This window comes from Cinclus cinclus, chromosome 1, assembly GCF_963662255.1.
Source record: "Cinclus cinclus chromosome 1, bCinCin1.1, whole genome shotgun sequence".
Lineage (NCBI taxonomy): Eukaryota > Metazoa > Chordata > Aves > Passeriformes > Cinclidae > Cinclus > Cinclus cinclus.
The window spans coordinates 16200558-16444931 of record NC_085046.1 but is presented as its reverse complement, the minus strand read 5'-3'; the positions used below and the strand labels follow the sequence as shown (position 1 = coordinate 16444931).

General features: G+C 39.7%; 2 protein-coding genes across 3 annotated transcripts; both read left to right on the top strand.

The window, feature by feature from the left end:
• Positions 1-56883: 56883 nt before the first annotated feature.
• Positions 56884-160855, top strand: MYO3A (myosin IIIA). Of its 2 annotated transcripts, XM_062494231.1 has the most exons (35): positions 56884-57051; positions 61454-61588; positions 79399-79503; positions 80256-80355; positions 94263-94339; positions 95581-95726; positions 97425-97490; positions 97886-98041; positions 107100-107199; positions 109492-109608; positions 110367-110471; positions 110553-110636; positions 111454-111656; positions 113398-113496; positions 113597-113711; positions 117065-117191; positions 117929-118139; positions 119990-120137; positions 127254-127407; positions 128622-128710; positions 130488-130617; positions 132980-133059; positions 133195-133236; positions 133676-133753; positions 136685-136890; positions 139044-139155; positions 139778-139940; positions 140581-140667; positions 143822-143945; positions 144698-145619; positions 146278-146416; positions 153939-154048; positions 156581-156621; positions 158370-158510; positions 160367-160855. In XM_062494231.1, exons 1-35 carry the CDS (start codon positions 56884-56886, stop codon positions 160479-160481), a joined length of 4995 nt encoding a protein of 1664 aa, XP_062350215.1. In that variant the 3' UTR covers positions 160482-160855. The 2 variants fall into 2 exon arrangements, with proteins under 2 accessions (XP_062350215.1, XP_062350223.1); XM_062494239.1 differs by lacking the exon at positions 133195-133236.
• Positions 160856-163462: 2607 nt separating this feature from the next.
• GAD2 (glutamate decarboxylase 2) lies at positions 163463-202340 on the top strand. Its single transcript, XM_062494217.1, has 16 exons — positions 163463-163538; positions 163803-163862; positions 163984-164136; positions 165130-165363; positions 170163-170253; positions 171083-171195; positions 174839-174954; positions 186251-186330; positions 189396-189450; positions 191094-191210; positions 192314-192378; positions 196175-196253; positions 197931-198080; positions 199779-199886; positions 201472-201561; positions 202167-202340. The coding sequence occupies exons 1-16, from the start codon at positions 163463-163465 to the stop codon at positions 202338-202340; spliced, it is 1761 nt and encodes a 586-aa protein (XP_062350201.1).
• The last annotated feature ends 42034 nt before the right edge of the window (positions 202341-244374 follow it).

Genomic DNA, 244374 nt, shown 5'->3' with positions numbered 1-244374 from the left:
GGAAGGCCACCTGAAAACTTGGGTTCAGAGTTGTGCAAACATGGATTAAAATCTCCTTAAGGACCAAAACATCTGTCTGCAGATGTACTGCACATTTAGAAAAGAGCTATTTTGCTTACCTAGCCTGCTAGTTACTTAGATACAGTCATGAACGATAGAATAAATCATCTTGGAGAATGAAATTATTTCCTTATAAATTAGCCCTTGCCACTTTTATAGTTGATAAATTTAGCAAAAAATTTTCAATATCTATTCTTAACCCTCTGTTGTATTTTATTTTAGCTCATGCAATATAGCTTGATGCAAGATATTTGAAGGTTTGGAGTCAGCAGAAATGATTGGCAGCCTGAAGCAAAAATAACTCATTATAATGGGAAATAAATAGAATAGATTAAATTATTTTTGCATTCAAATTATTTTGGGGAGGAAATTTTTTGTGCTAGGTTAAACTCCTACTCCCTTTCCTCCTGCCTCCTCTCAATTCTCCCACACATACTTAGGTGGTTCCTGCTGATATTTTTACTGCTTCTTTATTGCAATTTATATTTTCAAATATTTGAGTGTTTTAATTTGTCCCAAGAGCAAAGAACTGAACAGTGAAAATAATCTTACCTATCTCAGTGCGATCTGAACTGATTTCCATCTTAAAATAGGTATTCTTCTGAGGCGTATTAGCTTTATTTAAAAACATTTCATTAAGCTACTTGATTTGCAAATTAGTCATTTAACATTCAAATCTTGTCTATGGGAATATGTTCCATATAAGATCAGATTAAAACTCCTGACTTGGGAAAGAGATGTATAGAGAAGGTGAAAAGGTAGTGACTGTTTCTCACCAGCAGCAACTAAAGGATGTTAAATGACATTTCCAGCAAGTCTCAAAAGATGAAGTAATTTGCTACAGAACCCATAATGAAACTGCGGAATCAGTTGCTGCCACAAAATACTAAATGTGGATACTCATGCAATGCTGGGCACTGGAGATATGGTAATGAGCTCACTTGAGTTTTTGTCCATCTCAGCCTGTTGGGTCTTACACTCTCAGGTTTCTGTTGTTTCTCACCCTATATCTAGAAAATTAGTCTAGTTTCAGAATAATGGATAACAAGTAAGTTCATGTTAATCCATGGATGTAGTGGGAATTCTTCCTGTAGATGCTGAAAGCAAAACTCCCTCACTCCATTGGGGCAGGACACACAAGGCTCAAGACAACCTCCTAGTCCTATCCTCATGGCCTATTCAGAATGTGAAACAGATTCAACCTTTTCTTTCTTAGCCCTCTAGGGGGTCTGATTACACTCAGATAGTAGATGGCTTTTTGAAAATAAGAAAACAGAAGTACCAACACTTTGGCAGGGAAAAACGTTTCCTTTCTGTGCCAGTCCTTCATTGTCTTATGAGGTAAATACACTGCCTGCCAAGGAGATCTACTCTTTGCACGTAGACAGAAATATGTAAATCTTCACCACTGGGTTCCAGAGCAGGCAATATGAATGAAGCAACTCAGACTTGAAAAACCTAATCATGGTCAGACTTCAGATTCATGTCCTTCCCGTCCATTAAAAAAAAAGAATACATCTGCATTTCTTGGGAAGTTGTGCCTGAAAGCTGCTGGCATTAAGTGTTTTGCATCATCCACTGTCACAAGCAAGCCCAAACCCTGGTGAAGGGAGCATTTCACAGCCTCAGGATGTGGCTCAGCAGAGAAGCCCAGCTCAGGGCTTCTCCTCCCTGAGCTCTCTGCTCCAGTGCTCTGGGGGTAGGAGCATTCATGATGCTACCAGATGGAACTCTTTGGAAAAATTTGGATGCATTAAAGTAACCACTGCCCATTCTTGGGGGTCAGCTATGAAAGGCACCTCAGGAAGCTCTGTGCCCTCTTTTTCTTTTGCAAACTGTACATCTGTGGATTAGCTAATCTGAGGACTTGACCTGAACTCCATGGCCACGAACTCCAGTGATCTGACCTGAGCTCATGGTCAAGCTGACCTCCATGGTCCAGACCTGAACTCCATGGTCAAGCTAGGTTTCAAAGATGAATGGAATTTTCTTTACTTCAAGGGAAATCATGTGGCTTGGTAGCCTGTTGTAAGACAAAGAAAAGTCTGATGTCTCTGAATCCTTGTGCCCTAATGATTTAAGACTTTCCAAGTGGAACACACTTCCTTAGGAGTCAGAGTGTGCTGTGATTCTCTCCTCCCTCCTAATTACAGCAGAGCTTAAAAATAGTATTGATAGCTTTTTATATGTATAGTTTATTTGTGCAATTTTTTTTTTTTGCAAGGACAGCTCGCAGGAGGAATGACAGGAGGAAGTACCTCTGTCATTCTGTGGCTGCTCATGTTGCCAGTGACCATTTATTCACCAAACAGACAGGAATTGCCTCTTGTAGAAAAGAAAGTCAGACTGTGCAGTGCAGAAAGAAGCTCCACAGCATTTCCCCAACACTTTGGCCTTTAGGACTCCCTGAAGGATCAGTACACATCCATTTGTTGTAACACTGGGGGAGACACAATCCTCCTTTATGGTCACCCTGATGCTGTTCCTCCAGGCTGACACACTATTTCAAAGTCAGGCAGCTTCACATGGCTGCACTTTGTCTCCTTCTGATTGAGATTTTGGCTCCTCCATCTTGGCAGCTCAAAAAATCAGCTCCATTTAATTTGAAATAAAGACAATGGATGTCAACACAGAAAATTTCCAGTCTTTGAGAGGAGAGGAAGGAGTCAAGCAGCTGCCACGTGAACAAGCCTTTTGTGAGGGTTTTTCTCAGACTCAGCAGGGAAAATGAGATTCGGGCAGACTGTGTAATCAGTGATTCTTTCCAGCTCCTAAAAAAGGGCAAATAGATTTAAACATCCAAATTAAAAAATGCAGCTGAACAGGCTGTGAAATACAGTAGCTAGAAAACTAGCCTGGTTTGAATTGTGCTCTTTGCACACAATGAGGCTCCTGTGCATGAAAAGCTGTGAGGAGAAAATAAAGAAAATAGAAGACAGCTGTGCAAAATAAATATTACTTTTCTTCTCCTTTAAGAATAAGGTATCTGTAGGCTCATCTAGATCTCATCTCTAGAGTTTGTAATAGAGGGGTATTATTTTTTATAAATGAAAATGTCAGAAGTCGAATGTACAGGTTTGTGAATTTAATAGAAATGGTTTCTGTTGTGATGATAAGCTTTATATTCTAGTCACGATGCATCAGCAGTTTATTCTGGAGTTCATTCTGAGGAGGTAATGACTAGGAAAATGACAAAGAAAACTGTTACTGACCATTAGTGAGCAATCACTCTGTCATATTACCAAGATAATTTAGATAAATATGGGGTTTAGCTGTCTCCAAGGGAGACGGGATGCTGAAATCTTAGATAGTGCTGCTTTTTAAAGCTTTTCCATTTGATGAATATATATTTTTGCCTCAAAGACACAGACTAGCTCCCCATATCTTCCTGATGGAAATAGTAATAGCTCATTTCAGTGCTGTCATCTTTGCTCAGTTGTGTAAAGCATGAAGCTACAGAGTTTTGCAGCAAATATGGAAAGCTCTGTTTGGAAACATAAGGTATTTGATAAATGAATGTAGAGTATACCATGTTTTTCTTCAATTGGCTTCCATTATTTTAGCAGCTGCTAATTATGCAGTGTTGATATTTAGAGAAAGAGTAACAGATTTATCTGTTCCATCTGGATAATCAGGCTTTTAGAGCATGTACTTCTACCAACATTGGACTTAACCCTTCCTGGTTTTTTTTTTTGGTTTTTTTTTTTTTTTTTTGGTCCTGAGGCCATATCAAGTTAAATTAAAAGGTGAAAATTTCAATTGAAACAACTAGATAATTTTGTTCTAGTTTTTAAAAGTAGTTTCAGTGAAGTCATCACTGGCATAAGTTGGCTTAGGAGGAGCTGCATTGGATCAGCTGGATATTAAGATTTGGATTCATAACACACAGTCCAAAGACTTCCAAGATCCATCTGCCAACACTAGGTTTAGGTACCCCATATAATATGTGCTTTTCCATGTTGTACATCAAATATCACACTTCTCCCCTAAAGCATACAGCTTTGCAGGAAGGCTTTGCAGCAGCCAGATGATTGCTCAGGTCTAAAATCAGATATTCAGGCAGAGGACACAGAAAAGCAGCATTTGAACTTCGTACACGCAGTTGCTCTGTACGTGTGCGAGACAATCCTGCCCAGCATGTGGAAATGCTGTAAAGCCACTGCTGTAAAGAATTCAGTCACCATTGTACCCACAATCTCCCTATGTCCATGAACAGCCCCAAAATGGATGTGCTACACATCATGCTTGGCACAACTCCCGTTCCATAATTTGAACTTTCATCTTTAAGTTGACTCCACATTCTTGAGCATTGTCAAACAGATGAGATCTACCTGTAGTGGAAAATATCCAGAGCCAGGGCCAGAAGGAAATGCAAATCATCCTGATTCACCACTAAGGACATTAACTCTCCAGGCACAAATGACAATTTGTGTCTTCAACTTCAGTAATCTTTTAACTAGGGATCAAACTAAAGAAAATAAGAGCTCGAGTCTCAATAATTGATGTTGTAATAGACCTGGGATCAGACCCTGCTACTCCTGAACTTGCGGTCAATTTTTTTCCTTTCAGAGTGATCCTTTTGCATCAATTTAAATGGCACAGTTGTTGAATATTAGAAGGTCAAAATTAAGTCAGTGGATAGGATGTGGTGGAGCTGAAAGGACAGAACTGACACAGGGGGGCTGTCAGATGGGTGAGCTGGAGATGCATACCATGTCTTGGAGTTGGATGGGACAGAAATGATATCTGTACAGTGCACCTGGTTTAATTTGGGATGTAGAATAAACTGCTATGGGCTTTCTTATGGGACCCTGCCAATCCATGAGAAGAATCAGTAGCCCTGATTGCAGTCCCCATTCGCACAGTCCCCCAGAGCAGGGAGTCATTCCTCTCCAAAAACTACATTATATTTGCAGACTTAAGTGATGATTTCTCAACCCTTAGTCAGCACTGCTGAGTGAGAGTAGATACAACCACTCCAACTAAACATACACTTTGTAAAATAGTGAACTCATTTTGGGCACTTGGGGCAAGTAATTCCTCTCTGTTGCACTCACCCTGCCTGGTGGGAGGCAGTTCCTCTGCCTGCAGCAAAAATGAGCCAATGAAAGCATAATTAATAAAGGCTAAATTTTCACCATTAATGTATCATTGATGTAATCCACTCAATTTGCTTACTCTGTTGTTTTATTTTATTCAGGCCAGACTTCCCTGTTTTTTCAACCTATTTTTAGCACAGCAGAAGTCATATTGGATGCCTTGGCTATTTCCATAGCAACAGGCTGTTCTAAATGTTGATTAGGATTTCTTGGTAGTGCTGTTTTCTCAATGTCTGTTTTTTGAAGAAGGAAGCTTTAGACAAGGGCAAACCTTTAAAGAAGACATACACCAAGAAAACAACTGTAAGTGGATATAATTATTTTCTGGAAAAGAACACCAGAATTTAGTAGGATATATTTTTATAGGATTTTTTGAACACAGAACTGTGAGATAACATATATACTAAATATTCTACACAGTATCTGGTTCCAGAAGATGAGTAAAAACATCAGCCTCATACTTGTTTCTTCATATTTAATCCATGCACTTTTCCCCCAACTGGTGTGTCACAATGCTTTGTGTCTTTCTGTACCAATGGACTTTTCCTGTGTTCAGGTTCGTCTTTTGAGTCAGATGTGTTTTCACCAAGGCTGTCTGGCCTTTAACTAGGGACCAAAAGGAGATTTTATACTTCTGAAGTCACTGAGCAGGCCTCATTTGGTTTGTTTTCTTTTCCCCACCCCTCTCTTTTTTGACTCTTTCAGCCTCTATGTGTTTAATTCCCTGGAAGTACAGCTCTCAAAGGGGTTAGGGGAAGGATATGTACTTGTTATGCATTCAGAAAACTTGTGACTAAAGTTGCTGATGAAATGGCATGATCTCTGTAATAATGTGTAAAGGTTTCAGGAGCTTTCAGATTAATCTGATTTAATCCTAAGAAAGAAGAATAACAAAGCCCCAGTGAACTTCCTGCAAACAGTAGCATAAAGGCCAGAAATTATTTAATTTGGTTATCTTATATAAGCAAAAATTTTTCATTTATCCTAGCTGGTAAATTAATATGAGCATGATGGTCCTCCAGGTTCAAATCTGTTCTGTGCAGGCAGGGCAGAGCTGCAGAGCTGGGTCAGTTATAAAATACCAATTTTGACCTCTTTGTCAGGCTGAACACTGCAGGTTAACTTCACAGAAAGTCCCTGTTTGGTCAGTCTGAGCATTGGTCAGAATGTTCAAGCCTACCACAGGTGGACAAAACATACAGGTATATATCTCCCAGACAGACCCTAGTGGGACAGCAACTACCACAGGATCCACTTTTGCATGGTAAGACACTTCTCACTTTACTACTTTTCAATTATTTTCTTACATTTGTATTTAAATAATTACTGTAAAATGTGGGAAAGTGTATTTATTGTTCAACACTTTTCTGACAAGAGTGGTAGCAGTGGCCAGATCACAACCACAGGCAGCCCAGAGCCTTGCCCTGAGCAGTACCCAGCAGCTAGAGAGCAGTAAAAACACAGGGCAAGCTTGGAATAAGGCCTTCCAGCTCTACCATTCCAGCCTCTGAAAAAATTACAGCTCTGAAATTTTTGAGAGAGAAATAAATATATATTTCATTTTTGTCAGTGGATTTTTCTTTGTGGAATTTGTCTCATTAGTTCTGTGGAAATGACACATAGAAGTCATAAATCTGCAGCAAGGAAGAGTAGTTTAACTCTACATCATGGGGGAGAAAAAGCCCTTATTTTATTTGCTTTGGCCCTATGAATTTTTGATCTGAAGTCCATCTACTCTTTCCTCACTGTTATGATGTTCACCTTGTCCCGGACACTTGTTCTCTTAGAGAGTAACTCTTTCCTTTACTGTTAAGCAAATGCATTCTAGTGTAATTAATGGAAGTTGCATTACATCCATAACCATCCTATTTCCCTTCCTCTAAACTTCTTCCAGTTCCATTATGTTCCCTGTGGGCAGAAATCTGTGGACCAGAACTAGCTAAACAAGTGAAATTCAAATACATCATGCATTGCTACCGAGGAACAACCACGTTTGCTGGTTTGTTCTCTGTTCCTTTCTTGTAATTCCTCATCTTTGGCACATTTCTTTGACTGCTGAACTTTGAGCTTGCTATTTTAATGTGATATTTATTGCCAAAGTTTTTTCCTTGTTAGGTCAAACAAGTTTTCATTGTGCTTTATATTTATAGGAATTCAACTTAATTTCCTATTTTTTTCCTGCCCAGGTTCTTCTGCTGCTCTTAACAACCAGCACTAGATTTTTTTTCTATCTGAATCACTATGAATAACTCTGTGTCATCAGCAGACCACATCACCTCCCTGCTCATTCCATTTCTAGGCTGTCTATAATTATGCTGCACCACTCAGACCCCAGTTGTAATCACCTCTACTGTTAAAAGTGGTCACTTATTCTCTTTTTTGCACCTTGAAACCAATGAAGATGTTCAGGCCAGAGCCAGCTTTCTTCCTCCCTTGCAGCTGAACTACTCTGACAAGCCCATTGTCCAGTAGTCATCCAGGAGCATTTGGGTGTGTGTTGTGTGTTCAACCATGTGTGTTGATGTCTAGATCTATTGATGCTGGTTGGAAATTATCTGATCTTATCAAGTTGTTTCAGTTGGCTTTGTCCATATTTGCTCCCTAGCTTTGCACACTGGCCCTTCATTATGTTTTTGCACATGTATTTGTATCTAAGTGTCACTAGTACAGTCTGATGTCTCACAACTTGGACCTGGAGCGCAGGTGGGTTGGGGTACATGCTGTGCAAGGTCACTGAAATGAGCACCTCATTTCACACCTTTCTAATTTTTTGAAGTGCTTCTAACACTTGTGCTTTCATGAACAATATGGATACAACTCCTAACACACACTTGTTCATTGTTGACAACTAGATAAGTTATTTAATTAGTACAGTAACTACCATGTTGAAAAAAGGAAAAAGGTGTCATGTTTATAGACACCCCCACAGCCACCATCACAGCCACCCCTGCAGATACCCTTACAGACAGCCCTGAAGCCTTGTGTGCCCCAGCCTCCCCACAGCCACGCACAGCTGAACAGACAGTGTGTTTTAATCTGGGAGGAGGGAAAACACAGACTGAAACAGAACAGCCACTGCCCGTCAAATCATCCTTCAAGCTGTTATGCTTCCCTGAGATGGTGATGCTCTTACACAGCCTAGGGAGATTTTTAAATTGGTGTTTCTCACAAAACCTTTATTCAGGTTGTGGATGCCTGATAGCAGAGAGGGACAGACTGTGCTGATGGCAAAATGTGGACTGTCCACCAGTAGCTGTGGAGAGACATGACACTGAGTTGCAAGTTAAAAAGCACAGCCTTTATTTTCTTCTCTTTTTAATGGTGAAAACAATTTGATGTCATATGTAGTAAATGACATTACAACATTACTTTCATTTTCTGTCAACACACATTTTCCCCACAAAGTCTGTATTTTACAAAAATAGGAGGAAAAAAATCAGCCTTCTGTCACAGTTTTCTAACATTTTGCATTTTGTAGTCAGTCACTTGAGGACACAATTACATGCCAGCCCTTTTGTGAGCAGGGATTTTGGTATATCACAGCCAGTGTTTATATTCTTCTGTTAGTCTATTTGGGGACAGAAAATCTATGCAGGATATATGAAGGGAAAAGGATCTGTGGGAAGTAAATGAGTTCCAATTCTTGTTGAGTCATGCACAAGATAAGGTCACAACAAGACAAAATAGGGTCACTTTCAGACAAAATATATGTAATAATATCAGCAGAGATTTTCTGTGATTAAAGATGTCTTCTAGAGGAATTAAGTGATGTTATGAAAGTGATTTCCAAATATAGTTGCAAGATAACCTTTACTGCACTGCTTTTATAGCTATCAATTAAAATACATATCCCCATGAAATTTAATACGTCAGTTGTAATAGCTTTGTAAATCTTAATGTTCTTCCATCTGTAGTTCAAGAGGTAAATTCATGGCCAAAAAGAGGACATACTCTTTCCTGCAAGGGAGTATCTGGTACTCCACAGGCATGCCAGGTGTAAATAAACATAAGCTTTTATACATACTATGAATATATGCATGCAAATACATGAAAATAAGTTAATCAAAACCTTGCTTTTCTTTTAAATGTGCTGCTTCCATGGTGCTCTTGTTGAATTAGGAGAGTAATTCTGTTGTTTGGGGGAATATGGTTTCAACACTGTTCACATCTTCCTTCAGTCATAAGTTCAGCATAAACTATAGACATGGACTCTTGATAGCTAGTGCACTTTAAACAGGAGAGAGAAATGAATAAAGAAATGTGTCATTATCTGCTTAGGTTTATATTCAAAAGACAGAGTTCTGAGCAAACCAAGCTTTTGTTTTTGGCAGCTCAGTGCCCAGTGTGGTTTTGATGGTTTTGCCTACCCTGGCATTTCAGCCCCTAGGAGTTAAGTGTGGCCTCCTAGCCCCACATATTTCTGATGGGGCTGGCCTGCATCTGCCGTGCCAGAGCTGCTTTTGTCACTGTGTTCACTGATAGGAGAGTCAGGTGACATGGTGGTGTGCTTCTGTGCTGCCTTAGTAAGTCCCCCTGTCTCAAGCTACCCAAGGAAATCTCCATCAATTTTCCCAAGCTGTCAAAAGGTAATCCTAAAAAGGATCTCTGCGACCAAAATTTAGGAAAATTCAGCATACACCAGAAAATAAACTTTGTGAGGCAGACACAAGGTAGTGAGTCTTGTTATATTGCTTAACTCTCCAGTAAACTTTTATTACTGTGTTATAGTAACCTGGTGTGCTGGTTTGGGATAGGGTGGAGTTCATTTTCTTCACAGCAGCTGGTACTCTTCACTCAGCAGGGTGTGTTTTAGATTTGTGCTGAACACAGGGTTGATAATAGATATTTATTTCTTCTTGCTGAGCAGGGTTTACACAGGCTTACACACTCCTGCTTTTCCTATGGGCACACTGGCAAAGAAGTTGGGGGTGAATGGGAAGATGGAAGAGCACACAGCTGGGACAGGTGACCCAAACTGACCAAAGGGATATTCCATACCCTATGACATCATGCTCAGTATATCAAGCTGTCAGGAAGGAGGAGGAAGAGGAGTACGTTTGAGATCATGGCATTTTTCTTCCCAGGTAACCATTGCGCATGATGGAGCCCTGCTCTCCTGGAGATGACTGAACACCTGCCTGCCCATGGGAATAAGTGAATTAATTCCTTGTTTTCTCTGTGTGCACATCTTTTGCTTTTCCTATTAAACTGTCTTTATGCCAATCCCTGAGTTTTGTTGGTTTTACTCGCCCAGTTCTCTCCCTGACCCCTGGTGGGGGAGTGAGTGAGTGGCTGTGTGTGTGTGGTTGCTGACTGGGGTTAAACCACAACACGTGGATGGGACAATACAGCCTCTTTATGATCAGCGATCCCACGCATTTAACTAATTTTGCTTTCAGAATGTTGGTGGGGACATTTGTTCTCCAAGATTTGTCATGGATATGCCATAGCCTCATTGAAAGCAATATACAATATTCAACCGTTATCAAACTTGTTTTAAGTTTGGTGAGTTGCTGAACATCACCACCATAAATTTTATGGGAACATTTCTCCAGAATAATGCAGATATCTCAGGTAAATGCTGCCACAGTTATGACAGAATCTTTTATGCTCCTTGAACCTTAGCAGATTTATTATTAAGCTTTCTTCCCTCAAATCTTCACAGTTTACTGAATGCAACAAATATAAACCCAGAAGACTGACCCTTCATAAGTGCCAAGCAAATAGAAAAACACTGCAACGCCCTTTGTGAAAGCATCAGTCACTCATCTCCCAAGGCTGCAAGATTTTGATTTAAGTTATTCCTACTTCTTGTTCTCTTTCTCTTTTGCCAGGTTTAGGATTGTGTCAAGCCCCAAGTGAGTGTACTCTGCTTGCCCTACTCCTCCAAAAAAATCAACTGATTCACTTCAATGGGAAAAGACTATTTGGCTTTCATGCAGTTATCCTGCTTCCTCCAGAAGATGTCCTGGCACATCATAATATACCTTCACTAAGCAATACTCAACTAAGAGGATGTGACTTCTTTAATTTTGCATGCTATCTTTAGACCCCAGGTACCTTTTTTGGATGTATGGTTTTCAGAGTTTATCTTCAATTGTAAGAAATTACTTTCTACTAAACCAAAATCTCAGCAAATTATGTCCAGCCTTTGGTTTTATAGTATACCCCAATTCAACAAAAAGTTCACACCAAATTTAGTCCTAAAGTTGGTCCCCTTCAATCTGATGGAAATGTAAAGAGCTGATGGCACATGTTTTATAATAAAACATGAGACAAATCAATCTGTTCAGTGTCATGTTTGACTTCTGGATTCTGATCTCCCAGATGGCATTGATTACTCTGCATCCAGCAATTTAGTATCAATCTTTCTGACATTCTGGGGTCTCCATAGATAGAGATATCAATGCTCTAATTTATCAGACTGACATTTTCTTCTGCTATGAAACAAAAAGAAAAGGAAGAATTGAATGCCAGTGTTCATCAGAATAGTTATTTCTGATTCAGTCATTGACTATCCAGACCATAAATATAGTTGCTTCATGTAGGAGCAAGATGTATTGCTTTTAGCTTTGAATTTAGGGAACAGATAATTCAATTCGCATTGCATTTAATTTTACCATAGGGAAAAACTTTATATGACTTATGAATAAAATCATTATAATCATGATTATTGAGCAAGATGGGAATAAAGTTTGCCAGGAACTGAGCAATTTCTATTCCTTGGCTTCATATTCTATTTACTGAATAATAATGTCATTTGGAAAACAAATGAAGACTAAAAATAGTCTTGCTAAAGGAAGACAAGAACTGCTATTTAACAACATTTTCTTTCAAGTTGTTAGAAATAATATTCCATATGTTTCAGCATTTTTAGTGTTGTAAATATTTTTCTTTTACATAACTGACTTAAACCATATGTCCTAGAGATTAGCCAGATCCTGCTATCATCTCAAAACTGATTAAGTCAAAGTCCATATCAAAGTGTCACACTATTGGCCACAGGAAACACAAGATGCAATTTTTCCTGCTTCTTGAGGACCCAGTGCTGACTACTATCAGACTCAAGGCTTCTCCTGGACTTGGGCATTCTGTACCATGCTAGTGGTTGCATGTCCATATCACCACCGTGGTTTGACCATGAGACTGCAGTTTAAGCAAACCATCACCACCTACCATGCAGGATAATCTGAGAGGCTGCAAAGGTGTCTCCCTTTTGGGTGAAACAGAGAAGAAGCTGGGCACTGTAGAAACGTCAGGTACTTTGATCAGCCCTGCATATTTGGAGACTGCCCAAAGTGGCCACCAACGGTGGGCAGCATGGAAATCGGCACACACTGCTTCTGTTGTGCCACTTTTCCTGCCAACATAAAAGAGAAGTTATCTACTCATTCCTCATGTCAGGAAAATTATGTTAGATTAGAAACTGAAGGTATTTTGAGATGAAACTGGTAGGAGTCACAGGACTAACAGACCAGTCTATGGTAAGGGCAGAAAGAGACTGCTGTGTTCACTATTCTTTAGTGCAAAGGACAAGGATCCCTCCTATCATTAACACCTGAACTACCCAGTCATAATACCTGCAAAAGTGGGAGGAAACAGAGTAAATATTCCAAAAAGAAACCCAAGATTTTATATTTTCAAGTGGTGGCAGCAAGGACACTTTATATGTAAAGATTTGCTGTATAACTTATTACCCTCCCTACTTAAAAACAGATTTGATTTAAAAACTGCTCAGTTTGCTGAGCTTCAGCTGCTCACCTTTGCATCTGTGTAGCAGTCAGCTCATCCTGGATTTCTGCAGGGCTGTCTTGTTGAGGCTGCCCCATCTGTGCCCAACCAATGCCTCATCCAACTCCTCTCCATGGTCTCCAGCCACATATTACCTGGGTTGTTGCTGCATTCCTGGTCTTTGCTGTCATGCAACACATGAAGTTTTTGAGGAGAAAGGAAGTAGTCTGAGGATTAAGGTCCTTTCCCTGAGCATCACAGCAAGAGCAAAGATAATGTGTGATCTCTGCAGGTGACTAGACAAGATCACAGCTGGTTCAACACTGGGTATATGTGAGGCATCGTTGGTCTAGATATCCAGAGCAAAGCAATGAATGTAGTAAAGAAATTTGTTTTCCAGGTGCTACCACCAAGTTCTGAGACATGGGTATAGACTCAGACCCATCTCAGCTTTGGAACTGAGGACTGCCTCTGTGAGGAGCTGCTGCCTAAAGTGAATAATCCCTCTGGACCTTAGCATCAGTATCCACAGGTATTTGCAATGTAAAGTAAAGGCCAGCTCTGTGTCAAAGAGATCCAAAAAACCCCGAAAATAAGTCAGACAATTGTGTGTTATACTGGTTTAAAAAAATTGTGTCTTACTTGACATTTTCTCTCTTAAAGTGGTATTTGAATGAGGAAGGGTGTTGCTCTTATGCCCTGTCTTTCAAAACTTGTATCCAAATAAGGTTAAATTTCATAATCCCACCCAAGACAATTGCTTGGATTCTAATAAAATATGTAAACATGTTAAAGATTAAGATCCTCTTGACAATAAAGAATTTGAATCTTTAAAAGTTCACATTAAACCAGGGGGAATATCTCCTGACAAAGGCATTTCAGGTTGGCAAGATGCTATTACTGTGGCTTTGCAGTGGAAATCTGGTGAAGAAACAAACTGTTGTCCTGCTGTTCCACCTGCATCCTCCTGTACACATAATAATGTCAATTAGCTGAAGGGCTTGCAAGGCTTTCACTGCTACTGTGCGCTCATTTCAGTCCTGCAGGCACATCTGGCAGGGTCACACTTCACTAACATCAAGCACTAGCATATAAATAGGTGAGAAACAAATGGAGGAATATTATTAGCTAATATGAAAGTGCATCAGTCATGTTAAGACAGTTTTAAATTAAGAGCTATTATAATTTTAATTAGAAAAATGCAACCATTATAAGTATCTAGCAAAAAATGTAAATGGTTCATCACCAGGAATATGCTGTGCCTGTTGATTTTGTATAATATCACTTATAATATAAGTCATAACTCTGACCTGCTTTAACAAGAAGTAGCCCCATTTTTGTAAAATATTTGTATCTCAAGAGGTGTTTTTAATCCTTTTTGTGTGTTTGGGAGAATGTGGGATATTTTACTTTTTTCTGTTCATTTGTATGTTACAAATTACCAATATATTTGTCTTTTTAAAAACAGGATTATGCCAGTGCTGGAAACCACTTGGTATATGGCAACTATTTTAGCTCTGTTGTGAAAACTTTAAAAAAAACAGAGCTCATGGGTCTCTACATCCAGTAGATGCTGCTGAATTTCCACAGACTACAGACTGTAACTGAGCAATGAGCTCTTTCATGCAAATAAATTGCTTCCTAAATTCAGTATAACATTAGTGCCACGTAGCTGCTAGCAAGGCTGAAACTCCTCAGTGTCACTGGGATCAGTGAACTGACTCTTTGTGAATGGTTGTATTTTAGTAAATGATAAAGAAACAATTTAAGGATAAGTTTGTCAGGAAAATTAATCAGAATTTTATTGTGATGATGCCTGGCTTTGGGGGAGTCCCATAGTTAAATCAGCAGATGAATAAACAAATCTCAGCTGACTGTAAATGCAAAGCAGCAGAGTGCAATTGCTAGCAATTAGTCCAGTGGTGCTCCCTTTACTTTCTCAGCTGTAACTGAAGTGCCAGTATCTCTACTGAAATGAATAACATAAGGGTGTATTTATTGCTACTAATAACATGTAATTGACACTTTTGATCTTTAAAGTGTTTGCAAAGATTAACTAAGTAATCTTCAACACTTTCCATCATGCATACCTGAAGTAATTTAAAGTGATTTCTAGACCGTTAAGACAGAATTTGCATGTATTTGTAAAAATTTAAGGGTCTGCAAGCAGCTCAGATTGATTTTTAGAGAAAACTGTACTAAGTAGGGTGTTATCTCCACACACACAAGTTCCAGTTTCATTTTGTGAACCTTCTGTGTCCTTAGGGGCAGCTTTCAGGACCCACAAAGACAAGGTAAGGAATTGTCTGCATTGGTGTGAGGCTGTCACCCAGCCATGGCCCTGCTGCCTGCTCTGACTGCACCAAGCTCTACAGCCCAGCATGGCACCTGCTGGCATTGAGGAAGGAAATGTGAAGACTGCAGAGAAGTAGCTACTTCCCAAAGATTGGTGATATATTTTCCTAGAAGCACTTGCTGCCCTCTTTCACATAGCAGCAGCAGCAGAGCAGTTGTGGTAAGGACCTTTCGCTGCTCATCTATCCTCATTCTCAAACCTAGCCTTACCTTTATCCTCATTCTGTTGCTTCTCCAATATCTTCATAGCCCCTCTCCCTTAAAGGAGGATTAAATAATTAAATTTGCCTGCACTGAGATTGTCAGCTATGTTGTACTTCATTCTAGATGCACCCTGTGCTTATGTTAGCGAGACAGAGAAATTGCATTCCACAAATAGATCTTGTTTGGGAAGGAAAAGGACACAGGCAGGGCAGCAGAAGGAACAGAGTTCAGAAAAAGTTCAGAGTAGAAATTGAATTTTGGTGTAGGTTCAGAGTCCCCATGTCATACACCAGAGTAAAGAGGGCAGTGAGACACGGATCACAAAATTGTGTCTTACCTCTTTGGTAGAACTAATGAAATTTTCTAAGAAAATACAAAGTGGAGAAAGGGATTTTTGCAAACGGTGAGGCCATTCATTTCCCAAAGTGATCCCGAATTACTCAGCTGTATCCCATAGCTGAGTTCGGAGATACAAGGAGGGCTGCCCATAAGAAATTCCCATCTATGTAAAGTACATGTGCTGGAGCATTCCATTACCCAGGCAATGAGAAAGGGCAACCAGGAGGGATGCTAAGAGAGATAGAAACATGAGATAATTCTGGTACATTTCCCCAGAATCTGGTGGTATTTCAAAGCAAACAGCCAGCTGCCTTGTGTACTGGCTGTGATACCTTGATTGCAAGCATCTGTCACTCCTGCATAGCACAGCCGTGACACCAAGGGAAGGACTTCTTCACTCGAGTGTGTATCTATTTAACATCAAAACTGAGGTAGTCAGATTTCTGCAGTGTGAAGCCAAACTCACAGAGAAGGGGAAGAAGCCCTGCACCAGCCCTGTTGAATTCAACATCAGACAGCCAGTGCCCTGGACCAGTACTCTTGCAGTAAGGCATTGGTAATTACTGTTGTAATTAGAGAGTCCTGAAAGCCCCATGCCTGCTTTGCTGCAGGATGTTCCCTTTGGTTCAGAGTGAAACCATCTTGTTTGGTACATAGAAGAAAAAAGGAGTCTCATGAGGGAGCAGGAGCACAGAGCAGCTGAGGGAAGAGGTGTGACACTTGCTGGGTCATTAGGAGAGTGGACATGTAGTGGAAGTGAGCAAGGTTTAGTGCCATTCTCTGCATGGATCCAAGACCATAACTTTCAGGAGGATACTCTCTAAAGTATTTATCACTAGCAGAGTGATAGCAGGAAACCTATTTCTTGCTTTTTTTTTTTCTTAAAAAGCATTTACATTTCCTCCACCCACACAAAAGTGGAGTGAGAATGATGCTCTCATTTACTGAGCCATATGCCATTTTCAGTCATTTGGGGTTTTTGTCTAAGTGAATCTTCAAGTATTTTAAAGAGCAAGGAAGACAAAAGCACCTTTCACAAGGATAATTTCCTAATGCACCTGCATCAGAAGAGGGCCTTGTATTTGATTACTTTAAAGAAGAGAAAGAATCCAGTGGCAAACAATGGAATTATAAATCTGTTATTTGGGAACACCCTATGGCAATAAATCAATGGCTGTATCCCTCATTCCATTTTCAGCCTCTGTAAACGTCTCAGTACCCCTTAATTGGTTGGATTCTCTTATTGATTTTTACAGCTTGCAGGGGTCACTAAGGTTATAGAGAAGCTGTCTCTCTCCTATGCCACTCTGTGTTGCCACCCACTGTGTAATAGGCCTCCTGCTACCTTTTAGAATCCTAACTCGCTCTCTTTCAATGTTCAAAATAAATTGTCAAAAAAATAGCATTAAGTATATGAGGAGCTAATTGTCTGTAAAATGCTTGATTTTAAAATAATTTTGAATGCAGCAAAATACTGCAGAATCTTTCTACTGGAATTTTAGGATGACTGAGTTTATTTACACATTTCAATATTTATGTCTGGAAAAGAAACAAATAAAAGATTAAAAAACCCAGACAAATGAGAAAAAATGAGTAATTATTCAGAACTCAGCAGCTGAATTACTGCTCACAGTAGATGTAGGATGATGTACCTCCCCTCCATCATTGTCATCACCTGCAAGGGTTGCTAATAGACATTATGAGGGTCTTTCATCTATAGAAGTGCTAATAGATGCCATTCTAATGCTGTCCATCATTAGAAATTATAATAATTTGCAACATGTCCATCAAGAGATGGAAAGAATTAAAAAATTAGTAGTTGAAATAGTGCAGTGGCAATTAAAACACTTGTGGTTAGCAGCTGCTTCCAAATTACTAGAAAGGGGTATTTAAATAAACAAGGGCTTTCCTTTACCAGAAGGGGCTTGTGTGTCAAGTAGGGTTTGTGGTTCCCTTCTCTATTTTCTGGGTATCCAGCAGCAAATGGAAGAGTTCAGCTGCATGATAATATTTATGCCTTCCCCCTGCAAAGAGCTGCTTTGGGGCATTTGTATGACTGGATGTCCCCTAGTAACAAAGCAATTAAATTACAGTGAATAATAAACTGTGTTCTTAACCTGTAATCCAAATACAGATATTTTCCTTCTAATACATTGTTTGAAAGGTCTTCCTTTTGTATTCTGAGATTCATTCTGAGTCTGTCTTCTAAATAAATCTGTTTAGTATTTAGACCTTCAAGGTGAATCCTGTTTGAGGGATAAAATTTTTCTGAACTCCCCCTCACGGAATTGCCTTCAATCCCTGAGGATATGCAGAGGAATAGCCTTGCCAGCAAAGCACATATCACTGGCAGGTTTTCCTTTCTGATTGGTCTAGGTATTTTTCAAATATAAATAAGACAGAATTAATAGGAATAAGATATTACTTCAGTCCACTTAGTTATGTAGGTAGTATTATTCTTCGACTAAATTTCTCTTTGGTTCCAGAGCCTGTAATTTCAAGAGGAATTTCAGTGGCAAGGGACTGAGGTATGAAGGGGATGAGGCCAGAGTTAGCTGAGGTGCAGGGCAGAGGGAGATGAGGGAGAGAGAGGGAAGGGGAAAGGTGATGCTGGCTGTGAAGGAAGGTGTGTTTCAGCATTTAGGTACCAGTGGGAGGGTGTGATGGCAAGGCAGGTGTGTTTGAGAGGCACATCACTTGTGCCCTGTACAAGACAGGGCAGGCAGAGAAGGTGAGTACAGAGGTACAGTACAGTATAGTACAGTACAGTATAGTACAGTATAGTATAACATAGTATATTTCTGTGGTTAATGTTTCTAAAGGGTCAGAGAAGATAATCAGTGAGCAAAGATGTTTGCTGACTTGTTTGCTTGTGACTCTAGTAGACGCAACAAACTGGGGAGAAGATGTTTCCAGAAAAAATGAAAAGAGTAGTATTAGAGATCGAGAAACTTAGTTTACTTCACTTTAGACATCCCTCTCTTCACCCTCTCTGCATAGAAAATGTACTCATAACATGCATCCTAGGTAGGAAGGTTTTGCTGGTGCACTGTTACGGATGGAGAGAGAAATGTCACCCAGAAACATGCTGACAAAACACAATTTTCATCATATATTGACAAAATGATGCATTAATAAACTAGTTTTGGTCTGTTCTTTTCTGTTTTTTTTTCCTATAAGGAAAGTCTGGATAGGAGGACAAGAGAGAACATATGTAAAAGAAAAAGTAAGAGAGAAAAGTTATTTTATCTCCAGGAACTGAACACTGTCAACTGAGTTATCAGATACAATAATATGGAATATTAATATTTTAGAAATACTTTTCTTAACTTTTATATACCACTGAATATGATTTGCCTCCTGTCAGAAAGCATCTGGAAGGGATGAGCACAGGTTCATTTTTTTCAGGACATAAAAGTATTTAGTCAAAATGTCATATTACACACACACAGAGTACAACCTATTAGTGAGAAATTAGAACTGGACAATGCAAACTTGATAAGAATCATAGAACGGTTTGTGTTGGAAAAGATCTCATAGATAGTCTAACTCAACTCCCCAGCAATGATCAGAGACGCTTCCCACTAGCCCAGGTTGTCAAAGCCTCATCCAACCTGGCCTTGAACACTTCCAGAGATGGAGCATCCACAGCTCCTAGCATTCACCACCATTACAGTACAGAATTTCTTCCTCATATCTAATCTAAACCTACTGTCCTTCAGTTTAAAGCCATTCCTGTTATCCTGCCACTACATGCCCTTGTAAGAAGTCCCTCTCCAGCCTCCTTATAGGCCCCCCTAGGTTCTTGCAGGCTGCTAGATGAAATCCTGGGACCCTTCACTTCTTCAGGCTCAACATCCCCAACTCTCTCAGCCTGTCCTCATAGAAGAGTTGCTCCCAGCCTCTGATCACCTTTGTGGCCCTTCTCTAGACTTGTTCCAGTAGATCCATGTCTTTCTTATGTTGTATGTGTCCTTCATGGTACAGTTAATAATTCAAGTTAACAGAAAAGAAAGGTAGTGGTTTCTCAATTATTTGAAATCTTAAGACTACTAGCTTTTCTAAAAGAGTTATGTTGATTGAAAGTCTGCAGCTACATCATTCCACCAAAGGAAGATAGTGGTCTCTTTCTACCTTTAAAACATATAATTTCATTTGCAATCTGCTATCTGGGCAGAAATACCAATCTACTGGAAGCTTCTTCACAGGTGTAGGAGAATTCTAACACACGCATGTTGTTCATTTTATTTCTCTTGCACTTTTCAAAGCCTTGACTAATATTTTTTCTTGAAATACCAATTTTTTGAGCCGTACATAATTTCAGTTTCATCTCTAGGCTGGCAACAATTACCCTATAGAAACTACAGAACAACACTTACTCTTATGGCTGTCTGTATCTCTGTCTTTCTTGGCTATTACATCACTGATGAAATCTGCACATGCTGAGAGCTTTCCACTGTTGCCCCCCTAGTCACCAGTACAAGGCCCATTTTCTGTTGCAGGAATAGTTATTTTATTCCTCACAGTATATGACAGGAGTCAACTGTGCTAATATGAACCTTTAATTGTTTTTTTTTCTTTTTTCCCTTTTTTTTTGTTTATTATTAAATAATATACCAGTCTTATTTGATAAAGTGTCAAAGTCATTATTCTGTGCTTTTTCATTTGTCTTGTATCCTTCCATTCCTTATCATTGATTAATGAATCTCATAGACTTTTGCCTTTGACTTATTTTTTCACCATTTTTCATATTTTATGATTCTATTCAGATGTGTGTGATAAAGACTTATCAATGTCAGCATCCTTCTACATCTGCTTCTTTCAAAAAAATTACTCTATTTGTCTGGATCTCTGCTTACCCTTTTCAGAAAAGGGGTATTCAAGCTGTGTCTCAATGATGACCTGCTTTATGTTGGCTGCAATTACCATAGCTAAAAAATAAATTGAAGATCTAATACCTGGAGTTAGGGATTTTAGAGGATCATTTGCTTTGTTGGTAGGATATGTCTCAATCTGAAGGTGAAGTGATGTCCCATTGCAGCTGACACAGCATTAAGGTTTTGAAAATTTCAAAGGAAAAATGTTCTTAATAACCATTTTTGTTTTTTACCGAGTGCACAAATCCTGCTGATCTACTGGTCCTTGTGGGTTCCTCAACAGTGCCAGAGAGGCTGACTGGACATCTCAAAGCTCACAGTGACTGGTACCTGTACATCAGTCACTGGTAACTGATGGCAGCTGCTTTTAACTCACTTTACGTGCCGCATCTTCCAGCTCCACAGTTTTCTTTTCCCATTTCCCTCCTTCTCTGGATGGCAGCTAAAGTTTTCCTCTCCTCAGTGACAGTCTCCTCTGCTGTGTCACTATCCCTCTTTCATATCTTCACAACAGTAACAGCTTTTACTGTGCCTGCTGTGCTGGGGTTACCTGGCACTTGGAAGATGTGCATCACCACATCACACAAACTTCTTAGAGGAACCAGCCAAGAACCAGGGCACAGGCTTCCACATGTCAGTTCCAGCATCTGGACAGTTTGTATTGCCTTGGCGTGTTCCCCAAAAATATTAAAGAAACGACTGGAGTGGAGGCCCTCTTAAAGATTGAAAGCTGAATAAGGAACAAGAAGCAAGTGCTAGTGTTTCCTTTTTAAGATGAGAAGTGTGGACCAGTTCTGGGACTAGTTTTGTTCAGTATCTTCATCAATCACAGTGAAATTTCCAGGTTTGCAAGTGGACAAGGATTCCACCTAATTCCACTGAATTCTCCACTGTACACCCCCAAGTCTCAAGTTGTTAATTAATAATTCATATTAGGAATTAGCAGTTTAAAAAAATAAATTATGAGGCTGATGTTCCATGATGTTTCAATGCCTGTGAGCCTAAGATGTCTTTTATGCCACCATTGATATGTGGCTAATTCTGTTGAAAAGAAAAATAAAAAACAGTGAAGGATTTTGTATAGTTTTATCACTTTAAAAGACGAGGAACATTCAAGACTAGGAAAGTAAATCCCAAGGTCAAAAGCACTGTTGTCATCATACAGTCAATGCTATTTTCATCCACAGTATTTCTGTTAAGAATGTACTTCATGTGATGCTGCAGTAGTGATGTAGGTGTTCTCCATACCCTTGAAAATTCTCCTCTGCGCTGCTTGGAAGAGGATCAGGTACCTTACTGAATGGATGGAATCAGGAACCACATCAGAGTCAGGATGTATTTCAGGAAAGAGACAAATTTTATCCAGCAGCAATGTGCCAAAGTCCTGCAGAGGCTACAATGGATGACTGATAAAAGATTTCTTCCTCTTTTTTAATAGTGTGGGGAAAATGTTATGGTCCAGATATCTAAAGGGAAAAAAAAATTAACTTCCTTAACAAAACCCGTGGCTTTACTGTTTGAAAACTGGTGGCTTCAGTAAGGAAGATCTCAATTCTGATTTAACCCACAAATGTTCCAGATTTTCTCTTAAATCTCCAAACATACACTTAAAAACCTGCCACCAAAAACTTATGTTCTAACATGGAGTGAGAACCTGAAGGACAGCCCAAATGTGAGATGGACACATCTGACCTGTGTCTGCCACCTCTGTGCAGAAGGAAGCAGAGCACAACATCTAATCAGCACAGATACCTTGAATCTTGTATGCAATGTCCCAGGGATCAGCTGTGATCCTTGGAAATATCTGTTCATCATGCCACAACAGATTGCTGTGATATATAGCTGTCATTGTTGTTTTTCCCAAATGCCAATCAAAGAAATCATGTGATTCATAGGAATCTGGGGAATAGCTGCATCTGTCTGTGAGACAGACTGGACTGACTGTAACTTGTTTTCTTCCCTGTATTTGTCATTGCAATTGCATATCAGTAGGGAGATCCGAAATTCAGGATAGAGCAGTGCCCTAAAAATAAAAAAAAACAAAAACAAAACAAACAAACAAAAACAACAACAAAAAACCAAAACAAACAAAAAAAAACAAAAAACAACCAAACAAAAAACAAAACAAAACAACAACAAAAAAGAACCACCCAAAAACAGACAAGCAAAAGAAAAGAAAAACCATACACACAAAAATGCAAAAGCATTGCCTGAGCTTCTGCTTAAAGCCAGGCAGGCTGCCAGTTCCTACAGAAAAGGAGATTAAGAGATAAGAGAATTACCAAGTTCAAAGGTAGAATGCAATTGCAAAACACTGAGCCAGATTCACTGCCTGTGGGTAAGCCCTGTGTGAAAACCAGGGAGTCAACCAGCTTCTAGTAGAGACTTTAAGTATTTGACTGTATAAAACTAACAGAGGTTTCTGCCTAAGTATTTCCATGCTTGTTCCAGTGTACTACAGGCTGTTCTCAAGCTTAGTGGCAGTATGAAATACACAGTGTTTCCTTCCAATGAAAACAGTGGTTCATAACAAGACTGACATCATCACCTAATTCAAAACATTAGAACCTCTTACTCTGTACAAAGTTGCTTCCCAGATTATTTTTTAAATTAATACTTCTAACTTTTATCTGGATCAGCCAGCACATTTCTATACTCCATGGGAAAGTCAGTGTTTTCTTCACTTATGCCATTTCACTTACCTTTTTTGCCCTTCCTTTCTCCCCACAGCGGTCCAAACTCACCATTCCGATGTTGTTCACATTGTCCCTTCTGAGCAGTCATCCTCATCAGGTTTGGACCTTTTCTTCTTGACTCTGGGTATCCTCCTGGTACAGTACAGACACCTGAGCTGTGTCATGAGGCTGTTGTCCATCTGGTAACTGCCCTGAGGGCAGAGGAGGTGCTCACAATCCCCACTGAATGTGTCCCCAGCTGAACAGGGGTGGAGGATCTGATTTGCTGGGATTCTGAGGAGACATGCACCTACCAGAGCAGGTCATAGCTGGAAATTAAAGTTTAATGATCACCCTCTCAGTACCAGTAAGAACTCCAATAAACATTACATGAAGAAGTGCAAAGCCTTAAAATGGACCACAGGGTGACGAGAAAGGAGGATGGAAATGCTGGGACCGACATGTTCTGCCCTAGACATAAGGGACTGAATTTTCCTGAGCTGAATCCCTTGGAGGAACTTCTGTTAATGTTTCTTTGTTTAAAGGCAATTTGACACATCAGAGGAAGAGGGCAAAATAGAGGGTAATGACCAAAGTTTGTGGAAGGAAAGGACACTCAAGAGTGCAAAGAGAAAAGCTCCCGTAATTAATTTAATTAATTTAAATTGCAAATGCCACGAGCAGAGATATTCTTAGTAGCGGATTACTACCACAGCCCATACATTAACTTTGTTCTTTGATCTGCCACATCTTACACACTTTGCCAACACTGTGGGTTATTGCTGCGGGGCCTGTCTGCTCAGGACATACTGAGTGGCAAATAGAGAAATCAAAGGCAGGCATAAGAGCAGATTCAATCTTTCTTTTTCTTCTAAAGCATATTTTGTACGATAACACAAAGCACTTCAGGGCCAGCCCCTCAGTCTCAGATGCCCATGTGCATTAAAGCTGCTGACCTCCACCAGCACAGCCTCACACACAGCATGTCTCCACAGCTCAGCACATCCAGCACACCTCTGTATTGCACAAGACATACAGGACTTGATGGCAAGGAGTTTCTTCTGGCCTGGCATGATAAGAACAACTGTCACATGCTCCACTGTGTTTAAGATGAAGGAGCTGGGAGCACATCAGATAAAAACCTTCTTGTCATCACACTTTCAATAATCTGCCTCTTACTGGTCTGTTCTGGCCTGTTCTTTCCATCCCTTTCCTTCAAATGAGAAAATGACAGTATTTGCCTTCCCTGTTCTTTCAGTAGAGAATTATAGAAACTACCAAAATGTAAGTATGTATTTCCATGCCTATATATGTGGCCAAAATATTTTCTTGCTGAGTTCAAAGTCCTCAGCAAAAGTCACTGCACTCAGCAAAATGGCATACACAGGGCCTAAGTAAAATGGTTTGAAAGGGCACGCTTGTATTATATTAATATTACAAAATGTTGCAGTCATTTCACTATATTATTGACAGCATTAGATTCTTTGTGTTTCCTAATGACACACTGTGACATGGAGCAAAAATATTTGTTCAATTGCTTGAAAAAATATTTTGAAGAAGGTTTCAAATAAAACAGTGCAGGAGTTTATAAAACCAAGCTTCCTTTTATGATCAATGCATTAGTGATATTATTGATTTCTGTAGAAATTATTTCTAGAAGAAATTTTATGTTCATCTTTCTTGTTCTACTAATTAATTCAATAGTCAGCTGATATCAAATTGGTTCTCTAGAGATTTTTTTCCTTCTCTGAAAGGTTTATGAGATGAGGCTGATGATTTGATATGATTTTCTAACTCACATTAGGCTGACTATGAAATGAAGGAGTATTGGTGAATGAGTCAGACAAGTTTTAAACAATTCTTAAATCTCATTAACATTTGAATTGATGAACAATCATTTGCATTGATGAACATAGACAAGACATAGTGCATCAGGTTGCTTAAGGAAGTGGTATGGAATACATACATTATAGATATATTTTTTCTAAATGTATAATTTATATGTTTATGTCTATATATATATGCATACATAATATAAATATATATTTTTAGGAGGGCTGGGGTAAATAATTACTTGAAGACTTGCATTTTAGTAGATTTTCTCCAAAGATGGGGTGAAGAGATGAGTTCAGCAATTGTATTCCTTTGTTGAGGGCTTTTGTGGACCTTATCTTGTGACTAAAAGTCAGAGATAAAATATCAGATGTACCTCAAAGGCCATTGAATATTCCCTCCTGAACCCATTGGAGTATGGGATAAATGACAGCCTGTATGAAAATCACAAGACAGCCCAGGCAATTTCTTCTTCCTCACATGGAATGAGAGGTATCCCTAGAAGAGACCCCTCTCCAAATGCTACAGATCTCCACTTCATGGTGCTTCCTGGAATTCTCTCTTCCCTGTCCAGCCTGCTTTCCTGCATCAGCTTTTAAGGAGCTGTGCTGCTGTTAATCACCTTTGGTTGGCCAAGAGACTGCAGACCTTACAGCATTCATCCACGACTCTGTCTCTGCCAGGTTTGTCTACTGTAGTGCAACTGTTTTGGTTCGTTCACTGAGCAGTGCTGCTGATGGAGGGAACGTCACAAACCTTGCAGCATTACCTCAAATAGGTATGTGTTTTTTTCTGTGATCTCTCATGTGCATTTATACTGCTAAGAACAATTATGTTCCCTTCTACATAGAAAATGGTATAGTGACTCTTGGTATTGCATGATTTCTGTGGTATCTCTGGCTTTCAGTGCTAATCAACTGCCTAGAATAACAAATAAGTATGTAGATGAGCAAGGGTTTGCAGACATTGCATCAAATTATAGGCAAAAAAGCTTATGACTACCTAATACGCTTTACAGTAAAAATATTTGCTGATGTCAGTGCATAGGAAAGTAACTCAGTTACTTGGAGGCTTAGAAGTGAGTCACTTCATTTATTAGCAGAAATAAGCACCCAGAAACTGTCTGACTACTAAGCTGCTCCGATTTTCTTTTACTTGCAAATATTCTTCCAGGCAGGCTTAGAAAAATTTTCATGTTGTACAAGTGAGGTGTACAAAAAAAAAAAAAAAAAAAAAAAAGAGAGGCATAAACAGGTGTAACACTGTTCTTCCTGGATCTTTCCATATACCTATGTCTGCAGAATTTTTCTTTCCAGCAGAGCTTGATTCCATCAAATCTTTGAAAGGGGCAAAGTTGCTGAGGTCACAAGCTGACTCCAAATTGGCAGAAATGGGGCCATTCCATCACATTCCATGCTCCCAGCTACTACCTCACACTCACTCACAGGCTGAGTGGCAGGAGTCATGGGAGGCACAAAGCAGCTGGGTAGCTGTGGCTCTATTACTTTTTCAATGTTTCTCTTTTGCAGGGAAATTGAATCCCAGCAACATCACTGATTCCTATTTGTTGGGATTGCCCTCTGCTGGGCCAGGGCAAACTGGGCTCCCTGCACAGTGCTGCAGGCACCAAGGAGCCAGAAACATCATTGCTCCCTGCTCACCACTGCCCATCAACTCCTTTGCCATCTTGATGGTCCTTTTCTGAAAATGATTCCTGATGGCACCAGGGATTTCTAAAGCAGGACTGCCTTGCATTGTAGGAAAGGCTCTTTAGGTCTTGACTCTGTTCTTCCTCTCACTGGAAAAAAAGCAGAGAGGGTTTGATAGAGAAAGCCCAGGCACTTTGCAGCCTGTCATGTCCCCAGAGAATCAAAAAAACATAAAGGTTGGAAAAGATCTCCAGGATCATCAAATCAAATCCAATCTTTGACCAAACATAACCATGTCAACTAAACCAAAGCACTGAGAGCCACATCCAGTTTTTTCTTGGACACTTCCAGTGATGGTGATTCTGTCACCTCCCAGAAGATCCCATTCCAATGCTTTTCTTTATTAATTCTGGTTGCATCCAACCACTCTTTCAGTGAAAAAATTCTTCCTGATGTCCAGCATGAACCTCCCCTGGCACAGCTTGAGGCCATGTCCTCTTGTCCTGTCATTGACTGTCTAGGAGATGAGACTGTCCCCACATGGCTACACCCTCCTTTCAGGCAGTTGTAGAGAGCAACAAGGTTCCTTGAGCCTCCCTTTCACCAGACTAAACACTCCCAGCTCCCTCAGGTTCTCTTCATATAGCTTACTCTCTAGACCCTCTTCCAGCTTCACTGCCCATCTCTGGACACACTCCAGCACTTCAATGTTTTCTTGTGAAGAGGGGCCCAGAACTGGACCCAGGACTTGAGCTGCAGCCCCAGAAGTACTGAGTGAAGAGGGACAAACATTTCCTTAATCCTGCTGGCCACACTATTTTTTATATTGTGTTAGATGCCACTGGTCTTGGCCCTTTGGGCAGACCTCTGGCTGAACATGAGCAGAAGCTTTGCTTGTTTCATTTTAAAGTCTGCAGGGCCAAAACTTCACCCATGTCTCATGGGTCTGGAAATACTACTGATTCAGTAGATAATGTCTTCTGGTAGCCAGCTGTCACCACAGCCCTTTCAGCACACTTCACTCTGCCCAGGGCAGACTCCATCTAGGAAACTCTGGTTTAAAGGAGTGAATGGGTGGCACAGCTGTTTAAAATGCTTTCTTGCATATTGTGTGTTAACATGTTTATGTGAAAAGGCCCAAGAGAAAGGGCAGCAGGGTGGAAGGCTGCTCTTCATCCTGATGGCTCCCCTCCTGGTCTGAGGAAACCTGTAGAGGAAGAGGAGACCGTGCCATTCCTTGGGGCCATGCAGCCAGCTAGGGGATAGGCGTGTTTCTCAAACACCTGCAGGCAGGCCATGGGGGCATAAAGGCTGAGGAGAATGCAAAAGTCCTGCAAGGAAGGCAAATATTGAGAAAAGTAGGATTCTGCACTACAAGAAACCACTGAAAAGTTGTTAAGAGTATTTCCTCCAGAAAGGAGAATTAAGTCAAATGCTGTCTGTCACTTTTATTTTAGGCACTCAAATGTTCAGGCTATAACTCCTGTCCTGGATGGATAAAGGTCTTCCTTCCTTTCACTGTGGGTGGACACAAAGGGAAATAACACGCAGGAAACAAGAAGTGAAAAGTGACCTGAGACCAGCGTATAAAAAATAAGTTTGAAATTATAGAAATGATAGTCTGATCAGTAAGTACCTCATGGTTCTGGAGAATAATACAGCTATAAAAGGAAACAGGAAACACATAAATAAAATTATATGTCCCTGATGATGACAACACCTATGTAGTCACTAAATGGTCATAGCCAATTTTTAGCTTCAGGTGACTTCAGAGACTTTATATAATAATAGTTTTAAATTTGTGATCTGTGACCTTATCTCCAGCTGCCCTGGCTGATTCTCTAGACTTGCCTGCATTGCTTGTGACTGTATCAGTTCTAATATAAATATGGCCAGCCTGGATTAGTGACTGAGTGAAGGATACCTGGATCTTTCAAAAAAGCAGCAGGTAGCATTCTTTCTTCTCTGTCTGTCTTATGTGGCACCCTAGAAGGGTTTAGGAACATCATGTTACTGTCCCTTTAGTTATACAAAACAAGGAGAGATACCTCAGGCACTGAAGAAATTTGGGGTTGTCTGTCTGTGATTTCTTACCACATATACCTTTGGCATATGAACAGATCATTAGGCTCAACTTTCCATTTTGTATTTGCATGATTGTGTCCTATTGTAGTAAATGCCCCCTGTAATTTCACCTGGACACGGTAATCCACTGTGTTTCTGAGTATGAACTGTAATTGGCCTCCAGGAGTTACACTAGCAAACTCTATTTTAGAAGTGGCTAAAGTGATTTTTCTTGCACATGTGTACATTGCAGCTTGCTATTAGCCTTGCCTCATCTGGAACATTTTGACTGTTAAAATATTTCACACAGACCTATTGAACTATGGACCCATTTAGTACTTCACTTAAAACAATATTGCGGGTGAACAGAAGTAATTTCTTGAAATGTAAGACACATGCTACTGTATGATCATAACATTTTCCAGCCTGTTTCACACCATTTGCCAGGTGTTAGCTGTAACCTGCCCCTAATGCAGAGCATTTTACTGGACCTGTTTACTGCACAGAGCAACACAATTGAGCCTCTTAACATACCCTTTGCAAATATTGGTGCTGATAGAGTGGATGAGAGCATTTGCAGTTCTGCTTTACTGTATTATCGACTGAAATTTCAAGGTGAACCTTAATAGGGAAAAATTAATCACTCACTGAACAAGTGTTTACTCTGTCCCAGGCATGAACCACAAGGCTCCAGGTAGTCAAACAATGTCCAAACCAATCCAATCACTGATCTGAAGGACAATCTGCCTATATAGCTGTAGTGCTTTGACCCTGACTGGAGGCCAGGGCTTCACTAAAGCCATTCTATCACTCCCTTCCACAACTGAACAGAGAAGAGAAAATAAACCCAAAGGGCTCATAAGTTGAGATAAGAACAAGAAGAGATCACTCACCAGTTGCCATCAGGGTAGAACAGACTTGGAAAAGTCAGTTGAATTCATTGCTAATCAAAATCAGAGTGTGGTAATCAGAAGTAAAACTTCTCCCCCCACCTCTCTTCTTCCTGAGCTTAAGTTTTATCCCTGATACTCTCCGTCTCTCCTCCAGCAGTGCAGGGAGATAAGGAATGGAGTTTACAGTCAGCTCATCACATTGATTTCATCTCTTCTTCCTTCTCTGGGAGAGCAGTTCTTCCCCTCTTCCAGTCTGGGGAAGGGGGTGCTTACCACAGGACAGTGTTCTATGAAATTTTCCAGCATGTGTTCTACCCACATGCACCAGTTCCTCTTGATCTGTTTCATTTTGGGTCCATTCCATGGGCTGCAGTCCTCTAGGAACAGGCTGCTCCAGCATGGGTCATCCATGGGGCCACAAGTCCTGCCAGCAACCCTTCTCCAGCATGGGCTTCCCACAGGGTCACAGCCCTTTGGGCATCCACCTGGTCCAGTGTGGAGCTCCTCCATGGGATATAGGGGCACAGCTGCTTCACCATGTCCTTCAGCACATGTCATAATGTAAGCTCAGCTCTGATGCCTAGGACACTTTCTTCTTCTCCTTCTCCACAGACCTTGGCATCTGCAAAATGAATTGTGTCCCATATTCTCACTCCTCTCTTCTCTGGCTACAATTGCTTCTGTGCCAAGACTTGTTTTCCTTCTTAAACACATTATGGAAGAGGCTCTGCCACCATGGCTGACAGGCTCAGCCTTGGCCAGCGTTGTGTCTGTCCTGGAGCCAGCTGGAATTGGCTCTGTCAGACATGCAGAAAGCTTTTAGAAGACTCCAAAGAAGCCACCCTTGCAGTCTGTCTCCCTCTTCCCCCACCACTATCAAAACCTGGCCACACAAATCCAATACAGTATCAGAAAACATCTATATATACATATACAGATATAATTTGGAAAACTAAATCCCTTGCTCTTAGGAAAATTACTATTTTCTTTACAAGCAGTAGTTAAAGTTTTGATGACCTTACAACAGTTGCTTAGAGTCATAAAAGTTTTGATTCCAGAAAGGAGCAGACTAAAGACAAAGTTTAGCTGAACATGTAGAGAAAAGGCAGAGCTAACAGACCACATGGACTTCTTCATATCCTAACACTTCAGCAAGTAATTACAAGACAAGTATGAGAGGCATCAAGAGACATATTGGTCCCCTGTATATGATCTTTCATTCTTATACAAAATTATATCTTTTCATATAGCCTCTCTTCATTAATTATTTCTGTAAGACTTGCAGGACAAGGTCCATTGGAATTTATTCCCAGAGTGGAGGAATTACGATCCAGTGACAGAGGTGCTGTGTGTGCTGAATGCAGACTTCTTGCTGATGTACTTAGCTTGATTTTTCAAGCCTGAAAACCTGAATAAGTGCTTGAAGAGTGTGTTAACAACTCTCATTTATCTTGGTTCATAAAAATGCAGCCAGAACTAATACAGAAAACCCCTTTCTTTTAAGGAAGAGAGACATTTACAGAAGGTTTAGATTAGTTCAGTAGATATTTAATGTAGGCAGAAAAGATGAATCAGTGCTCATGAAGTGAGATAAAAGCTGCTGAGGTTTCTCTTCTGTACAAAGACACGTTACCAGTGGTCAGACCTTTGACAACATACTAATTCATTGATGAAAAGCTGATGCTTGGCTTTTCTGTCCTTTGGTGTTCTAGAGAGGTTTGCTCAAAGCACTCTGTGGTACTGTATTGCTTTTGAATATTTCTTCCTATGGTTCATTATGTATGATTTTTCCTGGACAGAAGGTACTGCTTTGGTTAATGCCATCCTGAGTTACAAAACACCTCCTATCCACCTGCAGTACATGTGCACATCTCTACATTTAAATACAAAGTTTGGTTTAAAAACCCTCTTTTATGCTTGAGATGCTGAAATAAATAATACTTGACTCCTTCCTGCAGAGACAGCACAATGTACACAGTAGTGCTGATAAACCCCTGTTTTGTTTGCCAGCTGAGGGAATGTGGGCATGGACACTATAGGTAATGGTTTTATCCTTTGTAGAGGGACTGCCCTATATTTTCATTAAACGTTCATTAGTAGACTGGCAACTCATTGACTTGTGACTCTTTAACACAGCAATTAAAATATGGGGTTTTTTTAATTTGGTAAAAGTAATTTGCTTGAAATAAATTATTTAATTGTCTGAGAATCCAACAACATGGAGTAAAGGGGGAATACTGTGCAGAGCTACTGTAAAAGGGGGGACACTGAGCATATTAGGTACTAACACTGGGTGTCATGATCAATTTTAAATGCTTGTTCTTATTCACAAAACAGAAAGACTAAAGAGCTCATTCTTTCTCACAGAGCCTGTTACTCTGGTGGCTATTTCACAGTCCTAGCCCAGCTGGGTGAGCCTGCACTGATCCTGTAAAGGTGGAAGAATTGCCAGATAGAAGTCCAAAAGGTGCTTTCTGTTTTTCCTGCATGCTCAGCACTCACTCCTATTTGTAGCATTGGTGAAGTTTTCTATCTTGTCTCCACAGCCCAATTTTCCTTCTTGGTGGCAGCAGGATGTCTGTTAGGCAGTCTCATTGCAGTTTCTGCTATCTTAGTTTCCTAACAAATCATGGCTCTTTTAACTACTCCAGGGTCTATTGTTTCTCACCCAACTAGCATGTGAAAGTGTGGCCCATTGCCTCTGATGATTTGCATCAAAAGTTGCCATGCATATTTCTCACATTGCTCAATACATGGATCTCATATCTGTTTGGCTGCCTTGGCTGTCAAATACAGTTTGGTCTGGACTTCCTGCCATCCTGTGTGACTGCACACAGGCAGGTGTAGATATATGTTGTCGGCTGATGCAGCAAGAGAAATTGTAGTAATGACTGGAGCCATAGCCCTGGCTGTCCTATGTTTTTCAGTGATCTGGAAAGTCATGCTGAGTGAGCACACTGCAGCTCAAGCTCCATCACAGCACTGCTGGTCTGTGGTGTCTGACTGTCTAAGCCCACATGATTAGTTAGTCTCCACTCAAGAGAAGTTTCTGGTAAGACAAACAGAAATGTAGGTATGCTTGGACAATCCTTATACAACTCTGTATTTCCTCTGATTTCATTCATGGATATCTCAGTCTCTGGGAGCTGATGACATTTCTTACTTGATGACAAACACACACCATGAATGTTCCAGACTCGTTCCCTAGACAAGGTCTCAGGCTGTAAAATGGTGCTGTCTTTGGATTCCTAAGCACGTTTTTCGCCTAGAATATCACCATTTCCATTAATTTTGTTTTGGTATTCTTAGGGGGATAAGTTACTATTTCTTTTTAATCCAGTGTTGAGTAGAGAACCTCACAGGTCTTTGTCAAAGATGGTTATGGCCATGGGCCCTGTCAAGACATAGGCTGAGCTTCAGCTAAGTGTAGCCTCCAATGCTTTGCTGTTACTTGACTTACCTGGCTCACTTCATACTCAAGACAGACTGCCAAAACTGGGGCAGCAGGAAAAATTGTGAGGTTGGCCTCAAATGCAAATATAAGCCCATAGCTAATGTGACAACATAGATCTGAGATGACTACAAAGTCATCTTCCCACTCCTGCAGTTTGAAAGAAATTATCTTAGCAGCTCATAGTGACAGAGTGCAGCTCCAAGACAGAAGCAAGAAAGTGAAGATTCTAGACCTTCTATAGGACATAGATTAAAAGGGAAGAAAATAAATTACTGAACTACCAGCCAGAGTGCCAGATGAAGCACTTTGCAGCAGCCTCCTCCCTCCTTCCTGGAGTCCCTGATCGTGCCAGAAGTCTGCAATGCTGGTGGGGAGATCAATGCCACCAAGAAAGCATGCCACAGCAGCCTCCAGCTAGTTGGAAATGACTGTCTCTTCTGTACACATGAGATTAGCTGAGACAAAGGTCTCAGGGGAGTTAGTTAGGCTAACAAGAACGATACAGCTAACTCGCAGATTCAGTATTGAATCCACATGCATGACCACTTATTTTCTTATAGTAAAAAAACTGTCTGTGGAGCATCAGATCGCATCCAGAAAGACAGGTGGGAGCTTACAGGTAAATTTATGTAGCCAAAATCTAGAAATTCCATTTTGTTGTTTTAAACCAAGAAGCTAGTCTGTGAATTTAGCCTTAGAAGCTGCCCTGCTCTTGGTTCTAGAATGGACAAGAACATAGGGTTATGGTAAGCCACAAAACTCCCAGAGTCTTGAGATTTTACCTTGCCAGAAAGATTCATGTCCAGCCTAAGAACTGCATGATGGATGCTGCTCAAATTGCAGGCCAGAAGACAAATTAGGGGAGCCAGACAAAAAGTTCAGTATCAATCACAAGAAAATATATTTTACAGGTTTGAAAACTATAGTAAATGAACTTGATGTAGGTGAAAGATGAACTGTCATTTTGAAACTATTTTTTGGGAAGAGTTCACAAGTTTTCATACTTCCTCTAGTGGGGCCAGAGTAGATTTTTGATAAATTAAGCTACTTCTGTGCCCTGCCTCTCTCGCCCCAACCCCTCCCTACCAAGAACCATGGTAGGTGTAACACCAACACAGGTATGTATGTTAAAATATATAAACAGAAGTAAATTTCATGCAGCTGTAGCAGTGACAAGTAATGTATGATGGCCACTTTATTTTAGTTCCTGAAGAGCTTCTTCAAGTGTGGTTGGCCAGGTCCTCCCTTATGAGTTACCTCTCCTTTCATTTCCTCAAGAAATGCCTTGTTTTAGTTGTCTGGGATCCTCAGCTTCTTGGAAGACCTCCAAGTCATCCATAGGGCACATAAGGTAGGTCTTCAAACATCCAGGAGACACTCTGAACTTCATCCCCACTGACAATATTCTCAGTTCAGACAGCAGGACAGAGTTCTTCAGATGTGCCTCTTGAGACAACACCAGCCAGCAGCAAAGCAGCCCACCACTGCTTTGCACAGGGGTAACTTTTATTCCAGTGCACCAGAGGAGATTTGTCTTTGTAGTGTCCTACAAAGTGTCCTTGTAGTGTCCTCTTGATTGGCTTTGAATTAGGCTACAGCAGTAAGTTATATTTTATACATTTAGCAAATGTTTTTGCAATCAGCACAGTGTGGCATTCAAATGTATGCAGAAAAACTGGCTGAGCTGGTTGGCTCCCCATTCCCAGTAAGAACTGCTGCCAGTGAGACACTCAGGCAAGGCTGCATGTCCTGTGGAAGGAAAGAGGGCCCTTGAAGGGCCTTCCCAAGTCTTCCTGTTCAGTCTGTAGGATGCCTCTGGGATGTTTAAAAAGTGCTTCCACCACACTGGTAGGGAGAAGCCTGAGGAGCAGCTGGTCCTTGCAGTGCCCCCAGCCAGTCTGACTCCCCTGAGAGCCTGTTCAACTCCATGTCTTACCCATAAACAGCAAGGCGTTTCTAGGGACACTCCTGGCAAAACATCCTAGCCCCCTTCGCTGGGCAGATACATCCAGGAGAGGATGACATTCTCAAGCCACCCAATGAGCCTCTGAGAGGTTTGTGCTGGCTCACAAGTTGCACAAGACATGTTCTCATATTATGGCAGTTTACTCCTGAATATGCGAGTGGCAGAATAGGACAAAAAACATTTGTCTCTTACAGGCACATATAAAACATTTAAACATCCCAGAATTTCATCTATCCTTGCAGCATCTTCAGATGTCTCCCAACATTTGATTTTACTCTCTTTTTTTCTGGATCTCCACTAACCAGTTAATAGGTTTGAATATTCCCCACAGTTGTCCCTATAATGTTCCCTTTTAGAGTTACCATTTTTAAACAGTGGAGCTAGAAATTTAAAAGATATACTGGAAACACTGGTTCCGAGATAAAAGTAAAGATGCAGGATTTCAGAAGAATCTTTGCTTTATTTGGATTATGGTTGAACCCCCATAGAAAAATAATATTTATTGGGAAGAAGGTATAAAATCACACTATAAAAACAGAAAATAGATGAAGAGTAACTTGCTTATTACTACAGATAAGCACAAATGAATATAGGATGGAAATACCCATTTAAACACGTGAATGCAAGATTCATTTGTTTTACCAAAACAAAGGTAATCAAGACCTATTTTGTTTTACCTCGGGGATTTTTGGGTTTTTTTCATTGTCTCCTCTTCAGTTCTGCCCCTACAATGGGCTAAATATTTGTATTATGCATTCTCAAGTTTTCCTAGAAGATGGAATAATTCTGTTGCAATTTCACAGTATGACAGAACAACAACAACAACAAATCCCAGCAGAGATAGAAGAGTGGAGGAACACACTGCATTATCTTTGTACCTGTACTGATTTGTACTGTACTGCATGGTACTAACTAGCCAAAAGTATTGTTCTGTTGATTGCTGTTAAATGGTTCAGGTTTCTACAGTTCCTCAAACACTAACAGTATTTTTATTCTGAAACTGAATGGATTTGTTCTCTCCTCTACACATGAGAGATTAATGTGTCACATTCCTAATAGCATTAATAGGAGGTGCTTGCAAAAATCTTTTGATGATGCTGTGCCAGGTCATTCAGTAGCAATGCAGACCTAATTCTGCTCTGGAGAAAGCTGGATGCTGTCTACAGAACTGTGTGAAATGAATAAAAAAAGTGCTGCAGACTCAGTGTGCTGTGTTGGACTCTTTGCAACTCACCCTGTTGAAGAATTTAGAGTGAAGCTGTATCGGCACTGAGGAGCATTCTCTTAAATAAAAAGCCTTGAATTTTGTCCTCCCCACTTTTGTCTTTGTCTCTTTAAAAAACAACAAAACAAGCAACACCTCAACCCAGAGATCCAGAGGTATGGAGAAATAGCAAATACAGAGAATGGTATATAGTAAACATGGAAAAAAACAGTAAACATGAAGAAAATAGTAAATAAAAACATTCCATTATCACTTTTCTATTTGAGAAAGATTTCATGGAACATAACAAGATAGAAACATTTTAAAAATCTCAGTGTTACCTATAACTGGACAAAGATTTCTACTGTGTATCTAATGTAACTTTCTTGTTTCTCTACTTGAACAGGAATCTGCTCAAGTTAAGTGGTAGAGGCAAAGTTATAAACAATAATGAAAGTGACTGATCATCCTGCTTTACCTAGTTAGATTTAGAAACTGCAGAATATATAATACATGAGAAGAAAAATGATTTAAAGCTATCTAGAGAGCAAAAGCAGAGACCCTTATCCTCCCAGCAGTCCTTGAGATGCTGGCAAGTAAATCCAAGACCAACCTGGATGACAACAAACCTGACCCAGGGTGACCAACATAATGAAGACTCAAAGAAGCCTAAAAGAAGCTGAAATTAGTTTTTTGAGCAGCTCCAGTCAGAATTGTAAGAAAGGCGCTGGTAGTGAGGTTTGCCTGGAAGCCAATGAATCACCTTGGCTTCTCAGAAGCTCTCTGAAAGCTGGAGGTTGGACATTAACCTCCGTGTCTTTCTCTTCAAACTTTTCTGTGCTGGGGGACTTCACCACCAGGTGCTTCAGTGCAGATGTTTTTTACAGACTGCGACCTCAGCTACTTTGCAAACTCCACAGGTTTTGTTTAATTCTCAGTTTTCTGTATGATGAATCTCATGTGTGACACATCTCACATCTCAGCAGATACAGTCTCCTGTCTGTGGAAGAAAGCACAACTATTTTAACTAAAAAACTGATGTGTCTGCAGTTTGGTTTGAAGCTTTCAGTCATGATTCTCATGATAAAACTGAGCCTGAACCTCACTACATCGTGAAACAAAATTTACAGACTGAGGATATGTCCTCAAAACAACTGAAGACGGAGATATCTATTTTGAAAAGAGAGAAAAAGATATAATGTATTTACTAAGAAGAGGTAAGGCAGTGGTTCATTGGTCTATCTGATCATAACTCCACTGGTACCTTGATAAAACTTACCATAACTGTGCAAGAAGACCACAAATCAGGAGATGCATAAACATCCGAGATTTGGTACAGGTCCTCCAGAAGAAGCTTAGTAAATGTGGTGCAAACTAGAACTAGTTAAAAAAAAAACCAAAAAACACCCAAACAAACAAACAAAAAACACAAAAAACCCCCAATTCTTTGAAGAATATTAACTCAACATTCATTTTTAATGGCCTTTTGCAGAAAAATGTTACACTTTTAGAGCAGCTGGTGACCTCAATAAGCCCTCTGTCCCCAAGTGATAAACAAAAAGGCCCTATGTTTTAGTTAAACTGAACTGGGCATCAGAGCAAGCATTGTAAGATGGTACTGCCATCTTCATGAATAAGGAACATTTGATTTATTTATTAGTTTGAAAGTGAGAAGATTCTGGGAATTTGTTGTCAAGCCAAAAGACTTTCTATTGTATTACTTGTTCTTCCAATTTGTATAATGAAGCTGCAGAAAATCAGAAACTAGCAACTGAATTAGTCTTTTATGAGTTATTTTCAATTATTTCCTAAGTAAATACAGAGTCCTCTGTATTCATATTCCCTCAGTCATAGCTTAGTACCTAAGACACTTGAGCTTGTCACCTAGGTCCTAGGATGCAATCCCATGTAACAAATGCCTAGGAAATTAAAGTCTCCTGTCAACTACGTGCCAGAAAAAAAAGTGGAAGATGGAAAGGCTATTTTCTACGTTGTTTTCTCATGGCTGGTCAAGAAAGAGTGGTAAGAAAATGAGGAAATGCTCACCCACGTACCTTGTTGTTTATCATTTTGCCCATCAGGGAGTACAGTTTGAAGGTAAGGTAGAACATTTATTGAAATAGTCCACCAGAAATGCTCTTTATGCAAAGTCTGCATCTGTTAATGATACTTTGCCATTCTGAGAGCTGGTATTTTTCTATTATATTAGAAACCATAGACCTCCTGCAGGTGGATGAAATACTTTTTATTAGTCCCAAGGGCTTAGCTGTTCAATAAATTAAGAGCAGGAAATCCGAGACATGTTATCTCTTCTACCTGAATTAATTGGCAAATTGTTCTTTGTTGCATAACAGGTGCAAAACACATCATATCCTGCACCTTACTCCTTCTGAGACAGCCATCTGAGATGCTCTGATGCTTTCAGTGCAGTGGGTCTTCTGTATCAGATTTCAAAGTGAAATCTTGCCTGCTCTCTGTGAGCATGGAGATCTCTACTGCCTACAGCAACACCTTTGGCAATGGGCTGATGATGTGCATGTGGACTGCAGCATATTCATAAATCCTAGGAATAAACAGTGCCAGAAAGTGTAAAGTATTGCTCCTTATTGTTGTCTTATATCTAAAAAGGCAATAAGGGAAATAACTAATTTTTTTTTTAAAAGTATTACTTGTCAAGAGTAAGTCCCCAGCCCATTCCAAACCAAGACAAGTTTTACTGTTACCTTGAATGACACTGGAGTTAGGAATGCAAATTGTAATAGGTGCACCTGATAATCAGAAACCCACGTGCTCCCCCGATCAGAAAACAGTGCCATAGTGAACTCCCTCATATAACCGTAGTAATTCGCTATTCGATACTTGCATGCAGTTGCATTCTGAACACTAAACTAGAGGACATAACTTTCACATAACAAATTTGGGAGTCTCTTCTCAAGTCAGACAGGCCCAGTGAGCATAGAGTCAGGCTCACTGTCCTTTCAGCACTCCCAAACAGAGCAGTCGGGGAGGTTTGCATTGCCTGGGAAACGTGTACAAAGCTCTCCTAGGTGAGATTTGGAATTTCTCCTAAGATGAAGTCCATTTTTAACAAAAAAATTGTATTTGAAGAAAGTTTTTATTCAATTTTCTGCTACACATGCCTCCTTTCTTTGGATTCAAGCAGACCTGAAGGTAAAAATTCAAGCTGAATTGTCAGCTGGCAGCAGGGGAGCAGTGGGTGGCCCTGCTCTCCACTGTGCTCCAGCACAGAGCACCAACATCCCCCCATTGCTCTGATTTGCTTTCCCTCGATGTCCTGCCGTGCCTGCTAAGTAAGGCAGCTGCCACAATTAAAGTCAGAACCTCAGGACACAAAACCATCTCTGAGAACAAACTTTCTGTACTAGAAAGGCTGATTGAGGATGGCAGAGTACACAGGATATCAGCAGCAGCCCTAACCTCTACATGGCTTATCAAAAGTCAAAAATCACATTGTTGTCTCAATTGTGTGCGAAAACAATGACTAACTAGTATGTTTTAGCTAAAAGGGATAAAACAGACAGTCTTGGCTTGTGCTGAGGATGCTCTCCACAGGAGACTGTCAGGCAACAACAGGGTAGGAAAACACCCTAATCCTGAGGCCAAGAGGCTGCGTCTGGAACACCAAATTTTCATAGCTGTGAACCAAACCTGCGGGATACCCAGCCTAGGGTCGGGCTTCCAACAGTGAGCAATTTCAGCTCCATCAAAGAAAGGTGGATGAAGCACTGCAACAGGCAGAGAGGGGATGGGATAAAACAATCCCATATGAAATGCCTCATCCTAATTTTTCATTTGGGACTGATTTGACATCTGGAATAACAGTTTATGGTCTGGTCTTTCCAAATAGTGTGCTGTGGATTCACAGCTGACAGGTCAAGAAGGTGAAAAGAGCACCAATTATTATAAATTATTATATATCTTATATCTATCTTATATCTTATCTTACTATGGTCACGGAGTCAAGAAGAGGCTGTGCTTCAGACTGCCTGCGAGTGAGGCCAGATCATATTTAAAACCAGCTGCTCTTCTCAGTGCTACCTTTGTAATGGGGGTGAAACAGCCCTACCTCTACTTCCAGCAATGCACTTTCAGTCCCACCCTCTCACCCCTTGAGATACTGTACTCTGGTGTGAAAATCAGTTTGAAGCCCAGTTCATACAGGACTCTGTAAGGGAAAACCCATCACCTACGTGATAATCATAGTTTAGAGTGGATTGAAATTAAATTTAACTTTGCATGATCCATTCCCCTGAGACTTCCCAGCATTAGCAGCTGCAAAGGCAGCTGAGTTTGAGGAACAGAGTTTATGCTACTCAGCCTGTACCTTACAGCACTTTCATAAAGACCATTTTCACCTTCAGTGAAAACTTCCATAGGGTTAGATCCATTCCAACTCCTTTTCAGGTTTCCTTAACAATCCCTTTTAAAAAGACATTTTAAAAGGCAAACTGAAGATCTAACTCTGGCACTGGAAGGCAGCTAGACACAGAAACTGATGGACCATTATACTAATTGCAACTTAAATGTTTTAAAGAACAGCCAGATAAGTTTACCTCAGCTTTGCATAGGTGTATTACTTAACAAACACACAGAGAACAGTCTTCTTTCCTATCTAGAAAATGTGAAGGAGAAAACTTTTTACTTGACTTTTACTGACTGTTGGCTTTGAGGTTATGAATGTTGGCTTTTTCATTTAGTTTAGATCTTTTTTATTGAAACCTTCAGAGATAATTGGACTATTTATGCTGCCATATTGTTGTGACTAACATTTCATATTAAATTATGTCAGTTACCATTTGAGGTATAAGTGTACAGCAGGAAAATTAATACTACCTAATGTAAAAATTATACATAAACTTAGAAAATGCATGACTTTTTAAAAAATTTCAATGCAAATAATAACACAGTATAGATAAGGTACATTTGAAAACTAGGCCTCTAGTCAGAAAAACATGAGAGGTTATTAAGTTTATCTTGGTTATCTTATGAGTGTTTTTGACAGAATATATTATCAGGTATTTTCTTAAATGTGAACCCTTGCTACCTATAACGACTTACATGAAATATCAAAGCCAGTCACTTTAAATATCTTACATTGTTCCTAAGAATCTGTAAAGTCAGTCTATCACCATTTGACAGACTTGAATCTGGCTACATGTAGGCTTCAAAATCTAAAGAGATTAAAAACCATTCAAAACCATGTCTGTTTTTAATGAAAGTCTGAATCAATCTGTCTTTCTTCTAAAGAATTTTCTTCCTGACAATACCCAGGAAGCAAAATTGTTTTCTGATACAAATTGCAGCTAATGGCAGAAATCGAGGGAGTTACAAATAATGGAGAGAGATGATCATGGATAGAGCAATTGGGACCATTTAGCACACCAGCTGCCATGATCAATATGCAGTTATTAATGCCAGGAACACAGAATTATTGATGCTTTAACAGATTTTCATTGTTTTAAATTCTTTGCCTTGATTTGAAGGTAATCTGAAATGGACAATATTCTTGTACCTTCTGTATTACATTTCAGTGTTTCAAGTTACCCTCAGTGTTTAAAAACCCATGTTTGTATTTCAAAAAGTGCTTGTTACCTACAAAATCCTAATGACAATTTGCTTCTAAGAATCCATCACCACAGAAATGTTGGAAGTACTCTGTGGGAGCAAAGGACATTTGGTTCTGCTCTGCTACCAGATGAGATTACAAGGCTGTCGCATCATTCAGGAGAACAGAGTGCTGGAAATGCACATCCAGCTAACATTAGAGCACTGGGACACAAGCATGGTAACAAAGACAGATAAGTTTAAAATCAGGATGGCACACAGCTTCTCTCCTCCTCCTTTATTTCTTCTTTTTTTTTTTTAAATCTGATTTTTTTTCCAAATAAATGTTTTTTTCAAATGTGTTTGCAATCAACAATAAAAGAAAAGGAGGAGCAGCTGGGAAGACAGCAAACTGCAGAGCAGGAAAGCAGAGCTCAGCATGTCTGTCTGTGTGCCACTCACATAACCAGGCACAGAACCCTTCCAAACGTAATCCTGTTTGTGTCACTGTTTGCTATACTCCCTAACTGGATTAAAAAGAAAAAGAAGACAAATCCAAATCCTCCAAGGGCTATCTTTGGAATTAATGACAGGCTCACAAATAGGAAACTGTTTATAAAACTCATTTGTGGCATGCCTCTGGCTTAGTAGGCTGAGGAATTCAAAACAGTATGGGTAGAAAAATGGAGAAAAACTCCACAACAAGATTTCCAGGTTATTCTCAGATTATGTTGTCATTCTCTTTTTGCATCTGTCTCTTCTTTTGCTTGAAAGAAAAAGAATTTTTGAGGTTTGTTGGTTTTTTTTTGGTTTGTTGGGTTTTTTTTTTTTTTTTTTTTTTTTTTTTTTTGTTTGTTTTATTTTTTTTTTTTTGCAACTGTTTGGGTTTTATGAAGTGTGTCTTTGTGAAATGTGAAGTCTGGCAATGTGATTGTTACCTCTGGCTCCAAGGGAAGGAACAGACTGACAGCAAGCTCCTGGTATGTCTGAAACAGGGGGAAAAAATGTATAAAACAAAGAATGTTGGACACATTCTGTTTATCCAGTGGAAGTATTCTGGACATTATGTGATATTCCAAACTTCAAATTGTTTAAGAATAGTATTTTGAGCCTCAAATTTGCAAACCACACAAGTAATTTCCATTCAAAATCAAGGTAGTTGTTTTTGAAAAAAGTCATTTAAAAAAGGTATAGCCAAATAAAATTTAGGAAATTGCTTTAGGTTACCATTCTTTTCTATCTTCTTGATGAATACTTAAATTACATTTTACAGTTTGTTACATATTATGAGGATTAGTAGTATAATTTTTCCAAATGGTAACCTCAACATCCAGTTAATCCACAGATTAACGATCTGATGCCTTGCGACTCTTGCCAGAACTACTGGAACTGATACAATCTTAAGTTGTTCTTAGATGAACCACAATGTCTTTAGTGCCTGTACAGAAATGTGTGTGCTCTGACTACTGAACAAGCAAAACTGTCTCTCCATCTCATTTGTACAAAATAACATCTATCACTGCTAACTGACACTTCCACTTGTGCACTGTTACCCCTTCAGAGGCAGAAGAAAAATACACTTGTTCAACACTGAGTCTTCTTTTATCACCTGATATGAAAAGACCTCTATTTGTCCCATTAAAAAACATGGTTAAATAGCCAGACCTGGAATACAATGAAGAAGAGACTGAATACTAGATGCTAATTAGATGTACATATCAAAAATCAATTTAACTGCTTCAATAATCAGGACTCCAATGCTGCTTATACTTCACTAGTTCACAGCCCTATTTATATACCAAAATACACCTGCTTTCATTAATGTCAATTGTGGTTCTTGTTTAATAGGTATTTTACTTAATGTCAGACTGCTGACCACCTAAACCTTCAAGGGCTGGGAAGAATGACAACTTTAAAGAAATGCACATACACCTCATAAGACAGCCACTGCTACTCCAGGATAAAAGTGAGACCCTCTGTACAACTGATTCAAAAAGATGTTGCAAAAAACTCTTAAGTACCCATCCTGAAATCTTTAAGCTGTTAGTCTGGGAACTGCTGTATTAACAAGATGACCCATGTGACCAATATTATGATGTGACTGGTGTTGTTTATTGCTTTTTTAGATTTTAAATCCCACAACTTTTAAGACAGTTTCATGACTGAGGGATATGTTGTGCACACTTGGAAATGGCAGTACCATAACCCTAGATCTTTCCCTGCACATTTCCAAGATTGGCAATTTCCATTAACCCCAGATATGCAGAAAGTAGCAACCCTCAGATGTCCCAACACCTTCTTACTGGTTGACATCACAGCACGTAAGCAAAATCCTTTAATGTTATTTTAGTGATCAGTGTATTCCAAGAAAAGGATAAGGGTACTCTAAGTAAGTGCTGACACCAGGCCAGGACACATTTTGCAACATAGTTCTCTGCAGTTATCACTTGGTCCCTGAGCTTCTCTACTGCACTTTTTTAAAATTGTAGAAAGTTTTATATCCCAAATTTTCCAACACAACTTTTCCCAATATTTTGTTTGAAAAAATTTAGTGCACCTTTTTAAAAACTGAATTTGAGACATGAGTTCAAACTGTGTCTAACTTGGGACTTTCTTAGATGGAAAACAACACCTGCAAACCTCTAAAACTTTGCTACCACAAACCCAGTGAAATAGAAACAGATGTGAAATTTCAATAGAATGCATTGCACATTTTACTTGTAATATTTTTTCCCTACTGGATATGTATCAATAAACATGAGTTAGGTGATCACCATTCAAAGGTAATACTTCTGTGCTAGATGTACAGCTCCTGGGTGTAATGAGAAGGACCTACAGAGGCACATTTTAGTGAAGAACTGTCAGCTTCCTAAACTGCTCTTACTTTCTGGCAATTTCTGTGCTTACAGGCTTGTTGAGATTCTGGAGACAGTTTTGGAATGGGAAATTTCAAAATTATTTTGATTGCAGATTTAATTGAATTCATTAGTTACCACTGAGCCTTTAAAATATTTTCCTGTTTGTCAAGTGTTCTGTATTACATGTGCAGTTTAAAAAGAATTCTATAAATTTAAAGGAATACAAACATTTCTCCTTTAAGAACTAAGTTGGGTCATGGGATATAAAAAAGTTGTTAATAGTCGCAGCTTTTCATCTGCAATGATCTTGGTTGGATGTTAAAGGTTTTGTATCCTATTAACAATCTCCTGAGCTAACCAGCCCCTTAAATGTGATTACAAGGATCACGAATCTGAGACCTTCAAAAGGGGTTACAGAGTTTTTTTGATCAACTAAAGAAAGTATCTGGCAAAGCTCAGGGTTGCTTTAGAGAAAACTATGCATTCAATAAATAACTTATGCTTTTGGACATCCTTGATAATTCATTATGGTAGATGGTACTTATAATCAAAAGAATGCTGAACTAGACATAGACAAACTCTGTGGCGGTTTTCCTAGAGGATACTTAGGTGTTGCAGGAAGTACTGCTTCTCTGTAATAAACACCAAAGGGGAGGAGTTCCATATATTTGCTACAGGCTGCGCTCAGTCAAGCAGCCAGAAAGGTCAAAAAACACTTCCCCGAAGAGGTAAGTTCTTTGACTCTTATAGTGGTGGTCTTCTCCTGGTTAAGCATGCTTGTTTATTTTCTTAAGTTATCATTTATATATCTCCTGATCTTCTTGTGTGTCACTTGTTATTTGCATATGCATCTTTTTAACCATCAAAACAAGAGTAGAATTGTATTATACTATTAAAAGACCAATTATAAAGAGCAAAATAGATGAAAAGCAGGAACATATGCCTTAGGTCCCACAAACTCTCTATGGCTGAGCTCTCACCAGGATTTGGAGCCTGGCAGCCAAGGACCTGCTTTTATAGGGAGGGTCCACCGTATCCTGCTTATCTTGGATACAGCATGATCTTTCACAGTATAGCAAATATTATTTTTAGTAAATTATAGCCTTAATTTGGTGCCTTAATCACAAGGGCATCTTCCCCAAACTCCCACCCTCGCCCCCCCCCTTTTTGTTATTAGAAGCTTCTAAGAATGTAGATGTCTGAATGTATAAATTATTGAGTAAAAGAGCTCTGTTCTACTTATGTATGTTTTGGGTCCATTACATTTTAATAATGAAGAGTAAGACATTCTAAAAGCAACTCCCTAATTTGACCTAATGTTGAAGATGTTTTGAAAAGTTAGCTGTTCATATTTGTCACATAGTAATTTAAAAACAGTTTTCAGACTTGCACCCACAATGCTTCTTTAGAAGGTAAAAACTGTGTTGAAAGCCAAGGAGAAAGTCTGAAACTAATCTAATCACAATCTGTTAAAAAGATAGAGTTGTATAGATGCTATCATGTGGCATTAAGCACAACCGTCTCATACCAGATGTAGATGGAGATGATCACACCCTATTTATTTTTTAAGATATATATCTGTATATTGTCAATACATAATATTTGTCCTTAATTTTTTCAAATTTATTTTGGGGCAGAGAAAGCATACACCCATATTTACTATAGAACTTTCAAATCTCATCTGCAAAGCTTTCTAGATTAAAGCAAAGCAGTAATTTTTTGGGAAAATGAGGGGCAACAGCCAAGGCAGGTTGAGATGGAAAAAGAACATGAAGGAGTGAAAATAAAGAAAGGCAAAGAAGGCATGTGACTAGGCAGCATGACACTGAATGTCATGCAATCATTTCATGTCTAAATTTTCCAGCAAAGTCAGTGTCCATTTGACACATAGATTGTCATTCCCTAAGGGCATAAATTCCCTGTTTGTTTGAACAATACCTAGCTCTATAGGCCTTAGACATTGGTTATTACTTTAATTGGTTTAAACTAAGACCCTTTCTGCAGCAACAGGCTGCCATTACTTATCATCAGGATAATATGTCCTTCAGGATTTCCTAAATGAAACAGATATGAGTTTTTTTGGAGTTCCACAGAGCATGTTAAATGAAAAATTAATTAATGCAGAAGAAGTAAGGGTGTTCAATACTCCAAGTGGTTTATCTGAGCCATATCATGGGGTTTTGCCTTTGAGGCTCCTTCGACAGAGGGAGCGCTCATAAAGAATTTTAGAATTTCAGAGCTAAGAGATGGCAACGTTGGTACACAATGAGAGTTAGAGGAGGTAGGCAGCAGTGGTTTTAAGACAGCACTGCTAGAAGTGGAAAGGGACATACCAACCAATCACTGATGTTACTGTCTTTTCCCATGATTGTGTCTAAACACTTCTCAGCTCCTTGCTCCAGGTCTCGGATGCATCCAAGCTCTCCCTGGGAGAAGAGCTATGAGTACCTACCACTCATTTTACACCTGAATTTCCTCTGAGAGGCTTCTAGCCTTTTTCTGATGGTGCACCCTGGTCAAGCTTCTGCATGATCAGAGGATTAGACTGTCATGATTCTGCATGTGACTTGCCATGCACTAGACACTCAGCCGAAGGGCAGTGGGGTGCCAGGCATTCCCAAGCACAACTGAAAGCAATGAGAGCTTTGCTCAGGGAGGGGGAAGCGTTCACTGAGTGTTGCTCCCATAGTGATTTGAGACTAAAAGATACTGATATTTTTACAACTGAGGCCCTATTATGCTAGTGCTTCCAACTCTATTTAGTAAAATGGGATCAATAAAACTAGGAAGCTCATTTTGTATTTTTATAAGGGTCTCACCTGGGGAAAGAGGGACCGTTACGAAGGGACAGAGCAGCCAGCAACAAAAGGAGTTAATAAAGTCTATATGGGATATTAAACTATCCCTCATAAATTTCTACATGCACAATGCAGTGCACAGTTTAAAACTGTCAACAACCTTTACACAATAGAGTAGTAGTACTTGGATGAAGGAAATCAAAGAGGCCTCTTGTCCTTATACATATTTGTCTCATGGCTATTTAGCTTTGGGATTTCAGAGGTTTCTGTTGATGATTTTCCCACAGGGAGGAATTTAATAAGATTTGTTGCCTGTGTGATTACTTTGATGGCTGGGATGGCATAAGCAGCCATACCTGCTATAGATATATTCACATGGAGAGGCCATCCATGAACTACCTGGTGTCTACTCTGCTTGTGAGAAAGATGTAGAACATAGATAGCTCTGAAACCGTTCCCCTCCCGTCAGACCCATCTGAAAACCAAACCCAGGTTCAAATATTATCACAAATATGAAAGGAGACAAACTCAACACAACAAAGTCTCTGATGGAGGCACATGGTCTCCAGTGATGATAAAGAGTTTGCTTCTTTGCAGTGAATTTGTCAGGGATCTAGCAAAGAAAACCTAACCAGCATAATTAAAGCCTGCTTCATGTACCTCATAGCAGCTGCACTTATAATCAATTTCCAACTTTTGAGTACTTTATCTTGCAACTTCACTCTGCTATTACATTATTACACTTATGCTGCTGCGGTGTAGTCACCTCTCTGGAAGAGGTGAGCTCGGGGCGTGCACGAGATGTGAATTATCTTTAGAGGACCAGTAGGTCCATCAGGTTCCCTCAGGGCAGCGCAGCCACGGGCAGCCCCAGGACCACGGGCCGCATCTCTCCCGTGCCAGGCCAGCAGCCTCGGCGGGCGCCCGGCGCCGTGTAATCCCCGCGGGGAGGATCAGGGTGCGGGGGCTGTAACCCGGCTCTGGGGGCGCCCGGCCCGGGATCCCCAGCGGCCGCGGCCGGCCCGGCTTTGCCCCCGGCGCGCCCTGCCCGGGGCGGGCCGAGCCCTCCCGGCTTTGCCGGCGCCGGGGGAGATTAGCGGGGCAAAGCTCTCATCCGCCGCTGACCCCGAGGCGGGCCCGTGGCCGGGCCGGGGCCGTCCGCAGGAGGAGGAGGAGGACGCCGAAGCCGAGGCACGGCGGCCGGAGGCGGCGCGGCCCCTGCCCCCTCGGCGGGGCTGGCTCTGCCGGGACCGGAGGTTTCGCTGCGGGTAATCCCCGGCCGGGAGCTGCGGGCAGGGAACCAGGGCGAGTCCCCGGCACAGCTGGCTGAGCGGGGGCTCGCCAGGGAGCTGCGCTGCCCGGCGGCCACGCCTTGCCGAGGGGCTTCGGGGCGTCCCCCGCGGGACGGCGGCCCGGCCCCCGGGGGTGGCGCGGGCCGGGCCTGGCCGGTGCTTCCCGCCGCAGCCCCGGGCGGGCCGGGTCGGGCCGGGCGCGCTCGGTGGCAGCTGGCGGCAGGGGCTGGTCGAGCCGGGAGCTCCGGACAGCGCGGCACGTGCGGGTTGGCTCTTGCGGTCTCTCGTTGAGATGAATCCTGCTTGTTTCCTTCTTTTTTTTTTTTTTTTTTTTTTTTTTTTTTTTTTTTTTTTTTTTTTTTTTTTTGTGAGTGAGTTTCTGGATAAGAAAGGCGTGCGGAGTAGCGGAGTAGTCGGGAGAGGTGCCGTGCCCGCGGTGGGGCAGCCGGGCGCTCCCGGAGCAGGGCAAGGCGCTGCCCGCCCGAGCTACACGCGGGGCTGCGGCGTGACCCTCGGCAGGACGCGTGTGCAGCCTGACCGTGCCCCCTGCACACTCACACCCGCAACTTCTTGACGGCTAATGCTAAGTGCTAGCAAGTTTGCTTCTTGTCTGCAGTGCCTTCCTTAACTATCTAACTTCCTAACTATCGAGTTACTGTATCGCCTTAATTTCAAGCCCCGACAAAGCTCGTTGATACAGCAGCTAAATTAATTTTGAGTTGCCCCTTTTCTGTTGTTAGAAATTCTGAGAAATATAGAGTGAGCAAGGTCACACCATATTGGTTTTTATGGCTTTATGAAGTTTTACTGTGTTAAAATAGGAAAGTTAAGTGATGCTTTAGCTTTGAAAACCAAGTTATTTGCTAATATATTGATCTAGTGTTTAGTCATTGAAAAATTACTCTCATCACTCACAGTGCCTCTCTTCTGTGAGCCACAAAATTAGCTGGGTATAATTCAGTTAATGGATTGCTAATGTCAGTTCATTATTTCTGGTGGCATGAAGTCCAAATACAATTTGATAATGAATCATTCCCCCTTCCATTATTAATCTTGTTTCATGATTGTAATACCCCTGCAAAAATATTGTCTGTTGGACAGCAATTGCCACAAAAATCTTTACCTATCACTTGTTTTCAAAACTTCAGACTTTTAAAATTTATGACAGTAATTAAATGTAGCATTTGTTTCTTGTTCTTTTCATACACTTTTTAAACTAAAGATTTGCCTTAAAAAAGGTTTGGGTTCTGTACTGGTATGTTTAAACTCTGAAGGATTGCAGTCTAAGTGGGTAGCCCCTATGCATGAGAATAGATTGAATGCTTACAGCCCTCAAGGGGATTAAAAATCCCCTCCAATAAAGTTACCTCAGAACTGTAAACCTCAGCATGCTGGATGATTTCGGCTGTTGTGGGGCATGGCAGGAAATGGATGGAAACCAAGGTGGAACTTAGCACTGAAGAAGATCCCTTGCATTTGTACCCTCTGAGAGCATTCAGAGAGTGAAGAGCTGGAGCCTGCCATGAGCAGTGTTGGCCAGTTCAGTCTGCAGCAAGTCGAAGTGTCAAGATCAGCTGAATAATAATTCTCAGATGAAATGTCAGTGTGAACACCCAATATCCATTTATCAATAGAAGGAGATCAGATACTGATACCACACAGTACTGCTTCTCTACTGCGTGTAGGAGTTTTACAAAGGTCGAGGAGTCCAGAGGCATCAAATGTCTCTGAAAGCTGTCTTGCTTTGTTGGGAAAGTTGTCACTGGATAACAGTCACCAAAGAAAAAAAAGTGATTTTAGGAAGAGAAGAAGCAGTTACTAGCCTTTCAGAGAGTAAACATTAAAAAGTGACCTCAAAACCAGATCAGTTTCTTCTGTCAACAGTCCTATGATTCGTGTATGTATTTTGAATTGTGCCCAGGAGATATGTTGTCTGATACTTGCCTAAATTGATCACCACTCCTCGCCTCCAAATGCTTTGCATAACCATTTATTCCTGCATTTACATCAATTTAGGGTCTGTTCTCTGGGTTCAAAGTTTGCTTGGCAATGTCATTGCATGGTGCTTGCCTTGTTTGTGCATCATCAGACAACGTCCAAGTTGCCTGGCAGCTTTCAGGTGATGAGATGTGGCTAGCTTGCAGTTTTCCTGGCTGTAGGATGGAAGCTGATACTCATTATGTCAGTTGTCAAGCTAAAACTCTTGATTCCACCTTTTAAATAGATAGAATTAATTTACCTTAGCATGTCTGCATCTGAAGCAGTGTAACTGGGCTCCTGTTGTAGGCAATGGAAACTTAGGCAGTAGAATCAACAGTGTCTGGAGACACTGTCTCCAGCATAAACTTGTCAGCTTATGTCATATGACAGCATAAGATGTTTTATGCTAAGATAGATGCTAACCAGGTGAGGAATCATTTTTTTAATTGCTTCAACTGAAATGGAATTACAGCATCTAACTTAGGTTCCAATAGGTGTATTCTACACATCATCTTAGGTGAAACCTATCTAAATTGATGTTTTGTGTCTTTCTTACTCATGTAAGCACACAACAGTGAAAGACATGGACTGACTATTAGAGAAGGTTGTTCATTTTTATTCTTCATCTGCCATAGCTGGGACTAAAGAGATCTTTGTTCCCTCTGGAAGGCTTCTTGCAGACAGGAAGGACAATTGAAAACAATGGGGATTATATAGAGTAGGAAGTAGTAAGCAAACTGATGTGCAGTTGAAGAGGGTAATTCATCTAGATGTATGGAGAGAACAAAAATTATGTAATTATGCAAATTTGTTGTTGCTTTAGAGAGAAATTATAATGCTAAGTGCATTCAGCTTTTACAAATGAAGTAAAAAAAAAAAAAACAAAACAAAAAAACCATCCTACAAACCTTCAAACACTTGTCTCTAACTAATGGCCAAACTAGATAATCTGTTCACACCGAGCTTAGATTTGAGTATAGTTCCCATTCAGATATAGGTTGCATCAGCATTGAAATCAGAGGCCAAATATTCCCCCAGAATTGAATGGGGGTGATATTTGAATTTCCAGAGCAAAACTTACTGTTTGAATGATGGCTAAGATAATATACTGCATAAATGAGTCATTATAGGTCTAGCTGAGAATCTGAGCTGCAGTCCATGCTTTTAGTTGAATAATCAAATTATTTGGACATTTATCCAGAATTTGCTAGGTGCTAGTATGATGAAGGGCATATTGTAGCCTCCTGCTTTTTGGCTTGTTTTGGGAGTTCCATGTGGCAGCCTTTAACTTTCTTGTTAAGTACTTGTCAGTGTGGCATAACTTGTGAAATAAGAAGAAATGTGGTTTGGGATTTGATTGTGCCATTGCATTAAGTATTTGAAGGCCCCACTGTGCCTTGTGATCAGTGTCAGACCAAAGAACTTCCAGATTAGATATTGAATAAAGCAATAAAGGTGGTGAAAAAGTGATGAGACGTGAGATGGAGTTTATTTGATATAACAAGCTGTCTAGTTTTGTTTGTTCTGTTTTTGTTTGGGTGATTACTTTTTTCTGGCACCCTTTAGGCAAGAGGTTTAAGTTTCACAATCTGAAGGAATGTGTTGTGTCACCTTCAGAGAGGTAACAGACCTGATATGCCATGTGTGCCAGTGCTCTTGGCACCTGACGTCTGCCTATTGTGTCATATGGGAAGATGTCTTGCACATTTCAGGGTAGGATGTGTGCAGGAGCTGTCTGGTGAAACATTAGTAATGTTTGCAATGTGAAGGAGAGAGTGATATGCACAAACTAAACAGAAAACAACCTCATTAGGGGTGTTTTGAACTGAACTGATGAGGTCTTGAGTCCAGTTTTCAAGATCAGAAAGTTGTGGTAGCCAGGAGACAAGATGCTGATGGGAACCTAAAGGCTGCATTTATTGTAGTTAAATGTGAATAGATGTCTGCTTTGCTGATCCTGTATGCTCCCTGTGTGGAGGAAGATGAGTGACATGAGGCAAAGGGCTCTCATTTGTTATCTCTTTATGGAGGAAATGGGTGTGTTTTCATCCAAGTAAGATGAAGGTCCATTCAGAAACTGTTGGGGGGGGGATTTATAAGAAAGTTGCTCAATTAAGTGGCATGAAATGGTGAAAATATTTGATTAATATATAATATTCTATGTGAAATTCAGGCTCCATTGTGCTTTCAACCCAGCTGTCAGAAGCAAAACCAATTGCTTATTCCCACATGACTGTGTTGTCTCTAATGCTCTGTAGCCTTGAATAAAAAGCCCTCCACAGGGCAGTTGGTTTGTGTCTGAAGCTTTGGGTGTGATAAATGTACTTCAGTGACTTGCCTTGGCAGCAGTAAGATAGTCCAGAGGAGATATACTGTGTTCTTCAGCAGGCTTCCTCTTCCCTTTCCAAACTGACTAGATACTTAAAATGATGGAGAATGCAGTAGTCTGCTGGCACAGCTGCTGAACAGGGCATCTCTGGGTGTCTCTAATATTTCGCCTGAGGTCTGCTGTATAAGCTGCATATGTTTGATGGGAAGCAAAATGTCCCATAGGAATAGCTCATTAAGATTCTCACCCAGTTTGTTCTTATAACCAGCACCAAATCCTTCTCTCAAGTAAAAAAAAACCAACCAACCAACCAAAAGAACCCCAAATCTTGTTTTCTCAGAACTCCAAATCTACTTTTTCTTTGCCTTTAATATCCTGAATTTAATTGCTGTGTCAGTCTGTTTGGCTCTCTCAAACTTAAAGGACTATGTACTCTGTGATTTAAAATTTGTTTCATGAGGTCATTAAGAACTCTAACAAACATGAGAGAGAGGAGCTCAATCCCCTTTCGCCTAGGTCAGTCTATCACGTGAATTCATTTATTCACCATTCAAGCCATAAGGTTTCATAATTTATAACCTATTACTCTTAATTTGTAGACCCCCAAGCAAAACCAAAAAAATAATAAAACCTAGCAGGCGGTAAGAGACAGCTTATCCCTTCTCTGTCATGGTACAAGTGTTCCTTTTATCTCACCAAGCACCAGGAAGGCTTCAGCAGTCCAGCTCCTGTTGGATTTGCTTCTAAAGGCTTTTGGGAAATTTGGGAAATTTTATACCTTCCAGCTTGGAGGTTTGGCCTATATAACTTTTTATAAGTGAGCAGATTGTGGGGAAACTGCAGCAGGAAAGATGACAGGAGACAGAGATTTGCTGGTGGTAATGGTGAGCAATGGTCATAATGGCTCCTGAGCTCTTCCAGGCCACCTGCTTGGTGCCCTTGCTTTGACTTACTGGCACTGTGCCCAGCAAACATCAGGACTCACCAGCAGGTTAGACAAAATCTGAGCAGAAGCTGAGTACTGAACACACCAGAAGTATTTTAAAAAGTTCTTTTTTTTTCCTAGTGTTTCAAGGGTTCCAGCTTAGAGGTTTGGATCAAGTTAGAAGTTGTGGCTTTTAAGTAAATGTTTAATGGTGAAGGGTATGATAAGTTATCCAGTTGGTTGGGCATCCAGACATATTCCAGGAGCAATCCAATTTATTGCTGAAATATGAGGTTAAATCATTATCAGATTTCACAACTTCACTGAGATGTAATAAAACATTATCCATCATTCTGAATAGAACACTTGAAATAATTCTGTTTAATATATTTTTAATAATAGAAGTGGAAACTAAACAATTTATCTGCAGGGACTTGTTCTTAAACTTGGTAAAAGTGAGGGAACATGATATTCAGTATAATTTATTCAAGTTATGATTTTGAAGCTGTAAATAAAAAAAGAACTAGAGTGAAAATTTTTTTTCTGTAATAACACTTTAAAATTATTGAACTAAGAATGACAGATACTGAATGCACATTTTTTAACTATGTGGTGAATTTTCTTAAGACTAGATGATGTACAACTGGTGTGATTTTCAAAGGAAAACAAAAGCACATGGCAATTTCTCTAGTACTTTTTCTCTGGTAGCCAAATAGCACCTGCAGGATCATGTTTCCTTAGTTCTTTAACAGTTCTCATTGTACCAGTGTCTGCAGATAAATAAGCAATTGATACTGGGAGTCAGTGAATTTCAGCTTCATTCTGTCCATGTATAGGGAGTTAATGAAGCCTGGGAGGCTGTCTGAAGCATCAGGATGGAATGTTACTTCTCTGAGTGTTCTGCTTCATTTAAAACATCCCTGCAGCAGGGTGGACCTTTGCTTATTCAGAGATTCGAGGTGTCAGTTCCCCACTTGTCTCTGGCACAGTCTAAACATGTGAAGCTGTTCTTTGAATTCCTGTGTCAGAAGTGCTCATATTTGAAAGGGAGGGAGTAAATCTTCCTTTCTTCAGTGCTGCATATTTCCTACTGCCTGGGTCAGAAGCTCCTGTGTTTTTTTGAGACATAGTAGACTCTAGATTTTGATGGAAAATTACATATTCTGTAGAAATGGCGTGTATGTAGACAGGCTTCAATATGGTTTGGATGCCTCAGTTCTTATGAAGGTAACCATTGGTATATTTTTTTTTCCTCTTATTAAGAAAAAAATTCACTAGTTACAGGTTTAGCATCCAGTAAGACCTTAAACAAATAGTTAAGCTCAATTAAAAAAAAAAAACTAAAGCTTAAGATAGAGAAATTTTGAAATTCTATCATTATTGCAACCCTCCAAGCAAGGGTTTGAGACTATGAATCCTCATCCCTTTATCATCCCAAATTTAATTATTGTTTCATGTAGTCCCCTAACTACAACAGAGTGCAGAAGCAAATTAGAAAGCATTTATATATGAAATGTTTAAAAAACCCCAACAGAATGATTATATTTGAGCACTGCTTTAAAGGCAAAGAAAAAGAAAGTTGTGACTCATTTTTGTTCTTTTTTGGGGGAAGAAATGGCTTTGCCTGAATGTGGTGAAGTTCCCAAGGCATGGAAGAAGACTAGGCATAAGGTGATGCTTTAGGAAGAGACTACAGTCAGTGTCCTGACTGAGCTGAGTCTTTGTGAATCCTGTGGGACAGAAGAAAGAAGCAAATTTTGAATCTGGAGTGGAAAACTGGGGATATACTTATTACTTATTTATTACTAGCTGTATGTTTCTGGATCTTGATCTTTACTTTGAACTTAACCTGCAATAGTGTTAAGGGAGATTTCATGGCATCAGGTAAAATTGGTCATTTCGTTCCCACAGTATTTGGAATCAAGGAGCTGGGCTGGTACTGGCTGCAGTACCAAGTACACAACAGACTGCTGCAGCTTTCCTGAATTTTATCTGTCATGGACCAGGGTGTTGGTGTAGCCTGGTCAGTGATGGATACAATTCAATCATTGTAAAAGGTGTTTCTTTTACAGTGTGTAAACCAGTTGTTAAAGATGTACACTGGTAAGCACATTTTCCATGACTGAGTGCTTGACTGTCAGAAGACCATAGCATTGTGAAAAGATCTGTCACTTTGATCTGCTTGGCCCTTTTGAGAACTGTCATAATTCAAATCCTAAGAGTAGGCCTGTAAAAACAGTTGTTCACTGTAAGAGTTTGAATGATCGTAAGACTACTATTTAAGATGTTTTGTGTGGGTTTCTTTCCACTTCTTGCCTGATTCTTAGTAATGGACATAAATTCTTTGGGATGAACTTGACTCCCATTCCCTTGTCCCTCGAAAGATCCCAGAGAGAAAATATATATTCATTGAAGTGCGTAGGAAAGCTTCCACTGGCTTCACTCAAAGATGAATTTGGTTCAAACTATAATTTGAATTTCCCTTCATTTGATACTGAGTTGACTGCCCATACCTTCATTTGAAATTGTGCAGTCAACGCGATACCACATGAAGGGAAATTCAAGTGCAGCAGTTGTTGCTCATTATGCTATCTGTGCATGCACACTATATGCAAAAACATTTCTAGTGTTTGAGGCTGGGATGTGTATTTCTCTTTGCATTTCTAGGAAGCAAATTGCTATTAACCATTTGTTGAGTGACCATCTCTTTTTTCCTAGGAACCATCATTTGAGATGCTTCCGTTGACTGGGAAAACAATAATATTTGATAGCTTTCCTGATCCTTCAGATACCTGGGAAATAATTGAGACTATTGGCAAAGGAACTTATGGAAAAGTTTTCAAGGTGTTAAATAAGAAAAATGGCAGCAAAGCAGCAGTCAAAATTTTGGATCCTGTTCATGTAAGTTACTTAAATTACTTGGTTAATTGTGAGTTTATGTTGTCTTTTTCTTTTCTCTTAATCTTTTTAGATCATTTGTATTAGAAGTGACAGTGAAATAAACTATTTCAGACTGCTACATATCAGGCTAGCTATCAATGCATTTTTCTTATCATAAGTGATCTTGGAAGTGGGTGTTTATAGTAAAAGTCAGAAATATACCTAAACTTTGTTACCTATACTTTCTTGCCCCTTTTCTCTTGTTTTCAGAAGCAGAGCTGATTATTTTCCTTTTCATTACTAGGAGACCTCACTTATTCTATTTTTACTGTTGTCCCCTTTCTTTTTTAAAGTTTTTGACATATTGGCCAGTGAGGGAGTTATGTACTTCTAAATACTTAAGCTGTAGTTTCAAGTATCTAAGTACACTCCTGTAGCTGAGTTACATGCTATGAATGATACTTCAAAAATAAAATAGCATATTTTATTGTTATTGTTTTTGTTCATTCTGTGTTTTCAGAATGTGCCAAAATATGTAGGTCTCAGAGGGGAATCCATCTTTTCAAATGGAAAATGCAAAGGCATTAGCTCTACACACAAAGCACCAGGCACCTGGGAGGTGGAAATATGAAGTTGTAGATCATGGTTTTGTTCTCAATAGCTGCCGTTTGTTGGGTGGCAGATTAATGCTCAAAGAGTAACGAAGTACACTAGTCTGGTTTGTAAAGGCACACCCCACTGACTTCAGTGGTGCTGCTTTGGATTGGAGCTTTTCTAGAGAGCAAAACACGGGGAAGCAGCTGTTCCTGCCCTTTTGAATTCATCTTCTGCACTCCCAGTATAGGTTTGTGAGCTGTGTGCTTCTGTGGCATCACCTGTGGGCAGGAGTGGGTGGTCATACCATGCTGTGTGGACCCTACAGGTCTGGAGCTGCACAGCCACACAGGGCTCTTCTACCACTGCACATCACACTGTCAGATTATGATCCCATAGACACAAAAGTCTTTGAAATATGTCGGTGAAAATGTAGTTTCTTCCATCATCTTTGCTGTTTCTTGCTGATCTGCTTTTTATTTAAGCATGCTTTCAAATGAACAAAAGGGTGCTCATCTCAATTCAATACCACAACTTCTTCCAAAGTAAACATAACTTGCCAAGTGATAAGCATCTTGATGAGTTCAAATGTGTTGGAAACTATTTCTGACTCTATTGCTTTCTGTAAATAAGGTTCTTGTGCTTACAATAAATAGTCATGACTTCCTTGCTATTGATGTTCATCTAAATGCCTGTTTGGCAGGAAATGCTTTTGCTTTCCTATGCTTCAGAAATTTTCAGGAGTGATTCTTAAGTGGCAGCTGGCAATGGAAGGAATTCCTGAAGGAATCATTGAAACTTTCAATGTTCTGTACTCTTTGGAGATTGCAGAAAAAGATTAAAGAATGATGATAGCAAGAAAATAGAAATAGTAAAGATGATGATAGAGGAACAAGAAATAGAAAAAGTAGGGAAAAGGAATAGTATATAAAGGAGATGTAAGAAATAGAATGGATAAAGATGCAATATAAGAAACTGAATATGGGGAAATGTATAACTGATGAAAACAGATTCCTTATTTTAATGAAAAAACAGCAGTAGTGCAGTCAACATCACTCTTCCAAGACTTGTCTCTTAACTAAAATTTTACCCTTTTTATTCTAAGAACACTATTCTTCTTTGCCCTCTTCTGTTTACAGGGTGTCTAGGGTAGCTGCTGTACCTCCATGTTATTGCTTAAATAACAATCCTGTACTGGAAATAAAGTGAAAGCAATAAATTAGTTATTTTTATTTAAACTGAAAGTATTATTAATGGCTGCAGAGGGAGCCATTGCAATGAAGAAAAAGATACTTTATGTATTTTCTTCTTTACATTTTGCAATTCTTTTTCTTTGGAGATCATTTCAGAATTGTGCCTCTTGAGAGGTAGACTGGAAACAAAGCAGAAGAAATGTGGTTTGGTTTAACTGATATTTCAAAATTAATCTGGGAACCTACATTATCATGGGTGATATTAGACTGAAATAAGCATTTAATGTTTAATCCTTTAGAGCACAGACTCTTTTTTTGCAGGATAAAAGCTCAGCTTTTTGAAACTGAAACAGGAAAGCAAAGTTGTTGAAATGAGAAGGCTTAGTATTGTCCTCAGGTCTATTAGTAAATGCCATTGTATTTTAGAACTTTAAGCAAAATTATCCTATAGATATGATGAAAATTTTCAGTCTGCCATTTCTAATACAGTTATTTTATGAAGGTAAATATGCTAAATTCAACCAAATATTTAAAGGGTTTTTTTCCTTCATAAAATACCAAGGATTTTTTTTTCTTTTTAGTAGGCACAGAATGAATATCCTATTCATTTAATTTCTCCTTATAATTGTAAAAATCTCTTGAAATCTGAATACCCCTCAGGAGACAGAAACCTCTATTAAGTCACAGTAGGACAGTGGGCTAATTCTCTTCCAGTTTCCCCAAGGCAATCAAAACTATTGTATGCTTTGTTTTTAATTTCTTGGCTTTTGTATTTTTTTTCCTTTCTTTTATTTTTACCAAATGCATTTTCTGTCTTCATCTCTGCTTTCACTCTTTCTCTTGCAATTTTCTGCCACCTTCAGTATTTTGGTTCTTTCTTCTTTCCTTTTTTTTTCTGTATTTTCTGTTGTGCTTATGGGAAAATTACCTTAAAGTGAGTTCCTCCTTTTTTAGAAAAAGGAAAATTCCTGCTTTTTTTTCAGTTGTTCCAATAACGAGATCTCCAAAATCCTTCCTGGAGAGAAGACTTATCCTGGTATTCTTAATATGAAGGTTTAATGGCCTGATTAATGAAGATTGGGGTGACAGAGGAAATTCTTGGAGACCAGTCAAGCTGGTCTCAAGACAAAAGGCTCGTGTGAGGAGCTTGAATAGGATATTGGAGAGACCTATACAAGAAACAAGTGAGCAAAGTGCTCTTGAGGCAGGTGTGATGAACAGAATGAGGAGCATCATTCACTGGCTGTACAAAGCATCCCCTTTCTCTGCTGCGGTCACTCCTCTTTGGCTTTGCTGAGATAGGTTTTTGGCACAGAGTAGATGCTTTTCACTGATATGAAATCCATTCATATGGAAGGTGCAGTTCATAAGGGACCCTTCTTCTAGAATGGATTTTTCTCTTTGTGTAGTTGCAAATAACAAATCATATTAAAAATGTTTTAAATCTGAAATATGTTGACTTTTTTTTGAGATCTAAACAATGAGGGGTAAACGCAGATATTTGCAGATATTTTGCCCTTATCTGTTCTCAGGAGGGATTGAATATTTTGTCAGCATGACTCAAATGCATGCATCATCCTTCAATGAGCAATTCCAGTGCACAGGTGGGAAAGGTTTGCCTGAGTCATCCAATGCATGCTAAAGCCTACCAATGCCTGCATCCATTTTTGGTCTGAAGGGATTTGCACAGCTCCCAGTGCATCTGTTGGCAAAACTGGTCCTCATATCTCACCTCCAAAAGGGTTTCCCTCACTGTCTTAAGAAACCCAAGGTCTGTAATTAGAGTGTGACAAAAAGCCATGATTATTATAGTTTGGTAGCAGAACCCAGAGATACCATGGATGTCACCATCTTCTGTGACAGTAGAAAATGAGAAGAATTCCCAGATAATTCTAGAAAGTGGGATGGCAAATGAATATGATGTGGCTGTAGTCATATTTGGTTATGCACAGAGAGATAGAGAGGTAGTTCCAACTGCACCATTTCTAGCTGGGGTTACCATTAAGACTAAAGAAGTAACACAATTTCCCAAGGCTTCTGCATGCATACCTACCTACCTGCTTGTGGACTACACTGCCTTTGCCTTGACATCACTGAATAGTTAAGGTTAGAAGGGACCAGTGGTAGGGTTGTATGATCTAACCTTCCTGCTCAAGCAGGGTCTTTCTAGAGCACATGGCACAGGATTATATCTGGAGAGTTCTTGGATCTCTCCAGAGAGGGATACTCCACAACTTCTCTGGGCAACCTGTTCCAGTGTTCTGGAACAGACCATGCAGTCACCCATGCAGTAAAGAATTTCTTCCTCATGTTCAGATGGAACTTCCTGTGCATCAGTCTCTGCCTGTTGCCTGTCGCCTGTTTCTTTGTCATACCCCATGTGTTCATTAGTCAAAATTGATAAAGACAAAATAAAATTTAAAAAAATAACTGTTTTGTATTCACTAAACAGAACCAGGGTTTGTAGTTCTCTAAATGGCTTATTCATGCTCTATTTGTTGTTTGTTTTTTTTTTTTTTTAATTTGTATCACTTCAAACTACATTTGAATTTACAGAAAATACTTTGTGGGTTTTTTTTTAATGGCTATCATTATTTATTTGTTAACTGCTATGTATTTCTTATTTGTGACACTAGGATATTGATGAAGAAATTGAAGCTGAGTACAACATTTTGAAAGCTCTCTCTGATCATCCCAATGTAGTCAAATTCTACGGCATGTACTATAAGAAAGATGTGAAAAATGGAGACCAGCTTTGGCTAGTTCTTGAGGTAAACAAAACAGAAAAATAGGAGGTTTATTCCAAGTTCATATATTCCCTTGTTGAGTATAAACTCAATGAATGAGATGCAAGTCATTTGTGTAATTCTTTTTTAAGAGTGGTTGCATGTAAAGTGATAAATGCTGTTGTTTAGTCTTTTTACTGGTCTGATTAAATTGTTTAGTATTCTTATCTTGATATTACATAGATAGTTCTGTGCCTTCAGAATTAGGATATAAATTCTAATAAACCCATAGGATTTGCTACCTAAAATCTTTCTTTGATGAAAGGCTTGTCATGGGAATCTTCTTGTAGTAGCATTTCTTTAAATATCACTAACATATGACATAGCAGTTAAAGAACACAGTATGGAGATTTTTTTCCAAATGAAAGTATAGAAATTATTCAACTGAATTCCCTTTTTTCTGTGGGATGTAAATGCACAAAGAGATAAATAAGCCAATAAAAGCAGCTACTGCCCAAATGCTGTTGACAGCAGCAGGATTTCCTCAAATTAAGTTCAGAGCAAGGTGTGTTCATCTTTAGTTTTGAGTAATCTGTGAACTAAGAGCTTGATCATTGCAGTTTCTATAGATTCAGCCTGGTCTGTAAAATCTTCCTCTTCTATCCAGAGGAAAATTAAGAGTATCTCTGACAGGAATACTGTGCTTTTCCTAAGGATCAGGACTTTTGCTGTCATTTGATCAGGGTTTGATAAGGTTGAGATTGAAAAATTGGTTGTATTTTATGATTTGTGAGCTAAGGAAATACAAATCTCCTCCCAAATATCTCAGTTGTACAGTAGTATCAAATTCTAGAAACAAGCTATCAGTAATGCCTAAGTTCGAAAAAAATCTATTCCAAATTCTTACTGTTCCACTGGGAGATGTTTTTACAAATGGTTTGCATGGCAAATCATAACAAATTATTAGGTTACACTGACATCAAAAGGTATCAGGTCTTTGTGCAGTGAGCATCTTGGAAAATCCAGCATCTTCTGTTGCATCTGCTGGGCATTGGAAGCTTCCCATCTGTCAGACTTCTGGCCTGTAAAGGATAGATGCCAAGCAACTAGGCTGAAACAGGCTGAGAGGAAACAGTCAAGTGTTAATATTTTAACTTTTATATTTCACATGGAATGATGTTCTTTATGTGAAAAACATGAGCCTATATGTGGAGTATGTTTTATATGTACTCTTTTTTATGCCAAGCTGTACATGTGCAAGTATGAAGTGTGTGGAGCAATCTTAGATGTTTTTTGTCGCTGCACATGTAAATCTATGAATGCAATGGATTTCAGCTGGTGTGTGCAGATATGCATAAATAGGAAAATAAGTTTCAGTATTGATTTTGGTGAAGCTCTCCTATTAATAAGAGTGTATGTGGGAGAAAAAACTGTCATAAAACAGATTTCTCAGTTCAAGTGGCACCTTTTCATCAGCTTGTGTGCAGCTTTACAGGGCTGTTTCAGTTTGCTTTTCACAGCTATTAAGGTGTCCTGCAGCTTAAAAGAATTAATATCTTTTCATCATCTCCATTTTGTGGTCCTTGTTGGGATCCATGGGCAGGATGATTTGGAGAGAAAGTTTCTCAAATTCCACTAGGAATGGGTTGTGATACATGGTAAAACTCAGCATTTAGTAATGCCTTTAGAATCACCACTGCAGGTTACCAACACATTTATTCATGGGAGTATTTGAATCCATATATTTAGCTGTTTGTGTTTGGGGATTTTTTTCCTAGAAGAAAAAATCTTCAGCTTTTTAAGATGAGTCCCATGCAATGTATTTTTAAAACTACCTATGGAAATGAAATTGAAATGAGAAAAGATCTGTACAGAATGACAGTACTCTTAACTCTCTGTTCAGAAATTCCTTTCTCTCTGTAGGCTGCACTCAGATAAGCTGAACATCTGCTCCTCCTTGGATGTTCTAACCATGTTTATAATACAGAATATTGCAGGAGGGAGGATTCCTGCCAGCTGCATTAAGCTTTGCTCTATGTGTCCAGAGATGCAGGCAGGAGGAACTGTCCTACTGAGTCTGTGTTGGAAAGAGATCCCATATTTGGGATGAATCAGCAGTTTGATGTCAGCAGACAGCAGCATGATGACACAGCTGAGGCAGAGTCTGCTGTAGCCCATTTTGTTCTGCTCTGGATATAAGTTCAGAAGGGAAAACATCTGAGATAATTGGAAATCATCTGATGGAAGATAGAGCAGAGAGGAATCATATCAGGCCCCTACAGGTGAGCATGTACATCCAGGACAGGTGGGGAGAACAAATGGCACAGGCCTTGCCTGGTGCAAAGAACAACCTAGGCAAGAAAGGGTTCAGGCTAAAAAGCCATAGGAAGGTGGATGGTGGGTATTACACAGCTTTTACTTGCTGCTGTAAACCAGAATCATAATGCAACATATTTCTGTAGTTCACTTCCTACAGAGTTCTACAGGTAGAACTTTAAGAAGCATCTCAGCCCATTTTCAAAAGATGCAAAGTTATGCATACCCTATTTGAGATGAAATTGGGTTTGTGAGTCAGTAAGTATGCTAGTGTATTTTATAGTCATCAATATATTTTTTTTTTAGGAAATAGAGAGAACACGCATTATTTTTACAGTAAAAAAACTTTTTTAATGGGTTGGAACTTATCTTGTTAGGGGACAAATTTTGGAAGGAATGACTTTATGACTTTCCACCCAGAAATACACTTTTGTAATATCAAAGCATATTGTAGAAACTTGTCATTTCTGGAGAGGTAGAGGGAATTGCCAAGACGTGGTACAGAAATACATCCCTTTCACTCTGCTGAATGTCAGGAAGACTGACAAATATTCTTTATAGGTATCTGATTTTTCCCCCAAAGTGTGTACATGAACATTTCAAGAACATTTGCAGTGTCCTGCTGAGTTAGGCCAATGGTCCATGTAGCTCAACTTTCTGTGTACAGTGGTGGCACCAGAAGATGCTGTTTAGGAAGAATCTGTTGTCCAGGTTTTGCAGTCCATTTCCTTCATATTTTCCAGAACCATGATTGCTGTATTACAGTTGTCCCCTTTTAGTGTCCATTTATGGACACACTGAACCTGATGATGATGCAGGTATGCTCTACAGTCTGCCCTTGTGAGCATGCAAGTTGAATTTTTGCATCATTATTATATGCTGATTCCTATTTGTATAATATTCCACATAGTAGAATGTAGTGTTTTCAACACTGTGAAAATGTTTCTAAATCTAATTATATTTCAGTGTGAAGAAATTTAGACTCCAGCTCATTTGAGGAGAAATATGTTACAGTTTCCAGTGAATTTCAGGCTCTATTTTCTGACCAGCTCTGTTAAAAAGTACCTGCAGGGTAATTGATGCAATTTGTACAAATACTGGTTATGCACAGTCCAGACTGGGTGAACCTGATTCATCTTTGTTCTCATGTAGAACCTTTTCTTGATCTAGTGTAACTTTCACCAGAGAAATCATGTGGGAGTATAGAGTAGCTTGTTCTTGGAATCTGCTTCTCTGAAGAGGTGTCCTTTTAGCCTTTTCCTTTCCCTCAGCCTTTTAACATGAGAAAAATAATTAAATAAATTGCTAATTTGTGTCATTCTGGATTTTTGTAGGCAGAGTGGTAGACTTTGAGTTTCATCTTCTAAATGTTTTTCGTGATGTTAATTGAACCTGCTAACCAGGGTGATGGTTTTGAGTGGTAACTCAGAAGAATTACAGAAATATTGTCTTGATGGATTATTGTGATTAATTTGGCAGCTATGTTTGCTGATTTAAAATTTTCCTGAAGTGATTACCTTTGATCATTTAAAGTTAACATTAAGAGGAAAAAAAGTGGAATGTACAAATGTCTAAATTATCTTTTTAAGTCCTTGGGATGCTTTTATTTATGATGGGGGTTTTTTCAGAAAGAAGAAAAAAATCTTAAACCCAGTAAGTAGAAGCTGTCAGGAGTTTGAGTTAAACTAGGATACAGAAAACTAGTGCACCAGTTCACTTGCCACTCTTTCTGCAAACATAGACAAGGTGAAAACCCATGGTTAATCAGAGTACAGATATTATAACAATTGTAAAGGTAGCACCATATGGAAAAAAGGAATAAAATGCCAGTATATCAAACTGCCAGCCTGCTATAACAGGGTTATTGTCAGTCCATTACTACTAGTTTACTACCAGTGGCTTTCCAAAATGCTTCTAGCAGCATAAGAGCTGAGAGAGAGCCAGTCAACAGACTGTTGCTGTATTAGGGGTGCAGAGTAGCCCACCAGTGCAGCTCCTGCCCAGTTACCAATCACAAGGGCAGTTGCCTTTGGTGAGAATTTAAATTAAATGAGAATTATAACAAACTGAGGTCCCTGATAGAACTCCTTTCTGGTTTTATGGAGATCATTTAGAAGAACTACTATTCTCAAGTTTTCCTAGAGATGGAGAACCAGCACAATGTGTAGAGTATCAATTATTCACTCCTTTCCTGCCAGAAAAGTGACTCTTCATAGCAGAGAGCTTTCTTCGAAGGTTTAAGCCAATAGAACAAGTGGCTTTGGAAAAGGAGAACTGATGGATAGCAGGAGTCAGTTGGGATCCAAATCAGCAGTAACCATTTGTCAGCACTGTAGTAGTAGAGGAGAGTTATTAAGGAGGATTTGAAGGAGGATGGTGCAATGGTTTTCTGGTTTGTTTTAGCTTCTCCTTCAAAACAGAATGGAAAACATGTTATGCCTACAGATACCCAGTAATGGATGCGAGCACGGTGAGCTGATCAAGGATAGAAGTAGATCTCTTGTTGCATGAGAAATGGTATTAGAACTGCTGTGGGCTTTGACAGTAAAAGCATCCAGCTCATGTTTGATATGATTGAGAAAGGACAGCCAGTGTGAGGGTTCAAAGGAATAATGGCATGGTTGGAGATGACTGGTTAGGGATAAGTACTCACTAAAGCTAAGAGAAGAAGGTGTTGCAAGAGCTCCTATGTAAAATTAATAATGCTGAATAATACATGTACACTGCTGCATCTGGCCTGGAGTGAGTCTGCTATGCTGTTGCACTGTTGTATCTGCTCTTTAGAGAGAGAAATTTAGCAAATCAGATGCTTCCAGATGTTTTAAAATCTAACTGGTCACAAAGAGAGCCTTAAAATTTATGGAATATTTATAAACTTTCTTCACAGATTCTTAAATGAACAGTGACAGCACAATTTACATGTGTGTCAGAGAAAAATTAATATAATTAATATACAAATTTTGTGTGGTTAATAGTCTTGGATCCTTCACTGACCTATTATATATGAAAGAGTTTCTGTTCATGTTGCCTTTTAAACATTGCATGTAATTCTAATAGATGGGGAAACTCACAGAAGTGCATCCTTCTTATTTAAATAACAACAACAGCAACAAAAATCCTCTGCTTTGTTATATAATGTCCTATCTACGGAGTATGTTCATGTGAAGAAATAACAGTCTCAGCAAGTCCAGTTGCTGAGAGAATGGGAGAAAATAAAAAAACTAATACCACCCTGCTCCCCGCCCTCTCCAAAAAAACCCAATGTACCACAACAAACCCAAACTAGCCTTGATAGATTTTTTGACTTTTACAATCATCTCAATTTTTGCAGTAGATGACAATATACTTACTCATTTAATTTTGGCACATTAATTTTGATTTTCTAAGCTGTATAGGGAGACTGATAATTTCTGTAAGCTAGGTAAATAGATAAATATTTTTTTAAAATCTGTTTTCTAGATAATCTTCCTTGACTGAGCTTGCGATGCTTTCACTCCATTCCCATATCCCAGTCTAAAAGGGCAAAGAGTCCTGTAACACGTGTGGAATAGTGGCTTGTGAAGGGTCTTATTGTGTGGCCCATGTGGGGGTGACAGCACACTCTCCCTGCCAGAACCATATCCATCCCCTGCTCCTTTTCCAGGCACAGACTACCTCTTCATGGGGCTGTTTATGCCCAAGCAGGCTGGGCACAAAAAAGCAGAACTCAGAGCAGGATGAGTAGTTCTGCCCTTCTGTCTTGCAGAGATTTTCAGTGCTGTGTAAGAGTCCTGATGGCAGGCAGTAAAGCATTTTCTCTCCATTAGCTTGATCTTTTTCCGTTCTCAGCTAATGGTGTTGTCACTCTTCATGGCACATCTCTGTGCATGGAAGAGGGAGTGCCTGTCAGTGTTGTAAAGCAACTAATTCTTGTTCTAGATGGGCAAAGATATTTGGCTGAAAATATCTGCAGCCTCAGGTTCTGCAGCCTGCAAGGAAAGAGCCTGGGAAGTCGCTGATCATGCAGAAGTTCAGCAAACAAATTCATGTTGTTGAAGCTGTTGGGACATCAATTGTTGAATTCCATTTGAATGAAGAGTTTGTATTTAAAAAAATCCTACCATTCTAATGAATCAAGAAGCATTTGAGCAACACTCTTAGACACATGGTGTGAGTCTTGGGGTTGTCCTGTGCAGGGCCAGGAGCTGGTCTCAATGATCCTTGTGGGTCTCTTCCTACTCAGAATATTCTGTGATTCTATAAGGAATGGGTAGAAGTATGGAATCTGGAATTGTTTTTATTGCTGTGACTGTTCTGGCGAGAGTGGGAAAATCCAAATTCAGTCAGATGATTCTTTTTGTGAGGCCTCTCTGAGTAATGAGCACTGGCTGGAGTGAGCCCCACAAGAATTTGTGGGAGTGCCTTGAACAGTCTCACTTTGACTTTTAAAAAGATGAGCCTACCTGAGATAAACTACAGACATCACTGTATCAGTTACTTCTCTTTTGCATGAAATAGAGAACCCTGTAGTATGGACAGTTTAATAATTTATTTAGGATTTTCCTTTGGCATGTTTACAGTATGCTTTTGTTAGATACAGGAGTTACTATATGCAGATGTGTTTTCATCTACAGGAATAAAGGCAACTTTATGGAGTTCAAAAAAAGCTTTGAATGGAAGTTGTGCTGTTTAATGGAATATATAATAAGAGTTATAGTAAGAAAACAGATATACAGCTTTTTCTGGTGTGTGATATTTGCTGTAAAATAGTAATGTTTCAGGAAATTAATATAGTGGAAAATAACAAGTCCATTTAGGTTTCATAAAAGGCTGAGTGAGGGGCAGGAAGCTGGGGCTTAGTCATTTGCCTAAATATTAGCTATTTTCAAATGGCATATATAGCAGAAAAATTAAACAATTAAAAATTACTTTTTCATATTTCTTAACACAGGTAATTTTTCAGAAATGTCTTTGGTTATAATTGCTCCATTCAGATCAACACTGAATGTTTTGATCCATTACATGCCTGAATTAGGCTTGATTTCTCCATTTCTAATGTGTCCCTCTTTGCTTCCCAATTATAGCATTTTTCATTCTTGAATCATATCCTGTTTTCTCAAGACCAAAGATGTGTGGCTACAACTATCATTTTATGCATCAAACTTTTACTAAATACTCATAATTTCTCTGCATGATGAATATTTCATATTACATTGTGGTTTGCACAGTTTGCATCTTTTAAACAACTGTTTGTGGCCCACCTTGCAAAAACCTCAGTAACCTCTAACAGTTCTCAGTAACCTCTAACAATTTTTCCACCATGCAGTGAAGCAGAAGCCCAGGAAATAGTTTTACCATACTACGATTTAATTAAGTATTATGAATAATATGCCTCTCACATTCTAATATTTAACATCACTTTGCTTTCTGTGCATTTTATTTTTGATCACAATTTTACTAAAGATGTTAAGTAGTTTAAAAACAAAATTAAGCAAATGGCCAAAACCCACATTTGTGTAGTTTTTTATTCGATCTAAGAAAACCAGACCTCCTTTAGCTGTAATGGGAAATCACATCATTCATTGAAAGAATGCATGGACTAAGACTTGTTTGCTCTTTGCTGAAGGGTTTGCTCTCTGACACCTGAGGGTTAAGCGCTTAAATTCAAGATAGACAGTACAATTTTGCTGCTTTTGTACTCAGTTTACATGCTGGGTCTCTATAAAGGGAGTGACTGAAGGCACTCCAGTGGTAGGGAAAGAGGTCTCCTCCTCATTCTTTGTTGTGCAGAAGTGGCTGAAAGCTGCTGACTAAAGGAGAAAAGTACTGTTGCAAGGAGCAAGGAGCCAGGAGGTACAGAAACAGGACAGGTGTCAGTGGTGATGAAAGGTTTCCTGGGCTCCAGAAATAATGCCAGCATTTGTTGCAATTCAGAAAGCTGTTGACTTTGCTGAAATCAAACCCTGGAATCAGGGAACTGTCTTATACACACACAGTGAGCAGAGAGAGATTGGTTTACAAAACACTTTAGTTTCACTTCTGTCCTATCTAGTCTCTCCAAGTTAATAATTCCAGTAGTTCATTAAAATAAGGGGAAAAAAGGAGAAGAAAATTACGGCTTTTAAGTTTAGCATCATTTTGTTCTTGTAAAATTTTCTTTAAGAAAGTCCTTCTGAATGTTCTTGCTTAGTAGGGTCCTGTGACAGTTGCAGAGTCCTGTAGCTCCTTTCATGTCCCACACAGTCCTGTGAGGAGACAAATTGCCTTAGGGATGAGTGGGTTTCTGCTCCATTCCTTTTGTAAAAGTGGCCTTTAGACAAGCCCCATTGTTTGGATCTGTGCTTCCCCAGACATGATTTCAAACTCAATATGGAAGATTTCTATTGCAGTAATTTAAATTACAATGAATTAGACTAAATTACTGTCCTTGTGTAGAAACACACACATAAAATGGATTATGGGTAGTGTGGACATGGCAGTACTTGGAACTACTGTCTGAACCCTGAATATATAATATAGAAATGATGCTACAGAAAAGGAAGGTGCTTTGAAATGTTTCTTAACTGGTGAAGAGTGAGCAAAAGTAATGCAGCTCTGAGCAGGAAATAAAAGCTGTGAAGTGCCTGATGTTACCACAGGCTGCCCTATTTGCTTGGGGGTTTCTCTGTGTTTTCTAGAGCCTCAGCTAAGTTTTGCAGTAGTCAGTAGAAATACTTCTGTCATTGTGGATCCCAAAGTTAGTCCCTGATTTTTCTCCCTAGGCAAGGGAATGGTTCTGTCCTCTAAGTGTTACTTTTACCACTGCTCCTTGTGTATGATAAAATTATGAATTGCACTAAGTTTGCTCTATCAAAATCTTTTCTTGGTAAGCTGTCTCTGTATTTGCTGAGAAAGTCCTGGCTTATTACTGACCAATGCCTCTGAGTTTTGTAGTTAGGTCAGTTCTTATATTGCAAAATGAGCCCTCCCTTTATTTGATTATTAAAAAATTACTGCTGTGCTATAATGTTGCCAGGCCATGAAGCTATAGTTGAAGCTCCTTTAGAATTTCTGTTTTAAATATATTTCACTCCCAGTAGCTTTACAGAGAATTATTTGAAATAATAACTTTCTATACCACTTCAGGTGTATAATCTTTTGAGAAGATGAGGACAGGTGATACATTGATTTCTTCATTAGAAACTTGATGGGGATGTAAATACATTATAACATAAAGATTGTGAAATATAGGATGGTGCAATGTAAAGTTTGTGTTGGGATGAGCTAGAAGGGGAATTGAGCAGAACTTTGTCCATTAAACCTTTTTAACAGCACTGTCACCTTCCTGCTTTTTCTTCACAATATTACCAATGTTTCACAATAGAAATATCCTCCTTTTGGGGGTTAGAGTTTGTTGTTTTCTTCTTGTTTAGTAAAGCCTGCTTGGCTTTGTTCAATTATGCCAAGTTTGAAAGAAGAATAGACAATAATTGCATACTTGTGGCTTTTCCATTTTGTCTATGATGTGAACTATGATCTGACTGAGAAATATAAGAGTTTCTGAAGGCCAGCATTGCATAAGATGAAACAGGCAAACTTTTCCTCTGGCTGGCTGTCTTGTCAGTGCATGTGCATGGCAAAGAAAATGAGAAGTTAAAAAGCAAACTGAAAGGAAAGAAATCAGCAGCAACAAACAAACACCCGTGAGGCTGTGACTAACACAGTCCCGGAGGTGCTAGATGATATAAAATAGCAAAATCATAAATATCCCATGGTTTTTGACCACTAAAGCAAAATAATTCAGGGAAGATGCCTGTTTCAGTGATACATTTTGTTCACGCTGAATTGAAAGCAATCAACTTCATCTAAAAGCATAGAGAAACCATTTCTGTAGTTTCTTTTGGTTATAGGTTGTCTTGTTCAGTTGTTAGGAAAAATAGGAGCTACAGTGCACATCTTCCTTCCATTTGAGATGAAATTAAAACTGTGCTGTACCGACAGGAGCTGTGTACTGAACCACTTGGCCCATTGAAGAAACTGATTTAGTTCCCTCTAAGTTTTCCCAAGAACCTTCAAGTATGGGTGGTAGGTGTTAAGTGCTGTCAGTGGAATGTGCTCTTTGGCAGTAATAACTATGAAAACATGTCACACTGTAGGCAGAGAATTATAATTATTTGGTCACAGCTGAACTGTGAGATGGACGGCCCATGGAGTTCTTCTTTGGAGAGGTAAGGCATAGAAAGTGACTCTGGAAATGGCTGTATCGGGTAGATTCTGTTCTATTCTAACAGAGAAGATCTCTTTCAAAAAGAGATGGAAGTAAATTTGAGTAAAAAAGGCCCCCAAATAGTTGCTGGCACTCATATAAGTAAAGAAAGGATGGTAAAGATGGCAGCAGGGTAAAAATAATGGGTTTAGGGAGAGTATGCTTTAGCTGGCTTGAGGATCTGGTGGGTACTGTACTTAGGAAAAATAATGTAAAAATACAGGAAAGTACCAGGGTAGCTGGCAGTTTTTAAAACACATTAAAAACAAAATAACAAATTAGCCGGTGGAGAGAAAAACTGCTGAAGCACAGTAAGAGGCTAGTAAGAATGCAATTTCAGAATGCCATTTCAGAATGCCTTCAAATAGGAGAAACAAAAATGCTCAGCTAAAGCATTTAAAGACAAGTTCAGAGGGTCTGATGTGGAGAGTGATAAAGAAAAGGTTACTAGAGAAATGAGATACAGGAATACTTAGTATTTGTCTTTACAAAGTGAGAAAAAATAATGTCCTAGGGAAATACAGACCGATCTTCTTAACTTGGATACCCACAATCGTTCCAGAACAAATTAACAGAAACCACTGTAGAACATGCAGAACCCGGTAACATTAAAGTTGTCAGCTTGGACTGGACCAGAATAACTCATATTAATACAATATCATCCTTTAACAGGATAACTGGTTTAGCAGGATGTGTCTTTTGTAGGGATTTTATATGGTCCCATGTGACATGGCTTGTGATGAAAATATGGAAATACAGAAATTTCTCAGAAACAATAAAGCAAATTACCTCATTTTCACAAAACTGGATTTAGTTCACTTTTAGGCTGGGAGAATCTCAAGTGGGCATCTGCTTTTGGTCTGTTTCTGTTCAGTAAAAACTTGAGTGATGAACAAAAGTCTACATAAAAAGTTGAAGGTAGATACCTAGCTTAATTACAGGGACATTGAGGAATAGCATCAGATTCACAGTTGTGAATAGCTGAGAATTTTTCTTTGAATCACAGAAGAGAGATGAATGCAAAATACTGCTATCCATAGGATGGAGAAATGGGACATACCTGACCAGGCTGTGGTTCTGTGATTCTCTTTAAAGTGGAGATGATTATGTTCTGTTCAGCTTTTCTCAGCGAAGATTTACAATAGAATTCTGTATGCAGTTTGGGACAAATGTGAGACAAACATCAGTGACAAACTGAAGGCAGTCCAAGTTAAGAAAATATGGAGAATTTCAAAAGGTTACAACAATTAACATTGCACAGCCTAAAAAACAAAAAAAGGGAAAAAAGGCATGTCGTGACAGTAGTCTGACAGAGATGGAAATAGAAAATAATGATAATTTATTATCAGATACTGCTGAAGAAGAAAGGGCTAAAGTAATCCAGTCTTGTTGGAAACAAAAAGGATTCAGGTCGGATGGCAAGAAAAATGCTCTATCAGGCTAGAGAAACACAGAAATAAGCTACTTTGAAAGACTGGAATCTTCCTCAATGGGAGATTTTTAGGAGAGGGCTAGACATATATCTGTCATATCTGAAAGTACCAGGTCTCTACACAGTGCATATGCAGTGGGCTAAGTGATTTCTTGAGATCCCTTTTACTCCTCCATTTCTGTAATTTTATGATTACAAAACAGCAACAGCTAAAAATCTTCTGTTTTTAGAGCAGTCAGTCTTGAAAGGAAGGTGCAGTCAGCTCAGAGACTGGCAGTCCTGCTTAGGAGAGCAGGTCAGATTACTGATCTATTTTAAGAACAGGGGAAAAAAAATAGAGATTAGTGACTGTGATGTTTTTAGCATTCCTATGTGTGGTAACATTAAAGTAAGGTTGGACTGTTTCATAACTATAATTCATGCGTGCCATAAATTGTGAGTATGTGATGTGCTGCTCAGTCGTTTATGTCTGAGCATCCTGTAAAGACAGGGAAGGAAGTAATTGTAGTTGTCCCATTGTTTGTGTCCAAGCTACTGAAGTAAGATTAAAGCACCTTGAGAACTGAAGGATGCAAGCAAACAGTACCTGACAGCTTAGTAGAGATGCATAAGTCAGGAGCAATTGGTTGATTAAAGTCTCTAATTGCCCTAGCAAAAGTGCAACTGATAGTTTTCTTAAAAGGGGAGCTGATACTGAGTCTTCAATGGGCATCAGAATTGAGAAGAGTTGAAGAGGAGAAATATCTAACTGGGTCAGGTGGAGAGTGACTAAGACCTAAAAAGAACATCTGCATGACTCTGATGTGATGGCAATTTTAAGTGACATTTCATGTGTTAGGATCATACTTACCTATATTTTCTTGCTGAAGATAGCTTAGCATACTAATAGCTCAATTACAGTAGCACATGGTTGTGGCAGATGGGTGGGTGGAGAACTGCATGTCATCCCAGTATGAGTCTTTGCCTTTTTGAGTGCCAGAAAATCATAAGGGAGGAGTCCTTTTCTACCATTGTAGAAGATTCCTAAGCACCTCTTTTGATACAACTATGCATGGCCATCAGAGCTACAGCTCTTTAAGGCAGATTTTTATATGAATCAAGCTTTCTATTAAATTTTTCTTTCCATTGGTTTAGGTATGCGAGATTTCCTTTGTTCTTTCCCTCTCTTTCTGCTGTCTGAAAATCCAGACTACAACTGAATATTGTAACATTTATATATTCTGAATCATATAAAAGTACAGCATGGAGGGGACCTTTGGAAGTAATTTGGTCTAGCCTCTTGCTCAAAGACTATTAACTGAAATGTTACAGATTTATCTTTTCAATTCAAGTTTGAATATCTCCAAGACTCACAGACTCGCTGTGTAATCTCTCAGTGATTAACTGAGTGGGAAAATTTTTCATTTACATCCAGTAGGAATCTCCTGTCTTGCAGTGGGGAGGTTTTGCCTGTCATCCTTTACTGTGTGACAGTAGGAAGATTGTCTCTGTCTTCTCCACCTCATTTTAGGTGAGGCCTCAAGGCTTCAGTTTTTGTAGATAAAATTTGCATTCTATCAATGCAGGCGCTGAAAAAACTGCCAGTAAGGAAAATACCTCTAAATCACAAGGGGACAATAGAAGAACTGACTAATATTAATTTGATGAAAAACACCCATGTGTAAAGTTCTGACATTTCTTAATTACTTCCCTGTGGGACGATCATGAATATCTTCCCTTCCTGTGTTTCACAGGCTGGACATTCCAAGAGCCTATCCCTTTAAGCTGAGTATATTCATAGCTAAACATCTGATACCACCCACAAGAAATGCTTCTGTGTATGCGAGAGACTGTGTGTGAATGTGTGGGGGTCTAGTGTGGGATAGAAAAATCCTCTCCTCCCAGAAGAGGTCATGTCTCATGACAGGTGAAAGGTCATTTGATTTGGTGAGTTGCTTTGACCTTCAGGGTAGGGAACGGAGCTGGGGCAGAGCTCAGAAAGACACATAGCTCCTGCTGTATGGCTGTCCCAAGTTCTCTGTGCATTTCTTGTTCTCTGCTTATAGAGACCTTATATAGGTCATCAAGGTGCTCTGAGGAGATTTTAACAAATGCTGTAGAGCAAATGACACTGACTGATCAGCTATTTGTTCACCTGAGTTCACAGTGTTTGCAGCAAAGTAATAGCTACCAGCACCTCCCTCCTCTAGATGCTTCACTGAAAACAAGAAAGAGCTTTTTAAAAAATTATCTCTGTTGCCTTCATGATTTCTTGTCATCCAAGCATTACAGTTGGCTGAAGTTGAACTGAGCAGCTTTGCTAAGAGGCTACACCGTGTTTTTACTGTGGACAGCATGCTACTAAGTAGCAGCAGATATCATAATTATAAGCTGCAATATTTAACAACACCCGGGAAATTTTCTAGCAGTACTGCTAAATAACGCTTATCCCATAATCTCTCATCATAGGGTTGTATAAATCAAAGTTATGTGTTTTTCAAAAAATTATTTAGGGTTTTTTACTCCTGTAAGTTTCTATGGAATAGCTCTGTTCAACATCCCCAAGGATAATTTATGTCTATTCAAATTCCCAAGCAAGCATGGTTCAGCACTGTATTGGGCTGGAGTATTCTAACTTTCTATAGCTTCTTGTTTTGAGATGGAAGAGAAGAGCCTGACTTGTTAGGAGAGGGATTTCTTGAGGTGTGTATGATACCTGTGGGTTGGTACATGCAGCTTGATAACCTGAGTCAGGAGAAAGAATCACCATTTCAGCTTTAGTTATGTGCAGGTTTCAGAACTGTAGCAGCTTCACCTCCAAAAAACACACAGTAGAGATAGGAATTTAGAGCAGCTACAACATTTTACACATGATGGTAAAAATAGAACAAGGTTTATACTAACCTGTCATCTTTGTCGTCATCATTCCCCCTCCCACCCACACAGTGTAGGGCACACACATCCAGTGTCTGCCATAATCTCCTTTTCTAATTGTGGTTGTATTCCAATAATCCCTTTTCCTCCTTATAGCTGCTTGCATTCTAATACCCAGCCATTTCCCCCCTCTTCTTCCTATGCTGGTGGTCTCAGAAAAATATTTATGGTCTATTGTACTTTTACACAGCTCTTTGACACAGAAGTAGCAAAAGAAAAGTTGTCCTGTGTGTGTGCAAGAACCTATGTCTGTGACATCCTCAGCAGAACTCTAAGCAGCCCCCCTGCCTTGGGAGTTGGTGGAGGGTTTCTGTGGTGGTAGGGCAGACTTCTGGGTTCTTTATTTCAAGACCTGTTTAGCTGACCTTTTACATGTCCAAGTTCAGTTTTTGTTTGGTCTAAAATAATCACGGTTTAAGTATCTTACATTACCTGCTATTTTAAGTAAGTTTTATCTTGCAATGCAGAAATATTATTTATTTAATAATAAGGATTTATATCTTATGAGACTACTAGAAAAATTAGTTAGAGCAACATGCTAAAGAAAGTGAAAATTAACATTGCTGACCCAGGCAAATAAGTTCAGTATTGGCTTTACTGCCTAAACATTAAAGAGGATGATTTCTGAGGTGTAGTTTCTCCCTTCTTCCACCTACAAAAAGAATATATTCCTTTCTGCATTGGTTTTCTTTACATTGAATGGGTATAGAGCTCTGTAAAGAAAGAAGATCCATCTGTAAGAAGCAAAATAGAATATGAGATAATGAAGAAAAATAGTTTGAAGAATATAAAATGTGTAATGTATTTCACAATTGGTTTGTTACTTGTCAGACAGTTTCAGTGCTCTGAATTCAAGAGCATTAAATTAACCAGAATTGTCATAATCCATTTGGTTTGATTGAATATGTCAATGATGTGCCAAAGTTAAAGTTATAGAAACCCTGAAAAGAAAATGTCATTGTAAAAAAGTAACTAGCTCAAAAAAGTCAGTGTAGAAGGCAGACCAACATGGCTAATAACAGTGAATGAAATCCTGCTTGGGAATCTGATCCTTATCCAGCAAAGCATTTAATCCCATCTTTTAAGCATATGAGTTCTTCCTTCTCTAAGCATGCACATTGTCCCACTTAGGTAAGGGTGAGGTTAAGTGAGTTCCAAGACTGTTGCCATAGAGCTCAGCTCCTGTCAGACCAGAGCCCTTGCTGACCTGACGAGGGACACATCTTGCAACAAGGGTTATGTATTGAATGACATTTCTGTAGGCATTCATATGGTGCCAGTTCAGTGCAGCCTAGGGGTTTCAGAGGTAGTCAGAGAACTATTGTTATGTTTGGGTACAAAGGGATAGAAAATGCTTTTTACTGTAAGATGCAAGTCTTTTTGTAATTGTGGCATGGAAAAAAAACTGTAGGGATATAGAAGAACAGATGAAAAATGTGCATGTACAAAATAATCTGATGTCTAGAATTCTGCAGTTGAAAGGTTTTACTGGTAAATGATATCCTTGATTTGAATATACTTCAAATGTAATGCAAAGGAATTACTGTTTAGTGCTGCATTGTTAATACCTTACATGGATATTTAGTTTCATGTGTAAAGTATCATCTGGATGATGATACTGTATAAGAATTCTAAGTTTCTTTCACTGTCTTATTGGAAGCAGCTACTCCTTTACAGAGGCAAATGGCTCTTCAATTAATGAGTATTGTCAGGTGCATTTCCTTTCTATTCAAATTCCCAGGCAAGCTTGGTCCAGCACTGTTTTGGGCCGGAGTATTCTAACTTTCTATAGCTGCTTGTTTTGAGATGGAAAAGAAGAGCCTAACTCGTTAGGAGAGGGATTTTTGAGGTGTGTATGATACCTCTGGGTTGAGTACACATGCAGCTTGATAGCCTTAGTCAGGAGAAAGAATCACCATTTCAGCTTTAGTTATGTGATAAACTATTATGGATACTTTAAGGGTTTAAGTGCCAGTTTCATCCTTGCAGATGTATAACTCCGACAGTAGTAGGTACTCACTAAAGTTACATTGTTGCTTCTTCCAGCAGAAAAATTGTAAATTATAAAAATGAACATATGAAGTACTGCAGTCTAAACTAATCTGCTAGTACTGTGTGCTCACTGTCCTTATAGAGAGCAAGGCCAGGTCTCTTCTTCCCACATATATGGGAGAGGACAGGGTTTGCAGGAGTCTGGCTGGCCTCTCTCCTCTGGAGAGTGGGAGGGGATTGTCCAGAGCAGCCTGTGGCTCTGCATCTGGAACAAGGAGCTGACAGGGTTGATGCAGCAAGGGCTGTGATTATATATAGCCTATATATAGTCTATAATTAATCTTACACCCACAGCACACCTTGTTTCATTGGGAGACCTTTGTTTCCACAGTGCTTTCATCATATTCCACGATGCCCATGCCTTGTGTATCACATATCCATATGCTAGGAATTCAGTGCTGCTTGGCAAAAAGGGCAGCTTTACATTGGTAGATTTCATGTTGGAGGAATTTCTCTATTGTCTGTCTTCTGATGTCTTAAATCCATTTTTTTTACTGTGCAGAGCTCTTGTACCTGAAAATTGATGTTGTAATAATCTGCATTGGTGGTGAGTTCCACATGATGTATATAAGAAGCAATTAGTATGCTCCACAAAACATGCCTTCACAGCTAATTCATTGCACTGTAATCTACTACTGTTTCAGTGAATAGCAATCATGGATGTAGGAACACAAAAAGATACACTACTATAGTTGTGTTTGGACAAGAAGAATTAAATGCTGGAAGTAGTGAAAAATAATTGGCAAAGATTGCTGTGTATGTTGTTTGTATAAATGGTAGATTTAAGGACAAATTTTTGGTTTGTCAGTTTAGTAGAATCTCCTTTGGCTGCAGATACAAAAAAATGCTGAAAATGAAAACCAGGTGGCTATTCCAACACTCCTTAATTCCTTTTTATATTCCTGTTGTGTTTTGTAGCTGTGCAATGGTGGATCTGTGACTGATCTTGTGAAAGGATTTCTGAAGAGAGGTGAAAGGATGAATGAACTTATAATTGCTTACATTTTACGTGAAGCTCTGATGGTAAGATAAGCTTTCAAGGACAATCAATATTCAGTTCATACTTTTTTCTTTAAATAAATGATCATGTATCATGCAACGTAGCTCACTATCTCATAGCAGTGTTTAATGAAATCAAGGCAATGTGTAATTAGGATGGTTCTTTTTAAGCAATCAAAGTAAATAGCAGTTAATCTGTTTGTTTCACTACTAAGAGAATGAAAATTGATTTCTGACCATTGATCAATTTTCTTAGTAAATACAGTTTAGCATCAAAATTGCTTTTCGTTTGAGAAATAGCAGAAATGTCATCAAAATACTGTTCAGCTTCCTATGTCTGGATCCAAACTTCTTTTATAGCAAAATAATCTACATATCTAGCAGATTCAAACCCTGCTACAAGAATTTGGTTTTGCTCATTAAGATCAAGTGTCTTTATTTATCATTTTCTTATAACTGAAATTTTACTTTCTCCAGTGGAATTTAGGTCTTAGTAGTTTTCTTTGAGTTTATGTTCTAAATGTATTATATGTAGGTTTATAGAGATATTTTTCTGCTTTTCATCTTAAAATTTCTATTTGTCATAAAGTAGGGCAGTTAAAGAATTTTTTTCCCCCTGTCATGTGGCAAGTGATTTTGCTGTAAGAATGGCATCCCTGTGGTTTTGGATTTTAAAAAATTATTTTTTGTATTTTCCACTACCTTGTTATTTCTACAAATGTAATACAGAGTACAGAGCAGTTGTTAAAAGTTTATGTTTACGTCTCACCTTCCAGGGACTTCAGCACTTGCATGAAAACAAAACTATCCACCGTGATATTAAGGGAAATAATATCCTTTTGACCACTGAAGGAGGAGTCAAGCTTGTGGATTTTGGTATGTCATGTTTACTTACATATACAACGTTTTACACCTGAAGTATGGAATATAGACTAGAGTAAATAAACCAGAAAGTATTAACTGTGTAAATTTTTTATTAAGTTTTTGTGTTCTTCATTAAAAATCACTTGAATAGCCAAAGCTATTTCTTTTAACTTGATAGAAATTTTAGTAATTTTTGTAATGTTGTTTAAATAGCATGGCTGAAAAGCAGGATTTATAATATGGTGGTGGTAAGTGCCAAATACTTTGAGACACAGAGTAAATGAAATGGCAAAGTGAGTAAATAGGGTTCAAAATAAGGTTGGTGTTCAGTCCCTCCAGCAGGTGTGCACTGGTCCACTGAAATTAGGAGCTGATAGGAAAAAGTTTCATGTTTTATACGAGAGCATTTAAAACTTGCTTGATATTACAAAAAATGGGAGAACTCCACCTCAGACACATATACTTCCTTTATTTGATTTAAAACAAGAGATACTTGAAGGCAGTAGAGAGGGAAATATTATATAGGTGATCCCCACTTTCTAAAGTCTAGGAAGACAGATTCTAAGAATTGACATTAAAAGGATCAGTTGAAGCCTGTTAGGTCTAAAAGCATTCTTGAATACTCGTATCTTTGGTGTCACCAAAAAAGGAGAGAGACATGGGTAAGTGGATGCAACCTGTTATTTATCAGCCATACCACATTCATTGCCTAAAAGGTTATTGACTCTTGTTTCATATGAGGGGTATAAAAATTTGAAGTGCTTGTTGTTATGAGCTATTATTTTCAGGTAGAACACTGCCTTCTTATCTTAAAAGTAAATTTACTGGTCACTATTTCACAGCACGGCGGACAACTGTAAATATACTTAATTCAGCAGATGGAAAAATCTTCATTTTTCCTTTGCCCTTCTGTATTGTTAATGATATTGATTCAATTGACATATAACAATTGTTTAAACTAATAAAGGGATTTTAACTTTCTTTAGTATAGTATCTTCTGGCCAGTAGATTGTATTTTTGGAACTCTCATGACTCCACAGACAAATTCCCCGCAGCTGTTATGGTTAGTAATTCTTCTGAAATGTCATGTATTTCTTTTATATTCCTAAGATAAAATCTTCAACTGCAAATCTTCATATTTCCTAAATCATCTGCTATATTCTTACTAGTATTTTCTGATAGTCTGGAAGTTCATTGTGAGGTGAAAAACGGTATTTTTGCCCACAGTCTTTTAATTTGTTGTGGAAAAAAAATTTAAGGTGCTGAAGGCAATTAGAGGATCAATGCTTCTGAAAATTAAATCACTTATGCAGATATCAAAACTTAAAAGCTGTAGGGATGAGGACCTGAATTCTTTATTCCCCAGTTACTGCAATCTATTGATAGGGCTGTAATTGAAAAATAATCTTAAATTCTTGTGGGAAAACACAGGTTAGAACATGCACAAGAAACAAATATACATGCACACACATTTATAGGGACCTGTAATAGCTGCAGTCCATCCTCTCAAAGGAAATACAAATGGCACTTTAATTTAGGATTAGATTGATATTTTCCCTGGCTTCCCCCCACCTCCCCAGGAAGAAAAAATAATCTGAAGCCAATGATTAGTAGTTTCAAATGGAATAAATGTATAAACTTCATAAAATCATCATGGAAGATGTACCATTCACCATTCAGGCTGCTGCTTAAGGTATTCAGCTGGGATTTGTGGGATTTGTGTCTTCTACTTAAGGGGATTTAATCCCACATTAATCAGATTCTAAGATCATTTTTTAGCCAGGAATGTGAGTTGATGAAAATCTCTCATGTTGGCATTGCTACAGACTGTTGTACATAAACATTTATTGGATCAGGGACTGAAGCTCAGCCATCTTTTATTATACAAGCTTCTAAAATTGACAGGCTACAGAGTAGGATAGATGTGGAGATAGTGCCCTTTTCACCAATAAATACTCAGAGGAAGCAAAATTTTTGGTTTAGGCTGAACCAGTTATTACATGGGGCCAAACAAACACAAAAAATCCCAACACAAAAAATCCCATCACCCTCTCTAGCATGCACACAGCTTTTCTGTGTGGAGAGGAGAGCAGAGACAGGGAACCAAGGACTCCTTCAACCACTGACCTCATGACCAAGGAAGTGAGCCCTTCCCAAAATAACTTTATCTGCACCATCCTCCTGTATGCTGGATGCTGATGAGATGTTCCTGAAGAAGTGTTTTCTGTCCTCTCCTGATACTATTTATGGTGGTTTTCTTCTAAGCATAAACCTTGTGTCTGAAAGATGGGATTGTGAAGTGCCTTATGGAACATGAAACTAGAAAAAGACCTATTCTCAGACTGTGTGTGTTGTGCAGTCAGTTAACTTGTGGGGTATTTTTCCTTTTTTTAAAGTACATTTAGGAACATTTTAAGAGTCACAAGTGAAAAAAACCAGTTAACTTCTAGTGAATTAAATCACATTTGAAAATGGCTTTTTTATTCCTTCTTTGCTTTTGTACTCTTTGAACAGGGTGTATAGTGTTCTGCCTTGGTGAGTCCTTCCTTGCACAGTGGTACAAACTTTTCAAAAGCTTCATTTTGTGACACAATTTATACACATTTCTTTGTGGTCATTGTATCATAGGTATTTATATATGCTGGGACCATAGCTTCTGAACACTGCATGGTCTTGTAATGGATAACCTTACAACACCCTTATGGAGAAGTAAATTACTTTAATTCCAGGTCAACAGCTGGGTATCTGAAACTTTAAGAGACTGAGTTGCTTTAGGTGACACAGAAAATGTAGGGAAAGCACTTTGAAAATCCAGGCTAATTCTCTGAACTGTTTGCCTTTCTATAGGTACTGACTGTTAAAGAGATAGACTTTGAAAGAATACCACAGCTCCACAGCCATGCTTCACTCAGATTGCTTTGACGAGTGAAGTTTTTGCTTCCCCTTAAAATTCTGCTGTAATATTGCTTAATCACCCCAGTAATGTTCTTGTATCTAAGAAACACCCAATCCCAATATAGATTAATGATTAAATCAATTCAAATACCTAAAGGAGGCCTAGAAGAAAGTTGGAGAGGAACTATTTGCTAGGGCATGTAGGGACAAGACAAGGGGCAATGGCTTCAAACTGAAAAAGGGTAAGTTTAGATTAGATATTAGAAAAAAAAAATCTTTGCAGTGAGGGTGGTGAGGCACTAGAGCAGTTTGCTTAGAGAAGTTGTAGATGCCGCATCGCTGGAAGTGTTCAGGGCCAGGTTGGAGGGGCCTCTGAGAAACCTGTGAACAATGTCCCTGCCCGTGGCAGATGAGTTTGAACTGGATGGTCTTTAAGGTTCCTGAAACCCAGGCCATTCTGTGATTCTGTAACATCCCACAACAATGCTTCTGGAGCTCAGTTGCTTATCAAGGAGCTGTCAGATAAAGTTTTAGTTTAAACTGTTCAAGCCACAAAAATTTTGCAATACTATCACCAGGGGTACATCCTCTGGCCTTGCATCCATCCTGTATGATAATTTAGATCAGTAGAGATAAATAAAAAATCTTTTATTTTCTACAGATAATGAGTAGCAGCCAAGGGGATCTACTGTGAGAATGTCCACTGATCACAGATTCAGTCTATAAAGTCATTAAATTTCTAAATACATTAATAGTCCATATATTCTTTGTAAGAGAAGGAGGCTGACTGAAGGCAGTTATATTCAAGTGTAGCTGCTATGTTTTCAGTATAAGATAGAGATTTGATAGAGAAATAAACATTTACATTAAATTCCCTGCAGCGCTTGAAAGAATGACTGCTATGTAATCTGTAATAAAAAGAACTGGAGGCAGGTAAGGTGTGAATTAAATTCCTTTTTGATAAATGTTCCTAATTATATTCACAGTTTCTTATTACTGTTCTGTGGAGAAAGTCTTGTGCATCTGTTTCAGAACTCTGGTTGTATGCAGCAGATTGATGTTAAAAAGACATCTCAGATGAAATTTTAGCCTCTAAAGGTGCAGGAAATTAATGTAATGAAATTTAAAGAAAATAATTTAATACCAGATACCTTTTGAAAGTCATGTGACAAATTTATCTGCAATCTTTGCTGCCTAAACATCTGTCAGTGTCTGATCTTTCTTCATCAGTTAAAAAACTGGCCTGAAATCACTTGAACTCATCTGTAGTAGGAATGCATATATTCATCTGCATCTTATAATGTGCAACCAATTTCTTGGGATACTGAGGGTGTAACATCTGCTTCTGCTGACAAATACTTGCTTCTTTTAATAGTCTCCCTCAATTCAGTTTATTTTCTTGAAATCAGGATGCTTCACAGGGACTTTCATGTGTTAATGTCAATCTAAGGTATAGTTCAGTAATGTGCTGTTTCAAAATGAGAGAAAATAAATTTAGTTATATTATTATTATTGCTGTTGTTATTACTTTAATTTTGCTCTGAAAAAGTCTGAGTGACATTTCATTTTGAAAAATTTGAAATTACTTCTGAAGTCCTCTACCATTTCAGTCCTTCTGGGAGCCCGAAAGCCAGAGCTTTTCATCCCTTTTTTTTTTTTTTTATCAAAGGGGATCCTAGAGGACACAACTCCCTATCAGCAAACTAGACAAGTTGCTGTTGTCTCAGAAGCCATGGAGGAAAGAACCATTTTTGCACTAAAAGCTTTGAAACACCTATGGTCACATGGCAAAGTGATTATTTTAGTTAAAAAGAGGAGACTGTAATGGTGATGGAAAATTTCTCTTTAGTTATATTTTTTGAGGGTTGACCTTTAGGCTGAAAGAGCACAGGTAGCTCATACTTCTTCAGGACTACTGAAACTTGCTCTCCCAGACTAGAAATATCTCAGGATGAGCAAAGGTTGCCTTGGAAATGTCCAGAAAAAAATCCAAATTATACTCCTCCCCTTAAGAAATGCATATTTTTCCAGCAGCACTGTTTCTTTCTGAAGGCCGTGCCTGTCTATGCATCAAACATACTTTCATACCACATGTAATTAGACTTTAGCTGCTATTATCTGGAAAGGTCATTGGGAAAAAAAGTCAGACATCTAGATGGATATTAGAAATATTCAATACCCATAAGGAAAATAAAATTAGGGAGTACTCATTAAATCTTTAGAATTCAAACCTTCTTCTAGCTACAAGAGATCTCATGATTCCTCATAGTTTGCCCAGTAATGTAATTGTAGGGAAAGGAATATTGAAAAGGGTTGGCACTGTCAGTTTTCAATTTCTCCTAATGCTTTTTGCTCATAGTACCTAAAATTCTACATCAGTAGAGGCTCTGGATAAGCAATATATAGGAAAGATCTATGTTTTTAATATGTAAAGCAGGTTCCAGTGGAAAACATGGAAAAAAGGTAATGCAATCTCACTGCTGCTGGCAGATGGTGGAAAAATACAAGATGTGTTGCTACAGTTAACAGAATAATGTCTTCAAGTGTTCCTTTAGCACTGTGGATAAATAGGTTTCATAATTAAATCATGAGTTGTAATATTAATGGATATATAGTGAAGGTAGGGTGAATTTTTGTAGTTTAAACACACTTAGTTTGCATTTTTCTGCTTTTGTGTCAGTGTTGGGTACAAAAGTTGCGTGCGAATATTGTCTTGGCATTTCAGATGCAGTTTCAGATATCCCACTTTACATGTAGTGTGCACAGTTTTATCATAGACAGTAGCCAGGGTCAGCTAGAGATTTAACCTGAATACAACTCCTTGGGGGAAAAAATGGATTGGGTAAGGGAATGTATATTGCTCTGCTTAGACATACTGATATTGATTTGTTTAATACTTGAATGATTGCTTCTATGTAGTTTGGAAACTGCAGATAGACAGAGGTCAACTTTTGTGTTTGGAATGTAATTGGGTTATTATTTTGCTATAGAGAGCATGATCATTCTTCCTTTAAAGCTATTTGAAATCTTTCAAAGTTAAGAAGGAAAGAAATCTTAATATTGTCATTCCTAGATGGCCTTATTATTATTATTCAAAATTTAAATTTGGTGAAACTAGTCAATGGTAAGACTCTGTTTTGGTAGAGTACTTTAAAATTCATTCTATGTTTACTTTAAAATGTATACATAATTTCATTTTGGCAATACTAAATGCAAGTATTAATTTCATAATTCAATTGAGTTATTAAAATAAATTTATTGGGTTTTTTTCCCTAGAAAGAGTAATTCTGCCAACATACTTTATTGCATCTCAGTAGTGGTATACCACTCTTCCTTACAAATTATAGATTGTTAGTAGTACTTTACCACTATTACTGATCAATAACAATGGATCACCACAAGTTAAAATGCACAGATGTTTCTGTTAAGTATTGTTCCCTGATATTTATGCCTATTTTGATATAGAAATACAGGCCAAAATGTTTAAAATTCTGTGAATGTGCTAAACAGGTTGAGTTTTTGAGTGTATCTGAGCCAGCATCTGCTGTAATGACAAAGCAAGAGAAGTAAAATCAGTTACACTGTACAGCATGCCCAAAACAATGGGGACAGTCTCCTTGGAATAAAGAGTCCGTGGTACAACTGCATCTTGTTAATTCCATCTCTTTAACTGTTCACCTCTCTTGATTTTCTGATGCATGAGGGAGCTTTCTGCTCGTCTTGTGGGGGGAAAGCCATCTGAAATCTCTGGTCAGAGGTTGGGCAGGGAACTATGGCACTGGGTGTCATCCTTTCGCTGTGACACTTCACCAGCTCTCGTGTTGTCTCGCTGTGACACAGTGCTTTGGCCATTCCTAACATAATGTAAATGACCACAAATAGCCTTGTTAGATGCAGTTTCTAGGCTGATCACAGCTGAACCTGGCAAGTCTCTGGGCCATGTGGCATTGCAGAGGCTGAGAAGGCTCCCAAGGACTGTTCTCACATTGCATGTGGCACAGGTTGGGTTGCAACGGAGGGAGTCTAGAGCCACCTTGTGCTCAGAGAATAGGTTGAGAAGTCAGTTGTGAATGATCCAGGTTTGAATGTTGGGGCATTTCAGTCTCTGTCCCTTTTAATATGTATCATCATTCCCAGCTTTGCATGTCCTGCTGACATTGAAGAGGAGCTCAGCATGACCTTGAGCAGTGTTCCAAACTTTTGTAGATTACTTATTCTGGAGTAGTCAGAATATCCTAGTGTGTCCTTTTGTGCTTGCCCTGAATTAGCTATAAACGCTGTCTGAATCATTCTGCAAAAATGAAACAATTAATTAAAATAATTTAATTTGAAAGTATTAAAACATAAAACAATTTTCTTTCTGCCCTTAGCTTACTTTAAGCAATGAGTCATAGCAAGACTTGTATTTGTCTTAGCCATTCTAGCATGCATCCATAATAAAGCTGTGTGCTTCACTGGTTCAGATCAAAACCAGGCTGTGATTGTGTTGTCATTTCTGCATACCATATAGCATGACATTCACATGTTGCTGCTAAAATGCATCCACCAGGAGACATGGCAGAAGCCAATAAAAGTAAAAGGCTTTGAAGAAAGCTTTCTTCATGAGCAGCTTGTCAAACTGCTTTGAACCCAATCGAAGTAATAATTCCAGATTTTTCAACCCAGGGTTAGCAGGGATAAGATGGATTGCATTGGCTTGAGCTGTGGAGCTTTTTCATTGTTGAATGTTTAATTCTTTGTTGAAGGCTTAGTCCTGAAAATTTTTTTTTGGGGGGGCCATGTTTGAATGAAAACCTTTGTGCTGTCCAGTAACAAAAAACAGAAATCATGTGGTCAAATGCTATATCCAGGATAAGCTGTTCACTTGGTCTTTCAAATATTTTCTTCTATTAATTCACATAAGGATGTCACTGGTGACTTAAGCATTAAAGAAGCTTGATGCTGTAAGCTGGTGTCAGATGCCAGTAACACATGAAGTGAGAAAATAGCCCTTCCTGGCCAGAAAAGACTTCGACTTGGTTTTGTCATGGGTCACAAAACTGTCATCTCTTGAGGTTATTAGAAACTCTCTGGTCTCATCTGTGTATACTAAACCCCCTTAATTTTTTACCTGAAAGTTGAACCCAGTGACTTATTTATACTGGAGTATTCCAGTTCTGAGGTATTTTAAATATTCTGTTCCATCACCATAGGTGTTGGTAGCAGACTATAATAACAGGAAAACCATGCTATAGAACATTGAGAAAAATCTCCAGAGTTTTGCCAGTCATACAGGGGGAAAAAAACACCCTTTTTGGGTATCAAAGCAGCAGTCAGATTGAAATCTGAGTTACAAGGAAGGCAGCATCTGAGATGGAGAAATTTCCTCACCAGTATACCACACCAGATTGTGTGTAGCTGTACAAATCCCTGAGGCTATAGAGAGGAGTAGTTCTCCTATCCAAGTACATCTGGACAACTGTGCAACAGGACAACAAATGTTCCTGTGAATCCCTTTTAGGAAACCAGCTGAAGCCCCGAAGCATGAGATTTGATTAGAATCTTTGATGCTGTACTGAACTCCAGGAGCATGTGTACGGAGTCTCTGGTCACCTGCTCTACTGGAGGCCCAGTCTGTGAAATGAAAGATCATGGATTTATATAAGAAAGAAGTTGTATTAAATGCTTATATTAAAAAAAAAATTATCTCACAAATGTAGTGAATGTTCTGCCTTTTTTTTAGGGGACTGTTTGTCATTTTATTATTTGTCATTTTATTATCTACCTTCTAATGATTGTGTATCAGATTTAGGGTTATAATTTTTTCCTTGTACACTTAAAAATATCTTTTATTTGTCTTGAAGTCTCATGGTGAGTTTACCATGAAAGCCATTGAACTTTCATTTCTTTAACATATATTTATATTTATATTTATATTTATATTTATATCTATATCTATATCTATATCTATATATATCTATATTTATATTTATATCTATATTTATTTATATTTATATTTAATACAATCTGTATTTGGTAGTACAGATTAACCTTTTTATCCCCGTTTACTCAATGTATCTTGGTTTTGTATCATGGATTTTTCATCTCCCAAGCAGTTTATATATATATGGTCTTTTTGGATACTAAGCTTTTGATCTTTCTGGGCCTTTTGGTTATCTTTTGGATATGTCTATTTTCCTGAGGGTTTGGGAGATAATAGTTTTCACCAATAAAACACTATGTACATCAGAGTAATACAGAAAGATGGAGAACGTGGACAAAGGACATGGAAGAGGTGGAGGCACTGAATCTCGTCTTTGCCAATTTGTCTTAACTTGTAATCCCAGATCCCTGAGACCAGTGTGGAAGTCTGGAGCAAGGCAAATGTACCTTCAGTAAAGGTTAGGGAGCATTTAAAAGAATTGGATGCACACAAGTCCGTGGGGCCTGTTGGGATAGACACAAGAGTGCTGAGGGAACTGGCTGATGTCATTGCAAGGTCACTACCAATAATCTTTGAAATGTCTTAGAGATTGAAGGAGATTCCTGAAGCAATGAAGAAAATTATTTTCATTCCAATCTTCAAGAAAGGCAGGAAGGAAGTTTCAGAGAACTACAGTCTGGTCAGACCCACATAGAATCTCCATCACAGAAGGTGATGGAGCCAATAATCCTGGAAATAATTTCTTAACATATGACAGACAAGAAGGTGATTTGAAGGAGGTAGCATGGATTTAGGAAAGGCAAGTCATGTTTCCTCATAACACCTTTCAACATGAAATCTTGCTGAAAACTCTTAATATTTTTGACTCATCATTTCAACTTTGTTTCCTATTTCTTTATTTCCATCTTATAGGTCAGGATCTGATTTTTAGTTCTAGAGTTACTTTGAGCCCTTATCACTGAGCAGTTCTCAAGCATGCTTTTCTCACAGCAGCTCACACAAGAAAAACTATATATCCTCTGGGCTCTTTTCATTTAAAAGTTTACTTTTGGGGTCAGTTTATAATCCATAAGGAATTTTGACTATTGGTATTGTTTCAAAAAGGTTCTGAACATGTCTTGTAGAGTCATCAAACCAACTGCTTGTGTCCTTATGGTCTGTTAATAACATTTTCTCATAAATGTCTTTATGCTTTCTATTCTTGATAAACAATTAAACCCAGGTTTAAAACTGGGAGAAGCTCTTTGATATCCTTTTACAGTCTTAGTGGGGATGCCACTATATGTGGTTGCATGTAGTTACATACCTGGTGTGTTGTGATGTTTGCCATTTGGACCACCAGAATTACCTTGGTTTAATATTGTTCTTTCCCTGTTGTCTTTTGTCATTTTGTAGTATGAAGGAATTGCATGACTGTGATTTTTCTTACCATTTTGTATGCATTTTAGCTGACTTGTCTGAAATATTCTGTCTTGGTATGTATCATTACATCAATAAAACCTGAAATAAGCAAACAAAGAGATCAGAGTCAGGAGTATCAGCAATTACAGAGGAATTGAGTTATAACTCCACTACTGTTGTGAGGGAAGTAGCTACTTCCCGGTCTGCATCCTGACAGGAATAATAACTTTTTCTCAGAGTGAAACTTAAGGTGCTAAAGGAAAACCTGGGACCATTAGGACCTGTTGCCTCCAGATCAACTAAAAGATATGGAATTGAGTGACTTGTAAAAGACTGACTTCACACCTTTCGGCAAAGAAATGAGGAAGGAGAGGCCACTTTTTGCATCATACAACATGAAACAAGAATGGCAAAACATACCTGCCAGAGAGCTTAAGGGGAATGCAGTGTGAAACACTTACTGCTGTTTTATGTTTGTTTCCCTAGGAGATTAAAAAAAGATTGGGAAATAATTCAAAGCATTTTGGCCTGTTTAGATCTGCAGGGTTAACAGTGTGAGCCGTTTTTGGTCCAGACACTAACATGAGGAATGATGGAGTTACAAGTTCTTAATCTCCAGAAGGTCACAGTGAGGATGCTTTGGTAGTGAAGTGTACACTGAAGGCACAAATAAAGGAAGATATAGCTAAAGGAGTGTAAGCCCTTGGGGGTAAGGTCAAGGTTGTTATGTATGAATCCAGTCTCCCTGCTGTGTGTCAAATGAGAGAGCAGTACAATTTACTAGGGCTCACCATCCCCCTGTTAGCATCAGCCACTAAAATGGGCATACTTCTGTCACAGGACATCATCATAAAGGGATGTTGTACAGCCTTCCAGTTTAGATCAGAATGTGTCTGCTGAGATTGGGAACTGTGAGACAAGTCTCTCCTAATAATAGGGAACTAATTTCTGCCCTGTTTTTCTTTTACTGAGTGCTAAGGTCAGAAGTAGATGGCTTTACTTGCAAGGTTATTTCAATATGTCTGTTTTCACAATGAAAACCTTGAATAATACTCATAGTGTAAGTGTTCTGATTTTCAGTTTTTATTAGTAAAATGGTGCCTGAAAAAAGAAGAAAAAATGCAGCTATATGCACAATATTTTCTTTCTGGTGTGCTTTGGTACTATTAATGCATATATTTATAAATCTCTTAACTTTCATTTAAAAAAGATAATATGTAATGAAACACCATTTTATGACATATTTTAGATTTTCTTAGGATCATATTTGGTTCATTTTGCAACAAAGCAGTAGTAAATGGGAAGGGGAGGAGCAAGATGGTTTTGTTTGAAAATATGTAGGTTAAAAGAAGTGGCCAGCTATATGCTTGACTGGTTACTGAAATGCTGGAAGAAATGTTACTAAGTGTGGAATTACATCATCTTTCCTCTATACACAGAAAAGGCCCAAGGAAATATCATTTGTCATAAGACCTACGCTCCATGATCTAAAATTCTGCTTCAATGCTGAGAGCAAAATAATTAAAAAAAACCAACCAAACAAAAAGCACACAAAACCACCAAGAGCCTAAAGAAAGTAGTGAACAATTCAAATTAAATCAGTTATTTACTGAAATAATAAAGGGTGAGGAGGAAAAAAATATTCAGTTCATTTAATAATTACAGTTTGAAGAGGGAAAAAACCCAACAGTGCATAGACAGAGAAGATTGAACACATTAATGTACCTTTTATATTTTGTTCCTTATCTCTACAGAAAGTTATGATTATTTATAAAATCTAACACAGGAATCATAAAAAATATAGTCAGTATCTTTCTTTGCCTGCAGATCTGAATCTCATTTCCCTTTCCAAGACTGCAAGAAAAGAGCTTTGTACAGGGGACTCCCACAGCATGGAGAAAGTGAGAGTAGCCTCAGCTCCCTCCAAAATCAAGGATCTCATATAATAATGTCTGTTGGCATCCCTGCAGTGGTTTCAGAGCTGAGGTGATGTGTGACATGATCTTCTGAGACCCAGAACAGCCACAGACCTTGTTAGCCGGAAGCTGGACCTCAGACAACTCCTTGAGATGACAAAAACAAAGCCCTTGCTTGGCTGAGTCAGAGTAGGGTTGATGGACTTTGTGCTAAGACTCACATTGTCCTGCTTTCCATGATGCATAACACTGTGTATTGGAATTTCTGCAGACATAAAGAGAGAAAAAGCTTGAGCTTTCTCAAGGCTGGTTTAGACTAGAGGGAGGCAGCCAAGGTGGTTGTGTTTATCTCAAAGGAACAGGTGGGGTATTCCCTGCAGCCTTTATTTTCAGATGTTGCATACATTTCTGTGAGAGCCAAATGAAGATATTTAGTGAATCAGAGCTGAATACGTAGCTTTAGAGTGAAAAAACAGATCAAACTCTCTATGATTTCTTTCCTACATTGAAAAAAACCCAAAACAATCAAACCCTACCCAGACAGAGGTTTAGTTAATATTCCCATTAATGTGAATTACTCTTGTTATGAACTGTCTGCAGGCTTTTCAGGAAAAGAAGGTCAAACATTTTCAAACCAGACAATACAGAGTTGAAACTGGATGGTGGTGCTCACCAGAGCTTCATGTGTTTCAGAGCAATGAAATGGAACTCACAGAGTGAAATGGAGTCTTTTTACATTTTACAGAAAAAGCAGATATATGTATGAAGGCAAAATAAGTGAGCTCCAGTGTCAGTCAGACTGGGGCTGGAGCATAAATGTAGAGCACAGGACCTTTCTGGCCATCCGTGGCATCAGCTCTTCAGAATATGCCTCTGGTGGACCTCAGTGTTGGCTGTTACTCAAATCCATAATAGTTTAGGACTTGGTAGCTCAAGGGCTGTTTTTCTCCATGTGTGGACTTCACTGTTGTTTGTGACTCATAAATCCATAATAGTTTAGGGCATGCTGGCTGAGGGGCTGGTTTTATTCCATGTGTTGTACTGTCCCCTTTGCATGCACTAGAGCTATTTCCAACTGGTACACTCTTGTTTTTTTAAGGAAGGAAATTGGTGGCAGGCTTCTCAGGATTGTGCTGTAGCCCACTTGAATTTCTAGTATTTCAGTGTCTTTTGACTCAAAGCTGCAAGGAATCTTTGAACTTTCCCACCCTTGGCCTGAAATAGTTAATTCCGTAAACTACAGCTCATGCTGCAAAGCTGATTTACAGGATTGTTGCTTTGAGAATGTACTTTGAGCATGGAGAGACTTCTGCTTTTGTAAGAGTTTTTGGGGTTTCACTGTTTTGCTGTTTCTTTTTTATGGCAGAGCAGTTAAGAAAGTAGAATAGGTATCTTTTATAGTGTTAACATGAAAAATATATATATATGCATACATATATATGCGTATATATAGATATAAAAAATAAAATTAAATAGAGAGTTAGTGTCAGTACTGAGCGTTAGAAGCTGTGGTAGGTACAGTACTTTTCCGCCCTCCCTAAGGTATTTTACTAATCAAATGCACATTTAGGACTAAGTCCTGGTCCTGCTGAAGCTACAGGAAAAAAGGATGTGGCGAACCTTTCAGTACCGGGCCTCTCTTTCCAGAGAGCTGGAAAGATGGATTTGAGATTCAGCCATGCAGGAAGTTGTAGCATGACAAGATGAGGATGCCACCCTTCAGAAGGGGTGTCTTGGATGGAAAGAGCCACTGCTCTGGTGATAGCTTCCCTTCGTTCTTCCAGGTGTGTCTGCTCAGCTGACCAGCACTCGTCTCCGGCGGAATACCTCCGTGGGCACCCCATTCTGGATGGCACCAGAGGTCAGGTTTCAAAACATTTTGTCACTGGTACCCCAGCTGCTGTATTCTGCATTTCTGCTGTTTGTCTTTGTTTCTGGTCCTTTCACCAAATGAAACAAAAATGTCCTTTAAAAAAGTATTTTAAACCTTTCTGTCTTGCATGTTTGCAGGAATTAAGTTAAAACGAGGTTTATTTTTGAAATTACAAGATCAGAGACAGGGAGCAAGATGCTGAAATGCTTACTAAAATGTTGAAGAATACAGAGCACTACTATTGATGCTTTCCAGCCTTTCAAGCTCTGAAACTATAGATACCTCCCCAAGAATGGAAGGAGCCCAGGTTGCTACTGTGGCACATTACAGCTTCTATTTTTTGACTTCTACACTTGGAAAGTTTTTAATACTGTATATCCATACTTGCTGCAAAAAGAAATGGAAAATGTTATTATGAATTAAGAAGATGCACTATGATTCTGTGGAGGTTTTTCCAGACTGAAATTGAAGCATATAAAGATACATTTTAAGTTGAGACAGGAAAAATATTTCCTTATAAATAAATTTCTCTACTTTGAGTATTTATGTGCACACAAACACATGAAAGTACCTCTTTTTATAGCACATGAAACCACTCTGTTTATACATATTTATTTTTATCAACACTCTCGGTTTATACACATAGGTCTAGCCATATAACTAATGGCATAAATGTTGGTTTAGATCTGCAACTAATGGGATGAAAAATTCCAGATTCATCCAGCATTATGGGAGAGCTGGAATATATGTGAAGGTAGACACTTCGCTGTGAGCTAATGAACTTTGTCCAGATCCACTTGATCTGGAAATTGGCTGATTTGGTTGAATAAGGACCCAGTAAAAGATAGCAAATTCAGCTTCTGCTTTCCTGATTGTTTCACTTCATACAGAGAGCAGTATTGTTACAAAAATTACTTAGCAGTACTCCATGCTCTAAAGAGTTGTAGAATTGCTGAGTTTCCTTCTACTTCCTCTGTTGTGTGATGCAGTTTATCACATTCAGTTGAAAAAGCCATGGAACGTCAGGGAACGTCTGGCCAGAGAATGTAGTGTTCATGGACACTTGCTTTCTCTAGTTTAAACATTGGGGGTTTTTCAGCAGTTTGATGTGTGCATGTCTGTTTATTTCACTGAATATTCTGTAAGAGATTCCTCCAGCTGTGGGTGTGCTCTTAAATGTGGACATTTAACCATCCCAGACGTTTACTCCCAGATGTTTACTCCAACAGGTGATTGCCTGTGAGCAGCAGCTAGATAGCTCCTATGATGCCAGATGTGATGCATGGTCACTGGGTATTACTGCAATAGAGTTGGGAGATGGAGATCCACCCCTTGCTGATTTGCACCCCATGAGGGCACTCTTCAAAATACCAAGGTAATATCTTTATGTGTTGTTTATTGATGAGTCAGACTGAACATTTTCCTTAGCTGTTGCTTTTTTCAAACTTAGACTGTGTAAGTTGGTGGACTTTCTTTATATAATTTATTTTTCTATATATTTATATATCTTATACTAGGAGGTATATATTTATACTAGGAGGTAGGTTAAAAATACTTTGCCCAGCTGCATTTTCTGAAGGCTCTGCTTTAACCATGCGTGCACATTGAGAAGTTCAGAGCTGACTTTTGAGAAAAAGTCGTAGGGCCTTCTCCTGAGTGAGCAGCTGCCATATGAGCACAGGACTTACTTCAGTCTCGTGTGTTCTGTTACAAAAAAATGACATATCATGGAAGTACAGAGTATGAATATGCCACTGTAGTGAACAGGTGCCATATTTGTCTTCAGGAGTTATCTTCTGTTCTGTTCTTTGAAGCAAGGTTGTTCCCCCATTCACATACGTTTGGGCTTCAGCTTTTCATTAGCTTGTGCTGCTTCTGGCAGTTCCAGTGTTGCTGTCTTGGGCAGTGCAAATAGCGACTTCTTTTGCGTTTTTTTGCTTTGAAGCTGAAAATATAAGTACCTAAAGTGCCACTTACGGCATTTCAAAGGACATCAATCTCCAAGTCTGTAGGTAATGATCATACAGTAGTAGTTTGTGGATTTCATCCTAAGAACTGAAGGAGTACCAAAACAGCTGAGCCCACGTAGCATGTGTAAGTGCTTAGAGTCTTTTCAGCCAAGACACCCAAATTAGTTTAATTTACCTTTAGGTTTAAGGAATCTTGTCTGATTTGGCACTGAAGCAGAGTATGAATGCTCCTCCTACCTTTGCATGTTATGGAAAAAGCAATTGCAAACTATTGTGGTCAGTCACTACAGCTAGGACTTCGAAAAAGCTTCTGGCCTATACTCTTACAAGTACTGGAAACCCTTCTGTCCTAGAGCAAATATAATGAAATATACTTCCATTAAGCAAAATCTGAGAGCGACAGAGTAAACTTTAAGCAGCACTATAAAAAAAAGGAGTTATGATAGATTGAAAGTCACCTTGTCTATTGGCTGGTGATTCGTTTTGTCTTCACAGCCAAACTCAGTGAAAATGGCATCTCTGAATGGAAGAAGACCGACAATACCATTTCAACTAAATTAACACCTAGAGTAAACAGCTCTAACAATAGAAAATAAAGCAGTATATCCATTTACAATAGATCTGTATTTAAACCTTCACTTATGATTATCTTCTGATGAATGAGGAATAATTAATAAAGAACCAATTCCTTTAGATGTTTTGTTCTGCAAGCTGATTTTCTGAGAAAACTTGAAATAGAATTTATTTTTTAAATTTCTCCTAACAAAGTATATTGTTTCAGGCTTGAACAAAGGAACTTGCCATTACAAGTGAATAATGATTAATGGGTTGTTAGTTTAATTTCCTTTTATTGATTTGATTGAAAAAATCACAGTGATTCTTAGCTACACGTGGTAGATCATCTTGATGCTATTTCTCCTGATTATTTATGTAAAACAGGAGAACCAATAAGGCATTGCATCATCTACCCATGCTTCTTTGAGCAGTGGGAATCAATATCTTTTTTCCAGTGGCCTTCTAAAGCTCATTACTCAGCCTGCCTTCACACATTGTTTTTGTCAAGTGAGTAGCTTATTAACTTATCACGACACTGACCTTTGCAGGAATCCTCCTCCAACCCTACAGCAGCCTGAATTGTGGTCACCTGAATTCAATGACTTCATTAACAAGTGAGTAACAATTGAGACCACTCTGGTTGAATACGGAACATGTGTAAATGTCGTGTGTAAAATAACTTTGGCAGAAATTTGTTGCAACTAATACTCTTCCTTAAAAGGCTAGTTTGTAAATCTGGTTTGACCTGCAAGTGAGGCTCTGTATTTAAAACGTGAAATAGCATTTCAACACCCTTGAGATTTTTTTAAGTTAATGAATATTTAGTTTTAAAATGCAATTGTTTAACTTTTTGGACTCATCAATTCTGTGAAGTCGTATCAGTTTTCAATGTAGAGCCGTTTTGGTTAAGATGGATGTATTTATTATGAAGGCATGAATGAACTCCAGACAAGCATGTCAAAATTTAGCTGCAAACCCTCAATGATCATGTTTTTTTCTGCCAGCACAGGTGCTTGACTAAAGATTATGAGAAGCGTCCAACAGTATCTACTCTTTTGCAGCATGATTTTATTAAGCAAATTGAAGGAAAAGAGAACGTGCTACAAAGGCAGCTCATGGAATTTATTGATGTTCATCAACAAATGGGAGTCACTGAAAAGGCAAGGTAAAAATAGCTGAAGAGTTTGGTCAATTTTGATACTTCACTGCTTCAGAATGACTAGCACTCAGAGAAAGATTCAACCCTTATAACTTCAGCTGGCAAAAAAATTAGAAAACTCAATATTTGGGGTCCACAGTACTGCCGATGGAAAGAGAGAGGCATCGTGATTCACACATAGGATGAAACAATCTTTAAAAGTGCCTCCCCTTTTTTTGTGACTCAAAATATAGTCTTAGACCCCAGCTTTTAGAAAGTTAAGGTTAGGTGAAATTAGTGTTTGGCATTTTCTTACATTTGCATGATCAGCTAATGTTTACTTTAAGCGAGCATGCTAAAAACAGCTAGTCAGGTTCCTACAGGACTTGGATGTTTCTGGCTGAAATAAGGGACAGTCCTAGCAGACTGTGTTTTGCAAATTTCATGTCTTATGCCTTCTTGAATGGATACTTTCTTTCTTCCACTAGTATCTAAGGGATATCAGTTCTGAACAAATCACTTAACACTTGATGGCTTTGATTTAAAATATGTGAAAATGTCTGGACTCAGTTTTACCATTGAAAAAACTCCATACAGTACACTCGTGTATCAGATGTGAAATGCTGTAGGTTAGTATTGAAGTACTGCTGGTGTGACTGCTCCCACTTGAAGGAAAAGCATGATGCTTTGACTTTTTTTTTAATGGAACATTAAATTTAAAAGACATTTTGGCATTATCATCTATGTGGAAAAACTTGTTAAAATCTGCCATATTTCCTTTCACGCATTCATAGTAATATATACAGCAGTCTTCAGTTCTAGTTCTGTAGAATTTTCTATTGACTCAGTGTTTTGAAGATAATAGTAAAATAGTAAATAATTAAATAATAGTAAAAACATATTTCTAAATAATTATGATATAGAAGTTTTTTCAACTTTTACAGGATATGGGAGGTGTAGTGCTTTCCCTTTTCTGACATCTCAGTATAAAAGTATGCATTTGGCTTAAATTTAAGCTTTTAAAGCTTTTGGATTTATATGCTCTATATATTACAGACTTGACATTTGCTTAATCCAGAAAGATTCTTGAATTCAGATGAGCTTATCGGATGTCAGTGCTGAGCACCAAACCAGCAACATAATCCAGACTTTAAATAGCATTTATTTATAAAACACAGAAAAATGGTATGTGGTAAAAGAAGTCCAAAACCCATTAGGTTATATGAATTGAAATCTTATTAACATTTGTGATATTAGTCCTTTTAAAGTCTAAATAATTTAGGAAAATATCAAGCTTCCAGTCAATGAGATATTGTGATTCCCACCCCCCCCTCCCCATTTAAGAGAACTCACTTTTGTTTTCATATTCTTTTTTTCCCCCAAATCCTTTATTTTTTACATGAATGCTGCATAAAGCAAGCTACATGAACTTTATTTGTTTTCTGCACAATACAAACATAAAGAAAGTGGCCCAGTTTGCATGTGCATAGAACAGTCAAGTGACACAAGAACAGGATGATCTGCTGGTATTGTCTCTGTCCTGTTTAGACAGTATTTTATAAGCTGAATTCTCTTAATGAGAACTAGAATTTAAGGGAATATATTACTATGTGATGCAGTTACTTATTCTTTTATAGTTGATCAAGCGTAACTTTTATGTCAAATTTCCCAAAGGAAAACAGAATTTTCTCTTTCAAAATAATAATATAAATTATTATTATTATTATTATTATTATTGTTATTATTACTATTATTTCTTATCTGAATCTGTGCAAAAAATGTACTTATTTAATTCAGAGCGTAATTTAAATGGCATGGTTAAACTGAGCATAGCGCATATTTCAGTTTAGCAATCTAAAATACTAACAGTAATATTTCCAACATAAATGGTTCTGTGTTTGTGCAATTTTGTGAAATATGCTGCAAGACTGACTAGAGAACAGTATTTGTGTTTTTTTTCTGCTGTGAGTGATAAGAGATTATCCAAAGATCTTTAAATTCAGTGGTCATGCTTTTTAAAAAGTCTTTTATTACTAATCATATGTATCTTCTGACCTTTAATCTGCACAAAGCAAATGGTGTTAAAAACAGTGTCTGTACAGAAATACCATGTAAATCTGATTTAGTTAAGACACAGACTGTATAGTGGTGAGTCCCATGGAAGAGCTACTCTTTTCTTGCTTATGCTGTTCTGGCACTGTTTTTACACTGATGTTTTAGGATCCTACTGTGAAATTTCTGAACTTTCACCAGTTGCTGGCAACTTTCCTTGTAAAACTTCTTCCTGATCTCGAGCTCACACTCTCAGTCCCTAATTTGAAGGCATAACTCTCCTCCTTGACTGTGGGAGTCAGGTAGTTCAAGGGATTAAAGATCTTATCCTTTCACTGAGGGAAGAAAACCTGCTACCTGTATTATGTTGTATAAATGGGAATTGGAATATAAAGTCAATATAAATTTGGTAATATTGAGTTAAAGCTGGAAGTTAGAAATCTGGTTATTTTCTCCGTACGTATTTACTCTCCTCGTCCTGTTTTACTTCATTAATTGCAGTTTTGTATTTCAAAAGGAAGAAAAGAAATTAACAGCTGAGGTCCAGCCACTAGGTTTTATTGTGTGCACTCTTTCTATTTTCACTCAAACAAGTCACCATCTTAGCCCACTGGGCTGAGGTGTAATTTGGTTCTGACTGCTGTCTGCAGCAGTAGTCTGTTGATGTGCTTGTGATCTTACCTTGCTGTTTGCTGGATGTGCAGGTGATACAGTTCAAAAAGAAAAGCTCATTACATTATGTCACATTCTCAGGAGTTTTTTGCAGAGGGCCTTACACTCAGATCCAATCTTTGTGCATGGTGTGTGCCCAGGAAGGATGTGCAATCTCTAGGCAGAGTGGAGCCACCCTGAAGTCTCTCCCATTAGCACCATTGTTCCTAAGGTATTTTCTAACACTGAGGAGTCACAAGAGCCCTTGGAACCTTCCCAGTGTTGTTATTCCAGTAGAGAGGAACCAAGGTTTAGGTTCTGCTTGTACTTCATCCTCTCAAGAGAATCAAACAAGAGAAACAAGAGGAAGAGAGCCCACCAACCACCTGACTAACCAGAGAAATCTCAGTTAACACCAATAAAACCTTAAATGGTGCCACAGCTTGGCTCTAGATTTAATCAAAGTGATAGAAGATAATAGTGGTTTTTCAGTAGCCTTTGAGCAGTGTTCTAGCACTGGAATATCTTGTGCTACTCAAGACTCCAAAAAGCATAAATATTAGCAATGAAAATTCCACTTCATTAGAAGTTCCACTTTTTTACTTTGAGCAAATGCAGGACATTTTTCTCTAAAATTGTCTCTTTTTTAAGCTAAAATTACGTATTTGCAACTTAACCTTTCCTAGCTCAGAATTTAGGCTGAAATGACAATGGGAATAGCAGGAGAAAATATCCCTTGATAGATTAATATTTTCCCATAGCTTCCTGATTGTAACATCTTAAAAATCTGCTGCTGGGAATGATACATGAGCTATATATCAAATATGCTATAAGAGATATGTTATATGGGATAAATTGACATTAGAGAAGAGATGAAGCAGGCAAAGTTGCATACTAAGTGCAATTAATTTTGATGGGTTTTTTGTGAGGAGAGTGACTTTCAGGACAGGGGCCCTGAGCTTGACGAAGGCTTTCCGTATAGCAGTATAGCTGTTATAATTAGTGATGAAAATAGTTATTAAAAATGAGCACTGCAGCATATACCCCAAAACAGTTCTAAAAATACACTCCTTGCTATGCCAAAAGAGGGGGAAAAAATCCCTGCATTGTGAAGAATTTTACTCTGCAACAGAATTAGCTGTCTTTGAAACAACCTTCAGAACTGTCGCATCTACACCTGACAGTCAGGCTTGTAAGACTCCTATCTGGAATTGTTTGGCTGTCTTCTTCTTGACTGCCTTTACAATAATCTCTGTAGAAATATGCAATGATTAGTACATTGTGTATTTCCTGGGAATTGTGAGTGATTCCAGAATGAGCTGTACATATGAAGGATATTCAGTAAACCTAGATTTCAGCAAAAGACTCTGTTACCCAGATTAAGTCATCTTTATATACTCTCCAAGTAATTATGGGAAAGAGACCTATTCGACTACAAAATGATGCAAAATTCTGTGTGAGCTGAATTATTTTCTTAGGAGTTTGTCCTCCTGTATTGGTCGTATAGGGTTGGCACTGAAATCAGTAACAGAATGCTAAACAGTTGCTCTATTTAACTGTTTAGAAAGGCCAGGGAGATAATTTTATAGAAGTTCATGTACAACATGCACAAAGGTGGTTGTCAATTTATTGACCCCTATTAAAATCAGGGAGTTTCCTTCTGTGACTTTCCCTGATTGCACAGACTTGTGTCACTGGTTTTCTGGATGTTCACTCTGTCCCAGTTTCTCTGACTCATCCTGCCAGTGGAAAGCAGCTGACAGCAATCCTTCCAGCTCAGCTCTGCAGGGCAGGCTGTAGGAGAGGGTGGGAGATCACCATGCTGGTCTGACAAAGACAGTATGAGGAGCAGTACAAGATTTTACACACAGAGTCCAGTGTTGTCTTGGCCAAGGACTCCAGATGACATCTGGATGAGGGTAGTGGCTTAAATGGGAGGTTTTGGAGTTCCAGTTCAATCTTTGGTCCCTTCAGGTGAGTTCTTCCTCTCCTGGAACTCAGTATGGGCTTTGTTATATCAAGTGTGTGGTTGTGCATTGAGAACACTCCTACGTGGGATGTCTGTGCTGCAAACTTCTCCCAGTAGGGAGAAGCAGTAGGGACATCTGGGAACAAAGGCCTTAGACTAAGCAGATCTCCAGTCCCATAGCTAATGCACACCTGTATACCTGAATAGTGTTTTTCTATATAACACAATGGACAGCAGCAATGCCTGAATGAAGAATAGTTTGCCTTCTGAAGAAAACAGGAGGAAGGTGTTACTCCTGCATTCAGAATTCCTCAGGAGAAATGCTCTGCAAGTGGAACTTTACTTTTGTGCCAGTCCACTTGCTCAGCAACTCATTTCTCCTGAAGTTGGGACACTTCAGCAGCCGTTTCATACCCATGGAGCTTTTCCTTTATCGTATCACTATGGCTGTGAGCGCAGTGCCTGGGCCTGACTCATGAGGAACTAATCCCAAAGAATCATTTTAGAAATCTCCTGTTTGCTCAGTTAAGAACACATGCTTCCCCCTGAAATTTGTCAGGGATGCAGCTGTTTCTTGAGGCTGTTGTGGAGGAATAATAATCACCTTTGCTTACAGGTCATGGAAAAGCAGCACAGGCTTTGTCAAACAGATTGTGCATAGCTGGGCATAGGCCACCTCTGAATCAAAGGCCCCATAGCTCTGCAGGGCAGCAGTGTGCTCTCATAAACATGGAATAAGCTGCAGCACAGCTCCCTGAGACTGCAGTGTGTAGTCTCAGTGCTGTAAATCATTTAAATACAGAGAGAACACAGAACACACTTTGTCTGCAAAGCATTGTGCAGATGCAGATGGAAGCTTATCATGAAGTTTTACACTTTCTAAAGTCAGATACAGATTTTTCATAGATAGCAGACTGTGGTTTTATTTAAGCAGATTTCACAAGATATGTCGGTGAAGAAAATATTTTAAGTGTGAACTAATATTGCCTTGTGCAGCCTCCGGAGAAATAGAATCACCAGCAATGACAGATCCTGTAGAGATTTCTCTGTGTTGCTTGTCATTTTACTGCTCTTTGTAACTGCTAGGAGGTCTACAGATGTTTCCACCTTCACCTTACAAAAACTTGGTTATTTTTAGTTTCTTCTTTACACTCAGACTAAGGCCAGCCCTTTTCCTGTCACTTCTTAGCCTTTAGATGATTCTCCAACCAGTTTAGGCAGAGAGTTTAGCAGGGCATCATGAGTCACACTTTCCTTTTCATGGTATTTTTGGAACAATCAAAAAATCTTCTAAATACATTCTGACAATTTGAAGAAGAAAAGCTGCAGTTACCTCATTTTGATTTAACTGAATCTTGAAAGATAAGTGGGGGGAGGGGAGCATTGGTGTGAAAGAGAATGCACAGAAACAATGTTGCCTTGACTCATTTTCTTGTCCTTACTGCATTGATGTTTCTGGCCTTTAGCTGCCTGAAGTGCTTGTAAAATCCAATGCCTCCAACATATTTTTGAGCAGAACAGAGATACATGGTTATTTCAGTTCACAATGTCTATGTGCATGATCTTAACGAAACTTCAGCACTGATGTCAATAGCAGTGATGTGGGTTTTTTTAAGTGGTTGGAGTGAAGCAGTATAACTGCCCTTAAGGGGTCTGTGCCCTTTGACAGCAAAGTGGAAAAATATTGTATTCTGCAAATCTGCCACTCTTATGTACTCTGGAGAATGGAGAATATAATCTGGTCCAACAAGCGCTAGCGTTCTCATAATGTCAGCTGAAGAGGATTACAGGAGGATCGATTTTATGTAATTAAACTTCCCTGGCATACACAGAGATATGTTTCCTTAAAAGAAAAATAAAATAGAAAAATAAAATTGTCCGTGACTCGAGCATTCTCTTCCCTTCCTGCAAGGCTGTTGTTAGTTTCTTACATTAAAAGAAAAATGGTAATTGAAACTAATCCTGGGAAATACCACTCTCTCACTGATATGCTGTAGCATTTAGGGATCTAACATATTTGGAAAAATGTGTTCAGTTCCATCAGAAATGGAAAGCAAAGCTTGACAGATGCTTTGTTTTGGGTCTTTCTTCAGCAATGAGAAAAATAGAACAGTGGAGCTTGACACAGTCCTGAAACTTCCACGTCTTTCCCTTGTGTACATATTGATAGCTCTCTCTCAAAGTCACACTGATATTAGATGCATCCTTTGAACTTAAGATTACCTTCATACAGGTACAAAGGAGAAATTGTTTCAGCTGTCTAAATTTAATTTTTTTTTTAAATGAAACTTTTAAAAATAGGTATAAATATGAGTGTGAATTATAGAAGGGATGGATTTCTATTGAGAGGGTAGGATATTGTCTGCACCTCTGACTTTGGATTCAGTAATCCTTTAGCTGCTAAGTGCAAATCAAACAGCAGCAGATTATGCAAGGCTGAGGAGTTAATTTAAATCATAGTATTACCACATCCTCTTTAATACAACCTGGGGGTACATGCTACCAAAAATTGTCTCATACTCTTATTGCAAGGATAGTACTATCAGGACAGCTCTCATGGTAAAACTGGATTCCAAAGGAAAGGGAAGAATAGGCCAAACCTGGGATAATGTAGATCCTGTCAATCCTTTGCTTCATTGTGCTTTCTGGTCATTTGGCCTCCACACTGGATACTGTGCTGTGATTTTGACACAGAAACTGTGAAACTATGGTAGCTCTTGCAAGGAAGTCTTATATGTTTGTGTCTTCATATTAAAGTTGCCGGATTAGTCAAAATTGTCTGACACCATGATGGTGGTACCAGGATGAGGACAGGCCATTCTGACATCCTCAGGGAATGATTGTTAGAGACAAGAGAAATTGAAAGAAGTGATAGATGAAGTGCACTGCTGTCTGGATTTCCATCATCCAGATTGTGATTGCACTTACAGTTTGGGAGGGCATCATTTGCCCATTTCTTCTGGTCCCTTTTCAGTCCTGGCAGTTAGTTATTGCACCCAGTTGCTGACTGCTTGAGTTAATCCACCTACATCCCTCATCAGTGCACAGCCAGCATGACCTGAAGCAGCACTCATGAACTAGGTGATTTTCATAGAACAGGTACAGCCTATTAAATATGCAATAAATCAGTGGGTGTTCAGCTTTCCCCATCAGTGTGATGTTCACTCACTCCAACTTTCCATCTTGTGGTAACTACACTCTTTCTTCTGTCATCTGTTCACTGTATAGCAAAATTCTTGCCTGTGTAGACACCTATCTGCTTTTACCTATGCCATATATCCAAATATCAAAATTAAATAAAAAATTTCCCTGGTCTTGTCTGGGATCAAGGTAAAGAGTGAGTGCTTCACACAATAGTTTCCCGGCTGTCTCAGTTTATCAAGGTAAATGTTCCTTGTGTTTGAGAGGTGCCTTCCCACCAGTGGCATCAAAGGGAATGAGGTCATATCAGGAGATCAGATTTACTTCATAATTTTTCTGGGCTTGTGCCTTATTAAACATCTGAGCTTGATTTATTGTGAACTCTGCTGTTACTTATCCATTTTCCCTTTCCCTTATTTTCCCACATCTCATAAAATGAGTATAACTGATTTGAATTGTAAACATTGCATTCTCTCCTGCATTTGCTCTATTTAGCAATGCCTTTACTCTTGGATAAAGAATGATCCAAGTCTCTGGGAATTTTCTTTCTAATTAAAACAAGACTGCATAAAGATGGGTTTATGGTTTGATTGAAGGGAAAAGAAATCTAACTTTAAGACAAATTTACAGTTAAACTTGAAGTTTAACCCTGATAAGAAAGATAATTGAAATTTTGTTTCCTTCTCATGTATGACTTTTTTTCCTAATGAGTCCAAGAAAATTTGGTCAAGATGTATTTCACTTACCCCAGTGGTTCTGTAGCACTTTGCTCTATAGTGTGGTCATCTCAGCCAGACTTTAGAGCACTGTTATTACTAAGCTAGAAATGTTTCCATCCTAAGTGCTTTGTCTGCATCATCTTTGCCATACTATTTCATCATACACCCCTAGTTTTTTCCTGTACGTAACTCTTACCAGGATCTTTTTGCATGTTGGTGCCTGTTTCACTGTTACATGCTTTATAAACATGTTCTTTTTTTTATCTGTATTGCCAAGCTCCAGTCTTGCAGCTGATTATAAGGGTGTGATCTAAGCAGGGATCTATAGAGTGACAAAGTTCTTCATGGTAGAAGTTCTAGGATCAAATATCTTTTTAACTGTCAGGTACAGGTGTGCTGTACCAAGAAGTTGACTCATGCTATTCAAATATTTTGTGTGTTTAAATTCAGAATAATAGAAAGCTAGAGTGTTTTGGCCTTCAAGATGGTTGCAGATGCAAGATCTGTTCTGTTGTTTCCTTACGTCAGGAGATTGTATCTCTTTCTTTTCTAGATTTGAACGTATTCACACAAAAAAAGGGAACTACAGTAAGTCACTAGTTTCAAACCAAGAAGAGGTAGATGATTTAGCAACCTTAGAGGTACTGGATGAGGTAAGGACCTCTTTTTTTATGTTTTCCTGAAGAGGAGGAATTACATATTAAATCACAGTGGTGTGCCGTTGTTTTTCAAGTTCAACTGTATTATTACACTTCAATTGTGTACAATGACATTTCACCACTTTATGCCAGATATTTTGGACAAGATTTACTGTGTCAGAAAGGTTCAAATTCAAAGCTAAAACAATCTCTGGAGTTACAGCTGCAGACCAAACAGTACTGTAACACCATTGACTAAACAGGATTTATAGCACTAGATTTTATTACAGCTAAGTATCCAGTTTGCAATGGTGTATTAACCTGAAATTGGTCTAGGTTCAAGACCTTCCATCCCTGTTGCTTGAACACTGAGAGTTATCTTAAACTAGCTCACCATACTCTCTCAGGCTGGGTTCTTGCTGGCTTACTTTGGTTTGGAAATGCACGAGGGGCAATTTATGTCAACTGAGCCTCTCATCTGTCAATGCCTGCTGGTGAACCTTTGACCAAATTACTGATACAAATGCCTCTGGCTTTTCGAAGTTCAAAAGCTAGTTCACTGTGTGCAGGGAAACATGTTAGTGTTTATTCTTTAAGCTGTGTTTATTCTTTAAGTTTCTACACCAGAAAGAAGAATCAGGCTGTAGCACATTATCTGCAGGTCTTGGAGGCCATCAGTGGTTGCAAACAAGCTGTCATTCTTCATCTGCTGGGCTGTGCATAGACTATAATTCACATTCTCTTATCTGTAAAACTTCTCTGGTATATTGTATCTGTCGGTCCAGAATATTCACTTTGGCACTTGAGCTGGTAAACTGTATAATGCTGACAGCTCACAGAACACCTTCCATCCTCCCAAGTGCTTTGTTATGTTAATTGTAATTGAGCTAACCCAAACTTCTTCTACTGGACAAAGTTCAGGTTTAAGCATTTTTTTGATATTGGGAAGAGTAAGACTGTTGTGGGGTTTTTTTTAATCTTTTACCATAACACATATAAACAATCCAAGCTAAAGAGATTTTATTGCCCAAAAAAGGAGACAAACTGGAATATACCCCATCTCCTCTGAGGTGGAGCATTCTCATGGAAGGCCTCAGGAAGCCTCTATCTAAACGCATTGTTTGACTGTGTAGAGTTACTAAATCAAATCCAATTTAAAACCACTTTCACATATGAATGGCAGCTTCTCGGAACTGTATTCTCTCTTCCACTCAAATTTTTCTTGCAGTTCAGATGGCCCCATCATCAGAGCAAGACAAGAGACCTTCTGTTGGTGCAAGAAATAATTTCAAGAAGGGCAAAAGTTCCCCTAAAATAATTCCATAGCATGAATCTGATTATGGCCTAAAGGAAAACAGAGAGCATTCAAGAGAACAAGAGAACATTCAAAGCCAAAAAGTTTGTCAAGGCAATGGAAAACCAAAATTTTCTCTTTATGTTTTCTCATGAAGGAAATATAATCTCTACAGCTGTTGAGAATTCAGCTTTTAAGTGTGTTAAACAGGACACGGTGTACAACACTGTGAATGGATAGATGAGGAAAGAAAGCAATTCCTTCTCTAGTCCTCTGCTGCCAGTTGGTCTGTTCCAGTGGGTATGGGGTCTAAATATTTTCACATGTACCTCAGATTAGTCTCAAGGCTGGTTTGATTTCTTAGTTCAGCTCTGTGGCCTGTTTTGATTGGAAACCTAACCATGCACTTTATATACCCAGCTCTGTATGCAGAAGAAGCTGAGGGAAATTACATCAAGAAATTTGAATTCTACTAATGGGCCTTTCTTTTTTCTTGGGGAGCTGGCTTTGCAACAGCCAAGAACAATCACAGCAAAGACTGCTTGTTCTTAGGGAAAGATGCCTCACTGTTTATATTAATGGGAACCAAACAGTTGAACATCTGTGTTGCATAACTGAGAGTAGTGCTAGAGCAGCTGTAATGGCAGTTATGGACTCAATCAGATGTCTCTTCCTTGATAAGTTACATGAAAATTTACTAGTAGAAATATAGACAAAACTGTCTCATGGAAACCTCTGATGAGCTGAATGAATGCAGTACTTATTAACTCCTTTTTCTACAGCCACTTGAGGATCTGTAAGTATATATTGTTCAAAGTGAGTTTGGATACAAAAAAACAGAAGTGCTCATGTGTTTGAAAATACTACTCTTAATCCATGATGCACTGTACTTCTAACTATAAATAACTTCCTTCCGCATCCTCACTCATTGAAACCATGTAAGTATTTGATACATTATCCTAATACTCTTTTTTCCTCCGTGCGATTCATTGTTCCTGTTCCTTCTCCATCAGAATACAGTAACGGAGCAGCTGCAGAAGGGTTATGCCAAGGACCAGATCTACACATATGTTGGGGACATTCTGATTGCTGTCAATCCATTTCGGAACATAGATATTTATTCTTCACAGGTGTGAAAATTTAGGTTTCATTATTTTAAACTAGCACCAAATTCCACTGAAATATAAATATTTGTGGCCAATATGAGATTCATTTTAGCTTACTCTGAAAAACAGAATAACCAGTAGAGATGTGCTTTCAAGTGCATATTGACACACATTCTTAATACTTGCTGAAATTCAGCACAGAAATGAGAAACTCTAGTAGAATTAATTTCTAGTGTCTTTATGTCTACAGTGTAGATCATGCACAAAGCAATCTTATAAAATGTTAATTTCTGTGAATCTGTCTCCTCATTATACAGAAGGGAAGTTGTCTCCCTTTTATACAAAAGGGGAAAGATATTAAAGTTGGATCATACAGTAATTTGGGATTATTAATTATCAGATACTACAGGTAAAAAAAAGATCTCAAGTTTTAACATCAGTATCATGCAGAGATACTAATAGGAAGGGAAGCACAAATAAATTTAAATAAGTTGGAACTGTGATGTTTGACAATAAATTTTCTCCTAATGAATTGAGTTTCAAAGTGTAATGAGGGCTAAAATTATAGAAAATTGCGTTTCATTTTTTTTATCAGTTCTTATAGTTCTAAGTACATACAGATTCCTGGTATAGTGAGTGCAGTAACAGCTCCCTCAGAAAAACACTGCTGGAAACCTCAGCATGCTGTACACCAATCTAAAAATGAAACCAAACTTCAATTAAAATTTAAAAAAATAAGTTTTTAAAGGACAATGATATGTTTTTCTTTTTCTTTCATTTAGCATTCCAAACTGTATATTGGAGCCAAACGGACTGCCAACCCTCCTCACATTTTTGCTGTTGCTGACATAGGCTATCAGTCCATGGTGACATACAACTCTGATCAGGTATAGATGAGGTGTCTAATCTACATCCTCTGCCAGGCTGAGAGATATGTGATGAGCTCAGTCTTGCTCTGTTCTCTGCAGTGTATTGTTATTTCTGGAGAAAGTGGAGCTGGCAAGACACAAAGTGCCCATCTTCTGGTTCAGCAGCTCACTGTTCTGGGCAAGGTAAGTGGCAGGGGGATTGTCTCTGTAAGGCTTTGCTATCCTGGGCCTAAAGGGCTGAACCTATGCACAGGGCATGGCTGTGGGGTGAGACTGTTACACATTTTCCAAAGAACATTGGAACCTGGTGCCAATGTATCTGCTCCTTCCTCCCTCCTGAACTAGGGTCACTTGAAAATATGCTTGAAAATAATATAGGGTTTCCACAAGGAGAATTACCCACTGCAGTGAGGGCTGTGACTTAGTCAGATCCCTGTTAAATTGAGTGCCTTCAAGTCACCCAAACAGTACCAAATAAAGTCCTCTTCTAGCTTCTCATCCTTCCACAAGAAGATTGCTGTCAGTGGGACGTAGTCATTCTGGGAAGAGGCCACCATAAATGTCTAAATAAAATGGGTTTTTTGCATGCCCCAGGAGAGATAAAAGCATACTAATAGATTGGTAGGGTGCAGTGGAGCAGTAACCAGATGCTAACAAGGATCCTAAAAGCAGATTGACCATCTCAGAACCACAGAAACCACAGAAATTCATTGGTAGTGTAGTTATCATTATGTTTTATCTCTTCCAGATGGTCTTAGTTCTGAAAATTGCTGTATTCTGACAGATCTCATTGTATATGTGTATATATATATATCTATCTATGTATGTATGTAAATTTTGTTTTATATATATCCCTTTCTCTCCATATAATTCCCATGGGAATGGCTGCCCTGATTATGTCACACTTCACAATACCATTGAGAAGATTAAAGAAACACCTAAAAATGTAGGTATTTGAATAATTACTCATAATTTGAAGCAATATCTTTTTCACATCCAGGCTAATAACAGGACTCTGCAGGAGAAGATTCTCCAGGTGAACAACCTTGTAGAAGCATTTGGGAATGCAGGCACCATCATAAATGATAACTCAAGCAGATTTGGAAAATATTTGGAAATGAAATTCACTTGTGGTGGCACTGTAGTAGGAGCCCAGATTTCGGAGTACCTCCTTGAAAAATCCAGAGTTGTCCACCAGGCAGTGTAAGTATGAAAATTGTATTTGATCTAATTTAGGGGTTACAGAGTAGGCCTATGATGCAGGAAATCACCTTGGTTCAAAACTCAAAAATTAATAAAGTACCTGGAATTTTTTTCTTAAAAGTCATATATGAATATCTTATAAATCTGTAAGCAACCTGAAAACTACTTCAGATTTTCATTGCCCCCTGGGTTATTTAAACAAATCCTATAAAAATGCCCATATGATATATAAAAGAAGAACGTGCAAAGAGTTAAAAACTTTGTAATAGTCCAGGTATACATTTATTTGTGGGACTTTGGAGTACTGTGTTAAACATATCACTTAGATGTAATTTCTCTAAATTTCCTCTAGTAACATAGCTCATTTTCCATTTTGGAACATCTAGTAGGATTTGTTTATAGAGCATTATGGGTCAAAGATCCCTGCCAAGAAGGACTTGGGGGTGGATAAGGGGCTGGACATGACCCAGCCATGGGTACTCCCAGCCCAGAAAGCCAGACATGTCTTGAGCTGCATGCAAAGCAGCATGGGCAGCAGATTAAGGGGGGAAATCTGCCCCTCTACCCTGCTCTGGTGAGACCCCACCTGCAGTGTTGCATCCAGCTCTGGGTCCTCCCTTACAGGAAATACATGGACCTGTTGGAGAAATTCCAAAGAAAACCACTGGTATTATTAGAGGGATGGAGCACCGCTCCTGTAAGGAACAACTAAGAAAATTGGGGTTTTTCAGCCTGGAGAAGTCTTTGGTGTGACCAAATTGCAACTTTCCACCTGAAGGGAGCCTGCAAGAAAGATGGAGAGAGACTTTTTGTAATGTAATGACAGGACAAGGGGCAATGGATTTAAACTGAGAGAGAGTAGCTTTAAATTCGATATTAGAAATAAATTCTTTACTGTGGGGGTGGTGAGGTGTTGGCACAGGTTGCCCAGAGAAGCTGTGGTTGCCCCATCCCTGGAAGTGTTCAAGCCAGGCTGGATGGGTCTCTGAGCAACCCGGTCTAGTGACAGGTGTCCCTGCCCATGACAGGGGAGTTGGAACAGAAATCCTTAAGGTCCCTCCCAACCCAAGACCTTTTGTGGTTCTGTGATCTAATGGTACCCCGGAGATAAACACCTAAGCTCATGCACACAGCAGGGGTTTGAACACAATTCTTTTTTGCCATTTGGTAGTGACTGACTTGGGCATCTCAGGGCTCAGTCGTGGCTGCACATGTTCACCTAGTTCTTTCTCATAAGAACCTTAAATGTGTAATAAACCTCTGTCCTAGGTTTGGGCATCTAGCAAAGCATGCCAAGTCATAAGGCCCTTTTGCTGAATGTGTGCTTCTTGGTTCAGGGCTAAAGGACACAGCACACATACTTCATTCAGTGAACCAGAAGTATATACCTCTCCCACAATCAGAAGGTTTTTTAAAATAACTGGAGTTAAGCAGCCCATTCAATGTGGGTGGGTGAGCAGTGTGGAAGATCTCACACAGCATCTACCAATTGCATCAAAGACACAGCAGCACTGAGCTGCTTTAGCACCAAGCAGCCGCCCTGGCAGTGTCAGGACAAATACACAATGGCATGTAAAGGGTGTTCACAGGAAGTTCTGTATTAAAGCTTCTTTCAGAGTCCTCCGTCAGTTTGTGTGAGTCTTGTTTGTTATTAAAATGACATTTAGTAATAGTATATGTGTCATCGGTAAATGTAGCATGGTTATATTACTAAATCAGTTTGTTGTTTCTGTTGTTTCAGAGGAGAGAAAAATTTCCATATTTTTTATTATATTTATGCTGGTCTCGCTGAAAAGAAAAAACTGGCACATTATAAACTGCCAGAATATAGACCTCCCAGGTAATGTAGTTTATTTTTGAATAAATTGATTACTAAGAAATGCCATGTTGAATTCTCTGCCTCATTTACATTCTAACTCTGTATCCCTGAACTCTTTCAGATATCTGCAAAATGATCATTTCAGAATAGTGCAAGATTTCATGAACAATAGCTTTTATAAGTCTCAGTTTGAATTAATAGAACAGTGCTTCAAAGTCATAGGTTTTACACTGGAGGTGAGTGCTGATAAATCTTTTCCTTTTTGAACTTTACCAGCTACCTCAGGAAAACGTATATAAAGCATTCAAATCTCCCTTGTTATTTTCTTCCTTTAGTATTGTGTTTATGTTTTAGGATCTTGCACAGTCAACTTACTGTTGCATAGTAACATTTAAATTTTTAAAGTTTCAATTCATTGATAAACCAATAAAATGGTATTAGTCAACAAGACTTTGAAATCAGTGAACACAACATGGCTGAGTAATGGGGCGGGGGGAGATTTTAACAAATTTAATGCATAGAAAATTATGTTATAACTGTTTATTAGCCAGTAATTCTAGGCCTGTGAATATGAGCCCCATCTCAGTTTTAAGAGGAAGTCCATGGTGAGAGTTCTAAAAATTCATCTGAGTATTGATGAACTCAATACATTTTCACAACTCCAGGGATAAAGTTGAATGAAGTTCTTAAATCCCTTTGGAGATGAATCTCATCACTAAACATTAACTGAACCCATTCTTTCTTTATGATCTCATATCATTGCTCAGGTAGCTGTTAAACCCCTCTCCTCAGTCTGTCTCTGGTAAAATTAAAATTAAAAAGGACTGGATTTATAAAGGAAAGAAATCCTATCCTATGACCTAGTTTTACCTTAGGAGAAGTGGTGGATCACTGGTGTCATTTGTCTCTGACTTTATTTATAAGCAGTATAAATAGTATGGGCCATACAGTATCCGTGAAATATAGCACTAGTGCTGCAGAATGGATATATGTTTTAATTTCTCTGACAAAACTGTATGTGGTAAGGAGCTTTTCACAAATAATTACCCACTTCAGTTGACTATTTCTGGCTTCCCTCAATGTAAATATTTGAAATACCTATCATAACAGATTTATTCACCTATTTTGTTCCTCCATAGTCACTTTGCATTAGTTTGTAGTGGCAGTGGCATCACAGTCTCTTTCACCTCTACATGTTATTCACAACTGCATTTAGTAATATCACACCTGTACTATCACATCCTTTCACTTGTGCTTTCACTTTTCCAGAAGCAGCATGAAAGAACATTCATGGTTTAGCACTGATAGCAGATTTATCACAGCACCAGAGACCTTGATAAGTCGTAATTTAAAGCATGAAAAGCAGCAAGGCTGTTTTTGTTTCCAGTTCTTTTGTTCACTTGGACAAGTGGAAACAATAATCTTGATCATCCAAAAGAGGCCTTCCATACACCCTGAAGATGCAGTTAGAACCAGGTCACTGGCTGCATTGTGCAGTTCTAGCATGGATCTTCACTTGATTAACTCAGCAAGGCACTGGGAGCTGAATCTGTGAAGAATTATCTACCTGTAGAACCCCACCATTTCAGAAGCAAGCTGAGTGCCATAGGCAATCTGTTCGTGGCTACTTGTGATGTCAGCCTGCCTTGCATCCTCCTCAGCGTGAATTAGTGTGTCTGAGGCTCTGCTTGCAGGAGTGAAGGAAGTCTTCTTCCCATACTGAGGTTCTGATATTGGATACATTGTAAGGACAATTTTTTTCAGGGAAAAAAAAATTCCATAGGAAATTGAATTCCTTTCCTAAGTTTACTTATTTGTAATGCAGCCTTAAGCTTTGACATTCATCCCAGCGCACAGAGGAATTTCTATATAAGCATGTTCAGTGTTTTATTAGCAGAAAGCCATGGACAGAAAAAATCTTTGGCTAAAATTGAGACCTAAACAAAGCTTTATTCCTTTGAAATTTGCTTTCTGACTGACAGATTTTAAAAGTAACTACTGTCAGTACTCCCTGTCTTAAAATCACACTGTTTTATTTCAGGCTGCACAGCAAAACTAGTAAGAAAGGACTGCCTGAGGGGAACAATAATTATGCTGTGTGAGACAGATCCAGCCAGATTTCAAAAACCCTGGAAAAGGGCAGAAAAATGTCAGCAGCTATACATATTGTACAGCATGATGGCAGAAGTTAATCTATCCATTTCTTTGCGTTTCAGCTGTGTCCCTAAGCTTAAAATGAAAATGAGTGCTTAATCCTAAGTAAACTGCGTGCAAATTACCCTCAGCATATTTTTTTAGAGTGAGCTTATCCAGTTTGTCTTGCTGTCACTGGAATCACTATTTATTAACTGCTAGTTTAACTTCTGAAAGTATTAAAAACAAGCTCAAGTGTTCTAGAGCAATTAGAGATTTTATCTGAGTAAATGATGCCTGACGTGGTACCAGCAAACTATTGAATAATATGAATAAAGTTCTGTGCAATTATTAAAAGTTCATCGTTATAAAATACCAATCAGATTTGCAAAACTGCTTCTTATAAAACTATAAAAGTTTTCTACCTACTATTTATAAAACACACTATTACTGTATGCTGCAAAGTATACAGTGTCACAGACTCCTAGTCTGCTTTACAGGTACACCTAGTATTTTCTGAGTAAAAAACACTCTGATAATCAGGTGTAATGAGAAACATTCACCATTCAGGTGAATCTAAGTCCAACCTGCAATGAAAGCATTCTTTTACTAATCCCAAATATTATTTGGAATTTATATATTCATGCATTGGTACTTAATTTAATGTATATATCACTCCACTATCCAGAATAATAGCAGCCTTTTTCAAGACAGAATCCCTTTTCACAAAATCACAGAATGAACTAGGTTGGAAAAGACCTTTGAGTTCATCAAGTCCCACCTATGACCTAACACCACCTTATTAACTAAACCATGGCAGAACCTCCTAAATAATGTGAAATCTAAATTTGTTTAAGCAAAGTCCATTTTAAGATATTTCGGTGAGCTCCTAATTGACATTTTGAAGGCTAAAGTGCTTTGCCAAATCAGAGATGTGAGGCCTCACTCTTCTCCCAGTGAATTTTTTTCTGATGACGTTGGTGGGAGATGATATTGACCTATTATTTAGAGTACCTTTGTTTCCATGATGCAAGAAACATCAGTGCATATTTTCTAAATATTTTTGTTGATCTAGGTATTAAATCTTTAGACATGTTTGCACCTGCAGACACAGTGAAGGGTAGATATAAATAACCTCTGAATTCTTTCTGTGTAAAAGGATATGCACACCACTGTCTTTGCTTTCCCTACTTCGCGTCCATCCTGACCTGTCAACAAGTACTGAAGAGAGGTTAGACTATGGCTTGTTGCCCTCTTTGACTGTCTTACTCTTGAAAGACTTTGCTAAGTACGGAATAGGAATAATTGCTGACAATAGCACTCCTGAAAGTAGTGGAAACGTGGCAGACAGCAGGAAACAACACACACATATGCCCATCACACAAACCACAGAAGCAAATTACCTGGCTATTGTGTATTGTTGTTGTTGTTTTGTTTTTTTTAATATACTTTTCAGGAACTTGGAAGTGTGTACAGTGTCCTGGCTGCAATTTTAAACGTGGGTAACATTGAATTTTCTGCAGTAGTATCTGAACATATGATTGACAAGAGCAACATTTCCAATCCAGTAGCCCTTGAGAACTGTGAGTGGATTTTTCTTGATTTAACATTGTTTTCTTTTGGTGTTCTCATAGCAAATTTATTTTATTGTAGGAGAGGTATCAATGAAAACTGTTTTCACATGGAAATTTTGCAAGAATGATTAAAAACTGAAAGTACATTACTTCTAAGCCCATCTGAATTCAAATGCAAAAAAGAAAAAAATTTCCATGTTATGCATCTTATTTGACTAACCAGTTCACTGGCATACAGGAAACATGACTAATAATGCAGATGCCTGAAAAAATCTTTGGAATTTTTCCAAGGTTATTTGAACATTTGATGGAGAACCTCATTAACACATTGAATATTTTTTTCCCAGTTTCTTTCTCAGCTGCTCATTACTTGTTCCCCACAAGTGCCTGTGGAAATGCGACTCACTAATTCTTTCAAAGGGATGCCTTACATTATAAGCTGCTAGGAGGTAGAGGAGGCAAAGGGGCAAAGATTCTCCAGCAATTTGCTATGCTTTCTCAGTAATTACACCTGGGGAGATAATGAAGCCTTCACACTATCATCTTCACACATTCTCTTGCCATAGAAAAAATATTGTGGAACTGGGAAATAAGCGCCCCTTTTTCGGAGCAAAAGGAGAACAGCGGTGACTTGAATGAGTGGGTTATAACTAAGAGGGATATTCGCACCTCACAACTTGGGTACTTCTTACATAGTCACCTTCCAAAATCTGTCTCTGAGCTATGCCTGTGACATTCCTTCCCAGGTGCATCCCTGCTGTGTATTCAGGCAGATGAACTGCAAGAGGCCCTCACCTCTCACTGTGTAGTGACTCGAGGAGAAACAATTATTCGTCCCAACACTGTGGAAAAAGCTACTGATGTCAGAGATGCCATGGCCAAAGCACTGTATGGGCGCCTCTTCAGCTGGATAGTCAATCGCATCAACACCTTACTCAAACCTGACAAACATTTGAGGTAAAAGGAGATTTTTCAGAATAAAGAGATATTTTTTTCTGTGGGAATAATATCTGTCTTACAGTACAGTGTTTAGTGTAGGCAAGTTCTTTTTCTCTGCTATGTTTTTGTTTATGATCCCACCATGTCACAAATGGTTTGTGCTGTTCATAGTATATAGTGAAGACACAATAGATATGGTTGGGAAAAGCATCTGCTGTTTTCCTGCTGATCTTTACTCATTTAGCCCTTTATTTTTCTTTTGTATTTTTAACCCTTTTAACTTCTAACCCTTTTTCTTTTGTATTTTTTCAGTGTAAACATTTGATATTCATCATGTTGATTACATAGTCAAATTCTACTTTTATTTACACTGATGCTGTTGCTTTTGTCAGTGTTGTTATGAGCATGATTTCATATATGTGTGGGAATAGTTTTCAAACACATTTACTGAAGGTATCAGCCGCTTCACTTACAAGGTGACATTTTAAATGCCATATAAATAACGAATAGCTTTGGTTTGCAGATCTGGATTTCCTGGATTTTCTCTTCTTAAATCAGAGGAGAGCCAAGGTTGCAATCCTAAAATTTGTCTAAACTTTTAAGTATTCCGTTACAGCAGAGCAACAGTAACAGAACTTTAATCAGTAAATGATAGGATAAAATCCACGATAGATAGGGCAGCACTTCTAGCCTGTGGGCCTCTCTCACTTGTCTGTTACAGAGCCCTTTTCAAACTGTATACTTATTTATTGTGCTGGTGAGGAGGGAGAAAATTCATCCTGAAATGCTCACTTTAAAAAAAACCTCAAACAGCTTTTGCTTGATTTTGTGGTAGTAAAATAATTTGCATTTTCTATTTTTATGTAATTAGCTGTGAAAAGGAATGGGGCAGATAAATTTTAGTAGTCTATTCATCAAAAACGTAATTTTGAGACAGATTAAATAGTTCCCAAATTCAGATCACTCCACAAAGAAACACTTCGTTTTTTGAGATGAACTTCACAAAGAGAATTAAGTACTATTCATGAGTGTCTTGAGGATGACTCTTAATTTCTGATTTCCTAGATATTTATTTTAAAAATGGCTGCAGATAGATCTTCAAAGAGGTGTTATAGAAAAATGGGGTTTATATTTTACTTGCCTAGAAAATACACTAACGTCAACCTCAGTTAGTTATAAAACTATATCCCCTTAATTTTTTGCTTCAGCAAATAAATATTAGAGGTTTTTCCAGTTGCAGAAGTGATCACATAGCTTCAGTATGCCCTACTTAAAATATCAAACCAAAGTTTTTCCAGTGCTTCTCTGGAATTTAATTGGTAATTTAAATTCATACCACATCCCAGTGCATAAAGTAGTTATTCAGCTGCATAAAATGTCTAGTTAGTCATTCTTTTTTACTTTAATGTTAAACTAAGCAATTTTAATTGTTATGAATAAATAATATGAAGAAATAATACTTAAAGACAACAGCCTTTAATTTCAGGATGCTGGTGAGTAAAGCCTGTGTTGTTACAAGAGAAACAAGAAAATTTGTTCTTTCTGTACTATAGTCAGCTTCTTAGAATAATTACTTACAAATATTAGTGTAAGAATAAAATTGTAAATCCCTTTTCACCTGTCAGTTCACTTAGTTGTTGTGTGATTCAGTGCATCTGGTCTGCATTGCAGTAATCATTGAATTGATCTGCATTTATGTATTTCAAACTAACAATTGTTGTCATTTTAAGAGATACCTGGTTCAGCAAAACTTATCTTTTTTAACTGGTGTACAGATTTAGCCCATGATTTCCTTTTGTGAAATAGTAATGAAGATGGTTAATGTAAAATAAAGATAGAACAATGAAAAGTATATTTCATCTTTGCAGTGAAAATGATGATGGCTTGAATATTGGAATTCTTGACATCTTTGGCTTTGAGAATTTCAAAAAAAATTCTTTTGAACAACTCTGTATCAACATTGCCAATGAACAAATTCAATTCTACTTCAATCAACATGTCTTTGCCTGGGAACAGGTATCTGTTGGTTATTTTGATGAAGCTTTAGTATTACTGAACGTATAAAACCTCATCTCAAGAAACTGCATTGTTCCTTCTCCATTATAACTTGTAAATAGCAGATTATAAAAAAGGTTTTTTAAGTGTGTTTTCCATGAAGCAGTATTTGCAAGTAAAATGCCAACATAAAATGCATTAAACTTGAAATTTACAGTAACTAAGCAACAGAACACTGTGATAATCTGATTGATGCAAATTCAATGTTGTTTTCTTGAGGAATAATGAGTTTTGTAACCTATGATTCTCTAGTAAAAAAATTAAATGAGTGGTAACAAAATTTTGAAAGTGCAGTGTTCTTAATAGTTTACTAATAAGCTTAATGAACACTGAAATTCCATTATTAAAAACTGCAAATCTCACAATTATTTTGTTCTTCTTGAGAAACTAGATCATCTCAGCTAAGTAATGATGGATTTAATTTAAATAATTTATTTTAAAGCAGAGAAAAGGAATAGCACTATAAATATAAAAGTTTATGATTTTGAAGAGGAGAGGGGAAAAACCTCAAAAAAATAATCTCAACTTTGTAAATAATTCCAGGAGAATTAAATTAACCACCTTTAAATCATTATTCAGTATTTTTATTTGAAGAAATAACATGTCCAGGAAAAAAAATTTTCTTGCTGAGAATTGAAATATTTCAGAATTCTCTATGGCAGAACAGTCAGAATTTAAATCATAGGTGAAATTATATTTCTGCTGTTTTGCTGAAATTATTGGTGTTTATAATACATAGATGAAAATTCTCCTGAATTGCAATTTTAATTGTTAGTAGTATTTTATCAGTGTAAATCATTATTTGTTTTAAGGATGAGACAAATACAAGTTTGGAATGTGTCCATGCATGCAGATGTGTACATGCATGTCCATGCATTTCAGTCTAGAGGTGTATATATTTATGAGTAATATGACAATTTTTTTTTATGGCTCAGTGTTTTATCCTCTTTCTGCTTATTTCAGGAATATTGTCTTGTATCTTGTAGTTGTTTTTATAAATTTATGTGCAAGATTATCGACACAACTATTTCCTTGGTTTTAATATCATCTAAAAGCCAAAGAAAATTTAACTAGACCTACTGTAATTACTTAGGCATCTTCTTTCCAAAGTACACAAGTTCACAAAAGAAGGGCACTTGGCTATTGCTGTTTCCAACAATTGGGAGATGGAAATAGCAGAGACTGCATCAACAATATTTATTCCTGTCAAACCCAGGCGCTGACCAGGTCTCATGGACTTGCATATGTCCACTTTGCTTAAATGTTCACTAACTTGATCCTCCCATGCTAATTTTAAGTCTTTCTTGCTCCAGATTTTTCTCCTGGTCTCAGGGACCTGGGGTTATCAGTCAGGACCGATGCAAAGAAGGCATTGAATATCTCAGCCTTTTCCATGTGATCCACAGACTTGTTCAGCAGCAAGATCACATTCTCTCTAGTTGCCTTTTGTTGGTCAGGGACCAGCCTTGGCTTTCCTAGCCCTATTCCTGTACACCCAAATATTGTCTTAATGTTCCTCCTCTTTTTTTAATTAGAGTCAAGTTCAGAGCTTTTTGGCCAGACCTATATTAATGCAGAGGTTTGTGGAGTCACCATGTAGTAGGAACAGTTTGCTCTCTTGCATATGCCTTGCTGCACCATGGTGAGGGTGATTACTCTGCTACTGAGCAGATGAGGGGGAAAATTAACTTCTTATTTTGGCAATATACAGTCTGCCCATTTCTGTAATAAATCAGTACAACTATGGAAGGGGAAGGTAATCTTTATTTACAGAATCTTGAAGTGCATCAGTTTTACCCATTTCCATTCTCTCTCTCATAGATTTCATTGATTCACAGATATACAGAATTCAACATGGCATGTGTGGGGGTGGTTGTGTGTGTTCAAATAGTCTGGCCAAGAAAATTTGTGAGTGACATATAGAATAATGGACACCTGCTGGCAAGTCTTCATCATGTCTCTTAGGTTCTTCTTTCTGAAGTAGCTTTTGGACATATATTTTACAGCCTCAAACCTTTATTTACTTCAGCATCTTTAGGCATCAGTAATCTTCAGGCAAGGTCATTATCTGGCTTTACTTGTTTGGAATATATATATTTTTTATCCCTACGGTCCATTTCCTTGGTGGGGTCATAAGAAAATTGTGTGTGATGTGCTATAACCTCACAGTCATGCTCCTGCTGTCAGGTTTGGAGGGTGTTCCACTCGCTAACTCTCTGCACTGTGTTTTTAAGTAAGTAAATTAAGTGAAGGCCTCTGTTCTTGATGTAAGAAACTCTTTCCTCAGTTTCATTGTTATAAACAAATGTTCTTCAATCAAATCACAGGCTATTCTTTTTAGACTATTTTTTCTGGTGCTTATATGCGCATTTCCATTCATATTTCATTTATACCAGTCCTAATATTTCTATTACAAGTGTCCACATCCAGCCTGAAATACCAACCAAGTGACTGTCTACCTTAATTTGCATCAAACCACTGTATCAGATTATATCAAACTTCATTATATTATCTTGTAGCAGTCTCTGAAGATATTACTACAGCAGGGAATAAGTAGCTATATAGATTAAGTTCATGTAAGTGTGGGTGTAATTCTCCCCCTTTCAGAGATGGGAAATGAGAAATGTGTTATTCTGCATTGCAACCCAAAGGCATAGAATGATTTGTGGTATGATTCATAGTCATTATAAGACATCACTTTTCACTTATTTATTACATGATTGTCCCAGTTTTGCATCACAAAAACAGCCTTTCAGAAAGCAGGTGGCTTCAGAATAATTTCTGTTCACTGTAAGGACTCTCCTGTGTTGATACCACTAATGTACTTTAATTGTAAATTAAAATAAAAATAATCACTGATGTATAAAACAAATTTTAGGATGACTTCTGCCCTTTGCTGATGTAGCTGCCTGACTGTGCAAATGATTTTATATGCAGGGGTTTGTGGTTTAGGCTCTAAAAGACAGAAGTTATGCTTAGGAGAAGGCTGATGGCAGAAGTCACCAAGACCTTTGTGAGGAGTTTCCATTAGCCCTGACTGTTGTGCTGCTGGAGCTATCCTGTCACTGGGGACCCAGACTAGTGTATCTTCACAGCCCTGTGCAGTGCCAGACAGACATCTCAGATTGCCCTGTGCTACCTCAGAAATCTCTAACACAATGCTGCACTGAACCCTGTAGACCTACCCAAGGAAGACTGAAGAATTTAAATTCTTTTACACTTTTGCAAGATATGTAAAGTGTACAGATACATTGCTTTTTCATCCCTGTTTTGCCCTGTTCACATATCACATGCAATTTGATGAAATTTTACTTATCTAGTGGGAAGTTGAGGCCTAAACCAATTGATTATATTTTAGTTTGTCATTAACCCATGTTCACCTAGTTAGTAGTGATTATGTCATCAGAGAAGGTGAATCATATTTTGGCAACTTGACCAATGAAGCCAAGCAGTAAATACACTCATAAGGTTGAATTGTACTTTCAGTGTTGCAGGTGACATTGTTTTATCATTGTGAGTGTTCTCTTTTCTGTATCTGAATCTGAAAAGTGCTCACGGTTTTGCTTTCCTTGGAAGTGTGGCCCACAAAAAAAAAAGGCCACAGTAGTGACAGGGGTGGAGAAAAGGAACAACATGAGGCTCAGGGTGTCACCCAGAGTGAAGTCTCTGTGGGCCAACATGGAGAACTCAAACCAAATTTAGAATTTATTCTTGATTGTTGACTTAATGTTTGCATTTAAGAATAAAGTTTTTGAGGCCTGAATACAATCTCCTTTCACTAATTTAACAGAAAGACTGAAGTGGGTATATAATTAAGATAAAGGTAGTGTAGATTCCCAGTAGTCAATGGAGATAAATAGATATATCCCTATCTCTACTGACTGGGGAGAGAATGTGGCCTCTCAACTTAGTCACTGCTTTTAGTTTTGCTAGCACAAGGGGTTTTTTGGCTAATATAAAGGCAAAGCAGAACTTTTGGACCTTCAGTCCTGTCCTTCAAGGTTTTCCTCTTACATATTAGATACTGATGAAAGTTAATTTCTGTCAGCTCCGTGGTCTGCAGGTCACATTGTCCAGCAAGACAGTCTTCCCATTCCTTTCTCATTTGTCATTCCCCCATAAGTAAAAGGTATAATGGCAGATAGCTAAAACATTTTGGAAAGTAGCAAGTTTGCTGTCAGTTGGAAGGATGATGCTTTTTGCATTAAATGTATGCAGTGTTTATTTTACATTCTCACGACAATTTAATCTTCTAGTTTCAGCTTGAAACAGTTCCTTCTGAATAAGTCTCTGGTGTCCCCATTTAAACCAAAATGTCATCATGAAATGTACTCAGCAAAATGGCATTACTTTATGAAATGTGAAGACCATTTCCTAATGCATTTAGTAATTCTTTTGTTACCATTGAAACCAGGTGGTATGAGCTAATGTTACATAGTTTTGATCACAGGAAAGATACCATGTAATACTAAGATGAGACAGGAGCCCAATTAATAGTGTAACTCAATTATTCCTTTTGACATCCCATCCACAGGAATACTTTCTAATGGATTATGTTTTAGAATTTCAAGAAGTAGCTATTCTGTGGAGCTTTCTTGTCACAAAACATCACGGGGGATTACAAAATCCTGTAGCTGATTCATTTTATTAATTCAAATAAGACCTATTTCATTACATTTTTATGATGTCCATCATTAAAGCTTTTATACTTGCTGTTTGTATCCTAATGATGCAATTGAAAGCAGCACTGCATCAGAAAATGTAGTACAGTATAATTTCTGAGTCATCTGTCACACTGGTGCTGGCTTGGTCATCAGCTGTCCTTCAGGAGCCCGTGGGAAGTGATGGAGTGAACTCCTTCATATCCTGCTGGGGGATGGCAGTGTTACCAAAACTGTCAAGGCTGGCACTCTTTCATTTGTTGAGATACAAAGGACACAAACTGAGTGGTCACATACATGGCAGGCTTGGAGGTCAGGCCCTGTGTGCTGCCTGGGCAGGGAGGGGAGCAGATGTTGTAGCATTATGATATAGCATAATAGTACAGCTACTAAGAGTTCCTTCTTTTTCAAGGAGAACACTTTTATCAGCTCTCTAAACCAGCCTCTCTCACAAGCATTTGAAGTTGGAAAAAGTTTATGATCAGACAGGTTGGTTGTGAGAGCTTGTTTGAGGATGTCTGACTGTCACAGAACCACTCTCCTCTGGTAGATCCATCCTGAGCAGTCTGTTCCCCTTGCCCCCCCTGATAAGAGTACTCTAGATAATCCTAGGCTGGTTCCATGAACATCTGTGTGTCAGTGCAGCTGTAGCCCTCAGTTAAACTGCCCCTGCTCCCATGTTATCTCTGGGAGATTACACAGGCTTTCTGCATTTCTGCCACCTACTCCTACAGCTCCTACTAACTTCCCGCCTATATCATGGGAACATTTATTACTCTCCTGTCTTGTCCAGCTACTCAGGTCATTGATTAAAATAAAAAAACAAAACTCCACCTGTCCACTGCTTCAGGGGAGACACGAATGAGGTTAATCCTCCTTGTCTCAAATGAGGAGCCCTCATGGGGCTGTAGACAAGATTTGTACTGATTACACCCTTGTGTGGCATATAAACTGAATTATAAGCTATCCATAGCTTGAAGAGTGTCCTGGGAAATTACATCAGTCTGGATACTGGAAGGGTTTAGGTATATATTTTGTGTCCTCTTTCAAATGGATCAGCAGATATTTATTTGTGCCTTCCCAGTCTTATTGATTTTATGCCTTTTGCTGTTTCTCTGAGATTAAGAGGTATGAAACAGGTGTTCTGTTGTATATGAAAGTGAACTTATTTTCTAAATGTTCAATGTGTTGCCTTCTTCACTCATTCAGACTCAAGTAAATGACACATAAGGAGAGGTCTTCCAAGGTTAGAGGTCTGTGAACTCATTAATATTAGCCATCATTCATTTTTGTGACACTCTTCTCACAATGAATTCTAATGGCAAAACTGTCATGTTAGCACCATACATGAATACAACACTTATAAAGTCCTATCCTTTGGCAGAGGGAGGATTTTTAAAGTAGATCAAAAGCTCTGTGTTTCACAGTACAGCCTGCACAGGAGTGAATGCAACCCTGGCACAAACAGGAGCATTGTGTAGTAGATAATTTCTATTGCTTTACCTAATGCAAGCAAAAAAAATGGGGGGTGGCAGTCCCTAGAGCAACCCTCTCTGGGTAAATCTACAGCTGTCCTCTGCCTTGCTAAAGGATTAAGGAAGGTCATTCTTGTGTTCTCTGGCTATAATCTAAATTATAGTCAAGATAAAATCATCACAACACACTGCAGACACTTTTGTTATTTGTTTTTTCTTAGTCTGGGAGGAATCCAGAGATATTTGAAGTCTTCAGAAGAAAATCAGCCAGACCAAACCAAACAAAAAAAGCAAACAAAGAAGTACACCCCACCAGCTTTTCTGTTGTTTTTAAATCTTGGGAAATACCTTTCCCTAGTTCCTTAAAAGGAGTGAAAATGTATTAGATGCAAATCTGAGGCAATTTATTTACTTCTTAGGACGTACACAATTCTTCAATTTTCAGAGAGTATGTGCACCTTTTTTGTTTACGTAAGAGTTTTTCCAGGTGTTTGAGGAGGGTGATCAAACAAGTAAAGCCACTGGAACCTGTAGTCACATTTCTAAATCTTAACCATCAGTTAAATCTGAGCAATGAATTAGGAATGTAAATATAGTTCTGAATGGTTAAGAAATTTTCAACATTTCAGACCAGGGAAATAAATAGACCCTTAGGTCTCTATTTGCAAACAATATACTTAATCTTCTTCAACTATGTTTCTTTAATTCTTGCTATTCCTGTAAAGTATCTTACTTTACCAAATATGCCATAGGAGTATTGAACTTATATTCAAAACCAGTATCCCAGCTGACATTTGTTTCTGCAAAACCTTGATGTCTGTCATGCCTGAGGCATGCTTTTTCAGTGTAGTTTTAATTTGCTACAATTGACAGTTAGTGAATTATTTTCTGAAGTGGTTCTATATGCACAGACAAAGCATGCCTTCTGTTTCTTGCTGCAGAATGAATACCTTTATGAAGGTGTTGATGCCAGAGTTATAGAATATGAGGACAACAGGCCCCTCCTAGATATGTTCCTGCAGAAACCAATGGGTTTATTGTCTCTGCTGGATGAGGAAAGTCGATTCCCACAAGCAACAGATCAGACACTTGTAGGTAAGTATATGGTTCATTTCACAGTTTTACAGCTTGTCTTCTGTCCGATTTCTGTTTGGCATGTAAAGTTCAGGCTATATGCTAGTTATGCTTTTAGTGAGCCCCCATTTCAGTGTCACAGTGTGTTTGAGGGAGACATGCCTGCTGGGATGGCTGTGTCCTTGAGGTTCACAGAGAAACATCAAGAGTACAAATGAATCTAAGCTGCTGATCCAGGTTTCAAGTTCTCCCGCCTTCAGGATTTTTTTGCTGCAGAGCTTGAGAAGTAAAGATCAAACTGAGTTAAAACTCTAGGTTCATAGACCAAGAACACTGTTTGCAAAGTTTAGTCATGTTCAGCACTGAGATTTTTGATGAGCAGTATCTGAGCAAGAAGTTTAATACTTTTTAAGAGTAATGACTGTAAACATGCCTCAGTGCCTTTCAGCAAATTGTGCTTTCTGGGTATTTTTTATTCACAAATTAAAACACCTAACATCATTGTAATTCAGATCCTGAATATTTCAGTGCTGTTGAGTAGCTGCAATTACCATTGACTTCATTATTTCAGTTGCATTTCTATGCAGATAAATCCTGGTTTTATTCATTTTTGTATGTGCAAAGTGTCAGATTAGAGTTTTAACCAACATCCAGTCAGAAAATCTAATAACATCCAGTAACAATGCCCATGTTAAAGCAATTATATGAGCTTATTGTCCTTTTATGCTCATGCTTTTTAGTCTACAGTACAGAAGCACTCAGTCAATGAGTAAATGTTCCCTCACAACTCCTCAAGGAGCCCTTAGAAAAGATTTCTGCATTGTTTCATATTTTTAGATCAAAATCTTGGATAGGCAAGCCCTGGAAGAGTTTAAAACACACGTGGATGTGGCACCTGGGGACCTGCCTTAGTGGTGAACAGAGCGGTGCTGGGTTAAGGGTTGGACTCAATGATACTACACATCTTTTCCCACCTTAATGATTCTATGATTCCCTGAAGTCACATATTAAAAAATTGGAACAAAATAAGTAACTTGTCCAAGAACTCCTATAGTCTCTATGGAGTGTCTTTTGTAAGAAGACCATTATGGTATCTCTGTCCTTGAAAACATCAGTGTCTGTTTTGTGCCTCTGCGTTGGCTGAGAACCCAGGAAATATCCTTGGAGGGATGCAGCTTCAGAAAAGAATAATTGTAGAGTAACGCCAGTAAGATAAGCTATGTGTTTTCTTTCAGAAAAATTTGAAGATAATTTGAAATCAAAATATTTTTGGAGACCCAAAAGAGTAGACCTAACCTTTGGAATTTATCATTATGCAGGAAAGGTAAGACACCTGATGATGTTAGCTGGGGATTGTGGAATGGTAGGAAGTAGAAGAGGTCACCTGGGTTGATTCTCAACAGTCGTCTCTTCAGGCCAGACATGGGGATGTTGGTAGTGCCTTACATGTCAAAAGTAAATTAAAAAGTTATTATCCCTCATTTAAAAAAAAAAGCAATAGCAGGAGTGTATTTTTCTTAAATGTCACCAGGTAAATGAACTGACTGTATTACAGAAGACCCAGAACATAACTGGTATGTAATGCAGCTCAGTGCTCTTCCCTTTAGTTCCTCAAAGTCTTGCACCATGACTGTTCCCACTTTTTCTAACCAGGACGCAGCTCCATTCTTTCTCTTACTTCACACCTTTAGCCTTTCTTAGTTCTGTACTTTGTCATCAGCCAGACAGAGAGTGCAGGCCCTTCTTCCTTCTTCATTCAGTGAGCAGCATCCATACCAGGTGACTTGCTGCACGTGCTGTGCAAACACAGGAGGAGCTGCTCTTACACTGCAGCAGGGTGACACTGGTCACCTGAACCTTGCTTTGGGAAAGCAGGACCTCCCACCTCCTTCTGAGCCCTTTTGAAGGGTACAGAGCAAGCACTGATGTCTCACATGGGAAACCATGCTGGCTCTGTGCAGTGCTGGAGCAGTTGGCCTGGGAAGGGACAAATACTACAGATGGGAAACCATGCTGGCTGTGTGCAGTGCTGGAGCAGTTGGCCTGGGAAGGGACAAATACTACCCATCAGCTGATGGAAAATACTTTACCCCTTATGTAAGACAGCCAGCTACAAAGGCCCTCTTGTAACTCTTCTGAGCCTCATCTCCAACTGAGTTGCATTTCACCAGCATAGCATAATTCACTTCAAGGAGTGGAAAGCCAGATCTCCCTCTACCATTCCTGTTACCAGCCACTGAAGATGAGGAATTACACCACTGCCCCATCAGTGTTCAACAAATTCTTTTATTAGGAAGTTTATTCTGCTGTCTAACTTATGTCTCCATTCTGCCCTGTAAATTCAACACCCCTAATCCAGTTTACTGTGGAACTGGAGAACAATTTCCTCTTTTTTTACAAGTCTTTTTCATCATTTAAGACTGTTGCTGAGTTGTTTTGTGATGGATTTTTTTAAATTATCTATCCCAGTATCTTCTACCCTTCTTGTCAAGTTTTCCTGTGAATCCCTTAGACTATTGAGATAGAACTCTGAAGTTACATTTTGAATTAGGTACACCATTCTTGAAATTTTTTGAAAGATTTCAATTGCCAATATGCAGCTTGTAATTCCACAGGCTTCCTCTACAGTTAATACAGAGAGCCCTAGGAAAAGTGTCAAATCCTGGGTTCAGTACAGCATGATATGAATAGCACAGAAAGATTGTATAGTCATATGGGTAATCCTGTGTGATGTGGTTGAAATCAAGTGCATTGTTAATTGTGCATTAGTACATGTACAGGTGTAAAGGAGGACTGCAATACACTTCTCCTGGTGATAGATCCACACAGGTTAAAACTACTACCTGCTCTAGGAAAAATAAATGTCTCAAGTTACTTTGGAATGATAGATTTTCTTTTAGTGATTTCATCATATCTCAGTATTGAAAAGGTAGAATTTTCAGTGATACAAAAAAAAAAAAAAATACTAGAAGTGAGAGTGAGCCCCATGGCTGAAAAACTATTTGTGTATCTTGATACAGTAAAAGCCCTATTCCAGAAAGCTTAAATTTACCATTACTTTTCAAAACCCAAGAAAATGCATAAATGCACTTTTTAAACAGGTTCTATATAATGCAAGTGGATTCCTAGCCAAAAATAGAGATACTCTACCAGCTGATATTGTGCTGCTGCTGCGATCATCTGAAAACAATCTGACACGACAACTGGTAACTCACCCTCTCACAAAAACAGGTATTGCTGTTGTGGTGATCTTCTTGGTTTTCTCCAGCCTTTGTGATGACCACTGCTAGGTTTCATATGACCACGTATTGATGACATTATATGCTTCGTGGCTTCACTTTCCGACCATGGAATCTATACTGAATGGAGCCACAGCCATCTCAAGCTGCAGGGGAGGGATTGGTCTGGTCAAGTGCCAAGAAAGTAGTAGAGACTTTTTTCAGGGTTCTGTCTTCAGAGTAGGGGATCAAGACAGGGAGCAGAGTTCAGCTGAGGACTGAACAGGAATGATCAGGTAAGTCACTGGCCTGTTTTGGACAGGGCATATATAAATTGCCTCAGGCAATTTATCTCTAAGTGATATAGAGCAAGGGTTGGTGCTCCTAACATCGGCTGCAAACACTGAGAAGACAGTCCCTCTATTTTCAGTCTTAGAGTTCTTTCCAATAGATAAGTGATGGGGTCCTTGTAGTAAGCTCTTCCTCAAGAAATTTGTAAGTAGAGGCGGAGGAATAAAACTGGCTTTACAGAAATTACTCCAAAATTGCACCTTATTCGAACTATGTCCTTGCAAAGTGTCCTGCCTTCCACTGCAGGATGATGGGTAAATCTCCTTACAACCAGTTTGTTATTGTGTTGTAGTACTCCCTGTGTGATGGCATTGATGCCATACAGTAAGTACTTTACAACATTACTTTCTTGTACAACTACATGGGAGACATATTTCTAGCAGAATGGAGAAGCTAAATTGTAAGAGCCTGATGGAAATGAAAATGTTATCATAATTTACAGAAGCTGAGATTTTGGCAAGGCTTTTGTTCTTTACAAAGGGAGCTTTGCTAATAGAATGCAAAATTTGGTCTTGGAATTTTATTTTAAGTGAGTGTTCCTGGGAAAGCACGGAACTCAGTGTCCTTGCCTGAACTTTTTGACTTGATGATAACTGTTAGTATGCTAAACTATAATTTCCATAGAGTCCAAGTAAGCACCCAAATGTTTCCAAGAATTGATCCCAAGTCTTAATGTTTTGCAAGATAACTCCGAAGGGTGCTTTAGTCTTCTCGTTAAATATTGTGAAGCACTGCATGTAGCGTTTCAAAACTGACTCAAGCTATCCAGCTATAGCCAACTAAAAGTTAGGTTTCTCATCTGTGTTATTTATCTAGAATCAGAGTAATTGTAGAGGTTTACCCAAAGTCCAGCCCGTCTTGCCTATCCCGGGTGTTTCTCTTGGGGTGGGAAGAATCTCCTCTGAAGGTGTTTCTCTCCACTGAATACTGCAGGGATCCTGTAGACACTTCATTTTCAGATAGCTAAAGTTAGCTGTTAGCTGTAATTCGCTTTTTTTGCTTTCCACCCTGTGATATTCAGCTGAACTCCAGGGAGATTTAGGCCTTGATATCATCACATAATACCAGATGCATTACCATGACACATATTTGCAGCTGTTATTCCAACTCTTATCCACCTCTTTCTGATAGTAGCTGAGCACAGAGAGATAGGCCCTCCCAGTGGAGAGGGAGATCCCAGAGGTGTTATGTTATTGGCAGAAGCAGTGGCAACATGCAGCAATGGTTAGAGTTTATCAACACAGACAGACATGATGGAATGCTCAGCAGAATTTTCATTTTTCCTTGAATAGACCTATGTAAAGCATGCCAATGCACCTAGCCCTTCAAAGTTATCATAATGAAGGTATTTCTTGACTTAGAATTCCAAAGTTAGAGTTTTAAGATGTTATCTGTGCTAGTAAACCAAACAGAGCCAGTGAACAGTAGCTGAAACATTCCTACAGGGCTGCTCCTTCTGATTAATGGTTAGAATGCTTCCCTGGAACAGTTTTGGTCCATGTCAGCTAGTAGCCTTCCAGGAATACCCAGTCACACTTCAGAGATAGGACAGGCCAGTGATGGTTTCCAGCAAGCTCTGTGGAAAGGTACAAACTTATTTTTACCAGGGGGTTGAAAGAGCAGTGAAGAGTAGAGTCATGCCATGTCACTTTTCCACAGGGCAAGAGGATATTAGCACATTTCTCTTTAACTAATATGTAGCATTAGAACTAGAATAGTACAATAACATGTACATATACAAAAACCACATGAATGGTCTAAGATGTATCTATCTTACTTTCTACAGCAGTCTGTTTATTTTTTTATCTAGTAGATGATGTATGAACTGAAGGAGAAAAAATCATGTTCTGTGTTCATGCAACTTCTTCAGAGCTCCCAAGGGTTAAAAGGGAAAATGAGGACATGCTCTGACAAAATCAATGACCTTTATAATCATGTGGTTACACTGGGGGCATGAGTAAGGTGGTTCAGCATTGTTCTTAGTTTAGATGAGACGTAAGTTACTTTCTTTCATCTTCCCATAGGTAATCTGGCACACACCAAAAGCAAAACTACAATCAGTTATCAAATGTGGACCTCCCAAAAATCAATCAGTCATACAAAGGTAAGAAAACTGATTTTTTGATTCTGCATTGAAGCCTAACTTGAACTAGAAAGGCAGTAGTTGTTTTGGTATTGAAAGTAAGCAAGTAACCCCTTCCTCGGTTTTTCTCCCTCTCCTATTTTCTTTTCTGTTTAGCTGGATATCTTTGTGTTGTGCAATTCATATTCCTTCCGTGAGGTAAAAACCTAACATTTCCCTTCTTTCTTGCTATAGTTTTATAACAACTTCAGGGGGAAAAAAATACTATTTCCCAGCTGTATTGTAGCAAAAAGAGAAATTAAAATATTGGTGTGAAGTATAGCCACGTTTCTTAGAGAACTATCAAATTAACAGTGATAATGAAATAACAGACAGGACCTCAGACATTGTCTGGTTATTTGTGGCAGTTATTAGATGCTCTGTTACCAACCTGTGCCCTTTTTGTGAATGTTTGTGTATTGTGTCATGAAGTATTGGTGTAACTGGTTTGTGCTAGTGATCATGCTGTAACTTCTGCTGTTTAGAATCCTTTCAAAATTATTTATTTTCTCTGAGGGATGCTTTCTTGGGGGACTGGAAAGGGCACTACAGGCTAACTAGAGATAGAAAGTGCATTTTTTTTTCTTCATCTTTATAGAATGAAGCAGGAGATACTGGACATCATCCAAGAGAAACAACCAGCATGAAAACACAGACAGTTGCTTCTTATTTTAGAGTAAGATATCAGATCTTTTAATATTTCTAGAGTACAACAAATGTTTATTCTTTTACTTTTTGAAATGCACCTGTTGAGTCAGTACCGATCTATTTAGAGTTTGTGAACTGCATATATGGTGCAGCAATCTGTGCCGTACAAATATCTCGAGGAGATTGTGATGTTTCATCTTTAACTGTACTTGATTACACAGCCACATTGCTGTCATGATGATGTATGACGATCAATATAAATCTTTCACTTGCTTTTTTTTCCACGAAAGAAGATAAAGGGAGATTGGACATTAGTGGTGTAGCATTTCTTTAAGAGTTTAAGAAAGAGGGCAAAGTTAGTTGGAAGCAGGAGCTCCAGAGAAAGTTCTTGATTGTTACTGCACAGAGGCTGCCCAGAATTCATCCTTGTGGCTCCTTCAGCAGTGCTGTGGACCTTCCCAAGCACTGGCTGTGCTTCTAGTCCTAAAATAGCAAAGCGCAGTGAAGAGCATCCTTTCCTCTGAAGTGGCGCACAGAGTCACAGAGTTGGTTCTGCTCTGAATTTCCAGCTCTTCTTTAGTCATCTCTCCCAGCAAACCATAAAGTGGCTGAGGGCATGTTCGTGATGAATTGGGTACACAGCTCAAAAGGAATACCAAGTTGGCTGATGACACAAAACTGGGAGGAGCTTTTGACTCCCTTGAGGGCAGAGAGGCCCTGCAGAGAGACCTCAACGAATCAGAGGGCTGGGCAATCAGCAACCATTAGACATTTCAGAAAGACAAGTGCCAAATTCTGCACCTGGGATGGGGCAGCCCTGGTTGTCTGTAGAGACTGGACAATGAGAGGCCAGAGAGCAGTGCCACAGAAAGGGAACAGGGGGTGTTGGTCCATGGCAAATTGAACATGAGCAGGCAGTGCCCTGGCAGCCAGGAGGGACAACCCTGTCCTGGGGACATCAGGGACAGCTGGGCAAGGGAGGGGATTGTCCTGCTGTGCTCTGCTCTGGGGCAGCCTCACCTCCAGTGCTGGGGACATTTCTGGGTGCCACAATATAAAAAAAGACATTAAAGCAGAGAAGAGCATCCAAAGGAGGGCCATGATGATGGCGAAGGATCTGGAGGGGAGCTGTATGAGAAGCAGCTGAAGTCACTTGGTCTGTCCAGCGTGGAGAGGAGGAGACTGAGGGGAGACCTCATTGTGACCTTCAACAACCTCATGAGGGCAAGAGGAGGAGCAGGCACTGATCTCTTCACTCTCACAACCAGTGACAGGACATAAAGGAAGGGCACAAAGCTGAGTCAGGGGAGGTTTATGCTGGATATCAGGAAAAGGGTCTTCACCCAGAGGGTGGATGGGCCCTGGAACCAGCTCTCCAGGAAAATGGTCACAGCACCAGATAGTACCAGGAGCATTTGGACAATACTCTCAGGTACATGGTGTGATTCTTGGGGTGTCCTCTGCAGGGCCAGGAGTTGGACTTGGTGATCCTGATGAGTTTCTTCCAAGTCAGTATATTCTGTGATTCTATGACCTGTAAGAGTTCATTTACATCTCTCTCCAAGCAATGAGGAACAGATCTCTCTTTTTTTAGATACAGTTGCATAGCTTTGTGGACTGTGAAGGATAATTTCAGTTTGGGTATCATGGTGGTCCAAAGCTATATGCTGTTTGGATATTCTAGATGGAAAAAAATATAGAAACTCATTCAAACTAATGTCTCTAGTTCAGTGCATTACCAGGACATCTAGCATCAGAGGCTGCAAATGATTTAATTATGTTTACACTTTTCTGATACTATTTCTGTAGTGGAAATCCTTGCTCAGATCATGATAGCTAATGTTCTTAAATGAAAATGCACCTTCAGCCCCACTGGTTTACTCATACACAGAAATCTATGGGTGACTAAAACAAGCATATGCCACCTCAGACTGCATGGAAAAAAAAGATATCCATTAGCATGTCCTACTTGTTTGTGTTCAGTTGGCACACTGGTGATGGAGCTAATTAAGCACTTTGCTGCATGGTGCAGCTTCTGTCCAGAATGGAATTGCACATTTTAATAGGAAACATATGGTTCTTGACGTCCTACACTGGTTTCATGTAACCAACCTACTGCTGAGCTGCATTACCTCCTGGCTGCCTCTTTCTGTTGAGTCAGGTTCAATCTTGAGGAATGAGCCTCTTCATTTTTGTTTTAATAAGATCCTTCTATGAAGTAATTTTTCAAAACACCAGTCAAGGTTGTTTACACTCAGATTCCCCTCAGCTGGCATGGGGAGCTACAGGCTGCATCCCCTCTGCTAGCCTGGTACTCTGGTGAGGTGGGAAAAATGCAACTTTGGAATTGTGATCTTCTAGCTTTGCCCTCCTCAGAAGTTTCCTCTTGGCAGGGCAGTCATGGTATCACCATCAGTCTGTACAATGAACAGGATATACCAAAGTCAGAAAGGTTCAACCAGCCCTTCTTCTGGGGTAGTCTTAGTTTCCTCCAGTCTAATGAAGGAATTGAAATATTTACTGGCTTGTTGCTGTTCCACTTCCCATTCATAGATGGATGATTTACTCTCTGGGGGAACAGGGATTTTCAAATAGGTGACAGTAAAAAGACAAATGGCTGTAATTACCTAACAAAGCTCCAAGATCAGCAAATAAATGTAAGGAGTGTAAGTGTTGTGTCATATGTTGGACATCATGGAAATCTGTGAGAATGTCCTGGATGAAATTTAGTACATTTATTTGAAATCAGTGTTTCTCTCAAGTAGCATACACTAGTAGCTTAGAAAAGCTAGAATTGTTTTTGGGTCATTTACTTCACCTGCTCATAAAGTACCAGCTTAATGAAATTTAAATGGTTTTGACATGATTATGATCATGCGAAATAAAATTTCAACTACACATGGACTTACATACAAGTTTCGTAAGTATCCTGGTGACAGATCTCATTACTTTTTTGCAGTATTCTCTGATGGATTTGTTATCCAAAATGGTTGTTGGCCAGCCTCATTTTGTCAGGTGCATCAAGCCAAACAACGACCGGCAGGCAAACAAGTTTGACAAAGAAAAGGTGTTGGTTCAGCTGCGTTACACGGGAATTCTGGAGACAGCACGGATTCGAAGACAGGGTTATTCACATCGTATACTCTTCGCTAACTTCATAAAACGGTAACGTTGACGTGAAGAAGCTCTTTTCTCTCCTACAACTGCCATTCAGTGCTTGTTAAGCACCAGCAGTGTTTTTGGCATGATCTTTCAAAAAAAATACAAAGACATTTCCTGTGACAAAGAAGGTTATAGACTGGATGACCAAGAGTAGTTCAGGCACAAAATTAGTGACCTGTTTATGACTGGTAGGGAAAGATGATGAATCTCAAAATAATTTTTCAGGCTCTCCGAGCATTTGGGTAAAAATTTACTTGCTTATACTCTGCCAGTTTCCTCAAGGATCTGAGTTTTAGAAGTGTATTCATTCAAATTAAAGCCAAGAATTTTCAGCCATGGTATCCAAGGAACACCACAGTTCCTCTAGCTCCCACCTTTCAGCACTGTGTAGCACCTGCTTGTGCAGGGGAGATAATTTGGGATTCCTAGTCTAGGTGATAATTTGGGACTCCTAGTCTAGGGCTGAAAAGTTCATTGAGTGCACAGTGTTCTTTAAGACATAATTCCAAAGTATTGGTCACTTGTTAAGAAGCAGAGTAATGAACTCAAGTGTGGTTTTATTATTCCTTTAACTACCTTCCTCCTCCCCCCCACTTCTCTCTCACAAATAAAGACCCTGAGTATCTGCCTCAATCAGAACAGAGGTGTGTGAAATGGAGATCAAAACTGGGAAGAAACAAGCACTACCTCTTCAGACAGAAGCACATAAAAGAAATAGTGCACTAGAAACAAAGAGCTAGCAGGAGAGTGCTGCAGGTGCATGAAATGAGAGAACAGCAAAGGGATGTTTTTATAGCCCTGTTTCTTGAAAAAAAAAATCCTGGAACTGTTGCTGTTTTGGAAGAATGCAGCTTTTGGAAGAGTGCAGCATGGGAAAAGATAATTATCACTACAAGATGTGCTGTAGCTTTTGGTGACAGCTTTTTTATGGGGAAAAAAAAAAAAAGAACAACCAAAACAAACTTAACCGTTCAGGTAAAATAAATAAAAGCAGTAAACATAATGGGGTAGCTCTCTAGACAGCATGTCCCTGATTACAGTGGGGCTGTGCAGATCTCTGGCTCTGAGGACATGGCCCTCAAAGGAGAAAGGATTTTTATTAAATTTATGTCTTATTTTGGGTTTGGAATTTTTTAGTAGTTGAGAGTTGCAGGTAGACATGAGATAATGGCACCATTATTTGATTATAATAAAAATAAGCCAATTCATTGTGTTTTACAAAAAGAAAAAAAAGGGAACTGTAGGTGTTAATGAAAAAATCAACATTGTCTCTTTCTTTATTATTCCATGAGCAAACTGTTGCCATCATTTAAAGCTGGTAAACCCAGGCTTTGTGTTTAAAGGCTGAATAACAAGAAAAAAAAAGCAGAATGTACTGTCAGGAAGCACACATAATTCATGTAATTTTCTTAAATTCAAAAGACCCAAGATAGAAATGGTTCATTTTGTTATAGAGCATTTTGGAAAGTCCTGGAACAAACAAGTATTTTCTATCCAGCAGCTGAGCTAGTGTATCACAGGTAATTTTTATGAGTGAGCATCGTGTCCTCTTTTCCTAGTCAGAATTAATTCTGAGTAATGAGTTTGCCAGATTAAATGCTTACAGATGATGTGTCACAATGGCACTTACACGTTGCAAAAGGATCTGCAAAACTGATTCCAAGGAGCTAACAAGGGCTGCGATGCATCTCAGATTATATTAAGTATCTCAAAGGTAGATTGTCTAGCACCATGAGATAAGATAGGAAATTTTCATGAAACTTGTAAATATGAAATAATATAATTTAGGCAGAAAACTTCTAAAATATTTTTATTTTATTTTTATATTGCCACTGAAATCACTTTCACAGAATGTAGTGAGCAGGAAAGAAATTATATGCTACTCTACTTGGGTTGACTTCTTTTTTAAAACCTTCTGGTGTTGGTATAGAATTAAAAAACCCTCCAGGGTGTGCAATATGTCACTCATCCACTTTTGATTGAGTGTCTTCATACTGTGTATAAATAACTGCACTTTCTTTCATATGCTGTTTTGGTTTTTTCAGTACTATGTTTTCTTTCATGCAATTGTTTATATTACTTAAAAGAATGGTTTAAATGTATTTGCATGTATTACCCTCCATTAATCAAATAAAGAACCATGCATTTGTCTTCAGGTATTACCTCATCTGTTACAAAACAAATGATGATCCTCCAGTCAGCCCGGAGACCTGTGCTGCCATCTTGGAAAAAGCCCACCTTGACAACTGGGTTCTTGGAAAAACTAAAGTAATTTTTAATATACTGTATCTTCGTCATTCCAGTATGCCATTGTTAACACATTAAGCAATTTGTTTTCTTACCCATTTGGAGTAGCTCTTGGTCTCTACTCTTTTTGAAAAGTGAAGTCCTTACTATACACCAGGAATGTGTTGGTGATCTTTGTGTTGGACTCATTTTTCAGGACTTATGTGAGTTTCATGCTTGATAAAATCAGTTTAGTAAACAAACAATGTTTTACATTTAAAATTGGGAAACTGAGAAATTGAAGGTTCCAGGTTTGGATCACATTTATGTAAGGCACTTTAGATTTCATAGGTTAACAAAACTGTCAGCTTTGTAGTTTTGAAAACAGATTTATAGTTACAGACTGAAGGTTTGCACTGAAACTTTTAAAAATCTTGCCATAAAACACTAATAAGCAGGGACTGACTAAAGATGCTGAAGAGAAAAGGAAAATAATATCCCGAACAATGAAAATGCTACCTCTAAGAATGATCCTTTAGGTACTACAGCTGCAGGGTCTGTTAATCATTTGAAAACAAGTTGTAACTCTTGTTGATGTTAAACAGATCAAATGAATAAAGGGCTGGGAAAGTAACTAAAACTTCTATTTTTTTCTCTTTATAAGGTATTCCTCAAATACTATCATGTGGAGCAGCTCAATTTGATGCGGAAGGAGACAGTTGACATGATTATTTTAATTCAAGCTTATGTCAGAGGATGGCTGGGTTCAAGGAGATACAAAAAGATAAAGGAACAAAGGGAACAAAGTGCTATTAAAATACAGTCAGGTAATAGCTTTAAAACATTTAACATTTTGCTTAAAGGTAGTGCATGTGTACCGTTAGATGAATGTGTGTACTGGATGTGGATTTTGCTCTTTTCCTGCTGTTCCATTTGACAGAATATCTTATACTTGGTCATATGTGTCCTTATGAAGAAAAATTTCTTTTAACCAGGTTATGACAATCTCTTTAGTGAAATTACATTTATCAGTGTTACATTTAAAGGCAATTTTAAGAATGAAAGGGTGTGATTGCACAGATAATACTCTTATTAATAATATTCTGGCATGCACTGACAAGGTTGTATAATGCAATAATGAAAATAAAATATATTAACTGTCGTAGATAATAAGGCCAATTACCCTGTGGATGGAGGCATTAACTGATTTTTCTAATACTTTCAAACATAGTCTTATTTTTCATTCTGATTATCTTCTGTTTTATATTAATTTATTTCATAATAACTTTATTCACCAGAAAATGCATTTTTATATAGATTTACTATTTTGTGCTTGTTTGCAATGTTTTTGGTAAGAAAAAGCCTACAAAATATTTATGAATATTTTAATAGAGATCTGTAATTCCAGAATATTTTTATTCTTTTTTGAACCTCGTGGTTTACCTGGTTTTTAACATCTCTTTTCAGCTTACAGGGGGTTTGTTGCTCGTAAAGAATACAAAAATGCAAAGCATAATAAAAAAGTGGAAGAATATATTACCAAATTTCAAGCAAGTAAGAATTGTTTTCTTTCTTGGCTTTTAATGTGCTATCCATACACAATATGTTGACCCATACTCTTGCTACACTGATTGACTGTGCTCATTTGCATGTTCTGAGGTATAACTTATCTTTTATATGTCTATCTACAGTAGCTGAAATGGGTCAGTGTATTCTGTTACCTGTACCTTAGAGTGGTTTAGGCATTTTTGACTGCTTTGAAGTGAGATGCTCAAATGCCACAGCAAACCTTGTCCCTCCTAGTCTGAGATATTGAAGTTCTGCAGCTGCCCAGCTCTGGGTGTTGTTGAAACCCACACGACACTGTCTGCACGTCGTGTGTGTGGGGGTGCTGCTCAATTAGGAATGGATTTGCTATGTATCAGTAATGGTTATACTGGGGAAGACTGCCAGCTGTAAATTCACTCATCTCTTTTTTTTTTTTTTTTTTTTTTTTTGCCATCAGTTTGTTTCTCTTTTGCAGCCATAATGACCCTGGGCCCAGGTGTTGCTATGGGACATCCCCTTTTCCTCCCTGCACTTTGGTCTGCCCTGTCCCTGCAGAGACATCCCCAGGCTAGACACAGTCGAGGCAGCTCTGAAATCAGGAGCAGTACAGCTGGAGAGACTCAGGATTGAAAGCCAGGTTGGATGAGGCTCTGAGCAACCTGGTCTAGTGGAAGGGAGCCCTGCCCACGGCAGCGGGGCTGGAACTAGATAATCTTTAGGACCCCTTCCAACCCAAACCATTCTATGATTTTATGATTCTATAAAAACAGCTGGCACAAATCTGCACAGCACTTTCAGTAATTTCAAAGACAGAAACCCACATATAAGCTAGTGTTGCCAGTACCCAGGCTGTCTAGATTTAAACAACCTCAGATACACACCTTCATGGGTATATACCATCACCACTGTTGGTTTTAATCATTGTCAGATGTGTCTGTTAATTGCACTGGGCCAGTGTGTTCTGAAGATAATTTCACTGCAGTTGGTAGCTTCATCAGTGTAGAAAACAATCTAAGAGCAACATATCCAGTAATGTGCCAAAAAGTATTACACATCTGAATGCTGTCAATTATATTAGGATATTTAGCAAATGCAAAAGTATAAACTTACCACTTCACTCTGTTTATGTCCCGAATGTTTCTTTTTGTGCACTTTCTCTGTCATGTCTGCAGTTTCATTTCAACTATTTCAGTGCACAAGAAGACAAAAATAAAATTAAGTCCATTTTCACTTAGCTCTCTCCATTTCCCCCATTAATTTCTAAAGCAATACAAAATTCCTCTTCCAGCTTGAAAAGCAAACTTAGACACCAGCTATCTCATAACAAACTTCTCAGAAAACCTCAAAAGTGAACCAGAATAGTCTAAAATGACCAGATGAAGCTTATATTGGCATGTGCATTGATGATTTGTTTCAAAACTACTCCTACTGAGTGGCTTTTATATGAAAACAGAAAGATAATTGTCTCAGAAGTCAAAGAAACTCAAGAAGTATTCCAAGTGCTTTTCAATTACTATTTTTCTAAGGCCCTGTCAGACTGCAATATAAAATACTGTGCTACTTCCAATAAGTATTTGTGTTTCTTTCTCCTATATCCAATTAGCAAGGTGTAACTTATGCCCATTTTATATGGTGTTTCTCACACTGATTGACTGCACCTAGTGGAGCCCAAGCTGGTGTGAGTGGGGAATGCTAAAGCACATAAAATTTAGCACTAAGTTTACATGAATATGTTGGAACAGACTGCTAATGCTCCCTTCTTATTTTCAAGTGAGCTTGACCTTTTCACTGTGATGCAAAACACTCTCAGCAAAGTTGAAAAAAATATATATATATGTATAGATGTATATTTTTTTTTTCATGTCCACAGGGTATTTCAATGACCTTAATCCACTATTCCCATACTCTTGTTGCTACATTTGGAATTAGAGTTCAACAGTAATATTTTGACAAAACACTATGTTCTTTTTATTTTGCTAGGGATTAGTGGATTTGTGCTGAATCCCTTGAATTGCAGATTTGTCCAAATCACCTCACTGTGGAGACTGCCAGTTCCCATTAGGAAACTATACGTTCAAAATTTTTTGAAGCAACATTCTGAATGCAATTCAGTTTCTGATTAGGACACTTCAGTGTAGGTGTCTAAATGTGATCTAGGTGTTTAAACTGCTGTTATAGTCAGTAGAGCCTAGGGTTTGAATAATTATATTCAAAATCAGCAAACACTCAGCTCATTTGCCCTTATACTGGTATCTAGTGTCATTTGAGGTGCCCTGGTTATCTTGTCTGGCCTCCTGCTTTCTTTCACCTGGTATATCCAACTTTTCTGTCCAGAAAGTCCCATCTGTCCTGTTCCTTCAGCCAGTTCCACGTGGATGCCTTGCTGTCCTGGAGCACTTCAGATGGCACCAGATACCAACGTGCTGGCAACTGCATCAAGGCCCCAGTGACCCATCAGCACCTACATAGCTCAGGAAAGGCCCATGTTTGAGTCCTTATTTCTGGTTCAGACCAGAAAATTACCCTTGTGCCTCCCACAAAGCACAAGTAGGGAATTTCTCTGCCACAGTGCACCTGGTTACTGTGGAGCTTAGCACATTTTTCATGCTGAGCCTTTTCATTTTGAATTATCAGTCTTTGCAGAGGGGACATGAGCTAAGTCTTCTGTAACTGCTGAGCTGTAAAATTCTCAGTTTCTCTCTGATCTATTGAATGTTCAGCTAATTCCAAGCCTGTGCCAGTTGACAGCCTGGTAATCTCTACTGGCTGATAATCAGGCATTTCTTACGGAAATGAAAGACAGAGTCAAATCAGTTTCCTGAACCAGGCAAAGCAGGTACATTAAGCTCAGAGTACTGTGTTCTGGAGACACTTCTATAGCTCTGTCCTTCTGTTTTATTCTGCATCTTCCTGTATTTTCTCGAGTCCAACAAAATATGAAGAAAGAGCTGTTTGTATCCTCACGTAGATTGGGTACAGCTTCCTGAAATCTCAAAAAGGTTTTATGGGAATCATTTCAGATGAAACAATACTAATAGGCATCCTGGTCTGCATTTCCTTATTAGCTTTTGTTTAATACTGTTAGAATTTGACTGTCTGAAATGTGTGTGATACCCATTGCTTGTTGCCTAAGGTTGTTTTGCATTACAATATGTATCAGTTGCCAGAGGATACTTACTCAGGAAGAAGAGAAAAGAACTAACTGAAGCAAGAAACAAAGCAGCAATAACAATTCAGTCTCACTACAGGGGATATAAGGAGAGGAAGGTCTTCAAAAGCAGGAGGTAGTGTTATTTTCTCTTATGTCACTCAAATGTGTCCCATTCCAGTAAATACAGTACTGAATAACAACATTATAAGATGAGAGTGAGGCAAATTAGGATTATCCTAGATATGTATGCAGAAGTAATGTATATTTATGTGAAGGTTTTTAATGTCAGTAGCCAATTTTCTCATCTTTTCAAGGCCAACAATACTGTACCTACCTGTAATGTTAATGTAATCCATAGATGAGTCTGTTTTTGGAAGTAGCTCATAATAAAAAATATTCAGACAAGAGTGAGATAGATACCTGCAAGGAACTGCTCTCATTTTAAGTCGCTGTTCAAGGTAAGCAAAGGTGATGACAGGGGATGTACAGAATACTTTTAGGATTGTGTGTATTTATACATTCTTGAGATGCTAAAAGGCTTATGCCTTATGTTTTTTGTTAACATTTAAATTAATTCCTTACTGTTTTATCAGCTCTCACACAACCTAGATTGTCTTCCTGGCAATTTTCCCTGAAGTTTAACAGGGATGTCCCTTTGAATTTAAGAAATTATTATGTTGATGATAATAATATAATCTTTCATTTTAAGAGATAATAATAATAATTGCTGTCTTTAATTCCAGCTATATGCACTAAATCTTTCCCATGTTGCAAAGTATCAAATTGCCAGTTAGTACACAAAGACCACCAAAGGTAGTTGTAAAGTTGTCTCTATTCTTTATCTCCTTCATCTGTAATTTTTGCCCAAAACTTTGTTCTATTCAGGGAATCACTTAAAAATCAAGAAATTGAAAATGCAGCAACAATTATCAAGAAGGAAAATGAGGAAGAACTTCAAGATCCTGAGGAAAGTCCAACTGAAGTGGAAAGTGCCCTCCCTAGAGAAGAAGAAGAAGAAGCTGCTGCCATAGCAGAGGATGAATTATCTGCTGTGGAATTCCTTGAAGCACAACTGCAGCCAGCTCAAAATGATGCTCTGGAAGAAGTGGCAAGTGAGGAGACTCAAGATGAACCTGATGCTGTGACTGACAGCAAGTGCTCTGGGTACAGTGACACGGGGAATGTAGAGGAGCAACAGCAAACATCTACTGAAGGAGAGGCAACGTCTGTGAAGCAGAACCTGGCAGTAGAAGAGGTTAGTGAAGGTGAAGAGCAGGACTTTTTGGAAGAGTTACCCAGCAAATCTTCTGTCAGAACCTCAGCTGAACATAGACCCCAGCAAGAGCAAGATAACCAAATCACACTCAGTGCAGACTGGCAAAATCAAGAATCTGCTGTGGTCCAGCACAGAACTGACAGAGATGTGGAAAGAAACCACCTAAACAGTGAAGTTGTGATGCCTACAGGAGGTAAAGGAGTCATAAGAAAAGAGTCGCTAAGAAGAGGCTCATGGAAGCAAGCTGAGGCAGAAAAACAAGGTTCAGAAGACAAAGAGAAGGCAGCAGTAGTAATTCAGAGCAATTACCGGGGTTACAGAAGGAGAGGACAACTCAGAAAAGAAGGGAAACTGCCTTGCAAAAGTCAAGAGAAAACAGTAAAGGAGACAACAGAAGCAATACACTTTCAAAATAACAATCCCCAAACAACAAAAGGTAGGGAAAGCACCTGTACAGAGGCTGGAGACTCTGAGACACTGAAGGGAGACTCAGAGAAAGAGGCTTGTGATTTGGCAGCCTTTTCAAGACAGGTAAGATGCTTGTAAGCAACGTATGTGGAACATAATATCCTGAGCAGTGACAGAATGGCCAAGTTATTTTACTGACTTCTGTGGCACCAAGGTTTTGCTCTCTAAACTAAGACAGATATTTTGTAATGTGTGTTCTACAAAAATGCGTATTTTAGTTTGCAAGAGAAAGTAGCCTTTTCAGGAAGGAGGAAAAGACAATGAGTACTGGCAAAAATAATGTTAATCTGATTTAAGTTAAATGCAGAAGCTTTGCCTTTCAAATGTTTGTTTACCCATCAAGGTTCCCGATTCAGTATTGTGAAATGCCCCTGTAAATGAAACTAAAGTTGCTGTGCCACTGTCAGAGACTTGCACATGTGCAAAGAAGTATGCCTGCAGCTGTAGAAGGAATCTTGCATCAGCAAGTCACCATCTGCCCACGTGTGTGAACCAAAAAGAAGTAGCTGTAGGAGTGGACTGCAGTGTTGACTTCCTGTGTGTCTTTTTTTTTCCCATCTTCATTTTTTTCAAGAGATGAGGAGGTAAATGTGCTAGGGGTGTGCACTGCAGTCAGTGAAGCAATGCCTTTTAAATTATTTCTCTAGTCTACTATTTTACCTTTGATTACCTTGGAACATGTATGCTTCTTTCTATAATAATGTAAAAATGTATTTTTCAGATATCAAAATTATCTGAAGACTACTTAGCATTGCAGCAAAAACTGAATGAAATGATACTGTCCCATCAGCTGAGACCTGTGATGATGTCCAAAGATAAGCAAACTAATGGCCGACTTTCTTCTCATGTTTGCCAGTCAGGTAATGTTTAACATTACTGTTGGCAGAATTTTCATTTGTAAACAGGACTGACAAGAAGCTACTCCTGGTCATGTCAGGGAACAAGTAGGAGTTAATTCCAGCTGCTCACATTACTCTGGCTGTATATTTTTGTACTAAGTTCTGTATCAGTACATCTGGAGCAGAGTTTCCAGAGAAACACCCAAACCTGGTTGGGATTTATGTATTTACCATTTTTCTTGCTATTTTGTTCCAGTGCTGCTTAAGATGGCTGAATGAATCTTTGTGAGACCTAGACACACAATCTCTAGGAATACTTTTATTTGGTAAAAATTAAATATTGGCTCTTGTTAACTCAGGTGTCACTCAACTGTGTGTGCTATTGGTAGGATAAGGAACTATGCTTTCAAAACAAAGCAGTTTCTTAGGTAATATGTCAAACAATTTACTAAAGTTCATGATATATATGCTGAGTGAATTTTTAGCTATCCACAGGTGCAACTGAGGTTTTCAAAACCTGTAACTCCTACTCTTGTTGGTGGGTATGTCCTTAAAATTGCATGTAAGGTTTTATTAGTATTCAGCATCCATTTAACTCATGCACTTAAGAGGGTGTGATCTCTAGAAATGCACTCCAGAATTATTTATATTCCAATTAACATAGGCAGTGAAGGTTCCCAAAATGCAGACATGCTTGGAGCAGCTTGGGTGGCAGTGGGAAAGAGTACTGGGAGAGTAAAGAGGACATGGGATTTTGAGCATGCAGATCATTAAGACCTGTGCTCCACCAAAAGGACCCCAAAGAACTGATTGAGCTGCTTGCTCAGACCTCTTCTGTTGGAATAGATGTAACAGGGAGTTTTCTCAGCTCTTGTTCTGGGCTGCAGATGTGGAGGAAGATGAAGGCAGATGTGGCATATAACTGGCTGTGTCTCCATTTGTGGCAGGGCTTGTGTGACCTCACTGCAGTGCCTCTGGGGAAGAGCTGGGATAAGATCTAGGACTGTCTCTCACTGTCCTGACCTAGCTGTGCTATTTTCATTGTAACACTGTGGATTCAGTTGTCATGTGTGATGGAACTTCTTTCTGTTCCTATGACTATACTGAAAAGATCTTAAAAGTACTTCAATTCCACTTTAGAGTCCTCTCAGATGGGAAAGCTGCTAAAATGAGGCCTTGGTGTTTACACCTCTAAGTGTAGATGGCAGCTGGTAGGTAATCTGTGTGATTCAGCCTGTTTCCAAGGCCAAAGTTTGCAAGAGAAAAGAAATGGGAAATGGAAAACCAAGTGCTATGACCTTTCATTAAAGACAGAGCAAGGTTAGTGATTGTCATTAATGGTCCTGTATTGAGTTCTCTACTAAATGCTGCTGATTTGTTGACAAGATAAATCTGAAAAATTAAAAATATATGCTTTTGAAAATACCTCTTGGTTTTCCAACAGAAGCTAGAGAAAAGAGGTAGATAAAGGAAAAGGGAATATACAAATCCCTGTTTTATCACTTAAAGATCTCATCACTTTCAAGAGTGAACCAGGTGAAAATGTACCAGTATGTTCCTGCCATGTGCAAAATGCAGTGAAGCCTATCCTTCATACTGCTATTAATTTAAGTAGCTTTACAGGAGACAAAAGCTTGCCAGAGTTTGTCATCTGTGCATCCAACCCTGCCTAAAGGGGTGACCAGTCAGCCACTTCCCTTTATTTCTGAAAATGTCACGCTCCTGCAGTGTCACAGTGCGGAAGTTTCCCAGTGGTGAAGTGTGCTAACCTGTCCACTGAAAAACCTTTCTTGGTGTGGAATGTGAACTTTCTTTTTCTACACTTGAATGTAATTCACGTGTCAGGAAAACTGTTTCTTTTCCTGCTATGACCAATGCACAAGATAAGACAATACACTACATTAATTCCACAGTTTGCCTTTAAGCCAGTTGAAAACTGGCTTTATCACAAAGCTGCATTGTCTTACGTGGATTTTTATTATAGCAAACATGATCTAACTAGACACAGAGAATATTGAAGTAACAATATGCCTGTGTTCAGTTCATTTAAGTTGTACTGTCTAAAACACAGGAGTTACCAACATTCTGGGTATCGTATTTTCTTCCTCTATGCAATATAGTAAAATATCTACAAAACTCCCAAAGATTTGAGGTAAGGTCCTGCAGATGGTCATGCTAAAGTGAAGCAGATAGATGAGGTCATCCACTGCCTTTTTAACAGGGAGGAACCTTCCTGTCTACCTGCCTACGTTATGTGTTACAGTAGGACTTATACACACTCACTTACAGAAGGATATGCTTTTACTGCAGCTTTCCCTCTATGGCTGCTTTTCCTGTCCTACTCTTATGGAGGCAGGGATTGTTGAGCTTTAGGTGTTCTTTAAATCAGGTGGTATTTACCGATTTGTAATTATGTTGGTCATTTACATTTATTTACACTTTTTCATCAGCTTCACTAAGTTTTATATGTCGTTTTGCAGCTATAGCACATGAATTTTATTTTACAGATAGGAGAGTTTGGCTGCCTTTGTCTCTGGGTAGATGGCCATTGTGCAATCACACAACTTACCACTTCCTCTGATAAAATATTTTATTACATTTGCTACCCACAGAAGGGGAGTAACTGGGGGACAGCTGATGACATACTGTGACAAATGTTCAATTTTTTTAAATGGTTTGCTTGTTTGTTTGTTTTTAATAAAAATGCAAAGCTTGCAGTTCAAAGAACTTCTGAGCAAAAGGTTAATTTAATCTTAAATCCACGAGGTTAAGTTGTTCTTAAATGAGTTTCTTTGTATTTATAAAATGCATAAAGCAAGCTGCATAAGGTTCCTGGAATAAACAATGTTCCCTGTGGCTAGAATCTCTGAGTAGGTTTTATTTGCTTCTTACATGCTTTTCAGCCTTTTCAGTAATGGCTGCACCCCAGAACTGCACCCTTGGACTGCTGGTGAGCCTTGGGTTGCTGTGGCGTCAGAACAGATGCACTAATGGCTGCTGTCAAGTTTCTTGAGATCAAAGCCTGAAGTGAGAGGAATTTGATCATTATGGGAGGATTTTTTTATCCTAGATGAATCATAGTGCTCTTCCCTCTACTTATTAAATGACAGTTCAAGTACAAAATCTCAGAAAGAGAATTTTCTGTATTTAGAATGAAATATATGTGGTATGAGGAACCCCGAATCAGCTGAGGACATTTTCAACTAAATGAGGCAATGAGACAAGCAGGGTTTTCATCCAGGCTTCCTCCTGCTGTAGCCTGTCAGAGTGCTATTTACAGGAATTTAATGGGAAGGCTTTGCAAGGAAAAGGGAGCCTGTGTAGCACTGGGTGATCAGAGCAGTGTTCACCAGCCAGACTTTCTTCTTTGCAAGTGAGTAGTCAGCCAGGGAGCACTAAGGCGTGGGACTGGAACAAAACAGGGTAGGCAGGCACTACTGGCTGGTGGTTCTTGGCTACAGGAATGGTCCTTTGAGCACCACATAGCCAGGATGTAGATATGTGTTGGGAGTTGCTCAGATCCAGGGCAGAGCATAAGACCTGGGAGGTTGTGGAAGTGGAATACAGCCATTTTCCTTAAATATCCTCTCTTAAAAAGCAGTAATCCCAGGTCACCAGAAATGAGAGGTGCTGGAGCAAGTCCAGAGAAGGGCAACAAAGCTGGTGAAGGGTCTGGAGCACAAGTCCAATGAGGAGCAGCTGAGGGAGCTGGAGGAGTTTAGTCTGGAGAAAAGGAGGCTCAGGGGTGACCTCATCACTCTCTACAACCACCTGAAAGGAGGGTGCTCCCAGATGGGGGTTGGCTCTTCTTCCAGGCAACCAGCGACAGGGTGAGAGGACATGGCCTCAGGCTGTACCAGGGGAGGTTCAGGCTGGACAGAAGCAGGAATTTCTTCACCTAAAGGGGTGTTAGCCATTGGAATGAATTTCCCAAGCAAGTGGTGGAATCACCATCCTTGGAAGTATTTAAAAAACACCTGGACATGACACTTCATGCCATGGTCTACCTGGAAAGGTGGTCAAGGCTGGACTTGATGATCTTAGAGGTCATATTGTTATTCTGTGATTCAGTATTAGTGTCAGCCAGAGACTGAAACTGCTTCCCTCAGTGGGGCTGTGGGACTTAGGCGTGAGAGATCGAGCACTGTCAACCTCTGCTGTACACAATCTGAAAGTTCTCAGTCTCTTGCAGTTTCTAATTCTAGATCTGTGCCAGAGTTATCCCTCTGTTTTTTTTCCAATTTGCTAAGAATTTGCAGCCATCAGCCGTAATTTCCAAATCTGGCTGTGTTAAACATCCCATGAATTAAAAATACCTAAAAGTTATTAACCAGGATGTTGAAGAGCAGTGCTTTTCTCAGTGCAAATTCCAAACTTAAGTTACATCTTCACGCTGTGTACAGTTAGAACAGTAGAAAGGCATGCACATAAATACTGTAAGCAATAATACCTGTTAGCTTGTCATTATAAAGTCCTGGAATTCCAGTTGCTGTATTTCCATTTTTACTGATTACTTTCAACTCACTCTACAAAAGCTATACAATTACTGCTTTTCCTCATTTTCCTTCCTGCTTAATTCTGAGCCTGGCTTTATACTTCTGTCTCCATAAGATGTGGAACAGCTCTAAATCAAGCATGTAACATTTCACTTGAATGACCTCAAGATTGGCTTTGTCTTTTCTCCAGGTGGCTTAATATATAGAGACCTTTGGTCCCTTAGATATTTATCACAGCTGTAACCACACTATTTCTCCAGTGTTCAGTATAAAATCTGTTGTAAGTCACAGTTAATTTACATTAGGCTCCACAGATGTTGATTCGAGATTGCTGTCTTCCAAGCTTATCATTGTATGTCAGAATGTACAGACAGTTCATCCTAAAGGGCTGTTGATACTGACTCATCTTTATTCAAACATTTCTTGCTCATCCTTGAACATTTCAAGCACATGCAGCTCTCCTCAGTTCCTGTAGTTTGTGGTGGTATTCAGGATACATATACCTTACTGTGTAATTTGGAGGCAAAACTCAGAAGTGCATTTTTAGCCCTATATTCAATTTTAAAAAGGAATTATGGAAGTCCAAGCTTAGAAAGCTGCCTGACTCAACATAGTATTTCTTTCCCCTCAGTTCTTTTGCACAGCTTACACATGTACAACACAAAAGTTGAGATGAAAAGCATTTTTTTACTGAAACCTTTATCATTGTCAAAATGGTATTTTTTGAATGTATAAAGCAGTCTCTTTGCACAGCACACACACAAGAAGTATACAAGTAATTTCAGTTGGAATAATTGTAATCTGGAATACAATAATGCTTTATCTGTTTGACATTGATGAATTAAATAATGTAACAGCATACACAGCAATGAATTCTTAAGGCACTGTAAAAAAATCCTTAGGGATAATGAGAGCCTTTTCATTGGAATTTTCCTAGAGCTTCCAAATTGGGGAAGCTAATTTGACTTCATTTCTTTTTTCAGATTTTCATGCAGTTATGATCTCTGACAAAATTTTTGAATGTTCTACAGACAGGGCATAAGGTATTTCTATTCAACAGCACTGAATTTTAAGGGATTTTTTTAAAGGTAATGTTTCCACTTTGGACTCCTGTTGTGTTTAGAAATAAAATAGGTAACGTATGCCTCTTCTCTCAAACAAATGGAAAGTCAGATAACTCCAGGTGGCCCATTTGAAATGCAGCAAGGTAGCAACAGTCCACATTAAAAGCCCAGTCAAGCCTGCTGTACCTATTGAAATCAATACACTTATATTTAATACCGGTTACTGAAATTAATTCATTGCATCTAAAATTCATTGTTTAACATGAATTATCTGTAACCTAGCTTAGAAAAACACCTTGTTCTTTTAGGTGCAAAATGTTAAAAAGATACTTGTTCATTCATTACAGAAGAACCAGTCTGCATTTCAGATAAGAAACTAAAACAATAAATGTAATCATTATCCAACTACAATATAAATTAACATTATTCATTCGGGCTCCTCTGTATACCCATGACCTTTACAAGCCTTTATTTATCACACATAACAAAAAACTTAAACAGCTAATTTTGCAGGAGTCTACACTGATGTATTACTGATCGTTTCTCATTTTAAATTATTGTGCTATCTGCTTAATTAAAAATATGTCTGCTGTACATAGGAGAGTTTTTAGTTGTATCATGTAAAAGGGTTTCTGATGGTCATAGGGGAACAAAATGGTGTTAAAGTCACTTCATGTGGAAGTGGATTATATCAGCAAAACACACTTTAGTAATTCGCTAGGATCTGGATCCCTATTCCAACCTCACACTGTGTTTATTTATGAATAAGGAGATGGTTTTTTTTTTTCACGGACTGTCCTTAGTGTATCTGTGATAGGACAAGGGCAAGATCAAACCTCACTGGATAATGCAAGATACCTTAGACACTCAGTTCACTGTACTGTGACTTCATTCACCACTCTGTATGTGTCTCTATAACCCATCTCTCCCACTGGTGTTCTGTTGCTGTGCGGCCCCCTTCTCCTTCATCATGAAGGAATTGCTGTCACTGTTACCTTTTCCTATAGCTGAAGCTGAAGGGAAGGAGACCAGGCTCACCAGGCTGTACATTTGTGATCTCTTGTCTCTCCAGGGCCAGTTCTGTTGTCTTCCTAGGCATTAGGAACCCTGCACTCAGTGTTGTCTCTGTGACAAATGACCTATGAACCCAAGCAGACCTGTATCTTAGCACTGTCAGAATTGCATATAGATTTTCAAAAGCAAATAACCAAGATATTTTTTCTAGTTTTCTGTGTGCCAGACAGTGTAATCTGCAATTCAGAGTCATCTAACTCTGAACTGGGAGACTGCCAGGGGACAGTAGTTCCATTTTGTGTTAAAATCTTGATTTCATTTCTATTGGAGTGAAAGCATTTCTCACATGTTTGCAAAAAGTGTTTGTAGAAGTAGAGACTGGAATTTGAGTACACTAACATAGACTACATTGGATGTGATGGACATGGTCATGCTGTGTTGCCCAGTGGCACATGATTTGGTTTGAAATGAAAAGCCTCAGCAGGACACCTGGACGAAAACCTTCACTGTGGTAAGGTAGAGGACAAACTCTGAAACAGAGGTCTAATCCTAGTTCCCTCATTCAGCACCTTAAAGATTGACTTGAATCTGAAAAATATCACCCCTGCCACACAGGTCCCTGTTAAGAGGCAATGGCCTTACAGTAGCCATTACCCTTCAGAGCCCTTTTCTGAAAGTGAAGAATCTCTTTTCTTTCAGAAGGAGAGATCTGTGCCAGGCAGACCTCCAGGCTGTTCCAGCCTGGCATTCATTATGTGGCATTTGTCCCTATGGGCAGTCAGGTCTCAAGTGGATAAACCTATTCACTGCTGATGAAAATGTCCAAACCAGTTGCTTACTTAAATTACTGCGAGCAGTAAAAGTGGCTATGTGGATTTTTTTTCTCTCTTTGGCAAAATTCTCATTTTTTTTTCAAAGGCCTCCAGTTCTGTGAAGAAGTAAGCATTGCTGTCTTCTGCTTTTTTATAGTTGTGGCCAGAGTAGAAGACTCTCGCCCAATGCAGAGACCCCCCAGAAGGCCACGGAAGCCCAAGACATTAAATAATCCAGAAGACTCCACCTACTACACTCTAATACATGTGAGTTTTAGAAGCTTTTCTGGGATGAAACTATCAGATAATTCCCACCTAAACTATCTTTCTAATTGCCCAATTCCCATTATTCTTTTCCTATGCAGCATAAATCCTGTGTCCTGATGAAAGGAGGCAGGCCACAAACTCCACATTTCAAATGAGACTTGAAATGGAAGTACAGAGTTACCCAGACAGGGAAGCTATGTCAGACCAGTATTTAATTCTGTACCTAATACATACATTCTTTTGTTACATGCAAAAGTAGCATTTGTATTTTCAATACCCAAATCAAGTGCCCTGTCTGCATAGTTTCTTTGTAAGTCACAGGGGAGAACCAGGAGAGGCACAGGTTTGTTTGGAGCTATTTTGAGCATCTAAATTAGTGCTTGATCTTGCAGAGAGAGCAAATATTAAAATAAGTTGTATTAGTATGCACACTGTAACTTCCTTTACAAATGTGTCAGATTGTGATTATGAAGGCACTGGCAAATACCAACAGCTCAGGACACTAATGGATTTGAGTGTCGCTATATATAGCCCTTGGTCCAAGTTCAGATACCAAGTGCTGCTTTCCCCTCTTGACTTCAGTGCCCTTAAATATAGGAAAAAAGGCAGGAAAGTAAGCAGAGAAAGTGAAAATGTAAAAGCAGCTCAGAAAGCACTTACAACAAAAAAAAGCAATTAAACTGATTTGCTCGAGGTGCCTGTATCTTAGTGACCTGTTTTAACAGCTGGTGAGAACCCAGCTAATAAACTAACCATAGCAATTGCTTCTCCTTTCAATAGAAGGTGTCACCAGGGCCTGTAGGGATGGTTGTGTCTGGCATACCAAAAAAATACAAATACAGCTAGGTTTTATTCTGGGGCTTTGAAAAAACACAGCTTTGGTGGTATTCTGTAAAGAAATTAAATTCTTAAAAATAATTTTTCATGTAAGAATAAAATCTGTTTTGTGAAAGCAAGACTGGTGAGATAAGGGACTGAAATGAAAGGCATGACACGCAATCTGTTTTCAGAAATTTCTGAGAAGGACAATTCTGAAGTAAATGCCTATTTAGGAAACGAAAACTCTAGGGTCAGGAACATAGTATTTTCAGAGCGCTTATTTGTTACATGGCCAGCTCCATACCAGAAAACAGCCACAGCATCAGTGCAAACAAAAACTGCAGTAGTGCCAGGAAAATTCTAATCCATGTTCTAGCACCAGCTTTTCAAGGTATTAATCAATATTACCCTCAATGAGTTGTATTTTCAAGAAGGTGTGAAAAAGAGAAACCTGTCTTCCTGACATGAAGTTCACTGGTCAGGGAAAGGTTCAATGTAAATACCTATACACTGAAGTTTAGAAAGGAGACCTACTAATTGTTAAATTCTTAGACCTTGGGTAAGTCATTAAGCTCTAACTTTAGATGGTAGTCAGCTTTAGAGGGCAGTCAGCTTTCCCAGCTATTACAGATTTTCTGCCTTACTGAAAATCTCTGTGACCTTCAGGCATTCACAGATTATTAACAATCCCAGATCATATGAAAGTGAAGGAACACAATATGAGTGCATTTAAAAAAAAAATCTATATTTTACAAAATCAGGTATTTCTCTCACATCATGCTACAGACATTAATTAGACTCCTTACATTCTCACACATCTCCTTGCATATCAGATGACCTGAAGGGGTATACAGGTATAAATGAAGCTTGACAATAGCCCATTGTTCATATAAGGCACGAGAATTTTATTTTGGGGTATATTTCTTTAAATCAGCCTATCATTTTGGAATTATATGTCATGTTCATTTGCCTGCATACTGAAGTCCATCAGGATTTCTGATTCTCAGTGACTTTACAGTCCCTAGTTCTAATACTTTTTCACTCATTTGCAAAAAACACAGTTAAGGCCACAATCTGCACTAAAAAATACTGCCTTTGAAGTATGACGTGTTAGGTGCTGCAACATAGCATTGTTTTGGCTGTAGGGATAGAATTCTAGTAGAGATAAGAAATTATTCACGTTCCCTATGAATCTTCTCTCCTCTGCATTTTTAGAAATCTTGAATCCTAAAGGTTCTTTTGTCATCTGTTATACTGTTTTTAAATGGGGCCTTTGTCCATTTCATTCTACTAAACCTATGTGAAGACTATGCTGGCATTAATGAGAATAGGATTATGCCTCTTCCCACTACATTGCTTCTACTCATGGAAATTCTCGTGGCATCACAGTAAGTTTGCCTCAGTGAGATAGTGTTGTCAACATCATTAAAACAATCATAGCTATTTGAAAGTTTTAGATCTCCTTCTTCTGTTCTGATCTTCATTACTTTGGCTTTTTTTCACAGTATGGCAGCAAATTTGGGAGCAACAATGCCAATCTCATTCTCGGTCTCAAAGGTTCTTAAAAGAGGTTTTTCTGGGGCATTTCCTTATTTTCTATCTTTTTTTTTTTTTTACCGAAAAATATACAACACTCTCCTGCCTAACACTGATGAATTTTATGTTTGCATAAGCTTTCTTTTTAGTATTTTTAATTACTTTTTCCTTTCTTAGAAATCTATACAAGATGAAAAACGGAAACCAAGAAAAGAAAGGTAATTTTTTCATTATCTCACTATTGTCACTCCAGTACTCTAGAATAGTCTTTAGCTGTACTTCAACCAGGAGAATAAAGCATTGAAAAAAGCATGGTAATTTGGTGATTCACAGGGGGACATATATACAAAGTTAAAATGCAATTTTCATTGCCTAAAATCCATTATAGAATTCAGCCATTCAGTTTTCCGAAAACATGGTCCTTTACCATGGTAACACTGGCAATTATAATAACATAAGGTCCACATCAAAGATAGTTCTGACACAGAAAATAATTGAAGGCACTTAAAATTCTAGTCAAAGCAAATGGGCAAGCAGTTCTTTTTTGTCAGCTAAAACACAAAGACTGTCAAAATTTTCTCCTAAATATATATATGAGTGTCTGGAAATAGATAATAAAAAATTAAAACAATAACTATGAATAACAGCTAAAGAAGAGTAGCCCTTGAAATTTGGACCAGAAGTGTTTTCTTCCCTGTGTAACTAATCTATTTTGATGGATCTCTGCAGAAAAGAAGGAAGCACTAGGTATATTCTGTCCTTCCGTGTCTTGGATCCTTATGTGTGCTGCAGACCTGGTTCACAGCTCCTGACATAATTCATAGCTTTATTTTATTTGTGTTTCTATACTGAGGCTTTGCTGCTGCCCCCTCAGTGGCACTGCTGTGGCATCATGTGCGATGGCAGCCTGCTCATAGCTGCCAGATGAATGGGCTCTTTGCACTGTCCTCGGCTGAGGTTGCAGAATACAAACTCCATGGCTAAAATATGTATCTTAGAGGAAGTTGCATGACATTACATCTATATAAAATGTGCTCACAGCACTGAGCTTCATTGAACTGCAATTTAAATTGCACTTGATTATGCCGCAGCTTAAAGGATTGACCTAACGTCTATGTCCCCCATATTTGGTCTCTTTCAGCTTTTTTTCTCATGTCATTTGGATCCTAAAAACATTTCACACCTATTGACTCCAGTCTAGGAGGAAAAAATAAGTAACACACCAAAATCTAGTTTTCCCTCATTGGCCTCAATTAGGTTTTACTCATCTTAAATCTAGTTAACCAGTTCCCTGACTGCATCTTCTTTCATGTGCTGACTCTCTATGAGTCAACATAGCAAGTGAACATAGCGAGTGAAATCAGTCAATTACTTCTGGTTTCTAACAATGTGAGGATTGAATTCTGAACTTGTCTATTCAGATTCTTTTTTAGGATATTGTTTCTTTCCTTAGCCATACTAAAATGGATGCTTGGATTGATTTTTTTCTGTATGTATAATACGCTCAGCAGTATTCACCTAACAAAATAAGAGATACCTGCATTATTGACACCCATATCTGAACTAGTTGCTTTAGACTCTCTTCTCGTACTCAGAGAAAAAATAGTCATCTTTAGGAAAATTATTCATCTCTTGCTCAAAGAGATAGATATCATCTAGAATAGACCAGATGAATTATACCATAAAAATGCCACTCTGCTGAGTCTAATGGCAAACCCAAACAATTTCAGTAATCTGTGTCTATTTTATGAATATATAAAAGTATTTAGCAATTCAAAATTCTCAATATCTACATCTTACAGCAGTCATACTTCAGAGACTGAGTTTTTTGTGCCTATATATATTTCTCCTTAGATCCTCAACACATAAACAGAACTAGTAATGATATTTGGCTGCCTTGATTTTGTATGTTGAAAATAATATTGAAAAATTAAACTGTTGACTTAGTGTTCTTATTTATTGACAGTCTGAGCAAAGTGCTAGATTTAGATATCTACTACCAAGAAATTTCATCTACTGATTCCAGCTCCAAGGACAGCAGTTCTACCACAAGAAGGAAGAGATACCCAATTGAGCGCAGGACTTCCATTTTACGAGCTACTGAGCGGTAATTCATACAAAATAGTAATAGGAAAAAAATAAGTATTATCCTTGTTGACATATTCAAAATATTAATAAAAAGAAAAGAAATGCATTTTCAAATTATACATAAATCTATTAAATTAAAATTTGTCAACTTATCTTGCAAAACATATAGCTAAAATTTCCCATCTCAAAATGGGAATATTCCCCATGCAAGAGGGATAAATGGCAGTGTAGTTGGTGTTCAGCCTACCTGCCAGTTTTTTGGTTTCCCAAGGGCCAGATGGACAGACATTCTGCATCTCTTATCTAAAATAAAATTAAACTGAAGCAGAACCTAAAAACTGTTTTTCTGATTAGTTAGGTTTTAAATAGTGAGGACGTGTGCCAGACTTTCTACATGTTTTCTGCAGGTAAGACTCCAGCTTGACTGCCTCCTTCTCCTGCTGTCCTGTAGCAGCACAGGTGTCTGTAGCCTGCATGCACCACCTGGACAAGGTGGACAGCCAGGAGAAAAGCCCCAAAGGGAGGGTTTGCTCAACCTCCCCTCTTCCCACATAGACTTCACAGAAGGCTAAGGAAATTCATATTCTCACTCTTGCGCTGCACTAACACACACTGCACATGCAAACACACATCTATATATCTTAATATAATTGTACTTTCTTGCTTGTTCCTAAGTGTAAGAAAAGCTTGGAAAACTATCTAGGTCAAAGTCTTAAGGGAAACGCTAAGCCTGGGATGAGTGCTGAATTTGAAAATGTATCTATAGTAATAGAGGAAATGTTTGTAGAACATTTAGAATGTAGAATGTTTTGTGTGCTTTATGTAATTCATATCCAGCCTGTTTTTCACGTAGAATCTAAAATAGTTTCAGGAAAGTGAAGACATGTAATTAAAAGTAGTAATATCAGGGAATTACCGTACAGTTTACAACCATTAGAAAATGTTGTATTTCTGAGGTGGTTAATTGCACCAAATCTGTCACCCTAAGGTCTGGTTTAGGTGAGTGAAAGTTTTACTACTGAGCTTACTAAAAGGAATTTCTTACCCTTTACTGTTTGCTGCTCTGATTGCAGCCTAAGTAGCTATAGTGAAACAAAATATGTGTTAACTTCCAAATCTTTAGTTATCTCAGAGGGCAGATGAATGCAATTAATAAACATTTCTGCACTTCAGTATCTCTTGAACAGGGTCACCAGGATATAAAGACTGACCAACCACTTCAATCTACAGAAGTGAAACACTGAGTACTTTTTATTTAGCAGTTTACCTTTGACATTGGTATAGGACCAGTGATGGAGGCACCTTAAGTGTAGAACACTACAAATTTTTGTAATTATTTCAGAGTAATTTACTTTTTAAATAACTGTATTTTATTTTTAATCTCGCTCCATGGTAACCACTGATGCCACATCATCATTCCAGCCTGTAAGATGTGGCATCCAAAATGCATTTTGCCATCTGAAAAAAAAAAAAAAAAAAAAAAGAGATGGACTCTTACAGTGAACTCCACAGGCAGGTTAAATAGAGAGCAAACAAATCTATGCCAACTGAAAATCTGGTGCAGTAACCATCAGGCAAATGCTACTGCAAAGCATCCCCATGCTCACAATGTTTTTATGTCCTTTCATTATGTCCCCTTCATAGAAGAACATGTTGTTCTTCTGTGTTCACCTGCTTCTAACATATTATGTGTTTGTTCCGAGGTGCCTGTTTCGTGCAGCACAGGAAGAGGCCTAACAAAATCAGCTGGCTTTTTTTCCTTTCTCCTTTTATTTTTCCCCGACAAGGGTGGAGGTTAAGCAGTCGATTAGGAGTGTTTGCCAAGGTAAATGTTTTGACTGTAATTTCTAAAACACTTCTGTGCATAATCCCTAGGTCGAGGGTTGCAGAAAGACCCCTGGAAGAGAGCAGAGCCGAAGATAATCCCTATGACTACAGACGACTGCTGCGGAAGACCTCACAGCGCCGGCGCCTTATCCAGCAGTTCTAGCTGCTGCTGCTGTGTCTGCTGCCATTTGGCTTTTATTAGCGTAATTTTTTTATCATTTTATACCATGTGTTTCTTCTTTTTTTTTTTTCTAATCCTCAGTGTTTCAAGTTTATGTGTGTGTTCATGTGAATACAAATGACTGTGGTTTACAGCCCAACACCATTGCAAAGGGACACTGTCAGTCACAATCCATATTCTTCCCTAATATAAAAATAAGCTTTTTTCGTGTACTATTGCTACATCCTAACATTATTAAACAGCTTAAATCTAGTTTGCTTTCCTCAGTGCATATTTCTTCTTTTCCATTTCATCAGACTCATCCAATCAAAATATTAATTTACTTTCTAGTTCCTAGTTAAGCTTTCAAATTTCCATGTGCACCTTCAGAAAACCTTAGTTATTGTTTCTAATAAATTGTTTTACAGGCAAAAAAAATTACAAGAGCACGGTGGAGGAATATCTGCTTATTCTAGTTCACATTGCCTAAATTTTGGGATGACCCATTTGTGGCAAGTGTCTCTCTAATGAAAATTAAAATATACGATTAATTGGATAGCATACTATGACAGTTTATTTCATTATTGACTTTACTGTAAAGCTAGTAGCCAGTTTTAAAGGTCAATATTGTGTGCATAATCTTTATGTTGGAGATGTCCATTTATGAGAAGTGTATCCAGCCCTCTCCTCTGCCTCTGAGCTTTGTGACTAAGTGATGAACTTTTAAATCATGTTTGCTTTGTTCTCATTTGCATTAGATTTTTAGGAATCCTAATCTCTGGGGTACCAAGAAAGGAATAGAAATACACTCTGGTTGCTGCTGTAATGTAATGATCATTCTTAATCAGTTCCACTAGAAATTAAATTAAAATAAAAGCAATAGCCACAGTGTTCAAATTTCCCCCTGATTCTTTATTCAAAAGACCTTATTTCACAGAAACCACACAGATAATTGCAGCACTTCCTTTCAGGATTCATAATTGCGTGTTCCCAGCTGCAAAGCAAGAGAAGGCAAATTTCATGATGCAAGCGTAAAGGCCTGATCCCAGTCTGTTCCTGAGCTCTCCTAAATGTGACAATTGGCGGCAGCAGTCAGCCACAGGGGCTGGGTTTTGTCCGTTCCCCACGCACATTTGGCCTTTTCCCCAGAGACAGATAACCATGGCTTCCTGATTTGTAACTAGTTACAAAGCTGTGCACCAGATTAAAATGTACTGCAATGTAAAATTTGCAATAATACGTTAAAATTTTGAAATGTTTTACGGTTGCTTTGTCATGTATTATTAAAATGGTAAAGTAAATAAAAATGTACAAAGCAGTCATACGGTTGGTTGTGTCTGAATTACACCCAGAACCGACAAAACACTGTGGACAGGGGCATGAGTGAGCAAGGCAGGGAAGGGCTCACAGCAGCCTCTGGCCGTGGGAAGCTGGAGTTATTGTCTGTGTGCAAGCCAGTGTGATGCGGCAACTGGAACAGGCTCTAATTTCACACAAAAATGATGACTGGACTGGTTTTCTTCTCGTTTAAAGCACTGAGACATTTTTGTGAGGTCTCCTGGTGGGACACTCCCCATAACCATATGGGTGCCTGCAGAAAGCAGAGATGCCCCGGGCTGAACGCAGGGCCTGGCTGTGAGCAGCGTGGGGGGCTCTCCGTGACCAGCGGTCTCGGCAGAGCCACGTCCTGACCTCGTGCGGTCCCGCCTGCCTCCCTCCAAAGCCAGGGTGTGAAATCCCCACGCCAGAGGAGAGGCAGCCGCGACAGGGAAAGGCCCCCTGCGAGACCCGGCTGGTTGGAAAAGGGAGGTTTGGTTGCCTTCAGTAGACGTCGTGAAGGGAATGGGAACAGCTGTTCTCGTGCTCTTCCCGTCTGGCCGCCGGGCCCTCCGCCTCCTCGGAGCTGGAGCGAGGATGGCGGTTCCACCAGGGTCCCCAACTCGGAATGTTGCGAGAAGCCCCCGGGAGTGCCCCGGGGCTCCAGGGACACGCGGGGACAGCCGCGGCGTCGCGCAAGGCTCCCCCCCTACGTCCGTACAAGCCAGGACGCCCCTGCAAGCCCGGGAGCAGGAGGGACGGCAGGACCCCAGCCCCGGGCGGGCCCCTCCACCAGCGCCTTCTCCACCGCTGTCCGGCCCGACGGGCGTCCGCCGGGGGTGTGGGCCAGGCCGAAGGGACAGCGGGGGCTCGGGGACTGTCTCTTCCCCACCCCGGGACCGCTGGCGGCACGGGCTGTGCCGGTCTCGGCACCGCCGCTCAGGAGTGCCCTGTTCGCACGTGCGGAGATGCCCCGGTGCAGAAGTGGGAGGTTGGGGGGAGGGGGTGGAATTTCCCTTCGCTTTGCATCTTAAAGGACTGAGGGCACCTCCCTGTAGTCTCAACTTTCCCCTCGAGGTACTAGGCTGGATCACCGCGGCCGCCCACGCCAAGACTTGGAAAACTACCATTCCACTCCCCTCGGCGGCACCGGGAGGCTCAGCCCTCTCCGCCCGCCCCGCCGGGCTGCGGCCGCATGGACCGTCGGTAGGGTGAACACGGCACAGGCAGCCTCGCTTGCTTTCGCCTCCCAAGGCAGCTGCAGCCCCAGTTAAAGCAACGCCTCGGGTCTACCCCGAGCGCTGTCGTCCTCCCACCGCAGCCCCTCGCTTCGCCGATGCAGGGTGCGGACACCCCTTAGAACAGCCGGCGCCGTCGCCGCTGGCCGCCTCAGCGGGCACCTCTCTTCCCGTGGAGCCGCCCGCCCCGTCCCGGGCAGCAGCGCCTGCGGGGCGCGGCCGCGGCAGCTCGGCGAGCGCGCCCCGGGGGCGCCCACGGGACACGCTCCCACCCACGCGTGCCCGGGGCGCTCCCGCCCCTCCGCCTGCCGCCGCCTGGCGCAGCCGCGCGCACTTACACACCCGCACACTCACACTCACGCACACTCGCTCAGGCCGCCTGGGCTGCAGATCGCCGCTGCTCGCCCGTCCCGCCGGTTCGCCTCCACCATGGCAAGCCCCGGCTCCGGCTTCTGGCCCTTCGGAGCCGAGGAGGGCTCCGCAGCCGCTGAGACCCCCGGCACAGGTAGGGGGACGCCGAGCGGCCGGGAGGGATCGGCCCGACGGAGCCGCCGTGACAGCGCTGCCCGGACGCTGGAGCCCCCTTTGTGACAGCTCGACCGGCGGGACGAAGCGATGCGAGCGGAGGGGACCGAGGGCGACTCGAGCCCGGGGCAGCGCTGCGGGGCTCTGCGGGACAGGGGGTTCCTGGGGAGCGGGGAGGGGGTCGGGCGAGACGCCCCCAACCCGCGCCCGCTCCACGGACCCTCCGCTCGATTTTCTCTTACAGCCAGAGCTTGGTGTCAAGTTGCCCAGAAGTTCACGGGAGGGATAGGAAACAAACTCTGCGGTAAGGGCAGGGAGGCCCCGGTAGCCCGCGGTTCCGCCGCGGGACCTGGCCCGGGCCGGGGGGGCGGGGGATGAGGGTCGATGTCCCGGTAATGAGGCCGTGTGTCCGTGTCGCTGTCAAGCCCTGCTCTACGGAGATGCCGAGAAACCCGTGGATACCGCCGCCAGGGCAGCGGCACCGGGGGTAGCGGAGCCGAGGCCGACCTGCACCTGCGACAAAAAACCCTGCGGTTGCCAAAAAGCCGACGTGAATTACGCCTTTCTGCACTCAACAGGTAACGGCGCTCCCGGGGCACGCTGCTTCTCTAAAACTAACAAGAATAGAACAGCGGTTCTGTCGGGAAATTGCCTCCGTTCGCCTTGTGCGGACCCGTGGGGGGTCCGGCAGTGCGCGACGCAGCTCTGCGTCCTCAGCCCTGGCCCCCGCCGGGCATTTCTCAAACCAACGAAAAATCACTCAAACAACAAAAAATCCCGAAAAGAAAAACCCAAAGCAGTAAAATCCCGCGTACTGGAGCCCGCGGCTTTTTCTTTCTAAGGAGCACAGATAGCATCGACCTTCTCACTGAAGACCCTGCGATGTTATTAAGGTTGGAGGGGAGGAGGGAGATAGAGCGTTCTTCTACTCATTTGCTTTAATTCGAGATATTTTTACACTTCATTTTTTCTGACCTTTGAGGTAGCGTCTCCGGCAGTGAGTAGATCCCAGGTCCCCGCCGACATGCGCTGGCCGTTTGCTTGGCAGCCCGGGACCCCAAATTAGGGTCTTCCACTAGTCTGGCTTTGACTGAGCCGTCGCTTTTAAACAAAAGCTTTGTGTACACCAAGAGTCCGTGCAGCATCGCCTCAGAAAAAGGCATTACATTATCAACAAGTCACTCGCATAGGAAAGTCACCACGAAGGTATTTTATTGCATGGCAAATGACAGTTTTTAGGGTGCTGCTTGTAGCATTTGTTGATCAGTCTTTATTTCCTACGAGATTCGTTTTCTCTTTCTTCTTGTTTCCCTGCTCTCACTGTCTTAAAACCTGGTCTGAAATATACTGTGGACAGAATTGGCCAATTTAGATAGGATATTAAATCTTCTTATCTCTCAGAACATTCCTCGAAATACAGCCTTGCCAATTTGCTTATTAAATGAAAACAAAATGTATTTTTATTGATCACAGTGTAAATACTTTGTAAACATAAATAGGAGAAGGCTGTGTTCAAAATCTATGCATATGGTCATAAAACGAAGTGAACTTTTAAATTTCTCCATTCCCAGATCTTCTGCCGACATGCAATGGAGAAATAGCTACTATGTCTTTCCTACAAGACGTTGTGGACATTTTACTTCAGTATGTGGTGAAAAGTTTTGATAGATCAACAAAAGTTATTGATTTCCATTACCCAAATGAGCTGCTCCAGGAATATAACTGGGAACTAGCAGACCAGCCACAGACCTTGGAAGAAATTCTATTGAACTGCAGAACAACTCTGAAGTATGCAATTAAAACAGGTAATAGCAATGCTCGTTTTCTACCCTGTATGGTCTCATACATTGATTAAAGGTGTCATTTCAATTTAGCTTGAAACGTTAAATATTGAAGCAGCAACTGTACTTTGTCAGCTCCAAGCAATTCTAGCAGAGGCAGAAATCGGTTTTCCAAAACGATAGAACACTCCAGCAGCTCCATCTCTGTAGCTGTCAGCGCAGCCTCGCGCACGCTCTCCGATTTAAAATGAATGCGTGTGTGCCGCAGAGCAGACTTTGCACCACCTTCACGACTTTCTGCCGTTCCTTTTCATTCATTTCATGTGTGATGCCCGGCGATGGCCTCTGGCTCCCTGCAGAGCGGGGTGCGGCGGACGCGGAGCTCGGGGCAGAGGGGAGTGAGTCCCTGTACGGGGGCAGCAGGGACCAGCCCATTTAACAGCCCAGATCGCAGTCATCGGCCTGCAAATTCGAACTCTGAGCAGACATTTGCCTTGTCTCTCACTTCGTCTGCAGGACGCAAAATAAAAAGAGAATTTAGCAGAACCTTACACAGAAATACCGAGGATTTTGTTTCAACTTTAGGCTCGAGCAATAATACCAGAGTCCGATTTGCTTTAGCAGCCATTTGTTGTTTTTCACTGGGGAAGCAGGGATGGGTTGACTCCTGCCTACCTAGAATCCCCCGTTAGTCGTACCCCCCTGTGGGCTTCGTGGAGGGAAGGCAGCGTGGGACTCGCCCGGGCGTGGGGAAGCGCCCATCTCCGCACCGGGGCCACCTTAAATAAACTGCGGCGGAACAGGCAGAAAGCGGAGCCGCAATTACGGCTGTCATTGGAAAATAATAGGTAGTCCGGGGAGCTCTTAGTGATAATTTAAATTACTGAGAAATTGCTTAAAAATAAATGTGAAGCAATTACTGAAAGAGACAAAAGGCTGATTTGTGACTAGATGTTGAGTGGAAAACAAAACAAAACAAAAAATCTCGGGTTTTGAGAAGAGAACAGAACAGACCGATCCAGGTAAAGATGTGAGGGATCTGTGTAATCCTTGTTTAGGGGTGGAATGACCATCCGCATGTTTTGATGCATGGGTCGGGTGTTGTCAAGGTGTTTGTAAAATACTGGATTTAGTAGTTAGGTAAATGATATCCAGAGGAACGAAGTCGATCAGTCCAGTGATCTATGTGATGTGTGTGGACTGGGCATAGGAAACGTGTTTGCACAGAATGGTGTAGAATGTGAGCTCTGTGATTCTGGCAAATCAAAAAAATAGGGTTTCTTAGGTGATTTTCATTAATCGTTTCTTGTTACAGCCTGTGTTCACATAACAGACCTATTTAATTTTGTGTATCCAAAAAAGAGCCTTTAAAACAATGTTACCATTTCTCTTCCTCTATAAATATCGGAAGCTTTCCCATCTTAGCATTTTGTAACTTGTTTTAACGAAGGTAATATTTTTGAAGTCTGAAAACGGGTCCTGGGCTGTTTTGTGAAATGTGGTGGCATGGTGGGGCGCAGTCCAGGGGATGCAGAGCCGCCTCGCTTGGTTGCTGCTGCTCCTCAACACCCTGGGGTGACAGCCCCAGCCTGGAAAGGGGTTCACGACATGCGTGGGGTTTACACCTCGAGCTGTTAGCATGTGCTTCGGAGTAGAACACTGGAATTACCCTCAAAGGAAGGACAGTATGGTGAGGTTTCTGACAGCAGCGTCTTCCTCCACTTCTGCGGCAGGAGCCCCTCGGACACGGCCCCTTCTGGGCGGCGTTTGGCTTCAGGGGCCCGGTACACTGATTGAAAAATAAATTGTATTGCATAGATTAGCCTCACAGCTGGTCCAGGGATTCGGCCAGGGAGATGGCTGATTTTTCGGCCGAGGGGCAGGTGTGGTTGCTCCCAGGTGTTGCCTGCATGCCACGGCTCACTGGGGTGCCCGGGGAAACCGCACTTTCTGCCCCCTTAGCAGCAGAGACGGAATTCTTGCTGGGAGGATGTAAAAAGGCAGTGACTGCGTACGTAAGGAAAGATGGGTGTGAAATTCTGTTACTGTGCACAGTACGATTGAAAATGGACAGGGGAATTGAAATAGGAGCGTTTAAAAATGGCTTGGGAACTCCAGGAGCGGTGCGAGGAGCCGGTTCTGGTCCAGCCTTGCTCCCTGGCAGCCCTGGTGCCGGCCATGCACGCACTGAGGCTGCAGGCACAGCCAGACCCCGTGCTGCCAGCCGTGCCTTTATCCGCGCCTTTATCCGCGCCCAGCCCTCTCGTCGCATCCCTGTGGGGGCTGTGGAGGCCGAGTGTCCAGGTCGGGCATGCCTGTGCCTCAAACCGGGAGTGTGTGTGGCAGGGTGTGCGGGGCACAGGCACGTCCTCGTAGGAAAAGCCGGGTCTCGGGTGTCTCTGTGTCTTGGCCCCGGTTCTTGGCCATCCTTCTCCCGATTTACTCTGGGATATCTGTGAATACATTGTGTATTGCTAAGTAAACCGTTAAGTAATCATCGCCTATTTTCACCTCTCGACCAGTTCTTCACCCTGTCACAGTCTCTTTTCCAATACCTCTTTGTTAAGGAACAACTTCAACAAAGGATGTGCATTTCAGGCAGAGGCACTCGGGTAGAAATTTTGGAGCGCCTCTCACAAACTCTTCTCACCTGGCCAATGGAGCCTGTATTCTAAGCAAAGCCTCAGTTTTCCACGGCCATCTAGGCAAGGGAAGAGAGGTCGCTCACATATTGAGATGTGGCATGGACAAACCCCTGCAGCTGGGGCTGGGGTCAAACTGGGGCCCTGCCCTTCCGTGTTACAGCCGTGCTGCAGGAGGGAAGGGCAGGGAGTGGAGGGGGCTGTGTCTCAGGTGTGGGTGCTGGGCGCTCTCCCAGCAGCAGCAGCTGCTGCTCTCTGTGTCCTGACATCTCTTGATGCAGCGCTGCTCCCTCCACCTCGCTGGCTCTAGGCTGCCGGACCCTCTCGTGTGCCCGGGCCTGTTCCTTCCCTTCCCAAAGCAGGTGGTGTGCTGGGAGGTTTGCTTGGAGAAATAAGCAATGACAACAGGGCTGTCGCCTGGGGCTGAGTGTGGGGCTGACAGAGAACTGCTGTGACACTGCAGCTGCAGATACAAATTCTGCTATTGCCCAGATTTTCAGTGTGGATTTATTTTCAAAACAGGAATTTTTGTAACCTCCTTTGAGTCTTCTTGTAGCCCTGATCCACAAAAGGCTTTTAGCTCCTAATTTTCTGTTGCTTTCAGGTGAAATTTGTCATCCAGCTGTGATATGGAATTTAAGCTATAAATATGGAAATCTCCTTCAAAATCCCTCCATCAGGGGAGGTGCAGTTCTCTGCAGGCAGGGACCCTTGAGCAGGATGGCTGAGGCTGGGGTGGTGATGGGGTGCATGTGTGTCTTAGGTCCACCAACCCCACTCAAGAGTGTGAAGAGCAGGGAGCAAGATCCAGTTCATTCTGCTGGATCTGAGCATCATTCCTCGGTGCTCAGGGGCTTTGGCTGCCTGTCTTTGGCAGCACAGACCCGGCAAAGGTGGCAGTTCCTGTCAGTGGGAGAGGTGAAGCTCTGTGCAAAATGCAATCAGGCTGGACAGCAATAGCACAGGGCTGGTCTCAGGTTAAGGGCACAGGCAAGTGGAATTTGCACGTGTGTCCCCATCCCCATATCCTCAGCTCTGGCCTGCCTGCTCAGCTTGATTACTCTGCCTTTGTGTGCTGCAGGGTGGGAGCTGGGGAGCAATTCCCCATGCTGCTCTGCCAGCCATGTGTCCACGCCTGATAAGAGGCCACAGGAGACCAAAGATAAGTTTTCTCTCAGTGCTGGGTCTGCATTTCCTCAATCACCTTGCTCCATCTTTTGTTTTCTCTTATGGCAATAACAGTGCATCATCTAAGGGTCAGGACAGGTGTTTTCCAAGCAGAGGCTGCCTTCCTTTGAGTTGGATGGCATTTAAGTAATTGTGGACCATCCATAATTTTTACCAATAATTATGCCACTTACCAGGGACTTGCGGGAAGTAACTAGTAAAAATGGAATTTTAATAATTCCTGTGTTTAATGGCTCTAGGCACGTTTTTAAGGAAAAACTCTAGGAGGATTTTAGAAAAAAAAAAAACAGGAGCCAATTAGATTAACAAAGTAAAGAGACTATCAGCTCACTGAATGTAGTCCTGTGCATCATTCTGCTGGGGCAGCAGTGCTGGTTTTCATGGCATTTGATTAAAATCACAATTGCAAGTAGCCAGGCTATTTGTAATTGCACTCTGACAGTGGAGAAATTACAAGGACCACCACCTTCACTGCCATCTTTGTACAATCATCAGCCATTGAGTCATGTGCAAAGCAATCACCAAAATACTCAATTTTCTCATTTCGCCCCGTCTATTACAATCATTAGCCATTCATCACTGATGTTATATGTCCTGGCAAGCTTTTCAGATGGTGTCTCATGTGTGCCTTTCAAACCTAGTCAGGCAAAACCATATCCAGTGACAACATGTGACACACTAACGGGAGCAAACAGCTATTTTTGTGAGGCAGCAATGTGCTAATTTTCAAGGCATATTGAAAGGATAATAGGGAACGTTGGAATTCATTATTCTGCATTGAGTATAATTACTCTAATTTTACTGACTTTGGAATGAGAAAGAAGAGAAATTATCCTGCCTTTTCCAAGAAATGTATTTACTGCTGTTTGCTTTGTTTCATACCTTGAAAGCGCTTCCTTCTCTATAGAAATATGGAGGTAAATATACTGTTCAGGACTGAATAGTTTCATTCAGAGTCGTCAGCCTTTTGATAACATTTTCCATCTTATGCAGGGCACCCTAGATATTTTAATCAACTTTCAACTGGATTGGACATGGTTGGATTGGCAGCAGACTGGCTGACATCAGCAGCAAATACTAATATGTAAGTAGAAGATTTTTTTATTTGATATATAGATATTTATTATAATTTCACAGTTATGCTCTAAAATACTAGTTGCTGTGTCTGATTGAAATAATAATTTTATGTTAAAATTGCTGGGGGGAAGTTATCTACTTTTTAAATGGTTGCAACAGTTATTTATAGAAAGACTTTCAACATTGTCTGTAGGCTGTCATTTATAAAATTTCATCATCGTGACATGATGTTGGTTGTGCTACCTCTCAAAAGCACAGAAAAATATATACAAATTAGCATTTTGCATGTATAAATATGTAAAATGAAAGGGCTGCTACTGAGTGAGTAGTTGCATTAGTGTAGAGGGGCTATGTACAATCCATACCCAGAGCAGGCAAAGCCATTGCTTTCCGTAAGAAAGAATTTAAGGTGGGGGGGGAGGGTGGTTCACTTTGGGATTAGGAAGAATTTTTGTGTTCTTGCTTAGCTTCACGCACTGTCTGGCCTGTTATGCATAGGACTGCTGACATGTGCATCTAGACATGCACACGGGTGTGTGAAAGGCAAAGGGGCTCTGCCCAGCGTCTCTTGGATAAAGGGCAAAGCCTTGAACCTAGAAGAGGTGGGCAAGATTTTATTCATTCAAGTGGGTGGAAGTGGATTCTCAAGTGCTCCCTGCATTTCTCCTTCTAGACATTTGATGTCAAATCAGAAGGAAGACAGGAAAATATTGTGAAACAGAATTCTACCCCATATAAGATAGAGTATATTGTGGCTAGAATGTAATGTAATATTGGAAAAAGATGTGTTAGTGTTGTAGATGAAAGCATTAAATATGGACATTACTACATTTCAGGTTCACCTATGAAATTGCTCCAGTGTTTGTACTTTTGGAATATGTCACACTAAGGAAAATGAGAGAGATGGTTGGCTGGCCAGGGGGCTGTGGCGATGGGATATTTTCACCTGGTACATGACATTTCAAGCTTTCTCTATATTTTCAGACTGTGGTATATGACATCCCCTGTAGCTAAAGAGTAAACATAATTAAATATGCATGTTTGAGAGGAGACTTGCTAGTAAACACCAGTGGCCTTTTTGAGATAAAGTACTGCATGTTTATGAATTTCAGGGATGTGATTATGAAGGTCTGTTTGAGCAAATTGCACTGCATGATGAGCAGCTGTAATGGCACATGGGAAACATAATGAGAAGAGACATTTGCCTTGCAGTTTTGCTTTGCCCCCACTTTTTATGGATTCCATGAAATAGAAAGACTATTGTATTAATAACAGAGGGAAGAAACACAACAAAAAACTCTCCATCACCACAGGGGAAATTGGAGCAAACGGGAAGATGTGGCATGCCTTCCAGCAATTTTAGTAGAGTCAGTAAGACTTTGCCAGCATTTAGAGCATGATGTTAGCTTTCCATGTGAAGCTGACCTGTTTTTCTCATTGGGTACTTGGGTGGCTAGTTAATCTGAGTGCTTAAAGTCTTAGAAACCTAGTTCCTTCAGAGCAAGTCAATAATACAAAAAAGTTAGTGTAGAGAAATCATTGACAAACATTGTTAAGACTTCTTTATTTTTTTAATCATTTCACTTAGTCTTTTGATTTATACTCTTTGTCACCTCTTCTCTGACTCCGTAATTTCATTGCTCAAAATTTTTGGCCTGTCTATCTTACAAAATTGCAAGGAATTTACATTTGGTACAGTATCTTGGCTTGTCAAAAGAGAATGGACTGTTAGCTGTTGCAGAAGGAGCCTTTCTGGAAGGAAAGTTAGTTGACCTAATGGAGAGAGGAAGAGTGGGAAGTGGTGTGGGAGTTTTATTCTGGCCCTTTCCACAGATGCAGAGAAATAGATGAGAAGAATTGGTTTTGCTTTTTCATGAGTTCTTACTTAAAAAGCCTGAGAGCAAAAGCTCTGACAGCTTTTATTTTGGTACTTACAGATCCCCCTGAAAACCTTGGCCTACATCACTCTGGGCATCTAAGTGTGCATCATGAGCCCAGGACCAAAGTGAAAGCTTGTGGAAACTGAGCAGTGGTTGGTTACCAACCCTGACCTGGCTCAGTACAGCTGCCCTTAGTTCCTCACCTTCCCATTGGGCTGGTCAGGGACCTGCAGGGTGAGGGAAGAGTAATAGCAATGTTTTCCAGACAGCTCTGGAGGGCAGAGCTGGGCATGGCAGCAGGCTGGGGGAAGGGCTCAAGTGATGTGCCAGATCTGCTCGAGTCTGGCAAACTCAGGTAGAGATGGTGAGTCAGGAAAGGTGTGTGCCTCAGGAGGAACTGCTTGCCCTGCCAGGGCTGCAGAAGGTGCTGCCTGGCACGGGGTCAGGTCTGACACACCTGCTGGTGTGTCAGAGCTCACTTCATCGGGCTGAAACCTGCGTGGGGACAGGCTCTCTGGCAGGCATGTACCTGCACTGGCATTGTCAGGGCTACGCCCTCTCATTCTTTCTCAGCAATTTCTGGTTTGTGCAAAGTGCATCTTTCTAATTTTCTCAAGGCAGCAATACTCAGTGTGCAAGTTCTGCTTTTTTAGGCAATAATCAAAATAATTTCTGTGCTGTCTTCTCACGTCATGGTTTTATCTGAAGACCTTACTGTTGCAAAGAAAAGGTTCTTTCTCTCTACATGCTCTGGAATTAAATATACAGTATCAATATATGTGAAGCATAAAAGCCCATTTTCTCCAAATTCTGTAGGTGTGTTTTGTTAGCTGCAATTAACTCTGGATGTGAACACAACAGTGAAATCAAAAGCAGAATACAGGCTTATAAATAAACTTAAGGTTAAATGACTGAGTAGTAAATACTAATAGGAAACCCTGGTATTGAAGAAACTTAACATTTCAGTCTTGATTCTTTTGACACCGAGCCAATGACAAGATAGGCCAAATTACCTCAACTTAGTTCAGTCACCTAAACCATCAATAGCAGCTCTTGCATGACATCTGCATTTTTTTAGGGACAGGTACCTGAGCATTTCGTCTTATCTCTCCATTTCTTGTTTTGCCATGTCTGAAGAGAGGTGTTGAAATACATTCATATCTCTCAAGATAGGTGAAAGGGGAAAAGAAACCCCAATCTGTACTGACCCATATGCCAGCAATGCCATTCCTCTGTGGCATTTTCCTTTGGATTCACAGGAGGGCCAGAGAGGTCAGGGAAAGCCCACAGCAGGGCAGCCTCACTGCAAGAGCAGAGCTAGGATACTGATTGGAAATGAAGGGCACAGCTCGTGTGGGCTGTGGAACAGCATGTATCTCCAGTGAGATTAAAACTAATCTTACAAAAGCCAAAACAATGTTACATTTTCTGGCACACATACCCACCAGTGCTTCCTTCATCTGCTGAAAGTATGGATTGCATCTTATCTCACTTTGCCTGTCCAAGCGTTGGGGTCTACCCTGGGCTGGTTACAGCAGCTCCTGTGTATTCGAGGGAGAGTGGGGAATGTGTCTGCAGGACCAGTTCCACCTGCCACAAACAGCTGGCACAGGATGAGCTGAACCATCTTCTGGAGGTGCACATCTTTTGCTCTTCACTCCATTTTTAGATGGATAAATGTTGTAATAGTTGAACTCCACCTCACTGGCATTTCAACCTGTTCATTTAAACCTTTTGCTTTATAAAAATATATGTGCATAAGCATGGATATATAATCGATCTCTGTGTATATATAGTTTTATATATATATATATACACAAATATATACAGGATAAACCTGATGGATTTCATGTATGCAGGTCTGTCTGTGTGTTTGTGTGCATACAAACGTAAAAGTTCTCAGCTTCTGCCTCAGGTACTGCGTTATATTCCCATAGTGCTCATGCAGCATTGATGCAAAGCTGAATATTGCTCCACTGTAGACATAGAGACTCAGTTTGTAAGAAATCTCAAAAAGAAGAAACAGACCACTGAAGAGCTATAGATCTGATACCTATCTTGAAGTGGGTTAAATACCTATCTTGAAATAGCTATTTTAAGTGAATGTATGCCAGTGATTTTAAGGCAAGTGTTAGGGACATGTAACATTTTCTACTTGTTCCTATCAGAGGACAATTAAAAATGTTTGTTAGAATGACCCTTTTCCCTTTCTCTTCCCTCTTCCCGCTCCAGTTATCCAGAAGATAGTGGCTGTTGGGTCTCAGTGGGTGGGTTTGCTCAAAGCTGGGGCATGAAACACCACCCTGATTTAGGAGGGGAGAGCACAGATTAGCTGGTACTTGGAAATCCCTTAGGCAGTTGCCTTGTGGGAGCATCTGCTTAGGACATGGAATAGAATGGGGATTATGTGTTTGATGGCACATGGAAAGCTAAGACTGGGGACTAGAGGAGAGATGGTAGTTAGAATGAGGGTGAAAGGAAGCGCCAGTCATTTTTTGCAGTGATACTTTTTGCATAAGTTGTTATTTGTGTGTAGTAGGTCCTGTTATTACACAGTCCAGCTATGAGGAGCATCAGGAAGAAGAATCTGTGTTTCTGCCACGAGGCAGAGACTTTAGCATTACAGTTAGAAAAGCTATAGCAAGACTTGTTTGTTCTGAAATGATATTACAATGAATAGAAAAAGTAACAGTATATTACTGTGGACTCCAGGTGGTGCCATATCTAACATGTATGCTATGTTGATTGCACGTTTCAAGATGTTCCCAGAAGTTAAAGAAAAAGGAATGGCAGCTATTCCCAGACTGGTTGCCTTCACATCAGAACATGTAGGTGTTTCTGTTTTTTCCTATGTGTTATATCTGCTTGTATGAATTTATGATGAAGAAATTAGCTGAACAGGAATTTGTTGACAACTGTCTTCATTTCTGTTATTCCTTCACTGGGAATAAAACCATGGGAAGAGCCTGGCTTTTTGATCTATAGAGGGATGATCTCTCCACTTTTCTGTGGCTATAATCCAGGCAGAGCAGTTTCTACAAACCACTGCCATTTCTTTGCTCTCCCTTGTGTCTATATAAATGTTGATGTGAGTGGTAAGGACCACATCAAACACAGAAAGCTCATCATTGGGTTTCAGCACTTTCTGCCAGGAATGTCATCTGTTTGGGTCACTCTGGGGCAACAGAAAATCCTTTTGAGTCAAAATTTTCCATCTGAAACCACTCCTGCAGTTATTTAATGAGAAGGTGATAACATATATGAAGACAGTCACATGGCAATGCTGTGTGTGTGTGTATAGCAGAGCAGCTGCAGTATTTGTTGGGCAACTGGGTATTGCTGTGAGTTTCTGCCTGTGAGCAAAAGCTTCAGCACACATCACAGGTTCATCACAGGCACTGCTGGGACCTGGCAGTGCCAGAGGCAAGGTGGGCACAAGAGAAACAGGAATAGTCCTTGTGAGAGAGTTCTTTGCTCTTTGTACAGCTATACAGAAGTCTCTGTTGGGGGGGTTGATTTTGGTTTTATGACCATTTAAAACTCTTTGCAGCTTAGAGTGGAGAATGTGGGTGCAGAGGGAAAGGAAAGAGGAGGAGTTATCCCCAGGAGGGGCTGTGAGCTGTTTTCAGGCTTCATTGTCCACTTCTAAATTTCTCTCCACTGTGTGGGCTCAGCCAGAAAGGACTCATTTGTGGGTGAGGCTCAGCAGGATACTGTTAGATATCATGTCAGGTATCATGTCCATGTTAGGTAGCAATGTCATCCTGGTGTGTTTTGACTTACCATAGCTTCCATTCTATGCAAGTGTATAAAACAAAATACTCTAAAAATTGATCACAAAAGTGCAGCAGAAATCTCTCTGAAGATGCCTTTCATAGTAATAGTATGAGATGAGATGAGATGTGATACACAGCTGTGGGCTCCACATTGCAGAATTATTGTCCCCATAGCAGTTAAAGAGGACAGTCTACAGATGAGTAGCAACTTTCCAAAGTTGGATGTACTGCTAGAGATACATATTTCCTATGGAAGTAGCAATTCTAAGTCGTGCAAATAAGGTTCAGCATGATTATTTAAAGTAACAAATCCTATTAATCATTAGAGAATTTAATTGTTTTAATAGCGATGGAAAGTTAAACAATGACCCAAATTGTGCTATCAGCCTCAAAATAATGAAATGAGCTTTAATAATTGTGGTTTCATGCCGGGGAAGAAGCAGCTCCCTTAGCAAATTAAACATTCAAAAGTCAAATATACTGGAGAATTCGTAGGACAGCATCTAAAATCCATTACATTTTAAAAGTATCATAAAATTGCAGTTTTTTCCCTTCCTCAGTCAAGCTTTATAAAAAGTATATTCTCATCTTCTCTAGAAGTTAAGAAGCTGCACTATGTGAAGACAGGACCCTTTAACCATTAATTGCCCAAAGGATATGGAATCTTGGTTTAACCCTCAAAACAACAGAAACTGTAACAGAAATTACAGAGGCTTAGAAGTACAGTCCTTTTTAAGATAGAAGGTGTCATGCAGGACCTGAACAGACACTTAGATATGCAGATGTCACTTGTCTCATTTATCACATCATGCTGATAATCTACCTATTTTTAGACTCCTTGGCCTGAGGTTTCTCTCTACCATGGTTGGATGCTTTTAAAAGACAATGGCCATGGAGCAAGCAGACTGTAGAATCATAGAACATGCTGAGTTGGTAGGGACCCATCAGGATCATCAAGTGCAGTTCCTGGCTCTGTGCAGGACACTTCAAGAATCACACTATGTGCCTGTGTGCCTGAGAGCATTGTCCAAAAGCTTCTTGAACTCTTGGTGCTGTAGAGCCTCACTGAGGAGCCTGTTGCAGTGCTCAACCACTTTCTGGGTAAGGGACCTTTTCCAGATATTAAGCCTCCCCTGACTCAGCTTCATGCCTTCCCTAGTGGCCTGTCACTGGTCACGAGAGTGAAGAGATTGGTACCTGCCCCTCTGCCTCCCCTCATGAGGTTGTTGAAGACTACAACGAGGTCTCCCCTCAGTCTCCTCTAGGCTGAACAAGTGACCACTGCCACTCCTCATGCAGCTTCCACTCCAGACACTTCACCATCCTCAGAAGCTCTCCTTGGACACCCTCTAACAGCTTCATGTCTTTTTTATATTGTGGCACCCAAAACTGCACATAATATCCAAGGGGAGGCTGCCCCAGAGCACAGCAGGACAATCCCCTCCCTTGCCCGGCTGTCCCTGATGTCCCCAGGACAGGGTTGTCCCTCCTGGCTGCCAGGGCACTGCCTGCTCATGTTCAATTTGCCATGGACCAGCACCCCCTGTTCCCTTTCTGTGGCACTGCTCTCCATCCTCTCATTGCCCAGTCTGTTCATACACCCAGGGTTGCCCCATCCCAGGTGCAGAATTTGGCACTTGTCCTTGTTGAACTTTATATGGTTGGTGATTGCTCAGTCCTCTTAATTTATCAAGGTCTCTCTGCAGGCTCCCTCTGCCCTTGAGGGAATCAATAGCTCTCCCCAGTTTAGTGTTATCAGCAGACATACTTAATATCCCTTCCAGTCCTGTGTCCAAGTCATTAATGAAGGTGTTAAAGAGCACAGGGGTGAGGTTGGAGTCCTGTGGAACCCCAGGTGTGACAGGTCACCAACCTGCTGTCCCCACCACTCACTGTAACCCTGTGTGCCCAACCCATGATCCAGTTGCTCACCCATCTGTAACAGGGTTATTCAGCTGTGAGCTGGATGCTTTATTCTGAAGGATGCTGTGAGAGTCAGTATCAAAAGCTTTGCTGAAGTTCAAAATGGTTACATCTGCTGGCTTTCCTAGATCAGCTCCCCGTGTTAACCTGTCATAGAAGGAAATCAGGTTTGACAGGCAGAACTTTCCCTCATGAAGCAGTGCTGGCTCTGACCAATGACCTCCAGGTGTTGTCCTCCAGGTTGCATTGTCCTCCACGTGTTGTGTTTCAGTACTTCCCAAAGTAATCTTTCTGTGAATTTACCAGCCACTGAAGTGAAACTAACAGGCCTGTAGTTTCTGGGATCCTTCTTCTTGCCCTTCCTGGGAATTGGGTTGATATTCCCCAGCTTCCAGCCATCTGGGACCTCTCCAGATCCCCAAGACCACTCAAAAATCAGTGAGAAAAGCTTTGTGATGACTTCAGCCAGCTCTTTTAGAATTCAGGCCCAATAGATTTGTAGGGATCTAGCTGGAGCCGCAGATCCATAGTATTCTTTCCCCATGCTCTGCATGCATTGTGTGATAGTAAACAAAGCTTAAAGTAACTGTATTTGCTGTATTTTAGTAAAAGGAACTCAGAGATTTTGGTTTTGAAATGTTCAGTCAGATGCAAACATTTCAGTATCAGCAATTCTCAGCAAAGAATTTCAGCATCCCAGATGAGACTCTATTTTCGTTACTATAAGTCTAGATCTTCCTGTACTAGAAATGAATGAACTTGTGTCACAGTTGCCACCACTACTACTGTAATCAGAATCTGGCTCAGTCTGATGCCATGATAGGTTCAGCTGCCAGTGGGGGAGAAGGGTAGGGAGGAGTAATTCACAGCTTTTAAGTCATTACATCCCTAATTTAGGAGTGCATCCTATTCTAAAATTAGGAGCCTCACTCTCTGCACAACCAGTGAAGAGAAGCACCTCTGGAGAGAAACTCAGAGCATCCAAATTAAGAACCAAAATATTCCTTAATTTAAATGTTCTAAATCACCTTTGGGAGGGCTTCACCTACGTCTGTGCACTGACCATAAAGAACCTCCTCATATACACAACCTACATTTGGTGCCTAAAATAGGTTATGTGTTTATTCCAACTGTGCACATTCCCAGCCAGGAAAACTTCCCCAGGCCACAATTTAGCACACTCTGCTTCTGTTTGTTTCTGTTTCATCAGTGATGGTGAAGTACCCTGCAACTACTTAGGTCGGTCTTCCTCAGGTTTAATTTCACTGAGATGCACTTGCACTCAGGATTTAATTCAGTCCCCTGTATTCATCAGGACATCATCAGTCTTCTTTCATTTGCACTGATGCAGGAGCAGTGATGTCCTTCAGGGCAGCTGTTCTGGCTTGCACATGATGCAAGAGACCTTGACTCAGAGAGGAAAAAGTGATGGATGCCAGTTGTAAAATGCTATTTCAGTCTATCATTTCAAGCACAATGAAAAATCTATAGTGAAGGCCTCCTCCTGTGTTCCAGCATATCAGCATTAGGCTGCTGTAACTGTTCAGAGGAGTCCATCCCTTTTTCAGATGGAGAAAGCTGCTGAAAGGGATAGCTGCCTTCTCAGAATATTTTTGTTACTCCATTTGTGTACAAGTTACCTGTTAAAATTTAATCCATTCCCTATTATGATTTTGACCTGCCCAACCAGCACTGCCTTAGAGTATCCAATAGTAGCTGGATATAGTATGAAGCAGGGATTACACCTAGCAGGCAAAAGGACAGAGTCCCTTAGGAAGAAAAATGTGCAAAGGGAAAGTTTAGCTGTAGGGAACTAGGTGGGTTCAAATCACAAAACAGCCTTTGGCCCTTTTCACTGACAGTAGGAAAATAGCTTAAAGAATTTCTGTGGACCTGAGTAATTAGGGACTGTATGGTCTTAATCCACAGTTCAGAGAATGAAAAAAAGACTGGTCATAATTGGAAAGACAGAATTGTTTACATCTTCTTTGTTCAGCAAGACTGTTCTAATGTAGCTCACAACAGCTTTCTTACTTGCCCACTGATCTAGAAGCCCCCTAAGAAGGAGCATCTTGTCAGGTGCTCAGTGATTCTTTATCACAGGTTTAGAAAACAAAATGCAGAGTTAAGAACTGGCAGGTGATTGAGTCTGACCTGATGATAAGGGACCTCTTCATCCACTAAGAAACCACAGAAGACACAAAGGAGGCTCTCCTTGCCTCTGGCATCTCCATCTGCACTGCTCTTGTGTTGAAGTAGCTGCTGCTGAAGACTTCACTAGGAGTGCAGCTCTGGCAAGTATTGACTGAAGAGGGGTTTGTTGTCTCTCCAGGTATCAGCACTGTAGACAGCTGGACATACCTGGAGGAATCTCATCCTCTGGGTGAGCACTGGGAGAGGTGGCTGGTCTGGGGTGGTAGAGGAGCACCCTCCCAGCAATAGTGCACTCAGCATCCACACAGCAGCTAGATCAGAGGAGGCAGTTAGCAATAAATCACCTCTTCAGCTTCATGCATGCTGCTTTCCCTTTGTGAATAAGTCCTATAAGTTGCAGGGAATGTGTTGAACAATTCCTGTATCTGTGGGATAAGAGTGGCTTTGGGAAGTTTTTATCTGAACAGTTTCAGAAGGTTTCAGAAGTTTCTTGGTGCTGATAGAGAGAGACATTAAAAAGTGACTTCTGTGTCTGTAGCTTGATAGATCATTTCACGCAGGCTGTGGAAGATTTTGGGTTGGTTTCTGTGTAGAATGGATGAAAATCTGATCTTTAGCTGACCCTTTCTGTGATACATAGTGTTACTTTCTGTCCCTACAACTTAGGAGACACTTTGCAGAACTGCCACCTGCCAGAAATAGTCTAAGGGGTGTTGTGTGAGGTGCTGCTTCCAGAGAAAGATTTGAGGAGCCTGGAAGTCCTGTGTTCTATTTGGTAGCATTTTTATTGAGCTGTAAATTACACTCTGGGCACGCAGAGTAAGTAGGAATTAGATTTGTTTCCATGTAAGGAAACTTCAAACCAAACATCACACCAAAATGTGTGATAGGTTCACATATTTCTTTCCTTGCATTACTTAATTCATAGTAACTAAAAATTTTTCTTTATGGTATTTGAAGCTAGGGGGAAACAGTGAAAACTTGGTCTTATTTGAGGAACAACTCAAGTTAGGTAGCACCATTCAAATCAAAGTAAAAGCATTTTCTAGAAAAGTAGTGCTCTAGTGCAGTCTTTCCTAAAGGAGAGAAATCATCATTTGGGTATAATCCTTCATCTGGTCAATACCTTGTGGCTCTTGCACTGCACAGCATCCTCCTGAACTCAGTGCAACATTTCTTACCACATACAATGCTGCAAAACTATCTGGCCTAGAAAAAAAAGCAAAACAAATTTGTCTTTCTAATTAGAAAAGCAGCATGAAGTTGTGTGTTTCAGAAATGCTAAAGGTGTACATACTAGAATGTTCAGAAACATTAATATCTTCATTTCTCTCCTGATACTAACAAGTAACTTTAAAAACTGAATATCAGTAGGTAAATGAAACCATAGCAAATATATCTCTCATTACAGTGTATTTAAAATTGGAATAGGACACAATATTGCTCTTTTTGTAAGTAATTAAAGGAGAAGCTGTAGCTTGAAATTAGATGATAAAGATAGGATTCATGTTTCTTAATGTTAATCATCTAAAGTGTAAACATTTAATCTGAGTTAGTTTATACACTTTTTATGGCCAATAAAAAAGAGCAACGTCTGCAGAAGACAACTCATCTTAAGTCTAAAACAGATGCCAAAGTCTTAGAGATCAGTGCCTTCTGGAGGTACCTTTTTTCCCCACTTTTGTGGGTGCCCAAACAGCAAGCCTGGACTAGCCACATATTTTTAGATTATTAAGAGAGAAAGAGCCCAGCCTACACATCCAGGAACTGCACAATGCTTAAATCCCAGGTGAGGTGAAAAGGAAAGTGTGTTCACCTTCTTTGCTGGTGAATAGATGATGGGATGAGGCTGAGGATTTCCTGGGACCATGCTGCCAGTGAATGACCTTAGGGGAGTTTCAGCTGCAGGATGTCTTAAGCTTGCTCAGCATTTGAGAACTGGTTACTGATAAGCCACCTTCACAAAGCTCATTCCACTCTGGTTTTATGTAAGCAAGGAGAAACAGCAATCTGAAAAAACAGCCATGCCCTGCGGGGCTCATGGCATTAGGATGGTTCTTCGTGACAGCTTCAACCATGCCAGATGATGAGCTGTAAAAATAAAAATGGAAACATCTGTATATTGAAGCACTTTAGATAACAATGCCATACTTTTCAGCAGCATAGCATTTTTAATTATTCTAATTCTTCAGTTTTTCAGAGGGCCTATTTATTATTGCATGTGTAATACATTTACACTGTCTCTACCTTAAAAAACTGACCTTGTAAAAATGGCTATCTGGGGAACAAACCTATACCTAACAGCATTTGAAATTTTAGATAAAGGGAAAATTCCCCTGGCTCAGAATTACCATTTTTTTTTCTAACTATCAATACACTCTGAGTCACTAATATCCATACTGTCTCCTCCACCACTGAATTTTACCACATTTTTTCCATACAGAATTTAGGCTCCTCTCTACTGAGGATGTATTTGCAGTCTTCCATGCACCCTTTGCAGTGCAGGGAAAGGGAAGGAGGAAGCCAGGAAGCCGAAGGGATAGTCCATTCCCACCTGTGTGTCCTCCTCTGTCTGCAAGCCCAGGACAGTGGTGAAACTCCAGACTTTTCAGCATCTCCAAGCCTAGCTTTTCCTTCAGGACTGGCATCAGGCACCCTGCACCTGTCTTCCCTTTGTTCCTGGGTTCTCCCACCACGAGGCTTCAGATCTGTGGAACTCTTAAACAGCTGTGTTGTGAAAGATGGTGTTCAGGCTTCCTTCCTGGTGTGCCTGAAAAGTCTGCAGCCCTGGTATTTGCAAAGGGGTCACATTTAATGTCCTTTTTTGTTAGGAAAGACATTCCTTCCTTCCCAGTTAAAACATCTGTGAATAGTTCTGTCTGATCAGGTCTGTTTCTGCAAACCTTTTAATCTCTTTGACCTTTATAGTTTTCTGTATTTACTATTATATTATACAGGCAGACAAACTTTCAGCACCATCACAGGAATATTAAACCAAAGTTTATTAATTATCATTGTGAAAGTTTTCTTTGGTCCTACAACTATATTTTTTTTCTATTTTGCTTTCATCCTTGGTCTTTCAGAGCCTCTCAAGCACTTGGAGTAATTCCTGTGGTGTTGCCCTAAAACATGAAAACATAGCAGCAGTCATATATCTGGGACTGTATACACAGATTGAGCCATTTCATATTCAGAGTTTAAAAACTGTAATAGCATTTGCCCTTCTGTGTGCAGATTTCTGTATTTCTTCCCAATTTATCTGTAAACCAGTTTTGGTTCCTGACCACTGAATTCCCTTCAGTCTGTAAAATGCCTTCAGGCAACTGAGCTATCAGCACTACATTCATTTTTTCCCCCAGTGCTCTTTTAGCAGTGCCATGAGACTTCTTAGCAAGGCAGCTGAATTTGGCCATATTCCAGTAGATGCCTTTGAGCACATGGGCTTAATTTCCTTCCTTGTAGTAGACCATTTAAATCTGTCTCTTCTTTTTTAACGCATTCCAAATAGTTCTGTTTTCTAGTAGAAAAACAAATTACAACAGTAAATCTTTTTTTAACTAGTGAGGAGTAAGGAGCAAAATTAATGAATGTAATGTCATCGACTCAAACCCCAGTGAAATATATCTGTGACTCTTCACTCCTAAATCTCTACCTGCATTTATATATTTTCACCACCAAGCATGTGCACATCAGTTTGTGTAATACATGGATAAAAAGACAGATAAGATTTTTTCAAGTATAAGGATTCAGTTCTATCTTCATATAGTGAGGAACTGTCATTATGCTGGCAATATTTTTGCACTGTTTTCAATTTTTGCAAAGTTCCAAGATACTTTCCTAAACTTGGGTTTTTTTTTTAAGCCTCCTCCTGCCAATAGCCATTTCATGGCCTCTTCTGCTCTCCACTCTCACAAAATTGCACTGCTGTCCCATAGGGCTCGGGGAGGTCTACAGGGCTGGGAGCAGACTTTTTTATCTTTGATGTTTGGAGGTTTGTGGATTGATTGCAATCCAAGCCTTCATCTACGGTGCATTTGTGCTGGGGAAAAGTCCACTGAATTTAGGGAATCTGATGGAGCTCACAGAAATGCATTTGTTCAAAACTTCAGTTTTGTGAAGTAAATAACATGCCATGAAAAATGCCAGTGTGATGGCTGAGCTGTGATGTTCAGTGTATAAATACTTCCTAGCACCTTGTGACTCCCAGCTAGAAAAGCAACAATCCCCCTCTCTAAGATGAACATACCAATGCCCAGTGCTTTATTAGGCAGGGTGTTAAAGTGTCTGGAGCACTGGTGGCTGCAGATGCTGTACACGTCCCACTCTCACAGTGGGTATCACAGGACTTTGTTCAGAGAGAAGGCCTAGAAACTTCTTCACCTGATGTCACTCTGCACCCACTCCAAACCAGCCAGCCTTTCACTGGATGAGTCTTTGCCTGGAGGTGCCTGCTTCCCCCAGGATCCAGAGGAAGCCTACTTGATGTCAGCTTGGTTAGGCTACCTGCAAGGAAGGAACCAACAGGTTCTGCTAGGACAGCAGAACACTTCAACACGGGCACAAATCCCCTGTGGCTCCTCTAAGTGATGAGGATGCATTTTCATTTATCATCAGTTTATGCAAGTCAGCCCAAGGTGTGTATGTTTACATTTCAGAGCATGCTTAGTTCAGGGACTGGGGTGGTTTGCTGTACTAGGACTGCAAAAACTGATTTTACCTCTAGGCAACATGTTCAGTGGCTGCTCAATACACACTGTTCTTACATTCCAGCCATATCCCATGGGAAAAAGTTGTACCAGCTCATGCATTTAAAAAGTACACATAGTATTAAAAATATTTACCTGAGGAAGTATTTTCAAATTGTCCATGTATCATCAGTGAAACTTGACTTAATATGATTTCTTCAAAATCTCTCGATATTGAAAAAGCCAACAGACATCATGAAAAATGTTAAGAATTTCAGCCAAAATGGTGAGAATACAGCATATAAAAAAAACGGAATTTGTGCTCTAAACTCTTAACCATAAGAATATTAACCATTGCAGTCAAGACTCAATGAAAATTACTCCCTGAGCAATTTTTAAAACACAGAATTTTTTTACTTCTTAAGTTGGATATATATGCTGCAGTTTTTCTACTCTTCTTCCTCTTTCATTAAGTTGGTTTAGAATTACTGTAATTTTCAAAGTGTTCATTATGTATAGAGCCCTTTAGTGTGCAGTGAATCTGTGCCCTCATGGCCTTTAAGTGAAGTCCACACATACAACTATTGTGCCAGTCTCTTTCCCTACAGCTCTCTGCTGCTTGCAAATACTCCCTTGACAAAGCAGTAGTGATTACCTCTTTCCTTTGTGATCTGCAAACTAGGTCTTCCTTTCTTCTTCAACACTCTGGACACTTTAAAAGCCTAGTTAGATTTTTATCTTCTGGGTCTTTCTTATAGTGTGACATCCTAAGGTGATGGTACTGTAGTATCTAAAGAATTCCCATTTTTAAATGTTTAATGAATTAAAATTACTTTGGGCAACACTGTTAACAGATGGGTTGGAGTTAATACAAAATCAGATCCTTGGGGCTATAATTTGATACAAAATTGTTGCATTATCATAATCACTGGGATTAAATTTAGAATTATACACCGATGCTGACTCAGAAGTTAAGTCCTATGAGTGAGAGAAAATTAGGCAGACATGCACTCCAGTATGTAACTTCCACATTTGTTTTGTACATACAGATTAATGAATAATTTTACAATAATATTAATAATAATAGCCCTATTCTGATTTTAAAGTTCAGTAGCTCTGTTTATTAGTAGGAGTTATTACTGGCATGAGATCACAATTAGGCTTCCTGTATTAATTTATCTCAGTGCATTATTTGGGCAGAAGATACATTGTAGCACATGACTCTGGATGTCACAAACTAAATTAATTCTCTAGGGAAGACTATTTTGTTTCAGTAAATCAAGCTCATAGATGAATCTGTACAAGCAAAAGAAGCTGCAGTTATGCATCCAGGTCCAGCACTGACCAATTTTGTATGCAGTATTCCAGGAGTAAACCCAGATTAGAGTGATTGCTGTTTCTCCAGCTGATGGTAGTGACCTGCTTTGAAGCCTCAAATTACAGTGATCAGTTTCCAAAAGGGCTCTGAATGTAATTACTGCCTTGTGGGACTTCTTGCTGAAGGGTTTGCAAGAGGATAGTGTTTTATGTTAAATTAGATAATAAATAATAAAACCAGTAAATAATAATAAATGCTATTTTTTCAGAGTCACTTTTCTGTGAAGAAGGGAGCTGCGGCCTTGGGTATTGGTACAGATAGTGTGATTTTGATTAGATGTGATGAAAGGTAAGTAAAGATGTCAAATATGGCTTTTTTATGGTGCATAACAGAGGATCATCAGGTGCTCATCTCAGAGACAGTATGTAGGATGTGGTCAGCAGTTAGTATAATTTGTCATAGCACTGTCATCTTCAGCAGCTTTACACTATTTCATCCCACTTGAGGAACCAGCTCTTTGTTTCTTTATGGGTGCATTTTTGGAGTTAATAAAAAATCTTAAACGTTCCTTTCCACAGAGGTTTCTGATTTTTTTTCTTTCCTTCTGATGTGAAACAGGATATCAAACAAATATAATTTACATTTTGTGCTAATAAACCAGGAGGAAGCTAGTTTTGGTCAAATGAGACTCTCACATTTTGATGCATTAAAACGAGCTGAAGTGGGCCTTTTATAGGAATAAAATATTTAAGAGCATTTGCTAATATAATTCTATTCCTTCTTGCCCCCCACCATCTTTCTCAGCTGGATTGCATTTCCCCCAGTGCCCTTGATAGGGACATGTTTGTGATAGGATGAGAAGAGAAGGATCTTGGCAGCATTGTGGGAAGCATAGGCTAAGGAGGATGGTGGTCCCTGGAAGCCTACAGCACAAGAGGCAACTAATCTGCAGCTCACACAGGCTCTGAAAAAGGGTGGGATATAGCTTCTTGCTTAACTCACCCAAATAAAAGGTTTCAATTCTCTGTGAAAACCCATTTTGAGAAAAAAGTATATTAACAAAATCAACATGTTCTGATAAAAATTTTCTGGTTTGGTGAAAATACTTTCTATGGGACAAAACATTAATAGAACAATTCTTATTGATTCTGTTGAGAGCTTTTCCAATAGAAAATGCAATTTGAGTCCTTCATTGTTAATAAGGTATCGAATTAATTACATCTCTAACAGAAATGGAAGGCTTTTTTGCTATCAAAATAATATGCTCCCACATTAAAAAGCAAGCATCACGTAAGCAATTTACAGTGCTAATCACAGTGCCTGGGTATTGACTTATGGTCCTGTTATTTCTTTATTAACAAGAGACTGAAAACACCTTGAAGAAGATTTAATTACGTCAGAACAACCAACACATATAAAAATAAATCCCCAGCTGTTTCTATTCACTGGAGATGGATGTGGATCAGTGAAGCCGCATCTTCCTTTTCTTCTTGTGCAAATTCAGGTTTTCTGTGAAGACCACAACGGTTGGCCCTGCCCATGCTGAAATAAACAGCAGGACTCCCGTGTGTCTCACAGACAGCACAGTGACACAGCAGATTGTTTGCACAGGGTGTGGGCTGGTGTGCTTGAGAAGACCCTCTGTGAGGATGTGGTCCTGTGGAAGGGTGGAGGAGCATGTTGATATCTTTTTGATGTTCTCAGTATGACCAAGCATATTTCCTGGTGGCTCTTTCCCATTCTGCCCCACGCCTGCCAATTTTGCCTTGTTTAGCTGGTAAACCTTGACATACCATGAGAGGTTATTGCACTCTCCTGGCCATGAATTCCTGCATCTACTTGTTGTGACGTGGGGCTGGATAATCGCTTGCTTTGGTAAAAAAAATTTGGGCAGTGAAAGCATCTGCCCAGTTCTGTGTATGTTTCTATGCACAGGCTCACTAAATCAGAAGCTATTAAAGATCAACATTTAAATTCTGTTTTGAGGAGGAACTCATTGCCCTTCTTTGACTTGGTTTTATTTTCTTTATTCCTCTAGTGATCCCAGGAACATTTTTGGAGGATAAGACTTACTACTGCTTTTCTGTGAACATGTACATATGTCTGGGGGGAACTCACAAGGAGTTGAATACTCTTTAGACCTTCCTTGCCCTTCTTCAAGAAAAACCTGGGTTAATTTTTTGATTTTTAGAGCTTTTTATTTTTAGTTATTCTTTCAATATTTTAGTGTATGAATATGCAGGAGAGATCTTGCAAAAAAACTCAGCAGTACGAACCCATTTCTACAGAAATGAATACTGTCTTATTGTAAGCTATGTGAGGATGAAAACGTGCAATAGCAACTCTATTACAATAAACTAATATTTTTAAAAAAAAAAAGACATGCATCCAAATGTCATGAAAACAGTTCAAGGGTTTTCATGCAAAATGAAACTACAAACTAATGGTTATTAGTTTCCATGTAACTTCATTTTGAGCTTTAATTAAGGTTATTTTTTTATAGCAGCAGGAAACGAGGGCCTACGGAAAGAAAAAAAAATCTGGAAAAGTCTTTAAAAATTTATATCAATCTAAATGTACAACATTCAAATTTATTTCTGTAACATGGGAATCTAGCATGTTTGTATTGCTGGTATTTATACTGCCTCTTCCTTTATAGACTTGATTGTGTCTAAAGCAAAGAAAACCTCAGCCTTAATATTCAGTATCAGTACTGTTTTATTTTGCACCTAGTTAATTTACAGGATTTCCTAAATTAGCCTTCAAGCCTTACACAACTGAGTCTGAACCTGAAGTAGATGGTTCATACTGGAGATGTTGCAAACACAGTCAATGCAGAGAGCCTGACAGTGCATTTAGTGAGTCTAAACTGGCAGCTTCTCACACCCTGCTTCCAGCAAATGCAAACATGTAATTCACTAAACTGGGGAAAAGTCACCCCTGGGAAGGGAACACAGAAGCAGCTGCTGACAGCACAGCTGAGCTGCACTGCTCAAGTTGGCATTTTCTCTGCCTGCTGAGAAAGGACCATGAGATTTGGCACACAGTGAATTTCTTGGGATTCTGGGCTGAGCCTCTCCCTGGGTGACTGAACCTTATTCCCAGGACTGTAACTTCAGACAGGGTCAAGAGGCTCCAAGGAGCAGCATCAGTCTTTAATGGAGTGGCCACAAGATACTTTCTATGTTACCATCATCATATTGATACAAATATATTGACTAAATAATTAGTAAAAAAATTAATTTAGTAAAAACTCAGACTAATGGACGGAGTCTTTTGTGCTCTTCAATGCAGCATAATTCTTGGGCAAAAAAGTCCCTTTGCTCCTTCTTTGGGTTTCCTTTTTAAGGAAGAAGAAACAGCAAAAGTTGATTTCAGGATCAAGTTACTGATATAACTCTCTCTTACTCCAGAGGGAAAATGATCCCATCAGACCTTGAAAGAAGAATTGTTGAAGCCAAACAAAAAGTAAGTTTATCAGCTTTTCTGCTTTCAAAGAAGAAAAAACCCCAAAGAATGGTAAAGCCACACATTTGTTTTCCTTGGTAAAACAACACAGGCTTGCCCATTAAGTTTTGATTTATTTCTTAGAAATGTAGCCTGCCAATTAATGAGGCAAGAGCTGCTGAGAAAGTAACTTTAGAGCTACTTAAGAATATCCATGAGCTATTTGGCTGTCATTTATATTATGTTTTACATAACATCCTCCTCCTTTATCTTATCAGCTTATGATGCAGCTTCTCAGCTGAATATTGTCAAAACCAGAGTAATCATTTTGGGGAATTTGTTTTATTCTAATGCATTGAAAACACTATTCATAGACTCACCAAATCAATGGAAGATAAACTAAAATCCACATATCACTAAAAATGCACACACTTTTGTATTTTTTCACTAAGAGAAGCTAGAATTAAAACATCAAAGTATGCAATGAATTCAGCCCTGTGCTTTCAGCATTTATATTCACTAGACACACCACAGCCAAAGCTGATTAATAACAAAAATATTCATTAAAAGCACATTTTTTCTAAGAAAATAAATACAGTAAATAAAAAAAAATACGAGGCAAAATAACAGTAGAGTGCCACTCAAACCTGCTGACTATTGTAGAAGGAAGTTTGGACTTTTTTGATGGTTTGAACCCCAGTTCTGCAAAAAAAAAAAAAAAGTAGCCACTCTTGACCTCTAAGTACTCCTTATGAAATCAACAAAACTAAAAATGAAATTAAAATGAAACACTGGTATAAATTCTTGCAGACCCCTGATCCCATAGTGCAGAAGTGGTGGCTGGTGAGTGCTCTGCTGTGAGGCACAGCCCTTAGCAGAGGGAATCCAAGAGAGAGTCCCTGGCCTCTGTGGAGGCTGCTGCTTTTAACTTTGAGGAGATGTCTCCCTGCTCTTTGGGAGGGATGGGGACGGGGATGGGGATGGGATGGGGACGGGGACGGGGATGGGGACGGGGACGGGGATGGGGATGGGGATGGGGATGGGGATGGGGATCGGGATGGGGACGGGGACGGGGATGGGGACGGGGATGGGGATGGGGACGGGGATGGGGACGGGGATGGGGATGGGATGGGGATCGGGATGGGGACGGGGATCGGGATGGGGATGGGGACAGGCACAAGCCCCACACCTCCCCTGCCCCAGGTGACACCCTCAGTCACGGTGTTCCCACTGACAAAACTGGGGCACCACACAGCCGGACACTCACTGGGCTAATCGCAGTGCAGCCCAGGACACGGTCCACCAGAAATGCTTCTCTCACTGTGGTGCCTGGTTGAGGTTTGTTTATGTGACACCCTGCAGTGCAGACTTTTTTGTTTCAGGCAGGTGGTGTGAAGCAGAATTGTTCTGTTGAGCCCTTACCTGCCTCATGCATTCTAATAAATGGAGGATACTGGTTTGGAAGTTTGCTGCCACCTTAAGGTAGAAACTGTAATATCGCTGGCATCTAAATGTGGAGAAAACCAGTGTAGCATAGTAGGGACGTCCTCTGAGAGACACTTGTGGGGTCACTGTGGGGGCAGCACAAGGAGAGCTGGGGCTGCCGTGGGATGAGGGAGCTGCAGCACTCGGACCCCGCATAATGTCCCTCTGCTTTCTTGCAGGGATTTGTTCCTTTTCTGGTGAGTGCCACAGCTGGGACAACAGTGTATGGGGCATTTGATCCTCTCATAGCTATTGCAGACATATGCAAGAAATACAAAATCTGGATGCACGTGGATGTAAGTACCATCATACGTGGAGGGCTGGATTACAAGGTGTATTAATTTATTTTTTTTTCATTTTGGAGAGTGTCATCTTGTACAAAACCCATTGTATTTAGTTCCTGTAATTAAGTCTAACATCCAAGCACTGACTTCCCATTCCTCTGAAAGTCTCAGGTCAGGGGAATATTTTAGGAGCTGTGACTGTAGTTGTACTTGTAGCAACTGGGACACTTAAGTTGACCTAGTTTGAGTGCTTTTGGCTTTCAGCTTTATCTTTAAATGCCATTAGTAAAGAAATACATAAGAAGGATACTGAGCACTGGCTCAGCTTTTGCAGCAGCTGCAAAATAAATACATAAGGAAAAGGATACATTTATCTGGAATAAAGTACTGTAAATTGCTGATCAGGTTAATGCAAGTGCTAGGGAAATTTATCAGATTGGATTCTTAGCTTTATTCAGGCTCTTGCCAAGAAATCTTTTGAAGGATCATCTTTCAGCCCTAGAATATCTTCTATGTCTATTTTTGCAAATCCTTTCTCCAAAAGGCTTGGTAATTGACTTCCCGTAGGTTTGGGAGTCTTGATTTTGTATTACTGTGTCAGCCAAAATCAGTCCTCTCAAAGGAAGAATTTGTATTTACCTTAAATACCTCTCAGTCGTATGAAATGCCTTCTTGTCCCAGATCTCTGTGAGGAAAGCAAATGAGTAGGGGGCAAGCAGTAGTGAGTCCAAAATATGATGGAAATCCCCCCGAGCAGCTGAGATCCCAGGCTGGTTTGTTATTATAACTTAGTGACTATAAGGGAAAAGGTAGCTGACCCAGAAGCAGCTTTGCAAGTCCCTATGCAACCTGATGTGCCAGTGTCAGAGGAGGGGGTGAGGGAGGGGTTTGCAGATGATGACGGTGGGCGCCTGGATTAGGGGCTATTAACTGCTGCTTCCAAGCTACTGGAAGAAAATTGTTAGCACAGCTCATGCCTCAGGCTCCATCTGCCTGGTCATTTTGGAATGTGCCACATCAGCGAGATAAAAAGGGTCCCGAAATGATGGGAGTGCACAGATGTCACCACGGAGCAAAGCGGGGCTCTCATTAAGATGATGTGTCTTGCCTTCCAGGGAGCATGGGGTGGTGGGCTCCTGATGTCAAGGAAACACAAATGGAAGTTAAATGGCATTGAAAGGTATGATTTATTAGCATCAATAAAAGACATTTATTGAATGCGTTTTAACATACTTGTGATTACCATAGCAGTGCCTATAAAAATTAAGGCATAATATAAAAATCAGTGTTATCTCAGAGATACATCTGGGAGAAATCTTATGAACTGTCCTTCCAGCTGAAGCAGCAATGCAGAGTGCCTTTGTGCTAGAGTAGTGTGGCAATTTGTTTTGAAGTATAACCAACAGACATTCCATGCTTCTTTCTCTGTTCTCCCACCATACATTCAAAGTCCCAGAGAACTTTCTGCAGAATTCTCTGATTCAGCATCCAACATGAATTAGCAATTTCCTTTCTCTAGAAGTGAATCTTGTAGGTCTTGTATAGTGAATTATAAAACTTTAAGGATAAAACCTGCAGCTAGGACAGATGTCCCCTGCTCTGTCACTTCTGAAGAGAATAGCCCTCTCCAGACTGTGTTATTGATGTTTTAAGTAAATCTGTGTCTGGATATATACACAGTTGTAATCATGAGCTCATAAACATTGCAGATAATGTAGATGAACATAAGTGATGCTAGTCCAGGCTGGAAGGACTGAGCTTAAACTTAAAACAGCTGCTTACTCAGAAACATTTAATTAAGCTGTGGAAATACTTTTTATAGGATGTTGAAATTTATCTACATTCATGGAAATGCAAAAACCATTCAGTATTTCTGTGAGCCACAAATGAGTGGAGGCTCAGAGAGTATTTAGGGAAAATTCATAGGTGCTTGCCCTGTTTTGTATTCTTCCCAGTCACCTATTTAGTCCACTTTAGGGACTTAGAGGCAGTATACTGGGCTAGATGGAGTCACTTGCATTTCTGCACTTACTGAAGCCTATGATGTTTGAAAGTAAATTATTACTCTCTTTCTTCTTCTTTTTCACTAAATCAAATTGCTGTTCCTTGCCAATTAAAATTACAAACAACTTCCTCATCCTGATCCTGGAGATTAAGAGGATACCTTGATGATTCAGTTCTTTTCTCATGCAAAATTTGAAAAGCAGCCTATGATCCTACGAATTTCATTTAGTTAAGACTGCCTACAGCACTCCAGAATTTTATATCATGCATTAAAAGGACATATATCCAAATATCTAGCAAGCAAAAATCAAACTCGTTGCCTGTGACAGCAGAGTATGAAACAAAAGTTTTGCCTCCCAAATTGAGGTCCAAATTATGCTGCAATGAGAAGTTCAGGTTAAACCTACTTTGGAGCATTTTCCACATAATATGCTTTAGATCCAGAACTCCACTGGGTTTTATTAGGTGCTTTGATAAGTACCATCTCAATACGTTTGGCAGTGAATTAAGGAAATTTGTTATTTTGAATGTTGTTCCTCTGCTTGCTGGACACAGCAGCTCGTTTCAGTTTGTCCAGATCTCAAGTGTGGGAACTTTTAGAGCAGACCTTTTAAGGACCTTTTTGTTTCATGGTAGATAATGGAGTTGTCAGAGGTCTGAGTAGAAGGGAACTGAAGCTGTTAGTCATGTTTGATAGGAGAGGGAACATTTGCTGCAGCACACTGTGCTCTGAGTACTCACATCCTTCTGGTAACAGTCAGCCCAGCAGAAATACTCCTGTCACAGGAGCTGAAGGACTGTCCTTACCATGCCCTCCAGTCTCCCCATGGAAGATTTCAAGGTGCTGGGAGATGTCCTGAAGGAAGCACGAGCCCCAGTGTGTGGAGCAGACAGGTCTGGCCAACATCAGGAGTTCCAGCCTGGTGTCCCCATCCAGAGGCTCAGGCAGGAGGTGACAGCTATATGAGAAAAGCACATGTGCAGTGAGTGAGTGTTCCCTTAGAGGGTCTGGGCATCTTTCCCAGGGCTGTGGCTGGTCAGTGCTGCATCAGTCTGTATTTAATGGTGGCTCAAGACCAAATTCTGCCAGTCACAAATCTCTCCTGTCATCCATTTGAAATCTGTAAAGGAAAAACTTTTTTTTTCTATGTTTGACCTACAGCCAAAAAATAATATAGGTTCTTTGGTGCTCATTTATTTGCGCAAACATGAGATGCTTTTGGAAAACATCTGTGGATTCCTGTAGATTTTTTTACTTCACTGTTTGTCTTGGTCAGCAATTTCTTCAAACACATACTGATGACACAAGCCCAAAATAACTGATAACAAATGAAAAATGGCAGATTTTTATTTTACATAATTAATTATTTCTCTGTGTGCAATTGGTATGTAATTAGATAAATAAGTAACCATAGGGTAAGCTAGATGTTTCAGACAGATAATTCACATCTGGCTGTTGTCAGTAAGTAACCCTTTTGCTTGAGAGAATGCATACCACTATCATTACAGAGGTCTCTTAAAGAATTTCTGTCTGATTTTGCATAGGCACAAATAAAATTAAAAAGTATCATGTCAAGGGAAATTCATAGACCTGAGTGGATGTTCAGAACCATTAACTTTGGTGTTGCAATCAGATGACTGACTGAGCTGGTGAAGAGCTGCCAAATACTCAAAAAGCCAGGCCAAGTGGCCAGATGTTGCCTGTGTAAGACTGTTCCCTACAGATTTTGCATCAGGCACTTGCACGGTCCAATTTGAATGGCAAAGAATAAAGCACAGAAGTACTGCCTGATGTCCAAGTGAATTTTGAAGTTGCTTGCTTTGAAGTAATGGAAGCAATTTGGCAGGAGGTGCATAAACCTGTAACACTGTCTCCAAGTCCTACAATGGAAAACACTGCTAGATTCTAATGCGCTCACCTCTGTTCACATCAGGGTTACCTACAAGTGTGTCCTGGGTCCTTTAAGTTTCCATATGCCTCAGTTGACTGTTTTATACCAATTTAAACCATCAAAATACAAATCACTGCACTAGAAATCATGTGTACTATGTGTCCTTGACAGCTTGCCAAATAGGATGCAAATATATATATTTATCAGATAATTCATCATATGTAACAATAGTAATTACAAAATAGCCAGTCAAGCATAACACAAAATTAAAATAATAAACAACTGGACAATCTTCCATTCAGCCCTCACCACAGTCCCAAATGCCCTTTCTCTAGACTGTATTGTGTCAGCTCTCTGTTTGTTCCCAAAACTTAGGCTGACAGCAATTTTTTCCAGCACATGTGTCCTGAAGGGAGGCAGGATCAGACTCTTTTCTGGCAAGACAGGGCAGTTCCATACTTATTACCTTAGTTGTGTGAATTGCTGTAGCCAAGCAAAAATTAAGGAGCTATGAAAAGTTGCCATCATCAGAGCAACAAGAAAAATTACTTTGGGCCAGGTTTTCCAAGTTACTCAGAGACTTAGTGATACCCAGAAGTATTTCAAGGAATTTTTTTAAAATGCCTGTATGAGCTAATTACTAAAATCTTGCTGAAACTGGAATCAGAGGGAGGGAGATCTTCTAGCTTGCCAACTTCCTATCTGTGCAATTAATTGACTGTGCAGTTTTAGAAAGTGCATCAGTCAAATGTGTGTTTTTAGGAAGTTTGCCCTATGTTTGTAAAGTATAATGACTCCCCCAAAAGTTTAATACTAATTAAATTTAGTGGATAGAGCAATTATCCTGTGGTAAATTGCCAGGATCGTCATCCAAAAGCCAACTGGAGTGGATTAGGTCCCTTGTGAAGGCATTGCTTTCCTAATATCAGTCATGATTATTTTCAGCTTTGCTGGCTCAGGGAAAAAAAAAAAAAAGTGAGTATTGATACATGTTTGGTATTATTCTAATTATTTCTAAATGCCTCTGGAATTTCATCACATTATACTCAATGTCTGAGTTTATTTCGTTTTCTGTCCCAGGGCTAACTCAGTAACCTGGAACCCCCACAAGATGATGGGCGTCCCACTTCAGTGTTCAGCCCTGCTAGTAAGAGAAGAGGTATGTCACAATATACATGCTTCTCTGCTTCTTTCTGGCATTTTCCTTCTGAAAATCCTGCATATTTTCTTCATAACAGTCCCATAGCTAATATTTGGTAATGCGACGAGGATTATAACAGGAACTGAGAAAAGACTCTGTCTATGTACTTCAGCCATGACTGCAAAAGGAATTAAAGCAGATGTCTAGCAAAAATGAGGAAATCAATGGCACTATCTGTACAGAGTTTTGTGATTTTCTGTTCTAAATGTTCATGGTTAAGTTGTGGCTGCCTAACTGTGTAACCCCACTAGCTGCTGTGTAACATAAGATGTAACTGCAGGTGAACTCTGGTCCTCTTAGGGTGAAAGTCATGGCTTACATGCAGCACCCCATTTGGTCCAGAATCGAGGCATCATTACACTTTCTAGACTTTTATGATATTCCTACCCAGCTTTGATCTATATATCCACTTGGGGCCACATGGTACAATAAGTGCACTTGGAATAAAAACTAGACATTTTATTTAGTGCTAGAATTTGAATTACCCTTCAAGCCTGTAATTTTCATATAACCATCAGTTACTGGGAGCTGCTGTACAGCCACCACTTAATAGAGCAGCTATCAAAAAGCTGGGTGCTCTTTTGCTAACAGCTGTACAACAGATTGTATACAAAGTGATTGCACTTAGGAAGAGAGAAACTAGCTTTTATGTGCCCTCTGGGTCAGTTCCCCAAGACAAAGCCTGCCCAGCTGAACTCAGTACCATCCTTGACTTCTAGTGAGAGCAGATGGTTCAGATTAGGAGAAAGCCAATTCCCTTACCCCCCACCCTCCCCCATTTTGCTATCTCAGTTTTGAGTTACACATAAAGATTAGACTTGATGATAAACAGCCATGTTATGATTCTTCTTGGACTGGAAATCACCATTTTAGGCAACGGCACTAAGGTATACCATAAACTTGGTTGAGATCTTAACTAGAGCCAGAATGTGGCTCTCTGCATTTTACTTAAAAAGCTAAAAAGGAAACCTCATGCTTTCATGAGCCAGGTTTCCTCACCTTGTTGGCTTCTGTCCCTCCCACAAAGTTACCTCTTAGAATGGTATGTGGAAATACATACAGCCCAGAAATAGCTCTAGCTGGGTTTTTAAAGGCCATATGGCTCTTCTGTCTGTTCAAAGGTTTCTATAATGCTTAAGGATCCAATCTACAGCTGAGAACTTTGCAGAAAAGAACTGTTCCTACAAAGAAAGAAAACAATAAAAATCAGAATTTTAGAGATCAAAGCAATGGAAAAGTGATATTCTTTAGACTAGTCACCAATTGTCTTGGTCTGACTCAGAAAAGAAGCCTTCAAAAGAAAGGAGGAAAAGGAACCAGAACAAAGAATAAAAGGCAAGATCCAAAAATGAAGTGAAGCATAAGAATGCTAGGAAGCACAATGTCCAGCTTTTTTATAACATGATTTGGTTCTGGGAGTGGATTACACATTGCTGGATCAGGTACCAAGGTGTCTTGGGCACTGATACAGCTTAGTCCATTGAGCGACTAAGTCCAGTTTTGTGCTTTTATTTTGATCTTCCTTTTGCACTTCAACTGAATTTGGGTGTTGGAAATTTTTCAACCAAAGCAACCCTCAAAGCAGTATCCAAATCTGTGCTGACTTCGCTGTGCTTGTGTCTTTGTGTCCATAAGGGATTGATGCAGAGTTGCAATCAAATGCATGCTTCCTACCTCTTTCAACAAGACAAGCACTACGACCTGTCCTACGACACGGGAGACAAGGCTTTGCAGTGTGGGAGGCATGTTGATGTCTTCAAGCTATGGTTGATGTGGAGGGCAAAGGTAGGACTGCCTGCTACACATTTATTTGTATTAAAATAATGTACACCAGATATACTTGAGGGGTTTTCTTTCTGTAATCATAATTTCAGAAAATACCTGACCAGAATTTCACATATATAACATGAAAGAAAGAACATTATTATTTTCTGGGGATTTTATACTTTTAACAACAAAGCTTCAAAGCAGCACGCATGATCTTGAAACTTGAACTGTATGGCTTTGCATAGCATTTGTCTTGTGTAACTGTAGGAGTCTAACAGCATAAATCACATACTAAGAATGTTGTTAGAAAGATTTCTGGAAATAAAAAAGATGTTTTAGTTGTATTCAGAAATTACATATGGCAAGTATACTGGAATACCTAGTGTCATGCAGTAGATATGAAGTAATTTTTTTAAGGTGTAGAGGAAAACTCATCAAAAACTCTTCACTGGGAAATCTGTAAACACCAGCTCTAATGATTACATTATCTGTATTGCTAAATAAGTTCTTGTGTGTATTTATTTAATCTGTTATGTCAGGTTGCCTAATTTTGGTTCAGAGGAGATGATATCACTGTTTTCATTTCCAGAAAGCCTTAAAGATTCTCATTAAACCTCTGAGGAGGTGTGGGAGTCTGTAAAGGAGGATGCAATAGCTGTTATGCAGGGGATATGTTTATAAAGGTCTGCAGAGTGGCAGGTGATTTTAGCCACAAGTCTCTTTTACTCCAAGCCTTTCTCCCAGGGCTACCTCCACTCTGTTTTGAAATCTCTATACACAGAGGCATAATGACATGGACTTTTAAGTGAGTTCTGCACTGCCAGAACAGATTTAGCAGGGACATGTATCCATTACTCAGAGACATTTCTCCTAAAGCCCTTTTTTTTAATATGCCTTGCACTGCTTTTTCTCTTCTCACACTCTGCTTGTAATATTAACATTACAAAATAGGATGTGTTTTTCTTAAAGAGTTTATCTATTCCAGCTGTTTATTCCCCTTCCTCCCTCTTGAAGGTGCATCCTTTGTTTGAGACATCACAGTTGGTGATTGCAGGAACTATTATGATGTCACAGAGAGGATTATGACTTCTGCCAGAGAAGAAGAAGCAGGCTTTTCTGCAGCTCTTAAAAACACAGTTTCTGAGTTTGTATGGTATCTGTTAGAAAAGAAGAGAGAGAAACACTACAGAGGCAGGGTAGTATCTAAACAAAGTGTGTATTTTCACAAGCATCAGACTGGGCTCTAAAAGTATATCTACCTGTTCTAAAAGAAAAAAAAATATTATTGGAAAATCCCCAGCATATCATTCCTGGAAGATTAAAATCCCCTATCCTGAAAATAGTGGGAGACTCCCCTTGTCTGGAACTCAACACCTCCTGAAGACCCACTCTCTGCCAATCCAAGCTGTCCAAAACCATCCTCAGCCTCTCTGCAAAATCTTCCCAAGTCACCCTTTGAGATGCTATTCAGATTCTGAGCAAAATATTCTTCAGAACCAAGCAAGTACCTGATGCTTATTTTGCAAAATTGGCTATAGGGGTGTCAGTGGCAAGAGCTAGAGACACAGTGCCCTTCATCACATAGAATCAGATCCTTCAGAGACTTCTGAGAGGTGACTTGTGCTGATGTGTTGGCAGGTATTGCATGGTCCTTCTGCCCTTTTAATTCATGGAACAGATATTCATGTAATTTCTTTTCTTCATCTCTCTGTAAAGGGAACCACAGGATTTGAAGCACAAATTGATAAGTGCTTGGAACTTGCTGAATACCTATACAATAAAATAAAAAACAGAGAAGGGTATGAAATGGTGTTTGATGGAAAGGTACGTAGTGCAACTTCTTTTTCTCCGTTGGTCAACAGTGTTTGCTTCATTACCTATGGAATGCTACTAACAGCTCAGATCAAGCAGCATGAGACAGAAAGCAGGGACCCCAGTAACAAAACCTGTTGTTGTGACAGTTCCTCTCTTCCTCATGGAATGCAGGGACAAGGGCAATGAGGCAGCTGTGCATAAGTGTTCAGTTTGCTCAGTTTAACCCTGCTGAAACAAAACACCGGTATCTCAGCCTAACACAACACACAGAGGCACAATGAGAACCAGCTCTTATGCTGTACAAACAAGTTGCAGATTCCTAATAGCAGGGTCTGTTGGGAGTGGGGATACAGTACCCCATGCAGCTCAGAAAGGACAGTTATGCAGAGCAGTTTTATCAGCTCTGCTGTGGGCAGTCACAGGGGAACTGGGGTGCCTCTAAGGCTCATCTGCACTGAGGTCCCTGCTGTGATGGGGTGCAGTCAGCAGGGCAGGGGCTAGTGTTGCCTGGGAGCCCAGCTGGCTCATGGGACAGAGGCAGCACCACTATCTGGGGTGCAGATATCACCAGGCAAGTTTTGTGGAGAGACTCCAGCTGAGGTGGGAGCCCTGGACACCAGGAGCTGGGCTGGAGCACGGTGCCCAGGGCAAGCAGTGCAGCCTGGGTTGGGTGGCTGTACCTCTGCAGTGCTCAGCCACTGCTGCGTGGGTAACCTCTCCAGCTGTGAGGGCTGGGCAGAAACCTCTGTTATAAAGTTAGCTGGTGTTCTGTCTGTAAAAGAGAACAAGGATGAACATCGCCATGTTTCTTCAGAGATTACAGGCTCATATCCACATGCCAATATGGAATTTATTTCCCCCACCTCCCACATAATCACTGAATTTTGTCCACAGTGTCTGATGATGAATAGAGGAACTGGCAGCAGAAGGAGTCTCTGTAAAACACATTTAGCATCCAGAAAAGGGGAACATAGCAAGGCAGGCAACTGTTGGCAGATTGGAAAAATGCACAAAACGTCAACTAGTTCTTATTTTATGCCTTTCTGCTTAGTGCTCCCATAGATGTTAAATGAGATAAGATGCTGTGGTGCATGCATATTAATCCAGCAGCTAGCTGAATCAAATTGCAAAGTAATAAATTTCATTAAAAGTAAGAAAATCTTAGACTGTTCTATGCACCACCTGTGGCTCCTGTTTACAGAATCAGATTCTGTGTTATTCTGTCATGAAATAGAAGTAAATGACACGGTCTTCACCTCTAAATTATCAGTAATAGACTCTTGCCTTAGCCACATGATCCCTTCAGCCCCTGGAGGGGATAGGAGCTGCAAAATCCAGATGCCTTTCAGAAAGGCGTAAATATATTTGCCCAGCTGGATGATGTGTTTCTACATCTGACACCCTTGGAATAAATTGCTTAAAATTATCTCTTCTGCATTAATAACAATGATGACTCTCAGTGGACCACAATAATGAAAACCATCAACTGCTGTCACAAGATGATGTATGAGAGGGAGAGAAGGCATGAGCTTAATTGCAATTGAGATATTATGAGCATTTCTTATAACATAAACTATTATTATTCTGTGCTTAGCCTCAGCACACAAATGTCTGCTTCTGGTACATACCTCCCAGCTTGCGTGGCATGGAGGACAGCGAAGAGAGAACGAGCCGCCTGATGAAGGTGAGCAGGCAATTCCCAGAACTGCAGGCAGGCAATCCCCAGAATGATCTCCCAGGGCACAGGGCAAGCTGAGGTTCTGGCAAATGACACCTCCATGGTCGTTGTACTGCAGGTCAGTCTGACACCACCTTGCTCTGGCTGCCAGCTGTGGTATTCCCTGGCTTTGCCTGATCTCCAGAGCTCGTATTTGCTCCATCTTGATGTGCTGAAGCCACTGTGAACTGCAGTCACTAAACCCAGCAAGGGCAGAAAAGCTCAGCAGTACTACAGCACCTTGGCATATGAAAACAAGTGCAGCCATGTTATGAACAGTACAAAAAAAAAAGCTGTGATGTCCCTGTTAGCAGTATTTAAAGAGCAGGACAAAGAAATGGGATAAATTGAATGCCTTTTCAATGTGACATTTATTCCTTACTGGGGGTTAATATTTTTATTCATATTGGATGTAATTTCATTTCAGCTGCTTGTAGCTCTCCATCCTCTATTAAAAAAAAAGAAGTATACTCTGTTTTAATAACATTGAGGGTGATGATAATGAAAATAATTATAATAATAACAATACTAATAGTCCTCATCATCATCCCCCACTTTTTGTTGCTCTGCAGGTGGCACCAGTGATAAAAGCCAGGATGATGGAGTATGGCACAACCATGGTGAGCTATCAGCCCCTGGGAGACAAAGTGAACTTCTTCCGCATGGTCATCTCCAACCCTGCGGCCACTCACCAAGACATTGATTTCCTGATTGATGAAATAGAACGCCTGGGACAAGATTTATAATAACTGGGTGTGAAAATCTGTTCCTGGACCTCTAAGTAGACAATTAAGTTGTCACAAACTGTGCGAATGTATTTGTAGTTTGTTCCAAAGTAAATCTATTTCTATATTGTGGCGTTGGAGTAGAGTACAGTTTAAAATCAAGAAACATGGCTCCTTTAAAGTCCTTTCCTGAGTTTTAGAATGCCTCCTTAATAATTAGCTGCACGAAAAAACTTCATTGAAACAAATAAAGAAGACCAGAAGATAGTTAAAATTTTACCCCAAATTTTAACAAAGTAGTTACTTTAAATTAACAGCAATCAGACTGAATTATGCCAAAGTTGCCCAAAATGATGACAAAATCAGATTGGGGGAAGTGGGAGGGGGTGGTGAGATGCAGAATATACATGCTGTATGTTTAAAAGTGAAAGGATTTTGCCTTTTTCGTAGTGTTAGAACAGAATTTCTAATTTACCTATCGCAACATTTCAAATGTATTTAAATAAGTATAGTTTTACAAAAGGAAATATATATATATAAAAATCCTATTTTGTAAACTATATATTTTTATTTTATATGGGTTAGAAAACTGCAAGTACAGAAGCTGAAAATTAACTGGAATTCCTGTTCTTTTGATGGAGGTGCCTCAAATATTTATTACTGTTTATTTTAAAAGACAAGCCCATGTAATACGTTCTTTCTCCATGTCATATGGATTGTACATCTCCAGGGTTGGTTACTGAAAAACCTCAAGAGGACTGCAGCTCTTACAACCACTTAATAAAATCAATTACAGTACAACAATAGGATGCTATTATTCCTAATTATGTTTCCCACGTGGCCTGAGCAGACGCACAATCAATATACAGTGCTAACCAAGACTGAAATAAGGTTGTATTTGGATGGTTTCTGTGTTTAAAACAGCCAGTTAAATAAAAGGTCACGTCTGAGAAAATTCTTATCTCGAAACTATTTCTGCTGTGAGCAGTCCCAAGCTACACTGAAAACCTCACAGCTACACTAAGAAGGTGAAGGCTTCTTACAGATGTACAGGTCTGCAAGACAAGGCCTAAATTTAATGTGACTGTAATCTGAGTGGCAGGGATGGGGTCTAAGTGCAGACTGTTCTGTCAAAGGGTTTTCACAGTACTGGACTCCATCCTTGTCTACAGTAAAGTCAAGATACGGCCACATCTGCCAAAGAACAACCCCTACAGAGCCTCAAAACCTTTTTAGAAACCATGGGCACAGGTCTTGCAGAAATTATTTGCTGCATCACTCCTTAGCTTTAGAGGTGTCTCTGGCATGGAAATATAAATTTATCCTTTCTCCCTGCAACATCTGGAAGTGCTGGTAAGAGTTCTGCAGCTTAGACCTGTCTATTTATAACCCTACTAAAGTTTTGGTTTTAACTTCGCCTGAATGGCTAACTTGTGTTTGTAAAGCAATATGGTTTTGCTGTCTCTAAAATACTTGAAGACAAAAAGAAGTGCAATGTGGGTTTAATTTAATCTAAAATAGATAAATGGAGTATTGATTCAATGTAATATGAGGACGTGAAGTAAGAGGAAATAAATAGTGTCTGTAATTGTGTTGCCTTTATTATATTGATAGTACTGTTTTGTCACCTCAGATTGAGGCTGTGCACTTTAGATTTAATCTGTACAATGTTGCAAATCAACATGTGTTGCTGTATAAGCTTGTACAATATATTATTGATATGTCATTATTTGTGTGGTAGTAGTATTGACTCTTGATATTGTAAGAACTGCATTCACGCCTGTCCCTCTACTGTATTTTTGCTTGGTGTTAACCTCTCCTCCTCAGCTTGTGGGCATCTCACATCACTTCAGTGGACTTCCATTGCTACCTGCATAGTGTTTCGAGCCAAGCTGTAGAGGAGATACCAATTCTATGAGGAAGACCGCAATATGACCTCTGCTAAACGTCAAAATCAGCAGATTAATCACTGAAATACTGAGTAGAGCAGCAAATTATATTCTTTATTCTTGATGGGGAAGAGGTTAGTAAAGAACTTTAAAAGTAAAAATAGGACAGGGACAATGACGAAGGTGATCAGTAGCCTGGTTACATCTTGCATGTGCAATTCTGTTTTAAAGTGCTAAGTGCAAACAGTGTATTTATTAGATGTATGTGCCAGTCCAAGATTTACATTTGGTGTTCCAGGAGAACCAGCATTTTTTTTACACATTACTATACTTATTGCAGCCAGGAAGGAGCGGCATAGCAATCTGTTCTTGTGTTTGACCAAAGTATCTTATCTGTGGTGTTGATCTAAATCCAAATAAAAGTGTAACATGTGACTCTGGGTCTTTTCATTAGCAGCACTGATGAGCACTCTAAGCGTTTATCACTTGTGCCATTTTGGAGCAAGGCCCCAATAAAGAGAATGTTTAATTGCAACTCTTTATGTCTCCTGCTGGATTTTTTTCATTACAAGATGCATTCTGCTCACTACTATAACATAAAAACACCAACTCTACCACCAGACCTTTTCTGAGTCAGTACTCCAGACCTTTTTTGGAGGCAATACTCAGCACCAGCATACAAGAGTAAATCTGCCATCTGGTATTCCTGCACCTTTTCTTTACAAGATGGATTTAGTTGCTTTTTTCTCCTCAGACAGACTTAATATTTTATGCTCTGTTTTGTCTTTTTATTTCACAAGTACTTATCCCCAAATTAACCATAGACTCAAATGAGCCTTCTGGACAGCAGTGAAAGCAGTCAGGACACTTGCCAGGACAGCACAGACTATACAATGGCAAAATTTAAAACAGCTATGAAGTTAAAAAAAGGCAAAACAACCAATACAAAAACTTAAGATTTTAATCTTTAATCCCCTGGCCCAAGGCCACCTCCCTTTAAAATCTGCCACCAGTCTGCTGTATTTCTCTTCCACCTCTGCAGTGCTGCCCAGTGCAATACCAGCAGCAGAGCAATAAAAATGTGCATTAAAGCCACAGCAGTCTGAAAGCTCATGCCGAAAATGGGATTTTTTTCTATCATTTCTGTAAGCCTCTATCAGAATTGTAGATAAACACCTGTGCTGAATACCTCCACAGAGCCCAGCTAGAAGATCTGTAAGGAAATAGAGGGAGAACTTGTGCGGATAAGTTACTGTCCTTACCCCAGTGAAGCTCTTCATTTGGCATTGGGAGGGGAGCACTGCTTTAGCCTTTTTGAGCACTACCCTCACAGGAGTGCATGAAGCTTGGGCTTGTATAAGTGGCTGACATGCCCAATACCCAGTAGTTAATAGTTGCTGGGGGGTCAATGCAGGAAAAAAAACAGAGTAAGTGGGCTCTTGTGTAGCTTCTGCAAATCCTTGGTCCTGGTACAGTATTGTCAGCCAAGAGAGTGGCTGAGGGGCAGATGAGAGGCTGAGGAAGTTCTCAGCCCAACTGAGTTGTTAGCCTGGTAACACAAGATGACCACCCAAGGACATGGCTGATGTGGTCATTGGGTGTTGATGACTTTGGCTTTTTGTGGATGCTGCACGTTCTGCAAATGGCCTCCAGGCAGGACACAGAGAGAAGCCCTCACCTACCCAACACCCTGCATCTCCAGGGAAGGCAGGCTTAAATATCAGGTTAGCTGTACTTCACTCACATGTCAGCATGACTAAGAATGAACAAAGCAAGACAGAGTTCAAGAAAATTTATATCTTTTATCTGGCTTAGCCAGGCTAACTGCCAAGAAGAAATTCATTCTAGATAGAAAGTGAGCCCCATATGAAGTCACGAAACTCTGTCTTTAATGTGCTGATGTCTGAGTCCTACAATGTCTGAACCATCATGTTTCTACCTGGCCAATCTAATTAAAGGGACTAATTCAGCCATCAAGGGAAAGCCAAGTGCTGCAGCTGGAAGAATTCCAGAACTGCCTTCACTGAAAAGATAGAGCACCTACAGCTCATGGCACTGTTCATTACAGCACTGTAGGATGCAGGTGTATAGATTTTGCACTGTACTGTACTTTGTAGCAAGAAATTTGGTCTGAGATTAGAAGAAAATTAATATCTACCTCTTTTTGTAATAGAATACAAGTCTTGCTGCTGAAATTCTTGCATTGCAAGTGAAGATGAAAAAAACCCTGTTCTATAAATTCCCATTTCATGAACAGAGCAAGGCTGTTTTCTCCAGGCACAGAAAAGTCACAAGCCAAGCAAGGATGGAAACCCCCTTGTTCTCCCACCACTCTGCAAGGGCTGTCTCTGCACATGTTCTCACTCCAGCTGATGGCTGATGCTGAGAATTCCAAAAGCATTTAAGTATCTAACTTCCATAATTTTAACCCAGATTGCTTAATCCCAGTCCTCTAGAGTACTCACTTTTAACCTGTACCTGTAATTCCCTAGGGATGATTTTTCCATGTGTCTGTGAGCAATGGTCAGGAAGGGCAAGTTCAATGCTCTGTTCTGCAGTATGTGAAATTTCTAAAGGAGTCCTCACCTTCCATAGAGAGGAATTATTTCTGAAACACTAGATTTCTCATTGCAAGTAACAGGATCTAGTCTGTTACTGACATCTGACCTGCACTGGACATTAAAACTATGTCAGATTTTAATTCTGCAGCAGCAGAAAGATACAAACATTAAACTAACAAGTGGGATAGGGAGTATCTTTTCCCTATTATTTTTTCCCATTACTCTGGAAAATTTTATTATTTTATATAATCCTGTATCAGTAAATTTCCATTTTCTCACATTTGTACATTCCCAGCATGATGGACTTGTATTTTCCTACCTATCCTCCTCTGTCCTAGTAATGAAAGTGATTCTGGAAGAGGAGATGTTTGGGACTTGATGTAAACATGTTTTAGTTGCTCTGAGAAGCTAAAAGGAAATGGCTTGTGTTAAAAGAGTTGGCTGCAGCCTGCAGCTCTTTAAAGACAGTCTATAAAGAGGGATGGGGCCATGTGGTTGGGGACTGCACACACCAGGACAGCCCAGAAGATCTCCCCAGGTGCTGCTTTGCTGGGAGGCAATGCCCACCATGGAAAGTGACTCCCCAGCAGCCCCTGCCAAAGAGCTCCAGCTAATTTCCCAACTCAGATGAGCCAATGCTGTTTATATTGCACTGGCAGCTGTGGAAGCCCAAGCCTGACAGCAGTAAAAGCTGTAACACTGTCAGCTCCAGTCTGGAAAGCATGGAAAGCACTTAGAGCACAGAACTTTTCTCAGGACTCTGTCTCATATGATGATTTTTCTCTTTGACCAGTACTTCCTTCTGATCAAGAGAGATTCAGGAAATAAAATATGAAGGTTTTAGGCACTTCTCTGTTTAGATTAGTGCTTCAATGGAATTGGCTTTGAAATATAAGTAGTTTATTTTCAGTTCCTAGATACATGACCTCCACTAGCATGTTTTACCAGCATGATAAACCTTCCTGGCTGCAGAAAGCTCAGAGAAACAAAGAAAAGAAGCTCTGCACTGTACCTGCAGAGAAGGCTCCTGGGACATGTGGGATGGTACTCCTTCCTTCTGCAGCAGGCACCTACAACCCTTTTGGGACATTGAGAATTAAACATTATTAATAGTGATATTAATGAGCAGGATATTTATAAAATGCATAAGTGCCATAAGTAAGATCCTACTACTCAGTGAGATTCATGACAGTTCTGAATAGATGCTTTAATAGAAATTTTAAACTACAAGTTATTGTTGTGTTGTTTTCTGAAATAACTTTGGATAAAAATAAAATAGTTTCCTTCTTTATGACTACAGACCCAAAAAGCTGCCTCAGGAATTCATATCCAACAGCAAATGGCAAATGGCAAGGTTATGACATAGAGCAAGTGCCTCCACATCTCACTCTGTCCTTTTACCTTCAATAAAAATGAGTTGCAATACTGACTATTACAGAAGTGTTTTCCTTGCTTATCCTTGCTTAAAATTTCAATAGACATCAGTAGTTGAAAGAAATAATCATATTGAAGTGCAATACAAAATACATACAATTAATGGTAGGGGTCAAAACTGTCACTTCAGGCTCACACTTAGGGCCTTGTTTGTGCACATCATGGTTCAGTTTTGTTCAGTGTTGATTCATTTCTCTCTTTGCCATTTCTCTTATTTCATGTTTTTATCAGCTGGTGTTACAGAAAAAGGTACAAGGAAATCATGTATTGTTGACGTGTCACTGTCACCCAAGAGCTTTGCATGGATCATCTCACCACTTTGCCATTGGTTCTGAAGCAGCCTGCCCTTTTTTGTCACTGACAGACTTTTTCTTTTACAGATGACAATTTGCAATCACTTTCTCCTTTTCTTCTGCTAGTTTAGCTACAGTCATTATGAAAGAAGAGATAATCAAATTCAAAAAGCCTTCCAGTGATTGGAGATGATTGTAGATGCCTCAGTTTTAACACAGCTGAAATTACTGATGTATTACAGTGCTTGAAAGCAATTTAATGGCAGTAAATTTTAAATAAATTGCAGCTATTGATCACTAGCCTTCATATTTCCTTCACAGAAAGCCTCCTCTTTGCACACATTGTAGGCAGCTTCTCTTGCTCCAAGGCTTGTTTTTAGAGTGAACCAGCTAAACCACTTCTGTGGAAAACTGGACACATTTGTCAGGATATGTCACCACAAAGTCTAATCCAAGCAGACAGCACCCGTGATGCACCAAGTTTGACTTCTGCATCACAGAGGACATTGCAATTTAAAAAATACTCCTGCTCTCTCGAGTACACAAAAAAATACCCTGGAGTCATACACAGAGATGTCACTCTGCAGGCTGTTAAAGAGCCCGCTTGGTACTCACAGAATCACAGAACTGGTTTGATTGGAAAAGACCTCTAAAACCATATATTCCATCCATTAACCTAACACTGCCAAGTCCACCACTAAACCATGACCCCAAGACACAGCAGTGGACTGTGCTGTGCATTATCCTCTGCTGTATTACTACAGTCACTGAACATAAACTAACTTAAAATTGATGTTCATGAAGGACTGCTACAAGAAGAGGAGAAGCAGAAGAAATAGTTCGAAGATCAAGAAAGGCTCACAGAGAAGGTCTCCTCTCTCATTCAGTGTTTTGGTGGTTGGGAATTTCAAAAATAACATCATGAGTTCTCACTCAGGTCCAAGGCTAATTTTGTCAAATGAGATCTGAACCTACACCAGCACTCCAATAAAGTGCTCATTGATGCATGTAGGGGTAAGAAATCCCTTCTGTGGATGTGCAGTCTGAGTGGAGCTGTGAAGGGGTTGGCACAAAACTGGTTAATAAATACACCCAGAGAGTTTTCTGTAGGTGGCACAAAAAACAGCTCTGAGTAAGTCTGTCCCAGACCTGATTTTGTCCAGCTGCTCCCTAATTACTCCGACTGTGAAATACAGACTATGTCTATCAAGTGACTTGATGGTGAGGTACAGGGAGAGGCAGAAGTCTGGGAAGAACAGAGGAAAGGTAACAGATGAATTCAAACCAATATTGACAACCTGAAAAAACAGGATGAAAAAATAGGTTGAGTTTCAGTAAACACAAGTGAAGGGTGTCACTTCAAGCAGGAGTGTGGTGAGTTGACCCTGGCTGGACACTGGACACCAAAACCACTCTAGCACTCCCCTTCTCAGCTGGGTAGGGGAGAGAAAATTAAACAAAAGGCTTACAGATTGAGGTAAGTAGAGGGAGAGATCACTCAGCAGTTACCATCACAGGCAAAACAGACACACCCTGGGAAAATTACCTTAGTTATTGCCAATCAAATCAGAATAGGATAATGAGAAAATAAAAACTAAATCTTAAAACACTTTTCCTTCCTCCCTCCCTTCTTCCTGGGCTTCACTTCAGATTTGCTCTACCTCCTCCCTGTAGTAGCACAGTGGGGTGGGAAACTTGGGTCAAGTCATGACACTGTCTCTGCCATTCCTTCCTCTTCGGGGGAGAATTCCTCACACTCTTCCCCTGCTCCACTGTTGGGTTGCACTCACAGGAAACAGTCCTCCAGCTTCTCCAGTGTGAATCCTTCCCACACACTACAGCTCTTCATGAAGTGCTCCAGTGTGGTCCCTACCATGGGGTGCAGCCCTTCAGCAGCAGGCTGCTCCAGGATGAGTGTCCCACAGGGTCCTAAGTCCTGATAGCAAACGTGCTCCATTGTGGGCTCCTCTCCTCAAGTCAACAGATTCCGGCAGGTGCCTGACCCAGCACTGGCTTCCCACAGGATCACAGCCTCCTTCAGGTACATCCACCTGCTCCAGCAGGGTCCTCCACAGGCTCTGGGGGATCTCTGCTCCCCCATGGCCCTCCATGGCTGCAGGGGCACAGCTGCCTCACCGTGGTCTCACCACGGGGCAAGGGAATCTCTCCTTTGGCTCCTGCATCACCTCCTGCCCCTCCTTCTGCACTGGCCTGGGTGTCTGCAGAGTTGATGCTCTCACAAATTCTGTCTCCTCTCTCCACCGTTGTTTTTCCACTTCTTAAATATCCCACAGGCTCTACCACCATCACTGATGGGTCTTAGACTTGGGCAGTGGTGGGCTCCTCCTGGAGCCACCTGATACTCTTTCTGTGGGATGGGGGGAAGCTTCTGGCAGCTTCTCACAGAAGCCACCCCTGTGCCCCCCCCCCCCCCCCCACTACCAAGACCTTGCCAGTAATTCACATTCATAGATTGAAGGTGCTTTATGTAACAGCCTTTCGAAAAAGGGTCTCAATTATTGCTGAACATTGTTTTATCAGAGAGAAGTACATAGTCAGCCTGGAACATATGAGTGAGAAAATGGCTTTCACCACAGACTGTCATCCCTCTGACTTAGTCAACAGTGAGGACTGGTACAGCTTCAACAAGGACATAACATTTAGTTTTAGGCATCACACTTTCAGGAAGATACTAAGAAGAGGGCAAAAATAATTAGCAATCTGAAAACATATAATCTTTAAGGAAATAGTAAAAGTTGAACTGTCTGCCTAAAAATCACATCAAATTTATGATGAAAGTCCTCTAATACCTGGAAGACTGCTGGAGTGAGGAAGGGCTTTTTATTTCTCTGTGGTCATGAAGGCTCAGAAAAGAAATATTGTGTTCAAACTCTATCAAGAAAGATGTAAATCAGTATTAGAAACAACTTTTCAGTGTTTAAGCTAAAAAAGCCTCAAAACAGATTACCTTGGGAAACCATGGGATGTTGGAGGCCTTCAGAACAGGGTGGGCAAATGTTAAGCATGGAACAGATGATCCCACTCCAAGCAGAGGCATAGACCAGGGTCTCTCCTTGAGACCCCCTTTATGTATTTGAAACAAGCCAAGTTTCATCCAGCCCCGCCTAAATCTATAGCAAAATTCCTACTGACTGCAAATGGACTTGGACAGAGTTTATGAGCAACATGATTTACAGGATGTCTTGGCTGCCTGAACCAATGTCCATTTGTTTCAATGCCATTTGTGACACCTAACAAATCAGCTGAGCCCAGAGACCAGGCAGGGCCTGACAGGCAAATGCCAAGTAGAAACCTGGAATGTCACTGCTGCTGCAAAACACCTCTTCAGTCACAGCCATTTCCCAGGGACCTTCCCCAGGGCAGGGCTCACATGTTCACTTTTCACCTCCCAGCCAAGGGGTTGCCCAAACAGGGAGTTGCTTTTGGGGTCAGCTGGAGTGGGAGGAACCAGCTACTGCCCATTCTTGCAGTCTCCTGCCAGCTGCTCATGCCCTGTGCAGGTGGTGCCCAGTGTTGGGTGTTCATCTGCTTTCTAGACAGGGAAGGTGCTGCCAAACCATTAAAAATTACTACAGCACTAAAGAAAGGGTTCCTGACCAGCACACATTTTTGGAGGTAAATTTCAATTTGTAGACATGAGTCTCAGATATTAAAAGAGGCACCAGGAACTGGGTAGCTACTATGCTCTGACAATCCAAATAAGAAAGGATATCTACTTCATTAAAAAAGAAGGGGGTAAAGAATAAGAAATAGGAATGAAGGGACTTAGATGACAAATAATGGATTTTCAGTTCAATGATAAGAGAAAGATTATTTTAAACAAAATAGAATCAATTTGTATTGAGGGAACAAAAACTATGTATGTCTCCCCACAGTTTTATTTCTAATCAAAAAAATAATGTTAAAACTAAAGTGCTTTTTCTAGGAACTATTTAGTCTATTGAACTTGCCATTTTTTTTACTCAGGTAAGGTTCTCAACAAAAACTTATTCGAGAACTAATGTCCTATATTCATCTCAGAAATGAAATTACATATCCCAAACATGTTGAGATTGTAACCACACTTCTGTCTAGCATAGCTAGAAGATCAGTTAAAGTTGGCTTGATCCAAGTTGCATTTGGATCCTACTTGGCCCTTTTCTCCCTCCATACCTCATTTCATTTCTAGAAGAGTTCCTCCTTTAGCCCAGACCCTTGCCAAGTCTCTGGGAAAGAGTCCATCACAGCCAGCCACAAGGCAGCTGGAGATTGAGGTGCTCTCACACTGCCTCCTGATGGGACCTTGTTTGTGCACTGAACACAGCAAAGTGACTCAGCTCTGCCTTTTTGCACTATTCTGCCTGTGACAAGTTGGTGAGGGTAAGGTTTGGGACAAGAAGCAGCTTAAACCTGACCACCCACCAGCCACTGCACTGACTAAAGTTGAGCCTGGAGTACTCCACAATGGATGTGGCTTTTCCTCAGTGTAAATTTCCTCATTTCAATCTCATCAAGTCATAAATTTGTCCCTTGCCCTGTATGACAGTTTCCTTGGAGGTGTATTTGCAGAGGTGGAGGCAGCCAGGCAGCTGTCCTGCATCACAGAGATGATTTGGTGAAGCAGTGAAGTGCACTGTGACCATGCAGCCTTCCCTCCACTCAGACCCTGGGGACCAGACACAGCTCTCTGTGGCTGAAAAGAAGTGAGAGAAAGATGTCCAAGTGCTGTTGGTTAAGTTCAAAGCATCTTATCAGTGAGTAGAGGAGATCCGAGTTAGGAGCTGAAAGGCACAGTGCAGACCCAACTATGGCAGGAGACAGAAGAGACAGGCACTGCCTTTTGGCCATGTGTTTTTAACTTACTGTAATTTGTTTCTTCTAAATTGGGAAAAGGGAGGGAATTTTCTAATTCTTTGCAGGTGTCTTCTACTGACTCTTTTTAAGAATTTGGCTGAAGGAATAGAAGGAGGAAAAGCTCATACTGCATTAAAAAATGCTGCAATATCACATTATGCTGAGATCAGTCACCATGGAAGAAAAAATCCTCCCCTCGTGACTACAGACTGTAAAGCATTTTTGTACTGTGCACTGAGACAAATGGCAACAATTCCATGTGTTTGCAGCACTTCAGTGCAAAGGGAAATAAAAGGTATCATGTACTGGCCCTTTTGAGCTTGATGGGTTTTTCTCCATGGAAAGGACAATGTTTCCAGACTAGCTAATTGTTTTCTACATCACACAGTTGTGATCTGGTTCTTCTCACAAGAAGGCCTTCAGTGAGTGGCAGGTTTAACTGCTTAATAGAAGCCTGAATTTGACAGAAGGGACAGAAAGCTGATGTAAACACCAGACACCAATAATGCAGAGCTGCACTGGCCTAGAAGACCTGAAGGATTTACCTAACACACCGGTACCCATGCAGGAGGGTCACTAAATGTGACATCATTAAGATGGATTTCTTTGTTAGTCTTCCCTGCAATTTCTCTGTATTTCTATTGCATTCAGGAGACCTTAGAGTTTTGCCATGGTGAATCATTTACCAATATGAAATTATTTGTTTCATTTTCACCTGCAATGTCATTATTTTTAAAAGAAACAAGCTGATGCAGGTCTCTGCAATTAAATTCTTAAATTTGTAAGCAGACTAATAATATATAGGTAGAAGTTGAGATATATTTCACACTTCATCGTTGACTATCTGGAGAAAGCTGCTGGTAAATAAAACACTATTTTATACATGATTACAGTGATTCCTAATTTTTTCCTAGTCACATTTTCATGTAAGCATTTTAATAACCAATATATATAAACTCATTAAATAAAACTGTTCCTCTCATTTTCTTTTATTTCTAAGGCAAGAATAGGTATCTATTGTCAGTAACCAATTTTCTTGAATTTCTTTTTCCTCTCATGTTTACACTTATATCATACTTCATCCACATTTTACCACCATATGTCTATAAAGATGTTTTTATCAATGACGCACACAACAGAGATGAAGAGCAATGTGGAATTAAACATGCTAAGCTGTTAATAAGAGACACCTTAACTGTACTTCCAGTTAACTTTCTGCCCAGGAACATTATCTTTTCTAGATTTTGTAGAAGATATTTTACATAATGAAGCTTTAAAAAGAAAAGCTCATATGTATATGGACTGGTTTGGGGATGAGTGAGTCAGAGAGATTAAGGTAGGGCATGAAGTCAAGCTCTCACATTTCAGGCATTAATTGGCTGCTAAGAAGGAGGGGCTGAAGCATCAGAGGAGCATTAATTTTGGTGGAATCCAACAAAGAGAAGAGAAATTTCTCATCCTTTTATTTCTCAATCCTGCTCCAATAAAACTTAAGCCTTTGAGAAGGTTTTTTAAAAGTCAAGGCAAACTGATGTGAGGATGCTGTGTTGGAATGAGTGCAGTCCCACCATCTCCAGCCAAGACTTCTGCTGCAAGTACCACAGGCAGCAAAGTGGGGCTGGGCTGCAGCACAGGTGAGCATCCCAAAACACCACAGAGCTGGCTGGTAAGGCAATGCTTTCCTCTAGATGAAGACAGTGTATGTCAGAAGATGATGTTAAAATTAAAAGTTGCAAGTATAGGAGTTGCTTTCAAGATAACTCCAGGCAACTAAGTTCCTACAACTTGTCTAATTTGATTGCTGGTTGAAATTCTAACTGTGTTGAAGTCAGAGATAGGCTGCTGACTGCAGAAGTCCCAGGACTCCAATGGCCAACATCTGTTGCTTGTTGTCCAGAGAACTGGGTGGGTCTGATGGTGTTTTAAGATGGTCACAAGCCCCAGGGACAGAGCATGCGGAGTGCTTTAATAGGGACAGAGTGGCTACATTTGGCAGTGGGTAACATGGACCCCCCCCCCCCCCCCTCGACCCTGTACCTATCAAGAGGACAGGCTTGCCACAGGCTGGCAATTAGGCTTTTTAGAACTCAACTTTAAAGCCATCCTGGGCATTCATGGGGGATAGAAAGGACCTGAGGCTGCAAAATTAGCTGCATCCAACCTGCTGCTTCCAGGCAGAATGATGTGTGGAAACCTGCAGGCAAGCACAGAGATGGACAGATTGGAGTTCCATCGTCTAGGGCTAAGGCTGAGAGGACTGCCAGTCACTCTCCAAAAAGCTGGATGCTGATTTATTCTCCAAGGAAGGCAAAGAGAAACAAGAATCTGAACTGTGTAAGTTTGCCCAACTCCTGGAAAGCACAGTGAGATGTTACTCCTTACTCTGGCTGGGCTGTACTGTGACAAAAAAAATCCTTCTCCAAAAATTAAACAAGTAAACTTGTGTTTCTGAATATAAGAAGAGTGCAGGAAATGGCTCTAGATTACTTATAAAATGATGACTCACTAATGTTTTTAAAAGCATTTGTAAAATTTAGTAAATACAGAAGAACTGCACTGCTATATTAAAAAAATATAGAAACTGGAGCATTCATTGGAGGCTGTGGGGGCCTTCCTGTGTTTTCTGAAGCCTCCTAAAGGCCTCTGTGGCCAGGATTACATTCTGCAGTGTGGTTTATTTCCTAAAAAAATCTATAATGCAAGGGTAACAGTAGTCTTTTGAAAATGTTTCATGAATAGGTAACAGCACTGCTCATAGCCTAAGATATATATAGAAAAGAATATATATGGAAATCAAGTGTTTGTTGAAAGTAAATGGAAGTAAAGTAACTCTGCTAGAGTCAATGAAGCACTGTCTTTTATTCATTACCCTAAGATGATGTTTTCTATTAGAAGAACTTTAGGTGGAATGTGCCTGAGATGTTTTAATCAGGACAGGGATCAAGACAAGATTAACAAGGGCGATGAAAACCTCGGAGTACACATTAGCCTATGTGTCTTCATGTGTAGAAAAAAGTGGATTATTTGTGTATGCCCTATTATTTAACAGGCATTAATGATTGTTAGCATTTAAACAAGCTCCAGTAAATCAGCTGCATTTCATTACTAGTGACTGATCTGCTACTTTTCTCTATATCAAAATTACTTGGAAAGTGCTTAAAAGTATACTGTAGATTTCTTTCTCTTTAGGAGCTGCTACAGCTACAAGAACATCCCTACATTTTCTAAGTGTGAATTAAAAGAGTACAGGGATTTTTTTTCTTCTAGCTGCTACTTTCTTTAAAAAAGAAATAAACACAGCTGTCTTTGGTCATAATATTTAGTAAGCAGCAGGCGTACTACACAGAGATGAAATGGGGGGAAAAAACAACCAAACAAAACCAAGAACTGTTGTTTTAACTACCTTCCAGTTCCAATATTCCAAAAAAGAAGCACATGTGTTTCAATTTTTAAATGGCAGTTTTAAACTTATAGTTTTCTGTAAATTCAGTTAAGACAAAGATATTTCTGAAGTAGTCATGACTCAGTTTTCCGATTACTATGACAATTACAAGGATTTGGCTGTATATGCTTTTACAAATGCAAACTATTTTGTTAGTCTGATTCTAGTATGGCCAATTACTTTCTTAGACATATGCTTCTTACTTTTTAACAGATTTCAGTTTGTTTACTCTTCTTTGTAAACTAAACTATTATGAAATTATGTAAGAAAAGTATTTATTTTCAGATCCACCCCTATTTTACAACATAACCTACTGTATTTTTCCCTTATTTCTTATTTGGATAAAGTGCCAGGAACAAAATCTTGCAAGACTCAGCATTTGAGTACTGATGTGGCCATTAGAGTATTTGCTGTATAAAGCTTAGCATATTCAGAGCACTCACCAGTCCCCATTTTCTATCTGGTGCTTCATAGTCTTCAATATTCTTCTTCAAATGGGAAGCAGGTAACTTCTGCTTTCCTTTCAGTATAAGTGGCTTAATGTTTAAATGACAACATATAGCACAATACCCCAACTTACAGCAAAACACTATTGATGCTTCTCCCAGCTTTCCTCTGCCAAGCCCAAAAACTACAACATACTGAACATTAAATTAAATGGGACATTTTCATATACAGCAAGAAATTATTCAGCATTAACTTATCTCAGTCTTTGCTTCTGGAGTTTATTCTGGGTACTGCTGCAGTGTCTGTGGATTCTCTAAAAGCTGCTGCTGTGGCAGCTATGGCAAGTGTGTGCTCCCTCTCTCAGCCTTGCATAGTCACCAGCACAGTTGCTCGTTTCAGCATACCAACTATTTCTTCTCAAAAGGACAGGATTTCCTGCTGGAACAAATGTCCTTTAAGATCTGGGCACAGACACAGGTCAGTGAGCAAGAAAAGCAATATCTGGGAACAGCCAAGGGCTGGAGTGAGGCCAGGCTGGACCACCTTACTGCTCCCTGGAATGCCACCCTACTGGGGCTGAAGTGCCACAGGGTTTGAGCAGCCCTGTTGTCCCTGCTGTGTTGCAGCAAGGCATGGCCTTGTTTTACCCTCTGTGCCACAGGTTTGGGTCCCCATTCCCTGGGGTTTCCCTTGTGGAAGGAGGAACTTGTACAAAGCACAAAAGATTTAGCACAGAGCCAGACAGCTCTACTCTCCATCACTTATGGGATGCTATAAGGTCTGTTTCCATCATGTGCAATATGAGCACTCTGCCCCTGGCTCCTGAGTTCTTACTCTATTGCATTGCAAATGTTTACCTAAGGGGACTATCTTCTCTTTCTGCTTCTGAAGATATTCCCCTTTCATTAAATATCTCTCTAAACCCTCTCGCAGTTTTTACCCCTACTGTGATTTTCGTTCATGTATTTGCTTGCAAATGAATATGACAAATTGCCGTGATCTGGACATCAGCTTTTTTCCACTGAAAAAAAATTGACCCTTTCTAAATTTCAATTTCTTTCTATTTTGTTTTAAGCAACAGTCAAGCCTCTACCCAAACCATTTAATCATGAAACATTTTTTTCTTGTGTTTCATGTTTCCCTAGTATAGATCCTTAAATATACAGAGAAAAGTACTGGAGCTCCTGAATGTAGCACATGCTCAGATTTTCAGTGTCTTTCCATAAAGGTGTGATTAACCAAGAAGGAATTGCTTTGCAGACCTCAGCATCTTCTGGCTGTTCTCTCCCACTAATTGCTGAAGTTGACCACTAAAGCCAGGTTTACTTCCTGGTGGGCTATTTCAGTGTTAGAATAAAAGACACTTTGCAAAAATGTAGTTTCCAGCTTTGCCAAATTGTTCTGTCAGACCTATATAAAGTCACCCTACCAATACATTTAATGAGAATGAACTAAATAGCTTTCTAGTGATGTAAAAGGCTTATATTTTCAGACAGAACAAGGGACTTTGTCATACCTACTATGATATACATACTACCTACCATACTACATACTACCTACCACACACTACTGGCAAGCATCTGCTTTTGTCTGTCATTTTCCTTCTCCAGTCTCTGATTTTATTACCATCCTGCTGTAATGAAAAGCACAAATCATCTGGACAGCAATGACAAGGAGCTGTATCTCACTGCTCTGATGTCACCAAATGACTATATTTCAGGGCTCCATCATTATACAGCTTCTGTGAAAAATGCTGACTACTTTGAAGACTAGCATGCAAATGAACAGGAGGTGGCTACATGGGTCCCCTCTGAGTCAGTCACAAGGATATTTCAGCCCTGTCTTTGCCTGTGCCCTTCACCCCTGGCTGACTGCAGCAGCTCCCTGTGCAGCAGCTCCTGATGGAGCCTTCTGCCATCCTCTGTGAGGGTCAGGGCCAGGGCTTGGGAATTCCCCAAGGGAAAAGTCAAACATTACAGCACAGCAGGGAGAGTTCTGTTTTCCCCATAGCTTCACAACACTTGAACAAGTGTTTCTTTGCTGTTGCTTTATTCATCATCCAATTTCTTCATGCATCGATCTCTCCCACCTGACAGCAGGAAAACATGCTTTCTGAATTGCACAGGTTTATTGTGACTTGTATGCAAAATTCCCACAGGAGAAATCAAGCTGTGATATTGTAGCTTCTTCACAGGTTTAATTCCCTTTCCTTTAAATTAAGAAGACACTGAACTGGAGCTCTAACTCAGCATTGTTTCCACTTTCTGTAGATACTCAAACCACCTCCCATCAAACTATACCCACTTACATGCTAAATAGCTGTGAGCAAGTCTTACTTGGGTCTTTGTGTAAAAAGTCACAACATGGAGATTAAATCAGGAGAAGCTGAGTGACCTTGCTTTAAAAGGCAGATAAACTTTATTGTCTTTAGATTAAACATTCTAGAGAGAGAGTGATTGAACTATGTAATGTGATATCTGGAAAACTGACCCCAATTTCTGGTTACTGACCCTCATCTTACCTGCTACTGCTGTAGAAAGCTCAAGTACTTGTGCAAAGGCAAGTGTGAACCTACTCAGATTCTGTATCAAAGGTAATAATACATTTCTACCAACAAAAGGAATTACCTGGGGAAAAACTGATGTTTCAGTTTGGAAAATTTTGCAAGTAATTGTTACTTATAAAAAAAATCAATCCAAAATGATACCAAAAAAAAGCCAAGGTGATTATTCACTGCAAACTCTTCTTAAATATACTATTATGAAAATTGTGTTTTGGGCTGAGATTTTTCTTCTTCCATGTTGTCATTGGTGCATGTGGAAGGACATTGCTGCTTGTGTTCCTGTTCTGCTTCAGCAGCAAGATGGAGTCAGAGGAGCACCAAGAAATTCTTGGTGAAAAAATGTGGGGTAAGAAAAGCTGTGAGAATGGGCAACATAAAACATTCTACTTTCTCACCAGAAAGTGTATTAAGCTTATTCCAGGGGCTCTGTGCATCCACAAGGAATGTACAAGCATGCCAGCAACAGCTGCTTAACCTTTGCTTTTCTTCAAGGGGCTATCTTCGATAACCATGGCAAAACCATATTGTCCTTATGGCTTATAAAGCAAAAACCTGTCATGTACAGACATTTATGACATGGTAAGAACTCTAAGAGGTGGAGGTTTTTGTGAAAAAGTGGCAGTGATATTTGTGTATTTAGTTGTTGTAACAACAATTAGCATTTGAAATCTGTGTATCTCAAAACAGCAGTATGGTTCCTAATGTGTAGATAGATAAACAGAAATGCTTTTGTGGCCAGTTCAGCATTGCTAGCTAGAGGCTTAATTTGGACTGAAGCATAGGACAAAAACAACTAGATTGAATCACTGATAAAGCCTCAAAATCTGCAGCCCCACCTTGAGACATAAGAGATCTTGAGGCACACAGGTCCTCACTGTGACCAGACTGCAGGAGCTCCCAGGTTGTGTTCTGAGCATGGCTTGATGGAGCTGCATGTTGGTGTGGCTGTGCAGGGGAGGGTTTGGCTCAGTGCAGTCCTTTCTGAACAACAAACTGGATTTCTTACTATCTCTTCCATAGACCCATCCCACAGATTTCCTTCATGTGCCAAAGCTGGACATAGCCTTGGAGATGCTGTTCTGTCTTTTATCCAGGTATCCCCCATCAGAGATGGGGCAACAGCATTTCATTCTCTCCTCTGCTTCAATTGATTCAATCTCATACCTCAAGGAAAAGTACACTGCACTATAATTTTTAGGTGTTTATTGTTGGAACCTTTTTCTTTTTTCTTTTCTTTTCTTTTCTTTTCTTTTCTTTTCTTTTCTTTTCTTTTCTTTTCTTTTCTTTTCTTTTCTTTTCTTTTCTTTTCTTTTCTTTTCTTTTCTTTTCTTTTCTTTTCTTTTTTTTTCTTTTCTTTTTTCCCTGAAAAAAATGTATAAGGGTTTTGAGTAAAAGAATGTTAGTGAGCCTCACTCCAGCAAGGTATATTTATCCTGGGAGGAATTATGCTTTCTTCAAGATCAGAGTGTTTGATATGACTTGTTCCAATTTCCTAAAGATAATTAGCAAATGCTTATGTCTTTTCATTTACATGTTATTTTAATACAGACACACACACACAAACACACATTGCATCTCTACACACACTTGCACATCCAGCTTGTACTCTATTGAATACATTCATGTATCAACAGCCTTCTGTCATTTGCTTTTCCATGTTACCTTTTGGAGCACAATAGATAGAAACAGTAGCAGTATTGGTTATTCAATTTCATTGGAAAATGATATTTGAGTCATTATTTTTTTAAAAACTTTGAGAAAATTTAATCTGATTCTCCTTTGAGCAGAGCAAATGACATGTAATTTTTTTCTTGTTGGTTCTTAATTAAGTACAAGGAGTATTGAGTTTCTTAGTTCCTGAATGTTGTACAGCTATTCTAGTGGTTATTTTTGTGTTCATTATATTCACTGAAAAGCTCTTTGCCTTTAGAAGACAGAAGGCCAAGTACCCAAAGTCAGATTCTGCCCCAGTGTAGTCAGTGGGAACCTTGCCATTTGTTGTGTTGGAAGCTGAAGTAAATATTTATGTGTTACATTATCCTGCTTGTGAATGACTAATTACCAATTTGTTTTAACACATCTTTCAAAACTTATTGAAGAAAACTAATTTTTTTTTATAAAAACAAATCTCTCATCACAGTATTTTACATCTATTAAACTACCACCATCTACTACATCACAAAGATACCCTGAGGAAGCTTTAGGAAGCAGAAAATGCAAGTGTGAGGTGAAAGGAAGGCAAACACACATGCCCTGAGGCATGTGTATCTCCTGGAGGTTTGTCTAAAAAGGACCAGTCAGAAGCAAAGGCAGGTGGAAACACAGGTTTATCCACAATGCAAGTCTTCAGACTCAGAGATTTCAGTAGTTCTTTTAGGTGTCGTCTGTGCCCTGATGCAGTTGACTTTTAGGTGAATGAAGATAGTTGCCTCTATCTGAACTCAAGAAGAATTAATCTGCAAAGGATAAGTGCAAATCCATAAATACAGGAAAAACGTAACTTGTGGGGTTAAAAAAAAGTTCAAATAATATGCTTTGTATTCCTATAATACCATAGAACCTGGACATTTTCCAGCAGTGCATCAAGTCATGCAGGCAATATTTTGGGTGTGTATTTTGCTTTCTCTCCTGTTACTACTCTTGTTAGGGCTCTGTGTGTTTGTATCTATGAATGTGTGTGTCCTATATTGTTAGGGATGCTACATGACTGTGCATTTAACCTCCTTACTGCTCTATGCTCTATTTAAACAAATTGATTGAAGAAACACCTGAACTGAAGTTCTTAATGAGAACAGTCTCTTTTCAGACTTGTGCCCAGGAAAGCGGACTCTATGTATTAAAAAAAAAAGACAAAGTATTTACACCCCTCCCAGTTGAATTTTTAGGGTTCTTCTTCAAAGACAGTTTCGAACAGTGCAAATACAATAAATATTTTGGAGGTTTTGCTTCAGTGAAGCATAGAGCATCATTTATGTGCTAAACACACACAGACACTGCAACTCAACCCAAGAAAGCTCCTGTTACACTTAGTTTGTTTCAAACAAAATTTTAATGTTGACTCCTTCTGATGCTTGATGGTCACAGCCCAAATAGTTAGCGTCTGGTTTTAATCTCCTAAAGGCAGAGAAGCCCTGTCCTTTAGTGAAAGCAGATGGGAAAGACTGGGATTCCAGGCAATTACCCACACATAGTGATCCAGGAATAGAGCAGATGATGGTGTTAAACTCTTTCAGCCTGCTGGAATGGATGAGTCCTTTTCAGGAATAGACTCAAAGGAATAATATCTGTCAAACTGATGGATTATAATACTTGACAGTCACTGAAAAAGAAGATGAACTTATAGAAAACATAAGCTGAAGGCACTACCTCTTGGTATATGGTTACATTTCCATTCTCAGTGTGCCTGTGATGACCCAACATTGTAAATCAGGCACCCTGCAGTGACCTGAACAGCCCATATCTCATTTTCATCACACCCACTGAAATGTCTTGGTCACATGAAGTGGTGTGTAGCCCCACCAGCAGCAAAGGACTTGTGTTACTTGCTGCATAATTGCACCTTTTAAAAGTAAGTTCTGGTCCAAGCTAATGCCCACACACAGAGATTGAACATTGTGTCTTATGGCATGTCCCCACTGAGATTGTACTAACTGACTCTTGCTGTGGGGGAGGATAGAGATTTTTAACTTCCATGCTCCAGACCTGCTTGTAGGGGCAAGAACTCAAGTGAGAATGTCCCAAAGCTGCTTCCAGTGTACATTGCTAGGAGCTTGGCAAAATCTGCAAAATCAGAGGTCTGGACACTATGACTATATTCCTTAATCCTACTGAAGCATTTGAGGGCTGCCAACAAGAAGGCTGCTGTTCCAGATTATTGTTTAGAAGATGCTGAAATCGCAGGTCAAAGTATGAATCGATGTATTAAAGATCACTACTGGATTTTCAAGAAGACAGTTTACTGAAAGAAGAATCTTTCGTGTCCATATAAGATTCTACAACTATTTTTAAGCCACTCCTTTTCAAAGTAATGGCCAAAGTCTACCAGGAGAAGGGTGGGGATGAGCTGGGATGAAATGAAAGACCTCTTTAGATGTAAGGGCATTTTAAATTTGCTGCCTCTTCTCAATTTTAAATAAATTGAAAGAAGCATTTTAATTTATTAAAATTCAATTTAATGAATTAAAATATCTTTTAATAAAAACGAACCATTCCATTCAGGAATAGTCAGAAAAGAGCACCCTGAGAATAATTACATAGGAGCTTTTTCCACCAAAAATTCTAAAAGTCAAGATTAAATTCTGAAACAACTGCAGGTTGCTAACAAATCTGTAGCTCCCGATAATGTGGTGTGATCAAGTGTGTTGCATATACCTAAACCAAGGTCTGGATGCTGCTCCTTTTCCTCTTTGCAGCTATGCCCAGTAGATGTTCACCACACAGCTGGAAGGCAAGGGTAAACTGTACTCTTCATTCTTTATGTGTTTTCATGGATTTCCATGTTTCTTTCATGACTTCCACTCAGCTATGACATTTGTGTCATGTGCAGTTATTCACTGCTAATGGTGATGACAAAGCTGCCTTCAAAACCCTCTGCCCTGGAGCTTTTGGTGACTATTTTAAGCATTTCAGTGACCTGATTTATAGCATGGCCTCAAAACCAGCCATAACTTCACACCTTGGAGCTGGTAAACTTTGACATAGCATTACAATTCTTATTCAAGGCTGTTATGAAGAAAGAAAGGAGTTTCTTAAACCAGCTTTTCACTGAAGGCAGCACATAGGCTTGACTTGATTCCCTGCAGAAGTGCAGTCCATTAGCACCATACAACGGAGAGGCCCGGACTGTTTTTGATTGGAGGCAATCTAGAAGTCCATTCAATGTGAAATGTGGTGCACAGCTACAGCAAACTATAATATGAAAGGATGTGCTTCCATGGTTCTCACAATTTTGCCATAACCTAAATATAATGGTCTAATTGACTTTTACTGAATGTGGAACTCTGTCTCTTGTTAGAGGCAAGTCTACATTTGCTTTGTTAATCCCTTGCAGAAGTGCCTACTGAATCCTGAAGTTTATTTGCTTTGAAATTTTTGTTGCACATGAGTCTTTTTCCCAGTACAGGGAATTACTCTGTTTCGCCATGTGGCTCCCATATTTCTGGGATATATTTTTGTCTGTATGTATATATATATATATATATACACACACATATATGCCCATGTATATGCGTTCTCCTACCCTGCCTCTCATTAAAGTAAACATGTGTACCATAAAATCTCTTTGTCACATAGCCAAAGCTTTCTTGCTACCTACTCAAATGCAAAGAACACTCTGTGTTCTCTGCACACTTCCTATAGTCCAGTTCTGCTGCTGTGTCCATGCTCAGCTATTTACAATACTTTCTGGTGAAATGCTCAAATCCTTTAATAATTTTCAGAGAAACAGAACATCATAACAAAAATCAGTACATTGCATTTCATGAAATAATAAGAAGAGGAGAGAAGTTCCATTTCTTCCAGGAATTTTAATTCTTACAGGAGAGCTGCAGAAAGTGACTACTCTGCCAGAATTAGACATCTCTGTCAGTGCTTTCTCACAAATGCACATAAGGAGATTTCTGATTTTACCCAACACACTGCTTAAGATGCCTTAGAAGACTTGGTTTCAGAGGAGTCCTGTAGCTAAGGGGAATTCCAAACGAATCTGGTCCAAAGATCTAAATCCCTGTTATTTTTTTACCTCCTCTTCATATGTAGATATTATATGTGTGTGTATCTACATTTATGTAAAAACAAAGGCAATTAATTTACTCGCACAAAATACACTGAGGGAAGAGCTCATTAGAATCAAGGTAAATGATGTTTTGTAAGGTATTGGCAGCATGTGAGTTTGGAACTGATTTCTGTCAAAGTACATTTAAGTATGTACACTTAATTAGTATTGATTTTAAAATGGAAAATGGTCTCCCAGGATATTGCAGAGCAATTCCTTATGTCTTAATTTGCAGCAAATATTACTGTAGAAAACAGTTTTTAGTAGAGACCAACCTATTTTAGGCAAAAGGAGATGTATATACATTAACCTGTAGGGAGGAACTGTTAGGATAATCTTCCTAGATCTCACAGAGAAAAATCTCTTCCTTCTGTCTTCAGTGCTTGCCAAAAATAAGGAAGATTCTCATTTCTTGTGTATCTATTCACATTCCAGCTTTTAGAAAATGGATGGAGGCCTCAGTCACACTAAAGATATAATTGTGGTAATATCATGCTCAAATAAGCACTGAATGACTGGGCAGATTTACAGAACAGGTTTTGTGGCCCACATTCTGTGCTTCCTTTTCCATTTCTTAACCAGAAATTGATTCTTATGTTCAGTCTTGCAACAGTTTAACCCTTTTGTTAGGCATTTTTTCATGGTACATTACCTAACACAAATGCACAGAGCTGCAAACCTGTTCATGAGCAGAGGTGAAGGCAAGTGAAGTAGTGCTCAGAGCAATGGATCCCAGAGAAATTGAGCTGAAGAGATGCAAGAGATGCTGAGAATAAGCAGAGCATGAGAATTTGAACTTAGGTCTGTTTTCAACACTTATTTTTTTCCCCTGTATTTCCCTCTTATCTTTGCATGGTAATTGGGCTAGAATGACAGCGAGAAGCACTGAAACCCTAAAATTCGAAGTTTTTATTTTGAATTGGTGGCAACTATTTAAACATGACATATTTGCCTTTCTCCATATGTAGGGTTGGATCTTTGGCAGCCACCACTCAACACACAGCAGCTCAAAGGAGGACACAGGCACTGGCTGCATTAGGGGGATGAGGCTGCACAGTTTCCAGGCTATGGGGAGCACCTTTTCACAGGAGCAGTCCCTGGGCTTCCATGGGATATAAACTCTCACTGGTCTGGAAGCAGTGACCACAAACAGCTCAGATCTGCAGATTTCTGTGATATTTGTTTTATAAAGGCATTCATACAACAATATGTCAGAATAAAACTGCTAGATAATATCACATATCTCTACATTGCTAAAAGGGAAAGATTTTATGAATAACATAAGTGAAATACACACAGCTCTTTCCAAGAAAGTGAACACAAGGTTATCACATACATCTGCTGACAGTAACAGATGGCAGCACTAATTGTTGTTCAGAAAGTCATGTTGTTTTAATTTCCTGAAGGGCAGTGCATGGACATGTACATGATGTGTTTCCATATTACCCTATTTATGCTCTGCTTAGAGAAGTGCTGAAGCTTCCCACCAAAGGTGGGGTGACCTCGAGGCTTTTGCTGTAAGCAAAAGGAAAGCTGAGGAAAAGGGGGGCTGGAGGAAGGGAGGTGCAGGGAGACAGGGAAGGGAGAGGGAGGAATAGGCCTGCACCATTCAGAGCCCAGAGTGTCAATGTAACAAACAGAATCTTTTTAATAGCAGAAAATCAATGGAGCAAAATGTGAGCACGATTCAGTAATGATGCTTGATATTTCCACATCCAGTGGAGAGCAGCTACAGTGGTACAGATGCAGAGGGGTTGCCAAGGAAACAGACGTGTTTTGCTTCAGATGTGCAGTGAAGCACATACTCCAGACATCCATACAGCCTCATTACCACTGCATCTGAATACCTCACAGCCATTAGGATTGAATTTTACCCTCATAACACCCCTGTAGTGGTGCAGTGGTCCTTTATCCCATTTTTAAAGTAGCAAAAGGAAATAGATTGAGCCCCCAGCCCAGTCACACCAGGACACCCTGAAATCTAAACAAGAACAGAGCATTTTTACCCATGATCCAACCTGCGCCGTGACTTTGGTATGGGTCAACAATAAACTGCTGGGGAAGAATGTACAAGTAACAAAACCCCAACTTGTGATACAGGCCACCAGAACACTGCCAGGGAACGGTTCCATGTTCATTTCCAAGGATATGCAATACTTCCTTCTCACTTCAGAATCAAATAATGGTATATGAAAAATCTCTTCTCATCTGCGTATCAGTAGTTTTATTACAAAATTCAACAGAAAGGTAGTGATAATGAAATGAGCAGACATTACCCATAAAAGTTTGTCATTTTATCAAGCTCTCTTCACTTCTGCCTTCAAACCAGCACAGCTCCCTGTAAGCTTGGAAGAGAGAAAAGGGAAATAGTCTTCTCAATTTAGGGAAGAAGAAGGAGTGGCCCAATTAAATGCAAATAGGCCATCTGATATCTACCCAGTGCTCAGGAGGTATTTTCCTTGCTCTGTATTTCAATTTTCTTTTCTAGTCTATCACATGGCTAGCAAATTTTGCTCTCTTCAGAACAAAGAGACTATTAGAACTCATTGCTCTTATAGTAGAAATTGCTATGCTGAGACATGTGTTTCTAGATTTCTGAAGATGAAGAAAGAGCACAGGACTCTCAGGGCAAGCTGTGGATGACAGGAAATGCACTGAAAACACAGGCTGTGGTAGTGGGCTTCCAGTCCTTTTTTAAGAAATCTGGAGATAATTACAAAAAGCACCAATAAGAGCTAAATAATCATCAGCAGTGCACAGTCCATAGTGATTTTAGGCTGTATGATGGGTTCAATGTCTCTGTTCTGAACTCTGAGTGTTAGAGCCTGTTCTGAAAACTTCCAAAATATAGGCAACAGCCTTTCCCCAAAACAGTGGGTTCTCTAAACTGTGGCTCAATAGCACAAGGTTAGGAGTGGCAAGGGGGAATGGCACCTCCTGTCCTGCCTTGTCAAAGGTGTGGCTTGGTTTTTGACTGTGGTCTGACAAAACAGGTAACTGGCCATTAATTCACTTAGATGTTTGAAGATCATGCATTTGTCTTTATTGACACAGGCTTAGTTTCAATAGTGTACTAAAAAAACTTCGAAGATCTCTACTGCCTGCTTTTTTTTTAAGGAATTTCTTCATCGGCTCATGAGAAATGTTTTTCTCAAATTTTTCTCAAATTTGAAATATGAACAAGCTGCATAAAGAAATCAAAATAAGTAAGTGACAAGAGTACAGAATCCCACCCAATTTGCCTTCAGAAACAATCTAAAATATTTCTACACTTAAAACTTAAGTCCAAAAATATTTCCAAGGACTTTGATATAAGAATTCCCAGATTCCTTCCCCTACACACTCTTTTTCTTTCTAATTAAGTAACCAAAGTTTAGGGTTTAGCTGGAATCCACAGAAAATGAGGGAAGGGTGTGACTGTGACCTTCCCTCTTTTCATTCTTGCAGCCTCTGCTCTGAGTATTTTCTTTTGTCAGATTACTTCAGTCTTTGAAGGCTTCAGTGTTGACCTCAGGGCACCTAAGGCATATCAGCAGAGATGCTCACATTAAGAAATAGACTCAAGCCCCCAAAATACCTACCTGAAACATTAAGTTTATTTTTACAATTGTTTGCTCATTCAGAAATACGAAAGGAGAAACATAACAAATCTGTACTGCTCAAAACATTGTACAAGGCAAGCTGCAGATTGCTTGTCTCCTTTTGAAAGGGACTCTATGGTGGTTTAGCACTCAACCACTACACACCTAAATCTGTACAGAAATTTTTAACAAATGGTTACAGCTAATACCAGCTGATACCTATCGCCATACTCTCAAGGAAATATAAAAGACAAAAAATTGTAGAAGTAATAATTAAATTTATCATTAGCTGATTGCAAATCAGGAGCCTGTGTAACTTGCAACAAAACAGTTTGGGGCAATGATTTGTCACAAACACACCTGTTTAATGCATGGCACCAAAATCATGAGACATCCTTTTCTTTGTGCCTAGAGAGTTCACTCACCCTTCACACCATGGTCTCTTTCAAAGGAAAATGAGTCAGATATGAAGGCAAAAGATGCCAACAGCAGATAAAGAGGTTGCTGTAATGACTTCAACTACACCTACAGTAATTTCTCTCATTTACCTGCGGCATTACCTCCATACAAGTGATGAGCCCATCTGTCTCCAAACCAGCACCACCTCCAATCTAGTGAGCAGCCATTTGTCAAAATCTTCCCCAGGGCTGGAGACCTGCCTTTTTCCTGTTGTTATCAACTAACTATTATATTGCCACTTTTATGGCTGCTCAGATGAGGCAGTGATAAATAAGACTTTGCCCTGTTCAGAGTATTTCACTGAAGCACAAAAAAAGTCCTCTCTAGCAGACAATTCTGTACTGGCAGCCTTGAAGGGCACAGAAACACCTTTAGGGCAACATGAACACAATCAGTATTTAGTAGCCCTGAAACCAGAAAAATTCTTTCTTGTTTCTGTTCCTCAAAAGGCTCCTGCAGCCCCCACCCACAGCTTTCCTGCTTATGGAGAACCCCACTACCTGGGCACATGGCTGCAGCCAGGGCCTGGCTTGCTTGCAAGGATGTGGAGTTTGGAGGGATGTTCCTGCACTTTGCCTGGGGCTGCTGTAGCAGAGGAAATGTCAGTGTCAGTGTGTGAGCTCCTGCTTTTGAATGGGGACACCAGGTGCTCTGGGAGGGGGCATGGGCCTGGAGCATCCTCCTGGTGTAGCAATAGCCACTGCCACTGCTCAGCTCCAAAGACACTGCTGTTCACAGGGCTACAGTGCTACTGTGGTGATGGCTAAGGGTATCCTAAAGCTTGAGTATCAGATTATCTATCTGCTTCCTGAAGCAATGATCCAGACCTCAGTGATGTGTCCTGTCAGTAACCATAGCACTGCTGAAGTAAGGATTTTCAATTTACCAAAAATAGTGTAATTCAAATCCCTGCTTCTCAGTGGTAATTTATTAGAAGAGAGCAGATCCATGCAGATCTTTCAGATAGCTGGAAAGAATGACTGTAGAGGAGATTTCATGTTTCAGTCCATAAATCAAGATACATTTGACAAGGAGCCCTCAACACGTCACCATCAGTGTCAAGTCCAGTGAATTTGTATCTGCTGGTTTCCTGAGGGGCACTGTGATATGGATACAGATGAAGTGATCTACAGCACAGACAGAATGAAATCTTCTTTGAGTTATGTCAGAAATATTTTTTATTTATCAGCTGAGAACTACCCATAAGAGTACCCCAATCTCTAATACAGTCCTTAGCCTGGATACTTGCATTTGGCTTAGCATGTTTTGAAAGCACAAAAACTAAGGGTATCTGCTACAGTTCCAGCCTAAGTCTCTTTTATCAAGTGACGTGTCCTGTGTTCCTACTGATTTGTGAAAACTCAGCCCATTTCATGAAAACTTCCATGATTCATCATTTGCAGTTTCTAGGCATTTTGCTCAGATATTCAAACCAGGGTGGGCTTCTGGAATAAATTTCCCTTTAGCTGCTGTTAGATACTGAATACAGGCAACCTTCCAAGGAAAGCATTTTTTTACCCATAGGAGTACAGCAATGAGCAACAAAAATGCTACAGCAGCAAAATAACTTCAACACACCTCAGCCATTCCTAAACCTTGGCATGTCCTGGGGTCTGCTCAGGTCCCACAAAATCCTGCTTCTGTGAGGGCTAGGCTGCAGCAGGACCCTCAGCCATGACAACTCCTGAGCTTCAGCAGGGGTCCCTCTCTCAGAGCCAGCCTGGCCTGTTTAATCAGTATTTCCATGTGCTCTCCAACCTGTTTCTTATCAAAAAATATTGTGGCCAAACTGGACAGAAACAAATCTTCAAAGACTTTGATACCTGCACTGTAATTTAAATATGCCTGCAGAGCTTGCCAAATTATAAGATTATCAATTCTGAAATATATTTTATCTGTAGCATACCAATAATACTGTAGGTATTTATTAGCTTATATGCAAGGTAGGAAACACACTTTGTGTTCTGGCCTCTGGAAAGCAAATGTCAGGAAGTCTGGATGAAAGCAGATCTTTTCCATACAGCTGGCTTTGGGAGTAATTGCGAGGGTAAAACAAAAAGAGGTATTCCCTCTCCTCCCAGGATATAAGTGAATTCTTAAGTGCATGTGCAAGCACAAAACTTGAAAGAAGTTCTTAAGGACATCAGTACTTCAAGAGCAAGGGGTGATACCAAAAAGTGTGAAATGCTGCAAGGGCACTGTCAAGGAAACAGGTCATCTCTAGGTATGAAAATGCCACCTCCCTGTCTCCTAGGGATGTACAGGTGGAAATCACCTTTGGTTAGGCAGTATCTGAGCTTTCAGAGGTGTGTGGTGTTTATGTGGTGCTTCACAGATGAGAATGGGAGGGAAGCCTGCTGACAACAAACCAAGAACTGAAACCCCTGTCACACACCAAAACCAGAGAGAGCAGAAATACAGGTGCACATCAAGGGTGGAGATGTGGGAACAGTGGATTTTTGGCTAACCATGAAAGGAGGATGAAAGGCAGAATGGTTAAAAAAAGAGGAAAAATAACATTTATGGAAGGTCAAACCCAAGTATTTGCAGCTTCCCACCCAATACAGCTATCACTGCATACCTCTGGCAAGACCAAAAGGTGGGGGAAAGCTTGACCACCCTGGGACATGGGCTTCATGAGGCTCAAGGAGCTGAGGATAAAAACTGCTTCCTCAGACAGCATCACAGAGTTTGTACCTGTTGGGAGACTTGCAGTATTGGACACTATTTTTCAAGGATTGATCAGTGGTGTTTGAAATGTATTATGTTTGTCTGGCACACGGGGGAAAAATATCCTCAAAGATTTTAGCACAAATCACGCCTGTATTAAAGTTACTGATGTGGCAGTAGTTTGAAGCAAAAGTTTAAACAAATCTAGGTACTTGTTCAAGAAGAAATGAAATATAGAACATTTTCAGGCATAAAGGCATCTTAAGCAACTTGTCTTCTCTATTTGGTATAAAGCCCAAATTTTTATTCTCCTCTCCTAATAAAACCAACAAATGTACTTCTCCTTCAACAAACAGTACATCTTACAGTATATACTACATCTTTTTATTTTTTTGACCTCCTAGTAGAGTATGAGGCTTTTATTTGGGTTTGATGTAAAGCACCTCTGGCTCTTTACTCAAGACACCTGCTTTTAATCTGTGAGTATTCTCAGAAGTTTTTTTTATATAGTCTCCAAGAGAAGGCTGCAATCATGCAATTCAGATGTGACTACCAGTCTAAATAACTCACCAGGCCAAACTTGCTTTGAAAGCCCATATCTATCATATGGACTCCTGAACTGAACACAACTTGTGATTTAAAACAAAGAAGCAAGTCAGGGAAAACCAACAGTGACCACGACACTGTGTCAGCGTTCCACATGCACAAAGCTCCTGAAGACACTTAGTACATGTCTAGGTTATTGACTGCAATATAATAGAAAAATACCCAAAGGAGAATTAAAGGTACCATTAGCAGTCGAGTGATGATAACATGGAGCTAGCTCAGAGAAGGCTCATTTATCGAATGAGACACAGTTCCCAATATAAACACAGTTAAGAGGTAATGATGAAAACTGAGGTTTGCATGCCAAAACCCACAAATATATCCAGAGAATTCCCAATATAAGCTGGTATTTAATTAACCAAATTACCCAAGTTAATGTTCCAGCTGAGCAAAGTGCTTTAGAATATTCAGGATACTCTAATTACGACTTTAGTTTACAAAAGTTGATGGTGGGAAGTGTTTTAAAGAAGAGACAGAAACTAAGCCAATTTTGATCAAATTTTCAGTTGAACAAATATTTAAATACAACTGATTGAAAGCCCAAGAAGTTCTGACAAAAACTAGTTTAAATTCCTGTTCATGGAATTACCTAAACACTGGAGATTGCTCTTACCTTCTTGACTTTTCTCCCCTTCTATCTCCATTCCTCCAATCTTCTCTCTTTAATTTCCCTTTCATTCTTCCAAGTTTCCAGTGAAAAAATGACAAAGGGGAAAGTTGAAGGCACTGATTTCATGAGAAGATGCAGGAACTTTTAAAAATGCTTTTTTCACAGTTCTTTTAGAGAAAATGGTATTTAACTGAGACCAAGAAGATTATATAAATATTTACATACATATGTGTAAATATATGTATGTATGTATATGTATGTATGTATGTGTGGATATAAACATGACAGACTTTTATTTCAAGGTTCTGCTAAAGCCAGGCATTAACACCCTTCTAGTGAGGAAATCACACCCAGCCTTTTAAGAGATTTACTTTCAAGAGATGCCGTTTAACCAGATTGCACTAGAATGTCTGGAGAGCAGCTCGTTTCCCTTTGAAGAGCCTATGAACAAAAGATGCAATCCTGCAGATCATGATGAGCCTGCAGAGCTCCAAGGAAGGGCTGAGGAAAGCTGTGCAAACTGCAGCTGGACAAGAAACTCTGTTTTAGCAATAGCAATTCTATTATTTAATGCAAACGAGTTTCTTGGATCCCTCTTTTACAGTCATTTGGCTTTCAAACAGAATCAGACAGTGAAAGACAGGTACAGACAGAAAGATGCTGAGGTCCAGCAGACGGGCAGCTCAGCCATTTTGTGGCCCACTCACTACTTATTTCTGCCAGGCAGCACAGCAAAAGCAGCACGGGCACTGCTACTAACACAGTTTGTATCTTTGGAGCCATATTGTAAGAAAAACTCTCCAAGCAGAGGAAGGGGTGCCAGGCTCGGTGCCACAGTGTGCTTCTAGACCTGTACATGTTGTACAAGGCAACGTCAGACCCCTGAAGAGAAGTGTAAGGTGACCCTGAAAGAGCCATCGTGGGGAGCAGCCAAACATCTACATGGTTTGGGCTATTAGGGAAAGGGCATAAATAGTGTCAGCTGCTGAAGGCCAGAAGAGAAGAGGCAATTTTGATCCAGCCTGGAGGAGGATGGTCCTACTTTCAACTGTATTTCACAAATACTTCATTTCTCCTTCCTCTGAATTTTATCCTTGTGTAATATAGAGTATGTCAGTGATGTCTGTAATCCCTTTTTGATAGCACCTCTCTTTCTGTTCACACCCAATAAACAATAATATCCCCAAAAAGAAGAAACAGATCTACAATTAAAAATACTTGTTAAGTTTCTACTGAGAACACGAGTTCTAACTTGGCCAGACACTGACAGAAGCATAGCTGTGCTACTGCAACAGTCTGATCTGGACTCCCCCCCAAACACCATAAAAGCTTTCACATATAACAGAGAGCCTATGAAGCACCAAGGCAGGACAAATTTCTTTCACTAGCCACGACCAGGATAAACTGTACTGCTCTTACAATAATTTTAATCTTCTCAGATCTGCTGTTTCAACCACAGGAAGAGAAGGCAAGCATATCTTGAGAAATGTCCACCATTAGTGTTCCTGTTCAGCACTTCAGCAGGCACAGGTGGCTATCTCAGGTGACATCTGTGAAATGCTGACCCCAGAAGAGTCAGTGGCAAAAAATGCAAGAGCCATCATTAGTCTTCCTCAGAACAGAACACGAATACCAATGAAGTTTTATCATTTTATTTATCTCAGTAAAGTTCTCTTAAAACACATTACAATATAATATTAACAGAGGCAAGTGTCTAAACAGTATATTTAAAACAAGGTAGTATTTCAAACTAGAAAATTTCGTAAAAAGCACCACTAGAAAATAGTAGAGTTTTCACAGTGTACTGCAATCTGCAGAGACCACAGAACAGAGGAATATCATAATATTACAATAGATTTCACATATTCTGCCCAGTTTTGACTTGGCAGAAAGCATAAAAAATTTGCATAAGTAATAAATATATTCAGGTAAAAGCTTTGAACTTGCAAAATGTTTCCCAGTACAATTCAATGCAGGTTTTGTAAACCAAATCTTTTTTATCTTGCATATGAGCAGTGCTATACAACTGAAATTATTTTCCTCCTGTAATGACCAATTTTTCTATAACAACAAGTTGTCCATTATCTTCATAATACAATGAAATAACCACCTGCTTTCCTGGATGTATTAACTTAAACTCATTCTGTACAAGTAGATTCTACCAGCCTCATACTTACTCTGTTACTTTGCAAATCCCTCCTTTGGAAACACTCTCCAGCAGAAAAGATTGAAGAGCCTATCTCCAGCTGTTTTAATCATACTCATGAATATGGTATCAAAAGATGCAAAATAAACGTTTTAAAATTAATTCTGTACTTCACAGCATTATATTGTACTATTAATAGAAAAAAATATGGGAAAAAATAATTAAAAAGTTCAAAATTTGCAAATATAATTAATAATATACCTGTCAATAAAACATGCTATTTATTACACCAAATGGGATAAGTGCCATAAGGTTAGCGTTCATTGTGCACCAGTTCTTCTTGAACTTTTATCTTATTCAGGATCACAGTGCACCACTTAATGTTGCATGGTATGAGGTAATATATATCATTTTCATAGATGCCAAGGCTATATACTACACCATTAATTAGGCTGTCATAAATCTATACTGATTCCAACATACTCACTCAAATTCCTGTTGCTATAACCAAGGTCAGTGAGTGCCCTGAAAGACAGATCCAGGCTTTTCTATTTTTGAAGGGGAGATTCAAAAGAGGCCAAATGGTCAGCTTTTTGTTGCTTGAAATAAGGTTAATCTTGCTGTAAATTGCAATTAATAATACATATTGGATAAGACTTTTTTTCACTCTCTGAGTGCCTTATCATAGATGACATGAGTAAAACATTATTAGATGCATTATCACTACCAGATGGATGCAAACTACTGTGTTTCTGCTACTGTGCATCTAAAAACTTATTCTGAATTTAAGGGAAATTATGGGCACTCCCCACAGAATCCTCCAAAAATTTTTATTACATTCAAGAAATTACACTTTGGAACTTCTCTCAGTTGTAATAATGTTCACTTGTACCTTCCTTGTAGCTTCTGCATCCTTCAATAATAGTTCATTTAAATGCAAGTACCACTAGCATGCATAATACAGGATTGTAGCATCAGTCTCTTTCCTGTTTAACTCCACTAATGTCACAATCTCACTCAAATGAAACATACTCATACAAATCATGCCATCAGATTTGCTATATGCCACATACAGGCAAAAGTTTATTATGTTCAAGTAACATCTGCACTTTGCTAAAGATGTACCAGATTATTTCTAACACCAGATATTTCTAACACTCTGCTACACAGGTTTAAATCTAGAATGAATCTTAAACTGTCATTCTGGTAAGCGAGACTTCAACAGAACTGCACAGCACAAACCAACAAAGGATAATAAGGGGTTCTGTTTGTGAGAAAGTGGCACAAACCAACAAAGGATAATAAGGGGTTCTGTTTGTGAGAAAGTGGCTTACTTAACTTCTTCTAAAACAAAAATATAACCCTATAATTTGTATCTTTCTCTAACACTGTTTCTCTCTCAACTCTTACCATAAAAATACCCAGGTGTGCTCTCTGCAGAGTTTCTCCTACATCACATGCACCCTTCTGCAGAAAGCAGAATGGGTATGTCAGAAGAACTTTAACTCCTGTGCCACTTCATCTTTCTTCAGTCTCAGTAGACTCCAAGAGTGAAGTTCCCAGAAAAACTGCTGTGCTCTCAGGTAACACAGCTCTTCTCTACACAGCAGATACAAAATAAGCTTTTCATTCCAGAAGTCCTTCTCTACCACTACAAAATGTCCTCTGTAATGATAACAGCATTGTGCAAACGTTGAACACCTTCAATAGTAGTTTTAATTCATCCTTCCTTATGACCTTGCAATAATGGATGGGACGCTGGCTACACACAGGCACTAAGACCTCTGTCACTGACAGAATTTGGGAACACCAGGATTACTGGTTTGTGTACTTATGCTGGCTGCAACACAATACCCAGTGAGGTGTCCTCTGACACACTGCTTAGATTTTAGAAAGCAAGAAAAACTACTGTTCTCTATTTGGAACAGGAGAGCAGTTTGTTGAAAGCCTGAATCATTGAGCATATTCTTGAAGAAAAAAAAATTATGATGGAAAGATAACTTCAGATGTTAAGGACACAGCTACAATGTAACAAGTTAAAACAATGACCAGATAGAAGTCATGCACTTGGATTCACCCAGTTACAGAAAATTATAGGAGGCTATTATGCAGCAAAAACTGTAACAAACTCCAAAACAGATTAAAACACAGCAATGTACATATATTTTAGATATACATACTCAAGTAGACACATTTAAGTTATATTGTGCATAATATTTCTTTTCAGTAGGGTTAATTTAAGGCAGCCTGCAAGTGCATTTTTAATGTCCCTCTTCTATAGTTACATCTGTGACACAAACATCTATCCTTCTGTTGGAATGCTGAAAGAAGGCTGGAAAGAGATGTGACAAGGCACATCATTTACTCCTAATAAAAGAAATGAGAATGGAGGGTGAAGAAGCATTTGTAGAGGAGAAAGAAGAAAATCAGATAAAATGGTCTATATAGTTTAGAAAAAGAAAGAATTAATTTGATGGAAGAGTTGGCAGAAGAGAAAAATTAGTGTCAGTGAATACACCATTTCCTTGAATTAATTGATGTATTTGACAAAAATAAAAAAGCCTTTTTAATGTAAGTACCTGTTCAGCAAAATAGACTTGTGAATAATGTGTGCTTTTGGTCAGAAAAAATATTTTGCTGTTTAAAAGAAATTGAATAAAAATTTGCTTAATTTTCAGAAGTCTAATTTTCAATACATTTTTTTAGTACTTGTTTCTTTTTTGCCTATATCCTTTTTGTTACAAAAGACTTCCTTCCTTCTCATTCTGCAACTTTTCACTGGCAAAACTAAAAACAGAAAAGCCTTCTTAAATTACTTAAATGCAGATTACTTCCAAATGAAATTAGAGCAGTCATTAGTTCCACTGTTTTTTCTTGTAAAAACAATATTCTATTTTTGACCCAGTCCCTTCCCACAATATTAAGAATGTATACTCTAGTGTTGCCACATTATCAACTGTTAGAGGCATGTTCTTTCCATTTATAGAAAGCACATTTTTTAAGATGCAAACAAATCAGCCCCAAAGTACATTTAGTATTTTTATTAGCCTGGTGCATGAAAAAAAATGAAAGCAGGTTTAAATTATTTGGCCATGCTGCTTTCAGTTACAGTACTAAATGCTCTTTATCCTCAGCTGAAATTTTCTGTCCAGAAATAATCAATTTTAAGAGACTGCTTTATTAAAATAAGGGAGTTTGACCTGAATTCCATGCTCCCCTGTCTGAAGATGGTAAGAGAATTAAAATCTTGACTGAAAGCTTTTGTTTTCTTTAAATAGTGACCATTCAGTTAAGATTATATTTAAATATTCTTAAAATTGAGAGCATTTTGTGGGATGATGTGCTTGAGTCAACATGATATAGTGTCAGATATGTATAGAATCAGAGTAGAATCCAAATACAACTGAAGCCCCAATTCCATGCTAACTTCACTGTGCAGAAATTAAGATGAAATCCATAAAATAGATATACTGGTTCCATGTTCATGAGTGATCTGATTGATCCTTCCACGCACACAGTCAAGAGACACTGATATTAATGTTCCATTATGTACTTCAAAAGATGCACGGAGGGACACACTGGTCCATGTGCTTCCCTCTGGCATCTGACCTCCAATCTGCTGAGCAACTGCTGTGGGTTGCATGTGATCCATGGTCAACTGATTGAGAGTTACTTTGAGCACATTGCATGAATGGATTAGCTTTAAGTTAAATGCAATGCTGGCAACTCCCTTTTCAGTAAAAATAAAATACTTCTGCGCAAGGTGTCCAGAAGAAACCAGCTGTATCTGTTTCTCATTGGATGAGACCTGGGTAAAATCCAATAGTTTGTTTCTCACTGCTCCAGTGGGAAGACCTGTAACAGAAACTGTGGCTGATATGGCACTAGAAACTGCTGAAGGGATCCAGATAAGGCTAAACATACTAATTCCAGAACTATCTCCAAAATAGCGAACATTACACTGTGCAGGAGAAAGTATCTCAAAGCTAACCAGATCTCCAGCACCAACCTTTGCGGCCCCAGAAGCAGATATGGATGTGTCTCTGTAATTTACCCCAGATTTAAACACATTCATTAATTCTCTGTTGGTGCCATTCCTATTGATATAAGAAATTAGGGAGAAGCCCTCCCGGACACATGCATGACCCATGGAATACAATGCTTGATGAAACACAAATTTGACAACACCAGTTTCAGTGAACTTTATAGCTCTGCCATCATGAGACATACTTAGCATATAAGGGTCAGAAACAGAAATTATTTTAAAGGTAGGTCGATAGTTGGTTTGGTAATGCATTGCTGTTGACATCTGTGCACTGAGTGCCACAGCACCTGTGTCGTGGGACAACCAAAACAAACTCAGTGGTGTATTAAGATCATAAATATTTAAGTCTTTGCTTTGATTGCAGAATTGATTAGGGCTCCTCAAATGCACAGAAAGAGTTTGGCTGGGCTCTACTTCAGCAACACTGCTTAAACTAGTGCTCTGGAAATATTTTCCTTCTGGCTGCTCAATCCGAACACCACTCAGTTCATAGTCTTCCTCGCTGCCATTAAGCTTTAAGGAAAGTTGCAAAAAGTTCCTACAGTTGTGCTTTACTGCAAAATTTAGGTCAGTCCACAACAGACCATGTTGCTTGAATACCAGGCTGCTCTCATCAGTGGACAAGATATCACAGGGAAGCTTTTCCTTTATCTCCAAGTTCAAGCCAGAGTAGACCTGAGAGATGCCAGACTTTACGGAGGGTAGAACGATGTTTGCAGCCCAAGACTCTGAGAGTTTGTTTTCACTGGCTGCTGAACAAACCGTGTCACTGACAGTGGAACAAGGCACAGCCACCATTCCATCTTCACACTTTAAACACGCTTGGCATTCCTGCATTTCCTTATTAAAGAAATGTTCCTCTCCACACATTCCCAAAGCCGCATCTTTCTCAGTAATTCCAAGGCATCGGAAACCACCTGTTCACAGGAAATGGACTGTTTTTATTGTCATACCTTTAAAATACTAAAAATAAGAACTCTACAGCTCCACATATCAAGTATCTTTGATATCTACCTAATGATAAGGGAGAAAACAGAAGACAGTTATGATGTTAGATCACTTTATGCTATTAAAGGAACCTTGATAGATTACAGAGAAAATATTCGGCAAAACTCACCTTGTCCAAGCCAAGCACAATGGTTGGAGTGAAAAAGAAGCTACATAGGGACAATTCTAACTAAAACCTGTAGTGTATCAGATACAATGATAGTGTTCCAAAGACAATCTCTTCCTTCTCTGACATAAAAGGCACGGTGCCTGGTACACCAAGCAGCTCCTTTCAGCTAATGGAGAGTTCCCCTACACTGGGAGGAATGTGCACTGCCTGCACAGCCATGCTATACAGGGTAGCCCCACTGTCACTGTGATTGCTAAAGCAGTGCTTTGAACCCAAGGGACAAGGAACCCTGGCAATCACTCATATATGGTTTTTAAAAAACCTTCAAGAGACAAATAGGAAAACCAAAACTGTAAACAGCAGGCTTAAAATCATTATGCAGCAGCCCACACATTGAAAAAGTGGAAAACCACTGCCCTAAGACACAGGGTGCCAGTGGTTGGGATCAAGCTATAGTAAAACACTGCTGTAAACAGCAGGGAGAATATACATGTACTGTTTGAAATTTCTTTTTTTGACATGAAGCAATTTTGTGCTGTTAAAGTGGTACACCAAGAGCTCAGTAGATCAAAGAATGCAAACCAAAAAAAAACAGGTTTTAAAAACAGCCTCTAATTTTCTATGGCAATTTTCCAAGAGCCACACCAGCTGCCAGTGCTTCCACCTGGAGCAACCAGAATCCAAAACCTTTGTATGTGGAGATTTCAGGATCTGAATCAACATACAAGATCTGACGCAACCTAAATAACCACCTGCAGTTTGTGTCTCAGAACTTAACCACTCATGCACTCATTTATGCTTTTTTACCACCATGATCAAAACTCAATAATCATCTTAGTCATAGGTCTTCTTAAATACCCCTTAGTATCTAGATCCACTTGCATTATTCTTTACACTTGCATTATTCTTTAGGTGGAAACTTCTCGTACCTGGGCTAAGGTTTGCTCTAAGACTGGACTACAAGCATTTGCATGGATTCTCCATTGCTAGCCCAGGGTGGGGCTGGCTATGCCAACTGCTGATGTAGACAGAAAAGCTCACCACACTTGCTGCAAACTGCAAGTACACACGAACCTGGCCCACAGGGGAGGTCAGAATGTTGGCTAGAATTCACTTCTGATGCTACATTATATTCAGCAGAGTACACCAGACACTGTGTTAATTTATACAGGCTTCATATATTCATCCTCATATTACTTTCTCTATTAATACTTCATTCACTTAAGTGATGATTCTCCACTGACACCAGTATGTAGGATTGTAGAGTTTATGATGTGGGAATATTCTTTCTAAGATCAGGTACAATTTTATCAAAAAAGTTCACTGCAGAAGAGTAAGATTTTTTTTTACATCTGAAAAAAAGTCAAGAGAAACTTAACACTTTGTTCCTCTGTGAAAGCGTCTTATTTTCTTAATGAGAAACGAAAGCCAAATAAATAAGATCACATTTTTCAACTAGAAGCATTCTAGAGGGAGTAGAGAAAAAAGTCACAGACAATCTTTCCCTTTGAAATCAGTTTTTTTGCTCATATGACATTTCTTAACCACTTCTACTTCTCATATGAAGAGCTCCACCATCACTGAGACATACTGGATGAACTGAGATTAAACACAAACACACAGCTGCTTCACATGGCAGAGGAAATTTCAGTAGTGCCTAGGAACACTTTTTATGCCATTCATTTCTTAAAAATATTTTAGTGCATATTTGTAAATATCATGTTTCCCAAATACTTGTGATGGCTATATGCACTAATTTGCTGTCTAGTCTTTTATTGGTTAGATCTGCAGAGGTGTTCCCCCTGTGTGTACTTCAAATAGGTGACTTCAAAGCAGCACACAGACTGCTTCTTGCTGTGGCCACAGTTACAAGAGCAGCACCCTACCAAAGCAAATTATAGCCAAACATCAAAAAACCAGCACAGCAGCGTGCTGGGACTGTTTCCTACTGCTCTTTATCACTTTACAACCTCTGATATCTCTTCCTGGCTCCTTGCTGCACCTGGTTTCACAGTAAGCAGTCCAGCTGTACTCAACCTGGCTTTGTGAAATTGAGTCTTTCTGCAGCACATTCCCCAACCCTTGCCACTCACAGAGGCCAGGTAATTGCAAGGCACTTAGAGTAAGCTATGCATGTATTTTTCTGTTGCTACTACAGAAAACTGCCTCAAGCAAAGGTTACATTTGGGCAGATTAGGTATGGGAATTCTTCACTTTTTAGACCCTTTATGTCAGATTCGGATCACCACATATGGGTCATTACAAATCAGGGCTATCTGTCAAGGTTTTCATTCCTCTTCCCCCTGCATCCCACAGTAAGATATACAGTAAGTCTTCTTTATTTTGCATGGCATTTCAGGAAGACTGCCTTTGGTTAATTCTATCTGTTAGATAAACAATCTGACTGCTCTCCCATGGCTGTCTAAGAAGGAAATGATACAACAAACAGTATTTTCACTGATTACATACCTCTAACTGTCATTCAACCTTAATGACTGGCCTTTAATCAAATAAATCAACAATTCTTATCCCACACAGAAGTGAGAAAAAGCAGCAGGGGAAGAAGGTATGATGTAAAGGAAAGTGGAAGGGTGGAGAAAGAGAGACTCCTAGTTACATGATTCTTTACTGTTATTTGCTCTGTCTCCCCTCACACTGTACACTGAACATGAGTTGCTACCAATGCAACAACCTTTGCGTGCAGCTTGAGAAACCACATTCAACATCTGGAACTCATATGTCACATCACATCTCCTTCTCCCCTTCTTTACCCAAAACAGACATCCAGTTTCGGCCTTTCTTTTGACACGTTAATCACACTTGTGTAAGATAATGGGCTACCATGAACAGACAGGCTGAAAGTAGCAAACATCTCTAACAAAAAATAATAGGAACACTCTCTCTTCCATGAAAGATGGGAACAACATTGACAGGACATTGATTCCTGTCCAGGTGATGGGTAATAACTTGCTTTCACATACCTACACACCACCTTTGAAAGTGGGAGAAAAGGAAGAGAGGGAAGATTCCTTTCTTCCAAATGCATTGCTACTGCCTTTCTGTGGTCTGACAAACCATCACTACCCATTTGTTTCTTGGCAGTGTTCTGCCCTCACTCGTGTTCCTCCAGCAGTTGTACAGACCCTTTTTTGGTCTGGTTCCCCTCCACAGAAACCACTGAATAAATTCATTGCAGCCTCCCCTCTTCCAAGCCACAGACTAGAGCAATGACACCAAATGACTACCACATTGGTGGCTCTCCTTTGCTAGGGCTGAGGCTTTGTGGGCTTCCATCCAACAAAACACCAACGGGAGCAAACCCAATGTCTCAGTAAAGACGAGACAAAGCCTTACACCTTTCCAATGCTCCGACTCAAATTTTGTGCTCTAGACTGTCTTGCCTCCAACTGTCCACCTCTAAGACTCTCCAAAAGTGTCTTCCCTCTTCTTTTGTATGACTGACAATACTTCACGTGCAGCATTTACCACATAAGGTGACACTAAGAGCTCTTTTCCTCAAGTCACTTCCAGTTTCTTGTTACTACTCTTTGTAATAATGCCATCC

Bases quoted from the DNA above. Each gene is read 5' to 3' on its own strand.
- MYO3A (XM_062494231.1), top strand. From the start codon at position 56,884: ATGCTTCCGTTGACTGGGAAAACAATAATATTTGATAGCTTTCCTGAT. The intron at 57,052-61,453 runs GTAAGTTACTTA...TTGTGACACTAG, and splicing joins AAATTTTGGATCCTGTTCAT to GATATTGATGAAGAAATTGA. The intron at 158,511-160,366 runs GTAATTCATACA...CATAATCCCTAG, and splicing joins ATTTTACGAGCTACTGAGCG to GTCGAGGGTTGCAGAAAGAC.
- GAD2 (XM_062494217.1), top strand. From the start codon at position 163,463: ATGGCAAGCCCCGGCTCCGGCTTCTGGCCCTTCGGAGCCGAGGAGGGC. The intron at 192,379-196,174 runs GTATGATTTATT...TTTCTGTCCCAG, and splicing joins AAGTTAAATGGCATTGAAAG to GGCTAACTCAGTAACCTGGA. The intron at 201,562-202,166 runs GTGAGCAGGCAA...GTTGCTCTGCAG, and splicing joins GAACGAGCCGCCTGATGAAG to GTGGCACCAGTGATAAAAGC.